The 253,123-nt window shown below is 35.8% G+C and overlaps 6 protein-coding genes and 1 long non-coding RNA gene across 8 annotated transcripts; 4 read left to right on the top strand and 3 right to left on the bottom strand.

Annotated features, from left to right (window-relative positions):
• Positions 1 to 18,717: 18,717 nt before the first annotated feature.
• LOC121415326 (coiled-coil domain-containing protein 22 homolog) lies at positions 18,718 to 50,393 on the top strand. 2 transcript variants are annotated; one of them, XM_041608613.1, is made up of 18 exons: positions 18,718 to 18,879; positions 27,310 to 27,481; positions 29,069 to 29,201; positions 30,411 to 30,538; positions 31,490 to 31,574; positions 32,359 to 32,528; positions 32,973 to 33,176; positions 38,508 to 38,573; positions 39,068 to 39,187; positions 39,547 to 39,666; positions 42,500 to 42,616; positions 43,315 to 43,416; positions 44,140 to 44,247; positions 44,447 to 44,542; positions 45,477 to 45,536; positions 46,053 to 46,127; positions 46,710 to 46,842; positions 50,023 to 50,393. In XM_041608613.1, exons 1-17 carry the CDS (start codon positions 18,830 to 18,832, stop codon positions 46,821 to 46,823), a joined length of 1,920 nt encoding a protein of 639 aa, XP_041464547.1. In that variant the 5' UTR covers positions 18,718 to 18,829; the 3' UTR covers positions 46,824 to 46,842; positions 50,023 to 50,393. The 2 variants fall into 2 exon arrangements, with proteins under 2 accessions (XP_041464547.1, XP_041464472.1); XM_041608538.1 differs by lacking the exon at positions 50,023 to 50,393 and having other exon boundaries at positions 46,710 to 47,300.
• Positions 48,334 to 50,954, bottom strand: LOC121415472. Its single transcript, XR_005970013.1, has 2 exons — positions 50,392 to 50,954; positions 48,334 to 50,035 (listed from the first exon to the last, which is right to left on the bottom strand). It is a non-coding gene; the product is annotated as an uncharacterized LOC121415472 (long non-coding RNA).
• A 1,932-nt stretch (positions 50,955 to 52,886) lies between these two features.
• On the top strand, positions 52,887 to 70,507 carry LOC121415227 (putative defense protein 3). Its single transcript, XM_041608440.1, has 6 exons — positions 52,887 to 53,206; positions 64,936 to 65,144; positions 66,651 to 66,654; positions 67,684 to 67,902; positions 69,451 to 69,515; positions 70,020 to 70,507. The coding sequence occupies exons 1-6, from the start codon at positions 53,169 to 53,171 to the stop codon at positions 70,094 to 70,096; spliced, it is 612 nt and encodes a 203-aa protein (XP_041464374.1). The 5' UTR covers positions 52,887 to 53,168; the 3' UTR covers positions 70,097 to 70,507.
• An 8,720-nt stretch (positions 70,508 to 79,227) lies between these two features.
• LOC121415151 (protein artichoke-like) lies at positions 79,228 to 92,820 on the bottom strand. Its single transcript, XM_041608323.1, has 2 exons — positions 92,732 to 92,820; positions 79,228 to 82,784 (listed from the first exon to the last, which is right to left on the bottom strand). Coding segments are annotated over exons 1-2 (3,474 nt in total). The 5' UTR covers positions 92,734 to 92,820; the 3' UTR covers positions 79,228 to 79,312.
• A 4,683-nt stretch (positions 92,821 to 97,503) lies between these two features.
• On the bottom strand, positions 97,504 to 99,530 carry LOC121415078 (putative nuclease HARBI1). The gene is made up of 2 exons (XM_041608201.1): positions 98,783 to 99,530; positions 97,504 to 98,677 (listed from the first exon to the last, which is right to left on the bottom strand). Exons 1-2 carry the CDS (start codon positions 99,193 to 99,195, stop codon positions 97,687 to 97,689), a joined length of 1,404 nt encoding a protein of 467 aa, XP_041464135.1. The 5' UTR covers positions 99,196 to 99,530; the 3' UTR covers positions 97,504 to 97,686.
• A 3,202-nt stretch (positions 99,531 to 102,732) lies between these two features.
• Positions 102,733 to 179,414, top strand: LOC121415003. The gene is made up of 27 exons (XM_041608080.1): positions 102,733 to 102,992; positions 108,188 to 108,318; positions 109,656 to 109,810; positions 112,265 to 112,445; positions 115,788 to 116,047; positions 118,973 to 119,131; positions 119,648 to 121,304; positions 121,853 to 126,612; positions 127,519 to 128,041; positions 129,053 to 129,124; positions 130,527 to 130,587; positions 131,244 to 131,442; positions 153,619 to 153,735; positions 158,308 to 158,495; positions 160,322 to 160,450; positions 161,251 to 161,449; positions 161,910 to 162,089; positions 162,733 to 162,912; positions 163,324 to 163,477; positions 164,489 to 164,613; positions 165,898 to 166,017; positions 166,734 to 166,915; positions 169,513 to 169,716; positions 170,094 to 170,187; positions 170,958 to 171,143; positions 172,345 to 172,642; positions 173,243 to 179,414. Exons 2-27 carry the CDS (start codon positions 108,213 to 108,215, stop codon positions 174,709 to 174,711), a joined length of 11,958 nt encoding a protein of 3,985 aa, XP_041464014.1. The 5' UTR covers positions 102,733 to 102,992; positions 108,188 to 108,212; the 3' UTR covers positions 174,712 to 179,414.
• A 42,118-nt stretch (positions 179,415 to 221,532) lies between these two features.
• Positions 221,533 to 233,848, top strand: LOC121414898 (GS homeobox 2-like). The gene is made up of 3 exons (XM_041607977.1): positions 221,533 to 222,587; positions 229,989 to 230,161; positions 232,380 to 233,848. The coding sequence occupies exons 1-3, from the start codon at positions 222,068 to 222,070 to the stop codon at positions 232,611 to 232,613; spliced, it is 927 nt and encodes a 308-aa protein (XP_041463911.1). The 5' UTR covers positions 221,533 to 222,067; the 3' UTR covers positions 232,614 to 233,848.
• The last annotated feature ends 19,275 nt before the right edge of the window (positions 233,849 to 253,123 follow it).

Raw genomic sequence — 253,123 nt, 5'->3', positions numbered from 1 at the left:
TCATAACAATTTGATAATCTCAACTTGCTTAGAAGTATTATGCATTGCTAAATAAATTGAATTTAATATTATAAACCAATATTCTATTAGAGGAAATGATGCTAGGAATTACATGATGACAAAAAAATCCAATCACCCCTTTTTTTATATTAAGGGAATAAATGCTGATAAATCATGTTGAAATTCATTTACTACATCTACATGTTTCCCTGACACTTTCTCTAAAATGTGTTTGTAATTCTGTTGATTCCCTCCAAATTCATACTGAATATGTACCAGTAATGACCAAAAGGAAAAGCAAGTTCTAAGTATTTTGATTTATATATTTTGGACGAGGCTAAAATAACATGCTATACACATGTATAATGATGAAATAATGGTTACAATATTTTGTTGTCCAATAGATACATGTAATTGTATGTAAACTCAATTGTGACTAAGACTTTTGTGTGATCAAAGATTCTAGAAGTTAGATATGTAAAATGTATATAATTATTTGTTCTTCTACATGTATAATTAGTATTTTGCTCTTAATTGTTATGACTAAACTATTGCAGTACTCATGTTATTACAAAGCACAAAATATATATTTTTTTATACTTCATTGTAATTATTTAGAGTAGTTAGAAATGATGTGAATAACATTATGCATACTTGAATGACTTGAGATGGAAATTGTTTGCATATCCTTTTATTCTGAATGAATTATATCAATCAGTGTCATTGTGGTATTTTTCTAATTCATACTGTATAAATTGTTTTTAATAAATAAGATAATATCATGATGAAATCATGCAGGTGAGTTTTGATGCAAGGAAAATGTGATAATTGTATAATTAACCAATACTTATCAAGCCATTAAAAAAATAAAAAGTCATTTTTTTCTGTAGGTGGGAGGCCTTGGCATTTAGACAGACGTATGCAGTGGTGTACCTGGATGGTGGTTACAGGGGTTCAGACCCCCTCCCTAATTTTTTTGATACCCAAAACCACCCCTTAAGAATTCACCCCCCTCTAATTTTTTAGAAGACTTTTTTTTTATTCAACTTGAACCTCCCCCTTTAAAAAAAATCCTGTGTAAACTACTGGACGTATGTCTATTTGATAAGGCTGGAGAAAAATATGGTCATCAGAAGTAAGGGGCTAATGTTTAGTGTACTTAATTACCATACCATGAGAGTGAAGTTGGCTGTCTACCTGTCGAACCAATGATCGTGGGTTCGAGTCCCACCCTGGCGGATGACTGAAGCCAGTGCATTGTGTGTAAATGTCTCTCCCCACATCCATAGATGCAGGCTCTATCTGTTACAGTGGGAAACACTCCATCCCTCGGAGGGGACATTAAAGGGGAAGTTCACCCTGACAAAAAGTTTATTGTAAAAATAGCAGAAAAAATAAAAAATATTGCCGAAGGTTTGAGAAAAATTAATCAAATAATGAAAAAATTATTAGAATTTCAATTATTTGATTCGTGACGTCATATGCGAGCAGCATTTCTACATAGCGAATGATAAAAAAATCAATGAAATGTCATTTTCTCAGAAAATTGAAAATGGTTTTCACTGTAACTTTTGTATATCAATAGACAAATCATTTCACACCCGATCATGAAAAGAAAACAAAATTAAGTCATCAGGAACCATACAAAATCTGAAATTCATACATTTTATATTACATAACACATGGGGCAGCTGCTCGTTTATGACGTCACAAATCCCAAATTTTGAACTCTAATAACTTTCTTACTCTTTAACAGATTTTCCTCAAACCTTCACCAATATTTTCTACTATTTTTTCTGCTATTTTTACAACAAAGTTTTCTTCAGGGTGAACTTCCCCTTTAAATGGAGACCCTGTGTAGAGGAGAGACACCACCACTGCACATTAAGAACGCACTGCATGATTCATATAAATGTAGGAGAAACCCTGGTGTAGTGGTCCACATGCACTCCCCCAATCAGTTATATCGCGTGTCACAGTTATTCAGTTCGCATTTTGCCTCCCAGGCACATGTGACACCAAACAAATAATGACAATAGTAATATTAATACCTTTGTGCTGTTTCCAATATGACAATGAAAAAGAGTTCCATGTTTTCATATACCTCAGATATTGATTATTCCCTATTTCATGGATTTATCACTTCATATTCATTTTATTATACTATACTCAGGAGCAATGTGCAGTATTCCACTTACTTTAATAACACTGAAACCTAGAGAATATGAACTCAAGGTATGTTTGATAATCATAAAATCTAGTTAATTGTTTATGAAAGAGGAAAATAGGCCTATTGCATTTGATTTTTTATTTTGAGAAATGATTACAGCATTATGCAAATGTGCATTAATCATCCATAGCGTATCATAATTTGTTATACAAGGTGCAATTAATACATATTATGTACTTTCCTCTTTCATATTATGATATACATACCGGTATTCTCCGGGCATGTTGGCTCAGTGGCAGAGCGTCCGCCTCATGAACGGGAGGTCGTGGGTTCGATCCCCGGCCGAGTTATTCCAAAGACTTCATTCATTAGATTTCATTAGATTGTGAGTAGTTCTTCCTTTTCTTTTATAAAAGTTGTTAATTATATTGGCAAAATAACTCCCGTAGACGCTTTGTAATTTCTGTCAGAAGTGAGAGAGAAAAAAGGTGTTTATAAAAGTGTCTATCAGATGTTGACCAATACTAATTTTATACATCACTATATTTTTATCAATAAATATTCTAACTTTCTTACCATCACATTTGGATTCATGAACAGTCTTTTTGTCTTCAGATCGGCTCAGTGCACAAGCTCTTATGATTTTTTTTCTTTCTCTTATAAATAAAGATTCTACATAATGGCAGAATTGTGAGGAGGAAAAGTAATAGAAGTATTGTAGTCTTGTAGTAGTGGTAGTGGTGGTGGTAGTAGTAGTAGTAGTAGTAGTAGTAGTAGTAGTAGTAGTAGTAGTAGTAGTAGTAGTAGTAGTAGTAGTAGTAGTAGTAGTAGTAGTAGTAGTAGTAGTAGTAGTAGTAGTATAGGAGTAGTAGTAGTGGTGGTGGTGGTAGAAGTAGTAGTAGTAGTAGTAGTAGTAGTAGTAGTAGTAGTAGTAGTAGTAGTAGGAGTAGTAGTATAGGAGTAGTAGTGGTGGTGGTGGTGGTAGAAGTAGTAGTAGTAGCAGTAGTAGTAGTAGTAGTAGTAGTAGTAGTAGTAGTGGTGGTGGTAGAAGTAGTAGTAGTATAGTAGTAGTAGTATAGTAGTAGTAGTGGTAGTAGTAGTAGTAGTAGTGGTAGTAGTAGTAGTAGTAGTAGTAGTAGTAGTAGTAGTAGTAGTAGTAGTAGTAGTATAGTAGTAGTAGTAGTAGTAGTATAGTAGTAGTAGTAGTAGTAGTGGTAGTAGTAGTAGTAGTAGTAGTGGTAGTAGTAGTAGTAGTAGTAGTAGTAGTAGTATAGTAGTAGTAGTATAGTAGTAGTAGTAGTATAGGAGTAGGAGTAGTAGTAGTAGTAGTATAGGAGTATTAGTAGTGGTGGTGGTAGAAGTAGTAGTAGTAGTAGTAGTAGCAGTAGTAGTAGTAGTAGTATAGGAGTAGTAGTAGTAGTAGTGGTGGTGGTGGTAGAAGTAGTAGTAGCAGTAGCAGTAGTAGTAGTAGTAATAGTAGTAGTAGTAGTAGTAGTAGTAGTGGTGGTGGTGGTAGAAGTAGTAGTAGTAGTAGTAGTAGTAGTAGTAGTAGATGGGTGGGAGAGTTCAGAATTTTTTTCAGCATTAATTTCAGCTTTTTTTGCTTTCTGCAGTGTGCAAAAAGTATGAGAGGTCTTTCTTTTTCAGACTTCTTCAACACTCTTCAGCTTTTTTCAGATTTTTTTTTTTTGGTGACCACTCACACCCCTAAGACTTAGTAGTATAGTTTAATTGATTTATTATCTTCCTTTTTTTTTGGGGGGGGGGGTTATTGATTGAAAGTCCATCCTTGCGTCAAACCAAAAAAGAGTGGAAATGGAACACATATTAATGAAGGTACTGCTCGTATATGACATCACAAAATCAAAACTTCCGAAGACGACATGAACACACTTGTCGAAACTAGTCCAGTCATTTTAAATTTTCACTTGGAACAAATTGCAACAGAATTTATTCCAATGCAGAACGTTTCTTTGAGGTCCATAGAAGACCATATTAAAAGTCCCAGAAAATCCGAATAGGGGAAAGTGTTCAAATTTGCATAAACATAATCGTTAATTTTGGTCATATTGGCTCATTAAGTTTACGTAGCAGACGACGCCAGTGTATACTATGTACTCAGACCCGATTACAAATCATATCAATTCCGGCCTCGATATACTATAAACATTGACTTCCTCAAACTATCGCTGTATCATAAATATCAGTAAGCAAAGATTTATACCACAAGAACATTGTTACTATTAACATTAAATACATAAATTCGATTCTGTTTGGACTGTATTAATATTGTTTAACATGAAAGGGTCTAGGCACGGAAACTATCATATGCTAGTCACGTGACATTGTACACCAAAATAATGACATTTTCTGCTTGCTCGATCTCAGAGTTCAAGAGAAAAATAAGATGTAGCTATTAGACCTGCCACATCCTATTATACTACTATTTAACTATATACCGAAGTCACACCTTTTCCGTATTTTGCCAATTTATGGGAAAAATCTGTCAATTTGTCAATAAATATTTGCAGCCCCTGAAGTGGGAAGGGGTCGATGCGCCGTATTTTGCCAATTTATGGGAAAATCTGTCAATTTGGAGTCCCTGAAGAGGGAAGGGTCGATGCGCTGATAGACTAAACCTACTCATCTTTAAGTTTCAAATAATAAAAGTGACTTAACCATATAGCAGAAATGCCATTTGCCCGAATGGGGGGGGGGGTCAAAAAATGCAATTTTGAGACTTCGGGAACCCCTAAGGGAGGTAGGCTTTGCTGAGCCAGCACTTCTTTATTGTAGTTTATTTTTTTCTGATAAAGACCCACACACTCTTGTTCAAACACTCAATCAAGAACTGTCTAAAATACTCGAATGGATTAGAAGCAACAAACTTTCTCTTAATATTGAAAAAACAAAATACACGTTGTATAGTAACACCTTAACTTCATTACCTAATAATATTAAGTTTGGTAATTTTCAATTGGAATGTGTATCGAATATTAAACTTTTTAGGTGTCATTGTAGATAATAAGCTTTCTTGGAAGTGTCATATTGACAGTATTTGCAAAACAATGTCTCGTAATATTGGTGTTATGAATAAATTAAGAATGTTCCTCCCATCAACTTCCTTACTCACACTCTACTCTTCTTTAGTATTACCATATCTTCACTACGGTCTGCTTATATGGGGAAACACACATCAAACTTTACTTAACAGGATTTTATTGCTGCAAAAGAAAGCACTTCGTATTGTTTTTTCTTCTCACGTACGTTCCCACACTGATCCTATTTTTTTCGAAAACAAAATTTTGAAGATCAGTGATCTTTACCTACTCCAGCTTGGCCAATTCATGTACCAATACAATAATAATATGCTTCCTTTTATTTTTCATGACATGTTCTTAAAAAACAGCTCCTCTCACAATTACCCTACTAGAGGTCGCGACGACCTTCATTTGCCCATGCTCAGAACACTGTTCGCCCAAAATACATTTATATATAGGGGCCCAAAATTTTGGAACTCTCTTCACCCTGATATCCAGTTTTCCCCTTCTCTTAATTCATTTAAAAGAAAATTAAAATTTATTTTGTTACAATCTTACAAAACTTCACATTGATTTCTTTTCCTCTATAATTTATTTATTTATTGTTTACCTGTCTACAGGTTGCCCTCGGTGTTGGTGTCAGATTGACTACACTTCTACCCCCCTCTCCTATCCTTGACTTTCTCTTTCTCCATTTATCCCTTCTTCGTTTTTCGCAGATTGTGCAGCAATGTTTGTTTATTTTTACTCTTGTTTTTTTGTGTTTTGTTTTTGTTGTTGTTTTGTTTTTTGTGTGTGTCTTCATGTCTTTTTTTTGTCTTTTGTCTCTGCTCATCTTTTAATTCTAATTTCCTTTATTATAATTATTATTTATATCTTTTTTTCATTATCTATTTTGTATAGATATATAGTTATTTGTGCTATACTTTTTTTCGTCTTGAGTGGTCCACACTCTACAAGCCTTGCTTTTCAGTGGACCACTCCGTTTTTCCAACTTTTTTGATATATTATCCTCTGTATCAGGTGCATATTCTATATATTTGGTTTACTTGAATATTTATCATTTGTATTTTCTGATGTCATATTTTATTTATTGTAATTGATGCTTCTTAATTTTGTTGGAAAAATTGAATAAATGAATGAATGAATGAATGAATGTAGTTGATAGAGGAAAATCTACTTTTTTATCTCCAAGTGGTTACGAAACAATGAAAGAAATTTGCTATAGAGCAGAAACAACGTTTTGCCTTAATAGGGGCTCCAAATTGGCAGATTTTCCCCATAAATTATAAATAAAATAAGGAGGGGAAAATAGGAAAAAAGGGTGGGGAGACTTAGGGAACCCCTGAGGGGGTAGGCTTTGCTGAGCCAGAACTTCTTTATATAATGTAGTGGTTACGAAACATTGAAAGTGGTTTGCTAGATATATATATATATATATATATATATATATATATATATATATATATATATATATATATATATATATATATATATATATATATATATATATATATATATATATATATATATATATATATATAAACATTTTTGCATCAATGAGGGCTCCGAATTGATAGATTTTTCCATAAATAGGCAAAATATGGAAAAGGGATGGTTGACTTCGGCAAACCCCTGAGAGGTAGGGTTTGCTGTGCCAGCACTTCTTTGTATGTAGCTGATGGAGGAAATCTAATTTTGTTATCTCCAAGTGGTTCCAAAGAATAAAAGTGGTCTACTGCAAAGCGGGAAACGCCTTTTACCTCATTGGGGCTCCAAAATTTTACAAGAAATGGGCAAAATACGCTTAAGGGGTGGGGTGATTTCAGCAGCCCCCTAAAGGATGTAGGCTTTGATGTGCCAGCACTTCTTTATACGTAGCACATAGAAGAAAGGCTACTCTTTTGTTTCCAAGTGGTTTTAAAACAATAAAAGTGGCTTACACTGTAGCAGAAACATCTTTTTGCCTCAATGAGGGCTCCGGATTTATAGATTTTTCCATAAATTGGCAAAATATGGAAAAGGGGTGATTGACTTTAGCAAACCCCGTAGGTTTATAGACTTTGCTGTGCCAGCACTTCTTTAAATTTAGCTGATAGAAGAAAATCTATTTTTTCATCCCCAAGTGCTTAAAAAACAATTAAATCGGTTTACTGCAAAGGGGAAACGCCTATTGCCTCAATGGAGCTAAAATTGTGCGAATTTTCCAAGAAATGAGCAAAATACAAAAAGGGGTTTGTGACTTCAGAAGACCCCTGAAAGGGTAGGCTTTGATGTGCCATCACTTCTTTATATGTAACTCAAAGAGAAAAGCCTGCTCTTTTGCCTCCAAGTGATTTCTAGACAATAAAAGTTTTTTTCTTTGTAGCAAAACACCGCGTTGTCACATTGGGGGCTCCAAAAAGCACGATATTTTTAATAGTTGAGCTACGGATAAGGGGGTAACTTTGACAAGCTATTGCGGGACTATGCTGTGATGTTCTTGAACGTAATTGCATACAGCATTAACATACAAGTTACTTTCAAATGAAGAAAAAGCCCTTTGCCCACATATCAATTTAAGTAATATACACCTTTGTATCGCTATACGTCATTGTATTTACGCGTGTTAGTCACACCAACAAAGGCGAGGCAAGACCGATTTAGTATATTGTACTATCTTCAAAGGCATCCAAGCGATCGCGTTGTAGTCGATATAAAAGAGTGACTGGACACGGAGGTTGGTTTTTGGTGTCACTTTATCGCAATATCGCATAATACATTCGGATGTATTTGCCCTTAATCTAAGCAAGTTAAGACATTAATACTGTTATGAAGCATATCAATTTTTCGTTGATATATCCCCTTTCTTGTCGAATGCTGATATTTTACATTAGTTGTTGATGCTAATGTTAAAACAGAAAGATTTCAATGCACATGCAAATTTTTGACCGAAAATAACACGAAAATTTTAGCATAATTTCTCACATTTTTCGAAAAATATGAACCGGAAAGTCCCGGAAACGATTGCAACCGATTTATGATATCTTAATCATAGTGAATTGCGTATTCATTTCAAGATTTTTCCATTATCTGTACAAAAAATATTAAGGATAAGGCATATCAATTAATTTTGGCAGCCATCTTGGATTTATGCAAATTAGATGCCTTTCCCCTATTCGGAAAGTTTGGGACTTTTAGTATGTTGTACTAGGGACCTTACAGAAATGCATTGTGATAAAAAAAATCTGTTGCAATTTGTTCCAAGTTTGGTCAAATTTGGGCTAAAATGACTGGGCTAAACGTCGAGTTTGGGAGTCAACAAATATGCCAAAAAATATCATGGTGTACCGTGAAACCAACGACACTTCTCCTACCTTTCTTTTGCCGCCACGGAGACCTTCAGAAAATACATCAAAACTTACAATTCATAAACTCTGTGATGTACTTTCAGCAAACGTTCATAAATGGGTTTTTCGGTTTTTATCAAAACCAAACTGGCATAAGCCCATTTGTAACAGTTAAAAGCTACTGAAATTCTCCAATCTGATTGGCTGTCAATGGCCGAAAGTAAATTTGTTAAGGAAAAAATTGTGCATTATATCATTACAAGTCTTGATGAAACGGGACCCAGGATGGGCTTCCCTTTTAAAATCTATTTAGCCATTAATACCACGAAATTCTATTTATTGAATCATAGATAATATATTGTGATTTTTTTATGGTTATGATTGCCATTTTGATTCGCATTGAAAAAAAGAAATCAAGGAGTACATGTACATTGGAACAACTTACGAGGACCATCAGTGGTCAATTTTTTTCCCAAAATCCGAGATGGCTTCCAAAAACTGAAATCTCAATAAATGACTGCTGGTATTTAAAAACCGACAATTCATAATTATGATATATGCATAGGAAAAATGATTTTGCTGTATACACCTAGTCTGCAGGCACAGATCTTGATTGAAACTTTCATCAGCAAGTGTGTCTCCACGCGAAGACTAGCACATACAAAACTTGCTGTTTCAATTCGCGAGAGGGCCTTCAGTACACAAGGCATGAGTAGGCTGCAATTCAGACCCATAGGCGGATCCAGGGGGGCGAGGGGCCCAGACCCCCCCCCCCCTTATTGGCGGAGCAAAGAAAGAAAGGAGGGAAAGAGTAGAAAAAAAGAAGATGAGGAAAACGAGTGAATTGAGTAAAATGAGAGGAAGACTTGGAAAAAAAATCTTTCATGTCACTATACAGTGCGTATATCAAAAAAAGTTTACACTTATGAAAAATCCTGTAAAATTATACATTTGTAATATCCTGAAGATTTTTCCACATTTTATCATTGGTACAGATCCATTTAAGCATATGTCGATTATAACTGTCGAAAAATATTTCCGCTTGAGTAAGCACCACTTACTTTTGAAAAGTTAGTGAAAAATGATTTGCGCAGAACTTTTAAATATTTATGCGAATAAAAGTAGGCCTTAATCATGAAGAACACGTGGAATTTAGGTAGTAAAATTGATTTGAATATAAATTACACTTTTTAACTTGTTTTCTTGCCCAAGAAAGCTGTGATTTACATGAACTGGCTTGGGCTATATTTTCATTTTGTTATTCATTGTCAAGCTCGGAAAAAGTGTGGAGAAACAAGTATTAAATGAAAAATGAAATGTAAACCCACTTTAAATGATAAAAACTTAGTGAAAAAATGCTGGAGATGTCTGATATAAACATTTTTTTTCAGATTCATTTATTTCTTCAGATCCACCTGGCACAAAAAGTAAAGGTTGTATCTACTGAGTGTTGAAATTTCAATTTGGGTGGCAAAATTGTTACAAAATGCTTGAATGTATCCGTTTTCTTTCAATTGACTAAAAGTGTTAGGAAAATGTATGACAACATTTCCGCAGGGTAAGTTTGATTTTGCCCTTTCCCCTTGACACAGCGTGAAAACGAGCATTTCTGCGCAAACAGATTTCTGCGAGCTTTGCAAGAATGGATAGTGTTCACTCAAGTGTAACATTCTGTCAAAACTTTTACTTTCATTGGATAGATGAGACCCAAAGCCAAGATTATATGTGATAAAATTACCAACATGTTGTATATTTTCAAATTCCCAGGGCTTTTTCAAAGTGTAAACTTTTTTTGATACGCACCGTATAAAACTTTCGCTCGCATTTCGCGCTCGCATTGCCTGTTACATGATCTACATACAGTATCTTGTTCAATATTGAGCTTAATAAACAAGTTTGGAAGTCAATATGCAAAACATATTTCTCGTCGGAAATCGAACTTTCATTATTTTGTGATTCTCTGTAAAAATGTCAGTTGTAATTATTTAATTGAAGACACATCTTTTTCAGGATAAAAACTTTGCCCAGAATGTTCATATTTTAGGAAAAAATACAAAGAATATCATTACGTCAAACTTCCCTTTGAAACAATACCGCAGTTCGGATTGTGAACTGCGGTGTTGTACCCCATTTTCCATTTGGATCTCCGTAAACCCATTTCCAAGCCCTTATCAACCGCGCTTGGCCAAGTAATCCAGGGGTAATCCCCGCTGTCTCAATTTCACCCCCACAGGCCAGTATATGAGCGTTGAGCAAAGGACGAAAATATAAACAACAGCTGCGCTATTACGTAAGACTTCTCTGCCTGTAGTAGGACCTTCTTAATGAAATTATTGTATTCCATATTCAATCACGTTTTCAAAGGCATATTGTATTCAGTAAACCAATGTTAGTTCATTTTCAATTTCGAACGAAGAAAATCGACCTCGGAATAAGGTCGAATAAAAATGACGGCATGCTTACAGGGACCGCACTCAGAGCTGCGCATGCATCCCATCGTGTGTGGCCCCCTCCTGTGACTGTATATGCCGGGCTGTTGTTTTATCTTCGGACCAATGTCAAGAAACAGGTGTTTTGATATTTAAATTGCTTTCTTAAGGCAGTTACGGCTGGAGAAGAGAATTGATGAGAAGGGGAACTGGGGTATAGGTCTCACGGGCCTAATTACTAGTGGTAGGCCATAGATATTCATTCGAGCCAACCCATTGCTATTTTTTTTTTTTGATATGGCTGATTGACAAAGTGTATGCATATGATTGTACATCTAACACTGATTCTATTTTTGGTAATTACTGAACTTCCTTTTCCCTAATTGGGAAGAAATATCACCAATTTTGGACTATATTTTGACTGGCGGAAGGATTAGGGCCATTTTGCTGTTTGAGTTGATGAATCTGCTCCCCCCGACGGTGTCTTCAAACACGCCAATTTATTTTTGAAATGAGCCGGTCGAGGGACCCTTTTCTGGTCAGATATGGATTGCCAGATATAAATCCTATCCACTGGTAGTAAACATTCGACCCCCGAATTTCATCCTTATTTTTTATGAATTTTTTAAAGTGCCAATTTAACACATGAGTCTATGGGGAATGAATTAGGCCTGTGAGACCTATAACCTGGCATAGCCTATTACATGGGGAATTCCTTAGTGGATGAAATACCTGCCCAACTCTTCAGTAGCAGATTGTTTTTACTAGTAGACATGTTTCAATCATCAAGAGGTCCAAAAACTGAACTTCATGGCTATACAAGGCTACATAGGGGGTACTACAGGTAACAAGTTGTTATTAGTAACTAACTCTGTGTTTGTGTACCTAGGCTAGGCTGTGTAGGCTGTGCGTGGGACTTGCTAGCATGTTGTCGTGTGTTTTTGTATACCGACAAGCGCTGCTGTAAATCGTGTATTGCACCCATCACGAGATAAAGTACACATTAGATAGGCCTTGCATCAATTGCGCTTGTGAAATTGGTTCATGGGGAAGGGAATGAGAAGAGAAAACTTTAGAATTTGGCTGAAGAGTGGTGGATTCAAGAGGGAGGGGGGGGGGGGGTAGAGAAAAGCATAGTATGTGGGGGGGGGGGGGGGGGCTGAGAATGAGGAATGAGTTCTACATACTGCTATCTTGTTCAACTTTTACTGACTTCTAGCCAGACTAGCCCCCATCCATTTAGAATACAAGCCATCTAACCCCCTGTCTAGCTCTTTCTCTTACACCCTGGCTTGGGCCCTTGTCATAGGAAGATGTGAATTTATAGTATGCTTGTATGTTGATTCTCATTTCTTTTTATTGTTATCTAATTAAACTCATGTGAATCTGGTATTTATATTGTGGGCAGATCTTGAATCCAGATATGCACACTATTCATATCTACAATTTGCATTATAGGATTTGGGCCCTACATTGCATCCATTGTTGAGCTACATATAGGCATGTAGGATGTGTGTAAATCCATAGGGCACTACACATTAGGAATAACATTAGAAATGGTCATTACATAACACATCTGTATATTTCATGCATTTCTTTGTGATAAAGTGAGTGTACAGATGTTGAAGAAAAGCCAGGAAGGTAAATTAAAAAGAAACCTTCATGTGCCATACAATACAGGTCTCACGGGCCTATACTAGTGGTAGGCCATAGATATTCATTCGAGCCAACCCATTGCTATTTTTTTTATTTTGATATGGCTGATTGACAAAGTGTATGCATATGATTGTACATCTAACACTGATTCTATTTTTGGTAATTACTGAACTTCCTTTTCCCTAATTGGGAAGAAATATCACCAATTTTGGACTATATTTTGACTGGCGGAAGGATTAGGGCCATTTTGCTGTTTGAGTTGATGAATCTGCTCCCCCCGACGGTGTCTTCAAACACGCCAATTTATTTTTGAAATGAGCCGGTCGAGGGACCCTTTTCTGGTCAGATATGGATTGCCAGATATAAATCCTATCCACTGGTAGTAAACATTCGACCCCCGAATTTCATCCTTATTTTTTATGAATTTTTTAAAGTGCCAATTTAACACATGAGTCTATGGGGAATGAATTAGGCCTGTGAGACCTATTATAGTGTTCTCAAATGGAAGGTTTTCGTCATGATCACCAAAAAAAATGATCCCGCTCCGCGCTCGCATTATATGAATAAGGATTATCATATGATAATATGAATAAGGATTATTATTATAAGATATTCATGTTGATTTATAAGAATAAAGCTAAGAAGTGACTCTTAGGACTAACCCCTTCAAAGACACAAACAAAAAATCTTCGATCGGCCGATCGGGGAAAACATGGCTGTAAAAAATCCGCCCCCCATTGGCGAAGGCTGGATCCGCCCCTGCAGACCCTTTATTCGAGTGACTGAGGATTTGCCCAGCAGACTATTCTAAACAATGGTTTAAAGGGTCAAATAAAGTCACAAAGACATTCATTATAGTGTTTAGAATTTTAAGTTAAAAGACGGGCAATGGTCCAGCACCGTTAACCAAGAACACGATGCGTATGCTTTCCTCTGACGGTCTGTTTGTATTCATGAAGATATAGGCGACGATAAGGGGGGGGGGGCAGAGGGCACAGTGCCCCTTTTTTGAAGCACTAAAAAGTGTCCTTTTTTACCCAAGAAAAAAAAGTATAGGCGTATCCAGGGGGCCCGCCCGCCTCCCTATTGGCGGAGCAAAAAAAGAGAAAAATGGGGAAGAAAGAAAAAAAGAGGAAAAAGGAAGTGGAAAAATAAGAGGGAGATGTGTGAATAAAATAAGGTCAGGGGAAGATTTGGAAATGATTTAAAAATATATATTTCATGTCACTTTATTAAAGTTTCGCTCGCGCCTCGCGCTCGCATAGCCTGTTTGATGAGATACATATCTTACTCAATAGGCTGATATGCAGCTTAAAATATCAAGTTTTGAACTCAATATACAAAACACATTTCAGCTCGGACATCGAGGTTTTATTATTTTGTTTGATTTACAAATTGATTTTTTAAGTGCTCTGTAAATTGTCCTTTTAATGGTGTGAAATGTCATTTGCAGCTTTTGTGCTGTGCGCTTGCATTATTTGATTTGCCAAGTAAGCCTAAATAATTGTCTTTGTTTATTCCATAAGATTCTTATATTAATTCTATAACAAATTACTTAAAATACCCCTTTTATGACAGTTTATCAAAAATTTCGTCTCGTGATTTGCGCTCGCATTAATAGTTAAAAATATATCAACTCATAAATCATATTCATGGTAACAATATTGCGCTTATGAAGAGGAATGGGAAGATAGTCATTATTTTCATATGATGACAAAATTTCCTTAGGCCTAGAATGTCCAGGTCCTAGGTCAAATAATAATACAAATATCAGCTTGCACTTCGCACTCGCATCATTAAGTGCTATCCATATACGCTTCACAATTTCCCTAGTATACACAGTGCCTTAGACATGATAGATAGTGCTTAAATTCATCCTTTTCACACTGGAATATCAAATATTTTCCGCTCGCGCTTCACGCTCGCATTATTGATTCTCATGATAAGAAAATGAAATGTATTATGCCCCTTCTTTCTCTACAACACGCGCGCACATTGAGATACGCAGCTTGATCTTTATTCAAAACGTGCTAAAATTATTCAGTTTGCGCTCCCTTTTCCCTTTTCATGATTTACAAAACATGAATAGTGTGTTCCATTATTAATTTATCAGTTTATCAAAAATTTCGTCTCGCGACTTGCGCTCGCATTAATAGTTAAAAATATATCATAGATAAATGAGTGTCGCATTATTATTGTAGAAACTTCCTTTTTCATGATTTACAAAATATCAATAGTGTCCCATTCTTTGCGCTCTCATCAATTGATTAGTTTTATACCTATCGTGTTTATTTAAAAAAAGTGCCTATTTGTGTGTGTGTGACTCATGAGAAAGAGACACATATCTCACCAACAAATGAATGCGAGCGCGAAGCACGAGCTAAATTTTTTTAGTATACTGAACTGAAAACAGGAAAGAGGTACCTGTTTAGGATTGTTTGTATATAGTAACTCATGAGAGAATACATATCTCACTACACAGATGATGCAAGTGCCGAGAGCGAGATGAAATTTCTTTATGTTCTTACCTGAAAGTTTGATATTCTAAGCATTTTTGGTACCAATGATTAAGATGGGTGTCTAAAATAACAACAGATGCGAGCGCGAGCTGAAAATTTTTATATTTCAAACTGAAACAAATTAACAGTTTAATGGACGTTTTTAATAAAGAACAAGATACATATCCAACAAAAGATTATTGCAAATCGAATCGGGAGTTCGTTTGTGGTTTAGAACTGAAAACGGGACATTCTTTTTACCTATTTAATCATGAAAAGTGTGGGTTTTTGCTACAGAAATGATGCGAGCGCGAAGCGCGAGCTGAAAATTTTTACATTCCAATCTGAAAAGCGGACGATTTTAAATAAAGAACAAGTTGTGTATATAAATCTCCCTTGCTGATACGATCTTATTTTTGCGCTCATTTGGATTTATTGGGGGGGGGGGGCAAAATGATATGTTTGCTCCCCAATATTTTCATTGGTGGGGCGATCGCCCCCCTGCCCCCCCCCCAGGATCGACGCCTCGTGACTCTAATATACTTTTGACGTATGCCCTTTTTCTACTTCGTTCAAAAATTCTCAGTCTAGTCTGATTAGCACCGTTTCTTCACTCTAAATTACAGGGATTTAAAATAAGTCCAGATGGACTGTAGTTAGGGACCAATCGATTTCTGGATTTAGTTTTAATCCAAAAGACTTAAATTTAAATCTCAAATAATTTAAATTTAAATCTTTTGACATTTAGAAATGAATCTTAAGGATTCAAACTAAATCTGGAATTCGATTGGTCCCTAACTACAGTCCATGTGGACTTATTTTAAATCCCTGTAATTTAGAGTGTTTATATTGCATTCATGCAGGGGCATCGGAACTGAAAAGGACATGAGGCACTATTTATTGCCTCCTTTTTTTCAAAATGGAATGTTCCCTTCGTGAGGTAATTAACACTCTTTTTAACATGTTTTAATTTGCGCATTTTCGTTTCTGAAGTTGTGTATTTCATGATAGTATTGTGTTCAGTAGCGGACCGTGACCCGGAGGAGACAAAGCATTGGGGGGGGCACTGCATTGTTTATGAACAATGCCGTGCCCCCCAATGCTTTGTCTCCTCGGGGTCACGGTCTGCTACTGATTGTGTTTGTTGTTTGCTGTTTTTGTTCATTTCCCCCTTTCCGCCCCTTGAAGGGCACTTATACAGAGAACAGATGTGTCAATCTATTTTTTAGAATAGGGGAGGGGGCAGAATCATGAGTCACAAATCAACATTACAAAGGCGCTCAATCGCACAAACAAACTCATACCCCCATAAATTCTCTCTCTATAATATTGAGCCTTCTGAGCAATGTTGTGATCCTGACAAAGATGTGTATGTAACTAAGTAATTACTGAGAGCGCAAAGCGTGAGCTGAAAAAAGAAAGATATCACGATCTGAAGATTTATGCACTATTTCAAGCACTGTGTATATAGTGAAATTGATAAGGCCCCATTCACTAGCGTGCCTACGGGGGGGGGGGGGAGCAGGGGCAGTCTGACGAGTCACAACCCATGCAAAGGACGTATCCCTGCCACTCCCCACCTGACGAGCTTGAACCCCCCTGACCCTTTTTTTTGCTTGTCAATTTTTTTTTGGTACGATTGAAGACCTTTCCACTGAAGACCTTTTTTTTGCTTGTTTTTCGGCGGGCGGTTTTGCCCCCCCCCCTTGTGGAAAATCCTTGGTACGCTACTACCCTCATTCCACAGAACGGAGATTATTGAAAGGCCACTAGACTTAAAATTGGTGAGGTCTTACAGTGGTTTTCAAGATCACTGCAATTTGTCATCTCTGTGGAATGGCTCAAAAAGACTCTTCAATGAACTCTGAAAGACTGATGGATATATTTTCTTGTCTTATATCTTTCAATGGTCTTTCAGAAATCTTTATACAGCAAGTGATTTTTCAGAATTCTTTATTTGGACTTTGCCTGATCTTTCAATGATCTTTCAATGGTCTCTCATTATGAGTCTTACAGCAGTGATCTCCGGCACAAATCTTGAGAGACTGACGAAAGATCATTAATACCTTTAAAAGTTCATCGAAAGACCGCTGAAAGACCTTTTTCCTGTAAGACCGTTGTAAGGCTGTTTTGAGTCGTTTCAAAAAGTTTTGGAGCCCATGGAGACCACGAAGACCGGGCACGAAGACCACTGAAAGATTGATCAGGACTCGTGTAATAAGACCTCGAAGCGAAATTTTGATTTAGGACCGATATATCTCAAACATATAATGTCATCATAAATGATGACTATCTTCCCATTCCTCTATAAGCTCGAGATGAAATTTTGCCATGAAAATCAATAATACGAGCGCGAAGCGCGAGCTGTAAATATTTGATACTCCGATCTGAAAAGGGTCAATTATAAGCACTTTTGTGTAGGGAAACTGTGAAGTGGATGTGGATCACATTATACTAAATGATGCGAGCTGTTTTTTTTTTTATTATTATTTTAACCTAGTACCGAGACATTCTAAGGACAATGTGTCATCAAAATTAAGAAAATAATGACTATATTCTTACGCGCTACGTGAAACTTGTCCATTCTGAAAAAAAAATGGAACACTACAGTGTCATTAGGAATTTGTTTTCATGAAAATGCTATTATCTCATTCATTCATCTATAAGCCTAATGAGAGCCCAAATTTCGTTGATATCAAGGCTCGAAAATGGACATTAATTTTTAAGCACTTTTGTAATTAAGAATACGATGTGTGGCTTAATATATTTTTAACAATTAATGCGAGCGAAAATTGTGAGCCGAAATTTCTAATAAACTGCCACGAAAAGTGATAAGTAGTTTGCGATAAAATTTATTTAGATGTGTACATATATAACTTACAAAAGAAACAGCGAGCGCGCATGACCATGATGACGCTAGCGCTGATATACGTTTTGACAATCAGACCTGAAGAGAGATATTTTGAGAATTTTTCTGGAATACACGAAGACAAGTAAGGTACCTGGCAAATCAAATAAAGCGAGTGCGCAGCGCGAGCTAAAAATGTTGATATTCATACCATAAAACAGACATTTTACAGAGCACCTTTGAAAAATCAATTTGTGAATCAAATAAAATAATGAAAACTCGATGTCCAAGCTGAAATATGTTTTGTATGTTAACGTCAAAACTTGAAAACTCCATATCAGCCTACTAGTATGATGAGTATTGAGCAAGATGTGTATACTATTGAACAGGCAATGCGAGTGAAAATTTAATGTAGTAACATAAAGCCTTCCCCTCTTTTTTTCTCAACTCTTTCCCCTTCTTTTTTTTCTTTCTTCCCCTTTTCATTCTTTTATGCTCCGCCGCAATAGGGGGGGGGGCTCGCCCCTCTGGATCCGCCTAGTATTGTTAAATGCACACCTAGTTAATACATACTGCATTTCCATTTTCTTGAAATCAGGATAAAAGAGCATTGTAGATTAAATTCCTTGCTCACGGGCATATATGTGCCGCCGCCGGGGCCGGGGATCGAACCTCAGACTTTCTAATACAGTACTAGTAAGCGTAACTTTACTATCGGGCTTTTTGAAACTCCCACCGGATCAGGTGACCACGGGCACGTGACCTACTCTTTGGTGTAGAAATACGTGACAGAACTTCACGGCTAGACTGTCTAAAAATAAAAACTTGGTATTTCTTCCCTTTTCATCCAATTTAGTCATGGAGGAGGTGGATAATATTATCATACACACATTCAGAGAAATCGGATGGTAAGTGATCCTTAAATATTGCCTATCTTCGACTTATTTGATGTCCAGAGTCAGAGAGCTGAGTGTAGCTGTAGGGAGAGTTGGATTTATGTTTCACAATCAGATCTCTGGCCTCGGTCCTCGGGGGTGTGCACTCATTCAATGAACATGGTTATAATATAACCTTGTTCTCAGTTATATCTCCATGTGTGACAAAATGAGGGTGGCAATGTTTGGCTTATTTTCTCTTTTTCTTTGGGGCAAATGCTTGATTTTTTTTACACTGACAGTTTCGGCATTATCGTGATCCAAGTCCCCGGTGACTCGGATCCACGGACAATTTTTCACAACGTAAAACATGTCCTACCTGTTTCTACCAACCTCCATCGTAGGTGAGTGTGACTTGTCTCTTTTCAGTCTCCACCGGCACCAAAGATTGTAGAGCGCCGCGTACGCGAGCTCTACAATCTTTGGTCTATTATAAATCAGATAGAATTGCATCTATATACTTCTTTTCAATCTCTATTGCTTTAGTTAGTAAATTAGTACTTTTCATATAAATAAATCATGATTATTTCATCTTTTTATGTTTCACACACTATGAAATTTGCTTTATTTCGTTTACATTTTTACTAAATAAATCGGCCCCAAGTATATCCCTCGAACAGTCTCAATTGCTTTATTTCGTTGATTCCTAATTTACTAAATAAATCAGGATTGAATCATCTTTTCAATCTCCATTGCTTTATTTCGTAAATTGGTACTTTTCATATACATAAATCAAGATTATATTCATCTTCTTATGTTTCCCACACTATGAAATTTGCTCAGTATTTCGTTTACATTTCTACTAAATAAATCGGCCCCGAGTATATCCCTCTTCTGCAGTCATTGCCTTATTTCGTTTATCCCTAATTTACTAAATAAATCTAAATTGCATCTACTTCTTTTCAGTATATATAGGCTATATTTCGTCGTACTTTTTAATTATGCTATGAATAAATCTCATGATATGTTTGTCATGATTATGCTTTATTTCGTCTATCACGTTTTTACTAAATAAATCAAAATGCATATCTCTCTCTTAACTGTCTCCATTGCTTTATTTCGTAAGGTACGTAAAAAGAATGTCGGTCTATAATTACTCCTCGTGATTCAAGTCCCCTTCATCCGAATTAAACCACTGTGTTACTTGTTTCCTATTTTCGATGATGAATTAAGATCAATAGAATTGAATTAAAACAGTATACTACTCCTCGTGATCCAAGTCCCCTCTCCTAAAAATACAAAACGGCAATTAACCCGTTGATATTCATCTACCCCTCATTTCCCTCCTCTTCAAAACCACTCTGCCACTTTTAGACAGTTTCCTAGAGATGATTAATAAATATTTTCGATAATAAGAATCATTAAAATAAATGAAAATCACATTAAAGACACTATTTAACTGTCTAAAAAAATTGAATTAAAACAGTATATACTACTCCTCGTGATCCAAGTCCCCTCTCCTAAAAATACAAAACGGCAATTAACCCGTTGATATTCATCTACCCCTCATTTCCCTCCTCTTCAAAACCACTCTGCCACATTTAGACAGTTTCCTAGAGATGATTAATAAATATTTTCGATAATAAGAATCATTAAAATAAATGAAAATCACATTAAAGACACTATTTAACTGTCTAAAAAAATTGAATTAAAACAGTATATACTACTCCTCGTGATCCAAGTCCCCTCTCCTAAAAATACAAAACGGCAATTAACCCGTTGACATTCATCTACCCCTCATTTCCCTCCTCTTCAAAACCACTCTGCCACTTTTAGACAGTTTCCTAGAGATGATTAATAAATATTTTCGATAATAAGAATCATTAAAATCAATGAAAATCACATTAAAAACACTATTTAACTGTCTAAATACTCCTCGTGATCCGAGTCCCCTTCCCGTGTTAAGTTCGTCCAATTTCCCATAGGAGGGGACTTGGATAACGAGGAGTACTATTACTCGTGATCCAAGTCCCCTCTCCTAAAAATACAAAACGGCAATTAACCCGTTGATATTCATCTACCCCTCATTTCCCTCCTCTTCAAAACCACTCTGCCACTTTTAGACAGTTCAATAGACATGATTAATGAATATTTTCTATAAAAAGAATCATTAAAATCAATGAAAATCACATTAAAAACACTATTTAACTGTCTAAATACTCCTCGTGATCCGAGTCCCCTTCCCGTGTTAAGTTCGTCCAATTTCCCATAGGAGGGGACTTGGATAACGAGGAGTACTATTACTCGTGATCCAAGTCCCCTCTCCTAAAAATACAAAACGGCAATTAACCCGTTGATATTCATCTACCCCTCATTTCCCTCCTCTTCAAAACCACTCTGCCACTTTTAGACAGTTCAATAGACATGATTAATGAATATTTTCTATAAAAAGAATCATTAAAATCAATGAAAATCACATTAAAAACACTATTTAACTGTCTAAATACTCCTCGTGATCCGAGTCCCCTTCCCGTGTTAAGTTCGTCCAATTTCCCATAGGAGGGGACTTGGATAACGAGGAGTACTATTACTCGTGATCCAAGTCCCCTCTCCTAAAAATACAAAACGGCAATTAACCCGTTGATATTCATCTACCCCTCATTTCCCTCCTCTTCAAAACCACTCTGCCACTTTTAGACAGTTTAATAGACATGATTAATGAATATTTTCGATAATAAGAATCATTAAAATAAATGAAAATCACATTAAAAACACTATTTAACTGTCTAAATACTCCTCGTGATCCGAGTCCCCTCTCCTAAAAATACAAAACGGCAATTAACCCGTTGATATTCATCTACCCCTCATTTCCCTCCTCTTCAAAACCACTCTGCCACTTTTAGACAGTTTAATAGACATGATTAATGAATATTTTCGATTATAAGAATCATTAAAATAAATGAAAATCACATTAAAAACACTATTTAACTGTCTAAATACTCCTCGTGATCCAAGTCCCCTTCCCGTGTTAAGTTCGTTCAATTTCCCATAGGAGGGGACTTGGATAACGAGGAGTACTATTACTCGTGATCCAAGTCCCCTATCCTAAAAATACAAAACGGCAATTAACCCGTTGATATTCATCTACCCCTCATTTCCCTCCTCTTCAAAACCACTCTGCCACTTTTAGACAGTTTAATATACATGGTTAATGAATATTTTCGATAATACGAATCATAAAATCAATGAAAATCACATTAAAAACACTATTTAACTGTCTAAATACTCCTCGTGATCGGAGTCCCCTTCCCGTGTTGAGTTCGTCTAATTTCCCATAGGAGGGGACTTGGATAACGACAATACTACTCCTCGTTATCCAAGTCCCCTCCTATGGGAGATTGGACGAACTTGACACGGGAAGGGGACTCGGATCACGAGGAGTATTTAGACAGTTTAATAGTGTTTTTAGTGTGATTAATTTTGTCTTATTAATTGTTTTGATCATTGCTTAATCAACTAGGAAGAATATACCGCCACAGGAGAGAAAAGAAAAAGACTATTTTTGTCGTATGAAAAAGTGTCCGAGTCAGTTGTTTTTGTGTTAATGGGAAAACGTGTGGTGGAAGGAAGTCCCCGCTCAGTGAGAAGCTTCGCACAGTTTCGCATCGCGAACAATGAATTTCTTTTGAAAATCTTCCAACCGTGGATTCTATTGAAAGATTGCTGATATTTGAGGTGTGTCTCAAGTTTGTCCCCAGTGACTTGGATGACGATAAGGCCACAGTTTCCATTAGACCTGTTAATTCATACTGCTTGGCTCTTATTTAAATTTGATTCTTTATACCATTTTTTCTTAATTAAAAATAGAGATCAAAAAATGAAAATTTTCTTGCCAAATTACTTTCCACCAATAGAGGGCGTACACAAAAATATGCCCAAAATTCAAATTTTTGAGCGCTCTGGTGAATACAAAAATTATTCCCACATTACTAATGATAAATAAATTAAAACTGTATGAAAATGGGGGTGTGTACCGTTCGATGCGGACGGAGCGCCGCGCCGACGCACAGTGTCAGTGGGCCAGAGAATGAGTTGATTGTTGAAAGTGCGCCAAAATTATATTGCGTGTTATAATTTTACTTTAACATGTTGATAATGGGTAATTTTGGGTGTAGAATCGACTGAACATAATTTAAAGCTGATACCTTGATACCTAGAGTAGACAGCTGGCAGCCGTCTGTTTCGAGGAGTTTTTTAACATTTTTTTTATTTCTCCACGTAACAGACGGCTCGCTATCGTGCAGCCACCATTAGGGGACTTGCTATGCAAAATCCCCCCGTCGGGGCTTTTCAATTTTTGTCTTTAATGAACAAAAATTTCGAAAATTATAGTGACCAGAGTGCAAATTTATATTCCCTCTTGGCATCAATTGCCAAAAAACAGAGAAAAATGAAGTTAAAAGGAACAAAAACAGTGACTTACCTCGGCTGTCACGCAAATTCACTTCCCCGTTTTATCCGATCTTAAAGGGGAATCCAGCCTTGGCCTTAAACAGTTGTGTTGGGAAGGAGAAAAATAAATTAAACAGAATGGTGAAAGTTTGAAAGAAATCAGCCAAGCAGTAAGAAAGTTATAGCTGCTTTAAAATTGAAATCACTAATACTATGTAGATTCCAAATTGGCAACTGGGTAATTAAATTATGACAAGAGGCAAGGACAACTTTCCCATAGGCCATGTACTTTATTATCAGGGATTTGTGGTTTTCTCCTAAGTACCCATTCCCCCGGGGCAGTAATCTAAATATAACCCAGGTAGTATATCGTTTTATGTCCTCATGAAAGAAAAATATAATTTGAAATAAAACTTTTGGGAAAAATGACATTTTAGCCATAATATGTATTGGAGTCCATGGAAGAGTAGTCCTTGCCTTACATCACTATGACATCACATATGCGGCCAATTTGAAGTCTCCATGGGTAAAGTGATCACCAATATTTACAACTTTTAAAAATTCATAACTTTCTTGTTGTTAGTCCAATATTGTTCAAACCTTCACCTATCAACTTGTCTGATTTTTCTTTTTCTTTTAAAAACAAGTTTTTATTTGGGTTGGATTCCCCTTTAAGTACATAAACATATGGCCATTGAGTCCCCTGTACAGATCGTGCTAGAACTTCGGTCTCTGTATTTGGTGAGTGAAGCCAACGAAGTTCAGCTGAACAACCAACAAAACAGAGACCGAAGCTTTTGGTCTACTTGATACCAAATTTTGATTGGCTACTACTAGTACTACTCTAGTACGGTACTAGTAAAACTTATCTGTGCAAAGACAAATTACGCTTAAAAATGAGCACCGGTACCGTATATAAACTTTGTGATGTGACTGTGTTCCAAGATTGACCAGAGTGAACGTTGGTGTATGCTTCTCACATGCCTAAAAGTGTGTATGAGAACCTGAAAATAATTTTGTGGCATCAAAATGATTATCAGATTAAATAAATATTTTAAAATCTGAAAATATTGAACCGTGCTTTATCAAGCTGTGTAGACTTGGGTAAAACGCAGAGTATATAACACCACAAATGTATCAATATGAGGAGGGTTTTTGGCTGAAATTATTGTACAGATAACTTTTAACTCTGGAAGAGGGGCGGGTAGCCCTAATATGCGTTATCAACCTTCATTTTGTTTACATTATGCCCGGAACTCGTTTTCATGGAATGGAAGGGGAATCGTCCTCGCCGTGCAAAAATGAACGGCAATGTACACCCCATATGTTCTGGGATGACTGCGCGGTATAAAAAAATGACCGTTTTGGGGGTGATGTGTCAAGCAAATTCTGCTCTAACATAAAAACCGGCAGCTAAATTTGGTATCGACCTAAAGCTTAGACATCGGGAATGATGCTGATAGAATCTAGCGGAAATCCAAGCGTTTCTAATGTAAATGCACAAAACATGGATTATCATTTATCAGCCTATTTCAAGGAATAATTATCCTATAAACTAAATTACTATAAACCTCTTGAAAGGTGTCTTTTATCTACTTTGAACCCTTTCACACGAAAAAAAGAATATATCAGGATTATGTTAGAGCCATTTCAGATTCATGCATGAAAAACCTCCTGTGAAATGGCCTGTTTTTCAACTAGGTTTTATCTACGCGGCATTTCCCCCAAAAATGTCACATTCTACGATTTGAGGTGCGAAATTAACCCTTATGGGTCAATCCACGTCAAATCAACCAATTTTTAGACAATTTGTCACCCGACCCCTTTGATTTTATTTAAACTTGCACCAAATGTTCCCTTAAGTGTGTGACGGAAGAAACCAATGCGTGGCCAAACAATCAAGTTTAAATAAAATTGACTAATTTTGGTTGACTGCTGCAGCCAAGTTTGATGAGGTAGAGTACTTATTTTCTGTAGATTGGAAGAACTTATAGTCTTGACACACAATATAATATGACATGGATCTGACTAGCTGTTATTGTGCACAAGGTCGCCAAAAATGGTGTTAATTGTCCAAGTCAATGTTTTCGGGTGCAAGGTCATTGTCATGTAAGAACAATTAATACTAATCAAAATTAGCAAATTTTATTTAAACTTTATTGCTTTGCCATACATTGGTTGCTAAGGGAGGCCGTAACTTAGCAACCGTTTGACCTTGGGGCAAAATATTCTAGAATTTTCCGTCAGATATTTTGGGGCACATTTGGTGCAAGTTTAAAGAAAATCGGAGGGGGTCGGGTGACAAGCATTGGTTGATTTGATATGGACTGACCCTTATGCAAATTCTCGAATGAAATATTTTGCAAGTATTCTTCAAAGTGTTGTCTTTCAGCTGGGCATGAGAAAAATTAAAAATCTGAAATTGTCCAAAGTGACTTTTGGCACACTTTTGTTTCACCCTGGCCCACTGTGCGACGGTATGCTGTGCTGTGGTATATATCTCCTCCCAATCATGATATCCCAAGCATTATGGGGTGTAGGGGTGTTTGGACACTTTGGAATTTTGGCATTATCCTGGTTTAAGTCACTACTCCGTTCACTGCCGTTCATTTCGTCAGTGGCGGTGACTTCTTTCCTCTCCCATTGACTTTGTACACAACGAGCGCACACACACTGACACATGGGAGAAGAGAGATGACTTATTTCAGGAACTGGAAAATCATCCTGTCTTTCTTTGGTGATTTGGTTTAGATATTTTCATAAAAAACAATGACGTGGTTGTAGGTAGACTATATAATTTGGAAATGTGTGTAATCGGAGTGATTTTGAGTAGGAATTTTGAGTTTAGATTGAAATCTCATGTCCCCACGTACTAGATTGAAAAAAAATCTCAGCAAGTGTGCGTCCGGATTATAGAGAGATCCAGATAAGGGGAGGCCGGATAAGAGAGGTCAGACTATTTGATTTGTGACATCATATGTGAGCAGCATTCCTAAATACACAGCAAATGGTAAAAAATCAATGAAATGTCATTTTCTCAGAAAATTGAAATGGTTTTTATTATAACTTTTGTATATCAGTTGATGAATAATTTTACATTCATTCAAGAAAAGAAAACAAAGATAGGCCATCAGGAGCCATTAAAAAGTGAACTTCATGCTTTTTATATTACATAACATATGGGGCAGCTGCTCGTTTATGATGTCACAAATCCAAAACTTAAAATTCTTATAACTTTCTTAATCTTGAACAGATTTTCCTCAAATTTACGCCAATATTTTGTATTTTTTGGGCTATTTTTACAACATGCTTTTCTTCATGGTGAACTTCCCCTTTAAATACCAGTACTAAAAACTGATAAAACAAACTCGTTAACTTTTCCAAAATATACCAAATAGCTGTATAATTGATTGTCCGGACACACAACGGCCTGTCCGGACACATAACAACTGGGTACTGTTGTTAGTGTTACATTAAGAAGAAAAGAAATAGAATTGTGTCTTTATTTATATTTTGTTGGGCTTTGGTAACGTAGACATGATGGATCAGCATTGTTGACCGAGAAATATCACATGCAAATTACATAGCCCCCTACCAAGCCTGCCTCTTGTATTTTATACTGTATTTTCCAAGACTAAAAATATTTTGTCAGACTAGCTTGTATCTCAATATATCTGATGGATCTAAATTATGTTATGTTATCTTGTGGACAGAGAAATTTATGTGCCTTTCTTTGAATATTTTAGCTCTGACATAATGGGTGCTCATTGAAAGTTACAAGAAAATTTCCAAGAAAAGTTTATTTTTAGAATATGGTTTTTGTTTATTACTCTGAATCACTTAGTCTTAAGAATACTTGTGTCAAGACAATTTTCAGAACATAGCCCCTGCTTGGTTCTCCATGGGCTTTGCATGTATACAAGTATGTAGCTACAGTATGTAGAAACATTTCTGAAAAATAAACCTAGAATGCATTCAATGAAAATAATATTTGTTTATTTTATCTTTCAGTGATCTTGATGAGGAGGTCGTGACCCTGCGTCAGTTTACACCTGAGCTTGTTGTTGAAGCATCAGTAAGATGTTTGAGATTGATAGACACCAATACAAATCTTCCTCATACATTACCTCCTGGAATGTCGGCTAGATTCAGGCTTGGTACTGACCTCGCGAATGCACTTCAGGTATGCACCCATTGAAAATCAAGCTCATCTTCAGTATGATTTCAGACTTATGGCTCATTTGTTATCAGCCAACTAATGTTGCATGATTTCAGTAGCTTTTTTTTAAGCTTGTAGACGTAACTTGCCAATGAGGGCTATGAACTAGGACTCCTGATCTGTATTGACCTGTATGCACATTCTAAATTACAAATTTGTTTGTGCGACATTGATAAGGCAACATCTTTTTGTGATTAATAATGTGTTGTGTTCTCTAAATAATGTCTTGCTCCTCACTTCTCTATGGATTTCCTACTTTACTACTACTCCTGCTACTACTCCTACTGCTACTACTACTACTACTACTACTACTACTACTACTACTACTACTACTACTACTACTACTACTACTACTACAACTACTACTACTACATGTACTACTACTATTACTACTACTACTACTACTACTACTACTACTACATGTACTACTACTATTACTACCACTACTACCACTACTACTACTACTACTACTACTACTACTACTACTACCACTACCACTACCACTACCACTACCACTACCACTAGTACTACTACTACTACTACTACTACTACTACTACTACTACTACTACTACTACTACTACTACTACTACTACTACTACTACTACTACTACTACCACCACCACCACCACCACTACTACTACTACTACTACTACTACTACTACTACTACTACTACTACTACTACTACTACTACTACTACCACTACCACTACCACTACCACTACTACTACTACTACTACTACTACTACTACTTCTACTACTACTACTTCCACTGGTGCTGCTGCTACTGCTAATGATAGTAGTACCAGTAGAAGTTGTAGTAGTTGTAGTAATAATGATAAGAATATTAAGAATAATAAAGACAATTTTGATTGCAATCTGCCACTATAAAGCCGTTTACCATGGTACATGTAAATGATAATGTTACAATACAGTCATGTACCTTAAAAGCTTTGTGAGCCGCTCTTAAAAGGATAGTTCAGAAAAAAATGTAAATATCATTTTTTAAGATTAAAAATGTAAGCAATTTATAATGGAATAAAAAGAGATGAAACTTACAAAGCTAAATATATAGAAATAAACCTGTTCTTTAGCAAAATGAAGATGACTTTCAATTTAGGAAGTAATCACAAAATGAATTGACATGTAGCAGTTTCCAACAAAATAGTGACCACCCAAGTGTTCTTTACAAATTGAAAAAGAAGAAGCTTTCTTTCACTTGACCAGTCCTTTCTCAAGCTTTAAATGATGCATTTTACCATTAGTGCTTATCTGTGTTAATATTTAGTGTGTAAGTACTTACATGTAGCTTTCAGCGTAATATGCTTAATTAACAATGTCACAATAGCCATATCTTTTTATATGAAGTAGTGCCATCATCACTTATTACCTATGGAAACACTAGATGTATGTTTCCTTTGAAAGGAAACTATATGCATCCTGTGCTTGATAGATTTATTATGATAACACTAACAAGATGGAAAGAATATCTTTGATGATCCTTTTTATTTTTAAATTTTATCAATGTATCAAAATACTGGTTTAAATTACAGTCTCTTGGTTTCCGTGGGGACATGGGTTACCAGACGTTCCTGTATCCCAACGAGGCTGATATCCGTCGGTTGATGATGTTCCTAGTTGAGAAGCTACCAAAGGAATCGGTAACTAGCACCGATGAGCCACAAGGTATATGGAAAACAAAACAAATGAATGAAAATATGAAACTTTAACTACTCTGAAGCATCATGCAGTAGTCTAGTTGTTCTGACTTTTAAAGCCTTTTAAACAGAGAGTCAAGGCAATAATTTTCTTCAGCTAGGGATTTATCCACATTTGTCATTGTGCTGCACCCAACCCAGGCGAGGGAGATACGTGTAAATTAGGACCTGACAGGATTCATTTAAATAAGTGTTTTTCTCCCATCAATTCAGCCCCCCCTTATGATCTCGGCGATCGCAACGAAAATTGGCAGGCGCATTACCCATGGCATTATCTACAAAACTATAGTATCAAATTCTGCGAAAAATCTCATTGCTCATTAATTATGCTAATTTATGCGTAAAATCATAAGTTTGCTCTAATTAAAAAAATAATGCCCCTAAAATGCTAATTTTTGTTTCACATACTCTAGATAGGCATCTGATTAAATTGATTTTACAAAAATTTCAACAACACATTTATTTCTGATGTATTCTATTGTTTTTTAAATTTCTTATGTATTTCTTTGTTTTTCAACTTTTTTTCAATGGAAAATTGTCGGGGACTTTATTTTGGCCAGAAACAAGGTATAATTAATTGATTTTAGCAATCAAAGGCAAAATAATGGTACATTTTATGAATTTTGGCTGAAAACACTATTTGCATTGGATTTGTACATAAATTCACGTTTTTGAGTAATTTTGGGTCTGCATGCACTTTCGAAATGTTGCATAATTTCGGAATCGCGTATCCGGGGATCAAAATTTTGGTCTCAAAAGTTGCGTGAGACTTGAACGTAAAAAGTCGTCGAGGGACGTGGTCAAAAAATTTCGAGCGGCGGATTTATCATGAGAAATGTTGAGGGGGGGGGGCTGATTCAGCCCCCCAGTCTTTTTAGGGTTCAAAGTAGGATGATGCAGAGCATTGATTTCTCCCACAAATACTGTCAGTTTAATTCAAGTGATGGTTTGATTTAGCGGTTACATTTTTTTTTTCTTGCATTTGGAACTGGAATATTATGAACCCCAAGTAAAAAGATACAATTCACTCCGCAAAATGTAAAGATAAGAATAATTGTTACTGAAATGGAAACAAAATTAATTTTTCTTTTAAAGCCATATTCAAAGAGTGGATGGGGGCAGTGATGGCTTGAAGTTTCAATGTGGAAGTATTTTTATTCATTGATTTATACTCAAGGAACTTCTGCTATGCTGAGCCGTCGGATATCGTCAGAGATTGCGCGTCAGTTACAGAGTCCTTGGGTCCCTCCGCCTTGTAAGAGACGTTCCATCCGATGGGTTGGACCAAAAGAATGGCATAAAGAGGTGAGATAGGTTCAACAAAACACACTGAAAATTCATAAAAAATCATAGAACAAAAAATCTTGTAGGTTTATTACAGGGGTCATCTTTAAGAGGCTCAAAGAATATTCGGTTATTTAAAAAGAGCATTGTCATTCATTAACCCAAAATTTAAGTGCCCAAAGTTCCCTGATAGATGTATGTACTTGTAGGTTGGAAAGTGATATCCAGAAATATGCTATTGTTTCAGCCTGTAAATTGCCAATTCGTTTACTTCCGACTCGTCCCCTACCAACATGGTCTACTTCTATGTAGTCTAAAGCCATTCTGTACATGTACATCAACATTTCATCTAACAACCATTTGGTCCAATCATCACTTCGTTTAATCACCAGTTTGTTTATGACCATTTTATTTTCATTCATTTTGCCCAATTAACACTAAATCCAATTAGACCAAATGGTGTGTGGAACTAAATGGGTATTGGTCCAACTGGTTGATATTAGATGAAATGGGGAGTGGACAAACTGCCAATTAGACCATGTGGATAATGGGCAAACTGATGGTATACCAAGTGGTAGTAGACAAGTTGGCAATTGGACATATTGGCACTAGACCAATTGAAAATACACCATTTCAGCCTTGTCTATCATATCTTTATGGTTTTTTTTTTTTTTTTGGGGGGGGAGCATCCATGTTGTGTCAGTGTCAGGACTGATCACCTGGATCCCATTTCACAATGCCTTGTTCTGGTAACAAATTCAGAATTTCTGTAACAAGTTAACTATCAGCCAATCAAATCAAATGATTTCAGTAGCTTTTAACTGTTATTGCAAATTTGTTATTGTAAGAAGTTTTATGAATTTGACCCCAAGGTGAACCGTGAGCCTCTTCCAATCTGTACCACCAGTACTATCAAAGATAATCTAATACAAATTCATGTTTTCATTGTTCATTTCTTGCTTTGATATCCAGGGCGCTTTGGGCAGTCATGCGTTTAGGAGTGTTCCTCTTGCCATTCCGACTGGTCTAGCTGATCTCACAAAGCAGATTCCTAAAGGTATGTCTTTGGCATTTTGTTCATGTAGAAGACGATTGATTGAACATTTCTGTGTCCATGATTAGTGAGAAATCTTCTTTTGCGTGTTTGCATATTAAGTACGCGCAGCTGTTGTTTGATTTGCAACAGTACACGTTTCCAATGGGATATGCCCATTTTATCAACGATCTGTATGGCATCGCAGTGAAAATCCCTTTTTATCTCAGAAACTAAAATGAATTGCCGTCTAGAAATTTAAGTATGTATAGAATAGGAATTTTACTTTCATTTTCTGCAAAAATCTCAAATTTCTTTTTTCTTTTACCAAAATTGACTAATATGATGGTATGGATTAACATTGATGGTATACAGGTTTCCTCCAAAAATTTTGTTATTGATTTTATAATACAGTAAATCTTGCTTTTCATCTCTACATGTAAACATCTGTGTAATCTATATATCACAGTTTTTAATTCATGCCAACAAATATATGCACTGGGCATGATGAAATGTTGCTGTTGACCAATTTGATGTATATGTAAATTTGTAGTGTATGATAATATGTACTTATCATAACATTGTAAACTACTATTATTATTGAACTTTGGAAATTTGTTTGTGGAAAACCCAGACCATAGCCAATATTATCTGTCAAAATAATGTTTTACACTTAAACGGAAATCACAAGGCTCTATTCCAAATATACAGTAAATACATGTAGGTAAGAATATTTAGATTTCTTTGCTCTGAGAAATAATTTTTTTAGTCCTAACAATTTTTAATTTAATTTTTTTTTTCTGTCAAGATATCATGAAGTATTACAACAACCACATGCCGTTAGTCAAGGATCAGCCGGCAAGAGATGAGGATTTAGCGCCCTCATTGCTGGAATTTAATGCAGCCTCTGTGACTGCTGCTCAAGAATGGGAAACAGAATGGAATACAACGGGTCTGCCATCAAGACTATCACAAGAAGTATGTTCATTTACAATATGGTAGAGAATTTCGATGTTGCTGTTTGATCATAACCCATGCCCATTCAGATGAGATGACTTACAGTATGCTGAGCTGTGCCCCAGATTGTTGTATTAATGATTGTTCTGTCAGCGTATAGTTTAATAATGATTTTGTACTTTGCATGTAAAGCATTCCATATATATCTCAATAGCTTCCGTTGTAACATTCTGAAACCAGTGCTCTTTAAAGCCAATTAAAACCAAGAATTTCACTTGACAATTTCTATTAAGTCAGTACTGATGCCTTTCATGAAACAATCTTGTATTTTCTCTGCTTGCAGAAAAAACCCCAGAAGACAACAAAAAAGTAGGAGTATATTTTTCATAGGCATTGTATGATCTCAGATTTCTTCCAATGATCCTGACACTTTTAGTGGTTAATCCTTTGTTTCTCTTGTGACAGGATTATAAAGCCAGGAAGAGAGAACGTCTTCAGAAGAGGATGGTCAGTGAGGTCCGTCAAGGATTGCAGAAATCAGAGCAACTAGACCGTAAGTCAGCCACAGCGGATCTCATGCAGATGCTGGATCTCTTAGGTCAGAAGAGCGCCACCAAAGGGAGCAAGGGATCTCGCTTTACTCATACTGAAAAGTTACAGTTTGCACAGGTGAGAATAAACTCTATGACCCATATCGTCGGCGGTCATCTGAATCGTCGTATCACACATCCGATGGTACAAACCCATTTCATAGAAAATCAACTTCAAAGTTTACTGTAATTTTCACACTTAGTTCCCCTGCCTTACAACATATTCGTTGCTAGAAAAATACATGGTTGGAAAGAACAAGACAATTGCTTGACGTTGCTATCTTTATTTTACGCAAAATCAAGGATTAGAGAAAATATCGGAAAAAACATCTTCATGCTTGTGATTTCTGTTCGAGCGATTTTGATTTTCCCTGTACAAAAACATCATAGTCGATACAACAACCCTGCCCGTAATTTCAATGCGCATGGTCAGTCAAAACCATGGAGCTAACAGAGAAGGAGAACCGTCTTCCAATTCCTCTGTTAATCCTTTGTTATTGCTTCCTTCGGGCGAAGGAACGATATCTAACATCAATCGGCGAGCCGCCAGGCGAAAGTTAGAGCACGCTTACATAACGCGATAAGCCCCCTCGTAAAATCTGAGGTCAGAGATTTTTTGAAGGACCCTGCGAGGCACCGCTGTAAACAACGTTCTCCCACATAACTTCCCCCGAGCTCAGTTTTTTTTTCAAAATTGAAACACGACTTGCTGTTCTTCTAACATCCATATCTCTTCGTACGGATTCCTGATGTACGTCTTTTATGTATGGTTGAACTTCTGAGATGATCCCCTTTGCATACATACCAAATACGTTGCAATCTGAATTGACTCAACAAAATTACAAACGGAGGAAGTTGGAGATTGGTCATTTTAAGTATGTCTGTTTTTCTTCCATGGTTAAATCTTTTCCTACCCGTACCTGTTTTAGAAATTATATTAAGATGAAAGAGCATATTTTGAGCTAAATTTTCATGCCAAGATCATTTGGGAGAGTACAATAGAATCGATAATATAACGACGAATCTGCGGGGCATTTCTCTGGCGATTGTCGCATCGTGGAGTACCCTCCGGTGCCCCACGCACTCATATTTGTGTAAGTTGAAAGTGAGTGTAATGAATGACGGGAGCCGTGCTCGCTCAGCTCTTGTCTCTGTATCGTTTTTGGAAAATAGCAGGGGCCGCGGAGCGAACAGATTTAATTTACAAACCAGTAAAAAGGAGAACAAAGTATAAAAATTGTTATTCTACATAATAAAGAACTTAAAAAAACAACATGTTTGGGACCACAAAGAAGTATACCCAGTTCTATGTCAGGACGATTCATTTTAAGTTACAAAGTCATTTGGAAAAAAATTACAAGCGAAGTTTTACAATTTTTAGGACCAAAAATAATCATGATTTAAAAATATTATAGAGAACAAAATAAAAGATGATTACAACTATTGAATTCATATCTTTAGTTTAATCTAAAGAAAAAAAAAGGCTTCCAAAATATAAAGTGTCCGGACACCTGACCCCCCCCCCCCCTCATTTCTAAAACATTCTATTTCTGTTCTAGATATATTTAGAAACACCGAATATCATTATGATTTTTGTTAGATTAGATTTTTTGTTTGTTTAAGATTGTACTTTTTTCTTTCTTTCATATCCTTTTTCTGGCATCATTCTATCCTTCCTCTTTGCCCCTTTTTTTTATTCCATCCTATCTATCTTTCCTGATCTTCTCTCTCTGTTCATTTTTCTTTCTTTCCTTGTTTGTCTTACTCTCCGTCCCATTTTAAATTTCCTTTTTCCTTCATTTTTTCTTTCCACTTTTCTTTGCTTCCTTCTCCCTTTTCTTTTCATTCTTTCTCGATCCTTCCATTATTTTCTTTTTTAAATTCTCTCCTTAATTTTTTCCTCCCTCTCTTTCATCCTTTATTATATTTTTTCCTTCTAATTTGTGTCCTTTTTCTTTATTTCCCTCCCTCCCTTCCAGGGTGACCAGACGTCCCGTATTTCCCGGGATTGTCCCGTATTTTGCTCCTTTGTCCCGGCATCCCGACAAACCCTTCCCGGGACGCCTTTTTGTCCCGTATTTAAGAATATTGAACAAAATGTAGTTAATGCATTTAAAAGTGGTGAATTTTTTCATCAAATAACCAACAGATGACGAAGCAGAGATAATTTGGAGATGTAATCGGTGGAACAAATTATTTAGTTTTCATAACTAGATCTTGTTGTTTTAGCTTTCGTTTTGAGTCTTGTTGTGTATGATGCCGCTGTTTCATCTAATTTTTAAGTTTGACAATGTTTCACTTTAAAATTTTACTCATTTCTAAATAATTTTAGTTTTTCAAAATTCTGAAAATATATTAAAAAACACCAAACTTCATTATGATTTTTGTTAGATGACTTGATTTTTTTGTTTGCTTGAAGTTTGAACTTTTTTCCTCTTTCTTTCTTTCTTTTGTATCATTCTTTGTTCATCCTTATATCCCTCCTGCTTGCCCTTTTTTGTTCCATCTATCTTTATTTCCGATCTTTTTTTCCTGAACCTTTTTCTCTCTCTGTTCATTTGTCTTTCTTTCCTTCTTTCTGTTACTATTCTTTATCAAATTTCCATTTCTTATTTCCTGAATTTATTCATTCTTTCTTTCCTTAAACTTTTCTTTGCTTCCTTCTCACTTCCTCTCCCCTTTTTCGTTCTCTCCTTCCATTATTTTCTCTTTTTGTCATTCTCTCATCTCTTCATTCTTTCCTCCCTCTCTTTCCTCCTTTCTTTCATTCTTTATTTTATTTTTCCCTCCAATTCTTTTCCCTTATTATTTCTTTCCCTTCCTCCCTCCCTTCCTATTTTCTTCTTTCTTTGTTTGTTTCTTTCTTCCAAAGAATGAAGGAAAATATTTCTTTCCTTCATTCTTTCTTTCCTCCCCTTTTTCTCACTTTCTTTTTTCCTTTCTCTTCTTTATTTTGTCTTTCACACATCTATTCATCTTCCCTTCCTTTCTTTTTTTTGTCTTTCTATATTCATTTCAAAGAATGACGGAAACCTTCTTTCTCTCTTTTATTCTTTCTTTCATCCTTCTTTTATTCTAATTTTCTTTAATGTTTTTCTTTTCATTTTCCCCTTCAGTTCATTTTTCCTTTCTTCTTCATCTCTTTTCTTTTGTCTTTTCTTTCTCTCCTTCATTATTTCGTTTACCCTCCCTTTCAATTCTTTATATTTTTCACATGTCTAACATTGTGTATTGTGTATCTTTTTTGTTGATTGTCCCGTATTTCATTTTGTGAAATCTGGTCACCCTGCTCCCTTCCTTCCTGTTTTTCTTCTTTCTTTCAAAGAATAAAGGAAGCATTTTTCTTTTATTCGTTCTTTCTTTCCTCATCCTTTTTTCTTGCTTCTTTTCTTTCTCTCCCTTATGTTTTCTTTCACACATCTTCCCTTCCTTCTTTTCTTTTTCTTTCCTTCTTAATTCTTATCAAATAATGACGGAAACATTTTTTCTTTTATTCTATCTTTCATCATTTTATTCTAACATTCCTTTTTTTCTTTATTTTTTCCTTCATTTCCCCTTCATTTTTTTCTTTCTATCCGTTCTCAATTCAACTCTTTTCTTTCGCCTTTTCATTCCCTCCTTCATTCTTTCGTTCACCCCCCCCACCTTCCAATTCTGTACATTTTTCCCCAAGTCGAACAGCGTGTAGCCTCCTTTGTTGATCTTTTTTTAAGACCTGGCTCGGTCGATCCGCTCATGCAGCATACTTTGTCGATTGTCCCGTATTTCTTTTTGTGAAATCTGGTCAGGCCTGCATTCAACTGGTTCCAAAACCAGATTTTCGTCTTCGAAATCACGACGTTCGAAATTGTGAGCCGCCATGTTTGCATAAAATTCGTGAAGCCGATGTAAAATGCATTATGGGTGAAAACACTACTGCGCAAGCGCAAACCCGAGCTGTTGATCGTGTCGATCAACTTTCCTTATCTGATTTACGAGCGGCCTCTGTAATGCGCCGTGAGGGACCCTGCTGAGAGGGGATTAGCGGTGCCGCGCATGGGGCAAAGCGTTTGAGAGAGTCAGATCTCCTTCTGTTAATAGCTCTATGGTCAAAACATTGTATTGCTTTTTCACGTGCAAAGTCAATGCATTGCCGATACAAAGGTTTGACTGACCAATCATTTGCCTATTAAGTGCGCGCAGCTGTTGTTTGCCATGCTACATTACATTTCATTTCATATGCGATTTGTGCATTTTATCAATAATTTGCATTGCAAACTCTGCTAAAATTATGGTAATTATGGTGCATAATAAACTAATTATGCAATCTTAAAGACATATTTTGAAAGAGCAGTAATTTCATGATTACATTTCTTAGCCTGTAATTCATCTCCATTTGTGTAATGCTTAGTTCACATTTATCTTGGTCTCACAATATTGGGTTTGATCAAAATCACCAGGATTATGGAAAATAAGCAAATATTGATTCATAATTCATTGATACCTCTGGGATTTTGACACAAAAATGGTCATTAATCACTTAAGTTGCAATGGCCAATGAAACGATAACTTATTACATGCATTTAATGTGGAACATACCCTCTGACAACCAATCCAATAGTTCTTTTTAAACTTCACAAATATTTATGTATTAACCTGGGCCCAGTTTTCACAAAGAGTTACAATTGACCCAATCAATCTCAAGTATATGGAAATCCATCAATGCCATTATTTTTTCTTTTAGAAATTTGCTCAATGTCCTTTGAAAACAAAGAGATGCATACTGAATTGTCAAGAAAGCAGTGAATGTATGAATATACATGTATGTGATTTCTAGAGAATATTTTGAACAAACATGTATTTTAGATGTTGATTTTGCTGGCTTTCCATAGTTGCAATTGACCGGATCAATCGCAATTCTTTGTATTAGGCGGGCCCTGGAGGGTATGATTAGTATGACTAATGGGGTGTTGCAAGAAACTTGTGATCAATTTTAAGTATATTTTCATTCCCAAATTCAAGTATATGCCGTGTAATTAATTGCAAATTTGCAATTGATTGCTAATCTGCTCCATGAAACAAGGAGTGTAATCTGATTTGCTAAAGTTAAAAGTGATCAATCAACTGTAAAATTGTAACAGAATATTTAGAATTGATTGTAAATATTTTCTTGCAACACCCCTTTAAAGTCATACTTAGTGTTGATTCACATATGATATATACTGTGCAATCTCATTGATTGATAAATAGTAGTGTGTGTCCTCTAAAGCATGATTTGACTAATGTGGTGATGCCTTATATCAACATGCAAGATGAACTCTAACCCTAACTCTAAGTCATACTTAACTGTTCATGAAACACCCCTGGTCCTAGAACGTGCTACTTTGTAGGATATACCTATATGATTGATATTGTTATTTTTGTTTTTTAGGATGATGAAAAGACAGCAGCTCAGATTGGTATTGGTGAAGGAGGTCCTAGAGCTGATACAGAGGAGGTATGATCATTCTGTTTATTCCAAATACGACACAATTTCATTTAAAAAATAGGATTATGTGAATTAATGATTATGACTTAATTATTGTTGCCCAGATCTTCTTCGCAGCTCCCACAAATCTTTCATTATTTCAGTTAAACCACAATTCTCGCCATGCTCAAATTTACACATACAGTTCTACATTTACCATTACCAAATAGCTTTAAGCTTGAAAAATCACTGAATTGATATTATTTTAACAATTAGTATGAAATCCAAGCAGAAGTATAATTCCAGGAGAGCTCTGACGAAAATTTTCAGTGTCCACCTTTCCTCCTGAATTAAAAAGAGTTTTGTTTCTACATGGAAAATAAACTTCAAATCCTTTGATCAATTCTGCGTATTTCTTTATTTTTGAATTTGCCAATTTTTGCTCTCTTTCTAAACATGGCAAACTCCAACTTCTATTATGGAACAACAATTTCCCTGTCTTATTTTCTCTCATTTTGATCTAGGAGTTGAGGCAGAAGAGAGAAGATGAACAGACAGACTTGAAGGATCAGTTGAATCGTCTCATGACACAGCTAGAAAGCCTTGAAACAGAGTCTAAACAATTGAGTGCTAGTGTGCAACAGGTGAGGGGGTCATAATAATATTATTTGATGATTCACAGAAAAAAAGCACAGAGTAAAGTGAACTGCAATACCATGAAAATTATTCTCTTATGTCTTTTCTTCATTCTTTTCTCTCATTTAGAGGTATTATTCATCAAATCATATTTGTGAATTAATTGTATATTAAAAATCCTGTTTTCTTTTTCATCATTAGAAACAGGATACTTTTTTAACATGATGTTCCATAATTGTTTTTGCTGTTATGAACATGCCTTAACATTACCAAGTTTGAGATTTCATTGACAAGTTACAATTCTAGTAAATGAGATTGATTAAGGATTACATGCATACCTCGTTGACCTTTGACCTCAAATTTCCAGATGGAGGACCAGATGATAGAGAAGAAGAGAAGTAATTCTGAAAAGGAAGCTTCTTATAAAGTGAAGAAAAAGACAATCGACTTGCTTCCAAATGCAGAGACCAATATCAAACTATTACAGGTAAAGACTTATTATGCATTATGTTGGATGTACATTAATAGTCTTTATGTGTGTCTTCCTGGCAATGCTTCATGACATAGGCCTATTGTTACTTACAATACCATGTTAAATAGGAAAGAATTGTGTATAAAAACACCTATAAATCAATAATCCCCAACATCATGCTGAAACTCTATCCCTGTTTTTGATTTATTTTGTTTCTTTCATTTCTTTTTCTTCAATTTTTTATGTTACAAAGATGTATATTCTAAAGACTGATAAAAATAGATGTAGCTAAAAAAGCTGCCAAGATTCCTGGAATATTTCTTGATTTTTTTTCTTCAATTTGTTGAACAGCTCTTGTATTTGTACAAAGAACCATTAAGATACAGTGTAGTTGAAGTTATAATGGCACATTTTTATTGATCTTTTGTGTAGTCACTTGTCAGATACCCTAGCTTTATAAATGGACCTATTGTTTTCATGTGCAGCTATTGTATGATTGCTGATTTTTTTTTTTTAACTGACCTGATGTGAGTTCTAAGTTATAAATCATTCTATGTTGACCTATACTGAAGTTTCTGTATTTGAAGAATCTGCTGAATAGCTATCAATTCACCATGTACAGTAGTGGGTAATGAATCAAGCTAACTATGATATCTCAGTTTAATCTCTGAAAGGGAGATGTTATCAGCATTCTATACTTTTCAGTTACTCTAGTACCTTTGTATAGAATTGTGGGAAGCTGGGGAAGATTTTTGTCTCACCTGCGAAGCAAGTGAGACTATAGGCCCCGCTTTTCCGACGGCGACGGCGGCGGCGTCAACATCAAATCTTAACCTGAGGTTAAGTTTTTGAAATGACGTCATAACTTAGAAAGTATATGGACCTAGTTAATAAAACTTGGCCATAAGGTTAATCAAGTATTACTGAACATCCTATTAGAGTTTCATGTCACATGATCAAGGTCAAAGGTCATTTAGGGTCAATGAACTTAGACCATGTTGGAGGAATCAACATCGAAATCTTAACCTGAGGTTAAGTTTTTGAAATGTCATCATAACTTAGAAAATATATGGACCTAGTTCATGAAACTTGGACATAAGGTTAAAGGTATTATTTAACTTTGGGAGCAGCCGATTTAAAAAATTCTCAAACCAAGATGAAACATGTGTACAAGTGTATGTATTAGAATTAATAAACCCTGAAAAAAACCTTTATTGAGAATGAAAAGCTAAAACTAAGGGACAAACCCCGATTTTGTAAATAGGCGTCTTATAGACACCTAAATAGTACACATAAGTGTATGGGATGAAATTAAGATGGTGTTTCCGGTCATTTTATATTTCAATTTTTGAAGCACTAAATAATCATTTTCGAACGCAATTTTTTCTGGGCTTCATTTTTGGAACATATCACAGACACAGGTGACAAGTGTCACCTTCTAGCTCAGATTTTTTAAAAGTCAAACCAATGTTAACCAATCACTTTAATCAAGTATCACTGAACATCCTGCATGAGTTTCATGTCACATGACCAAGGTCAAAGGTCATTTAGGGTCAATGAACTTTGGCCGAATTGGAGATATCTGTTGAATTCCCATCATAACTTTGAAAGCTTATGGATCTGATTCATGAAACTTGGACATAATAGTAATCATGCATCACTGAAAATTTTGTGCAAGTTTCAGGTCTCATGATTAAGGTCAAAGGTCATTTAGGGTCAATGAACTTTGGCCGAATCGGGGGTATCTGTTGAATTACCATCATAACTTTGAAAGTTTATTGGTCTAGTTCATTAAACTTGGACATTAGAGTAATCAAGTATCACTGAACATCCTGTGCGCGTTTCAGGTCACATGACCAAGGTCAAAGGTCAATGAACTTTGGCCGAATTGGGTGTATCTGTTGAATTACCATCATAACTTTGAAAGTTTATGGATCTGATTCATGAAACTTGTACATAAGAGTAATCAAGTATCACTGAACATCCTGTTCGAGTTTCATGTCACATGATCAAGGTCAAAGGTCATGTAAGGTCAATGAACTTTGGCCATGTTGGGTTTTTTTGTTGAATAACCATCATATCTCTGTAAGTTTATTGGTCTAGTTCATAAAAAGTGGACATAAGAGTAACCATGTATCACTGAACATCTTGTGCGAGTTAGAGTAGTATTCAAAGTCAGCACTGCTGCTATATTGAAGCGCGTGATGCAGGTGAGACGGCCAGAGGTATTCCACTTGTTGTTATTTCTCAAGTGTAATCCCTAGGAGAGAAAGAATATACAATTTTTTGCAGCACGTATGGCTTTTCAAATAATTTGTTGCATGCACATATTTGACATATACATGTAGTTGGTTATTACCCAATCAAAACATCTCCCTTTTATCCCTTTTTGTTCTTTTTTTTCTTGTTCTTGTGGTTGTTGTTGTTCTTCTTTTTCTTCTTTTGATATTTCTTGTTGTTCTTCTGTCTTCCCCCTTTTACTGGTACTCAGCCTCTTCTACTTTTTTTCTTTCTCCCCCTCCTTCTTATTTTGTCCTTTTGCTTTTTTTTTACCCCTTCTACCAATCCTTTTCCCTTTCCTTCTTCCCTCTCTCCTCCTTCCTCTTTTCATCTGTCATTTTTTTTTTGGGGGGGGTATTTTAATTTTATTTTTGAAGATGGAACAGAAGGTACATTATTAGAATAGAATTATTAAAATATAAGGTACATTATTTTTTCTTTCCTAGGTGTTGTTGAGAAAGGTGTTCATAAAGAATTTTGCTAATCAATGGCTAAGAATGAAATAAATAAATTCCTAATAGCCCTGCTAATATCAATATTACAATCTTAAACCTCCTTTCTTTTCCAGGGTGTTGTTGAGAAGAGTGCCAATCAGTTAGTGAGTTTAGCCAATCAATGGGAAGAGCACAGAGGTCCACTCATAGAAGAATACAGGAAAACCAAAGATGAGGTCTCCAACAAAGAGGTCAGTATTTATTCAAGCATTGTCTTTCAGTATTCTCCGAGAATACACAGTTTCAGTGATGTGTACAAAAAAAGTATGCAATATACCACTGAAATGTTTATATTCTGCTTCTAAAAACTGTGTGGAAGGAATATGTTTGAATTAATCTTGTTTCATTGATATGTTATTACATTTGCTAGATGAGATGCAATACTATTATTTACCATGATTTCATATATAAGCTCAAAAATCGAAGTATTGTATTTGTCGAAAGACTGCTACTTCTACTTCTTTATTTCATATCTTTTGATTTGCTATAAAAAAAATCAGTAAATGCTATGCTAGTATAAAATCTATTTGTCAAGAGAATGAATTCATTCTAATCTTTTACATGAGGATTAGATTGTGACCGTATTTATATCATTTATGCTTTGTGACATTGATAGTAGATAGTTAAATTACAATTAATAAAGAAACTTATCAATTGCCAGATCGTCCCTATTGTAAATTGATATGAATTGATTAAAAGGAAAATCCTATGGAGTAAAATATACCAACAGAGTTAGTTCATGTTTTTAATAGATATTACTTTGTAACTATCAATCACCTGATCGCTAATATGTTTCATTTGTCAAAATATTACTAAAAATGGTACACCTGTCATCTCTACTCTATTCTATGTGGAAGTACATGTATACATTTTGTTTTGTTATTGACAGTCTGAATCTGAGAAGAGATTAGAAGATATCCAAGCTTTGAGAGAAAAGATGAAGAAAGTTGCCGAGGAAACCAGAAGCAAGGAGGATATGCTTAAACAACTTGTAAGTATATGCCTTTGAAAGCATTTAATTAATTTAATTTAGAAAGAGAATGAAATCTGCCCAAAACACCATGCATGATACTTTACTTTGTGTGATGTCTTCAATATTTTTGATAAGGTACATAAAATAGTTTAATTTCATTTCAATTTAAACATTGAAAATTATATACAAATAGGCATTCAATACATTGACATTTCTAATTTAAAAGAAGGTAAATTGTTTATTTGAAATTATTATATTATTGTAAATCAATGTTTATAGACATTTGAAAATTCAACCCATTTGTTTTGCAATACTTAAATTGATGAGTTTCATTCTCATATCGACAATCAATCTGCTATACACATACTTTTATTCTGTGAAATATAATACTCGACAGTAATAATCTTTTGTGGAAGACGATATATACTAGTATAACATAGCAGGATCATGCTCCAGTGTTATAAACTTTTTACGAATTGATACTAAATGCATACTTCTTTTTATAACTTAAAAAAAAATCTTAGTAGGCCTACAGTTTTTTTAATGAATTTTACTTGGTCTACTTGGACCTGAAAAAATGTTGTTTGTCTGCAGAAAGTAGATGGATACATGCCTGCCTAAAATTGTTATGAAGCCGATGTTGTATACACAGAAATTTAAGGTGTGTTATGTTCGCTTGAATGCTCCCCATGGGTCGGAGAGTGTTCATACATTATGTTATTATTGCTTCTTTTCTTGCAGGTTGCTGAGTATGAGAGAATGGCCAAAGATGTCAATAGATCAGCTTACACTAGAAGAATCCTAGAAATCGTTGCCAATATTCATAAGCAGAAAGAAGACATCAATAAGGTATGGACTGAAAGAATTTCCTTTATAAGATATGGGAAAAAAAGGCATTACTAGTAAATATAGATTATATTTAGTTTTAGCTCATTTGGTGTGAAAAATATTATGCTAGTGACAATGAGATACACAGGAACTGATAAACAGGTTAATGAGTGGTGAACAATTTTTTTTTTGTTATTTGTAAACTTTGTAATCTTTCCAGGTACTCAGTGATACAAGAACACTACAGAAAGAAATCAATCAGGTTTCTGGTAAACTGGACCGTACTTTCACAGTCACAGATGAACTCATTTTTAGGGTAAGTTCATTTGAGTCTAACACTTTTTTCTTGGCATCCATTTTGTCTTGTAATTAATCTTTGCAGGAAACTATGTACAGACATGCCAACCGTTCCCTTTTAAGAGTATTTTTTCCTCTTTTTTGCTATGATTAGACCAATACTCTTTTTGTATGATTTGTTACTTTAAAAAAAAATTTTGATCATGGAGTATGTATTATACACAGTATGACACTAGCGCCGGCCCGACAGTCCCAGACCATCAAAAATCACTATCAGGCCAGTATTTTGTTGCATGAAAAGAACAAGTAAATTCTTGCCTTATGAGCACATGTTTGGAAGGGTGAATTATCAAGTTTTCAAGTAAAATCATTTTACATGTGTTTTCACCGATCTCACTACAAGAGGCTGGCAATTGTAATGGTGAGACAAATTTTGAAAAACACTTTTTTCCCTTCTAAGAATACTTTTTTTTATAGGTTGGCAAGTCTGTATGTAGCTGTGTCACTTGATCCTAGATTTCTTAACCTATTCCAATTAATTTGTTTTCAGTATTTTTCACAATATTTCTTGCACCATTTCCCAGGTTACTACATGTAAAATCTATAAAGAAGGTTATGATGTTATTTTCTTGCAAAGTTAAATTCTGGAGTGAAATTAGATTTATGATACTGGTATGCAAATAATTTTTTTCTCGGGATGAATATGCAAAATGGAATAATATAGATTTAAAAATTATTATTGTTGGACTAAGGCTTGTACTGTAGTTAATGTTATAAGGAACGTGTTTATCACATTTTGTCGTAGCCACTCTGACTGCTGGGACCCTCATGGCCATCCCTAGTCCTTAATACCTCTGAATTTCCTCAGTTTTTATTCAGGGTTAATAAGTGAAAGATTACCTTCATGATGTATTATTATACCTTTATTTTTTTCATATCTTCATTTTATTTAGGATGCAAAAAAAGATGAAGCTGTTAGGAAAGCATACAAATACCTTGCTGCATTGCATGAGGTAAGACTAATTTGGCATCAAGCATATGATTAGAATAACCATGACAATAGTGATGTTCAAGGTTGATTACCTATGCCATGTGCTACTCACTCTTTTCTGAAGAATTCCGAATGTTTGATTTTGTTATCCTTAATTTACTTTTAACATAGTTTATAATGTTTTTTTAGTGCATAGTATTAGATAAACTTGACTGATAATAAATATGGTAATGTTTGGTGTAAATTACACGATTTGTATTTGTCTCGTAGGTGATAATTGCATCCACCCTGCTACATGTATATCATGGGCAATTCAGTAAAGTATATATAACTTTCCTCATGTGATTTGTCTCTGTTATTTAGAAGAAGATTATAATGCTCTCAAATTATTATGGCTTGAGCAGTCTATGTAGTGAAGTAAAAATGGGAAAAATGTGAGTTTGATTTACAAAAGGCCAATTATTCTATGGATTGCCCTCATACAAAACATGACCCAGTAAAGATTTCATGCCTGTGCTTTTTTTTTTATCTCTTTTAGAATTTTGACCAACTAATAAAAACTTTGGAAGAGACTGGGAGCATCTTGAGAGAAATTAGAGAATTAGAAGATCAGGTATATAAAGGGTTCCTTGTCTCTGTTCAAATGATTGTCTTCTATTCTTCCTTTCAATCAGGGGCTATTATTTATTGTTCAGTACGCTGATTGACGATATGATTCATTCATTAAATCGTGTGAGACAGTCAGGAGGCAATTTGACCATCAAGGTCTGCCCCCTTATTACAGCATTATAACTGTATAAGAACTCTGAGCAGTGGAGATTTGCTGAGGAGAAATGTGTCCATGTGTTGAGCAGTGGAGATTTGCTGAGAAATGTGTTCTTATGAATCAAATGATTATGTTAACAAAATAATCTAATATTGTATCCTTAAAGAAAGTGCTTGATAAAGGAAAGGAAAATAAATGATGGTAAAATAATAGTCTGGAAATTTTTCTTTTTTGGTGTATTCTCTTGAATTAAAACTATGATTTCCAACTTTGAATGAAGAATTGGAATTCATCTTTCAAGATGAGTGCATCTGTAAATAAGAGAAGTTTTTCAAAGATGAATTTTGGATTAAGGTGGTGCAAAAATTAAAAAGATGCTTCAAATGAATATTTTTAAAGAAAGTAATGTCTTGGTATCTTGTCTTTCAGATCGACACAGAGAGCAGCAAGAAAACTGTGACCAATCTGGAGAAGATAACTAATGATTACAAACAGATGAAACAGGAAAATGCAGCCCTCATTGCCAAGTTAAAAGGAAAGTAAACTCATGGAGCTGAGAAAGGTCAGTCAGTTCTAAAGTGAAGAAATGGAGTGGATGTCTCTAAACCTAACACCATATTTAATAGATTGTTCCCACACGCAGCTATGTTGGAAGACAAACAGTTAACAAAACCTGTCCATCAAACCGTGAACAATCATTTTTTTTGAGGGTCTCATCACAGCTTTCCCATTGTTATGTCCACTGCTATGGTTGATTGTGACATCATGTTGGAACCCTCTATACTGGGCCCAGTCTCTGAAAGACTTGTGATTGATCCAATTAACTACAACTATGGAAATCCAGCAACATCAACATCTAAAATGTATGTTTGTTCACAATGTTTTCTGCTTATGATGTAATTCATACATTCATTGTTTGTTTAAGATTGAGTGAACACTTGTGTGTTTACAAAGGACAGTTTGGTAATTTACTGTAGAAAATGAAATATGACATCAATGGATTTCCATATAGTTGAGCTTTATTGGATCAATCGTAACTCTTTGTAAGACAGGGCCATGGGCCCCATCTTACAAAGAGTTGTAATTGATCCAATCAAGCGCAACTATGGATGGCCAGCAACGTCAAAATGTATATGCATGCTTGTTCAAATTATTTTCTAGCTACATGTATGATGTATATTCATGCATTCTTTGTTTTCTTAAAGATGCTTTGTGCTTCTCTTTGTTTACAAAGGACATTGTGCAAATTTCCTGTAGAAAAATTAATGACACTGATAGATTTCCATAGAGTTACCATTGATTGGATCAATTGTAACTCTTTGTAAGACAGGCCCCTGGTCTGTATCAGAGTGGGTGTTTGTGAAAGTGGGGCCATGCTCATCTATACGCTATTCTGCAGCAATTTGGACAAGATCATTAGGCAGGGGAAATATTTGAAAGTTCTCTGTATATGATCAATCCAGACAGGGGAGTACTATTTCAGGCTCAATGAATTTTCTACCCAATATTTACCATTATGGTTCTTGAATGCAATGCATGATGGGACAGAAATCTAGTATGCTGCAAAACATAGTCCTCTTTGAAGTTGTCTCCAATATGGTCATTATTGGTCCATCAATATCATTCATAATCGTACCAAGATACATAAATCCTAAAATATATTAATTTTAATATAAAATATTGTATAATCAAATGAATTGTTGGATTGATCAAGACAGTGATATAATGTGTTGAATCACATAACGTGTTAATAGTTTTCAGTTGGTAGAATTTTGTCCAATGATGCATTGTGATGAAAGAACCATGAAGGTATTTTATTTAAAACTACTTCCGCTGTCCTCACTCTCATAATAATCCAATCCTTTGTTTATGGACCAGCATTTGCATGACTGCTCAGAACCTCTGTCCTTTTTTAAACAGTATTATATTAAATGTAGAACTAGTTTGGCATGCAAGATACTTCAAATGTAGAAATTTGATCAACATATTCAGTAATATTATAAATTTGAAGTTAGCATGAGAATGTTAAATTAGCAAACTCCTTCTGTTGTTGAAGTAAAAGTACACATGATCTTGTAAAACCTGATCAGTGTAATCAATATTTGTAGCTTTTGAATCCATGTAGGTTTATGATGGGAAGTGAGTCTGTTAAGACTACAGCCAAGCTCATGATGTATGTTTGTATCAGTGTCTGAGATGTGTTTTAATCGACTGTTCATACTACATTCCATTTGATTTACCTTTTGCGACCATTGTCACACAATAAATAAAAACTGCATACCTATGTTTATTAGAATAGTGACAATTTGTGACAAAATCATATCCAATATATATATGGGTAGCTAAATATTAATCAATAGGCCTATCTATCCCTTTCTTCATTTTTTGTACTCAGTATTTTTGTACACTATTCGATCCTTGTTCACCAGTCCATGAGATTTAAAACAAAATTGATTTAAAATTTTTGTAGATTATGCCACAAGTAACATGCATACCGATTTTCATTGTGATCATGCGGTCAGTGAGGCCGCTCTCATTACGATTTCTAAGACTAGTTTACTGTAAACCGATTCAGGAAACCATTTTGGAAGATTGCTTTGCTAGCGTTTCAACTTGATCACACGAAAGTAGTTTTCAAAATCACTTCACATACAGCAATCTTGTTGCTATGGAAGCGCTCTCAGTGGGGTTACACGTTTCGCACGAAATTTGAAACCGCAGCATAGTGCGTCGTGTGGAGTAGTGCACTCAAATTGTGCGAAGATCATTTCCCGAAGAACGGTTGTGTCCACACGTACGCTCAAACTAGTTTAACAAGGCACAGTGATCTTGAAAACTACATCACGAGGTGGTTTTCTGAACCGGTTTGGAAGATTGCTTCGACCGTTCTCACTTCACGTTAAACTAATTTCCACTAAACTAGTTTTAGGAAGTTAGTGAGAACGGTGTCAATGGCCGAGATCATGAGGGCAGGGGGTAGGGGTGCTGAATCCCCCCCCTGAAACTGGCATAAACTGTCAGGCAATTTGAACAAAACATTTTGTGTTTGTTTAGGAAATGTGATATGTTCTTCATGCTTCTTTGCATTAATGGGACAGCTTGATGCTCTATGGATGACCATTTTGAGAAATGGTGCATCATATTTGAAAAAAAGATGATAATGCTTATTTTCAATATTGTTTGTCATTGGAGCTTATAACAAAAAATAAAAATAAAAAAAGGTTATGGCCCATTTTCATGAAACCTGTTTTATAGAATTGATAACACATTTGAGATATGGATCAAAACTTGTTCTTTGCCTGTCAATTTACGGTCAGTTGTATGAGTGACATTTTTTTATGTTGTTGAGCATGTGACCTTGTCTTATGAGATTATTTATATCATTCTGAGATACATGTATATACCTGGTTCCACCAAGTAATTGAAGAAATATGTTCTAGATTTGCATCATTAATGATATCATGTTTATACATTATGCATTCAAATAAGATAAAAGAATAATCATAGTAATATTTTTTTCTACTGAGATTTGAAGGTAGATGTATTTCCATCATACTGAGTTGGTATGATTAAGATAAAGTACAAAAAGGGAAATTATAATGATGATGATGATGATGTATAATGGTAATTATGTGTAAGATTAGAAAATAGTCATTACTGAAGAAAACTGGGAGATTTTTTTATACAGAATAAAATATATTTGATGCATACAAATTGATTGTTATCTTATTTTTTGTTGCAGTCTAGACATATCCCTTCAACATGTTAAAGGTGCATGGTCCTTGGATTCAAGATGGTGCTGTTGGACGGTGCTGTACTTTGCATGCAGCTATCAACATCAGCCAGTTGCGCAGCATATGCACAGTACATACAAGACACTGCTTTTGACTTCATTCCACGTTATCCCAAACATCTGCTTCATGCAGCAGAATAGAGATGGAGCCAATCTACCAAGATCTTCAAACAGCAGCCGAAACTGCTAAGAATTGGGTATTCAGAGCATGGTATCTGCATTCAGCATCCTATCATGTTGAAGTCAATGGGCAGCTAACGCTGTCCACTGCTCGCACGTACGTCCAACAGCGCTCTCTTGAATATCGGGAACATGCACCTTTAACTAATATACCCCATGTGAATTATTTTTCAACTCCATAATTGGGTAAATTGTGCAGGTTTCAGAAGTGCATGTACTGCAAGTTTTAATGATCTGTGTCAAACAATAGCTTGTGTATATTAAAAAAAAAGTCCAAGCACTGTTTACAGCAAATGTTATTCAAAAACTAGGCTATTTACAACCTGTGTTAATCCTAAATCTATTTACTTTGCAAGAAGGAAAGAACAATTCTATGAGAAGTGAATGAATATACTTGTGAAAGCGAAACCTGTTCTTTCTTTGAATTTCTAGATTTTGGGGATGCTTTACCTATTGGACCTAGAATATTATTCAAATTTCCTTCTATACTGACCCATGCACCTTGCATTATCAAGAAAGGCTGGCTAGGACATACAAGTATTACTCATACTAATAAAATGGAGTTTCAAAGCAAAGGGATGATTCATTTTTACTCAGATGGTTCATTCATAAAGAAAGATTGGCAGGCACATAATGATAATAAGATAATGATGATGAAGTACAATAAATGATTTCAATTATAGTAATTTAAATTTTCTTGAAAAAACAAAGAAACAAATACATTCCGCTTTATACAGAAGAAAAAAGAATACATTATATATATATACACATATATATATAGAGAGAGAGAGAGAGAGGGGGAGGGAGAGAGAGAGTTGGGAGGGGGGGGGGTAGGATGGGTTATGTGTAATTATAATGCACAAATGAGTACATGATAACAATGATAGATATCTGATAATAGAAAATGATAATGGTAATGATAATTAGAATAATATTGTTGACGATAATAAAGATCAGAATGATAAAAATGATTTTGATAACAGTAAAAGTAAATTTGATAATGATGGCAATGCCACAAATAAAATGCTTATTATCAAAAGTACAAAGTGTTTTCTGCACAACTATTGAATGAGTGATTGGATTAGTGATTGCCCTGTGGAGACTGACCCCTTCTGAATACATAATTTCCTTCCTCGTCCAATTTTGTGATGACTGTAATTCATAGTAACACACTGTTAAGAGGAAAGCATGGATGGCTTTATTTGAGGCCATGACTTCTCATAAGGCCCACTATTTTTTTTTTACCACAGACTTTGTTGACATGGCTGGTTTAGCACTGGTAAAATTTGACCTTGAGGTTGACCTTGACTCAATTCTTGGAGGAAGGAGAGGCCAACAGTGAAGACTTCCAGGGGATATCCTTTCTGAAAAACATCTTTTAAATAGAAGCCAAAAGAGACAGACATTTTATAAATCAATAAAAAACTGAAATTATCGTTGCTATTGATTTTCTAACAACTTGCAATTATTAAATTCCAATGAGCATTACTGATACACCACCTTAACACTCTTTCATTTTCATTTTCCATTATTGTCATTTGATCATGAAAATGATGTTACAATGTTTATACTACTTTGAACAAATTAATAAAAGAAATTTAAAATGGATAGAAATGAGACAGGAAAGAGAGAGAGAGAGAGAGAGAATGGGAGAAAAGTTGGACGAAATCAAATTTTATTCTTCAATGATAATTTCAGGTTGGCATATTGTTGGGGTTTCCCTGTGGAGGTCCCAGACCCACTGTTTTATATAGCACCTGGTTGTATTATTTCCTGGCCTGTTAGTCTCTGTAGTGAGTAATTTCCCGGGTAATTTCCTCGTTGACATAATGTTGTGTAATGTAACACATAAGCATTATTTCAACCCTGGTTGAGCATCGTACACAGGCCTTGACAAACTCCCAGGTAGAGGCTAGACAACCGCACACTAATCGTTTGGAGCAAAGTTGTTTGCAGAATGGTTTTCATCATCAGGAAATGAATTGCAAGTTGATAATAGCCAAATGCTGTTCCCTTTTGCGCATCCACCCGTTTACAATCATGCCTTTATTTGTGTTTTATTGTTGGTACCATGATGTTTGATACTCGCATGTCTGGGGAACAAAAGAGAGTTTTAGAGAGAGACAGACAGAGGGGGACGCATAGAGAGAGAGAGAGAGGGGGAGGCAGAGAGAGGGAGAGAGAAAGATATATAAAAGGGGAAGGGGGGGGAGGGATAGTGCCATAGAGGCAAGGGGCAATATTCAGGTGCGTAATACACAAAAATAGATAAAAGGGATTCTAATTGATGTCGTGGGCCTACTACGTGCTTTGATCTACAAAAAACATTTTTAATGTGATCTTTTAAAAATTGTTTAAAAAAAACAAAAAAAAAACCTAACCCTGTCATTGTCATTTGTACAGGTAAGGTATAACAGGTGCATTTTGAGGGGGCATGTGAAATTCATGACCAGGAAACTACAAATGGAGATAAAACTATAGTTTGTTCGGGGGAAGGAATACGGGGCACTTAAGGGTAGAGGTGTGTGCCTCCCAAATATGAAACCATACCCTTACGAAGAGAAGTTGCCTATGGAATGAGGGGCTAGATGGCCCTCTCCAAATGGGGTAGCTTGTGAACTGGAATTTACCATGAATGGGGACCGGGAATAGGGGTCTTGAAAACGGGGAAGAACGGGTTTGGTCAATGAAAAAAGTGTGAAAATGATATGCTTTGAAACAACTGACAAGGCGCCCTGAAGGACTGAACATACCCATTTTGCCACACGTGAGTGCCCCACTTTAGAGTTTGTTATCCATGACTCATGAGCCATGGAGAGAATTTATGTTAACCTTCGACGTTAGTTCTTGTTACTCAATTAGTTTCCTGCTGCGTTATTCATTCCTCCACGAAACGGTGATCAGTTACAGTACATATGTATTTTTTTCTTCTTCTACCCGATCGATATAACCAGTGAGTATGACAGTATTTATTTATAATATAGCAAGTACATAATTCAAAGTGGTCTTTGATCAATATCTTTAGAAATATCAATTTCTTTAGATTGCTTGTATATATATATTAAAGTTTTTGCGTTCTTATTCTTCATACTTTGAGTACTAGCATGGCGTACTATATGGGATTGTTTTTTTCCTCCCTTTTTGACATTCGAAGTGTTAAAGATAATGTTGCCTGTAGTATCTAACTGAGGTGAAATTATGATGATGGTGAAGATGATAAAAGTATCAATAATGTAAAGTATCATCTGTACAATGCTCTAAAATGGTGAATATAAACAACCCTGATACAGTATATTTTGCCTCGCAACATGATCATTAAGGTAAAAGGGGCAGATCGCGAAGTTCGCCAATTTTAGTTCACATACGGTATTTAGACCTGAAAATTGATCACAGTGAGCAGTTTGTGTAATTATAAGCGAAATGCACATCCAATAAAACAATGCGAGTGCGAGCTGAGAATTTAATACAGGCTTACTAGGACTGTCTGCAAAGAGAAGAGAAACATATCTCACTGATCAGCGAGCCGCGAGCTGAAAAAGTTTGAAATTCGACCTGAAAACTGGAGATTTAAGCATGTGTTTAATGATGAACAAAATACAGTGGCGTACCTTGGGTCACGACTTTTGGCACGGTTTAGAAACCAGTGGGGGGGGGGGGCGCTGAAGTTCCCCGGCCCTCCCGCTTCTGCGGCCCCGGCTTCACTAACCAAATGATTCGAGCGCGAGGTAAGCCTGGAATAATTGATATTCACATCAGAAAAGGAGACATTTTAAGGACTGTTTTTAGGAATTCATAAAGAGCAGACATACCCCGGTATCTAACCTATCCACTAATGCGAACGTAAGCACGGACTGAAAATATTTCATATTCAGGCCTTAAAAAGGGGCAATCAATTTAAGAAGTGATGAAAAAGAAACATGTCACTACATAAAACAATAACTCGAAGTGCCAGGAAATATATTTGGTGCATATGGATATGAAAACGGGATGTTTTAGTACAACAGGATTAGATATCTAATTAAACAGAAATTGCAAGCACCGGAAATGATGAACATAGTCCCTAAGCAAGTTATGTTTCATAAAGTTATGAAAAATATTTCTGATGTAATATTGTAATATAATATGATATGATAAATACAATATAATACACGTGCCACCCCCCCGTTTTTACACCAACGTCTCAATAAGCTAATATTGCTATTTGAAAACTCTTAAAACTCTTTTAAAAATAATTGACATTCTGTGTATAAGCTGATTTCTTACATACTAAAAAGATATACTTTAAACCACTGTTTAACATAAAGGTAAATTATATAGAGGGTATGGATCGCGCTAAATATTTGGTGCGAGCGCGAAGCGCGATCTTCTTTTTGCGATTATGGGACACTCTAAGCACTGGCTTGTACTTATAAAGAGGATGCGTATCTCGCTAAAACAATCTAATCAAAGCTCCAAACGAGAGCAGAATAGTTTATGCATATTGACTTGAAAATGAGATATTGATTCAAATCCAAAGGTCATTTGATATAACGCATTTTCCTTTCGGTTACAAAGCACTGCGCACACAGTACTATATGTTTTGGCCACTAAAACAATAATCAAACACCTCTTGAAGTTTTGCTAGAAAAAGTTAATAAAGAGTTAGAAAATGCCATTTTTTGGATACATGCAAACAAGTTGTCTTTGATTCTTCAAAAGACAAGTTATAGGGGAAGGCGGGGTAAGTTGAGCTTAGGGGCAAGTTGAGCCACCAGCCCCAGGCCAATAATGAATGAGTCAGACATTGTGGTGGTGTCATGTATTGATGACCCATAGCATAACCCCTAACCCCACCACATTGTTTTCAACTTTGAAACAAAAAGTCATTTTTTAGAGGGAAAAATACGAATTTCAGCCAAAAAAGTAAAAAAGAGTGTGAAATAGATAAGTGCTTTATACACACACACATCTTTAAATACAATAAAGACATGACAACAACATTGTTATTCCAGGTATTGGATCTTCATTCTTGTCATAGTCTTTTATATGATGGGTGCATAAGAAATGTGTGGATACAAAATTATTGCACTAAGTTTGGACTGGGGTAAATTGAGCCAGACAACATGGGGCAAGTTGAGCCATAGTAATTCTTATGGTAATGTATTTTAAAAAATTAAAAAAAATGAAAAATCCATCGACATGCAGGCTAAAAGGAGCAAATTTGACTGCTCTTTTCCTTTTAGAGGATGTTAGTATTCATAGAGAATTAGCAAGTGAAAAGACTTTAAACTAAAATTGACATGCTGGTTCTTCCCCCATACACTTTGTACATAGTTTTTGTGGCTCAACCGGGGGCTCAACTTACCCCGCAGATGGGACATTGAGCCATTTGACATCTCTTTTTTCAAAGGTGACAATGACTTTCCGTGTGGGGGTAGAAAGTTATATATAGGTGAAAAATATTTCAGAAGAAGTAAATTTCAAGGCAAGGTACTTATTTTGACAAGACTATTAATCATATCAATTCTAACATGCAAAAAGCAAAAGTGCCACAACTTACCCCGCCTTCCCCTATGCTTTTTAGTAATACCCTGAAATACTTACCTGGGCATTTATTTTTTTGATAACACTATTGTCAGAGTAACTTCCACTAAGCTTGGTTTACACATTGATGAGAATTTCAGTTGCAAATATCACTGCTATAATATTTGTAAGGTTTTATCTTGAAATACTGGTGTAATCTGTAAGTTAAAACATTTTGTCCCACAAGAAAGTTTGCTTATTTTGTATTCAACTCTCATCTTCAATACGGAGTTTTGGCAAGGGGTATGTCACTTAAAACCCAACTAGGAAATATAGTACTTGTCACTCAAAATAGGGTGATAAAAAAATAAGAATTGTTTTTCAATGCAGATTACCATGCACACACTAATGTTTTGTTCTATAGTAATAAATTGTTATGGGTAGAAGATATCTATCTTCTACATTTAGGTTTACTCATTTATGATCATGAATGTGGTTCACTTCAGAATGCAATAGTGCAAATATTTAGAAAGAGCAATCAAGTTCTACCAAGTACTAGGCAGGCAACTGCACTTAATATGCCACGCGTGAGAACCGCCAAAACATACAGCTTATGCATGCAAGTATGGGAACTCGCTTCCAATTGATGTAACTTGTTCTGTCAGTGTCTCTGTTGTTAAACGCAAACTGAAATTGCTTTTACTGAGTAATAATGTTGACAATATTTAATGTAAATACGATGTCATATGACCTGTTTCTTAACTACTATTATTATTTTCTTAGATCTGTTTTCTGACCCCTCTTTTTTCCAGGCTGGCCCTTCAATATTCATTTAACCAACGTTCCTCTTTGGACTATTTTTGTTTCCCCTCTCTCCATCTCACCCCTCTTCTTTCTATCTTCATATCCCTTTCCTGGTACTAGGAAAGTGACCTCTTCTAAGCCTATCACTTTCTTGTTCCTTTGTTTTGTGTCTTCTCCATCCTTCACCCCCTGCTTACCTTTTCCCTTTGTAAATATCAAAATCTCCTTGGTAAATATTCCCTCACCACTCACATAATTTTATGCATTTTTTTTCTGAGTAACTTTTACCTCTAATCTCTCTTAAACTGGTTAAAATTTCATGTCATGTATTCTCTTTTGGGGGAAACTTGCTTTGACAAGCTCAGCTGCTTGAAGGTCTCATCTTCTTTCATGACATAAATACTGTTTTTTAATATATGATCTTATCTTTGTACATTTTAAGTGTGCGCGACAATCGATGTACTTAAGAAGTATTTTGTATGATGTTGTTAACTAATTTTATGTACAAATGTTGTGAAAGAAGAAATAAATGAACCAACCGATTCAAAGCTCCATATAATCCCCTCTGAATGGTCTATTATATACCTCACCCATCAGGCAATGCAAACGCAAAGCGCGAGAGAGTAACATTTAACATGACACCTTTTCCTTACTCGTTCCCATAAGTTACCATATTACACGTTCCTCGACTTAAACAACTTGTTCCCGAGACCTTTTACTATAACTTAGTTGATGAAACTAGTTAAAAGTCGATGAAGCGATGAATCAATCATGTATACAAGTTCTCATTTTGTATATTTTTTAATTGAATCAAGACATTTTTCTCCATTGATCGAACAGATTACAACTCGGAAATTTTTTTTTTTTTAAGGATGTTTTATTATATTCTCTCAAATCAACATACATAATCAGATTCTATGAACAATTTGTACAAACCATTTGAAACATAATTATAAATTATACAATAAATCCATTACAATATAATTATACAACTTATACATCAAACTTCAAAAATACTAGAAATTAATATACTAATGCGTTTCAGCAATTACAAAATGAAATATTAACAAAATATATGACATGATCAGAGAGAAAAAAAGATGAAAATGTTGTTCCACCTCCCACCCCCCCCTCCCTCCCCTCCGTCCCCACATTAGGAGCATTCTCCCCTTTATGCCTATACTCTACATGGAAGGGACTGCAATTCTCCGTATTGGTTTTTTCTGTGTTTTTATTTATTTTGTTTTGTGGCTTTGTCTCTCGTATATATACCTTTGCCTCACTCTCCCTATTTATTCTTTTAATTAAGATTTTCCCATTTCCTTAAATGAAGAGACATCTTGCCTCTACCTAGCGCCAGCCTTCTTTCTTCCCATTCTTCTTCTTTAAATTTCCTTTTAATTTCATCCATGGTTATATGTGCACCCTTTTCCCTCCCTTTGAAGATTAAAAATTTAACAAAGATTAAAAAGTGATTGATTAAGCGTTCTTTTCCTTCGTCCTTTAATTCTACCCCTACAAGAATTTCCTCCCAGCTTAAATTACCCGTAGAAATAAAACCAAACATCTCCTTACAATTATCCCAAACCAGACAAGCATATTCACATTCCAAAAAAGATGGCGATATGTTTCCTCCTCTTTTTTACAATAACAACAAAGGTTATTTTGTGAGATTTTAAAACGGAACAAGTGATGATTTGTGTAAGCAATGCTGTGTAACATTTTAAACTGAAATTCTCTTAATCTACTGTTCAGAGTACATTGTCTTGGTCTCATAAAAATGTGTTCAATCTTTTCATAAGAGAAACTATATTTGTTTTTTAACCTTTCGAAAACATCAGGTATTGAGAAGTTGCATTTCATAAAATTTGCATAAACGTTTTTAGATACTAACTCCCCCATTGACAAAATTCTTTTTCCAGATATAAATGATATTTCTTCCCTAAGAGAAGCCTCTTTGCTATCTATTTTCATATTTCGTTTCCAGCTGACTGGAAAAGTTTTATAAATTGACTCTATCAGATGAAAATCATTTATGTTTAAACCCTGTCTTTGGAAGTACGAAAATGGCCTTAAGTTTCCATCATAATCCATAATATGTTTCAATCTGTAAATATTTTTTTCATATATTTTTTGGTTAAATATGCATTTCCCTTCAATTCGTACAAATTTATTGTTAAAAAATATCTCATTTCCTTTAAATGTTTCAGATTTTAAACGAAAATCCTTCGTCTCTATCCATACTTCTAACAAATCTATATAAAATTGCGGCAATGCTATCTCCAACAATCCAAGCAAGTAATCACATGAAAATATAAAATTTCCTCCCAGATGTTTTGTGGCATAATTGAAATATTGTTTCCATTTCATTGTATTATTTTCTTTTAGTCTTTTAATCCACATAACTCTCTGTGCCTTTATTAACCATTGAAAATTCATCATTTTCAAGCCACCTTGATGGTAATCTAAGTACATCGTTTTTTGTTAATCTTATTTCTGCCACCCCACAAAAAAGTAAAAGTCAACTGATCAAGCTCAACATAAACCCATTCTGGAATTGGTGTAAGAGATGCCACATATATGAATTTTGAAAAGATAAACTGCTTTAATAGTTGTATTTTGCCCATCAAAGTTAAATCTCTTTGCTTCCACCAGTTTAACAACTTCTTTATTTTACTTAATATTTCTTTATAATTCAATCTTTCTTTTACTTCTACATCTAAAGAAAAAAATACACCGAGAATCTTTATAAAATCCACCTTTTGGCCAAAAGATAAATCATATGATTTTCCTTGGGAGGAACCTAATAATAGAACCTTCGTCTTATCGTTATTAACTTTGAGTCCTGACACTTTTCTGAATTTTTCTAAAATTTCTATTACTTTTCTTACTGAATCTAGATCTCGGACAAATATAGACATATCATCTGCATACATAACCTGTTTTACTTCTTCCTTTCCAAAGGAAATTCCTTTAACATCATTATTATATCTTATATTATGCGCTAATACTTCAATACATAAAATGAAAAGATATGGTGAAAGCGGATCTCCCTGCCTTACCCCTCTTTCAACATGAAAATAGCTTGTAGAATTCCCCCCATTAAAAATACAACTTTGGCTATTTGTATATAATATTTTGACCCATTTGCGAAATTGCTGGCCAAGACCGAATGAACCTAATGTTTGATGTAAAAATTTGTGGGATATCGAATCAAAGGCTTTTTCTAAATCAATTGCTATCATATACCCAGGGATATTATTATATAACGTATGAAAAAGCATATCATCAATTAATCTAATAGCTTCTCCTATATTCCTGTTTTTAATAAATCCTATTTGATCTGCTAACACCACGCTCTCCAAAACCTCTTTAATTCGTTTTGCTAAAACTGTGGATATGATCTTATAATCTGTATTCAATAACGAAATGGGTCTATAATACTTTACCTAATGTGGGTCTTTCCCTTCTTTAGCTAATAAAATAATAATTGCTTGTTTTTGTGATGCCGAAAGTTCTCCAAGAACAAAAGCTTCATTGAATGCCCCAATCAATACATCCTTTATTTCAGCCCAAAATGTACAATAAAATTCAACTGTTAACCCATCGTTACCAGGGGATTTATTTTGCTTCATTTCTTTCAGTACCGAAATACACTCCTCTTCTAGTATATCCCCTTCACAGCTTTCAGAATCTTCAGATGATAACGTTGGTACATTTTTAAAGAAATCCCTAAAATCTTCCGTGTGTTCCCTTGCATAAAGGTGGGTATAAAATGATTTAATTTCATTTAAAACTTCCTTCTCATTTTCAGTAATTTCTCCGTTAACCTTAACTAATTTTGTTATATTACTTTTCTTTTTGTTAGATTGTAATAGTTGACTAAAGTACCTTGTATCCCTTTCTCCACTTTCGTACCATGTCGCACGAGACCGAATTTTAATACCTTCATTAATGTAATCGTAACTGTCCGCAAGTTCTTTCCTTTTCTTTTCTATCTTTTTAATTAATTCTTCATCTACTGAATTTACGCAACTACTTTCTAAACATTCCAATTCCTTTTCGAGAGATTCTTTTTTATTCTTTTTTTCCTTGGCCAGTTTTTTCGAAAAAGTTCTTGTGAAAGACATTATTTTCATTTTCAAATAATCCCATACAACTCTTCTATCTTTAACTTCTGTTTTTATTTTCTCCTTTAATGTAAGTATTTCTATTTTCATTTTTTTTCACATATTCTACATTACCACAAAGGCTATTATTAAATTTCCAATAAGAACTATTCTTTTTACGCATTTCCTTCTCAGTTTTATCATACAAAAACATAAATATAGCTGAATGGTCAGGAGCTATAGATGGTAAAATATGCACCTAATAACAACATTTACTAATTCATCTGATATTAGCCAATGATCTAATCTACTTTGCATAAATGGATTATTCTTAGTGAAGGTAAATTGTCTTTTCAATGGATTTCTCTCCCTCCATATGTCTATCAATTGTAGTTCCTCCATAAAATTTTCTACTTCTTTACTAACCTTATCATGTAATTTTTGTTTTACTGTTCCATTATAATCTAAATCAGAATTCATTATAATATTAAAATCTCCTCCCATTAAAACAGGTTTGTTACAATTATTAATTTTTTTTAACTCTATAATCATATCCTTTAAAAATTTTATTTGATGATTTTCTTTATCCCTCGTCGGTAAGTATACATTACAAAGGACCATTCTATGTCCTTGGATTTCACAATCAATGAGTATGTATCGCCCTTCGTCATCTTGTTTTATATTTATAAGTTTAAAGTCTAGCGAAATTTTGATAAGAATGAGTACTCTTTTGCTGTGATTTGTTCCACGACTATAATAACATGACCCATCCCACCCAGAACTCCATCTATCCTCTACTTCTTTTGTACTATACGTCTCCTGTAAAAAAATTACATCCCCTTTTTCTTTGCACCATGAAAATATTCGTCCCCTTTTCGCGCATTCTCTTATTCCTCTAACATTTAAGGAAACAAAATTACAATTTAAACATCTATATTAAAAGAATCTAAAAAGATCATTCCACCATTTTTTTGTATAAAAACTAAGATTTTCACTATGCTATTTATAGGGAGAGTGAGGATTGGATTTCCTAGTGTAACTGCAGTACATAATTGAATAATAAAATCTAATTTATTGCGCCATTGTTTAAAACAAAAATGAATGTCGATCAATTCGAGTATTGTTATCCCTTCCATGTAGAACATTATCTCTAAAAATCCTAAATAAGTTGTTCGTAATTCCTGCAGGTATAAAAAGAAGGGAAGGAATCCCATCCATACGACCCTCTCCAAAGCAGCACTCCCTCACAGCTCACCCTACTTTACAGGTTGCTGTAGTATTTCCAATAGTAAAAATCTACCCCTTCTTGACTTTTTTTCTTTGTCTTATTAAATATAAAGAAATAGCTGTAAATGAAATTAATAATGAAAAAAAAAACTGGCATTCAATCAGCATATACCACATTAATAAGTTAAATTTTAAACTTATATCTACTAAGCCAGATTTTTTTTTCCTGTTAATAAGAACTTATATGATAGAAACAAGGGGACTAGGAACGCCCCGGGACCCTGCCCGGCCGCACCAACTCAAACACGTACGCACAACTACCCCACCCGCATTGCCTCCGCCGGGGATACACAGGCTATATCCCCGACAAAAACAACACAAGTAAACAATGACACGTGCTCCGTTGAAACATAGCCAAACAAGGCCCTAAGGCACTCCCAACCCCCTGTCTCTATAGATAAAAAAAAATCAAACAGTCCTGAGATTCTCCTTTCTGTAACCATGGACCCTTTGTGGTAGGGTCCATGCTGTAACTAAATACCCAATCCCTATATAACAATGTACAAAAGCTAGTCCTGCTATTGGATTCCATATTAGCCCATGAAAGGTGTTATACTTAAAAGAAAAAAAAACACACTAGTTTCCATATTAATGTCAGGAATAAAGGACAAAATACTGATGTGGCAATAAATTCCACTGCTGGTAATGTACCCAATCAAATCAACAAACCATGCAGTTTTGGACATTGTACACACATATCGAGGATATCCTCCTTTTGACTATTTAGTTCCATCTTACATAAAGGAACACCTGGTATTCCTTTCTTTCTTAAAAACTAAGCAAACAAACACTTGGAGCATACACGAGCCAAAAAATATGAAAAAGCAAACTATTTCAATAACAGGCCCGTTCCACATCTTGAAATTGTTATACATTCTCTAAACTTTTCCTTTTTAAATGTATGAATGCTCTATACAAAATGTCTGAATTGCGGTATTCAACATGCTGTTCTTTTGTAAGAAACTCAAGACTTACGTCCCTTTCTTCTTGTGAATGTGAGAAACAAAGTCAGGAAATAAGACTTACAATCGATTGTATAATTGGTCTTAAATGTTATTTTTAATATTTCAATCGTAGATGACCGGTTATGAAACTATAATGAGAACAGTACCTGAACATGTGACCAGCTATTGACCAATCAGATGGTGGTAGCTATAAGACAATATTAATAATATGGGAAATATATTGGAAATATATAGGAAATATATAGGGTATTCATGAAGAAAGAGGAGACAATGATGTTGACACTTCTAGATTTCTTAGCTTAGACTAGAGACCAATCCCATGAGTTCATTGAGAAAAAGATTGACTTCTAACAGGCTTAATCTATTCGATAGAGATTTTAAATCGAAGTTTGGATCTGCCCTTCATTACAAGCAAAAGAAGATAAAACAGGAAACCGAAAATCTTACAATTAGATAATTCACAGATCAAACGTATAAAACCTTTCGAGTAACAACAAAAACAAAATGAAAATAATATAACAGTAATGACATATCAATAAATGAAACCAAAAGATAACATATAGAAGGTTCTTTTTGTCAGAAAAAAATCGCTGTCAATTACACTTCAAAACAATATCGACTGAAAAGGAAATTGCAACACATTTACAATAACCTTGTTCATGTTTTTAAGGTTATATTAATTATAGCGGACCGGATAGTTGGTATTCTGCTGTGCAAACCCTTATGTGCAGACTATAAAGCATTGTGTACTGAAGACCCTCTCAGAAACAGCAAGTATATACTATGTGCTAGTCTGAATGGATACCCACCTGTTGATCAAAGTTTTAATCGGGGTCTGTTGACTAGATGGTTGGCAATGAAGTTTGGGTTCCTTCGCAGAAGAATTGCATAGCAAATAATCATTAGCTAATTTTGCATACCTCACTTCCCTTTCTAACCATAAAATTAGCGACTGATTTCCTTTTCATTATAATTTCCTTGAATGACAAGGTTTTGTTGTTTTTCCACATGATGTGCAAAATCAAATAAAGCATGTTAAAAACACAAAAATAAACGGAACAACAATAGGATTTATTAAGCATGTTTTTCTCGGTAAATTAATTTCCTCCTTCATTTGACTATCGAAATACGCAATTTGCCGGATTTTTCGTTCAACAATAGATCAAATAACGATTTGAATCCGGAAACAAAACAATTTTTTATGTTTGATGTAAAATAACACAAACAAGAGGGAGAGAAAAGGTCCATTGCCATTGCGATTTCCTGAAGCATTAGTAAAAAAAGATTCGTTGCAAGCAAAATATAAATGTCACCAGAAATGTATCGATGGGAAAGCGGGATATGGGGTGGATGCATTCTTTCCCAGGTACTGTAGTTGTTGGATGGTGGTGGTGGTGATAATGATGAAGTTGATGATGATTGATGGTGATAATGATGATGGCTTCTTGTATAGCGCTAATACCGCCTCTGCTGGGCGTTCATTGCGCTTTCTGAAAAATATGATGTCTTACGAAATCCAATGTTATAAAACAGTGGTTAGATTCATTATTTAGTTCAAATACTATCCTATTATACATGTGACAGATGGTTACCATGATAATAGTTAGTTTTCTCTCCACTATGCACGACAGATTCAAGAACATAATAGAATATGTATTGTCAAATGCTCTTAATGATAACAAGTCTCTGTTGACATGGTTGAACATTGGTAAATCAAAACAGGTATTTCGTCTTGGAGTCTGAACAAATTGGAAATTTTCGTCAGCTCCAAAACTTTAGACAAAATGCTGTTCCGGTTTACACAATTTCGACAAAGACCTTCGAGCTGTTCATTGTCGTTTGGCGGGCATTTTCAATACATTTATTCTGTTCTTTATCAAGCTCCTTGATATCATCATGATAAAGACAAACAAATAGACCTACCCATACGTTTTATACGTCACCAGAGTTGCCAAACGTGCTTTTTATCGAGCAGTGATTATCTCAAATTATATACATATCTATATTTTTGTCAGGTCCAAGATGTACTTTTGGTGTTTAGCATTTCTTGCTGTTGTTCATGTGGTCATAGCTTACCCATCCGGTGCCCCCGTGGGTACGTGTACTACCCTAACCCCGGGTCATCGGGATAACAACAATACCATGATACAACCTCAAACTGGTCAAAGTCCCTACGTTATCACCGTCGACAAGGATTTATACACCCCATCCGAAATGCTCAAAGGTAAAATTTTAAAATTATTTTTCAAAATTAATTTATCTTACGTAAGACGAGAAGATTTAGAATGTGAAGATATTGAACTGATGTGGTTAGAAATAAAAAGGCACCAAAGCAGTTCAATTTTTGTTGGAGTATTATATAGGAAACCATCCAGTGATGTAACAGATTTCTTCAAAAAATCGAACAATATGTTGATAATTTATTTTCTTTTACAAACAATGTTGTTGTTTAAGGGAATTTTAATTGCAATATGATGGCTAGCAACCACTTAAAGTAAACGAGTTTCGTAATGATTTTCATATGCGTCAAATTATAAATGATTATACTCGTATTTAACCTCACAGCAAAACACTTATTGACTTAATATTGGTTTCAGATACAATACCCTGTTTAAAATCAGGAGTTCAAATACTAGGAATCAGTGACCATTCTTTGGTCTATCTGGTAATACATGACCTCTTGTAAGCAAATTTCGATCATTCAGAAACTTTGATGAAGACAAATTTAATGAAGAATTGTATAAAATCGAGTGAAATGAATCTGAAGAAGATGTTGAAAATCTTTGGAATAACTTCAAATCTATATTTACGAAAGTAAGTGATAAACACGCCCCATACATTACAGTACGTCTCAAACAAACATGTGTACCATGGATCCATAATGAATATATCCTGTTGGCCAGACAACGGGAACATTTCCATAGAAAATTTTATAAAACCAAAAACCATCAATGCTTGGAAAAATTTAAATATTTCCGTAATAAAGCAAATAATCTGTGAATAAAAGACTAAAAAAGGAATTTTACCAAAACGAGTTGAAGAAATGTGGAAATGATGTTCGCCAAAATTGGCGAATACTTAAACAATTATTACGAGGTAAAAAAGAAAAAGTAGGAGTAAAGATAGTTAAAGATGACGTGTTAATTACTGACAAAAATATTACAGTTGATCTTTTGAATAAGTCATTTAATGAATTTGAAATGAACCTAGCACAAGGTAATCATGTTTCTGCAAATAATATCAATAGTATGAATACATTGTTCCAAACTGATAAACGTTTCGTGTTTGAAGAAAGAAAAGAAGAGTTCGTAATAAAAGAACTGCAAAATATTGGTGTAAAAAAAAGCATCTGGGGTTGATGGTCTGCATGTGTTCTGCTTTTCTTATCATGTTTATGTTTCTTTTATTCGTGGAGGGCTCCGTTGTAAAACAGTTTTTAACTGAACCGGACTACCCTCCACTGTTCTTTTTATCGATTTTTTGTTAGATAAAATATGAATAAATAAATAGATAAATAAATAAATAAACAAATAAATGAATGAATAAATGAATAAATAAATGAATAAATAAAAAGTGATGAAACTGATTCTTGGGAGAAAACCAATGATCCTTTATAATTAAATACATGGCCTATGGAAAAGTTGTCCTTCCACTTGTAATAATTTACTTACACAGTTGCCAATTTGAAATCTACATATAGTAACTTTTAGGGATCTCAATTTTGAAACAGTCACAACTTTCTTATTGCTTGTCTAATTTCTTTCAAACTTTCACCATTCTGTCTTACTTATTTTTCTCCTTTCCCATACAACATTTTATAACCAAGGTTGGATCCCCTTTAAGAGTCCCTTGTTCCTCCCTATCCTCACACCTGATTGATTAATGTACCAACATCGTACAAAAACACAGATGATGGTCATCAGTTACTTTTTATTTGTACTTCTACGAATTTATCTTATCCCATGATTACATTGCCAAGGATTGGGGATCAAGTGCAGCATGACATGCATGAGCAACATGGGGGAGGGGGGGGGGGGGGTGCTCCAAAGTATATCGTGTCTTCCCTCTTACAAAAACTGGCGCCTGTGATAACAACTTCATTAGCATGTCAAGCGTATTTTTAGAGACAATGGCGTCATTTGGGGGAGCGATAACATTTTGGTTGTCATAATGGTATTAAAGCCTGAATGAAATATTCAATTGTCTGTACCTCCTCACTTATGAAAAAAAAAAGTGTAACGTGACTTACTATGAACTGGTCATTTCTCTTTGATCCCATAGTCACAATAGGCGGTTTCAAACCGCCTCGATCACAAGAATCCCCGTTAAATTACGAGAACTTTTTAAGGCTAAAAAATACCCGTTAATTATTCCTGCATTCACACCGCCCCGAAACACATCCTTCGGGATAAGTTCCCGAAGTTACGAGCATGCGCAGTGTGGTCTGATAAGCATGCAAGGCGGGAGATTCAAAATCACTTGCCCAGCAGCCACCCACGCCGCCGCGCCCAACGACACGCTGGGATAAAAGTTCCCGTAATTTGCTTTCACATCGCCTAAATACCTGCGACCTTGGAAAAATCCCCACGAAAGTTCTCGTAATTTCGCCAAGTACCTACTATTTAGCGGGTATTTTCTTTCGGGGAAATTACGCGTAGTTTGCTTTCACATTACCAAAATACCTGGTATTTTCTGATCGGGGTAAATTTCCCGATCAGAGAATACCTGGAACTGGCGAACTTCGAGGCGGTCTGAAACCACCTAATCACGGGCCAGTCTTTCAAGGGAATTCTTCTCCAAGCTCGACGATCGTCAGACAACACTGTGATTGGTACGTTCAGTGATCCACCAGCAAACACCAAACTGCTAGAGTGTACCAGCGCAGGAGACAGTATCACCCATTCATCAAGAGATGAGAAAAGCTCTGGAACACAATTCACCTGGACCGCCCCAGGTAGTGGTGTCGGTAACATCACTTTTATGTAAGTTCATTTAGAGATATCTGTAAATGGGTCCTCGATTCCCATCTCGTATTTTTGTTCTTGTTCTTTTTTGTTTTCTTATATAGCTTATTCTTCTACTTCCACTTCCTATTCCTTTGAGCTTCTTCCCCTTCTCCTCCTACTTCTACCTCTTCTTCTTCTTCTTCCCGTTCTTCTTCTTCTTCTTCCCGTTCTTCTTCTTCATCTTCTTCCCGTTCTTCTTCTTCATCTTCTTCCCGTTCTTCTTCTTCATCTTCTTCCCGTTCTTCTTATTCTTCTTCTTCCTTTTCTTCTTCTTCTTCTTCTCCGTTCTTCTTCTTCTTCTTCCCGTTCTTCTTCTTCATCTTCTTCCCGTTCTTCTTCTCCGTCGTCGTGAAGCTGCTCGTAAATAGTACACATTTTCCAGGGAGCCGAGCCCTATATAGGTCAAAGTATCTGCTGGATTTCTCTCAAAGGGACTTACAGGAAAATGAAACCCTTGATACAAGATAGCTTGTGCAAAAACAGACGAATCAAGAAACAGATGAACAAAAGTTGAAAACTTGAATGAATAATAAGATATTTAAGAGCATTTGAATATTAGATCAATGTAGATCCTCCCATTGGCAACGCGACAAAGATGTGTGAGGTCACAATCATGTAAACAACTTTCCCATAACTTTTCTATATACTTCACCTAAAATGTCTCTTTTATCACATCTATCAGTAGATCACATATTCTTTCTAGAGGAGGGAATATAATACAGAAAGTTGTTCGCATGTGACATCACAAATATTACATTGCCAATATGAGGATCTTCATAGCATTAGTGATCACAATATTCAAATGCTCATAAGTCATAACTTTCTCATTATTTGTCCGATTTTTCTCAAACTTGCTTTGATCTTATTCTTTGTTTTTTCTGTTTCCATAGAAGCTAACTTGAAGGAAGGTTTCATTCCCCTTTAACTTCTTAAGATCTGCTAAACATTACAGGAAAAGGACTTGTTATAACCACTTCTGTTATCATTATTTTTGTCATCATCATCATCATCATCATTATTATTAATATTATTGTTGATATTTTAACTATTATTATTACTGTTATTATTATGACTATTGTTATTATTATCATCATCATTACTTTTAGCATTTTTTAGCTGCTTTATCAATTATCTTATCTCATTTTTATTGATTTGATTTATTATTATTGTTATTATTATCGTCATTATTATTGTGATCATCATCATTATTATTGTTATTTATTTATTTATTACTTACTATAATTATTATTTTATTTTATTTTTTTTTCTTTTTTGGGGGACTAAGCTTTATCTTAGTATACAAGCTAATGTTCTTTAGAGCTTATTCATTCGATTTATGTACTCATTCGTCAATAAAATCTATTCATTTACATTATATATCGCTATTTAACTTATTGATTTATTAATTTAGGATATATCAACCGATCTATTTTTAAGCATTTACTTTTCCATAGTCTTACTTGCTTACTTCATTGATTGGTTGAGAATGATTGCTCTTGTCCTTCATATTGTCTCCCCATGTAGTGCGACTGTTGTTCAAGAGTACAATGTCTTTTGGACGAATCTTCTTTCTCAAGAGGTATATTCGGGTAAGCGTTGCTTTAGTTCATTCCACTCTTTTATGAGATTCGTGAGAAAAAAATATTGACAGATTACCTTACTATTCATCAACTAAAATCGAGAGGTAATTCTGTTACGAATTATTTCAAATGTTTACATTCTATACGCAAAATGTTATTGAAAAAAGTTGTAAAACACATCTACTGTTTCTGCATATCCTGGTAACTTTATTGTTTCAGGATTGAACAAAGGTATTTCCAAAAAAAATCTGCTTCGTTCGTTTAGTTTTGTCATTAACATGCATGTAAATATGGAGCGTGTCGGAACTGAGAATACAAGTTAAAGAAGACTTTGATAAACATGATGAATGTATAGGCTACCGATCTTATTCTTGGAGCAACGTATGAACACCACAATAAAATGATATGAATATCTCATTATATCTCCTTATCAACTATATATACCTAATTCTTGCCGTATTCAATACCGAAGCTTTTCATTTCTCTTTCTTTTTGGTTTGTTTCATTCAACAGGAGCGACAATGGTCAGCATTAATCCTGGATTGATCTTCACTCTAATCTGCATGATCTTTGTTGCTACAAGACAATGATTGGTAGTTACACTACGATGTTCTATGTTTGCCGATCAATAACAGACCAAACATAACTTTAAAAAGTTCCGTATATTAAATAACAAGTATACCTGACCTACAAAATACAAAAGGCATGAAATGGTATGGTCAGAGTTAAAATACAGAAAAAAATGGTAAGGATAAAAAAGTAGAATATATACGACTGGTAGTCCATATTTAGCTGCATTATATTGCTGCTGGTCTTCCATTCGTGCCAGTTTACTTGAATAACGGCTGAATAAGATTACCACAATGTATAGGACGTTGACCATCAAACATAACAAATATTTGAAAAATAAAGAGACAAATCCTACCCTTAAAAAGAAAGAAACAAATCATGTTCATCGCCATAATGATCATCAATTTGTTTTATCTATATGGCAGTATATAGGCCTACTAAGATAAACAATTTAGTCTTGGCTAGCAAGAATGATAACACCACCTACTCTTGAATTTTACAATAATTGAAGAAAACGCTGTATATTGTTTTTTAACGTATTATTAGTATGTTAATAAAATTGGTTAAATTTTTCGAAGAATGTAGAAAGTATTATACACCATGGAGGTCCGTCCGGCGCAAAGTCGTACATAAGTGCACTGCAAAAACTCCGGTGCTGATTTAACACCAGCCTGGAATCTATATATGTCCACAAAAGAGAAGTGTTAAACAACACAAGTTTCGTTTGGTCTAACACCAGAAAGGTGTATAACAATACCAATAAATATTAAAACAGCATCGGTTTGATTCAAAACTGGTGTTGTTTCAACAATTCTCTGGTGCATGTGGACATATATAGATTCCGGGCTGGTGTTAAATCAACACCGGAGTTTTTGCAGTGTAAGTGAAGAGAGAAATCTCTACCCGAATCTCCATTTCCATTGCGTTAGGATGGAGGCTATTTTGAATGCAAATAAGATGACAAACAACATTCCAGCTCTGTATGTTGTATTGTTTTTTTCTTGACGTTTATTTTATTCTTTAATGGTAATCCATAGGTTTATATTAAAGTGTAGCAACTAAATACGAAATGATTTTTGAAAAGAGACTGGTTCTTTATCAGGTTTACATTTTTTACTGGGCTACGTAATCATTCTAACTAATGAATTTTATTATGTACAATGCAAGTGAATCTGAATCTTTACGATTTGCACGACATGATCGAGTTGTTCAAGTGGTTCTTATTTTATCAACTATATTTATAGGTGTGATGGAAATAACTTTAAGCATGCATGTTAATTAAAAATCTGAATTATGAAACTCATAGTGAACATAGTGCTCCATTTTCAAAGCTCTGAACTGGGCTGTTTTTTGGTTAGTTGAGTTTATAATGTACAATTTAAAAAAAAAATGTTCCACACACTACAAAAATAAAAATAAAGTGCTAATTGAGCATAAGATATTGATCCATCAATTGCAATTTAAGGTCAAGTCCAACCCAAGAAAATGCTGATTTGCATAAATAGAGAAAAATCAAACTAGCATAGTGCTGAAAATTTCATCAAAATCGGATGTAAAATGAGAAAGTTATGACATTTCAGATTTTCGCTTACTTTTCACAAAACAGTGATATGCACAACTAGGTCAGTCAGTCGATGATGTCCATCACTCACTTTTTTGTGTTTTATTATTTGCATTTAATATACAATATTTCATTTTTTCCAGATTTGACAATAAGGAAAAACTTGACTGAACCATATAATATTAAACAACGCTAATTCCACATGTTCAGGGAAGAATCAATCGTTGCTTCACCTGACAATGCAGTGGAAAATTAGAATATTTCATACATAAACTACAAAAGAAATAGAGAGTGGATGATATCATCAGTCTCCTCATTTGCATACCTGGATGTACATAGAACTGTTTTGTGAAATTAAGCGAAACTTTAAAATGTCACAACTTTCTCATTTTACATCCGATTTGATGAAATTTTCAGTGTTCTGCCTGTTGTATTTTTCTCTTTTTATTAAAATCAACCATTTGCTGGGGTGGACTTGTCCTTTAATGCTTAGCATCTTTAGTAGGGAATGGACTGCTCCCCAGGGGATGGAGAGAGTGTAATTGTTCTCATTGAGTGTATCACCGATGTATCACAGACCAACTCCATTCATTATAATATTGATCTTAATTAGCGAGTAACAGAAAATGATGCTCTAGTAACAGAGAAATTAAAAATTCAAACAACTGAGAGACTAAACTCGGCTAGGCTGGGCAAGAATTAGCCTAATAGTTTTTTAGTGGTTGTTCCTTTGGAACTTGCAAAGCTAAGGGAGTTATGCTGAATTAATGAATGACATAAGTTTTGGTTTCTTAGGCAAATTGAATTGAGAATTGAAATTGAAATTTAATGCATGAGTGAACAGGAATGTAGTGTTAGCATATTCAACTTATGGACCTCAGCAGTGTGTTCGTGAGAGTCAGAGTACTTGCTACAAGCAAGAGGGTGAGATATGGTAAGACTTGGTTATAAGGGCATTCCTCTTCTTTTTGTCCTTTTACAAATTAAAAGTAATATGTATCCCCTCCTCCTTCATTTCCCCAGCCTCCCTCTCTCTGTCTCACTTTCTGGATTGTAGCCTATAAAAAAACTTAACTGCCACTGAAGTGACCAGTAGCTGATAGTCATTTTTTTCATTGAATGATTACCAAGAATTGACTGATTATGATGATTTATTACATAATTTATTGAAAAACTGAATGTTTGATTGATCACAACAATGCACACTGAAATATTGATTTATTGATAACTTGTTGATTTATGATTGAAAGGAAAAAGTTGATGCCCCTTTTCAGAATTTAACATTAAATCAACATTCTGCTCTGGACTTCACGTGTACATGACAATAACAATCAGTCACTAAACAGGAGCAGAGGGCGGGAGAGAGGGCTTAAAGGAAACCAAAACCCAAGAAGAGAAGCAATCTTATTGGAAAGAATAAAATGAGAGGAAAAATTTAAAAAAGTGTCATCAAAATCGGTTATGAAATAAGCAAGTTATGGACGATTAAAAGGTCTAGTTGTACTTACTATGTGGATCCTCAAATTGGCAAACATGCTTCAAAATGGCTGATTTTGTGGACAACTCTCCATTTGTTTTGTACACATATTTTCAGATTTTCCCCTTTATTTTACATATTTCATATTATCTCCTCCTGACCTTGACATATATGGTGTGGATTATATTTCCCGATGGCATATGTTGTGCTCAGAAGGAGGCAAGATGCAATTTGAAAGATAATGAGGAAAATCTAAAAATTTGTGTACAAAACAAATGGAGAGTTGTCCACAAAATCAGCCATTTTGAAGCATGTTTGCCAATTTGAGGATGCCCATAGAAAGTACAAAACAAGAGTTTTCAAACTCCCATAATTTGCTTAATTCATAACCGATTTTGATAAAACTTTTTTTTAATTGTTCCTCTCATTTGACTCTTTCCAATAAGATTACTTCTCTTCTTGGGTTTAGGTTTCCTTTAATGTTCTGTTGACCCTTATTCCATCAACCTACTTCTCCCACTGAAGTCCTATCTCATCCCCTATTCTCTTGCTGCATGAGATCCACCTGATAATGTTGAAATGCTGCCCCCAAAAGTGTAATATGTGTTCACTCATGCATTAAAGTTCAATTTATAATAATTTATGAAAGTTGCTTAAACAGCCAAAACTGGTCACGGTTGATCATTAATTTATCACAACGCCCTTAACTTTGCAAGCTCCAAAGGATTTGCCTCATAAAAACTGACAGAAATTGGAAAGCTAATTCCAGCCCAGCCTATTTTTCATACCGTTTGTTTCAGTGGGCAGTGCTCGCTCAAGCATGAATAGTTTTTCCAACTTTTTGGTGTCATGTGAAAGTTGACTTTATTGGCTTCCGTAATATGTAAGTGTTTCTCCCAAGGTGATAATATTTTGATATTTGGCAGCCATTTCAAAAGTGTATAGTTTTTTTTGGACGCACTGTATAGCATAGTCGTTGGTAACTCTGAAAATTTGTTTGCAAAACTTGATTTTACAAGCCTTCAATCGAAGGTTTTTAGCTCAATGTTGCAACCCTCGTCTCGTTCAAGATAGAGACAAGTGTTATTCGTCATATTACTCTATAGCGCCAACTATCTACAATTCGCATCAAACCGAATGGTTTGTGCATCTGCTAATGAAAAAAAGTCAATAAGCCAGTTCGTAGTTCCTTTCTGCGCATGATCAGAGGAAGGTCATTTGTACTAAAGTGACATGGTGGTTTAAAATCTAATGAGATAAGCACCAACTTTGATGTCTTCATTATATATTCTTTTGAATTGTCGTTTCATTTACATCCACCAAAAACAACAATGCGTCCACGAACGACTGGTATTTCAGTTTGCCAAGTACATTGTGCAAAATGCTATGATATGCATTCAAAGTAGGAATGCAACAAATACCTTCATAAAGTGTTCATTGGTGTGCTATTCTAGTCACCTGGTCTATTCAATTTCTTCATCCTGCTATGTAAGGCAAGCTAACGAAATATCTTGCTTTGAAATCTGCCTATAGCATGATGAAAGAAATGAAAGGTCATTTGACCAAAATTTTCCATGAAGTAACTACGAACCTGTCTATTAGTAGACATTAAGACGACTATGGTTCTCTTTGCCATTTCCATTTCTTTCTATCTTCTCTTGATCTGCCCTGCACTCCATCTCCTTCCTACCTCTTTTTCATCTTAAGTTTTCGTTTGCTCATATCTTGTCTCCTTTGCCATCATTTTTCATTTCGAGATCGAGAACAATACATAGGGATGATGATTGATTTTTCAATTGATCAACCTTTACGCCATTACAATTATTTGTTTATAAAAAAACCAAACATATCCTATAGGATGTAACACCTGTGAAGTTAAAACCCTTTACCTCCATCAGAAAAACAAAACAACCACTCTCTTAGTCATCTTCATTAATTCTATCATGTCCATAACAAAATAATTATCACAACCATAATGTTTGATCATCATAACAATACCACCACCACCATCAACATCCTCGTCATCATCATCTTCATTCTCCTCCTCATCAATATCATCATCACCATCCTCACTGGATCAGGACTATATTAAATCCTCATGCAGAAATGGGACTAAAATATGGATGGAGAAACTATTTGCGACTGCGAGGAGGTTCAAAAGATACAATACCCGACGGTCTCAGATCCATGCACTGCCAAAGATCAGGTGGGTGTTTCATGAAAGTTGTCAGCACTGACCAAGTTGTCAGTACTATTTAAGTGAAACCCTTGCTTTTGATTGGCTGAGAAACACTGGCCTCTGATTGTTACTATGGTAACTGTCGGAGAAAGACAACTTAGTGATGACAACTTTCATGAAACGCTCCCCAGATCACGTACCTTTCACTGGACATGCAGGACGTGTGTAGTGACCAGCAAAGAAGAACATGAAGAAAAGCCATCGCCGTCACATCCACTTTGTCATCTCATCATCTAAATCCCATGACCACTACCAAAATACTATCACCACCGCATCTCTTCTTCTTCTCAATTTTCCAATCAACTTAATTTTCATCGAAATCTTACTATCACGGACCTCCTAGCTTAACCATAGTAACTTTATCGCTCTGGTTAGAGAACACCACAAAACATCACCACAATCACCATCTCTAACATGACTTATCTAACACTTTTGTAAAAAATAATTCATTCCTATTTTTATAGTATGCATAAAACTTGACGAGCAGCACTTACCGAAAGGGTCAATTTACAAAATTCATGAATTAAATAAAACAAAGCAAATGGAGAGTAAGTATTCGATATCAAAACTTATGTCTAGTTATGAATGATTACTTAAATAAAAATCATTCATACCCTTATTTCACAATTCTCGATCTGTTGCATTTCAACGAGGGGTAAGGGACTGCAAGCTACATTACATGCTACTTAGTTTGTGCACTCTAAAAGATATTGGGTAAAAATGCTCCATGAGGGTAATTATGTGTCCGACCAAAATTTGGCATTTTCTTATTTTGCATTCATATTTATCCAGTGTGATGAAAATTTTGGCCCATATTGCTGCTCATCTTATCTCTTACTGGACAATTGCTTCCCGCATTGGGTAAAATACTCCCTCAAATTGGTTGGACACATAATTACCCTCGTACTGGTTAAAATTTTACCCAACATTTTTACAGTGTATTGAATTTATTTACTTAACCCCCACCATTCCACACACCTAAACCCAGAAAAAGGCCCTTCCTCATCATCACGTCAACACATGAACGAAGATACTCAGACACGTATTAATTTGTGATTATATGGTGATATTTAATCAAACATTGAATAATAATTTCTTGTGAGTAGACAGTGATACAAATAAATCTGAATGTACATAACGTGTTTTACTCATCATTATCCATATTTTCCAAGTAACACAGCTTTTCCTGGCGACTGCGTGCCACAGTAGGAAGTTAACGCAACTCAGAATGTGCCTTAAAAAGTATCACCGCTGCCTCGCTGATGAGAGGCAGCGTAGTGAACAAAATTTTTGAGGAGAACAACATGGCAAATGCGAGAAAAAAAAATGAGCGAGAAGCGAGTAAGATTTAATTAGTCTTCTTAAATAAGTTTGCGATGTATTCAACATATACTACTTTCCTTCCATTTTATTCTTTTTATCCATTTCTTTTTTTCTTAGTTGTGAAACTTTTTTTTCTGGGGGGGGGGGGGCGCAAAGCCCCGTACGTATCGGATCTTTTTTTTTATTTATTCATTTTGTTTAAAAACAGGAAGCCAATTCAACGATTTGTTGGTCTCCCATCGGGCCGTGTGACAATGTACATATCTTAACATAACAATTATAACAATTCATATACATAAAAACATCATATAACATAGGCATAAATGAATAAATGGATCTGATTAGGTCATCTAATATTCATATTTTTCGATTCCCATAGATATTTTGGTCGGCTTTCAGAATCTTAGTTTTAAGAAAAGTAGTAGTAGTAGTAATAGAAGATGGAGTAGTAGTAGCAGTAGTAATAGAAGATGGAGTAGTAGTAGTAACAGTAGGAGTAGGAGAAGTAGTAGTAGTAATATAAAAGTACGAGTAGTATAATAACAACGGAAAATGACAATCCAGCCTTAACATGTTTACAGTATTTTTTTTTTGGGGGGGTATACATGTTTTCACACATAATCAAAGTTATATAGCATATCATGCTTCATCATGCCACAATAGAAATTACAAAAGTACGAACGTGGTTGACAAAACATGGTGATATTTACAGAACTCATTTGAGAATAATTAATCGCCATTCCTATTTAATTCATTCTAATAGTAATAGTCTTACACAGAAAAAAAGAATCCTATTGTATTTTTCAAGGCAAGTTTGGGAGATGGCACTATACAAATCTTAACAATAACAGGAGAAATTCTTCTACGATTGATTGCATTGACTACAATGTATAATTAATCGCAAAAATCAGCGTAAGATCAGTCGCTTACCTTTGTGCTACGCGACCCTGATCTAACTAAGTTCACTTGATCACCGGACGACATATCACCTGGGGTGAGTGCAACCCAAAAGCAATGATTGGGGCTTCCTAAGTGCATGCAACAGTAAACAAGTGCCGTAAACAAGAAGCCAAAAATCAGTATATATCAACGTCCATTAACATTGGATGACAAGAAAAAAAGGAGGTCCCCAATATTAAACCGAAAACCAACTTGAACACTAAGGGCAGAGAGGACTTAACTAAGGTTTAGGGAAACTCCTGGGATGGAACACGATACTGCCAGTCCCAACCGTACAAAACATTAGAACCTGTCAGACAGCAACGAGGAAATTGTTCATTCGACAGGATCGACAAGCCAAAGCAATACCGTCTCATGAACATTAGGGAAAGGTTCAGGTCGAGCTGCGACACAAATACAAGTGGTAGAAGGATGCATAACTATGACAGTAAGAAGATGGGCAAACTCGGTCTTTGTTGGTTTGAAAGATGTGTATGGCCTTATGTCGAATACGATGAAACCTGAACTCCGCTGACTGAGATATAGCAACATATCATAAAACGCAGGAGTAAATATTTCACCAAGCTGCTAAAGAATGGATCCAAGATGGAAAAGTGCAGACTGCCAAGATAATTATACTTCAGCGTCCAAGTCCTTGCATCACTTGATGGCATCCACCACTGACAGAGGTCCAGAAAGCCAAGAAGTAACTAGAGACGGGGAAAGCACCACATCGTTCGTGATGTATTATCCATTGAACTCTTCAAAGGGAAGGTGAAGCTATTTTGAAAGAATATTTTGAGCTCTGCAGGACTTCAAGAGTGTCAACACTATACACTACGCATCTTTATGTGACAATAACCACACATCTATCTCAGTGCCAAATATTGCAAGAAAGATCAATGTCCTTGAAACGGTTGTCCTGAACTGACCCGCACAGTACACATCACTTGTTGGGAAATGTGACGGTAAGTGTGGGTTTATTAGGCGCACATGGTAATTGTGGCATTTAAAAACCCAACTAGGATATCTACATTATCTATAATACCTGAAAAATGCTTTAAATGCATGTGAGTTATCCTGCCCAAGCTAGACTGCCCATCAAAGATCGTCGGAACCACCCAATCATTACATCACGACATATAGCACGGATTGTAGAAAATGCAGCGTCCTTTCTCAACGCAAGGTTATACGACGCCTATATGCTCTTCAGCCTCATGTTTGTCAAGTTCTGCGCCTATAATGTTCTCTGATGAAGTCTGATGTCACATTTAGGTACTGCTATGACTGATTACTCAAATTTAGGCACAATGTAGCCAAAAAATCAGTCTTGGACGCCCCTTTGTGAGATTTCTTTTTTTGTATATACGACAAACAGAAGTGACGCTTCCTCACCGAGCTTCAGATTGATAAAGAAGGTACAACCAATTGTAGCAGTGATATCTTGTCGAGATCTTTACGTACTCTGGGAATAAGGTGGAAACCTGAGAATGGAGAAAAGGTTTCCAAAATATTCGCAAAAACAAGAGCTTTGGGGCAAGCTACAGACACTTAGTTGCGTTGGGCATCAGGTTTTTTTTTCTCTGTCATAGTCGATGCTGGATAGTTTACGTTATATTTATACCAGCTATGAATTAAATGATCTGTTCATATCCGTTGTCTTTTAAAGATTTTTTTTTGATGAAGTGAGTTTCATATTATATAGTGAACAATATCATAATATTGAACACGACACAAAACATCGACAATTCTGCGTGAATGGCCTCGGAGTTCTCTGAAGACGTCGATGTGGAAATTTCCCCGTCTGATGTTTGCCTTTTAGCTCCAGGATCATGACTGACATCACCGAATGCCAATGTCTCCATGCTAACTTGAGTATCAATCATGACGCTTTGGGTAGGCTTAATGGTTGCCCCTCTGCCAACGATATTGCGAAATGTGTCATTGGTGGGGATGTTGATACGTACATGAAGGTCGACAGTCAAAAGTGCCGAACCTTCATAGTTTGTTGCATTGCACTGGTAACCTCTATAGTCCCTGTTTGTTATTTGTTTGATCAGCAGTCGGTCATCTGTAGATACTTGTATATTTGTACCATTTTGGAGCTCTTCTTCCATGTTCACCCATGTTACGTTGACACCATTGAGATCACGCAATGGACACTCCAAGCTTACCTGATCTCCTGTCGCAGCGTAGGCTACAGACTTGGAAGGGTTTAGTTCCGGTTTACACTGAAAATGTTCTGGAGGCACGTCAGCAACGTATTCTCCCAAAAGTCTCAACGGTTTCTGACACTCCACGTCACCTTCTGGGAGATCGTCACCAAAGAGTCCTTGATTTTGTTTCAAATGTTGAATAAATTTTACCAGAGAGCAATTACACTGGATGGGGTTCCCGGTCAAATTGATTCGGATATTGGACTTGAGGCCGTCCGTTGTCTTCATCTCAACACCATCCAACTTGTTGTTGGTGAGATCAATCGTTTCCAAATCATGCAGACTGTCAAACAGGTTAATATTGGACCTCTGCAGATTATTACTGCTTACATTCAAGTGCTTCAGAAATGAGAAGGTATGAATGAAACCTCCATCCAGTGCATCAATGTTGTTATTACTCAAATCCAGGACCTTCAGATCTCGTGTTCCACTCACATTTCCGAAATAATCACCTGACAATTCGTTGTGAGATACATCGAGCTCAAAGACTGTGCTGGTATTGAAACTTGGAATTTTGGTTAAATTGTTGTGTCTCAGTTCAAGTCTATTGACAATCTTTTCCTCAGGATAAGACAGACTTATGCTATCTGTGCCCTTTAGACATGTCACGTTATTCAACATTACATCTGGACTCACAAAGCTATTAATACTTTGGAATAGTCCCTTCGGAATCATTTGTATATCTGTATGTGAGAAATCAACAGACCGTATGCCAGAGAATGAATGAAACGTTGTTTCGTTTATAAATCTGAGTGGGTTGTAAGACATGTTTAGTGCGAATAGACTATACTGGCAACTTTTGAAAGTCATAGAATCAATCGCAGTTATGCGATTCCCATCAAGGTGAACTACACTGATGGACTTAAACATGTGACTACTCTCTGTGTATTCATCAAACGCGAGGGAGAAATTAGTGAGCATATTGTAAGAAAGGTACAGATTCCTGATTGATCGATGTGCATCAAACGTTCCGATAATGACCTTCTCGATCAGGTTGTATGATAAGTCAAGCACGGTAAGCTTGGAACACAATATAAATGTATCCTTTGGAATATGCCTAATTCGATTATGTCGTAGGTTGAGTTCTACAATATTTGGAATGTGATTCACGAAAGAGATGTTGGGGATGAGATTGTGTGTTAGGATCACATTCTTCAGCCTTGCCATGGATACCTCGCCAATTTCTATTTTTTCTATCTGGTTCCTTGAGAGATCGATGTATTCAAGAGACACGAACTGCCAATCAGTTGAGATCACCGATATATACCCTGAGCGAAGTTCCAGCCTTTTAAGATTATGAGCCGTTGTGAAAATCTGTGGAGACACATCTTCTGCATTACGTACCGATAAGCTAGTCAAACTAACAAGAGAAGACAGAGCGTCATTTGCAATTTGCACAGAGCCGTTGTCATTCTTTATCGAAATATGGGTGATGGGGATGATTCGCCTGTTAGGTGGTAAATAAGTGATCGACGTTCCGTTCAACGACAGTCGACGCAAGGAAATCAAATTCTGCAATTTGTCCCACTCGAATATACGAATAGGGTTGAAATCCAAATATAACTCGAATGGCCAATATAACAGCGGAAAATTGGGAAATGCCTCTAAAAAGTTTTTACTCAGATCAAGTATAGACAATTTCATACAGCCTCGTAGACTTTGTACATGTATTTCCCGAATCATATTTTCAGATGCATTTAGATAGGCCAACGATGGCATACTCTTGAACGCCTGTAGGTCACTTAGCTTGTTAGACCCTACATCGACGTTCTTAAGACTTACAGAATGAGTGAAAGAACCTACTTGTATATTCTCTATCTTATTGTTTTGGAGAAAGAGAGAAACAAGACGAGGGTTGTTGCTAAGAGGTCCCAGTTCTGTTAACTTATTACCCTCTAGAGACAAATACGTCAGCAGTGGGCTATTTCCAAGAGCACTGCCGTCCAAATATTCTATCGCATTTTCTGCCAAGCGGAGCGTTTCCAACAAAGGGAAGTCGGACATTTCGCTCAGATATGTGATCCTATTATGACTGAGATTTAGGTGGCGTAGTGTCTCTGAAGCATGTAAGCTGTTCAGATCCTCAACCAGATTGTTGCTGGCGTTCAGATTCTCTAGGAAGGGAATCCCCGAGATATTTGTGAGATCATTGATCTGATTGTTGGACACATCAAGGGTTTTCAATGCTGGAACATCTTGCCACATAGCTCCATCTATTTGTTCGATCTGGTTAAAAGCCACGTACAGTGACTGTAGACTTTGGGATACAACATTGGTAAGATAGGTAATAAAGTTCTTTGAGAGATCCAACGTATCTAGCATGCTCAGGTCTTTGAACGACTCTTTGTGAACCATCTTGAAGTTGTTCCGACTCAGATTCAGCTTTTTCAATTTGTCGTGACTAAATGTGAATGAATTTATGAAATTTCCATCGAGATCCAATACATCGAGTTGTTGGACATCAAGCAAAGATCCTGTTGTAAAATTATTCAAGAAGTTGTCACTTAGTGATAGTTTTATCAATGTTCGAAGCCCGTGCAATTCGGATGTATCTTTCAAGGTGACCTTTGCCAGTTTAAGAATTTCTAGGTTTGGTAGAAGACTCAAGCATCCCGCCTCGATACTGGTGATAGGATTATCTTCGATGTTGATCATACCCAGGCTAGTAGCATTGCGGAACGATCTGTGGGTTAATGTCGTAGCTTTTGTCTGGAAAGCAGAGAATACTAGAACCTTATGCAGCATGGTTGGGAATTCCTTGATGAGCAAGCGATTGCATCGGACAATGACAGTCGGATTTACCATGCGAAGTGAGAGGCACATACATTCCGTCTCTACAGGGCATTGTTCAATTCGACCATAACTGACCGGAACAATGAAAAGGATGAAGAAAAGAGTGAGTAGTAGGGTACACCGTCGTTTCGAGGACACCCAAGGGATGTCCATGATAGACCTGAAGGCATGAAGCATGAGAGAAAAAAAGGAAGGGAAAGGAAGGGTGATGAATGTCAAGCCTTGATCTTATCGATGCAAAAAAATTTCACCCTGTTTGTTTCCATAATACTAAAAAAGGAGAACTTTATTAAGAGCATTACCACCATATATAAAGGTCTCCCACATTTCAAAATGTATTATTTCGATATATGTTTATATATTTTTTTCTGCTATTTGTTTTAATAATAATAAAAAAATTATCAGGTATAAATATATTTCAATTGGATTATTAGAATGTATATATGCTTGATAATGATATAAATAATATGATTATTATTTCTTATTTTTTATTTTATCATTTTATTTATTAATTTAATAAATAAAATGATAAAATAAAAAATAAGAAATAATAATGATAATAATTGTAATATATACGCCATTTATCTAGCTGCCTATTCAATGGCGCATATTACCCCTGCTTTAGCTCCAGCTGTATAAAGGCGTTTGGTGCATTCAAGGAATCAATCCTGCCGGATGGCTGTTTTCATAAAGCTGTTCGTAAGTTGAGAGCGACTGGTGATCCTTATGGTAAATGATATTCACCATTAATGTTCATTGGTGATTATTTAGCGCGTAAGAAAGGTTCACTAGTCGTTTTTATAGTCGCTCTTAACTTACGAACAGCTTTATGAAACGGCCCCCGGGTAGGTAACATGCAAATTTGTTAGAATATGCAAAATAAGTCATCACACTGTTCACGACCGCACTGTGCAGGGCACAAGCCACACAGTGATAGTATCCTTCACAGTGTCGTAAACTATGTGGAACTACAATCATGAATACCATTCACACTGTCCAGTTACCATCATTTTGGGGGTTACGTTCGAATGTTCTATTTTCCGAAGGTTCGATTATTCCAAACGTTGGTTATTCCGAAGATTCATAATTCCGATGGTTCGTATTTCGGAAGGTTCGTTAATCCGATAGCGAAACAAGGTTCCTTAATCCGAAAACGAAAAAAGGTTCGTTAGTCCGAAAACGAAAAAAGTTTCGTTAATTCGAAGGTTAGTTATAACACGGAATAAGGTTGGCCGAAAACGAAATAAGGTTGGTTAATTCGGAAACGAAATAATGTTCGTTAATCCAAAAATTAAATAAGGTTCGTTACTCCGAAAAATGAAATTATCTGTGGCGAAGCCGGGAATAGAAGGGACAAGCGTGGTGGTGGTGGTGGGGGGGGGTTGAAACCGCGTTGTTGTTCAATTGCTATGAGGATGGGAAAGCAGGGGCGGCGGAACGTATTTTGTTTGGGAGCAAAGCCAAAAAGGGCACTTAAAATTTTGTCAAAATGGGCAATTTGGTGCAAACTGATATTTTCACGATGAGATTATCATCTGCATGGAGACGTTGTGTGTTTTGTAGTAATTAAGTTGAGTAAAGCTGAGTGGCTGTTTTGCCCCGCCCCCAGCAAAAAAAAAACATCCGGGGGGGGGGGGGGTTCGCTACAATGATACAATACATTACGACTTGTGCACCTGCCATGTTCCTCTTTTCATTTGCACTTTTTATTTGCACCTCCCTTATCTCCCTCTTTCTTTTCTTTGTCACTTTACCCTCCCTATCATAATTTGTAAGTAATCTTTTTTTGTGTGTTACCACTGTAATTATTATTATTTGAACTACTTCCTCTTATTTTTTTGTCGCTTATTCGTTTTATTTTGATATTTGTAGATTACTTGTTTTAAGTTTGTCTTCTGCGTCCGTCTCAATTTTTGTATATTGTTGTATATATAGTTTGTTTATAATTAGTATTGATACTAAGTTTAGGGGCTTGCCTTCTCTACAAGCTTTTGCTTTTCTTGGCAAGTCCCTCCGTTCATTTCTTGTTTCTTTTCATTGATAAAATTACTGCAACAAATTGAAGTTTTGTTTAATTCATATTCAACATTTGTGACGAAATTTCATTGATTTGTCTGTATTATCGATTATATTGAATATGTATTGTTACGTTGATTGTATTTTGAAAAAATTGTTGAACGGAAATAGATAAATCTAAATCTAGGAAAACTTGCCCTTTTTTAATGAAATGTGCCCTTTTCCGAAATTAAATACACTTTTGAAGTACAATATGATAATTTTAGGTTAGGAAACCACACAATTTTTAAAACTTTTTTCGCATCATTTATTGTTTGGTAAGGTAATGTCCTGTTTCTTATGAAAATGATTAGAACATCGGCGGATCCAGGGGGGTGCGCAGGGTGCGCGCGCCCCCCTAATATTTGAGCGGCGCCGAAGGCGCCGCTCAAAATAAAAAAATAAAAAAAGTAAAAGAAAGAAAAGGCGCCGCTTGAAAAATTAAAAATAAAGGAAAGAAAGGGAAAAGGCGCTGCTTAAAAAAAAATATACACTGATATAACATTAGCAACAGTAAAGGAAAGACTATCCCCAGCAAAGCGTAATGATCATCTTCCTTATTTTTTCTTTTAACTACACTTTACCCAACAACTTCGCCGGTAGCAGTGCGCTGCCTGCATATAACTGGCGCCAATCAAGAATAATCAGCGCCACCTTAATCTAAATCGGCGCCGAACAAGACTAATCAGCACTATTTAGTTATAAATCGGCGCCAGTCAAGAAAAATCGGCACTGCCAGAGTCTTTACCGGGGCCGATCAAGGATAATTAGCGCCACCTAAATCTAAATCGACGCTGGACAAGAACAATCGGCGTCATCTGGTTATAAATCGGCGCCGGTAAAGAAAACTCGGCGCTGCCTGAGTTCTTAACCGGCGCCGATCAAGGATAATCAGCGCCACCTATATCTAAATCGGGGCTGGTCAAGAATAATCAGCACCACCTGGTTAAAAATCGGCGCCAGTCAAGAATAATCGAGGCCTCCTGGTTCTAGATCGGCGCCAGTCGATTATGGATTGCCGCTGCCTGAATCTTACGTAACGTCGGTAAAAATAATCAGTACTACTTGTTTAAATCGGCGCCGGTCAAGACAAATCGGCGCTGCCTTTGTCTTAACCGGCGCCGCCTAAATTTAAATCGGCGCCGGTCAAGAATGATCAGCGTCCCCTGATTTCAATAAATAAGCGCCGGTAGAATAATGAAGAAGGGCCTATTGCTAACCAAATCTAGATCGGCGCCGCGGTCAAGAATGATCGTTTTGCCCTCCCCAATAATTCCGCATGTGCAAAAACAATAAGATGGTAATGTTACACAGAAATCAGCAAACGAGATTGAGCTACACAACTCGTTCTTTATTAAAAATCGTGCTCAAATTATCCGCTTTTCAGATTGGAACATAAAAATTTTCAGCTCGCGCTTCGCGCTCGCATCACTTCTGTAGCAAAACCCCATACTTTTCATGATTAAATAGGTGAATAGAATGTCCCGTTTTTAGTTCTGAACCTCAAAAGAACTCCCGCTTCGATTTGCAATAATCTTTTGTTGGATATAATCTTGTTCTTTATTAAAACGTACATTAAACTGTAATGTTTTCAGATCGAAAAATCACAATTTTAAGCTCGCGCTTCGCGCTCGCATTTTTTTTAGATACCCATCTTAATCATTGGTACCAAGAATGCTTAGAATATCAAGCTTTCTGGTCAGAATATAAGTAAATTTCAGCTCGCCCTCGGCACTCGCATTATCTGTGTAGTGAGATATGTATCCTCCTCATGAGTTACTACAAACAGTCCTAAACAGGCACCTTTTTCCTGTTTTCAGGTCAGTATACTTTAAAAATTTCAGCTCGCGCTTCGCGCTCGCATTAATTTGTCGGTGAAATATGTGTCTCTATCTCATGAGTCATATATATCTATATGATATGAGTCATATATATATATATATGCATGTGTGTGTGTGCGTGTTTTGACAGGGTCAGGCATTACCCCTTTTTCTTTTTCAACATTTCTTTTATGGCGCCGGTGAAGTGCAAAAATATGTGCGCCGCTCGGCAGTGCGCCCCCCCTTTCGCCAAAAGCTGGATCCGCCTATGTAGAATGTCCAGTTTTTAGCTTGGAATATCACAAATTTTCAACTCGTACTTCGCGCTCATATTATTTGATTGGTGAAAACATCCGATTCATGAGTCACTATATGCCGTCATAACAGGTTCCTTTTCCGGTCATTATATCAAAAATCTAAGTTCGCGCTTTGCGCTCGCATTATTTTTTTGGTGAGATAGTTTATTTCATGACAAAAAAGCTGCTCGGAATGCTTAATTTTCATTTCTTATTGAAATGTCCAAACGTTTGAGCTTGCGATTCGCGCTCGCAACATCTCACAAGGATGCATTTTAACAGTAATAGGCGCCATAATTAACCAAAGAGTCGGTCACTTTTCAACCAAACTTGGATGGACGATGGACTTGGGGGACCTGCATGTTATGCTGCAGTCAGAGGTCACATGGTAAGGTCAAAGGTCATTTTCAGGGCAACGTTAAAGTTTACATGCAAGACTCTCTTATGACACCTAACTCCACAACTGATGGTAGATGGACTTGGGGGACCTGCATGTTATGCTGCAGTCAGAGGTCACATGGTAAGGTCAAAGGTCATTTTCAGGTCAACGTTAAAGTTTACGTGCAAGGCTCTTATGACAAGTGTTATTCCATCCCAGTCATTTCACAATGAAGTTTTGATACAATTCTGTTGCGTGCCCTCGCAAATCACGATATTTATTTTCATAAGCGGGTGAGACACAAATTTGTTTTGTAGATTTGGGTAACTTTTGATGGCGTTGAAATGAAATCAGTAAATATGAAATGAGCGTTGTTGCAATTACCTATTTGATTTGCTAGTTGGGGGTCGATGCTACTAAAAAAGAGTTAAAGGATGAAGCATAAATGGATTTATCTGGGATTTTATCACCGTGTAAATCTTTCGGTATTAGAATGGTTTTAATTTATAAAATTAGTATCAAAATCACCCATGAAATAAATGTGTTTATTCTCTGAAAAAAGTTTAGCAAGACATTGCTCAAAATTTTGACAAATTTTATCGAACTCAACATAAGGTGGTTTGCATGTAAGGCCAATAATAACGTTTTCCTCTTTGTGTCGCAATTAGCTATCCATATTTACCACAACTTGAAACTGTAGCTTGAATTAAAGGACAAGTCAACCCTCCAAAAATTGATTTGAATAACACGAAAAAAGTCAAACAAGCACAACACTGAAAATTTCATAAAATCGAATGTGAATAAAACGAGAGCTGCGGGGTGAAAATATACATATTTAGATAGATAGAATAAAATTCACAGAGCAAAATGCTGAAAATTTCATCAAAATCGGATAACAAATAACAAAGTTATTGAAGTTTGGCATCTAGCAATATTTTGTGAAAATAGTTATATGCACGTCACCATGAATATTCATTAGGTAGGCTGATGACGTCACATCCCCACATTCCTTATTTTTATGTTATTACATGTAATCATTATTGTTTCATTTGATTCATACATGTGTGAATGACGTGTTTCCTTTATGATGAAATAAGTTGCATTAAAGAATATTTAATGCACTAAGTCAGTTGTCAATCCAATTTGTTTTTTGTTTCAGTTCTTGGTAGTAAAAATTTGAATGAACTTAATTTCATACAATACAAAAGAACAGGTGGGGATATGTCACCATCAATTTGCTTACAGAATATTTATGAAGACATGGCTGAATAACAAGAAAAAAAGTTTAACAAGCACAACTCTTTAAAATGCCATAACTTTGTTGTTCCTTGTCCGATTTTGTTAATTTTTTTCAGTATTTTATTTGTCTGATTTTTCTTAATCCGTTTAAATCATATTTTTTCTAGCCTGGAGCATCCCTTTACGAAAGTTATGCCATTTCAAATGTTTGCTTAATTTCACGAAATAGTTAGACACAATCTGTTCGGTATATGCAAATGAAATGAATAAGGGAACTGGTGACATCCCCCACCAGTTGTTGCTTTTGTATTATATATTTTTTATCATGAAATACGCAACCTTATAATTTTTTTCTCATTGCATGTGAAACAATTTTTTTATTGCCCTCTAGACATGTGAAATTAATAGCATTGTTGTTTACATTTTGCGGTTCAATTAAGTTGATCCTTATACATTGCTAAATCTGTAAAAATTGGAATATTGTTTAATTCAAACAATAAAAACAAAGAAATAGTGAATGAGGGACACCATCGATCTTCTCGATATTTTGAATATCATTGGGTACATAACTGTTTTAGGAAAAAAAATAAGCAAAACCTTTCAATAAAATGTCATAACTTTCTTATTTTACATCCGATTTTTATTACATTTTCAGCGTTATGCTTGTTTGATTTTTCTCAATCGATTCTTATCAATATTTACCTGGGAGGGCTTGACCTTAAATAATACGGGCCTTATTATTCTTAAAGGTCTTAGTAGATCTAAATAAACCCCCCAGAGCAACAAGCGGCAACGTCCGAAAGCTGTATTGTCATTTTTTAAGGAATAAATTTGATTGAATTTATTCTTATATGCGTATAAAAAACGGGACAGTTTTGTAAAGTCTATAAAAAAAATTGTTTAGAATCATGATATCTATATTTTGATGTCAATAGATGCTCTGAAATCTTATCTTTGAAATGCAATTTAAAAAAAATAAATTTTGTTCTTGCTTGAGCGAACACGGGACGATTTTGTCGGGGGTTCAAAAAATGGCTTGCGCCAGAATGGCAGAATATAATTATGATGATCAGACTTCTTCTTAACCTTTCATTATGTGTGTCATAATTATTTGCTTGAATTAGTTTTTGTCTCACATGCATAGCAGATTGAGACTATAGGCGCCGCTTTTCCGACGGCGACGGCGGCGGCGGCGTCAACATCAAATCTTAACCTGAGGTTAAGTTTTTGAAATGACATCATAACTTAGAAAGTATACGGACCTAGTTCATGAAACTTGGCCATTAGGTTAATCAAGTATTACAAAACATCCTATTAGAGTTTCATGTCACATGACCAAGGTCAAAGGTCATTTAGGGGCAATGAACTTAGACCATGTTGGGGGAATCAACATCAAAATCTTAACCTGAGGTTAAGTTTTGGAAATGTCATCATAACTTAGAAAGTATATAAACCTAGGTCATTAAACTTGGACATATTAGGTTGATCAAGTATCACCAAACATCCTGCATGAGTTTCACGTCACATGACCAAGGTCAAAGGTCATTTGGGGTCAATGAACTTTGGCCGATTTGGGGGTATATATTATATTACAATAAAAAGTTTTTGGATCTGATTCATGAAACTTGGACATAATAGTAATCAAGTATCACTCAACATCCTGTGCAAGTTTCAGGTCACATGATTAAGGTCAAAGGTCATTTAAGGTCAATAAACTTTGGCCGTTCATAAAACGTGGAAATAAGAGTAACTGAGTATCACTGAACATCTTGTGCGAGTTATAGTAGTTTTCAAAGTCAACACTGCTGCTATGTTGAATCGCGTGATGCAGGTGAGATGGCTAGAGGCATTCCACTTGTTTTTCATTCAAACTTCTTTTACCTTTAGATTTTCCGTCATTAGTAAAAAATAAGACTTTTTGTCAACCCAAGCAAGAAGATTTGCATTATTAATTGGGAAAACTTGAAATCATTCAAATCCTTTGATTATGTGAAACAAATTATATCATGGTACCTTTAAAAGACATGAATCCATTTTTTGTCTCACCTGCATAGCAGAGTGAGACTATAGGCGCCGCTTTTCCGACGACGGCGGCGTCAACATCAAATCTTAACCTGAGGTTAATTTTTTGAAATGACATCATAACTTAAAGTTTATATAACCATAAAGTTTATGGACCTAGTTCATGAAACTTGGCCATAAGGTTAATCAAGTATTACTAAACATCCTATCAGAGTTTCATGTCACATGACCAAGGTCAAAGGTCATTTAGGGTCAACGAACCATGTTGGAGGAATCAACATCGAAATCTTAACCTGAGGTTAAGTTTTTGGAATGTCATCATAACTTAGAAAATATATGTATCTAGTTCATGAAACCTGGACATAAGGTTAATCAATTATCACTGAACATCCCGCGTGAGTTTCATGTCACATGACCAAGGTCAAAGGTCATTTAGGCTCAATGAACTTTGGCCGAATTGGGGGTATCTGTTGAATTCCCATCATAACTTTGACAGTTTATAGTTCTTATTCATCAGACATGGACATAATAGTAATCAAGCATCACTGAACATTTTGTGCAAGTTTCAGCTCTCATGATTAAGGTCAAAGGTCATTTAGGGTCAATGAACTTTGGCCGAATTGGGGGTATCTGTTGAATTACCATCATAACTTTGAAAGCTTATTGGTCTAGCTCGTTAAACTAGGACATTAGAGGAATCAAGTATCACTGAACATCCTGTGTGCATTTCAGGTCACATGACAAAGGTCAAAGGTCAATGAACTTTGGCCGAATTGGTTGTATCTGTTGAATTACCATCATAACTTTGAAAGTTTACGGATCTGATTCATGAATCTTGGACATAAGAGTAATCAAGTATCACTGAACATCCTGTGCGAGTTTCAAGTCACATGATCAACGTCAAAGGTCATGTAAGGTCAATGAACTTTGGCCATGTTTTTTTTTGTTGAATAACCATCATATCTCTGTAAGTTTATTGGTCTAGTTCATAAAAAGTGGACATAAGAGTAACCATGTATCACTGAACATCTTGTGCGAGTTAGAGTAGTTTTCAAAGTCAGCACTGCTGCTACATTGAACCGTGCGATGCAGGTGAGACGGCCAGAGGCATTCCACTTGTCTTGGGGTTATTGATTCCTTGACCAAGTTTAATTATAATTATGCTTGACATGACATACAGGAAGGGATTCATGTCTTTCAATGGCAATGGTATATTGAGTCAATTTTGAAGGAGCTTAGATATGGCAGATCGGGTAAAATGTATTATTCACATTAAAAAATTGTGAGCGAGCGAAGCCAGCACACAAATATTCCCACTCTTTTTTATTACAATATCAAATTTTGTGATAGATTTTGACATAATATTCAGTAAATAATACCATATTTTAATTTCTATCTTTCCTTTTAATTCCTTTCCACTTTTTTTCTTGGTCATTATTTTTTTATTGAGGGGGGGCATCCCCGGGCCCCCGCCCATCTGAAGGCACTATAACCTTTGCAGCACGCAATGAAAGGATTTGAAATAGAAAATACACGCTCTCCAATACTTCGGATGAAATAAAAATTGTTTTTGCTTGAAGAAGGAATATTCAAAGCTAAAAGAGAAAATATTAAAAAGAAACAACAGAACAATTCAAGCAAATGAATAGATTTGAAAATGAATTTTGACGGCATAATTTGAAAATTACGTCAAAGATAATGAAAAGGTTAAAAGGTAGTCTGCTGATTAGCAAGAAGTCCGATCATCATATTTATCATTTTATGTCATTTTGGCACAAGCCTCCTTTTCAACCCCAGACAAAATCATTCCGTGTTCGCTCACGCATGAACGAAACTAATTTTTTAATGGCATTTGAAAGATAATTAACACCAAAATTTAGACATCATAATTTGAAACAATTTTTTTTTAGACTTTTCAAATCTGTCCTGTTTTCTTTTTTGATATGCACTGTATATTTAAGCTAGAATTGATCTACCTTCATTGCCTATAAAGGTCTATTATTTCTTTGATCAAACTAATGATTGTAATGAATGTCACTTTACAAATATGACACACTAAACACAAGATTAAAAAGCACTAACTTCCCTCGCCAGACGGATGAATTGTTTCGAGAATTTAAGAAACAAAAATCCGTGATGTGGATTAAAGGTACAAGAAATTCATATTTCTCAATCAGATAATATCCAAATTACAAGTTCATCTATCTATCTCTAAATGTTCAAAATAAATATCGATAGCATAAATATAAATGTTTTTATTAATATTCCCAAAGAAATAAATAACAATGTTACTTACATGATTTGAGAAACACACTTTGTTGTTTACGAGAATATGAAGACCTATCAGTTTTGTCAGCTTGAGTGATTCAAGCTGACTTGTAAGGAGAGAACGCTAGAAGCTCCGATCTATGCTATCCTCTAATGAGAGAATATGAGCGACAGAGACTACAAATCACAAGATTATATACCTACGTCATTATTTTTTGTAAGGATTCGGGTAATGACGTTTTATACAGGTCGATCGGGGTGTGTTGTTTGTGTGTGTGTGGGTCGTCATCATTATCTTCATCAATATCATCATTACCATCATCATCATCATCATCATCAACGTCATCATCATCATCATCATCATCAACAACATTATCACCGCGATTTTTTTCTTTTTTCTTAGTATCTCAATTTTTCTTCTCCTTAATATTCTTCTTCTTACTGCTGTTGTTGTTCTTTGCATTGACGCCCAATGGCAACTATGCTCTGTTGTTGTTCTGTATTCCTATTCCGTCGTCTTCTTTGCAATGACGCCCATTGGCGACAATGCATTGTTCTTGTTCCATATTCCTATTCCGTATAGTCTTCTTCCACAAAATCCCATTTTTTTAACATATGGTTTTTGTTACCTCTACCCTGGCTCCAGGATTTCTTAGGGAGGGGGGCCCAAAGTCAACCTGATTTTGGCGCCCCTGTGTACTTTTCCTTCGGAAAAATGGCAGCCCCTCCCTCCCCCAGGCAATCATCTTATTTCATAGGCACATTAAGAAAAGGCAATTGAATAATGGTTTTGTAATGATGTGTTCATGAATAAATGTAATATCACTTTAAAAAAGAATCCAGAAATGCGAGCGCGAAGCGCGACCTATTTCTATCTTAACCATTTGATGCTTTCAATCTCGTATAACTTCTCATCAGAGTAAGCCCTGCTAGAATTATGTGAGCGGGAGCCAGGCGCGGATCCAGGATTTCTTAGGGGGGCCCTAATTTCGAGTCAAGTAATAATCGTGCCAAAATATTGACCCCCATTGCCGAATGGGTAATGTCTATTTACTACACACAGAAACCTCTCTTGCATTGTATAGGCATACTTCGTTCTTCTGGGTACTCCCATTTTTTCTTTTTTACTGTTTGTTTCAGGGCTTGAAAAATTTTACGGGGATGACGCCCCTGTATCGCCGCGTATGAACACTGGTTGTGCAATAACTAAATTGCATATTTTGTATGAAAGAACATTTGTTTTATTTTGGGGAATATATTCTTGAAAAGATACACATGCTATTATTATACAGTTGGGGTAGACTAAGTAGTCAGCACTCAGCATTTACTAATTGGGAGTGCACTGCCTACATAGATCTGTAAGTGTTTGAATATATTTGGAGTGGCGTACCGTGGGTCACGGCATGGGGGTGGGGGGCTCCAGCAAAATTTTCGAGTCACTTAGGGAGTGCGCTCAATAGCCAGGTATACTGACCTAATAGACATTTTAAGGACATGCAGTGCCATTAAACAAATATGTATCTCACTGATTGAATAATGCGAGCGCAAAGCGCGAGCTGAAAATTTTTTATATTCAGACCTAAAAAAGGGACATTACAAGCAATTTTTTGTAATCATAATACGTACCTGTCTCGCTAAACAAACAATGCGAGAGCGAAGCGCAAGCTCAAATTTTTGTATATATTGACCCCAAACAGGGACATTTGAACGACTATATTTTAGAAATCCATGAAGAGTATACATATCTCAGCATAGCCATTTAATGCTAGTGCCATCCTTTGCTGATGACACTGAAATGAAATGAAATTAAATGAAATGATTTTGTTAGAATTGTATCTAAACACATTAAGCACTTTTGTAGTCATTGTAATCATGATAATCATACGCATCTCGCCAATCAAATACTGCGAGCGCGAAGAGCGAGATGAAAATTTAAGAAATTCAGACCTGAAGAGGGGCATTCTATAAGGCCTGTAAGACCGTAAGGCTGAAAATTTTTTGGTATATTTTGACCCCAAGCATGGATGTTTTAAGAACCATTTTTTTAGGAATCCATTAAGAGCATCTCACCATAGTCATCTAATGCGAGTGCCAAGCGCTTTCTAATTTTGTTAGAATTACATCTAAACACATGAAGCACATTTGTTGTCATAGTCATACGCATCTTACTAATCAAATACTGCGAGCGCGAAGCGCGAGATGAAAATTTAGGAAATTCAGACCTGAAGAGGGGCATTCTACGGCTTGTTTGCAGGAATTCACTAAGACCGTACATATTTCACTAACCAAATGATGCGAGCGCGAAGCGCGAGCTGAAATTTTTTTATATTGAGATCAGAAATATGGACAATTTAAGGACTGATTTTAGGAATTCATGAAAAGTAGACATCTCACCAATCAACTAATGTGAACGTTATCACGTACAAGAAATGTTTTATATTAAGACCTTAAAATAAGCAATCACTTTAAGTGGTAATGAAAAAGAAGAAAATTTCACTACATAAAACAATAATAACTCGAATTGCGAGGAAATATATTTGGCGTACAAATATAGATTTGAAAACGGGAGGCTTTAATACAAGAGGATTAAAATCTCATTAAATAGTCTTTTAGGAACAATGAAGGCATAGGCCCTGATCAAATAATGTTTCATAAAGTGAAGCCAATTAAGTAAATTAGAGAGTCAAAAGGGGCCTAAGCTAGGCCATTTTGACTCTCTAATTAAAATTAACAATAATTTCTTCTTTCCCCACTACGTTTCTCTTCCTTTCTCCCTATTTTTCTCCTTTCCCCCTTTATTTTTTTGCCAGCCGTTTGGGGGAGGGGGGGGGGGGGCACGTGCCGCCAATGCCCCCCGTAGTTAAGCCACTGGATATATTATCTAATCTTTTGTTATTCGCTTGAAATCCATTCAAAACAGTGAGTTGTCTTGTCAATCCTATTCAACAAACATTGGCTCTTCCGCTCTTGCAACAATTATATCAGGTATCAAAAGGTTATGTATCTTATAATCTTGCTCAAATTGTATAATACTCCAAATAGATTTTCAAAAGAAACAGAATGCGTGTAAACGGTGTAAATAAAACAAATATAAGATACTAAAGATAAATATGGTGTAAAAATACATTGACAATGCCTATATAAATATGAAAACAATGCTCTTAAGTTCGCATCATTTTGGACGATAAGTTCTTATCTCTCTCTTTCATACAATACAAGTGAAACATGAATTCCAAGGTCCCATGTATCTTGTATACATCAACTATTTCAAGATGTAAATGATAGCAATGCAGTTTAGGCCTGAGTAAATCCACGTAACAGTTTCAGTGGAATTCGTTTGAAAAAATTACAACGTACCATAAAGTTATTTTCAGTTATTTGAGTATCTGACGATTCGTCAAAAAATAAAAAAACGCATCCGAAACTTTCTTACAATGACAGTTTCATTTATTCCCTTACATATTGCAAGTAAAATCCAACATTTCTGTAAATGATTAATATATCCATACACAATTAAGTTCACATCGTGGTATACTGCACAACCTTTTTCAGAATATGATATGCGTTGTGGTATGAATGTCTACCAACCTAAAACATGCAAAACGTTTACTAGTAACTAGTGACTATACTACTAGACCGATTTTTACTCAAACGGCTTTCCAAAAGAGAAATAACAAGAGAACATTTACCTAAGAATAGAAATCCTCATTTGTTGTGATAAATATCAAGAGTATCAGTACAAAATGTAAACAGTGTCAGTATAAAATGTAATTTGAAATTAACAGAAATGTCCAAGAAAATCGGTTTTTCAATCTGCTCAGATTAAAGAATAATACTCTCACTACTGCCAAAGCTATATAATTGTTGGCCGTGTACTCCATTCACCGTCCAATTGAAACATGGGCCCTATACATGATATTATAATCCACTTGTTAATGCCTAGGTCACATAGCCCGGCCGATGAGGTTCCGATGAGCCAGCGATGCGATTTTAGCCGGACACCGGCCGGACTCCCGTGGTCACCGGCCGGCGTTTGGGGCTAAAAACCGCATCGGTGGCAGCTCGGCGAAATTTAACTTCGGAGTTAAAAATTCGACGGGCTCTCACCGAGCTCCCTCATCGCAGCCCCATCCTTACCACATCGGAATACGCATCGGCCGGTGTACGACCGAGTATCGGCCGGTGTCCCGTGCCAGTTTATGTTTATTGCCATATTTATTGTGTATGTGGTAACATCCAAGGTATGAAAACTAAAGTTCTGTCGTTGTCTTTATTGTTTTTATCTTTTTAACATCTTAGAGCAATAAACTGAGAACTCAAAAGGTAAAACAAAGTTAATTTAGAAGGAAAGAAAATGTCATTTAGAAGGTTTTATAGAACACACCATAAAAATTGGTTAATTTTAACAAAGTTGCATAGATCAAAAGTTAAACAGTACTCAAGTAAAAATTAATATTTCGTAAGACTTTATCTGATATGTAAACAATGGAGATCCTTCCTCATTATGAAAAAACACATACTTTTTAAAAGGTGAAAACATATTAATGGGCAATCATTTGAAGCCTATTACAAAATTACAAAGCTAATCATATTGGTTGATACAAGTGTTTTTCTTTATGAAAGGTTAGTTTTTAAAGGTGAAAGAAAAGATACAATGACGATTATTCTTTGATTAAAAATAATTCAATCACAATGAATGTGTTGCTGTTGTATTATTTACACACATCTCATCTTATTCATACTGGTGTATTTTAATATTGATTTATTCTTTCAAACAGGTTTGATTTCTTTTGGCATTTATTACTAGTGTTCAAATTAAAAAGAGCAAAGGCAATGTTTTAAGATTACCCAATAACAGATTTATTTGCAAACAACATACTGAATAATGGAAAGTATAACACATCAAAATTGCGTTAAGTCCTGAGAAGAATAATGGAATGTCTGTGGCTGCATCCGGTATACTGTAACAATATTAGACACAAGTTACTGCTGGTTTATTGCCACATCTTGCCATGGCACACTCCCGGCAGGACTGCAAAAGTAATTCTTGAGGTATGCGCGCAGTTCTTTGCCTGGTCGGGTCAATCTTGGCCCGTGCCCTGCTGCTTGCACATCTTCGAGCACGGCTTGGTCTCGCCATGCACCCGCGATGATCTGTCCCTGCTCATCTTCCCGGTCGAGGTCAGCATTCTGAAGGTTGGGGTAACGAGTCCTCATGAGGTTGTGAAGGGTCATGCAGGCCTTGACGATCTTGGTAACTTTCGACGGTCTCAATCCCAGGGTTGTTAGCAGACATCTGAAGCGATTGGCGAATATACCAAACGCGTTTTCAACCACACGGCGTGCCCTGGAACACCGGTAGTTGTAGATCCGCTCGTCCCGTTTCAGGTGCCGATGAGGGTAAGGCTTCATCATGTATGGCCGTAGGGGGAAGGCGTCGTCTCCGACCATGTAGTAGGGTGTGTCCTGGTCGTCATTTGGTAGGGGATCCGGCTGGGGTAGTCCGATCGTTCCCTCACGCAGACCTGGCTCCAGTCGCGACCGGTTAAAGATGCCGGCGTCGGAATACGACCCTGGTGACCCCACATCCGCCCAGATGAACTTGTAGTCAGAGTTTACCACTGCAAGCATGACGATGGAAAAGAAGCCTTTGTAGTTGTAGTAAAGTGAGCCGCTCTTGGGGGGCTTCTTGATGGTGACATGTTTCCCATCGATCGCGCCACAACAGTGGGGAAAGTTCCATCTGTCTCCGAATCCCTCGGCTATCGGGCGCCACTCATCTTCTGTCTGGGGAGTGGCCCACATCTCGTCCTCGTATTCGTCGTAGATGGCCTGACAGACCTCGGGGACGAACAGAGAGATGGTGTTGTGTGGGACACGAAACGCGAACGCCAGATCATGATAGCTGCTTCCGGTCGCCAAGAACCTCAAGGTGATCGCCAGCTTCAGCCCAGGATCCAAGGGGGTTCGATGCCTGCAACAGAAGAGGGTGAAATATGAATAAAATCAAACTAGAATAAATATGGATGGAAGACATTTCAGCACAATTTGACAGTAGGTTCATAAAGTGTAAACTTACGTTGTGGTCTTGGCAATGCGGGGGCCAACTCGGTCAAGCAACTCATAGAACATCTGTGGCACCATGCGGAGGTAGGATTTGAAGTCGGCAGCGTGCTCGGCCTCGAGTTCCCTCATGAGCGTCTCATACTGGCCGAAACGAGGTCTGCGTAGGATCCACTCGCGCACCCACCAACGTCTTATTCTTCTGCCGGCCCTCTGTCGCTCCCTCTCGGCTTCTTCGAGCAGTGCTGCCAGGACCAAGTTGTACTGGAACCTCGCCTGAGCTAGCTCGTGTTCTAACAACGCCATTCGTAGTCTTCTCGGTGCAGCCATAGTGATGAACTGACCATTCCAGGTAGGGTGGACATATATATACAGGTATGGAATAGCTGACCATCGGCCCCCCAAGTCCGAGGTACACCGGCCGAACATCGGCCGGGCAGTGTTCGAAGCCCGTTAACAACCCGGCCGGTGATCGCACGGTGTCCTTTAACCTGCTCGGGTACCGGCCGTATACCCCCCGATGTCCGGCCGACCATCGGCCGGACATCGGCCGGTAGTTGCTGCCACATCGGCCGAAAAAAATCTCCACTTTTGAGACAGACTCCGGACGGTCATCGGCCGGTGTTTGGTCGGTCGCCTGTAGATTTCCGGACGGAGCCCGGTCACGTCACCGAGCTATGCCACCGATGAGGGGAGCTCGGCGACACCTCAAAAATCCACCGAGCTCCACCGATGCCGGACACCGGCCGGGCTATGTGACCTAGGCTTAACATTATATTTTCCAATCCGTTTGGAATTAGTGCCTTAAGTGTTGCAAGAAATATAAAAACAACAGTTAAAATCAGACGCTTCTCATACATTTGTCAAAGTGCAGAATGCTTCCTTTCATGCATGCAAGAAATTCACAACTCTCATTCATATTTTGTTTCTTAGCCTTTAATAAACAAGAGCGACTTTTGTTAGGAATAGAGTTATTGGGTGCTCAGCTCGTGAAGTTCAAGAATTACTCATTAAATCATTGACGAATTGCCTACTATGTGCCCCCTATCGGGCCCCCTATACTAAAACATGTTACAAAAGTCGCTATATAGGACAGAACATAATTTTTGTCTTATACAGTGCGTATCAAAAAAAAGTTTACACTTAGAAAAAGTCCTGTAAAATCATATATTTGTAATATCCTGAGAATTTTTCCACATTTTCACATTGGTACAGATCCATTTAAGCAAATGACGATATACATGTCGAAAAATATTTCCGCTTGAGTAAGCACCAATTACTTTTGAAAAGTTAGTGAAGATTGATTTGCGCAGAACTTTGAAATACTTATGCGAATAAAAGTAGACCTTAATCATGAAGAACACATGGAATTCAGCTAGTAAAATTGATTTGAAGATATCTTTTACCTTTTCAACTTGTTTCCTTGCCCACACTTCGAAGAGTGCATTGCGCCCCACCCCACTCCCCCACACACCGAGGGCCATCGTGACGATATTTGCTTTACACTGAACTGTGATTTACATGAAATGGCTCAGGCTTGATTTTCATTTTGTTAATCATTGTCAAGCTTGGGAAAAGTGTGGAGAAACAAGTATTAAATGAAAAATGAAATGTAAACCCACTTTAAATTATAAAAACTGAGTGAAAAAATGCTGGAGATGTCTGATATCAATTTTTGTTCAGATTGAGTTATGTCCTCAGATCCAGCTGGCACAAAAAGGGTAAAGGTTGTGCTTACTAAGTGTTGAAATTCCAATTTGGGTGGCAAACTGTTTACAAAATGTTTGAACGTATCCGTTTTATTTCAATTGACTAAAAGTGCAAGGGAATTAGAAATGTTTCGCAGGATAAGTTTGATTTCACCCTTTCTCCTGGACACAGCGTGAAAACAAGCATTTCTGCGCAAACAGATTTCTGCGAGCTTTACAAAAATGGACAGTGCTCACTCAAGTGTAACATTCTGTCAAAACTTTTACTTTCATTGGATAGATGAGACCCAAACCCAAGATGTGAACAAATTACCCACATGTTGTATATTTTTAAATTCCCAGGGCTTTTTCATAGTGTAAACTTTTTTTGATACGCACTGTAGAGGAGGAAGTGGACAGTTGATAGTCGAGTATTTTTTTTGTTTAAATGGGCGTAGTCCTGAAAGACAGTAAACCAGAAAAGGTTGAAGAGCGAAGAGGCTTCTTCTTCTTCTTCTGAAAACAGTACAGTCCACCGTCTGGTGTATTGTCGTACTAGCTTGAGTAGTTGATAGATGAGTACTTTTGCTCTGTACTCCTTTCGCCGACTCAAGCTAGCATCTTCTCATTTTTAAGGTTAAACGTTATCACACTGTAATAAGATGGAAAACAGGGGCGGATCCAGCTTTCGCCAATAGGGGGGCCGAAAAATATTTTGATCAACATTTTTCTCGATTGGCCGCTACAATCTGGCTTTTTTTTGTTGGTTTTTCACGGGGTAATCCTAACTAAAGACTGAAGTTTTAAGTATATGTTAGTTTTTATTGCTATAAACAATATTAGGTATCTCATGTGGTCTTAATATATAATGCGAGCGCGAAGCGCGAGCTAAAAATCTTTGATATTTTATGTCCTTAGAACTGAAGATTCAGAGCAGTCTTTATAATCATGAACAAAGATAAGTATCCAACTAAGCAATGCGAGCGCGAAGCGCGAGCCGAAATTTTATCATATAGTAACGTGAAAAGTGACTCAATTAGGACTGTTTTTAGTGATTATTGAAGAGGATACAAGTATCACCAAATAAATAATGAGAGTGCGAAGCGCGAGCTCAAAATTTCTGATATTCCGACCTGAAAAAAAATGAACAGTCTATAAGCGCGTTTTTATTTAAATAAACAAGCTGTGCGTCTCAAACAATTAAATGCGAGCTTAGTTTTTTGATATACTGACATGATAAAGGAGCATTTTGACAAATTTGGGTAAGAATTTCCAAAGAGCATAGGTATCTCACAAATTAAACAATGCGAGCGCGCAGCGCGAGCCGAACATTTTGATACACATTAAACAATTTGTGTAAATCAAACAAAATAATAAATGCTTGATGTGCTAGAGAATTGTGTGCAAATTGATATCAGAACTGGATATATTGTATATGTACTGGTAATATATTAGTGTCATTTAACCCTCTTGAATGGGATTCATTACACAGGCAATGCGAGCGCGAAGCGCGAGCGAAAATTTTTGTATAAAGTCTATTTTCCAATTCTTCCCCTCACCTTTTTTTTTGTTTCCTTTCGGGGTCGGGCCGGTCGTTACGAGGCTGTCACGGTAAATTACACATCATGGGTAAAATACCTCTTTCTTATTTTTCTTTCTGTTTTTCTTAGTTTCTATCAAGGTAAAGAGTAAACTTTTTTCTGCAGGTTGTCAAAAAATAGGGGGGGCCGGGGCCGGCTCGGCCCCCTCCTGGATCCGCGCCTGGAAAAGGGGCTTATCAAAAATATGTTTCACAGAGGGACATGTTCGTCAAAAGACGCGAGACTATGATATGTAATTGCCCCGTCAGGGACAAAATTAGACAATGGAAATGAGAATTTTAGGCAGAAAAGTGCCTTCATCGTTACTTTGGTCCTTAAATAATTTATCTTTTTTAGGGGGGCACATGGGGGGGGGGGCAAAATCTCATTTTGCCCCCGCCCCCCGCGCTTCCGGCGCCCGTGGTTCCCAGTACAAAGTCGGTGAGAACAATAATTTCTTTCTTTCTTGATTTTTGTAAATTGAGTCAAGTTTAGGCTTGCTCTATTCTTGTCCGATTATTGTTTAAAATTAAGCTTGAAGTTTCAAGAAAATTCTGTATTTCGGAACTTTTTAAATTCAGTTTCGTGAAATTTGGTTTTGATCTGTAAGTGTACACGTTATGCCTACTACACTTGGCGTGCCATACTTCATCGGCGCCACATTTGATCTTTCGACTGGAGCCTTGCCAAACTCAAGTGTTTCGTTTATTAACGTGCCATTCATATGAATAGGAAAAGTGTAGAATCTGTGAGCACAGGATATGAATTGCGTTTGATGACATTTGGTTCTCTCGAGGAACTGGGATAGCCAGTATCATTCTAAGTTAACTTTGACGTAAATTTTTATACCCGAGGGTGCAACTTGCAAGTGCTGGTGGCAACAGTAGACTCTCGTCGGATCAGCCGACTCTGCTGGGGCGGAAACTTCAGATCAGAGTGCCCGATTATGACTATTGAGGTATGGCAGAGTATCCTATTGCCGGACACCTTTATTTCAGTGCTTTAAAAATGAAAACAAGAGGAAATCCAATGAAGAAAAATTATCACTTGCTATTCCAATTTCCAAATATCCTGAAAATTATGAATATGGGGAAATTATTTTATATTTTCCAACCATTTTTTTTCTTTCATGTCTCGACTTTTGTCTTTGCCAAGCCCAAGTGACTGCACTTGCCGCATAGGCCTACCCCTTCGCGAAAAACAATTTTGTTTTCGTGCGTGACAATTTACGTCATAATTCCTGACACGCGCAGGACGGGTAAAAATATTCTTGATTATAATGATGTAAGAACATTGAAGAAAGAGTTAGTGTGATTTTTTTTGTGATATATCAATGATATTATCATCTCATGACTGAGTAAATTTGTTTGCTTATAAATAGGGGGCATACTCGATTCTGAGCAGATCTTTGTAAAAAATTTGTGTTCGCTAAATAATTTCATTTTATTTTTAATTGCGCGTTCGATATGTCACTTTCCAGTATTAATGCTCGTTCATATTGTGACCCTAAGTCATCGAGTTCTAACTTCTATCGATGCGCTGTCGATTGTCGACGGCTCTCCATCATGGTAAACCTCGCGCTCGGACGGCCGGGGTACCGGGTACCTTGAGAACTAGCCGTCGACGATCTGTTCGATGGAGCGGACAAGATTGAAATTTGGCAAATCAGGTCCGTATAATTGCTATCAGAAAATAGATCAATTGTTAATGCAAAATTATGTTAATGATATTTTAAGCATTTTCTGTCATTTTAGAGAAAAATGAGGTAAAAGTTGGATTTTTTCGCGTTGATTTTGCAATCTTGTTCTGTGAATTGATCTATGAAATTGAACTGTGGAAGTCTTATGGTACGAAATTGATTTGGTACGCAGTAATATGTGCGTCCAAAAATATGATAGTGTCCGGTAATACAATACATGACTATATGTGACCGACAAAAATGAAAATCATCAAATATCAATAAATTTGATATCATTTGAAAGCTCTTCTTAAAAAGACCTTTCAAATGATAGCAAGAACTCTAATTTTCATCAAGAAATTATGAAGTTATTCCAGTTTACTAGGTCGCGCATATTCATCCAAATTTGTGCCTTGGCAGGCTTGTGGTCATTGACAAAAGTCAATGGAATACAAAACCGATTTTTATGACCATTTTGTGACCATTTTGAACCCAAGTAGACCTTCAACAGGCTCTTACTTTGTTTTTGAGCCCTTTGAAGTAATTTAGATATCAATGGAGTGATGAAAGAAAGCTCAATTGTATTTTGTAATCATGTCACTTTGTAATTTTTCTTCTTAGTACATACTATAATTTCTTCTATTTAATTTTATTAATAATTATGCAAATTACGTAAAATAACAATTACTCGCCTCTTTTTTTTGCCAAATGAAGGTGATCATGATAGATAATTTATATGATTAAGTTGGCATCAAAACAGCATCATGTAGATTATTTCCTAAATGAATTTGTTAGTATTTTTTTTTGTAATTTCCAATGTATTTCTTTGTTTTTCTGATATAAATTACAAGGTCTTTTTCAACTTTAGTATTGTATGATACATGTAAGTATGGGGGTCTTTTTTTACATAAAAATTATCATTCCTTTTGTACTTTGTTGTTGTTGTTGTTCGTTGTGGGTCATTGCCACACCCAAATGATTTCCTCTGTAATCTCTCAGTGTGTTTGTCACAAGGTTGATGAGCTGCTAGGTACTATTTGCTTAGATACTGGTGCTAGAAGTTGGCATTGGTGCATTTGATGAAGCGAACCAAAGAAGAGGCTATAAAATTTTGCACAATTTTTGGAGAGCAAAACAACCATTGCCAACACCAACATCAACCAGATCTCCAGATCACAGATCATTTTATTTGGTCATACTTTGTATGACCAAATAAAAATACCAGTGTGCTATTTTCTGATATATTTGATTGTTTATTAAACCATTTCCTTATGTATTCTATTGTTTCAACAATTTGTTATACATGTATAATATGTAACTTTTGATTTTAGAGACAATGGACATTTGATTACAATTTTTTTTAGGAGGGATAAGCAGCTAATACATGTACATGTATGTGGCATTGTGTGCAATTTATTAGAAGTATCAAGAAGGATAAAAATTAAGCTTTAATATATTTAATCAGTTTTCAAGGCATATTTGTATACATACATTGTATAACAAAGGCCCTGTTTGAGCTATCTTTTTAAAGAAAAATGAATAAATTCAGATTCTAGAGTGAAATCACTGGACATAAATAAACACATTTTTAAATATAATACTTCCATATTATTATGGAACATAAAAAATAGCAAGATTTTGTGGAAAAGAACTTAACAATCCAAACTTACCAATCTCCCCATGGATAGACTTGAAAGGCACCATATTATTAGTTGAAGCAAAAAGAAAAAAAAAGAAAAAAACAATCAGGAAAAAACAGATATGAAAGCTTAAACAACAACAAAAACAGACATCAAAGCTCCAAACCAACACTCAAAACGAAAGAAACAAAAGTGACACAAAAACTTGTACCAATCCCATCCCCATTTTCCAGTTTAAAACACACCTCCATTACACCCCTAACGAAAAAAAAAATGAATAGAAAAATAATGAAATAGAAAAAAATCATAAATACAGGACTTTTAGACCCATCTGGAAATGAAATATTCTTTCCTCTGAGACTCTGAGTTTCATATATTTTCTTACAAGAGTGATTTTTTTTAAAATAAATAAACAAAAACAAAATAAACAACATGTATTTCTTGCATTCTAATAAAAAAAATCAACATTTAGATATTCCCCTTTCAAAAGCAAAGCCAGTCTCCAAATAATGAAACATTAAAAAAGGCAATATAAAAAGAAACAATAAAAAAAAATAAACAACATAATTTTTGCATTTGAATTAAAAAGTAAACATTATGGTACCGAGTATTCCCCTTTCTAAAGCAATTCCAGTCTTAAAATAAAGAAACATGATTGAAAAGTTTCCAAATATATTTTCTTCCTACACAAAAAACACTATAGATAGAAAAGAAACAATAAAAAATAGATAAATAAATAAACAACATAATATTTGCATTTTAATTCAAAGAGTCAACATTGATATTCCACTTCCAAAAGAATCCAGTTTCCAAATGATGAAACATGATTGAACAATCAACCACCTTGACTCTTGATTCACATAACCTTGGGAGGAAAAAATATTTTTGTGACGAATGTATTAAAATCAATATCAGAATAATAATCTACGGTATCCTGACAGAAATTTTTAGAAAAAGGCACAATATTATCAAGTAACAAACAATTCGGATCCAGTTCAATCCAGCATGAACGACTCACTATCGACTGCTCCCATCACCCAGCCCTCCGCATCGGGTAGCTAGACTGCCGAGAGACCGACGGGAGCTCACCGCATCGGGCTGCTCGACTGCCGAGAGATTGGCGGTGACAACGGTAGCTTGCAGCTCTTATATTGGCTTGCGTTTTTAAAGATTTGGTTCATTTTGGTTTTATTTTGAAGATCAATAGTTAAAGAAAGACTAAATATCCTTGTTTGGAACTTTTTTCTACTTATCATCACAAAATTTCGATCATTTATGCATCCAAAAATTTGATGAAGTTTCGAGCTCTAATATCCATACTTGACAGGCGAGTAATCATATTAAAACTTATATGTACAGAAAGTGCACATCGTCGATTGTCTGAAAAAGGCATCTCATGCCACTATGTGCGCATGCGCTTTAATCCTCATTTTTGAGGAGCCGGCCAGACAGAGGTGATGCCACTTGCAGCAAAACCTGTGCAGCCAAAACCAGCGCTCTCGAAGCGGCGGCACTCGCACATACCTAGATATGGGCACTTGTGATCTCTCTTGCGCCCTTGCATTAGGCTTAGCCATTTAAATACCATACCCTTACTCTTGGTTCACCTTCAGACTCTGATAGCTGATAATGATAAGAGAAATTCACTAATAATGAACAAATGTCGACTTCCATAATTATATAATGGAATATAGTATATAAAATTTGGGTATGTAGCCAATTTAATGAATTCCTTGTTCAAACTTTGTGGGGGGGGGGGGAGGAAGGGGTAGCCACTAGCCAGGAAGGCTCTTAACCGTACTTTGGGTTAAACTTTATTAGAGAATGTCATATCAGTGACGTGCTTAATCTCCTCTCCACGGAGCCAGGGATGGGATGCCATTGCACTACACACACCAAGTATTTTGCCAACAATAAAGGCACCTAAAAGGAACATTTTCTTTAAAGATATTAAGATTTAGGGTTTTGAGCCCAAACTTAAATGTAAATGGGCTACAATATCATTTGGACCCAGTGCTTAATTTAGATTAAAAAAAAAAACTTGTATTGGCTAATGAATATCATTGAGGTAAAGATTCATGATATTTATCAGCCGATGCAAGTATTTTTCCAGGTCAAGGTTAAAGTTTACTTGCAAGACTCTCTTTAGACACATAACTCTGCAACCGTAAGTCACTTTTAAACCAAACTTAGATTGTACATGTAGATGTACTTAGGGAACCTGCATGTTATGCTGCTGCTGGAGGTCAAAGACAAAGGTCATTTTCAGGTCAACATTAAAGTTTACATGCAAGACTCTTATGACCTACAACTCCACAACCAAAAGTCACTTTTCACCCAAACCTGGGTTTAGGGGACCTGTACATGTATACTGCAGTCGGAGGTCGCATGGTAAGGTCAAAAGGTCATTTTTAGGTCAATATTAAAGTTTAAATGCCAGATTCTTACTTCAATACACCAGACTGTGGCCTGTACTGTTACCAGATGAAGAAGAAGACAAATGTTACCCAGTATTCCACCCCAGTTATTTTGCAATGAACTTTGATCCAATTCTGTTGTGTGCCCATGCAAATCGCAATATTTCTGTTTATTTTCACAAGTGGGCGAGACACAACATTGCTTATGCCTTTTTTTTACAAATCGCGTGATTAAACCTTGTAGTTCTTGGGTATAACCAAGTACATGTGTATGTAGATGCCAAGGACCTCTATCTAAAACATGAACAAAAAATGAGATGATTCATTTGATTTATTGGTAATACATGGGACCAGAAAAAATAATGTTTTTTAACCTTGACTTTATTTCATTATCTTGGCTTCCCCTGTTCATCAATAGATAATGACTGTCATTGTGAGCTGACATGATGGAATCTACATGTACACCCAAAAGTTCCCAGTCTAGATTCATCAGCCAAGGATGCAAGAAACACACAAGACTCAGACACAGACCACTGCAGTTTACCCATGGTATGTTTCTCTGTACATGTGTCCAATAATTTATTTCTTCTTTATTTGATTTGATATACATTTAATTCAGAGGTTTGAGTGTCTTGATCATGTACTTTTCAAGCCTGAATGTAGAATAAATCCTGGCAGGGAAAAAGTTACACTGGGGCTGGTGGCGATTTACATGTAGCCTAGAAATACTCAAAAGTGCCCTGGAAACTAAAAAAAAAGGAGCCCTGGAAATCTCCTTCCGGGGGGGGGGGGGGCCACTTCCATTCACGAGTGGATACCATGCGCGACCATGGGGTCTCGAAAAGCACCCTAAACACGTAATTTCCATATTCTGAAAATGCACCCCTTAATGAGTATTGGCGTGTGAAACCCTACCCTTAACAAGTATTGGAAACAAAACGATACTCTTGGCAAATATTCCCTGAAATGAACCCCTTAACAAGTACAGGAATGTTTTATTGTTACGGGTCCTTCGGTCGTCGGCTTTACCTTAATTGGTTTAGTATGACCCCACCTTCTACACCTCGCGCAAATCAGACTCTAAACGTGAAGTTTTGGGGCGAAGAGGACATCCTTTATAAAACATTTTAATTTTGTTTTATCATCCCCGCAAATACGACCCTAAACACATAATTTTCCTAGCGAAATAGATACCTTTTGTTATTATTTTTGTGTTTTTGACACCCTTATCACGTTACGTACGTAATGTGCCCTATCGAGAAAAAGACATCCTTTTTACGTGTTTTTTGGTCGCGCATGGTATCCACTCGCCAATGTAAGTGGCCCCCCCCCCCCCCGGATCTCCATTCATCACAGTGTTATTGCTTATCCAATGTTGCAGATTTAGGTATCAAATAAGTTGTGAAAAGTAGCTCCTGAAATAAGAAGGATTTTTTATTTGCCTGAAACCAGGTGATTTTATTTCATCACAGCTGTTTTTACTTTGGCAAGCCATTGGAATTTCCTTGGCTCATTTGTTTCTGTCATGTTTTGTCAACACTCTGCTCTTCATAACAGGCATGATTTGTTTGTCAGGTTTTTTTTTCCATTTTTTTTTTATTGTTTTTTTACGTGAAATCCTTTGCCCAAGAAAACTTTTGATATGTTATGCTGCAAGAGCTTGTAACCCTGATTGGGGAGCCTTGGACTTTGGCTGTGACTTAGCGACCCTTTGCTATTTTTAAGATTTTTTTTCAGAGGGGAATATCATGCCTGGTGTAACTAATACATGCAGGTTTGTTATGCTGCTCAATTTTATACATTCAAGTTTTTTATTGTATTAAAAACTTTATACATGTACATGATGTGCATGCAATTATAGTTGTTTGAACAATTAACATTTTCAGATTTCATATCGGTTCAACACTCTGCACATTCTAACTCGTCACTGGCATCACTTTTTGAAGAGAGCTCCCTCTGTAGTTCACTTGGAGAAATAGATACCAGCTGGTTTGACAGTGAAAGATGGACGTCTAATGATGAAACAAAATGGAAAAAAGAGGTCAGAATCATCTTCATGGAATCGGGATAATTAAAAAGAGTGATTGTACAACAAGCGATATTTACTTGTCACAAGCGTAAACAATTTCCTATTTTGACAACCATTCAAAAGAAAATCTTCCCCAAAAGTTGCTGAAATTTCACATTTCATGTTCTTACTATACATGTATGTACATCCAGGAAAAATATTTCCTCCGTTTTTTTTACTCTGAAAGATCATAGTTTACACTTGATGTTACACTTGAACAACTACATGTACATGTACATCTAAATGTGGAACTACATGTACAATATGTGTATGATATTTTCCCTCATGAACAGAAGGCAAAGCAATTGTAAAATATTTAGAGCAAACTTCACAGGACATACTGTCCATGAATGCATTTGAGATAATGGCATTGCTAGCTTTCCATAAATGAAATGTATGATGTCATACTAAGTCAATCATATTACTATGTACATGTAGCTATTTGTGAGACAGAGTCCTGGGGTGGTATTCTGAAAATTGTCTTAACTTTTCTCGTAACTCAGCAAGATAACAGCTCGCTATAATTCTCTTTTTTCTGAAAATTGTCTTATCTCTGTAAGGATGTTCCCTGTTTTATCTCTGACATGCCCATTATTCTATCATCAACCAATCATTAAAATTTTTATCTGCTTAGGCCAACCAATAGAAGTGTCTCTTCCGAAAATTATTATAAGCTCATTGTTGACATATGGCATATATATCCCTTGTGCCCCCAATGCTTACTATGCAAAAATACATGTGGCTGATCTCAGAGTCATATTTTCTTTGAGAGATTCATCACTTCGAATACCAATTTTTAATTGCTGAAGTCTACTAATCCGTCGCTGTAATGTCTTTGGAATGTCTCCTGCAGTAAAAACACGATGTTCTTGTGGGATACAGCGAGAAATTAATTATTGTTGACTGAGAAAAATTGCATGCAACCTGAAGTTTCAATAGACCCCTACCTCTTGTAATTTTTTTGTATTTTGCAAGGAAGTTAACAGAGCTTTAAAATAAGAGAATTTTCAGAATACCTTTTATCTTGATATGTGTTGGCTTGTGCACATATATATTTAGGTGCCGGGATACGCATCATTATAGCTCTGACATCATACTCGCTCAGTGAAAGTTACAAGAAAATTTACAAGAAAAGATCCAAGAATTTTCATAATACAGATTTTATTGTAACTCCACAGATACATTTCTCTTTAGATAATTTTCAGAATACGGTCTTTGTTCTCCCTTATAATAAGCTACTGGTAATGATTGTGCTGCGTGTAAAGATACAGTAGTGTTGACAATGCTGTAGAACAGGGGTTCTCAAACTTTTTCTTTGAAGGGCCAGATGAGACTCGAAGTAAACCTGAAAGGGCCAGGGTGAAGTAGAAAAAAATGTTTTCGAAGCACAAAGACCCTTGTGATCCGGGTCCTAGATGCTCTCTTGTGCAATATGGTCCTTATTTTGGAAGCATTTAATCCAACAAATTTATAACAGTTTCATATGGAATGCAGGCAAAATTTTGAAAAGATTTCAAAATACAGTGAGAATCAATATTAATGATAACAAAATTGTAGTACTTTATTAAAAGGAATCTAGATTGTACCTATACATACCTGGTATTGGGGAAACAGATAATGTCTTGAAGTATCAATATTTTTTGTAGTCAAAGTAGATTGGATTGATTAATGGAGCATGTCTGTTGTAGTCTCTATTAAACATGAATGTCAGTCTCCTTGTTACTTTCAATATGGGAAAAGTGATAGTCTGTCAGCAACAAGTTGCTTGAACCTTGGCACAAAAGGTGTAATAGCCAGACGAAGGCACTGGTGCAAATGTTTACTGGCCCAAGCAGGGGCCGCGGAAGCCCCCACCCCCTCCACTACTATCCAAAACCATGTACAAAAATGTAAAAATGACCATGTGATTGTGATCTTTTGCATGGTCATACCCCTTCCCACTTCTGGCTCAGCCCCCCCCCCACTTTGAAAACCGTTCCGCGGCCCCTGTCAAGGTGCTTCAGTATGAGTTAGTTCTTTAAAATGTTCATTGTGGAAATTAAATGCACTTTCGCACCTGTATGTAGATCAAAACATTGTGAGAACAGCACTGGTCATCTAAGAAAGTAGATTGAACAGATGGAAAAGACTCCACTAAACTTGTTTAAAAGTCAAATTTATCTGACATTGAAAAAACCCAGGCAGCAGAGTCTGGCAGGCCGGATTGAGAAGCTCCGCGGGCCGTAGTTTGAGAACCCTGAGCACTGTAGAAAGTACTGAATACCTCGCATTTTGTTGGTGAACTTTTCTGTGTGGGTGAATTCTGGCATGATATTCATCAGAAAGGTTACTTTTAAAGATACATTTTCAGCTTATCAAAAGTTTATCATCATTATTTTGTCAGATAATGTATCTTTTTTTTACATAATACATAATACAAACGTCTAGGACATTCTGAAGACCCCTCAAGCAAGTCAACGAGAAAGCAAAATCTTCTCTACTCCTGGGCTATTCACTCCTGATAGGCCGTCTCCTGTTTGTAAGCAGTGCAAAGATTACCCAGAATGCAACCCTCCCCAAGACGAAGAGTCTGCTTCCTCTTTTGTTCGACCAAAAAGGTTCAGAAAAGGTGAGAATATAAGTCGAGACAGTGATTTTCCATTTCAAAAAATGGTCTTTTCCGTTTCTGTATTAAATCTGTAATTCCGTTTCAACTTGATCTAAAAATGGAAATTCTGTTTTGTCACTGAAAATGAACACAGCAAAAACCTGAATTCGGTATTGCAAAGAGAATTCCATGAATTTTACATGAAAGTATAAAAAACAAACGGAATTTCCATTTTATTTACCGGTAAAATGGAAAATCACTGTCCCTCTGTAAGCTCTATTGAATATGTAAATTCTATTGTGTCTTAGTTCCATCATTTTATGGAACTGGTGGGTGTTTCATAAAGTTTAATACTGTTGTGTTGTCGCTGGATCGAATGCACTTTAACTTTCAACCAGACTTAAATGAGACAAGCACTGCAGAATGTACAGTTCATATACATGTATACATTTATTAAATACTTGATGATAACTATGATAAAGATGATGATAACAAATAATACGGGAACATGAGTAAGTCTGATGGTGACTACATGTATACTCTCTAAACTCCAATCTCTATCTGTATGCTGGAACAATTTCTAAAGTAACCTGCAATCTCTAACAATCTGCATTCTGTTATAATCTGATTTGTGTTCAGAAGTGAACCCCTTATATATTGGTCTGGTCTAGACTCTTTACGATCAAACAGGTGTTGGTCAACCTTGGACGCTTGACCAAAACAATCTGTACGTCATAACTTTACTCTGAATTGGGGGAGTTGACCTTTTAGGAAGAATATGAAATGTAGTGTACAAGAAACCCATAAAATATGTGTGCATCAGAAGTTTAGCTGGAAGAAGAATGAGTAATACTTTCTAATGAAAGTTGGAGCTGGTATACTTCCTGTAGAAGTATTGATAAATATTGAATATGTGAGATACATGTATGTGTTATCATCACATAACAATACAAATGACAGAATCTGGTGCCTCTTTCTTCAAAGGTAGAACTGTGAATTCAGAAATATTCGCAGTATATTTATTTTTTGGATTTCGCGGCAAGATTGGCGAGCACGAATAAAAAAATGCTCATTTATGAGTATCTATTTTAATGCATGTTTTGAATCGGGGTTCAATTTCTGTGTATCCGTTTGGCAAGGAGACTATAAATTTTGACCTCTAGAGGGGCGACATTTTAGCAAGCAAGATTTTCAGTGCTTCAACGTGAATGTACCGTGCATCGAAATTTTTTTTCAGTGCAATCATTTTTTTAGTCGCAGATCGGTATTTGAATTATGATGTTGCTTGAAAATAAGGTAGCATTTGCTGTTTGATTGGAGAGCGCTTAGGTCCGTTTGACACGTCTGGTTTCTGTATATCTGGGGACCGTTTCATGAAAGTTGTAGGCACTGAAAAATTGCCTTTCTCGTACAGTTACCATAGTAACAGTCAGAGACCAGGGGTTGTATTCTGAGATCCATTTTATCTCATATAACATACCCTTAAAATCTTTCCAAATTGGTATTCTGAGAACAATTTTATTTTCATTTTATCTCTGTAAGACACACCTACTTTTTAATCAATATCCAATTAGAAACACACTTTTATAGCTCTCTCGTGTCACTCAATTGAAATACAATCTGCCAGGAGGTGTGGCAAAGGGGCCAGATTGCGTTAATTTTTTTACTTCAAATATGCTTGAACTATACGCTTGTGCGTCTTTACAGAGATTTCTTTTTAACAAAAAGGACAATACTCTCATCTTTTCTCAAAATCTTTATCGCATCTTTTCAAGCATCATTTCAAAGACAATATTAGCCAAGACAAGTCTTATAAAATAATTTCTGATTGTACAAGAATAACGTTAAGGTGTTATTCTCAATAAATATATAATTTTTCTTCATTTTCATGTCAACATTTGGGGTTAATTCACCTAGAAATATCGGTGAAATCAATGTTGTGGAGATAAAATAGCCCCTACCCTCTTTTAAGTTTTTTTTTTTTTCTTAAAAGTAACTTGGGCGCAAGCATATCATCCGCGTTGCAATACCCAGATACGCGAAGAGTATGTCTACGCAGGCACTGTTCTGTTGCGTATCATCTATAGTTACGCAAGATAAAACTGTAAATTTTATCTCAGAGATAAAACGTCATCTCAGAATACCAATTTCATTTTAAGAGATAAAATAAAATATTTTAAAGATAAAATGACCTCAGAATACTGCCCCAGTGCCTTTCAGCCAATCAAAACTAAGGATTTCACTGAAATTCTCAGCACTGACAATTAGTCAGTCATGAAACACCCACCAGGTTTTAGTTAACAAGAAGACGTCTTGTCGATTGCTCAGGTGCGTTGATTGATCCCACCCCCCTCCTGGGGAACAGTATTCAAGCAGTAATCAAGTCATTCATTGGTGCTTCATAATGCCTGAGGAACTGGTGAATGTGAATCTTCCTGGAAGCTTTTATACAGAAGATGTTCTGAATATGGTCATTCCATTGTAGATTTTCCTGAACTATTACCGGTACTCCCAGAAACGTGACACTTAGGCACTCAGGTACTTGTACGCTATCTGTCTCCAGTGCTCCAACAGGAGGAGAATGGCAGGCAAAACACACACGCTTGACTTGGTATTTTGAAGGGTTTGACTTCATATGTGAGTTATGACACCATTCCTGGAGAGATTTCAAAATGCCAGGGAGAACTTCTGGTGAGGTGCCAGGAAGACTCTCAGTGATAGTCATGTCATCAACATATTTCTAGGTTGGGACTGGCGCTCCCCTGAGTGCGTCATGGACGATCACCAGAAAGATGAGGGGACCCAACCACGTACCCTGGGGTACTCCTGCTACCATGGAAAGGTCCGAAAGTTCACCTCTGTAGCTTACTTGTTGAATTCTTCCATTAAGAAAGCTAGTTACCCAAGGGATCAGATGTGGACTACATGTAGCTCCCATTTTGTAAAGTTTATTGATGGCAATGTGACTTCGTCGTTGTGGAGTGTGCAGCGCGAATTTAAGAACCTTTAAATATGTTTTGAAGCCGCCAAGCACAAAAAAATAATGAAATAACTGCATTTACAGTTAGTCAACGCCAATGGCAATTTGTGGGATATTATAAACCACAAGAATGGGTCACCAGTTGTGCATTATCTTTATGAAACACCCACCAAAAGTTGAATGATTTTAATAACGCAAATGATAGACTAAGGGTTAAGGGCTTGGGAATAACTGTTGGCATGATACTTTTTAACATTTAGATATATATACACTGTACATGTAATTGTGATGCATTATTAAGTAGAGGTATATAGAATTATGTAAGTACCTGTATCAGAAGTTACATTATCTTCACTGATCATCCTTTCTCCTTGGATTCAAAGTTCCCAGCAGCATCCATACAACACCCAATTCTCAAATCATCACATCACACCAGCCAACCAGTGGTCCAATGGCAGAGACAATACAGGAAGAAGATGAAGGGGAGAGGGGTCCAGTAGATGTCCAGTTTAGTCCATTCCCAACATGGAACCCTACTTCCAATAAGGACACACCTATCTTCATGAAGCACCTCTTCAAGACTCCATCCACATTGTTTGGTGCAGGGGACAAGCGGGCTTGTAGCACTCCACTACAGCGTTTAGTAAGTTGAGCTATAAAACTATGTGAATTGTGAATTAAGATAAGACCTGAAAAACTGTATAGTGCTTTGAAAAATATATTTCGAAGAGCCTTTTTCCAAGAGAAGTTAGATCTATCATTTTCTCATCAAATTTCAGTCATTTGCCTATTTAATTGTAGTAACTCTAGAAGGTAAAGCCATGGAAAATTGAAATTCACATGAAAAACTGTTTAAAGAATGGCCAGAAAATGTACTTTATTTTTGAAAGGGTTAGATCAAGTTTTGTTTATTTGCAACGGGGTTTGGGTCCCCTTTTATCCATTTTGAATATAACTTTCTTTTTTAATTTACATATATTGCAGTGTTTCTAAATGTAATAAACTGAATACAATATACATGTGCCAACAAAGAAATGTAAAATCACATTTGATTTTTTTTCTTTTGAATAGTTTTCATAAAACAATCTAACCCCTTTGAAATTAAATTGGATGTAACCTTTTTTTAAAAAATAAAATATTGATATTCCTGCACAAATTGGTGTCATGTGTGCTGTAATAATTTAAATTGAGTCTTACTATGTATATAACATGAGATTTCATTTGCTGGTCTTTTGGAATGGGCAAATGCACATGACATGAAAAAATAAAAAAAAAATAGTGTATGATACTAAGCTAGATCAGGGGCTCAGTTTTATAATTATGATGGGAGCAATAAAAAAAAACTACTAAAACTTTTAAGGGGAGCATTAGGGGAGCTCTACAAAAAGCTCTTCTTTAACATACAAGAGGAACTCTTTTGTCAGAGTATAAAATTGATGGAGGAACTTGCATTATTGTTACAAGCCACAACCACAAGAGACAAACAATCAGGATATGCAGTATTTATCTCATTGAACTTTTTAATGTCAATCCTGCTATGTGTGTATAATATTGCTTTTATACAATGTAATTGTGTAAAACTTTGACTGAGAATGAGGTTTTCAAGGTTGTCTCTAACATTTTGATCATTGACTGACACTCTTGTTGAGAGATTGCTGAGGCTAGCGATAAATCTCTCTACCTGAAATGGATTAAGGCGAGCAGTACTGAGTGATCGTCCTCTCGCTCACCTTAAAACTGAGTCCCTGCTAGGTATTGACCTTCTGGTGTTGGTTTTGGGTCAACACTTAACTTGATATCATCCATTGATTTGATTTCTACATCCGGGCCCTGTCTTGCAAAGAGTTACGATTGATCCATTCATTGTAACTCTATGGAATCCATCAGTATCATAAATTTTTCTACAGGAAATCTGCAAAATGTCTTTGGTATAAAACAAAGGAGAGCACACCAAATTGTCAAGAAATGAATTTATGGATATACATTCATATCTAGAATATTTTTTTAACAAACATGTATTTTATATGTTGACTTTGCTGGCTTTCCATAGTTGATTTTGATTGGATCAATCAGAACACTTATTAGACGGCCCAAGCAAGTGAAGCTGGCCCTATGATAAATCTTCCTAGTGTTTTGATTGAATTAACAATAATGTGACTAGGTGTTGGAGTTAACCCTATCTAGGCCGGGGTATGTTGGGAGTTCATATGGCTGGGGCCCTCCCAGGCCCCCCTTGAGATCTAGCAAGGTTACATGAACAAATTTTGATATCAGATCAATTTCTTATGTATTGTTTTCTGCAATTTCTTTATGTATTTCTTTGTTTTTGAACCCTTTGTTTTTCAATGAAATTCGTTGGGGACTCTTCTAAGATCATGAACAGCATAAAATACATACATGTATATTTAAACCAGCAAAACTAAAAATAATCATACATTCATGATTTTTGGTTGAAAACTCAATTTACATTGACTTTGTACACGAAATCACGTTTTAGAGCAATTTTTGGTCTGACATGCACTTTACATAACGTTGCGTAATTTCGAAAACGCGTACCCGGATGACACAAAATTGGTCTCAAAAGTTGCGCAAGACTTGAAAGTAAAAAGTCAACGAGCAGCGCGGTAAAAAAATTTCGCGCAGCGAAAATATCGCGCAATTTGTTGGGGGGGGTAGGGTTAAGAGAAAAAAGAACAATTAGATAAGGAGATAGGTGAAAGTTTGAATGATATTGGACAAACAATAAGAAAGATGCATTTTTTGTTATACATGAAAATGATAATCGCTATACCTATGGAATCTCAAATTGGCAGCATTAGTGATGTCAGGACTACATGTACATGTACTCTTCCATTTTAGTATAAAATGGCTAAAATGTAATTTATTTTCACATGTTCTACTTCAACTTACATTTTTCTTTCATGATGACATAAAACAATATACTTCCCATGCTATATAAAAAAGTCTCTGATAATCAAGTACATGGCCCATGGGTAAGCTGTCCCAACTAGTTAGACATTGCTTTTATCCAGTTACCAAAATAGGGATCTCAATTTTAAAACAGCCAACTTTTTTATTGCTTGTCTGATTTCTTTCAAAATAAGCTTCAATCTCATAATGCAATACCTTAGTGTGTTCTATAAATAAGCAATTACACGTACATGCCTTCACATGTAATATGTTTGGAATACCGGTAATGCAACATAGTCATGTTTATGTATCACTATTGTATGTGTTTGTGGGCAATGTAAACATGCTTGAAACAAAAAATTCAGGTAGCTCTCATTAAGTTGAATCATTTGAGACCACCAATTTTTTTTTTTACTTTTTTAATAGAAATTTAAATTTTGTTTATACATGTACATGTGTATATATTTTGAAAAATCTGGTCTAAAAGATTGCTTCTATGTATGCGATTTTCCAACTTAAAAAGGGTCGACTTAGTAGGCAGAGTTATCTGTTATCACAAATTGTAAGTTTCAAATTTTAGAATCACAAATTATAAATTCATCTTCTGTAACTTGTCTTTTAATAGAGTATTATTAATTGCATACTTTTCTTTGAGCAGTCTACACCCCAGAGGTTGTCAAGAAGTCTTGGTGCTGAACCCGAGGAATCAGATCTCTCTTGGACCAGTTCCTTAGCCACACCTCCAATGAGTTCCAAGAGCAAAACAGTCACCAGCTCAAACAAGAAACACATTGAAGATGATACATGGCAAACACATGTGAGTACAAGAATATTAGAATTCTTAGGCATCTATTAGGTACCGGGGATCAAAATGAAAATTCAAAGGGATGATGCCATTTTCTAAAAAGGACAGTTAAAGGAAAGGGAAGACAGAGCTCACTCTTGGCGGCAAAAGGTAGAAACCCCCCCCCACTTATTTTACCCTTAAATCTCGAAATATTTGGAAGGGCATCAAGGCCATTTCTTGGGGCATTGGATTTGAATACATAATGAATTACATAGGTTTCATTGTACAAAGGCATCTTAAGATATTACTCAGTATAAGGTACAAATGTGCATTTTCATGTGTGGATTAATGATACTAATAATAAAATTTACATAGTGTTTTGGCCTGAGGATAAAACATGCTATTATTACCCTGGATTTAGCTTGAGCTATTTTTCAACGGCTCTCAAATACATGTTGCCATGTGAAACAAGGTCTTATTCAGTTTTGATAACATTCTATTTGGCACACACATATTAAGTTATTTTTATTTCTTTTCCTATGGCAGGTTGTTGCCAAGGTTCTCTTCCAAGACGGTGGTTCTGTGGTTGAGATGGATAGCTGTGAGGAAGGGGACGAGGGTTCGACACAGCCTTTGAAAGTCGTCAAGTTTCCGTCTATTAATGATGACAGCCAAGAAGAAGAATTCACCATAGAAACAGAAGATGGTGGAGAAAGTGATAAGAGCTTAGGAGGTGGGAGAAAAGAGATACCAGCACCCATGTTTAACGACAAGAGTGATGAGTCTAGAGTTCAAATGGTGACAAGAGATTCTCTTGTGTTGCCTACTTCCTTGGTACAACCTCCTGTGACAGACAATGGAGAGCCACCTCTTGCCAAACATCAAGAACATGAAAGCATCAATGAGTCTGTAGATTCAAAGACGGTTTCTGAACTGTATGTGCAGGAAGGAGGATCTGTCAGAGAGAAGGTTGTGGGACCCAGTGTGGACATTATAGCTGAATTGGATGCCAAGAAGAATGTGAGTGGAGATTCCACAGAAACAAATGCTTTCTCAGAACTTGATTGCAAACAGTGGAAGAAGAGTCCTGTACAACCTGCAATGTCATCCCAGCAAAGCTCTGTCATTGGTAGTAATCATGCCAGCCAAACATTGTTCAACTCACAGGAAAGTACAAAGAATGATAAGACTGCAATGGAGGAGACACTGGCTTTCCTTCTCGCTACACCTCCAAGCAGGAGAGGGAAACTTCTTGACAGATTATGTGCATCTGGAAGTTCAATTGGTGTTGGGACTTTCATTGAGCAAGGTGCTTGTGATGCATTAGGCTCAATATTAGATGTAAAGAATAAATTGTCTGATTCTAGCCAGAGTGCCCCAATGAAAAGTGTTCTAGATGATACTTTTATGAGTCCTCCTGCAGGTTTGCTCTGTAAGCCAATGAAATCCGGATTTGATGAAGGGCAAGAAAGGAAATCTTTAGGCTCTGAAAGCAGCATGAATGGAAAACCTGATAATGGTGTAGTGGAGACACCAAGTAGACCTGCACCAGATGTTGATTTGCTGTCACCAATATCACCAAACTATGCAGAAGCTCTCTGTAGAGTTACTGACATTGCATCCAGGGAGCAACCTATTGGCAGTAAGAACACCCTTTCTGGTCAAAAGTCCCTTGGAGTAGAGAGAAACCTAATAGATATCTTTGAGAATCCTTATTATGAAGAAATAATTCATATCAAGGTTACCGATCAGTTAAGGTCAGGGGGTCATGACGACCCTTTGGTAAAGCAGACCTTACACCCTACTGAAGCAAATAGACCAAATACATCAGTAGCGAAGAACTCTTCATCTTTACCTTCAAGTCTTCCATCAAGTGCAAACAACAAGCTTCCAAAACCTTTTCTGTCAAAGCTAGAAGCATGTGAAGCTATGTCAACATCCAAGCCCGTAGCTGTTGCCAACCTCAAGACACAGTCTGTCACCAAGGGACGGTTTAAGTACACACCTCCTGCACAAGCACCCAGAAAGGACGGAGGAAACATATCCAAGACCCCAAGCTGGCTATCCCGAGCTGTATATGTTGAAGAGGAGGAAGATGAGAAGAAAAAGGAAGAGAAAAAAGTAGATGCTGTTCAGGCAGAAACTTTGGGTGAATCATCAAAGAAGGGATGGACGATGAAGAGACCTTGCCCTTTACCAACATGTACGTTCATTGTTTGCTCCCTCTTGGTCTTCCCTTTTGCAATGTTTTTTGTACAAAAATGCTGGGTTGGCAAAATTTTTGATAATGTGAGATTGAGTTATTCAAATGATAATAGTATTGTAATTAAATAAAATATCCTCCATTTTGGGGAATTCATGTCAACATTTGTAATAAATTGAATGTCCTAAAACATGTTTAGCTCATCTGTAAAATAATTGTCTGTATTACAGTCTGTATATTGTTTTAATTCCTGTGTGTCTACAAGAAACAGACCTAGAGTTTGTACTTTGACTTTTAAAATATGTTAAAAGAAGAAAAAATCTCTTTTTATCTCTTCAAATTTTAATTATGACAAAAAGGTAGGAAAAAAAAAGTCACAAGAAAGGCAAGTTCTTTTATGAAATGCATACATATGTGAACGTATGAATTAATGACATGCAAAACAAGTTTCATGAGAAATCTCTTTCACCTTTTCAATTTGTGATATCTTTGATACAGTCCAATGAATGAATAATTGAATTGACATTTGATTTGTTTCTTTTCTCCAGCATTCACTACATTTTCTACATTTTGCAAGACGGCTCCAAACCCCCTTACTAGAGCAATACCCACGGCTGAAAGCCAGACTGCATCAAGCACCACTCCTACATCTAGTAGGTCAGCCATCCTAAGTGCACCACCACATAATAAGTCTTTGGTAAGGATCAGAGAGTTCCCACACAGCTGGCCCTCACCAAAGCGATTAAGACTAGATGAAGAGAGAGATGAATGTAACATGGAAAGTGACATGAAGAGCAATCTTTTGCCTATTGACGAATGTGATGTAAAAATTCCAAACTTAGCTCCTGTAGGAAGTGATGAAATGCCACCTCGTACACAAGATCAGGTGTCTCTGGTCATTAACAATGCTGGGAATGGGCAAGAATGTGTAGAAGATCTCCATAACAAATTCAATTCAACAGATAATGTATTGTTTACAGAAGTTCATGGTACGACTCAAAATGTTGGATTCTCGAGTGCTAGTGGAAGAGCCATATTTGTTTCCTCTGAATCCTTGAAGAAAGCTGAAAAACTCATTGGAGATGTAGACAAGGAAAAACCACCGGAAGAATATCAACTGAATTTGTCATCAGCAGATCCTCAATGTGGGTTTCAGAGTGCCAGTGGGAAGTCTATTCAAGTATCAGATGAGGCACTGACAAAAGCTAAGAAAATCATTGATGAAGTAGGTTTGTATGATGAAACAATACATGATTCACCTGGTAAATCATCACTGTCTGTAGGGTTTACTTCTGCACGTGGCAATGTGATCAATATATCGGCAGCTGCCATGGCGAAGGCAAGAACGATAATGAATGACATCAACCATGATGAGGAATCAAAGTCCATAGGGCAGGAAGGAAGAGTAGTAGAAATTTCTGGTCGTCACCATGTGGATGGAGGGGGAGATAGGAATATGATTCAGAATAAAAAAGGAGTGCAGAGTGGGGGCTTATCTGGAAATGCTCAGCTGAAAAGAACAATGGAAAACAGACAGCGTCACAAAGGATTCCGTCCCTTCAAGCCACCATCTCTTGTTGCAAACATACAGAAACCATCTCATTTGACTTCAAGCATTCCATCCTTGAATCAGACAAGTGAAATTGAATTAATCAAAGAATCGGATAGAGGAAACGGCCTAAAGACAGGTGAAGACTGTATTCCAGTTGGTTTGCAGGAGGGAAATAAAACAATGCCAGAGCTTAAGATCATCACCCTGCAACAAGAACAGAAGATAGAAACTTCTGAAAGCAGTAACATGCCAAGAGAAAAAAAGAAACTGGACAGTGGGAATTTACAATCTATTGAGAATAGTGACATTTCTGATGATGACTGTCTGTCTGCCACACAAGCTGCAAGAGAGATCAAAGCTGCAGAGGAGATGGAACTAGTTTATAATTTCATGCAAGAAGAAGACACAGGATTCTCTCAGCTTGATGTGTCATCAATCATAGCAGCTGGTCATTCAGAGAAAGGAGCTGCACAGATTCTCAAATGTCCAGAATATCATACAGATCCAAATAAGGAGAGACAAGTATCAAATTCCCGAGATCATCAGATGTTCAATCACACCATAGGGCCTACCTCATCCCAAGACTTTCTCAGTGAACAAAGGGGCAATGTCAGTCTCATGGAAAGCAAGCTGAAAAGATCTAAAGCCATGGGGGCTATCAAGGAAACCACTGATAGGAATGAAGTATTATCTACAAGCATGAAGCACAATGATGTTCAATTTGAAATGATGGTTCAAAAAAGGATTGATGAATCTAAGCAATACCTTGCTTCTCCAAATCATGCAGAGAGGGTAACTTTAGACCTGAAGCAGAATGGAGATTACAGTAAAGTTGAGACCGATACTATTAAAGAATCACCCGCGGTAGACCAGTCTGTGAAGATGATTGGACAGGTTATGGATGATAATGCCATCCTGACAAAGGAGACAGAGGGACTTTGTACCCTTAGTGTGAAGGACAAAGAGCAACAGGAGGTTAGTCACACTGATACTCATGAACCATATCAAGGCACATGTAGTATTGATGTTACCAAAATCTCAAGAAGTGCCCAGCAATCTAGTTATGTCCGACATGTGGAATGTATTGATGAATCTTTATCTAATGATAAGAATAAAGCACATATTCCAGGGGATCACCTTCAACCGGACATACTAAATGCAACATCATATCAAGAGAATGACTCCATACCAGACCAGAAAAAGAGAGACAAACCCCGGTTGAAGATGGATGTCACATTAGAGGCTTGTGGTCCTGTTGGTTTCAAGACAGTTGAGGGACAAACAATTGAGGTTTCAGAGGCAGCACTGCAGAAGGCTACTTTACTGCTCTCAGATCACAACTCAGATGGAGAAACAAATAAGCAGCTCAATCCTGATATTTCTGATAAGTCTTTCAACCAGCTTATTCCAACTGTGTTAGCACACTGTATGAGCATATCTCATGCCACTTGTCACCAGGAAAATATGGAGCTTCCTGAACAAGCCAAAATCCCAGAGTGCAGACCTCTCATTAATGTCTTACAGGGGGAAAAATTGCTGATTGATGACAACAATTGTGGCTCAACCATTAGAAATAGTAGCATGTCTGAAGAAGAACCTGCTTCATCTTCTGTATCTGAAGTATGTCAGGCTGGTTTACAGACTGCAGGAGGCAAGGATATCAAGGTAGCAAAGTCGGCTCTGCAGATGGCAAAAACGGTAATTGGTGATAATCATGAAAATAATCCTCTGAACTATTCCATTGACTCCAAAGCTTCTAAAGACATTCCTGGAAGCGACCAAGATTTTGTCAACTTCGGTTTCCAGACAGCAGGAGGGAACAAAGTTTATGTTTCAAATTCTGCACTTCAAAAGGCAAGGAAGGTAATTGAGTCGGCTCTAGAAAATGTACCTGAATGTTCTCCTGGAAGGTCCTCAATGATACATCAGAACACCACGGATTCAAAGACTACATCATATACTATGAACAAACATGACATTGTCCATTCAGAGCAGGCTTCACAGAAATATTCATCTCAAACTGGATTATCTCCCAAAGTTGCTGCTTTGGAGCCAGTTCTTTCAGAATACAATGTGTCAGGAAATTTGTCAAATACTGAAAGTGGTCTTCTGGTGGCTTTCCATACTGCAAGTGGAAACAAAATCAGTATATCAGATGATGCCCTCCAAAAGGCAAGGAGACTGGTTAGCAATGAAATCAAGAGCTTTGATGAAGGAGCTATTGAAAAATCAACTACGGATTCCCATTCTAAACAAGTTGCACCGATAGACACATTTGAAAATATCAATGGAGACTGGGATGAAATTTCTGACGCATTGCCAATTGGAGAGAGGCAACCAATTGCTAATGATACAGATTTGTGTAATAATGGAAATACTGCTAACCAACACGACCGGGCGAGCGTTGCTAGAGATTTGAACTCCAATATACCATTCTCCAAATCTAGGCTTCAAAGGAAAAAGTATGGTGACTCGTTTGATAATTCATTAGGCCAAATGGGTTTAGAATTCATTACAAAGTCATCCCCAAGAAAATTAGGATTCCAGACTGCAAGAGGAGGTGCAATATCTGTTTCAGATGAATCTTTGAAGAAGGCAAAACAGCTGTTAAGAAAGGATTCCAGACATGAAAATATCCAGGAAATATCAGGCCTCAAAGAGACTTTGTTTGAATCATCCAAATTAATGACTGGCTTGCAAACTGGTAGTGGGAAGCACATCCAAGTTTCAGAATCTGCAATCCAAGTAGGTAAGCAGCTGTTATCAAATGATCTTGATATCTCCAATGGTGGTGCAACATCCTCTCTGCACCAAAAACACCCTGATTCTGCCGAGTTGGAGGTTGGGTTTCAAACAGGAGATGGGAGAAGGATACAGGTTTCAGAATCATCCATATTGAAAGCAAGACAGCTATTGTGTGATGAATCAAACCAAAAAGTGATGGAATTCAGTGGTCTGATAAAGAAAGAAACGTCACGACAAGTTCAACTTGACCCTGCAAAATCCCCAGATACTTTTATAGGTGAAGAAAAGCAGGACAACACTTCAAAAGAATCATCAGTGCCCACTAACAGAAAGACTAGAGACCAACAAGTGAAGAGAGTTTCTCGCTCTCTTGAGAGCCAAAAATCTCATATTAAAAGTGTGCCAGTGGGCTTTCAATCGGGACATGGGAGAAAGGTACAGATTTCTGAGGTGTCTCTTCAAAGAGCAAAGGAATTCTTAGCGGATGAGTCCAGTGAAGTACCAGATCAAAACATAGCAGTTGGCTTTCAAACAGGACATGGTAAGAAGGTCAAGGTTTCTGAGGCGTCACTCCTAAGAGCAAAGAAATTCTTAGCGGATGAGTCCAGTGAAGTACCAGATCAGAACACAGCTGCTGGCTTTCAAACAGGACATGGTAAGAAGGTCCAGGTTTCTGAGGCATCTCTCCAAAGAGCAAAGGAATTCTTAGCGGATGAGTCCAGTGAAGTACCAGATAAGAACATAGCTGTTGGCTTTCAAACAGGACATGGTAAGAAGGTCCAGGTTTCTGAGGCATCTCTCCAAAGAGCAAAGGAATTCTTAGTGGATGAGTCCAGTGAAGTACCAGATCAAAACATAGTGGTTGGCTTTAAAACGGGACATGGTAAGAAGGTCCAGGTTTCTGAGGCATCTCTCCAAAGAGCAAAGGAATTCTTATCTGCTGGCTCTGATGCACAACCAGACCATAACATAGCTGTCAGCTTTCAAACGGGACATGGGACGAAGGTTCAGGTTTCTGAGAAATCTCTAAAAAAAGCAAAGAAACTCTTTGCAGATGAGGCCAGTAAAGAAACAGATCAAGACATAGCCATTGGCTTTCAAACAGGACATGGTAAGAAGGTCAAGCTATCTGAGGTGTCTCTTCAAAGAGCAAAGACATTCTTAGCTGCTGGCTCTGATGTAGAACCAGAACAAAACATGACTGTCGGCTTTCAAACAGGACATGGTAAGAAGGTCAAGCTATCTGAGGTGTCTCTTCAAAGAGCAAAGACATTCTTAGCTGCTGGCTCTGATGTAGAACCAGAAAACTTGGCTGTCTGCTTTCACACAGGACATGTTAACAAGGTCCAGGTTTCTGAGGCATCTCCTCAAAGAGCAAAGAAATTCTTATCGGATGAGTTCAATAAAGTACCGGTTCAAAACATAGCGGTTGGCTTTCAAACGGGACATGGTAAGAAGGTCCATGTTTCTGAAGCATCTCTCCAAAGAGCAAAGAAATTCTTAGCGGATGAGTCCAATGAAGTACAAGATCAAAACACAACCATTGGCTTTCAAACAGGACATGGTAAGAAGGTCCAGATTTCTGAGGAGTCTCTAAAAAAAGCAAAGGAATTCTTCACAGATAAGGCCAGTAAAGAAACAGATCAAGTCATAGCCATCGGCTTTCAAACAGGACATGGTAAGAAGGTCAAGCTGTCTGAGGCATCTCTTCAAAGAGCAAAGGAATTCTTAGCTGCTGGCTCTGATGTAGAACCAGAAAACTTGGCTGTCTGCTTTCAAACAGGACATGGGACGAAGGTTCAGGTTTCTGAGAAATCTCTTGAAAAAGCAAAGGAATTCTTAGCTGATGAGTCTGTTGCATTATCATATCAGAACACAACTGGTGGCTTACAAAAACGATTTGAGAATAAGGACCAGGTCTCTGAGGCAACCCTTCAAAGACCAAAACAGTCATTAGCTATGGAGTCTGATGTAGGAACGGAATTACATGATTCTGCTGTTTGTGGTGACGCATATGAAGAGTCATTCTCTTCGAAATCCTACATGATGACAGGATTTATGACAGGGGATGGACGAAAAGTTCAAGTCTCAGAGGCTTCGCTTCAACTAGCAAAGAATAATTTAGACTCTGAGATTTTTACAGATGTCAGCAGAGAAATTGGTCAACGGGAATTACATGTACCTCCTGGGAGTCAGCACCAAAATCTTTCTTCCAGTGCTGATGGTAATTCACCGACCCACCAAGGGAAAGATTTAACAGAAAATCAGAAATTGGGAAGAGAGCCTCTGAAAGGGGGTTGCAGTCTTACCAACTTACCACCACAGAAACATCTTCCTGGAGGGCTCACCAAGAGAGGCTTGGTAGACATGAGAAACAGACAGCTTAACCAGCAGAGTAACAGGAGAGGTAGCCTCCCAACTGGACAAAAACCATACAAACGTAAGTAATGTCACTTGCATTATTTTTTATTCAGATTAATGTTAAGGACATATCCACCCATCAAATTATTTTTCAGCTTGTGCTTCTTCAAATGAATCAATAGTATAACGTGAAAATGAAGAATATATATGATTGGGAACTTATTTCCATGTTATTTGTAGCTTTTCCCAGTGGATACTGGTTCAAAAATAAGAATGTCTTACAGAGATAAAATAAAAGTAAAATGGCTCTCAGAATACCACTTTGCAGAGATTCTAAGGGTGTTTTATCTCACTGATTTTAACAGACAAATATTTTATTTTATCTGAGATCTCGAATACCATTCCTATTTTTTTATCTCCCTGGAGATAAATGGAGCTCAAGTGATAATTAGTATCATTAGCCTGAAACTGGTTGTTATTATATCCTTCATTTTCCAATCAATTCGCTTTATGACCTGAAGCTGTGCCCTTCAAACTATGATAGTATTATTTGCTTGAAGCTATTTGAGATATTAGTATATTGTTTTTAATATTGAAAATGAGATTTTTTCAGAAGAACATTAATTGTATGCATTTACAGATTGCATGTGAGAATTTTTTAAAAATTTTATTCAGGAGTTAACTTTGAATAAATAAATCCACTCTACAAACAGGGGACTCGTAAATAAAATAGTGTACTAAATCATGGCAACAGGCGTCAACTTGGCGCGCTGTGACAAAACACCGAACGGTATTGGACATTTTTTTATATGCGGTAAATTAGCATAATTTACACAGGAAATCTCATAAACAATGGGTTCAACCGATGATTTTAAAAAACACCTGTGTGAATTCGGGCCAAAGAGTGTAAGAGAGTTTGGTGAAAAATCAACTGGTTATGATTTTGGTGATTTTTTTTATTAATCAATCTTCCATCTCATGGGCTGTCAAAATTCATTGGTCAGATGCAGTCTATGCATATAAGAGTTTTTAGCATTTACTTATCCGTTTTCATGAAATCGCCCCAAAACATGATTTTTCTTGATTTCAGCTCCAAGAAGAGTAAATGAGAAGGTATCGTCATCATCCAGAGGTTTGGTTCCTAGAGGTTCAAATCCAACAGGTTAGTTCTTTGAAAACATTACTACATTATCAAATTAAATGCTTTCTCAATGAAAATTTAACAAAGATACAAGTTAACTTGCATGAGTTGAATATTTTCCTAAGGCAACTTGTCCAAAGTCTGTACTGCATGTTTTAACTGGAATCCAGCTAGGGTACTACATGTATCTTTTCATAGTAGTGTTCCTGCATTCCCTGTTATTGTGTTTTCTGATGATATGTGAAGATTGGTATTGAAAAAGCTGCTTGCAAGATTCCTGCTGAAAATACACTTCTGACTTTTTACAAGGCGTTAAAGTCAAAGCAACGATTTAGACCAGGGGAGCGTTCCATGAAAGGACTTGTCGGAAGCTTTATCCGACAAGTCCTTTTTTATCCGACAGATACCATAGTAACAGTGCCTATCAGCCAATCAAAATCAAGAAAAGTTGTCAGATCTGACAAATTGTTGGACAAAAATGTTGATGAAATGCTTCCCAGGGGCTAGTAACACAAAGCTTAGCGATCATTGGAGAATATTTTTTTTAATTGATTGCATTGACTACAATGTACAATGACTGCAATGATTGATTGCATTGACTACAATGTAAAATAAATCTTGAAGGATCGAGCCTACGATTAATTGCTAATCTTTGAGTTACTCTACCAAGTCTTGCTGATTTCTGTGATCGTGATAGATTTGACTTATGCAAACATACCTGTATATCAAAAGATAAATAGCTAATAATTTGTTGTAGTTTTTATTTTAATTCAATTTATTTAGGTAAAAAAAATCACATTAGTAGATATATACATTGTAAAATGTGAGGATCAAACACCTTAACCCTAGGAAAGCCAGTGGCTTAAAAAGTAAGGGGATCCATGACAAATAAATTACAGTTTTTTGTTATGTATTTTGTTCTATAGATTCCCCCAAATCATCAATTTTATTGGTTTATGCTGACTCAACTATATTTTTTGAGGAGCAAGTATATGTGTCTCGAAATATGTTTGATGCACATGCAAGTTAGTTTCATGCCTTTTCTGGGAGGGGGTAGTTTATATATTCTGCATAGGAAATGACACACATGGGTCATTTTGAGACAGTTTATTGTCGGAAAAAGAAAACATCAATTGACAGATTTTAAGCTCAAAGCATGTTTTTGGTAAAAATTCCACATAGTAATATTGCTCAAGTTTTTTATTTAAGAGAATTAGTATACTGCATGTGGGCATACTCTCATTCTTATTTGTTACATAACTGGGACAAGTGGGCATGCAGATTATTTAGGAGCTTTAGAAATCACAATGGCCATTAGGTTGAAGAGGGTGTTGTCATAGACTTCATTCACAGTCACACTGTACATCCCTTTTAATATCACTGTCCACTTATTTTCATGAGTTTTTGTATGTGTCTTTTGTAGTTATTCTTAATGATAGAACAAAGCCAATAAAAGCTCTCCAATCATCACCACCTAGCAGTAGGTAAGATTCATTTGTTATTTTGACTTGTTCATTTATCTGTTAATTTTGATTTGTTCATATATGTCAGTTACATGTATGTAGTTATTATACGTAGATGTGTGGATTTATTCATTCATTTATTTTTTGTTGTTGAAAATTTGCCTGCATATTTATGTCTATGTATGGGCATGGTTTTTTGTGGGGGGGGTAAATTTTCTGTTGTCATTAAATTTGATGCAGATATTTATACATAATTTGTCTGATATTATAGTAGAACTTGTAAAGAAACAGCTTGAAAATTTCAGATGACTGTTCAAAATTTTACTTCCCCCATGCATGATGGATTTCATGATATAGTTATGAATGAAATGTAAAATTGCTTTGCCTGTTTTACAAGGGGTTGCAATTGATTCAAATTGAATTGAAATCAATTTGAACTTTTGTCACTTGAGAACATACATAATAATAGAGATCAGTCTCATTGGGAGTTGATTTGAATCACTTGCAAGAGAATGACCTCATTTCCTATCTTTTGGAACACAGTAGAGATCAATCTTAATTTCAGTGAATCAATCTTAACTCTTGATGATACAGGGCCGTGGGTATTCACTATTATTCTGTTCTTATTCTTAAATCTTTCAACATTGATGTACCATGTCTGTATAATTCCTTTCTAGTAGGCATTCTATCAGTAATGAGAGGCTACATGAAACGGGACCCTTCTTGAAACCAAGCCTCAACTTACATACCACTACCACCAACCAATCACAGAACAAGCTTGAAGCCACACCTATTCCAGAGGAAGGAGCATGTTCATTTGTTGCTAGGTGGGATGAGGCTCGAAGAGCACAGCAACAGCGGATAAATGCAAAAAGGGTATGAGAACTTTAGTTTTCTTGCTCTAATATCAATAGTAATATACAAATAATGCACATAAGCGCATGCATGCAGGGCTAAATAATGCAGGCCTCGAAATAGGATTTTTGGGGGGCAAGGCCACTTTTTTGAGGGGTACTTTTTCACTGAGGCCAGGCAGCAGAGGGCACCAAGGCCATACAGAGGGGCACCAAGGCCACTTTTTAAGGGGCATGTAATAAATTATTTGTAGGTGTTACAGTTTCGCGGCGTGGGGGGGGCTTTCCATAGTCGATGTTATACATCAGATTCATTACCAAACCACATTATTTACTTAAGAAAAAATGAACTTTACGCACGACTGGTGATACCTTCTTGAGCTACATGTAATTAAATGTGAATCTGATTAGCACCCAAGAAAGTATCACCGGTCGTTCGTAAGTTGTTCGTAACTGACGAACAGCTTTATGAAACACTCCCATTCAAAGTACTGTACTTACGCATCGCGCGTGCTCGCCAGGACAGTACAGCGCGCGCGACATTTGTGTAGTACACATATGGAGCTCGCGCTCGTCCATTCTTATGCTGCAGCTTTCATAGCATTTGCAAAGCGTGCTAGCGGCCGGCCGGCCAGCTGTGTATAGCTAGCTCATCGTTCGGCGAGGCTTCGGACTAGACTGCATACATGCACTGGACGTTGCTGGTAAAGCTTAGGTATTGAATACTTTTTGAGATCGGAGAACAGTTTTCCTCGCTCAGAAAAAAAGGTGCAGACTTTCAAAAGGGGTACATTATACAAGGCTCCACATTAACTTTTTTTGGTGGTGGCCCGTTCGGGCCACCAAAACCTTCAAATAATTTTTTTTGGTGGCCCATTAGTAAAGTTTGGTGGCCCGAAAAATATAAAGAAAAACATTAATTTAAAATGAATAAAACAAATTGAAATATTCTGCAGTCAGTAACACGTACCACTATTCTTTGTACATCTTGTATGTAAATCGTGCTTGCTGTTATTTTACTTTGCTTATTTTGTGGTAATATATAAATTGTTCTATCATTGTAAATATGAAATGATTGAAAGAGAATAAAAGAATTGTATTGTTCCCAGGTTGTGGACTTTTAATCTCCGTATCGACACACACTCATAATGGTAAAGTAAATAAATAGTGCATATAGCAAACTCAGATAGATTTACAAAACAATTATTTTTCCTTTCTTCCTTTTTGATCATAAAACCTAGATTATGCAGGCCCCAAATCCAGTTTATTTTCTCTTTTCCAGCATAGGTATAGCAGGAGAAAATCACAGAAAAATATGCTGCAGAATTAGAACAATGTGTAAAAGGGGGAAATAAACAAAAATCATTTTTAGAATAGTATTGTGACTGAAAAAAAGAAATCAAAAATTGTAAAAAAATGAATAAGTGAAATAAAACAAAAGAAAAAATGAAGAAAGAAAAAACAAAGAACAGGAAAAAAAATTTGAGAAAAAACAAAAGAAAATGTAAGAAAAAAATGAATAAGACAAAATTATCAAAAAATGGGGAAAATTATGATTATTATTCAGTAGAAACATATTCTTTAATCAGGCATATTCAATGGGAGGGGGTATAAATGGTTTAATCACTGTAAAAAAAAAATGAAAGAAAAAAAAATGAGAAAACGGCAAAAATTATCTGGAAAAAACAGTGAGAAAATTCATTCCCTATATTTGACAAAATGATGGAAAAATTCACATTTCATATCAATGAAATGCCTTCCCCAAGTATTTACTTCCTTAAGAGTGGTTTAAGAAGTCATTTGTAAACAAGAAAGAAAAAAGCTGCCTATTTATTTTTGGCTAGAAGAGACACAGCTTCGAAATAAACCAAATATCAACATACATACAAATGCACATACGGGACTGTGATGTACTCACCTATGTGTTTTATGTGTATTAATGCATTTGGAAATCGGTCTTTTTGAGTCAAAAGAGAGGTCATAATTCCTCCTTTTAATGCTTGCAGATAATCAGGTTTCAGTAATACGGACTGTAGAAGGGCATTTCATTGGTGTAAAATGTGACTTTGACGTAGATTTTCAGAGTTCTGGGGAAGATTTCTTAGCAGTAACATTTCGTATCGCAGCTCCCTGAGTTTGAAGTGAATAGTCTGCTCGCGCACAGCTAGCTGCAGTGGTTTCATGCACGCAAAGCTCAGCCAGACAGCCGGCATGGCCGTCTGAATAATAGTTACTGTATGCTAGCGGTAGGCCTACATACTGTCATGACTATGCAATCTTTGTGTGTGTGTATTTGTGTGTAGATTAACAAAAAAGGCGCATGACGAATTGGCTTGCAATTTGAACTGTAAAAAGTTGATAAATACATGCAAAATCGGGAGAAAAATTGCGCTACTTTGAAAATTATTGGTTGCCCGATTCGGGCCACCAAAACTTAACATTTTTCAATAATGGTTGCCCGAGATGAATTTTTGGTGGCCCCGGGCCACCGGGCCACCGCTAATGTCGAGCCTTGCATTATATATCAGAAAAAGGGCACATTTATGAGAAAAAAGGGCACCACGGCCATATAAAAAAGGGCACATTTTTAGTGGCCGTAACTTTTAGCAAAAAGAAGAAGGGCACGACGGCCAGTAATGGGGGCATCAACGGCCATGGCCGTCGATGGCCGTCGATTATTTCGGGGCCTAATAATGAACGATGTGCGAGAAGAGCCAATGGATATACCGCACCGAGGTCAGCAGGACCGATATCCATTTGGCGAGTCGAGCACAGAGTTCATTATTTAGGTCCTCTATGCACAAGAATATGTGCATTGTTTGTTTTATACAACTCCTTTTCCCTTATGTTACCGAGTTACCCCGAATGCTATATTTGATCTAAATTCTAGATAATTCTAGATAATTCCAGACCTCGCACTATCCTGCACTGTGACGTCAGAGTGCAGGATATCACAGATATCATGGAAGAATACAAGACTCAACCTCTGATGACTCTCTTTTTTAATATGGTGTTCCACAAGGTTCAGTTATTGGCCCAAAGTGTTTTAATTTATATCTTCAACCATTGGTAGATATTTTACTGGAGCATGATGTCCTACACCATATTTATGCAGATGACACCCAGATTTACTGTGTTTGCAATCCAAAGGATCCACAAAGTATCAATGAGTCGTTAGACAAAATACAAAGGTGTATGTCTGATGTTCATTCATGGATGCTGACTAATAAACTGAAACAAGACAAGACCGAATTCATGATTATAGCATCTTCTAAGCATCACCAACAGCTACAAGATGTTCAACTTAAGATTGATGAACTCACTATTATTAAATGTTCACCGTTTGTTCGCATTCTGGGTGTTACTTTTGATAAATGTACAAACTGTATGAATATGTCGGAACATGTGTCTAATGTGTCTAAATCAGTTAATTTCCATTTACGTAATATTAGTAGAATTAGAAAGTTTGTTAAAGATTTCTGTCATGCAGCTCTAAGATCACTAGTCCTATCACGTTTAGATTATTGTAAGTCACTTCTCAATGGCATATCACATAAAAACCTTGGCTCTCTTCAACTCCTTCAAAATAAAGCAGCAAAGCTTATACACTGTAAATCAAAGTATGACCATGTCTCTCCTCTTATAAATGATCTCCATTGGCTCCATGTTAACGATCGTATCAAACATAAGACCTTAACTCTAACTTATAAATGTGTTAACAATCAAGACCCAACCTATTTACCTGACCTTCCCTTTGCACACACATCCAAATACAACACACGCTCGACCACTAGTAATACTCTTGTTGTACCTCGTACTGCTAAACAAATAGGTGATAGAGCCTTCTCTACCGTTGCCCCTAAAACGTGGAACTCCTTGCCTCCTTCACTAAAGACTTCCCCAACACTTTTCTCATGTAAGAAATGTCTAAAAACTTACCTATTCTAATTCTTCTGTACAATTTACATATAATGTTCATAATTTTGTAGTTATTATTCTTATGTTTCATACTCCCTATTTGTCTTCTGTTATTCTTTCTTTCTTTTAATGTGCTTTGAATCTGATGAAAAGGTGCTATATAAATGAAGTGTATTAGTATTATTGGTATGAGTTCAGAGTGCAGGATAGTGCATTTTGGCTGCAATAGTGCAATTCGCTGAATATCATGTGATGCGATTTGGACCAATCAGATTACAGAACATTCTTGGGAGTTGTGAAATACCTATTTATACTGCACGCTGTTTGAAATGAGTATCACTCAAAGTGCTTATGCAGATTATTATCTCTCTGCTCAGCTATTTCAATCTGTTTTTCTGCACACGCTGTATACACACTCTCCGTTCCTAGGGGAGTATTCCAGCCAGTTGTTGTGTGAGGTGTTCACAATGCTTGCCAAACTAGAATGACTTCACATCCCTCTTGGAAGCCATGTACATTGTAGCACCCGGGTGGAGAGTGGCAAATGGAGATATATTCCCAAGTTGTGTGTTGGGATTCAAATTCTTGATTTTTAGTTCTGGAGACCCAAAGCACCTCATCTCAGTGAAACTATATGATTTCTGATGATTTTCAGAATTCAACATGTCCCAAAATTTGTCCTTTTGTACAGAGCAGAGAGAGAGAGAGAGAAAGAAAGAAAGAAAGAAAGAAGGAAGGAAGGAGGGAAGGAGGGAAGGAAGGAAGAAAGAAAGAAAGAAAGAAAGAGAGAGAGAGAGAGAGAGGAAGAAAGAAAGGAACCATCATTTTTATGAGTGGTATTTAGTGGCATCATGAATTAATTGAAAAATACAATTTAATAGATTTCTGAAGTCAGTGTTTAGTAGAATATTGAGGCTTCCTTGGAAGGTGTATAATTTAAAGACATTTTTATCTTTACCTAGATAAAATGTTCAGTATTGACCAGATTGACACCAGAAAAATGAAAACTTGCATCATATTTAAGAGGATTTTTAAAGTGAAAAGTTACACTAAATAGCATTTTCCCCTATATATAGGTATTTTTAAACTTTGGTATGTTTTTTAAAATATTAAAGAAAAAAAAGGTTTGTAGAATAATTGAAAGTAGGATAAAAAGAAATAATAGTCATAATGATAAAAATAAAATTGCATTTCTGTAGCGCATAATATACAAAGTCTCTATGCGCTTCACATATAAATTGAATATCTCAACGTATAATACATGTATACAAAATGGTCATTGAAAAGAATAGATTACAATATAATTAAATATTCAATAATTATACAGCATGGCATAACACCATGCAATTTATGGTAAAGCATATCTAAAGATACAATAACTTAACTCTTGATATATTCTAAATTCTGTCTTTGATTATTACAGTGAAAATAAAAACTATAAAGCAAAGACAATCAATTGTTTAACAGGTACGTTTTAAGTGCAATCTTTAAGCTCTGGATGGTGGGTGCAGTCCGGATGAAAAGCGGGAGAGTTCCAGAGGGTTGCAGCATTGAAGGTGAATGAGCTGTGGCTGTAGTATTATGTCTTAAAACGAGGAACCTGAAGAAGATGCTTATTCTGTGACCTGAGAGCACGGGAAGGAGTGTAGGTGTTGATGAGTTCTGAAAGATATGAAGGGCTTGAACCAGAAAGAGACTTATAGTCTAGATGATCGGTGCAAAAAATAGCAAGAATTGTTCAGATTATGGTAAAAGCATGAAATTTGGCTGACAGGTAGAGAAAATAGTGCTGAACATTTTTAGCAGGGGGTGCCAACCTGACCTCTTCTCGTATAGCAACAGTTGCTAGGTAACATATTTACCTTGACAACCACCATTTTTGGGGTGTTATCTACATTTCAAAAACTATATTTTGACTTCGAAGCTCCCATTTTACAATCACATATCAAGAAACATTCCAACCACGTATAGCAACAGTTGCTAAGCAACACATTTTCCATAGCAACTATAGATAATAATTACTTAACACAACATCTGGACATAATGTTTGAATGAAAGTGGTTAGAAAATTGGTCAATGTGTGACTCTGGAGTGAAAAAAATATACCAGATCCCTAAAAAGTTCAGAGACAGTCCAAATAATTATAATGCCTGCAGGCCTAATCTTATCTAGGTAACAAACCTAATTTTGATATACATAATTTTACTTTTTTCGCATACTTTTTACTCACACATGACAAAGCTAACACACAGACAAGAATCATCATTGGGTCATTGAATGTGCAGATAGGATCTCTCTTGTTATGAAACTGAAACAGGGTATTGCAGTAGATGTAGCATGGAACACTCGGAAAAAACCAAACCTTGGGGGAAAAGGGAAGCTGAAATTTTATTGACACTTATCGCTCCCAATTAAATGACAAACCTTGGGAAGTAATGGCGAGTAATGCATACGCACTTGTCAGTAAAATTATGATATCATATTGACTGACTTGAATATATATGTACAGTAGACCTGAAACAGCCTCAAGAATAATTTCCTGTATATGCACTGTAATGTAGAGCATGTACAGTAGATCTGAAACAGCCTCAAGAACCATTTCCTGTATATGCACTGCAGAGCATGTGCAGTATACCTGAAACAGCTCAAGCATTATTGTCTGTATGTTTGTTGCGACTTTTTTTATTTGATTATAATGCTGGAAGGTTAAGTCAATATTTTGCAATAGTTTCTATCTTGATAATGAAGAAAAAAAAAATATTTACATAATGTACAACTTTGCAGTTTCCAGTAGTTTAGGACTTTGTGCACCATTCTAGCGAATGAATAGAACGTACATTCTATGTGTCGCACATGCCTTTACAGAGTTGGGCATATATCTAGTCCAAAATTTAGGTTAAGACTGTCTGGATTGATCATAAGTCGGTAAAAGCAAAACCACTCTAAAGCATGCATTATGCTCGACAAAGAATATTAGAGGCAACAGAGGAATACATCAAAGTTACAGCCATCATCTTCGGTGTAACAATGAATTGCTCGTCAATCAGAGTGTGAGAGACATTTCTCCTCATAATGACATTATATAAGATGATAGTGCAATCAGCAAATTCATTTCCATCTGAGTTCTGAGTCGGACATGCAAAAATGTATTGGAGGTATTTTGAAGGAAGAAGCATATAGAACTTAATGCTACTGTTCTTTGCCGGGGTTTTGTGGTCGAGTATGGATCACGTCCAGCCAACCTGGGGCCTGTTGCAGAAAGAGTTGCGTTTAAACGCAAGTCCCGAACACGGGTGCTTTATTGGCTGAAAATCAAGTAGCGCAAGATTTTTTGAGTTGCGTTTGATCGCAACTCTTTCTGCAACGTGCCCAAAATATCACAAGTGCGTCATATGGTACATCCTGCAAGATCTTTCAAGTAATGATCCATGAAGCTGCAGGATCCCAGCCAAAACACTTGCAATCGGAACTGACTGGTCAAAATCAACTTCTGTGAGAGCTTTCAAGTCATGATACATGTAGATCCCGGAGCAGCAGGATCCAGGCCAACAAGCCTGGAAACAAAACTGATGGTCGGGACAAATCAACTCTTGGCAGATCTTTCACGTGATGATAAATCCTGAAGCTGAAGGATTGATCCAGGTCAAAACACCTACAACAGAACGGACAGGTCCAAATCACCTTTTGCAGTGTCATGATAGATCAATCATAAAGCTACAGGATCCGGCCAACATGACTAGAAACGGAACTGATCGGTCAAAATCAACTTTAGCATGCAGGATCTTTCACGTCATGATAGATCACAGAGCTGTAGGATTGATCCAAGTCAGAACACCTGGAGACGGAATTGACAATTCAAAATCAACTCCTGCACATGGCATTAGGTCCGGAAACGGTATGGAAAGCTAATATGATCTTCATTGCAGGCTTCGAAAGGGAGGGGATAAACCAAGGCAGAGTTTGTTGGCTTTCAAGAGAACGACTACTATTAGCTAGAGATAAGTGGTATCCAAGCACTCATTTAAAAAAAATACTTTCTGGCGGGATTTTGGTGTTCGAAATAATTTCTAACTTAGTTGACTCATTCAATTCTTGGCGGTCATTTTTTATCGCTCCGAGATCAGAGATATTCAACTTATAAGCACCCATGACCTCCCGGTGAGCTCTTGTAACTGTTCTTATAATTGTTCTTCTCTTGTTAAATGTTGGTTTTGAGGAATTCTTTCCAAGTGCATTCGTAGGTGTTATCTAGGGTCTTAAAGGACATTCATAGGGCAAATACATAACCACTAATTTCCAGAATGTCAACGGTTCCTAGACTTTTAATTCTCGATGATACAAATTCCATCAATTTTACCTCCATTGCCAATCACTGACTCAGATAAGTAAACATGAAGTCTATTATCATTCAATGAAAAATGGGTAACTAATTTATATAGTAATAACAGACATTAACAAAGTAACCTTTGCTATGAAAGGCACCAAATAGTTTAAATGGATGGTCGATCTTTTACATGTGTTGATGTTAATCCATGATGATTATGGTTTCCAAATGGAGAAAATTGGTGTTAAGGTGATTTTTTTAACATGCAGCAAGCATTACTATACCAATAATATGGAACCCATAGACATCGTCTTTGAAAATATGAACCATATCATGAAGTAGTTTAATTTGTGTAATATTTTACGCCAATCAATAATTATCTATCAATAATCTTACCCTAAGACCTTTAACCATTGGTTGCTACAGAAAACATGTTACATCATCTGGGCAATTCCACAGGTTGGTGGACATGAGCTTAAAAATTCAAATTCAATATTTTCTTGAATTATTTAATACTTTAAGTCCTTCATACATGATAGTTTCAGGAACAAGAAATAAAAAGTTTATTTTCATATGTATACTTTGGAAAAAAATGGTCAAAAGTTGTGTCTTCCATTTTGTACCAAAATACAAGAAAAATAGTGAAAAATGAAATATGCCTTATTACCATTTTGTTATTGCAATAACATACCACTTTATATATTTCTGAAGTTTAGAAGAGTCAAATTACTTAAAATACACAACAGCTTTTCAAGTAAATTTGTAGTACTCATTCAAAACTGAATATTGCAACCTGCTCAGGTGATGTAACGTGAGTAACCGAAAAAACTGACTTTGTTTTCTGAGAGAAAAATTCTTCACAGTTAATTGGTGGGATTTTAAATTCTCTTCCTTCAAACAATCTTTGACACAGTGATGACTATCAAAATCATTAAAAAGTACAATTTTTTATAAAAATGATGAAGAAAAACTGTAACGTGAGTAACTTTGTAACGTGAGTAACCATCATGTAATGTGAGTAACCAGTAAAAATTATTCAGTTAGGTAACATTTTCTGTGGGATGTCAAGTTTTAAGTCTCATGGTGAGTTGTGAAGTTATTTTTGATTAATTAGAAGCAAAATGAGGGTACACCTATTTTATGTGACTCTTTGTTCATCAAAATATCAGTGGTCATACAATCACACAAAAAATTGAATATCAGTAGAAGTATTCACTATGCGAGAGTGCATTAGTAAGACTTGATTTTATTTAACCAAACTTTAAAGAGTGTTTGAACAACACATTGAATGCCCTTTATACCTGTAACCCTATCTAGACCGGGGTATTTTAGGAGTTGATTTGGCCGGGGGGGGGGGGGGGGTTGGGGCCTCTCAGGCCCCCCTTGAGATGTCGGCCATTGGCCGCACGATCACGCCGAAAATTTGCGTGCAGGTTGTCTTGGACATAATCTACAATACTATACAGTAATTTATTTCATGCAAATTGGTATTAAGCGATTATGCTAATTTATGCATAATTAGTAAGCGAAATCATACTTTTCCCTCCTACTCCCTAATAAAGCTGCAATTGTTCCAATTTTTGGTATAAAATCTCTTTTTGATGTTCCTAGCAATGAATTTTACACACATTATTGAATTTTTAATGACATGTGTGTTGTTAACCATACATGGACAAAATGTAACGTGAGTAACCGTAACGTGAGTAACCACATTATCTGCACCCCAAGTACAAACCATGTGTTCTTTATTTTTTAATTATATACAAAGTTTGTCTCCCTAATATACTTCTTTGAAATGGATATAATCAACTTTCATAAAAGCCTTGTATGAGGAGACTTTTAACTTATGTCGACTTTTCATTTTATGCATGTCCAAATCATGTAACGTGAGTAACCGACACATTCCAAAGATTTGCCAGGAGCATAATAAAATTTCCCAAGTTTTGTTTTTATACAAAGGATAGTCAGACTGTGTACTTTGTTGTGATAAGGAGATGTTTAGTTCCTATCAATAATAATGGAGTTACAGCTCCAAGTATGAGTCAAGGTGTCTCCAAATGTAACGTGAGTAACCGTGGAATAGCCCATCTGGTATTTCGCATGGGCGTGTATACATGGTATAATAGTTCATGGGTTGTTGTGATTAATGTATAAATTCTTTAATAGAAAAGATATGGTTCATATGAATTATGATCATGAAAAAAATACCCTATAAGAATTGGTTACTGTGGAAAAATGTTACCTAGCAACCGTTGCTATGGTGCTTATCAGGTATTCCTAAGGAAAAAATTCATCACATGAGGAATCTATGGGCCAGAGTTAATTTCTGAGCTATTCTGAGTAAATCATATTGATCATATTCATCTGAACAATGATAAACAATTTGTTGCTATGGAAAATGGTCCCTTAGCAGCCGTTGCTGTGAATAAATGGATCAAAACTGTTGTGATACAAAGGAACATGCTTTAGATTAAAATTCATGCAACACATCGCTCATGAAAATGTTACTTAAGCCTAATAAAGCTCAGTTACTAAGGTAAATATGTTACCTAGCAACCGTTGCTATGTTTGGCAAATTCACGTTGGCACCCCCTGCTAAAAGTGATTAGAATAACTTACTCTACCTCTGTGCCAATTTTCATGCTTTTACCATTTTCTGAACATTTTTTTCACCAATCACCTAGACTATAATTATAGGTGATGAGGAGGATCTTAAAGAGAATCACTTGGCAATTGGAAGCCAGTGGATTCTAAAATAAAAAATGTTTTAGTAATAGACTATGGACATTTATTTGGGCAGCATTACATAAAGGTATCAATCTCATTGGTTCTAAAGATGAGCATATTTTTCATTTACAAATCTCTGGCTTTGATTTGTCTTCTATTTTTGAACAAATTTTGTTCGAATGAGTATTACAGGATATTTGGAATTAATAATCGAACATTGGTGTATATTAACTAGTTCTTTTTGTCCCAGCTATTAATATACAAAGTAGGTAAATATCTAAAGCACCAACTCTCAGAACACTGAATCATTAAAGGAGTCTTCACAATAATGAAATTTCTAATGAAATGTAAACTCATCTATAGAATAAATTGGGAGGTGGGGTATGGGAGCTGAGGTATTTACTTCGAGGTCATGGTCATTCTTCCATTGACCAGTGATAATCTTGCATTAGAATCTACTCGCATTTGCTTGCAATATGACAGGTTCCCTTCCCGCATGTTCCAAGATTTTATAGACTAATTCTAAACATAGAATATTGGAGTATAAATATAGAAATAATTTCTCAATGATCGACTTCAGATAAGGTAAGAAATCATACTTGGTCAGCTGAAAAAATGTAGACAATTCCTTTTAGGAGTGCACTTTTAACAATTTAAATACATTCTATAATTATTAGCTAAATGCAACCTGTTCATCATGTGCTAATTGGAAGAACAAGTCTTCTAAAAGAATTCAATTGATCTAGATAACCATTGGCATGTAATACTAGATGTTGTATTGATTCCATCACAACAGAAATATGAATCATACTCTCCATATTCACTGGTGTTTGATTTCTCTTTTCTTTCAAAGCTTGATTCCATGCCAGTTTAAAAGAGATATTGCTTTGGCTATAACTCAAATGTCTCACAAACTCATAGGCCCATATTCTGAAGTCAGGTTAACTTAAACTCTGGTTTAAAGTTGTTGTTTAAGTGTGGATAGCCAATTGTTACATAAATCACTAACAGCAGAGATATCATATTTCAGCTCATTTGGCTCTCATATCATTCATCATTGTCTAGGAGGTATGAATAAATGATCATCTTCACCATCGATGAATCAGGAAAGAGCACAGTAAATATAAGAGACATACAACTCAACAAAGATTATGACACTTTTGGCTTCCCATATTTTTAGCCCAGAGTTAGACCATGGTCTAAGTTATACCTGACTTCAGAAATGGGCCATTGAGTAGGATCTTGATCAGCATCATGCTTGTTGTCAGCAGGATTACACTTGTATGCAGTGAAGAAATTACTTAATAAAATGTTTGTAAAAAAGGGTGAAATAAATATTTTAAAAAATATTTGAGTGAAATTTGAAGTAAAAGAAAGAACTTTGAAATTGCAATCAGATGCAACCAAATTCGAAACTGAATGATGTAATCTTTCTTGTGTCTAGTACATTCAAATTTTCACCATTTGTACTTTAATTCTTTCTTTACTTCAAAGAATTCAGTTAGTAATGAAATATGTACTGTGATTACATTATTAATATTTTTCTGATTCGAAGCAGGATCTTCCTGGGAAAGTGGGAAAATACTCTGGGTATTAGAAAATATGTTAACCTAACAGTTTAATACATAAAAAGCTTTTAATCTTCCAAATTCATGAAATTCTGAAATTGATTTATCCCATCATCAAAAGCAAAGTTATTAATATTTCATGTTCAGGAAAAATCAAAGACAGCAAGGAAACTGTTTCATAAATAATTAGATATGCTGTTAATATTTCGGCAATGACTTTGCAGTAGCATGTATTTCCTGAGTATAATATCAATCTGCTATTATTTCCTTATATGCATGCAAGTAGGAATTTATGCATATGATTAAGTTGAACTTTGTGCTGTGTAAAAGAGTCTCCTTGTTAGATTACTTCAAAATTGACAGTTTGGATGAATAGCATGTACCAGGGCCCCTAGGAGTTGTGATTGATTGATGCTAATTGATAATAATTTTAAATATGGAAAGCCATCAACCCCATATATTTTAAGGATTTGAATGTATTGTTCCTTTGTACATGTAGGTAAAGCACACTTTTTCCCCCTTAATTGTATGCACAAATACATACATGTTATGGTAGGCATTTTAGATAATGAACTGCAAAAACTCTGAAATCTATATGTCCACACCAGAGAAATGTTTAACAACACCAGTTTCGTTTTGGTCTAACACCAGAAAGGTATTTGTACACCACCCATTAGTATCAAAACAGCATTGTTTCGATTCCAAACTGGGGGGTGTTTCACAAAGATTTAAGTATGACTTAGAGTCGCACTTAAATGCCGAGTTGCGTACGGTATGAAAGGCTTGACCGCATTGGTCAGATCGTGCCACCCCATGGTGTTGTTTCAATACTTCTCTGGTGTGGACATATATAGATTCCGGGCTGGTGTTAAATAAACACCAGAGTTTTTGCAGTGTGATTTGGCTAGGTTGCCAGTACCATAATGAAATTGATTTGGATGAGTAACAACTCTTTGTAGGATCATTCACAACCCATTATAATTATTATCATTATTCTGCTTCAATTGAAATGAATTTGATATCGATGGTGTCTTCTCTGATTTTACTCTGCTGCCTGATGGCACGTACAAAATAGTAACAAACATTTCCTGTGCGTAAAGTGGTATAGATAAATGCAATGTTAATTCCATTACTTGAAGCATTCATGTCTCATATTTCTAATATTTATGTCGTTCAGTTGAGTGAATGTTAGATGACAGGATTAACGGGACCATTTTCATGGAACCCCCCTCTTCCCGACAAACAAAAACTACCGGAAGTATTTTAAAAAAGCCAAAATAACGACAAAAAGCAGATTGTTGTTTTGATTGAAATGCTGCTTACAGCATCTGCCTCCCATGTTTCCATTCAATTCAGTGAATCTATAAAATTGTTTTGAAATAGATTATTTGTGCAATGCACATCAAGTGATTATTAAACTGGAACACAGAGGTACATGCAATAGAAATGATGGACATATCTATCATATAGTCAATGGAACTTCCCCCAGTTACAATAGGTCTTTGATGCATCATTACCAACCCTCAAGAAATTTACGATCCTCCTCATCTAATCTCTTACAAATTCCAGTTGCTAAGAAATCATGAGGGGAGCGGGCCTTTGCTCATGCAGGGCCTAGCCTGTGGAATTCTCTTCCACACAGTTTGAAAACCCAGTCTTCAGTGACCACCTTTAAGGGCAACCTGAAAACATACCTGGATAAAAGTGTTTTTTTGATAGACATTGACTTATTGTTCAGATATGTACATGTACATGGTCATTTTCAAACGTGAGTGACACGACAATCGGAGAGGTTTAAGGGCTCATATCTTCAAACTTAAAGGTTATGAATCAATCATAACTACTATATTATATACAAAGTAGGACTGGCATGGGCCACTACGAGTTTGATTTGAATTCAACAATTCGTTTAGTAGATATGATTAAAAAACGGTGCGTGAGTGACACAACAAATTTTGGACATGGGTTTCTGACCACTAACACATATGGTTGGATTCGTGCCCAAGTACTTGTCATGGAGTACTGTGAGTACCAGTAAATGGACATAAATAGTTTACCTATCTAACACATATAGTCAAAATCAATCAAACCTTCTCTATGGAAAATGGTACCCTCCTATATACCGTGAGTGACACGACATCCAAAACGTGAGTGACACGACAAGTGCAAAAATACAACATTTATCTCAACATTGAAAGTATTTTTTGCATGATGTAGAAGAGTAAAATACCATTAACCAAAAAACAAGCTTGATTACATAATAACTGCTTTCTTTAAAGTTCCGAATATGTCATCCTGATGTTTTATTCTTGGGTTATGGTCATATTTGCCCATCAACTCACATTCCCTATACCATACCACATTGTCACACTCGGGCTTCTACCACTCTCCCTTTTAGAGGAGAGGGGGCACTTGAAGGAGATGTTATGAGGTACCAAGGTATTGACATCAACTCAAACTTTCTTTTTGTGGCCTGATATCATTCAAAACTTTAACTCTTTCTCCCTATCTGTATATGAAAGTTTACGGGTTTATACAATTCAGCATCCACAACGGATGGAATAATTTTTTCTTGTAAGAAAGGTATTCTCAATAGTCATTCACATCATCTGGCATGGTCTGGTAGCCAATGATGTCGTGTATGACTCCTCTTTCTTGAAATATTGGATTACAATATTATCCTCCTTTAATATTTTAGGCATTGTCCAAATAGGTCATGGCAGTTTCAATGTCTTTTTTGGTACCAAACCACAATCACGTTGCTGCACACTTCAGATGGACTATCAGCAAATCCTTGAGAAACTTGGGAATTCAACTCAACAAGCATAGGTTTTCTCCTGAACACTGCTTGTATGTGGACCCTCCCAAGGCAATACATGTAGGCACTACCAAAATTCAGAGCTTTGCTATTAGCTGGAATCTTGTTTTCATTATTTTGATCATATATCATACCACGGGAATCCAGGGAAAGCCACAAGGTGAAAGACGCAGTCAGTACCCGATTCTTGCAGTCTGCTACTATTACAACTACAAGTCATTAGCCTTTCCTTTTCTAAGCCCTTGGATGTCACACTAAAATCCAATTCAGCATCCCAACCAGGCTCCCTTTATACCTCAATAGCTTTTTCCCCTCGAGGTCCAGCTCTGTTCTTATCAGGGTACCCCCCCCCAAAAAAAAAAAAATTGATCTACTGGTACATGGCAACCCATCAAAGTTGCTCAAATCAAAATGCGGTCTCAGTTGGGACTTGCTGGGACCTACATGAACATGCATCATTTTGTTGTAATGAATATTTGTAAATGCAAATCTGCTCTGAACATGGCATGTAGCTGCTTCAAGCAATATCCAAAATGTTCTATCAAATCTCAGTACATTCTCACCTGAAATGTTTATGTTATCTTGCAAATTTGTTTATTTCATGTCCTGGAATACAAGCTTTATGGCAAATGAAAAGGTTGATTTAATCAATCAGAAGGAAAAGAAATTTTTTTTCTTTTCCAAATTTGAAAAAATGTTTGGTGTTCATGGTGATCTCTTATATCTCATGTACACTACTTTACCACTAAAATTTCTGCAAATTTAAAAAAAGGATCCCTGACTTTTCTAGCTATGAGTATAACAAAGAAATAACATTGCTCAAAAGAAAGGTGAACTTTCTGCTCATTTCTGTAAATGGAGACAGAGAATGTTCGAGTAATACCTAGGTATGACTTGAACTATCACCATCACCAACCCTTTATGCATTGTATGTCCATTGCTAAAGTATAGTGGTTTTTCTCTTGATACATTCATAATTTTGTGTTGATTGATTATGTTGTTATATTCATAATCACAGTACATTCACCAAAATATGAATTAGGATCCGAGTCTTCACACCAATGGAAAAATGTCAGGATTTTTTAAACCAAGGCAACCACGGAGAGGAGAGAAATAGATGAACTCAATGTAAAATTCAATATTTCCATAAAAAGGAGTAAAATTAGGAAGATGGAGGAAATTATTAGCCTAAAATATGCCTAAATGTCAGGAACAACATTCTGACTGTATCCCTGGTAAAACGCTTCAAAAATTACTGGATGTCCTTTTTTATACACAATATAATACCGTGAGTGACACGACATTTCGTGAGTGACACGACATTGTGAGTGACACGACACAACTTTAACAGTTAATTTTAGCTTTACCTTAACACATTGGACCAAGTTACTTGATATACAATAAGGTACAGATAAACTGTATTTGCTCCAGTACTGGGATAAATTAATTTTAAGAATACACAGCTCTAGAAAACTTTTTGCATTTAAAACGTGAGTGACACGACAACCAGTTTTGAAAACTTTGAAACCCAATTTTTTCAGAAAAACACTTCACAGAATTTTTTTTTGCTATTTAGGAGTTAGATACAATTCACAGCTTGTATCTTGCCAACAAATGTGCTTCTAATACAAATTTTGTATTGTGATAGGCAATATGTGAATTTTAATGCAAAAATCAACATTTTGTAACATTTAATTTCCCTTGCATAAAATTCACTGTATTAGTCCAGTCAATATAGGGTTTGACCCACCACTAATTGCAACACTTGATATTCCACTGCAGTGCTTTCCAGGAAGGTCCCCTGAACAACATATTAAAAGTCCCAAAAAATCCAAGGTGTGGAAATTTGCATATTATGCAAATTAGCCATAAAAAGATAGAAAAATAAGGAAAATAGTCCAAAAATTACAAATTAAGTGTCCAAAACAAATTTATTTGAGCGGAAATTTATGATAAATATTTTTAATCAATGTTTTTAATCAAAAATACAAACAAATCTACCTCATTTGCATAATATGCAAATAAGCATCCATATATGGAAAAAAATGTCAAGATATTGTGATTTTTCTCTCATTGACTGCTTGAAAATTTGAATAATGTTGAAATTACTATGCTGCTATCACTAAGGACGTTGAAAACATTACTATTAAGCTCAGTATCTGTAGTGTCATTTGCATATTATGCAAATAAGTATCTAACATGTAATAAATATTCAAGAAAACACACTGGTGACATATTCCTCAAAAATTGCAAGTAGATTATCTATTGAAATTGGAATATGGAAATGCCTTACAGGAAAGTAATACCATATTAAAAGTCATTAAATAGACAATCATATGAAAATCACAAAATTTGCATTTTATGCAAATTAGCCATAATAATTTGCAAATGAGGAAAATAATCAAAAATTTGGAAATCAAGTGCTTAAGACAATATAAATTGAACGGAAGCTCATGGTAATCTTTACAAATTCAATAATTCTTCAAATAAAAAAATTGTAAATAAATCTACATCATTTGCATATATAATTATGAGCATCCTTGTATGAAAAAAAACCCAGAAATTTTGATTTTTCTCACACAAACAGTTAAACCCCCATTCAACAGAGAACAAGACCTCTGAAAGACTGCTATAAGACGATTAAACTTGCTTGATCTTTCAAGGGTCTTTCAATGAACTTTCAAAGATCTCCGATGTCTTTCACGATTCCTGATAGATCTTTCAATGGTCTTTATGTTCCTCGTGAGTCCCAAAACTTTTGAAACGCCAAAACAGTCTTTCAGTGGTCTTACAGTAAAATTATTTTATGATGATTTTTCAATGGTCTTTCAATAAACTTTCAAAGTTCTTAGTCTTTCTATGATCTTCAGCAGTCTCTCAAGCTTTTTACGGAGATTACTGTAAGACTCATGAGAGATCATTGAAATATCATCGAAAGATAAATGAAAGATCAGGCAAAGTCTATGGAAAGAATTTTGAAAGATCACTTAAAGCATAAACATCTCTGAAAGACCATTGAAAGATCTCTATAGGACAGGTGTCTTTCAGAGTTCTTTGAGGGGTCTTTCTGAGTCATTCCACAACAGAGATGACAAATTTCAGTGATATTGGAGACTGCTGTATAAATTAAGACCTTGCCAATTTTTGGTCTTTGAAAGGTCCTTCAAAGGTCTCCCCTCTGTGGATCTATATCTGAAGTGGAATGTACATGTTATGCAAATAAGCATCCGGCATGTTATAAATAATAAAGGAAACTTGTGATATTTTCCTCTAAAATTCCACGTAGATTATGTGTAACCTTGATGACCTTGCTTGGTTGATATTGACTTTTTTCATGAGCAGTTACCACCGGAGCAGATACCCCACTCATGTTGTGCAATGATGAGTCAGTTCTACATGGGTCCCACTGTTTGAATGCTTCATCCAAGTCTTGCTCTCTCCTTGACTTGGTAGAGTCTTTGCATTTCTTGCTAGTATAGTCCACGCTAGCATTCTCCTTGATTGTCAAGTGATCAGCACAAGATGTCACACCCAGTACAAATAAAAGCTTGTTAGCTTCGAATATTTGGTCCTTGTAGCACGCTACTTGTGGTGGTGAATATGAGTACTTGCTCGAATCACGAGATCTCTGGGCATGGTTTATAAGAGTACCAATGAGCATTTGCCCATACGAGCAACATGAAAGCCATTCATAAAGTCATGATAAAGGCTTAAAGTGTATATAGACATCTTTCCCAGATACAGGAATCATGATTAGACGTTCTTGCTGAATCCAGTTGCTGCTTCAGGATGAAGCATCCATTTTCTGTTCTTTCCTCTTTGATGAATGTCCTAAGAATGGCAACTATCTCCAAATATTGTAGCTATAGTTTCTAAGCAAATCGTATGCAAATAATATCAATTTCCTGATATTTATGGCAAATGGAAATTCCTCAGTGAGACAATGAACAACCAAGTAGACGTTAACAGATGAAGGACTAAACCAGATTATTGCCTTTCCAACAAGAGGGCACAACATAACGAAACACCCTTAACATCCCCATCAAATACCATCCAACAATGATTAAACAGTGTGTACCCATTCCAGGATTTGTTTGCCACTTTGTTTTACTCATTGGTATACTGTGAGTATACAGAGGAATAAACCTGTCAGAAATTATGGTACGACTGAGGATGTTAGTCTGGAGGAATGCTGACATTCATAGTGTCATGCACATGTACTTTGGACAATCATACAACTCTCTGTACTGAAATCCGACAAGTCAAGCATAGGAGATTGAATGTTAATCAAGAGGACTTTGGCAAGAACCAAACCATTACCCATGTCTTCTTCCGACACAAGATGTGTCAATTTAATAGACGCTGGACATAAGTTGTGTCGGAAGAAGAGTTTTATAGGAAGGCTTGCGCATGTTGAGCTCCTAAAGCATCTGGTGAAGCTCAGAATTGCTACACTAGGACCATAGAATGGCTAGACAAGCCTATAATACACCATTTGTTGACCGGATTGGCAATGATCCAGGCTGTAACAACTAGCATGTTGAAAGCCCTTAATATCATGTTATCATGCTATGACTACATTGGAAGACTACTGATTATTAGTCTTCGTATTTACCACTGATCATGATGATGATGACGCTGCTCTGCAAGTCCTGGAACCCTGTTCTGACCCAGACATGGCCAGAAAACATATTTTTTAGTCAAGCGGGTGTAGCCAAACTACTGAAGAAATTGTTAAAGAAACCAACCTGCATGAAGCTACTAATCAGATCTCACCTGCCATAAGTTTGCTTTTCTTGGCCTTCCTTCTGTCGTTCCCATCCATATAAGAAAAGGACGTCAGCTCTAACAAACTACTCACCAATTTCAAATACTGTGCTTTGTTCTTGCCAATCCCATCATCTTGTCAGACTAACAACTTGGCTTGAGGACGTGAAGAACACATTTGCAGTATTTTACCTTAAATACAAATTATATTAGGATAAATATGCATGCTTAGTGATAGCAGCATATTGATTTGAACAACAGTCAATGTGAGAAAATCAAATTTTCTTGACATTTTCCATATATGGATACTTATTTGCATAATATGCAAATGAGGCAGATTGGCTAGCTTTTTAAAATAAAAACATTGTACTTATTTATTCATCGTGAAAGTTTGTTCAAATTGCTTGCTTTTGACATTTAATTTATAATATTTGTGTTATTTTCCCTATTTGCTATTTTTAATGGCTAATTTGCATAATATGCAAATTAATTTTCAGGCATTGTGATGAATTGTAGTGATAGTAGCAAGTGTCCAAAACAAAAAACAAAAAATGTCTACATAAATGAAATGTTTTCAAGCAGTCTATATGAGAACAAGCACAATATCTTGACATTTTTTCCATACAAGGATGCTTATTTGCATAATATGCAAATTAGGTAGATTCGCTGGCGCTTTTTAATAAAAACATTGAATACAGTTATTTGTCATTACTTTCGCTCAAATTAAATTGTTTTGGCCACTTCATTTGTAATTTTTGGACTATTTTCCTTATTTTTCTAATTTTTTATGGCTAATTTGCATAATATGCAAATTTCATAAATTTCCACTGCTTGGATTTTTTGGGACTTTTAGTATGTTGTTAAGGGGACCTTCATGGAAAGCATTGCAGTGGAAAATCAAGTGTTGCAATTAGTGGCGGGTCACCCCCCTATTCTGGCTAGATTGACTGGACTATATCTCAAGACGTAATTAATAATTTTATGTAAATGAAATGGAAAAATATACTCTAAGATGTCTTGTTTCAAAAAACGTTGAAGCCTAATGATTTCTAGCAAGTTTTAATTTTCACCCCCATGTCCACTTTTGTTTGAAAATGACCATATGTAAATAGTTTTTGTTCTGCTCTGAAGCGCCTTGAGCATCTAATCAAGATGGAAAGTGCGCTATATAAATCTTGATGCATTATTGTTATTATTATGGAAGAAATAAAAAATGATGATGACCTATAAATAGAAAGAGGGGTGGAACTCCCCCCCATCTCATCTTTGTGCAAAAATTGGTACACATTTCATCTCTAGAGAATTGTATGGTCAGTTACATTTAAAAAAAAATATTTCGAAAGCTTGATTATGAATCAATTGTGCTTTTTATACATCAAAGATACTCTCAATTTGTGTAATTTCTGTAGAACAGACATTTTATTGTACATTCAATGTTTTATCCTCTGTTGATTGAAAGCTTCCATGTACATGTATGTTCAAAAACAGTAATAGGCAGGAAGAGATATAGAGGGAGAGAGGACACGAGAAAGACGGAGAAAAATAGACAACCATTATTTGACTTTGTATGTAATGAATACATGTAGAAGCCATACATGATTTCCTCTTTGAAGTTGATGTTGTTTTTTTCTTTATAATGACTTTAAATTCCCTGAATTTGCTAATTCTTTTGTTTTGATGGGGGGGGGGGGGGGGTGCAATCATTAAGGGAAACCTCTCAAAATATTTATATCATGTCATTTTCCTTGCTTTTCTTTTTAGAATGTTAGCTTTCCGTGAATAAAGAAGATAGACAAAAAAAATTCTTTGCCATCTCCAGTGTGATCGTTTTTCAGCCTTATACTTGTGTGTCATGATTTCACTTAGTTCAGTTTATGTTATGAGATGTAGATGACTTAGTTTCACAGACTTTCTCATGAAATCAGTCTTTCTGCAACTACATTATCTTTACACCAATAGCAATTTACAGGAGCTCTTTTACAAATAATGAAGGCCATTTTTAGCATTTTGCACTTAGCTCTCCTGCACCCCCACCTGATAATAATAGATTCACTTTAAAATGTTTTAATGTTACAGGGTAGATTGATTAAGCCTGAATTGGGTAGCTTGTGGCGATGTAGAAAGGAAGAGGATCGCATCAGTCTGAAGGACTTTGTTAATCATCAATATCCCTGCTCTATGACAGACTCTCAGGTAAGAGAATTCAGGGGTTTCTCAGATCTTGGGGGTGTTTTTATAGAGTTTGGTTTTTCAATTCAATGTTTTACATGTCTTAATTTGTTGTTTAATAAACATTTTTTTGGCTCACTTAGTGCTTCCTTTAATCATTAATTTGATAAATGAAATTAACCATCGGCCCCCTAATAATGGATCAACCAAGTAGATAACTTTCTTAGGTTGTGCAAGTCAAGCGTGCAGCTAGCTTGCTGTTATACACCTGTCTTATCTGCACAAAACAAGCAAAACAGATCAATCTGAATATTTGCATTTGATACAGGCCTACAGATATCAAAATCATGATCATACACAGTCTCCATTTCCAGAGGAAATTACTATTCTATTTCCAAAAGACATTTGTTCTTCCATTTCAGATCTGTTTCTGTAAACGTTTGTTTCTTACAGCTGCCCTACCTATTTCTGTAAATGTTTTCTTTTTCAAAGCTTGTCCATTTCTGTAAATGTTTATTTCTGTAACTGTTTATTTCTGGACAAATTGTTTGTCCTATCATTAGAATGAGTAAAAATTAAGTTTTGGGGTAAATTTAAAAGTGGCTGTAGGAGAGTTACATGTGACAAACCAAATCTTGCTTGCTTTGTCAGTAGAAGGATCACCATGGCCTTAGTGATCTTGACATTCAAATGCTAATAAATTTCTTTGTTCACTTTTGTTCAAACTTTCAGAGATCTAATTCTTTGTTTTTCTCTGTTTTTTACGAGCTAATCTTTTTCAAGGGTTTCATGAACTCCTTTAAGCAGGATGTTTTTCTCTAGAACAATTTAGCTTGTACACCACATCTGCATATTGACAGATGTAGATCTAAATGAATTCAATTTATTCTGTACCATTTGAACAATGCAATAATAGTCCAATATTATTCAAATTACATTATTGAGTATTTGCTAAAATTTTGTCCAATTCTGATGGCATATGATTTTTCTGAAATACTCAACTTCAAATGAAATTGATTTTAGGGAAGAGCACCCATTGAAAACAATGTTTATTGTGAAACCTTCGCAATATGTATACGTGTATGCAATATGGGCATTGTCTTTCATCTACTTTCATATTTATTTTCATTTGGTAAATCTCATTAGATTGATATTCTTCGGTAAGGATATTAATTTCAGTCTTCCTTCTTTACATAGATTAGTTTTAATAGAAAAAATTATAGCAATACTAATTGCTCAGGGCAGAATTATATTACTAACTGCAATGAAAGGGATACATAAACTGGAAAGGCTGTTATGTAGTAATATAATGATGCTATTTTTCAGTGCCTCTTCGTGTTTAATTTCTTATTAAAAAAAATAAGACATGATTGTCCTCAAGGCATATATAATAAGACTAATTAGTCAGATTGATGAATTTGAAATGAATTCTCCCTGCTGATTAGAAAGATTAATTTCTATCTTTGTGTTTCCGGCTTATGCCTCTGGCTTTCAAGATTAATTTGTGATTTGGAGGATAGTATAAGGTCATGTGGGTATTAATTTCCTGTTTGTCCAACAAAGAGTGAAAAACACACCCAATTCTTGGATTTAATAGCCTTATTGTATAAAAGATAGCTCAAAAGGAAATGCAAAATAGAGAGAAATGAATGCTTACATGTAGCATCAGTTTTATCATATGAATATAAAAACTTGGTGCCCTTGTACATGTAGTATATAATTTTGTTTGCATACTGCCATATTGAAAATATAACAAGAATATTAAATCAATGTATAACCAAAATGTATTTGGATATAAAGTGTTTGTACCTTTTGGGAAGGTTGAATAATCCTACATCTATTTCATAATCCTCAACCGTGAAGCTTCAACCCTTTTCGCAATTCCATAAATTTGGTTAAGTTTTGATAGCTTGAATATATTTGTTTTCTTCATTTTTTAATTGCAAGTTTTCATGTCCAAAATATTCACATCAAATGTGACCAGCCATCCTAAGAATAACAATTAGTCGCCCAACATTAATTCTAAGATTTTTTTTATTGAGTTTGAAAAAGCACTAAGCTTTTGATCATCAACCATATAAGTACACAGTGTTTGAAGATAGGGTTCACTGAAGCATGAGATGTGCACCATATGCAATGAAACTTCCAAGCACTTAAAAAAAAGCTTGTGTCAAAGAAACTCTTGTATCTTCAGAATTATCGGTTTTCAGCTAAGTTTTCATGATTCTACACAGATGAGTTGATTTCAATGTTTCAATGCGATCCTGTGTTACCACAGCTACCACCTGATGGGTCGCTAGCAAACAGATTCTCGGAGCATTTCTTGAACAAGATCAACACAATTCGTGATTCTTTTGTGCAGCTTCACGATAACAATGAAGTACCGTCACGTCGAGATCCGTTTATGTGTAGTTTAGATTTGGTATCGGAGGCTGAAATTGAGAGAATCATCAAACAGTCACCCTCGAGCTCTTGTCACCAAGACCCCATTCCAACATGGCTAATCAAGGATCATCTCTCTGCATTTGTGCCATTTATTACAAAGTTGGTTAATGGGTCTTTTACCAAAGCAGTCTTTCCAGAGAACTTGAAACATGCTACCATTAGACCTCTACTTAAGAAGTCAAACTTGGATAAGGAGAGACTGGAAAACTACAGGCCAGTAGCTAACTTGAAATTCCTTGGAAAAGTAATTGAAAGAGCGGCTGCTGCTCGTATCATCAGATGTGTAGCTGACCAGTCTCTGCAGGATCCTTTCCAGTCGGCCTACAGGAAACACCATTCAGTAGAGACGGCTGTCTTGAGAGTGACCAATGACATCCTCCGAGCCATGGATAGAGGCATGTTGACTGGCCTCGTTCAACTGGATTTGAGTTCAGCGTTTGATACGGTCGATCATTGTATTCTACGTCACAGACTACAGGAAATTGGTATCAGTGGGGCAGCTCTGAGCTGGTGTCAGTCATACCTTGATGGTCGTACTCAATCAGTTCGCATTGGTGAGGATGACATCTCTGACCCAGTTTCTCTTGATTGCTCCGTACCTCAGGGCTCAGTTCTCGGACCACAAATGTTTTCCATGTACATTCTACCAATCTATGACATTATCAACCGGCATGATTTGATGTATCACATATACGCTGATGACATTCAGCTGTATTTACCATGCTTACCTAATCAAACTGATGTGGACAATGTACTTGCTAGATTTGAGACATGTGTAGCAGAGATCTCCAAATGGATGGGACAGAACTACTTGAAAATCAACCAGGCGAAGTCTGAATTCATTTTCTTTGGCTCTTCCCAACAGATCAAAAAGGTCATCATTCCTAACCTAAAAATTGGTGATGTACATGTTGAGCCGGTTTCTAAAGTTCGCTCGCTAGGCTTGACACTTGATAGTACTATGTCTATGGAACCACAAATCTCTAGCTGCATCAGATCATCATTTTATCACATTAGGCAGATTCGTCGGATCCGGGATTACCTGAATCCCCATGCAACGAAGCAGGCAGTTCATGCTCTTGTCACATCACGTTTGGATATGTACAACAGTACTTTGGTTGGACTGCCTGATACTCACATAAAACGACTACAGAAGGTCCAGAATTCTGCTGCACGACTTGTAAAGCGTTCAAAGTTGTCGGATCATATCACCCCAGTCCTCAAGGAATTACACTGGCTGCCTGTTAGGCAAAGACTTTCATATAAAATTCTTTCCTTGGTCTTTAAACTTAAAACCAACCATTCACCAGTGTACCTATCAGATCTTCTGGAGGTAAAGAGATCATGTAGACCCGGTCTTCGTTCAGGGAATGTTCACCAGCTCCAACAAGTTAGAGTGAAAAGGTCTTGGGGTGACAGATCTTTTTCCGTTGCTGGTCCCCGTTTGTGGAATTCAATCCCATCGGACATTAAGTTGTGCCAGTCAAGAGAGCTATTCCACAAAAAATTAAAGACTTTCCTCATGAGGGAAGCATTTCCTTAACTGTTGTGAGATAAGCCCGAATTGTTATTTTGACTACCAACTTTAACTGATTTTGTATTTTTCTTGTCAGTTTGTTCATTTTTTTTGTATTTATTTATTTCATTTCTGTTTTATATAAGTTAATTGTGCGCCTTGAGTGTCATCGACAGATATGTGCGCTATACAAATCTTTAATTATTATTATATTATTATTACCGGATCTACATGTAGGTCTATGATAATATTGTGGTATTTAACTTTTAAGGCTTTCTCATGAAATAATTGTTTGCTAAAGTGTAGCAAAATTACTTTCTTTTACCTTTAAGAGCAACTTTAAGAATGACTGGTGAACCTATCTTATGCGCTAAATAATCATCAATGAACATTTAAAGGTGGATGTCATTTACCACAGATAGTATCACCAGTCGTTCTTAAAGTCACTTTTAACTTTAACTTGATGAAACGACCCCCAGTGAATTATTATTTGTTATGGAGTGGCTGGTTATGAATGTAACATTTTTTGAAAACCAAAATTGGATAGTAGACCAACTGGAAGGTGTGGGAAGGCTGTTACAATCATATGTGTAATTAGATGTTGAAATCTACATATATTTTATGTTCTTTATCAGCTGTTCGGCAATGGTATCCTATGCAGTACATTATCTGTTAGACCTAGCAATGCTGAGGGATATGAGTTTGCTGGTGAGGATCATTTCAGTCCTACCTGTCTGGAGAATAGTCAAGGGATTCTATTAGCTGACGGTGGTAGATTGGTCTTCAACTCTTCTTGTCTAGTGGGCAAGAAGGAATTCTACAAGTAAGAGGGGCTACATCTTATATTCCAATAAAAAAACACCATTGTACTCAGAGCTGCCAATAATAATTTTATTTTATTTTGTTTAGCAGAATTGTTAAGGGGAAAATGACACTAAATAAGATTTTCCCCTGGAAACAGGATTTTTTTAATTTGAAACAATGATGATTTTTGGTATGTTTTTCAAAATTTTAAAGAAAAATAGGATTTTATTCTTGAAAATTGGATAAAACGAAACAAAGAATATAGGTCTTTTTTTACCATTTAGGTTGGCAGCTCTGTTATACTTGAAATTTTTCATGTAACATCAATGTAAAACAGTAATTTTCATTCCAGCTAGTAGTACTTTAAATATGCAAAGCACCAACTCTCTTTCTACAGAACTTCCTTTTTATTTGTCTCCCCTAAATAATTAGCAAGGTCTATTTACAGATCTATTTGTTAAATGATACTACATCTAGAAATATTTGAACCCAATGCTGCAAGATCATTTTGGTATCAGTTGGAAATCCTCCTCAAATATGATTTTGAAAAGTTTGCATCTCTCAAGTAAATTGATGTTTGAAAAAGCTTTATGCTTTGTGTTATAATCTTTTTTATTTATTATCTAATTATACATTTGTCTCCCCTCATTTTGTATGTGAGACTATACTATAGGCGCCGACGGCGGCGGCGTCAACATCAAATCTTAAGGTTAAGTTTTTGAAATGACAGCATAACTTAGAAAGTATATGAACCTAGTTCATGAAACTTGGACATAATTACTGAACATCCTGCCTGAGTTTTAAGTCACATGACCAAGATCAAAGGTTTTTTTTTAGTGTCAATCAACTTAGACCATGTTGGGGGAGTCAACATCGAAATCTTAAGGTCTGGTCACACCGCCCGAGCATTGTTGGAGCGGTAGGGAGAGAGGGTCGAATTTCGCTCACAAAATTGGGGGAAAAAAATAGAAATAGAAAATGGTGAACGGTAGCGAGCAGTGATGATTTTTTTTTCTCTCCGCTCCACAACCGCTCCAACAATGCTTGGGCGGTGTGACCAGGCCTTAAACCTAAGGATAAGTTTTTGAAATGTCATAACCTAGAAAGTATGTGGACCTAGTTCATGAAACTTGGTCATAAGTGTAATCAAATATTACTGAACATCCTGTCTGAGTTCCAAGTTGCATGACCAAGGTCAAAGGTCATTTAGGGTCAATGAACTTTGGCCATGTTGGAGGTAATTATTAAATTGCTGTCCTAACTATCAAAGTTTATGGATATAGTTTATGAATTGTGAACATAGGGGTAATGAAGTATCACTGACAATTCTTACGTCACATGATCAAGGTCAAATGCCATTTAGGGTCAATGAACGTTGTATGGTATTATTATATGAATGGTGTTTTTTTTTAAAATAATTATTTTAGTTTTCAAAGTCAGCACTGCTGCCATATTGAATCGAGTAATGCTGGTGAGACTTCCAGAGACGCTCTAATTGTTTAGTTGATATCTTCACTTTATTGATAAAATAGGAATTAGTGTAGACTTTAGTAATTGTTATTCAATCCGTTTTAAATATTCCTTTTGTATGTTATAAAAGAGGCATAACTGTAATTTCGATCAGTTTTCTAAATTGCTTAAATGAGACTCTGGTCCATGTTGCATCAAAGATACTATTATGGTATGCTTTTACATCCATTGGTAACTAATGGTACTAATGCTCAACAGCCAATCAAAAACAAAGATACCAGGGAAGTTACGATAATTAACATTCATTAAACTGGGTCTTGATGTGTCCTGTAGTGTGTTGTAAGTTTATACAGTACCATTTCTGTATCTTTTCAGTGCTCTTCTTGACACCCCCGGTGTAGACCCCAAACTGTTGAAAGAAGATTGGGTCTATAATCATTACAAGTGGATTATCTGGAAAGCAGCTGCCATGGAAGTAGCTTATCCTCTTCAGTTTGGTGGGAGGTAAGAATCAGACTACCTGCCTTACTCAATATTGATGTTATCACCTGATTGCAAGCTGTGGTCTATGGCTAACATGTTTTTGCTCTGTTATTCTTTTCTGTCATTTTCATACCCCTGCCAAAAATATCTTAAAAGGGGCTATAATCAGCGGATTGTCCATTGGGCGGGTTGTCCATTGCAAATCTTGAGGTTCAAACTACTTTCTCAGTTTTTAGCCGATTCTCATGAAGTTTGGAACACACTTTGGTTAAATTTGTGTGAGACACATCTTTTGCATACATGTGTCGGAAATTGTGTTGCCATGTTAATGGTATAGGGCTAGGGTATTAGTGATATTTCTAGACAAATTTACGCATATTTGATTATTCAAATGGTGGCCAAATAAACCATAACGATAATAATAGGTGGAAAGCACAAATGAAAGTCTTAAAAGTTATCAGCACTGACCAAATTTTTTAGCTCTGAAAATCTCAGTGAATCCCTTTGATTTGATTGACTGAGCAGCACTTGAACCTTCCTGTTACCATGGTAATTGTCAGTGTCTACAAACTTCATAAAAACTGTGACATAGAGAGAATTTCATCAACATTCTGACAAATTTCCTTGACTTTCGTTTAGCTGAAACACATCTGTCTGACTGTTGTTATGGTAACTGTCAGATAAACAGACTTACTGATAAGTCATTTGGAAAATCCTTTCATAAAACGCTCTGCTTGAGTTGAATATACCACATTAAGAATTTTTAGGTTGATCATCTGTTAGAACTCGGGTTTTATATGCTTTTCTTCTTTTATTTACAGATTATTGACACCAAATTGGGTGCTTCTTCAGTTAAAGTATCGGTATGATAGAGAGATAGATCACAGTCAACGCCCTGCTCTTCGGAAGATCTTAGAACGAGACGATGCAGCATCCAGGAGAATGGTCCTCTGTGTAGCAGCTATTAATCACACAGGATCATCAACACAGCATCATGGGAAATCACCACAACAATCAAAGGTGATTCTAATGATTAGTTCATAGGGATGCTACAGCCACGCAGAACAGTGTCATCTCAAAAACCTGTCCTGTTTCATACAGACTTGTTATAATAGGCAATATTCAATTTTTTTATAAATTTTATATCAAGCAATCAGATTGAAGGATTTCATTAACTTTTAACAGATATTGCACATTTTTTATTATAACAAGTTTTTGTTAAATGAGCCCATGAACTATTAAATTGATGATTGCAGATCGAGGGTCTGTACGTTTTTGGTGCTTTATTAACAGACTATTCAATATCACTTTGAGACAGTTCTCTACCTAATTCAAATTCACAATGAGAACTTTTCTTTTTCTTTAAAAGATTTAGATATTGTGACTTAAGAAAGTAATCTGAAAATTCTTTTGAATTTATTAGGAAAAGGAAATTGAATGTATTTTAGTAATTCTTATTTTCTTTCCTGTTTTTCTTTAGAGTTCACAGCCCTCATCGCATCCTACTCTAGAATTGACGGATGGATGGTACAGTATATCAACTATCATAGACACACCCCTAGCAAACTATGTAAGGTCTGGAAAGATCTTATGTGGTACCAAGCTGTGTATATATGGAGCAGAGTTGATTGGATCTCAAGATGCTTGTTCTCCTCTTGAGGTTGGTACTGTAATTTAACTTTTATTTCTAGATTTTCCCACTTTTAGACAATTTATATGCAAAAATGTTCAGGATCTCTTTGCTTGGCCTCATTCTAAGAAACTAACTGGTAACATTGCCTTGAATGATAAATACCATAGCACTGAATAGATTGAAAGTTAAAGTAGTATTTACCATTGAAACCAAAGTTATTGTTGATAGGAAGTTTTATGAAATGGCACCTTGAAATGAATATCCAGCTCCTCTCCCCTTGGATTAGTATAATGAGACAGTCTCTATACCACAGTGACTTGCTCCAATACTCCCTAATTAGTGGAAATATATTCACCAAGTAATGACCAGGGTCATCTCTATTTTAGGTGCTTGGAAAGTTTTCTAATTCTTGGACTGTATACATATTATTACTTCCACTGTTTTAGTACAGATGAACCTCCCCTTCCCCCTCTCTTGCTATCTGCTTTACTTCATGTTATGTAGTTTGAGCAGAGCCTTTGAAAGGTTAATGGCCTCTGCTGGCTCCCCTACATTCTTTGTATTGATTACGTATTTTCTTTAATGTACTTTTCTGTAAATGTATTCATTTATTTTCAAATTGGAAATGAAGAAAATAATTTCTCGAAAATCATGCACATTTTGATTCTAGATTCCAGAAAGTCTGAAACTGAAGATAGCGGCCAATTCTACCAGACGTGCACGCTTTGATTCAAGACTGGGTCTCCAATGTGACCCCCGACCTTTCCCCCTCCCTACAACATCTCTGCACCCTGATGGTGGTAGTGTAGGGTGTATAGATGTTCTCATCCTTAGGACATACCCCATGCAGGTAAGATTGATATTGTATTACATGGCTCAGAATCGGATACCAGAAATATTCCATAAGTTAAGAAATTTTACACAAAATGTAGATGAGTGCAATATTGGCATAACAAATCAAATATTTAATCTTTATAGTATCCCATGAATAAAAGTCATCCAATATATTTATTAGTTCATGGAAAAACTCCCAGAGGGGGAAGTGTGTTCAGTATACTGTAATGATGGTATAATAATGTTTGTTTGTTAATGTTTAGTTCATGGAGAAACTCCCAGAGGGGGAAGTGTGTTCAGTATACTGTAATGATGGTATAATAATGTTTGTATGTTAATGTTTAGTTCATGGAGAAACTCCCAGAGGGGGAAGTGTGTTCAGTATACTGTAATGATGGTATAATAATGTTTGTATGTTAATGTTTAGTTCATGGAGAAACTCCCAGAGGGGGGAAGTGTGTTCCGTAACGCCAAGGAAGAAGCTAAAGCTGCTACTCTTCATGCCAATCAGAAACAACACAAGATGGAGCAACTCTTTACACAGGTCCAGAAGCAGTTTGAAGCAAAACAATCTCATAAAGGTATGTAATTCTTTCAGTTCTGGGTGAAATCAGATGTCTGTGGGTAATAATAATTATTATACTGACATGCTTATACAGCGCATATCACTGCTCTTTGAAGAAGACAGAAAAAACAAAAAAAAGAGAGAAATTTGTTGGCAATCGTGGCATGAACTCATTTAAAATTCTTTTTGAATAAGTATGTTTTCAAAGTGGATTTAAACTTGGGTGTAGAAGAGTTCTTTACATATGATGGGGTGGTATTCCAAAGTAAAGGGGCTTTATGTATTTCTGGAGAAATATCAGTCATGAAGAAAGCAGACTTCCTTGTTTATGCTACATTTGAAAAATGGCCCAAATAATAGCCTAAATATATCTGTGTGATAAATGTTGGTTGCATCAGAAAGTTAGTAAAATAGTCTTAATTTTTCATTCAAAAACTCAAATGCTTACACCAATTGTAGTTTGACTGAAGTCCTCAAAACAGTTTATTGATATTACTTTTTATTTCTTTTAAATGAGCACAAGAAGGACAAAGATGAAACTTAGATACAGTGATTGTTTTCCTAGTCTAGCTACTTTATTATTGCAGCAATAAACAAACAACATATTTTGAATTCATATTTCCTGATATACAATCAAACCTGTCTAGAAATGTTGTCACTGGAGTCAGATGACCTGTATAGACAGGGCCTAGGACACCTATTCCTTTAAAAAAGCAAGCCAGATATTGGTGGCCACTAAAGACATGTTTTCAAGATAGACAGGTGGCTGCTACAACAGGTTTGACTGTATTTGAATGTCTGTGAAAGATGGGAAATAATGATGCATGCATTATCAAAACAAATAGATGTCTCTAATGTATGACTATCTGTCTACCTCTTTATCAATTTATATTTCTATCTATCTATCCATCCATCCATCCATCCATCCATCCATCCATCCACCCACCCACCCATCCATCCACCCTCCCGCCCATCCATCCATATGTCTGTCTCTCTGCCTACCTGTCTCTTTGTCTATCTTTCTAAGTAGTCAAAGGTAGAAGGTCATTGCCATCATCTAGGAGTAGAAACTCATCTGAGTTAGAGAGACTGCAGTCAGGGGAAGAACTATTTGAAGCTTTAGAGGCAGCTATTGACCCTTCTGCTTTTGAGGTTAGTCTGATCAGAACCCAGTCATTGATTGACCATAGGGCTGGTTCTATAATTGGTTGTATAGTTGTTACAAACTCAATCGACTGTACCATTAATCATTAGTACTAAGGTGGTATTGCCACAACACACTAATGTAATTTACTTGTATAATATTTGTTTTATTTGAGTAATTGTGTAGGATCTGTTCCAGGCATTGAAAAGAGTTGTACGTGTACAAGAGAATGAGATACATGTAGGTTTTGAGGCGTTTTATTCTTTATTTGAGAAGAAAATCAACTCTGATTCCAAGCTGGCACTAGTAAAAACAGAAGCAAAAATAAAAAAATATTAGTGAAGGTCCAGTAAAAATCCACCAAAAGCAGCACAAATTTTCTTTGACATCTCCAAACTGCCTAGATATTTGCATGCTAGTCTGAATCATTTTGAAAAAGCCATGAAATTGTATTTCTATGTGAGATTTCTTTCAGGCTTTCATCTTCCTGTTTTTTGTATTTTTCTGCTTTAATACAAGTAATTGTATTACCAAGGTTGCTTTCCCAATTAAATAAAATCTGTGATCAGGCTGGACATTAAAACAAAGAAACCTTAAAGTCATTAAACTTGTCTGACATCCCTTCTAGATTATCAAACAGCTTGTCATACCTTTTTATTTATAGGTTTGCAAACAATATCCTCATTAGCCAAAGGAGTCCATAGAAGTATCTCAAGACATAAAAGAGATTGCTTACACATGTACATGAGCATGATGTGGAGATTGAACAGGATATGTTGTCCCCCATACCCTGTGTTCTAGTTTTAGATTGGGTTGTGACACAAGTGTTAGATATATTCCTGCTTGATAGGTCTAGAGGGGACCGGTCCAGCATGAGAAAGTAAATGGATTTCTTGATCCAAACCGGAAGACCCATTTGCTTTGTGGTCTTGTGATATGATCCACGTTTAGATCACTGCAGACTCTCATATCATTTAAGCTATGCTTTTGAGTGAATCCACCATTTCCACAGATACTCTTTATTTCAATTAGAGTTATGTATTATAAATTATCTACAAAAAATTCCACTATATATAAATGTCTTTTTTATGTTAATTATCATTTATGTCATTGAATGTTATTATAAATGTATGAAATTAATTTATATCATACTTCATGTTCTGTTGGAAATTAAATCCAATTTGAATATAACTATTTTGAGATTGTACCAATACTTAAGAGAAGCCTTAATACTAGGGTTTGTATCTTTAACTTTACTTAGTTTATGGAATGATATATCTCTTGTTTTCTAGTCTGATCTGAGTGAATACCAACGATGTATTCTTCATGCCTACCAGAGAACACTCAATGATATGAAACAAGCTAACCTACAAGCAGCATTCAATCAGGCCCTCGCTCAACAAAACAAAGAGGTAAAAAACTAAGTAGCACTTACATACAGTCAACTCTAGGAGATTGTGAATCGCTTAGGACAACAGAAAACGTAATGATAGATAAGTGAAACATGATTTGGTGATTCCACGCTCTTGTTTAAATTCACTACATTATGAATTTGATATATTTAGCTTTTTGTTTATAGTCGTTTGAATAATTTCTTTGTTGTATTCTGTCTTGACACATTCATGCCATCTTAGCGATGACCTTTCCGTTATAGATTTGCCCATTAGTATTTCCCAACTTATTTTTCTTTTGATATGTGTATTTTAATTGAAATTTCTTTTTTCTCATCATCTTTCTCTCTCCTCTCTCTCTTTCCCCCTTTCTTCTTCCATCTTCACCCTGCATTTCTTTATCTCTCTTTCCTGCATGCTTTTATTTGTTCCACGTTTGTCTCTTGTGACCTTGTTCCCTATCTTTCTCTTAATCCCTTCTTTTCTTCATGTTTTTTTTCTTACTCTTATTTTCCTGCTTCTGTTTCACCTTCTCCTCCTATCTTCCTCTTCTCCTAATTCTCCCCTCTTCTGCTTTGTCTCCTATTTCATTTTTGTCTCTTGTCGCTCTTGTTCTTTGTTCTATATGTCTTATATTCCCCACCTCCCTTTCTCACTCCTCTCTTCTTTCTCCCTGTCTCTCCATTCTCTTTCTCATGCTCCCTTTCACCCACACTCCACATCTCTCCATACTTCAGGGTAAGTTTGAAAGAAATGTAGTTCCTCTCATGAAGGTTCGTGTAGCAGACTACAAAGCTTCCACCACCAGGGGGCAGCAGACCACTTTTCTGACCATATGGCGACCTGCAGATGATCTGTTGAGCCAGCTTGTTGAAGGGAAAAGATTTAGGATATCATCCTTATCTACCTCAGCAGGAAGGTAATTGCTTTATATTAGTTTTAAACTAAGATTGTGGATTTATAATGAGGCAGAGCGCGACAAACCCGCTTGCCCGCTTGCCTGGGTCAAGTGAAAATGACGTGCGGGCAAGCATCTCTCAAAGTCAATTGCCCGATCGGGCAAGTGGTTGTTGCGTCTTTTTTTTTCTGTACCGTACCTCGTTTTCCATAAATCATCCAAAATCCACACTCAAAATCATGAATCAGCCTTAAAAAAAACGAGTAGTGCAGTTTCAAATTCCGAAATTGCGTTATTTTTTCTGTACCACGTATTTCCATACATGGTACCAGGTATGAAAAAATCAACGCAATGGCCGGGAAACAGTTGAATGTAGTATAGGGGTCCATTATGACTACCACCATGTGCAATTTCTAATGCACATTTTCCCCCTTCCGATATCACAATTCTGTGATAAAATAATAAGAATTACACAGGAAATAAATCACAGAGTCTAGTAACCTCGCATTGGTGAGTTGTCATGTCATTCGTCTTTGCTTTTCAAAACGGCCTATTAACATCCAAAATAACTTGCCGTATTTGTTAATTGTAACTTAAAATTCATTTGTTTCCCTTTTTGAGGGGATGAGGTAAATATCAGACAATAAATCATCAAACAAAGCTCCATCTATTTTACAAGGCCGGCGGGAGGCTCACACACGTGCGCATACTAGCTAGCCAGTCTGAGCTCTGTCTCTCTGCCAGAGCTCTGGGGGACAATTCGCTCAGTAAAGGCCTCAATGATGGTGATTTTCTGTTTCAGACAGAGTTTACATTTCGGGTATATTATTCAAAACTTCCAATAAAGTTTGATGATTTCTTCATTGTCATGTATATTTAAGTTATTAATGAATACATTCTCACCAAATTTAGACTCCCCCATAGAGAAATGCAATTTTCGTAGAAGTCTGCGTTTTCAAAGAACTTCAGGAAAAGTTAGGGTATGTGGGCCTTTATTACATGGCCGAGTACAGGTTATTGTACTGGAATAGGCGAAGTAGAAATTAGATATTGAATTCATTTATATCAAAGTTCAACTCACAGTCACACCCACACAAACACACCCACACACACACACCCAAGATTCTAAGTATAGTCGAAAAAAATTACTTAAAAATCATACAATATTAAACAATGTTACTAATAATTCATTAATAAGTGAACAGGTATTCCTCAAAATAGAAAAAAAAGTAGCATGTGAAAACATGTAGATAAAATTATTGACCGAGTGGAACATCATAAAATGATGAAGAAAAGACTTGATGGTTTCCAAATAATTTTATTTTTTCAATCAAGTAAATATGGAAAATAAATGACCATGAAATCCATGAAATGACATTTCATGGATTTAAAGATGCAAAATGTGAAATTTTAGCCACTTCACTTTTGATAGAATAATTTTTTCCGAGTCAATAAAGAGCTGAACATTTTTCACTGGCTTTCTTTATAGTTTCCAACTACGGTAAATGAAAGCAATTCTAAGGAAATATGTTACGCAGGTAGCCATTTCATGGATTTAAAGATGCAAAATATGAAATTTTAGCAACGTTTGTTGAAGGGTTTTTTAAAACCTTAAATAGCCATAAAATATGGCTATTTAAGGTTTTAAAAAATTTTTTTTTCCTCCAAAATAAACGCAAAGTCTCAGGCCTACGTTGCTGAAAATATCCTTTTCAATGTGTGTTCTTTTATACTGGACATGATTCTCAATTGTTATTTAGTATACCTTAATAAAAATAAGAGTAGTGCCGTCATAATGAAAAAAATTATTTAAAAAATTGGGCAAGCAGTTTTTTTCTATCGGGCATGCAAATTTTTTCATCACTTGCCCAACAGGGCAAGTGACGAAAAAAAATTTTGTAGAGGCCTGATGAGGTAAACTGAGAAAGTCAAGTTATCTTGAGTCATAATAAGGTATCTAAAATTCTATTAAACTAAAGCAAATGGTTTGTATTGAGTTAATCCAATGGAATTGTTGTATATTGATTTACATGTAGACTAAAGAAACTGCTTGGTCTTGACTTAAAGTAAGGTAATTGCTTTGTATTTGATTAAAGTATGGTAATTCCATTAATTTTCATGAAAGTCAAGAAAGTTTTAAGATATTCTGGTTTTTCACAAATTATAAGAGGAAACTTCTTATGAGGTGAAGGTTGTTCAAAGAAAAACTGAAAATTTATCATAAACATCAACGCAAAATTGATGGATATCCATGACATGTTGACATAGTTGTCATTATGTAAAGTTTATTTTTATCAAGTTATACATATATATGTATATATAATCACTGTTTCCTTAGTGAGAAGGGAATTTATTTCTGATGTACTTTTGTTGCGCCTCCCCATAAAACAAGAGGACGGAGACCTTTTTATTTTGTTGATTGCGTAGGTAGGAATACAAATAATTTGCTACATGATTTACCAACTCTTCTGTCATATCGCGAAGCCTGGCGTACCATCATTGATTCATTCTCGGATGTGTCCGATGTGTAGTGTAGTAGTACATATATGGTATGTGTTAATATTCTTTAAAAAAAAGTATTTCTAAAATGTAACTAACCTCCTTCCCTCTCTTCACAGGAACATGCCTGATATGGCACCAGTTCAGCTAGCCTCCACCAGAGCCACTCGATATGAGGAAATACCTGCAGCTAGCCACATCCTACAGAGAAGCTACATACCCCGGGCAGCTGCTTCAATGCAGTGGCTGGGAAGAGGCTACACACAAGCAGCATATGGTGAACTAGATGTTGTAGGAGTAGTTGTGTCACAAGATGAACCTCGGTAAGTTTGGGATGAATGATGCACAGGTAAAGGCTTAATGCAATATCTTTGACATAGTTAATTGGCCAAAGAAACCGTTTCTTTGAGAAGCAAATATGTTATCACAGAAGTTGGATTGCAAATCTAAACCTGCACTTTAGTTCTATTTGAAGGGAACCAAGATAGCAATTCACATTATCTTTTTTAATGGTTTCCACTGCACGTCTGGATACAAGTTGACATTTCCTTATTAAGAAAACACTCATCTATCAATTTGTTACCTCAAAATAAATTGTATTTGAAAATCACTGAGAGACAGATTTAATTCTTTAAATAAGCTCTGTAATATACGTATTGGTATTACATGTTGATTTTCAATCTTTTTCCCCTTATCTAAGCAGGCAGCATCCAGGTAGTTCTCACTCTCATGTAGTTTATCTAGCTGATCAGGATACAGCTATCATGGCTATCAAATTCTGGACCAGTCCTACGGTGAGTTGGGATATCATTCATATCATTTCTGAATTCTGACCTGCTGATAAAAACTGTCTTTCTTTTTAATTTTAAAGCTGATGGAAAGAGTGAAATTTTAGCTTTAAAATGATATATATATGAATATAACTTGTACTAGGTAAATTATAGACCATATTGAACCCTGAATTTTGACAGGTGGTAGAGTGTTTCATTAAATGGTGCTATGGAGCCTAATATAATAGTTGGCTGGAAATAAGTCATGTGATCAATCTTTCTTTATTTTTTAGCTAACAGGCAAATTTTCGAATGGCTGGTACTAATGATTAATTTTGAATTGATTTTATTGACCAGTCATGGATCCTGATGTTTTATAAGATATTGACAAGGATGATTAACAATCATCCCCTTCACTAAGTTATAAAACATATAACACACAATGTTGCCCAGGCATTAGGATAGTTATGCACCCTTGAAACCATTGAAACAGTAAAAATGCCCTAGGCAATGCCTGTTAATATTGTTCCAAAGGTGCCTTATCTGTGTAATTCTTAATGATTCCATCGGTATTATTTGTATGATTTAACTTTCCAGAAAATCTTATTGACCCAAAATCAAATTTTTTACCCCGACTCTACTCTTTTGGTCCTTTACATCAAAACACCAATTTATTAATAGGTCAACTTGTTGTGGGAGCTCACATGTACTATTGTTTTCTTTTAGTTCCTTTCACCCCTCCTAAATAAAGACATTTTGTTCAGAGGGTTGTCTTAATTGCTCTTACCATACAGGCTCTTAACCTTGATGACATGTTAAAGCCAGGTTCATTTATCTCAGCAAGCAACCTGCATTATCGCTCCACTCAATCACCCGTGGTTCTACCAACAGCTACAGCATCAGACTACACTGTGTTCACCCCTAACCCCAAGGCCAACTATCTTCAGGTTTCCATCAATCAGCTGAAACAAGCAATCAAGGTGAGATTGATATCTGTTCATCTCTCCATTCACAAAATACAACAAAATACGATCAAAGTAACAATACATAGACAAATATCACACAGTTTCATTGTTGAGCCATCTGGGTAGCATTTCACATAAAATAAATAATCAGTGATTTTTCACTGGCTGTTGTTATAAGCTACTGAAATCCTTACATCTGATTGGCTCAGAGCAAATTAGTCAGTCTAAATCGTGGATCAAAGTTTCCATGAAACGTTCCCCTAGTTCATGTCTTGCTTCGTAATCCATGGCTCACACTAACCATGATATTTGTGTGTAAAATATCTAAAGGGTATTGTTTTCAGGATTTTTGTGGATTTAGGTGAAGATTCATTGATTTTTGTTTAAAAAAAGTGGCACAAAATGAGTTGTCTGCAGCACTTTGTACCATTACTGCAAGGAAAAGAGGCTTCATCAAAGATCTTCAAGGCTTTTCATAATGCTTCGTCAGCAATGACAAATTGTACTTAGGATTCATATCATATTGTATTTCTATAATTGAAAGTTGTTTGTAACGACCTCCAGACTGGATTCCAGTTTTATTCCATTCCCTGATGTCATTGGGCGATTTCACTTTCAGTGTTGACCTTTTGGTGTGGGTGTTAACACCAAAATGAAATGAAGATGGTCCTGAAAAGTCACTCAGTAGCTGTTGATATGTCAATAATGTGATCTGGATCAGTTTTACATACTCAGAATAGGTTTTGGAGCTAGGAGAAGCAATTTAAATTCCAACATCAATGCCAACTCCGGACTTGAAATCACCCAATATCGTACCTTATAAGATCCATATAAGAGAAACAACTCAATTTGCTTTGAATTTAGATTTTGAACTAAATGTAAATCCAAATCGTAGTGATTGTTGGACTTCCTCATAGAACTTTAAATTTTTTTATTGCGTATGTAGGGATACAAATAATTTGTTACATGCACAATCTCATGTCTGATCGCAAAACCTGGCATACCATTATTGATTCATTCTCGGATGCGTCAGGTTTGTAGTGTAGTAGTACATATATGGTATGTATACATATGTTCTTAAAAGTATTTCTAAAATATAGTAGTAGAATACAAATTTTATTAGTTGTAATTGGGTATTTTAAAGGGAGGAGGGAGCAAAACAGACAGATTCTTGTCATGGCATAATTTTTAATAAGATTATGGTTTGATTTAATAGGATACACCCAAATTTGTGGAGATGGTGCAGAGGAAAGTTCAAGAGTTGAAAGATGCCTCTTCTAAGCCAACGTATCCCAGCTCTATCCCTAGAAACCATCCATACATGGCAAGGAGAGAAAGGATCACCACTCCAATAGCTTCTCAGAGTCAGACCCGCATTGGTATTCAGCCAACACCAGAGGTATCACATGGTCAGGGGTATCAGTTGATGACAGTCCGTTCCTGTCCAAAGAACTTCATGAAGACCTCTAAATCAATCAAAGATGAGGTTTGCAATACAAGGATGAAGTTATCAGGTAAGTCTTTCATCATTTTGTTTGTATTTAAATGAATGTTCTCTCACATTGGTGCTGCTTCTCATGTGCTTTCTCAAACCATTTTACTACAAGACAGTTCAGTTAGATTGATTTTATTTTATAAATTAAAATTAGATCATATAAAAGGCGATTAGTTTTATTCTCCTTATGTTTGCTTCTTGTAGGGATTTTGTTTTAGAGTGCTAAAACTGAAGCTATTTGATAAAGTACTGTCACAAAGTATATTGCGTATAATGATACAGCATCAATAATGTCAGTGGAATACCGGTGTACAGAAAATGAAATGAAAAATTAATATGTGAAGAGTTGTCTTTATAAGGTTTTCATGAACATGGATTTGACCTGTAATAAAAGGAGGGATGTATCTTTTTTTCAGTTTTCAGATACATCCACAGTTCATGTAGGATTGTCAACTTTGCTACAGGTATTGGAAATGCCAAACAAAATTGGCAAGAAGGGCAATATGGGCAATGAGATATAAGGCAACTTCAGTATGTTATCATACAGTAATAATGGGCTTGATAATAAGTAATGATATCTTTAAAAGATTTCATATCACTATTTTTCTTTCACATCCAGGCATATCAAGAGTATCATCTACTCTCACACCTAGGACTCCTTGTCAGTCTCCAGTACCGGGGGTTAGTTTGTCTCCAAGGTTGATATCACAGCATTTGGAACAAGAAAGAAGAGCGGAACTCCTGTCGTGTATCCCTTCCCCTCCACCCCTCACCCCTCTTCCCTTCCCAGCAGCGTCGCCTGCCCTGAGAAGAGGTTTCAAGATACCTTCTCCATCGGTAAGAGGATCGCAGAAAAGAGAACCTGAGAAGTTCTTGAGGAAGCGCCTTAGAGATGAATTGGACGAGGAAAATGATGGTGCCTGTGAACAGCAGTCCAACAAGCAGTCAAATGCCAAAGCTGTTGATGGCGACCACACTATGAAAAAACAGAAGGTGAACAACCGAGATGACACAACAAATCTGGAAACTGTAGCATCTGAACCTGACAACTCCAACTTTGAGAGTAAGATGGGGGAGTGTGAAGCAAAAGGGGACAATGACTTTAGTGATGACTTGGGTTTGTCTGCATCAGGTTTGCAGGAGCTGGAGATGGGTTGGTCCCAATCAGAGGTCTTGACTGAACCTGCTGTGGGTGAACAACCCTTGAAGATGAATATATCTGCAAGTGAAAAGGCTTGTCCACTCGAAAGTACGAACAGCATGAAAGAGAACAAAGATCCCATTCTGGTAGATATTAGCTCAGAAAATGATAATCATAGTCGGGAACCAGAGGATAAGCATCATGCTTTTGGAAGTGAATCAGTCATGGAAGGGTCTATTCAACCTTGTACAGATGTGACCAGTAATATAACACAAGATTTTCATCCAGGTAGGCAACCGATACAATATGGACAAGTTGTTGAACATACAACTCAGAACAATGATTACCCCACCAATCCAACCAAGATTGATTCTCATATGACTTTGACTTGTGTTACTCAAACTACAAGAGCATGCACATCAGTAGACTCTCGTTCACACAGTTTACCTCCACTTTGTAAAAGCATCAATGGGAATGTGAAGGAAGTCAGTGGTTGCATTTCAGAGAATGCAGCAGAAGATACAGACATTCCAGTTAAGGTTCATGCAAACTCGAACTGTACTGAAAACATCCAGGAAACCACCCAGGACACCGATGCAGCTGATAATCATCTTACCTCACTGAGGTCACCATCTTCCCATGAAACAAACAATGCCACTAAAGAAGATAAATCAATGGAAAGTGATTTGTTGCAACAATCCAGGGGTATGGACTCTTCTTGTCAGAACTCGGCATCCATCAATGAATCGCAGGAGAGATCTGAGCAGGACAAATCCTCTAGATCTCAAAGCCCCAAAGGCAAGAAACGAAAGTGTTTGCGTCTGCAGAGGAAGAAAGCTGTAGTTGATTCTGGTGCTGTGATAGAGATCCTTGAGGATGATAATTCACCCTTGCTAAAGAGGTCTTCAAGACTCAGGGTGCAGGAGAAGAAAAGCTACAAATTATAAACCAGGGAAGGTTTTCACAAAGAGGTTTGTGACTTTTAGACATGTATCGTATAAATGTTAATACACACATGTCATTTGATGCATTGTCTCTTTTCATTGAAGATTGACCATGCACATTATTATGCCGGCTTGGAGTCTTGAAAACATGTAACAAAATCATTCGTTCTCCAATTGGTTAATGATAATGCAAAAGCGAACATCTTATAAGCATGATTTTATGGCCAATAGGATAATGCATCATCTACTGCACACAACAAGGATTTAAGCAAAATTTTTAAGTCGGTCATCTCTTAATGAAACATTACCATTATAAGACATGTTTATGCAAGTACCTGTTATATTTGGTTTGACATCAAGACCAAAAAGGTCATCATATCCCATCATCACTTTGTGTGCTTCATAATGCACCACAAACGTTCATTATCAATATCACATAGTGGGACAATCGATAGTGGGACAATCACTTTTTCCTGAGTCGAGGTAGTGTGTGTCCCAAGTAAAAATTTGAAATTTGAGAAATATTCAACTGAATGATGAATACCTAGCGCAGGGAAGAATACAGATTAATCAATAGAACTATGAAAAATGAAATAAAATGATATAGGATTTATATAGCGCATGTATCCACCTTGTTAGTTGTTCGAGGTGCTCCTATTTTGCCCTGGCTAAGCTAGTCTACCAATTGCATTGTGCACGGCTTTTTGAAGAATTACTTCTTGACGGTACCCATTTACCCCACCTGGATTGAGTGCAGCACAATTTGGTTAAATTTCTTGCAGAAGGAAAAAAATGCCATTGTTGGGAATCAAACCCACGTACCTCAGATTTAAAGATGATAGTCTTAATTACTAGACCACTACGTTCCCTCCATGAGTCCCCTGAAAACTGTATTTGGTTGGTTGGTAATCAAAGAGAAACTAAAGACTGTGATTAATGCACAGTGTTTAGTACACCGTAGGTGACCTATCTCTCAGGATTGATGCAAATGAGTGATGTTGCACTAAGGGCACAACTTACGCACATTAAAATGATTTTACTATTGCAGTTGTCTGAATTATGAGAGGTCAATCAATTCAGTGTTGACTTTGTTAGAAAACAGTCTTCTACAGCTAATGTCTCTAGGAAAGAAACATTTCATTCCTTGAGTATAATCCAATGAGATATACTGCATCAATTATTTCAGTGTACAATATTATTTATCTGTTACATAAGTTTCCCTCTATTTTCATATGTCATATCATTTTTTTTTAAATATGCATCTTTGAGCTGAAATTACTTACAATACAGATTTGTTCATGTATTGTATTTTCAAGGTTTGAATGAATTTGTAGAATGTATTAGGCAATTGCATAAAAACTACTGTAGGTATTTCACTGTATGCTGAATATGTATATAGAATGAATGCCGAAATTGATAGTCAAAATGACGGTTCATCATTTTGTAATTAAAAGTACATTAAGAAACAAAAGAACATTTCAGTCATGTACATTTGATAAATGAGTTTGATATTGTCTTTTTGAAGATGCATTAGTCTGCTGACTTTTGAAATGTGTTAATCATAAATACTGTTGTGGCAGTGTGTGTAGTATAGTCAAATTATTAAAATTGAAGCAAATAAAGGTCCAGAGTATACCGAGTGGCAGATACAATCCATGATATCCTTATGTAAAATACACAACCTCAGGTATGTCAGGACTCTCTATTCACATGATAATGTCACATAGGCACTGTTTGTTTATTTAGTCCCTCATTTGTGAGCCTCACAGTGACTTGAGCTGCCCTCATTGCTTTCACTGAGATCGCACAATCACTTGATAATAATAATGATAATAGTCAGTTCTTTTATAGCACATAAAACATTATGAATAACGTCTGTGTGCGCTTCTAAAGGACTTGGATACTATTACCCTGGCTGTAGCTCAAGGAGCCCCTCTAGCACTTTGCATTTCAAGGAATAAATTCCTGCCAGGTACCCATTCACCTCACCTGGGTTGAGTGATATCACATACATAGCTAATTCATCACCAAAGATGGTGAATATAAACATACACAACAGTTACATTAGTGAGGCCATTTTAGATGCATTGCATTTCAGGTCACCAAAGTTTCTAACATGACACTTTCTTCCTTAGCCTTATGTGTTCATACATGTACTTAGTATCCGTCATGTAAGAGTCAATCAGAGTTGCTAAGTAGTACTGGTTTCCAGTAATTATTGGAGGCGTGATAGCTCAGTCGGTAGAGTGGGGGATTCGGATTCTGGTGACCCGGGTTCGATTCCGAATTGGAGCGCTAGTGCTCTTTGGTAAGGCATTAGTCCTCAGTACCAGGTTCCTCAGAGAGGACCTTAAGCCGTCGGTCCTCTGGTTGCTTGCTTAAAAGCATTCATACTTTCTTAGCAATCAGATTAAAAATCACTACCACTATATAATTATTACTGGAAAATGAGAAAGAATACTGGTGGTTTCATGCTAATTACTGATTTCTAAAGTTTCAGTTTATGTGTTGTCCTATGGACTATGGTATTTCTGTGAAAATACTGATCTTCAGTCCATAAAATACTGAAATGATCTCGATCAGGTTGGCATCTCTGGTCAATGTATGTAGAATCGATACATTCTACAATAACTTGTTTGTATAATAATGTACAGTGTAACTCACAATATGTTTTTGCTATTCATTTATATCACTAATAGTATTACATTTTAAACCACTAATTTTACTAAGATATGAAAAACTCATGTGCCAAAATTTGTATATATATTTGTAGGTTAAGACATATGATATGTATTAGTGTTCTTCAGGCAAAGACAATGGCATTAAGAACAACTCATTTTTATGTTATATGATTTAATAGATGCGAACCCCCACAGTCAGTACTATTAGTTGTAGCAATAGCTGGGGGAAATAATTCTCTCTCACTACCCACTTATCCAATGTGTGTGATTGAGTATCATTTTGAATTTTAATACAAGAGATATTTATGCCTTAATGTGCCTCCGGTGCGATAACATACCCTTAGAATCAACTTTCAATATGGCAATAAATTAATATTTGTGTCATTGCCAACATTAGGTAGTTGGTGACTTGGCTGAGACAGGAAGCTTTCTATATCATGGGTATTGCCATTACACTATCATCCTGATTGAATCAGGGTGTGGGTTTCACAAATTGTCTTGTCTGATATTTCAGTGACAAATTTGCTCTCAGCCATTCAGATGCAAGCATTTCAGTAGCTTGTAACAGGTATTTGTCGATGACAAAGTGCTGCATGAACTATGTCTGTGTTTACTGACATTACATTTTGTCATCTATGATTTTTAAACAAAGAGTGTTGTGGACCTTCCAAAGACTTGCTGAAGGCTTGCCAGACATAGCAACAAGCTATGTGAATGTTCAGTGAATTCAAAGTATTAACTGAACACTCACTGATAAACAGGTTACTGGTAAATTGAATACGTGATTGGTAGTTTTCTAGACTTCGAGATGTTTCATAACGCAGTTAAATTATGCACAATGTCACAAGTAACTGTGGATTATAGTAAGCTAATAAGTTTCTCAGTAACTTTTCTGATCATATAAAGTTGACATATAAAATTGTTGATTTACATACTTAGTGTTTACTCAAATTGATGAAGGCAAAGTATAGCATGTGCTATAACATTGATGACGCTATTGAATTAGTGTGATAATTAACATTATTCTCAATGTCATGCAACATTTACAAATGAAAATTTTCTTGGACAGAAACAGATGAACAGCATTAGTTTGAAGTCTGTTTAACAAAAAATAGAATTGGAGTAAACAAACAAATTTCACCAAAATTAGCTGACATATTAGATATCATTAGATAACTTAAGGTAGTTGCAATGCTTTTATATTGTTATTCATGACATAGCAGATATAGGCTATTATCTGCTTAGGAATTTAGGTTGGGATGAAAATCATTTTTTAATTTAATAGGACAAGGGAATGCATATATCTGATCATTTTATAAGCCAATGATGTTTACATGTACCCTCTCCTATTGTTCTGGTTACAGATATTGTCCATTATCTCATCAAACTATTCTCTTTGTACTCTTTAATGTCTGAAAGTAATTTTGTCAGCACCTCATTGATTCTACTTGAAATGCAAAGCCAACCCACAATTAAAATTGATTTGAATGAAAGGAATAAATTAATATGAGGATTTAAAGGAAACTGAAACCCTGGAAGAGAAGCAATCTGATTGGAAAGAGTAAAACGAGAGGAACAATTTGAAAAGTCTCATCAAAATTGGTTATGAAATAAGCAAGTTATGGACGTTTGAAAAGTCTTGTACAAGGAAAGTTGTCAGATCTGAAAACTTGTCAGACAGAAATGTTTATGAAACGCTCTTATGTAAGATGAGGAAGTTGGATATTGAAGTTTATGTACATCAAAAGCAGTATGAAAATTAGGGAATGGATGATGTCACTCATTTCATATTTTGTATTTATTTTGTTATGTTGAATATGAAATATTATTTATCTTGCTCTAACCTAACACATGGCTTGGCAGCTCTATGAACTATTGCAATTAGCATAACTTATTATGATTCAATCAAGAGCTTTTTATCAAATTAACCAAAATTGAAATATATCACGTGATGCACAAAAGAAACTGTGTGTGACACCAGTGACTCTTTTGCATACATCACCATGTTAATTTTTTCACATTAAAGTTTGATGAAAATTGTCATGCTCACTTGATATTTCTTTGTTCATTCAAGTTAATTTACAGTTTGGAGGATATTATTTGCCTTCTACAATTTTCCAAAGGACATGACATTGGCTCTGCCATTAAATAAGAAAGAGCCCGTTTTCTAAATGATTCGTCTTACAATGGGGCTTTCTTTCCCGGTGTAACGATATATTGTTCAAAATCATTCCCTCTGTGTTAGAAATAACACACATTAGAAATGCACTGTACTTCTTTTTAGTATTAAAAATAAGAAAATATGTGCACAAAGATCAAAAGAGTTGTTCCTCATGTAAACGCGTGTGGTTCAGCTTTGTAACATATATAATTGTGAGCATTATAGAAGGATGATATGAAATAAAATACTTGTGTTGGAGGGAGGAGCAAGCGACTGAGAGGGGGATACAATTTTTTCTGGAATTGGTGTGATAAATGGTGTCCGTCAATTCTGAGTGATAATGTATGAAGTGGAAGAAAAAAATAAATTACGGACTCTGCCTGAGCGATTATACGTTTCTTTGCATACGAGCTCATTAGTGCGAAACATTTATCGTATTTCTGAAGAATCAGTCGGGTTTCTCTAATGTGCGGTGTGATTATGTTTCATAAATCGGCATGATAAATACGTGGAGAGTTAGCGAACGATTCTGTTTTCATAAACTGGATACTTTGTGAGGCGTGCAGTGAATGGATAAAGGGTGTATCACGGATGTGGAAATAATATTTAAGATATGAGTCAAAAGAACGTGATCGTAGTTACGGATGGGCAGCTTGTTAGAAGTGAAAAACGTTCAAATAATCCTAACGAAGTACATGTATGGAATGAATGGGAGGGCATGGATTGGTATGAGGGTGGTGAGAACACAAAATAGCATGTTTTGATCTTATCTGTATTCATTAAATATATTTTGTATTATATTTTCCAAGTTTCAAACGAGAGAGAGATGGGGTGCCCCTCGCCCATACTTTTAATATTTTATTCTCGGGATAAAACATCGTTATTAGGAGATTCTTGATTATTTTTTCAGGAAAGATGGGGGAACTTTACAGAAAAGTGAGGGTATACGACCGCTGCATTGCGTGTTTCGGCTATATAATCATGGACCCTACAAATTTTGTCTGGTAAGATGCCATTGTCTAACAATATTTAACTGTTAGATTTATCCTGTCGGATTAGACAACTTATCTTGATTTTACATTATACCCTTTAATTAAAAATCAAATTCAAATAATAACTGTCAAATTGACGACATGATAGTAAAATATAAAATCATTGACGAAATTGTGAAGTAGGTCAAGGGGTTTCGCCGGGACGTCATAGGAGTGTCTGACTGTTTCTCGTTTCACCCTAATCTATCCCCTATTGCTCTATCCCCTCATCTTCCTTGCTCTCCGCGACTCTTTCCTCTTTCCTTTTCTTTCCTTTTTGTATGCATTTTGCCATGAAATCACCATGGAATTATTGACATCTCAATGGATATACGATAGTTTCAAAGTATTACCATTCTCTTAAATTGTATCTCCTCGTATTTCTTGGCAAATCCATTTTGTGTAGAATGTGTCACAAAATACGTATTTAATTAGATAAATTCATGGAATGAAGAGTCACTAGCATAGAATATACACTAAATTAGAATGGAAATAGGTACATAATATTAGATTACCAAATTATTATACGTGTAGGTTGGTGGATTAGACAATAGATTAGAATACGATGTTTTAATATATGATTTAAATCTATCTTTAAAGATGATCAAGTTTTCAGGAGACTGAAATTTTGGCTCAACTCATGTTGTTGATTTTTTTCCTGGAAAATTTCATCTGTCGATCAAAAAAAATCCTATCCAAATCCAACTGTTTTATTTTTCGAAGAAAGCTACACGATGACTTCTCTCTCGAGCAGAATAATATATTTCGCAAATGGATTTTCAATAATCCCTTATCGACCATCTGTTGATGCCATAACTAAGAAAACATGGTTGAGAAAAATAGGCCTATACAGACCCTGTCATATTAGTCCCTCGTAGAAATCTACGATTCATTGTTTGACTAATGCAAGGAAAATTAGACCATCTTTTGTCGTGGGAAGTAACCCAACTCGATGGGAATCGGGTCATCTTTTTCCTCTTTTCAACCCACTTCCCCTTGCGACGCTCTTGCGGTGCTCTTGCATTCCTTCGGCCTTGGCGCGAAGGTAAACATGAAAAAAGTACACATTTTCCCAAAGATACGATAACATTGACCGATACGATTTGCACCAACTCTGCACTGTTTGCCCTCCAAAGTTCGCTTGTACGTTTCGACGGGAATTGTGCAGTGTCCAGTCCAAATTGCCTCTTTCTTTTTCTCCGTCCATTTGTTTTGTCTTCAATTGTTTAGTTCGGTCCTGTGCAGCTTGTTTGAGAGTTGAAAGTCTCTTGACGTCATGTCTTGGTCAATGTCTTCATCTACCTCCGTTGGGTTTTATCATGGGATTTTTTTCTTCGATCTGTCCCGGATTTGTCCTAGTCATGTTGGTTTTGAACCTCACTTGGGTTTCTTCCCGTGAAAGTAGATACTCTGAAGCCAATAAACGAACGTTGGATACTGGGGAAACAGTCAAGAGAACCTTGTTTGAAAATGACCGAAGATTATGGAATTATCAAAGGAGGGACCACTCTTAGCCCGGATCGCCACCTGTCGAATATTTACTCGGTTTTCACCTCTAACAAGTGCAACCGTGTAGCTAGGCCTACCCCTTTCGTTCAACTCTATTTTAACGTTTCAATATCCACAATCTCGCTATTATATTTCCTTTATTAAATTGGGACCTTTACTCATCATTTTCCCCTTTCCTTTGTATTCCTTGTCTTTCTGGTTGTTGATGCTTTTCATACCAAGTTGATTCGAGGATTTGTAAATGATCTTATATTTTGTTAATTAAGGGGCATGATTCGAAAAAAAGGGTAACAGTGGCACGAAAATAAAATCTAATTGATCAAAGATAAAATATGGAATGGCGAGAGAGACAGTGGGGGGGGGAGAACAGTGGGAGAGAGGGAGAGAGGGGGTGGGGATCAAAGCTCAATGAGCGATAATGAAACATTTTATCCAACATGTTTAATAGGGAATGTAGCAAAATGGTAAAATATGAGGATATAGTTTTTAAAAAAGAAAGAAAGAGAGAGAGAGAAATAGATGAGGGTAGGATCGAGAGAGTTCTTTCTTTTTGTTATGCCTATTATCACAAGCATTCGTGCTAAAACAAAGACACTTAGAACGATACATTTAAGGAGACAGGGCTAAAAAGAGCAATGAGAAACGGTATCTTGTGAAAGGGCGAAGTTCAAGTATATTATATCAAAGACAAGTTATAATCTTATGAATACATCGCAAGATGGTATAAAATTTAATTTGAAAATGTAAGAGATAAGGTCGAACTTTCTCACCACAGCAAGTTAACATTCCCAGAGAAAGTCTTTGTTCCAAGTACTGTATTTTCGAAAGAGTATGATAAAATATCTCTTCTGGGGCCCTTGTCTCTATTTCTATTCTCTTGTTCATTTATTTTGTTATCAGCTTTAATGGAATATTTTTTCTTCTGAAAAAGTTGATGTTTACTTCTCTGTTCCATATAATGAGTTTTCCACCGTATTCATTACTGTTTTTTTTTTACTTAGCATGTGCAAGTCTTTGTACAACAGAAGCCAATTTAAAGTCTGTTTACCCTTGTTGCCTGGTTTTTATTCTTTAATAAAATCCAAGGTATGAAAAGAAAGAATATAAAAATGCAATCAGAGACAATTAACCCATCTGAGATTCAAGGAAAAGATATAACGTGTGTGTAAATTTAAATCAGAGTCTGGTACGCGAAGATTTAGATAAAGGCCTATCAAACAACAAAAACCGAGCCATTTTAGATACACTTCAACACGCTCAACGTCTATGCATATAGACGAATAAAATAAGGTGGGGGGGGGGTGCCTAAGAAATTCCAAAATCCATCTAGGTATATAAATATATAGACCTAATCGAGATTCAATTGTCAATGAACTTTGTCACATTGTTCTTCAATTAGAAGATCATTCTCCCTCAGTGTTATGTGTTCGAATTCTCTTTTACAAATCGGGACGAATATTACATTTTGCTTTTGTGTGACTTACAAAATACAGATATGGGGGAAATGTAGTTTGGCACTGAAAATGATATTTGAAGATAATATAGTGAGTGTGTTGATGAAGGGCCAGGATTTTGTTTACGATATTTTGGTTTCTACATGTATAGTGTGTAAAAGGAGAATCGAATAATACCATTCAATCAGCGCCATTCTAGTTTCATAATCATGATAATAACCTTGGACAATTTCAGAATGTGTTCTTCTTGGATTTTTTTGCAATTCAAAGCCGCATATAAGGTATTAAGTCGTAGATTCCTAAAATTATGTAAAAATTTCAAGAACTTATCTCCATTATCAAATACTAATAATTATATTTTAAAAAAGACACAAAAGAGGGTATCAGCAAAATTACAAAGCAAAAGTTGGTGTATATAGTATATAGGTCATCGTCGCAGTCGTTATCGCGGCTTCAGTATCTTTATTTCCATTTAACAAAAAATAGTTTCAATGTTTCACGAATTATCTCGGGGGAGGGGGGGGGGTGTTGGGGGACACACTCCACATGGCTTGCTAACCACCCACGTCCAGAAAATACATCGGAAAGGGTCTCTGGAACCCAGGCGTCTTAGACACTCTTATAGAAGACTTACATCTGATAATTTTGGTTATGCAGACTACGCCATCAATTAATCTCTATAATAAGATTAAAGGGTCGATCAATTAATTATTGAATTTATTTCTGTTCATTTTTGTGTGTGTTTTATTGCAGGGTTGGAATGTTTTACGTCAGCATCATTCGGATGTGCATTGTATCATAGACCGTAGTAGATCCATGATTGTATACAGACCCATGTTATTATTACTTTCTTAAGGTATATTGTAATAACATTGCATTGATTCTATAAGTCCTCAATTAACTTAACTTCTCTTGGATATATAATTTCTGCCATAGAGGCGGCACCAGGATTTTGGTTAAGTGGGGGGGGGGTCAAATTCAGAAATTATCAGGGGCAAGTGCGTTTTGATTTCTTAGTATTGTTTTTACCAAGAAATAATTCTCAGGGGGCAAATTACACCATGCCCCCCCCCCCTCCTTGGTGCACCATTAGTTTTCGCAAATCCCTTCCTCCCAAATGAAATGATTGGAGTCAACGAGGCTAATATAATCCCTTTCAAATATCGATTGACAGCCAAATAGAGGTCCAGTATTGCTTGTTCAGTGGGAAATCGTTTAGCCATTCTGGGAAGAGCAAAGATTCAATGCTTTTGTTTCATGACGAATAGGATACTTTATTTCAATTTGAAATAATCAAGGTCATCTCAACCTTTTTTCTCACTCAATATTTTACTTCAAAAAACTTTCATGATTTAACCCTTCCAGCTAGCCGCCAACATCAGAACATCAACGTACTCTATTTGCTACGCTGTCCGCGCCTGCACGTCGAACAACGAGAGCGGAAACCCGCTCAAATTCAGATGTAATAACACCAGTTCTGTTGTCTCAATCGATCGTTAGTTGTTCAATTCATTCCCTACTTGTCCTTTAATTGTCACTATTTCATTATTTTGAGATGTCTGATGACTAGAAAACACTCGAATTGTAATCGTCTGCATTCTCAGTGGCCTTGCCTTTTTTGTGTGCGTTAACCGCGCGCGCATGTTTCGAAGCCGTTCCGCCATCTCTCCGCAAATGGAGCTGTAAAGCTGGACTTCGTTCAATTCAATTTGTTTTCTTTTCATAATAAAAACCAAAAGACGAAAAGAAAAAAATAAAAGTCTCCCACATGCACTGACTGGACAATGACCCTTACCTTTCACTGTGATTTGCCCTTCTGTATATTAGTAAAGTGTTTTAACGAAATATACAAACACTAAATTATCATGATTGCGTCATGTATAGTTTTAAACCTCATTCGTTCGTTTGGATTTTCATAATAATCAATTAATTTGATCATAATTTTGTCCTTAAATAAGAGAAAGAGTCAGTGTACCGTTCACCTCATATAATCATTTATTGCTATTTTATGTTATTCCATGTAGGCACCAACCAATGTGGAGAACCTCTCGACAGAATTTTCAATTCCTGAGGTGATCCCCAGGCATTGGCTGGTGCTCAATTTTGCACTTCATTTGTAATGTTTCTATTGCTGTCATGTTTTCTTGCCTAGAAATTAATAAGTAAATAGATAAACAATAAATAAATCACGAAAACTATATTCCCTTTGTAATCGGATAAATTAAAGTGATAACTATTATTTAATATGAATAAATGGAACTCTCTCTTGCCTTTAGAATGTCATTCGTGGCTAGTAGTTTTCGAATCGAATTTCCGCTTCTCCCTTCGCGGCTTGCAGGGCACTGTCACGACGCGTCGTGCACAGTCGCGTCGTGACGTCGCGACAACGCATCGCATTGTTGCAACATTTTCAGTATAACAAATTTTCAGCAGAGTCTGCGCATCTCCTTGGACTCGCCGGATTTTGATCAAAAAGTTTTTTATTTTTTTTTTATTTTACTGTTATAAGTTTTGGTGGACACGGTTAAAACTCGAGAATATGAATTGTAATATATAAGGTAGAGAATCGTAAAACATTTCAATCTTACGAAAGAGTATATAAATTATTTATGGTTACACCCTTTTTATTAGTTAAGTCTATATAGACATGATAGATTTGAATTTCACATTTGACTAGGCCTATATTTAAAGTGAACATCTTGATATTCTTATTTGTTTTGAATAAAAATGCGTTTGAACACCCCCCCCCCCCAATTAGTGATTTCATATCAGGGCCCAAAGAGTTGCGATTGATTTGATCTCATCAACCTCAACTATGGAAAGCCAGCAACGCCCTCATCTAAAATGCATGTTTATTAAAAAAAGGAAATCTAGATTATGATGTGTATTCATACATTCATCGTTTTCTTGACAATAAGTTCAGTATGCTTTTTTTCGAAGGTCATTGTACAAATTTCCTGTAAAAAAATTATGACATTGATGGATTTCTATAGATTTACGATTGATTGGATCAATACTATTTTTAACTCTTTGTAAGACGAGGCCCAGAGGTTGAAAGAACTTTGCCGTGAAATTGTAAGCCCATTCTGAGACACGGTTATATGTACCAACATGATATACATGATATATGAAGCAATTATTCTAATTATGGTCGGATGCAAACCGAAATGATTTTAAAGTTAAATCATTATCCTGTAAAACCCGTTTTAATTTCAAACCATTCTCACCATATCATTTTTAGGACAAACCTGGCAAACTGCACAGCAGAAGAGGAGGGGGGGGGGGGAGAAGAAGTAGAAGTAGAAGAAGAAGAGAAAGAAGAAGAAGAACACTCTAAAAAATGAAGTGCTAATTCAGCTCTTAAAGAGCGTGTATAGTGACTGCACTTCGGAGTGCTGATTTTTCTCGTTCAAATTTGAACTAGACAAATCAGCACTCCGAAGTGCAGTCACTATACACGCTCTTTAAGAGCTGAAATAGCACTTCATTTTTTAGAGTGAAGAAGTAGAAGAAGAAGAGAAAGAAGAAGAAGAGGAAGGAGAGGAAGAAGAAGTAGAGAATAAAAAAGAAATGAAGATGAAAGGAGGAATTTCAAGGAGGAGAAGGAGAAAAAAGAAGGAGCGGGAGAGGAGGAAGAAGGAGAACGACGAGGAGGAAGATAATCTGATGAAGGAGGGGTTAAAAAGAAAAGATACCAAAGGGTAAAAATAAAATACAACAACCTCAAAAAGCTCGATTACGGTTAGAGGGAGGAAGAGAGAGATGAAGGGGGGGGGTGATATAGATATAATTTTACGATGATTGATGTTGTCACCTACGGGGGTCCTTATCTTTTCCCATTTGTTTGTCACCCGAGGGGCAAGGAATGCACCCATATAGCCTCTCTACCAAAAATCAACTAGAGAATGTTTAATTACCAATTATTAAGGACACACTTCTACCCCTTTCTCCCCTCGCCCCCCCCCCTTCCTCTCCCCCCCCAACACGTCTATTTCAGCTAAGTTCAACGTTGTTTCAGTTATTGTTTCCCTCGGGTAATCCCATGAAATGAAAACAAACTTTCGATTGTGACGGAAACCAGCTAAATATGACGACGAAGCGGAAAGGCCGGGCAAGTAAAAAAAAATTCACTCTGGAGCTGTTTAACTCCAATTTTTGTCCATCGTTGTTCCGAATCCCTAATGGATTCCGAGATCGTATCTCTGCTATTGGGCGACTAACCTCTAGTGGCTCAAGCTCTATTAACGTATGTTTGCTTACAACGTACCAAAGCGGCATTATAAAGGTAATGCACTCGCCTTGCCCCCTCCCCTCCTCCTCCCCAAACTGTAGACCTACTGATTTGATTGTAAGTGGTTTGTATCCCAACTTAATTAAAGTCGTCTTATCTGAATCACAATCGAATATGTCAAATTTGGGCCCATTAAAGATGTAAAATCGCATCAAATCTGACGCAAGGATAATAACAGTAGACTTGTAGAAAAATATTGACCATGTGCATAGAAAGATGATTCATTTTGAGAAGATTGGATCTAAATCCACACGTCTTTCTTCTCATTATGATTATTATGACAAAGAAACAAAGAATCATTGTCCAATCGCTTAGTGCTGCTTCAAACAGGCTCATGAAGGTCCACTTTCATGAAAGTTTTTTTTTTGTCAATGACTTGCCTCCATGTATCTGTATGGTGAAATAAGACGGTAATTTTGTTTTACCAACAGATCTTTTCTCTCTCGTTTTCTTACGTTATTACATGAAATCATAAATGTTTCATTTTTTCATACTTGTGTAAATGGTGTGCCTTCATTATGATGAAATAAGTTGCGGCAATAAATAACTAATGCACTTACTCAGTTGTCAATCCAATCGCTTTAGTTCTTGGTAGAACTTTTTTAAATAAACCGAATTTCAAAAAATGAAATACAAAAGAACAAGTGGGGATATGACACCATCAGCAAACCAAATGAATATTCATAAATACATGCCTAGAACTGTTTCACCGGAATAATACAAATCTCTAAAATTCAATAACTTCGTTATTTTTTATCTGATTTCGATAAAATTTTCAGCATTTTGCTTTGTGAATTTTACTCTATTTATTGAGATATAGATATCTCCAACCTGACCATCCCTTTAAGTAATGTTATTCTATGTACATTGGACCCCATTGTAAACCTACATAATTGATTGGACTTCCTTGTTGTTTTAAGAATAAATAACTAACTGATTAGATAGATAAATAAATATCAATACAACCGTTTTTAATACTAAACCTTTATATCACAATCGGATGTAGGCCTACCTTTCATAGTGTTAGAAGAGAATAAAATAATGAATGTTAAGTCAAATGTTAACGATTACATCTTACAATAAATCGACAATGTGATGGTCTTTACAGTAACAACAACAACAAACACACACAAATAACACTTATGAATCTGGGTATTTTATCACGAATTTTGTCCCGGGGATTTTGTTATCGATAACATGTTACAAGCGAAAAAATGCAATAGGTTATCGTTACAAGCTTCTAACGTGATGTCAATTGATTGGCTGAGATTAAAGGAGACACCAGCTACTGTTAACAAAATTGTTTAATTGACGATCCTATGCATGGCCCTATTCTACACCCAACCGTTGAATGTATTCAAATATTATCATGGAGATAAAGGTTTAGATTGAGAACTCCTTATTATACAGTTGGACAATGAAGTTAGATATCTTTAGTATTTTGAATATGAAGTTAAAGTATATTAAATTGCATCATCACTCGTCAACAACAAATTACCACAGAACACTAAGGAGAGATTGGATGACAAAGGCCATTTGATTCCTGAGTGAAATGACGCGATATAAAAGAGGATTTGGCTCTTCGTATATCAGATCGTCGACGTCATGAACACTTACACGACTTCTTAACACTGCTCTCTATCTTCTTCTTCTTCTTTTTCTTCTTCTTCTTCTCCTCCCTTTTCTTCTTCTTCTTCTTCTTTGCCTTTGCCTTATTAAGCGCTTGTTTCATATTTGCTAACTCTTCTTGACAGTTTGTTTTAATTTTGCTCATGGTTTAGATAAATAGGTAGTTAAAATTATTCCACCCTAAATCGGAAACTGGTCGCCAGCAGTGAAAGCTTCAGACAAAAACCAAGAGGCGATGTTAAAAAAAGGTAAAAGCGATTAAAATGACATAAGATGTGCTTTTGTTAACTAAATAATAATATTATAAACATAGATGAAATTGATTTAAATACTCAAACAATGATGGTGTACACATGGCAACAATGACATTTTGAGTCGGGTCATATCTTTCTTCCTGTGTTAGGCGCTCGATGTATGTTATCAATGAGAGAACAGTTCACAAGAGTTGAGATGGATACCCTTGGTAAACAGGTAAATAGGAATTATTGTCATTGATTATATTATTTTTTTTTACATGCACCTGTATACATCGAAACTAATTGGCTTAAAGTTTAACAATTGACATGTATTGATGTTTCAAATGCGATGTACTGCACTTACGGATTTCTAATTTTAAACTTATAGATTAATTTAATTAACGATCGGCCTATTCTTTCAAGCTGCCATATTTTGTATCTCGTTAGGCCTATCACACAATGGTATTTTCTATACGATTTTGATTGAAGCTCTGTCATTACTCTTTGATATAATATGAAGTTAATTTCTATGTCATAATCATTTGAAAGCGTATGCTTGGATCCTTTCAGAAAGTATTAACATCATCATAGTGATTTACTTTTTTGCGTGTTGCACGTGATGTATTACAGTATTGAATCGTTTATGGGAACGAATTTCACTTCACTGGTCCGTGACGTCATTAGTACCCATGGGTCATGGCGTTCTTTCAAAGGAATGACCAATCATGTATGAATATAAACGGGAAAACAAAAGGTCAATTTAATTAGGCCATGAGAAAAAAAAGTAGAAAAATGAGCACTAAAAATACTTATTAATTCAATCAATAGTTTAATTATGAGTACATTGCAGATTGAAGTAAAACTGGTTATTGTTAGGCGTGTGTCATTTAAAAACCACACATGTATTGGCTGACCATATCTCTTTGCACGCATGGTATACTTTCAAAGTCATTGTTACTTTCCCTCGGATAAGGGAAGGGGGGGGGTTAGACAGAAATTAGAAACAATGAAACATTGATTTAGTGAACCAGTGTACCCATTAACTATTTAATCCTGAAATGAAAAGCGTCCAAACCGATCATAAACTACAACGCGACAACAACGGCGTTAATAATAATAACGTTAAAGCATGTTTTTAGTTTCGATAACCCCCCCAAGTATATGTCACTATTCATTTTATTATTATGTAGATTATAATTATCAATGTATGTGCCCCAAAACGGTTGTGGTGTCAGGGAAATAAACTAAAAATGTGTTTAACAGGATAAGTTTAACGATTTTTTTACGTCAGAATCTAATTCGATCGGGTGCCGATCAAAATAGAATATCTGCTTAAAATTGTTTTATTCATAATTTATAAAATGCCCTCACAAGAATGGAATGGGTTGAAAATTTCTTGACATAATATTTGTCATCAGTAGCCTGTTAATATTCAATTGCTAAATATGTAATGCACGTGCTCAAACAGTTTTAAAAAAAAGACATCACTGAGAGACGGCTTTTGATTTGAATTCAAATCCTAACCACCGAAAAAATGACATATTTTAATTCTAGTGGGTAAAAAAGCATTTCATGACTACTGCGCTTTTTAAAACGTTCGATATCGGGTATGATTCACATTAGACCTTTAATTCTACTTTACTAAAAGCTTAAAACACGGTTTAAAGGCGATGATGGATGTCGTGAACAGGATGATTTTTTTTATCAATACTGTTATAATGACTCTTTTGTTTTTATATAACTTGAAGTCAGAAAGGTTGATCTTTGAGATAGATTTGAAGTTGACCTTTTGAGGGCGTGTTGCTAATTTGCATCGTTGTGGAAAAAGACAAAAGTGTTACCGGAAATTGAGGTTTATTTTCACTAATTTTGTGATACAAGCCCAATGACGTGAGTAAATTTACTTGTTTATCAAAACGTTTATTACTTATATTATCTTTCCAGTCGAGTGCTATGATGAAATATGGTTAGTGAAGTTAATGAGTCAAATAAACGTCATGAATTAGTTGTTCACATGAAAATATTGCATACCTGTACACACGAATGTGATTACGTAATGGAAAGTGTATTGTCGTACGTAGTTATTTGACGTAGAGCTTGTATAGAGTAAAGTGAATGAGGCGCCTTCGGGCACACGATAAATATATTGCCATTTACATAATAAGAAAGAAGTAAGCAGAGACCTTTGATAAAGTCGCTTGCATTTGATTTATTTTGACAATTATAAAAGCTGTTTGATAAAAGGTGGATTTAGGGTACATAGTGCATGACATTATTAGTATACTTTATATAGCCTAGCAGGTCTTACAATCCTAGTAAGATAAGTTGGCATGTACGCCGACATTATTTGTTTGTTTCGTTTGAAATCAGATACAACATAAATCTCATTTATGTGTAACATTGTTATCAGTGATGATGCTTAATAATGATAATAATAATAATGTTGATAATGATAGTAACAATGATGATGATGATGATAATAACAATAATGATGATGATAAAGATAAATTGTGTTTGCGATTTGCTTTCTGTTTTTAAACACTAATAATTTTGCAACGCATATCCAAGACAGAAAGAATGCCGAATACACAGTAAAATATCAAAACAAATATAATTAAATTTAACCCAATTTTAATCAAAGATTGGTTCAACCCCAACAACGTGAACAAGAAGTTGGTGTTTATAATTATACAGAAATTCAAGAATAACGATGAAATTTCATCGTTTATATTTTCGTTGTGTTTTCTAATAGTGACATTTACCAAAATGCCCCCAATAGACCCACCTTAATAATGACAATGCATAATTTGGCCTATCCGATTTGGTTAAGCTGAATGAATAATTGAAAGGAATATGACTTGCAAACATGGTTGCATTTTATATGAAATTCAGCTATTAACTATATCACCCAAAATATTGATTCGGTCAAATTAGAAGTTTATGGGAAATTAATTCAAACTAGTTTGGAGCTTAATATGGCAACGAAATACGCGCTTTTCGCATGATAAGACGTCACTATAATGCACCGAACGGAGTTTTGAATGTGTTTTCTGGCTTAATGATCTTGAACTTGAATTCTATTGATCAATCGCTTAACTCTAATTTGCAAGAGAGGCCGGATAATTATAATGACAAAGACGTTCGGCTTCAATGCATTCGGTCATGGGTGATTTTATATCAAGCATGCCATTCAACCACACATACACATCCCTCTAATTTACAATACATAACGTCAGCACAAACTACCCCAAATATCAAATCATATTTTATGTGATGAAAATAACAAAGCAGACATAATTAATGACCGTCCATTACTATCTAGATATGGAAATGAATTATGAATTGGTCCAGTGTGATTTGAGGATTATTATCAAGCACTGGTTTCTTTTTATGCGCCCAATAAAATCACTGGTTTACTATGTGAATGATCGTGTACTATCAAAATATAATCACGGGCAGTAAAAAACTAAAATGTGTGACTGTTTACTTGTACAAATAGAAACATTATAAATAAACATTTAGATACAGTACAGATTCATACAGCCGAATGATGATAATGATGATGATGATGATGATAATAATAATAATGATGATGATGATGATAATAATAATAATAATAACAATAATAATTATAATAATAATAATGAAAGAGTTCAAGTGCAATTCTGGATTCATCAGGAAAGAAAAGGGCAAAAACTATTTCTGCATAGTGTTTGCACCCAGCAATGCCAGAATACACATTTTATTCACACAAAAAATAATTGCCTTAAAAAAGTTGAAAATTTGCACATTGAGTATAATTATCATGATAATCGTACAACTCTGCATACTAACTTGCAATCAAAAGGAGTTCCCAAATGATGAATTCGAATTTCCCCTCTTTCCTTCTTATGTATTGTTCAAAATTTGAAACAAAGGCAAAGTTCATTTTATTGTTTGTAAAAATAAAACATTACCCTTTTTATGTTATAAAAGCTTAGTTAACAGTAAAAAATATGGAAATGAGTTTAAACAAAAAAGGGATTGAATTATTATTCACATTATAAAACCAAGGAGGTATCGGGACGCATTGTCCGGACTTTTTCCTCAATCTAACCTGGTATTTTGAGGGTGTATTTTCCATCGAATAGCCATCAATTATTCATTCTGATGTCAATTGCTAAGTTCATGACGTATTTATGAGCAATCAGTGGTCACTCAATAGTCAATGAGTGGTCAGCTCAGACAAACAAAGCTTCTGGGGACGAGCTGAGCTGTCCTGGGCCCCCGGCCAGTGACCGGATGTTTGACCAAAAGCACACCGAGGCACTGGACACGCGTTCAGACAATAAACTGACCACCGAATATGAGTGACCTTTGAGTCTCTTTAGAATACTGGTCTGCATTCATTCTAGTTGGTTGGTCAGTGATTATTTTGTTAGGCGAGAGTACAAATCAATTCAATTCACAATCCAATTCAGTGTTATTGCTAAGTATGCCAAATTAAAATCATTTTCTATATAGAAAGGATAAAATCTGAAATCCCCTTTTTGACATGTTCCATTAACTTGTTTTTTTTTCTCTGTATTGTCCGGTGACCGCACAAAAATGACTTTAATTAAATTCCAGTAAGTAAGTTTTTGCGGAATGCGATTTAAAAGAATTGTTATGCCAGGATATAGAATAAGGGGAGATGGAGAGGGGGGGGGGGCAATGTCCAATTTTCTTTTTGAGATTTCACCAAACAAAAGAAAAAAAGAAACAAAAGAAACAAAAACAAATCACCTCACAGAATACAACCACTCACCATCACAATTATTTACCACCGCCACCATCTGAAACACCATCGATACAACAATAACCACCATACACATCATTTTTATAACTATATCAGTAGGCCTACTACTAATATACTACTACTACTGCAGGTACTACCAATACTGCCACCACTACTACTACTACCACTACTACCACCACCACTACTCCTACTACTACTACTATTACTACTTCTACTATACTACTTCTACTACTACTGCAGCTACTATTACTACTGCAGCTACTACTACTACTACTGCAGGTACTACCACTACTACCACCACCACCACTACGACTACTACTACTACTACTACTACTATTACTACTTCTACTATACTACTACTACTACTGCAGCTACTACTACTACTGCAGCTACTACTACTGCAGGTACTACCACTACTACCACCACCACCACTACTAATACTACTACTACTACTGCTATTACTACTACTACTACTACTGCAGCTACTACTGCAGCTACTACTACTACTGCAGGTACTACCACTACTACCACCACCACCATTACTACTACTACTACTATTACTACTACTACTACTACTGCTGCTGCTGCTGCTACTACTACTACTACTAATACTACTACTACTACTTTTTTTCTCTCTTTGAGCGACCCCCATCTCTATTTCTCTTTCATTCACGCGCATGAGACTGCTCATTGGTTTATTATACCAAAGAATGGAAAGTAAGTTCGAAGAAAGATATGAAAATGAGAATCTAGAAACGTTGCCCTCAAAGACCCGACCATTGTGTATAAGGTGAAAGCATTATTTACGTTTCTAGGTTTTATTGTGCGATAATTAGGCCTTAAAGGGTTAATCTGTTTATCTACACGTTGTTCTCCGGTATAAATTGAAGCTCACCGCGGGCAAACTTTACCCTAAACCGCGCGAAAAGAGCCAGCGAAAACAATGTTTAAAACACTTGGTTGAGGAAAAATATCGGAGCCATAAAGCATTCCTCAGTTTCACAATTTCATAACATAGCAAGTATGCGTAAATTGTCTGTATGTCGTTGCCCGACAAGGCATTTTCATTCATTAAAGGGCTAATCCAACTCTTTTTTATTTGTTTTTAAGATGGTTGAACGTAATAAAATAATGAAATGAAAATAAACTTAAATAAAATGAAAAGAATCAAACAAGCATAAATTCATCCTGAAAATGTCATCAAAATGGGATGTCAAATAAGAAAGCTATAACATTTTATAATTATTCACAAAACTGAAATCACGCACATCATTATGATATGCAAATGAGAGACACAGACAATCATATCACTCACTTATTATTGCTTTTCTATTATTATGAAATACAGATTTTTTCCATTTTTTGCAGATTTGAATTGAATGAAGTTCATTTATTTCCAACGATAAAAGCATCAATACATTTTTTGAACTTGAACAAAACAATAGAGGTAGCAACTCAGAAAGCACTGTGACAGCTTGTGAGGAGTGCACCGTGACATAAACAATAAATACATAGTACATGAAAAAAAAAACTAAACCTAACAGGGCACAATACAAAACAAGGGGAAAATAGGGGGAGGGCAACTTTACATGAAATAATAGTATGTCATTTGAAACAGAAAATAAATCATCATACCAATTATCTCACAACTAAATCTGTAGAGCAAATCACAAAATTTAGGGACCAGACGTAAGTTTTTCTAAGTTATTTAAAGTGGGTACATTTCTGATGTCTGTAGGTAAATTGTTCCACTTTTTTGACCTTTTAAACGAATATTATGTTGATAACAACAGGTCCTGTGTCTTGGCAAATGAATTAATGAAGAGGAGCGTGTATTGTATTTATATAATTCTGATTTGTATCAAACAACTGAGAAAAATGAACAGACATAAGCCGATTCATACACTGATAAATAAAAATACATTGCTGCTAGGTCGTACTTTCTTTTAAAGTATAAGCAGTTTAAACTCGGAGTATAATGTGCTAAATTTAGATCTTGAGCTTGTTCCAGCTATGATTCTTACTATTTTATTTTGTTTTGTAACAAGTTTCTTTAGGCTAGACGGAAAAGTACTACCCCAAACTAAGTTCAATATCATAATTATGGCAATATAAGTGTGGAATACATGCAACATTCGTAATATATAATCTGGTAAAAGTTAACTTAATCTGGATGTAATAAGGAAGCGTCTTCATGCATCACCAGATTACGGGAACAATGATAGTTCCACATTTTCAGATTATTCATATTTCATGTAAGAAAATATAAAAGAAATAGCGAGTGAGTGACGTCATCGATTTCCCCCTACTATGTTTTTTATTAGTTAAGCGAAATGTAAAAATGTCATATTTTTTAATTCACATCCGATTTTGATTACATTTTCAGCATTATACTACTTTCATTTGTCTCTTTTCAATCAATTCAACACCCCCTTTTTTTTTGGGGGGGGGGAGTTCGTGTCCTTTTCGAATATATATTGTTCGTAAGTTTGTATGGAACAACTCCCATGTTCCATGCATGTATTGAGGTACCTGGAAATCCCCGTAACATAACCACATATATGTATATTATATTCAAATCTCATCGCCATTTCTGAAAACATTTTCCTGTCAAAACAGTGAAAACAAATAAATAATGCTTATTAAGTCACAACTATCTTTTCCTGGATTATTTTGATATCCATGTCCATGTACAAAACCAATCATAGTTTAATTTTTGATATTGCTCTTTGTAATACCAGTAACATGATTACATCACGGCGTTTTTCCTATTTTTCTTGCACCACACTTTAAGGGAAGTTCACCCTGAAGAAAACTAAGGTTGTCGTAAAAATACCAGAAAGAATAATAAAATATATGGGTAAAGGCTTGAGAAAAGTCGTTTAAAGATTAAAAAAGTAATTAGAATTTCAACTTTTGGATTTCTGGCGTTATGTCATGAAATCATAAAATTTATATATTTCGATTTTTTTAGTGGTTGGCGATGGCTTACTTTTTTGTTTCTTATTAGGAACGGATGTGAAATAATTTGTCAATAGATATACTGAAGTTATAGTAATTTTTTTTCAATTTTCTCAGAAAATGACATTTCATTGATGTTTAATCCCCATCCTACGATATGTATAGAAGCTGCTCGCCTATACGATGTCAGAAATCAAATAATTTAAATTCTAATAACTTTTATTTATTCTTTGATGGAATTTTCTCAAACCTTCGGCAATATTTTAGATGATTTTTTCTGCTATTTCTACAATAAACTTTTTGTCAGGGTGAACTATTCCTTTAAGTATCACCGTCGAGATTTATTAATAGGTCTACCAAAGATTTATGTCTTTGAATCGCCTATTGACAGCGCTGACACATGTATTGTTTAGTACAATAGCGAAAAGACTACAATTTGTGTTGACAACAGAATTCAATAACAAGCTGAATGTTTATTGAATAAATCCACAGAGGATGGCGGTAACATGACCGACAAGATATTCTATTTTCATCAACAACATGATTTATCAAAATTTACCAGTCCAGGTTTCATGCTACACGAACATGTCGAACAACGAGGGGTCACAGAAATGTCAACAAATAGAGAATTTCCCTATTTTGAATTTGAATCAAGAGAAAAGAGGTTATCCCACTCAAGAGTTACCGCACAGCATTATCATTCCATTGATTGGACATTAAAAAACACTATTTATGTTAACGTGCCACAAGATTCGTAACGCTATACCGTATACATACAAAACCGTCAGTCATTATTTAGTGGTATTATGATAAGTTACGAGTGGATATTAAGCTCAACTCACACCAAAATAATGAATATCATCATTTGACTCGTTCCACATCATCAGTAAAGGTGTAACGTTGCCTTTATCTCAATCGAAATCGTTCATTTATGCATCAAGTTCAATTGTGTTTTATTTGATTTGTTTTCATTATTAAAGATCAGTTTCATTTCAATCAGTTTTCAATAAAAAAATTGTATAAACCATCCCACAAGAAAACATTCTTGATACATTGCGTGAAATATATAGGGAGATTATACGAGAGTTAGGGATGGTATCTGATCAGGTTACAGACTTGGTCATGTGATCTCAGAATATTAATCTCGTGTCCAAGAATCACTGTCTTTTAAGAGCATCCTAACGTTTTACAATGGAAAAAAAATAGAAGAAGTAAAACGAGTCATTTAATATTTTCATTTCACGCGCCTATCATAACAGATTGTGCATGTTGTTATTGACTTTAAAATGAATGGTAATAATGGTAATTGTTTTGATTAGCCCTAAAGACCAACAAATCTGGATTGCGAAGTTATACATAGATACAGGGGAGGGGGATGATAATGGAAGGGGGGGTATACATGTCCCCATGACCATATCCCAACAAAGTCCTACCGTAATCCCCCATGTGTACAATGTGCGATCAACTTAACCAGGTTATAGTTATAAGTAATTACCAGGAAAGTTATAAGATATGCTGAAATACCGTTATAATTGCTATAATTATTTACTTACGCATACAATTTTGATTTAATAAGCCCTGAAATGCACTGAGCAAAATCAAACTGATCGCAACTAATCATGAATATTGTCCTCAATCTTGTAAACTTCAAAGGACTCACTTCTCACAAACTTGAAGGCAGTTTCTGCGCAATTTATATCCATTACATACGTTATCTGGGGGGGGGGGGGTGGCTGTATATCAGACTGATGTACCCCCCTCCCCCTCCAACCATTAATTGATCGTCACGGACTATTTCCTCAAATGGGCACATCCCTTCTTACCAAGTTAATCAGATCTACACACCGTCAAAACCATTCTAGACCCGATGCACCGCCAATGTGACAATACGGGATAAAATGAGTTTTAAATCCCTCAATTTTCCACAGAGTAGATTTTTAACCATTGTTACAACTAGAATAAAGTAGATCAATAATTCAGTCATGCATGGTGATATCATTGAAATAGAAAAAAAAGCTGTACAATACACATTAAACCACCAAGAAAAGTAGTATTCCTTTAATATATGGCGGCTTTTATCCTGATGTCGAGTTGGATCCCATAAAGCAAGTCATAATATGAAAAGCACATCAATGACAATTTTTACGAAAATCCAACAAAGAAAAAAAAAAAGACTAAGAGTGTTATGTGAGTTGTTTTTTAGTTAAAATTTGGTTACGGCACATGTTGTTTAGAATAAACAAATTGAGAGAGTGATTTGTCTTTGTGGGTTTATTTTATTACAAGGCCGACTTTATGAAGAAGCTACTCGCAAGTGACGTTACAAAATCAATTTTCGGTTATTATTTGGTGGATTTTTGCTACGCCATTATGTGTTTTCTCTTGGCTCGTATCAGTGTGGATCTGAAGATATTTTCTCTCGCGACACCCTTCAAGAAAGCTAGAAATTCAGTTTGCTATTTCAATATAAAATACACACAATAGAGCCTAATCAAACGGGAAAAGAATTGATCAAAACTATTAGAGAATATATTTTTTGGAAATGATTTTTTTTTCAAAACAAAACTCGAAAAGACGTATTTATCCCATTCAATCTTGAGAGACCATAACGCACGCCAATCTCACAATCTTAAGCGGTTCTCCTTTTTGGGGGAGCTCTCGATATTGCGGTGAATCCCAAAACAGGTCAACTGTATTTGCGTTGCGTATACATGTAATAGTATCCTAATTTGGTTTATTACGGGTCTGCCATTTTGCGGTAGACTCTCTTTACATCATGGAGAGGGGGGCAGTTTCAGAAATTAGTTCGTAAAATTAGACATAACCATGGGATCCTTACCCAGTTGCAGGAGCTATATAGTCGTTAAGGTGTTCGGGCATGATGACGATCAATGGCATTTAAGTGGCAATTGTTACCGTTCTGCACGGTAGAACTGCCGCAATACAGTCGCAGTAGATCGTAATGGAGACGTTGTAGTAGAGTAAAGAAGATCCGTTCTCAGTTTGGCTCTCTAATATGGTAAAAATACCGACCCTGACCGTTAATGGTGTGTAGGCGAACCTTAAGGCTATTTCTACCACGAGCGAAGTTTAAAAACCTCAAACTCAGTAAAAGTTAGCTAAAACAGAAACACCTGAAACAGCTCTTTTTCAGCCTAGGATCAGTTCACGGCCGTATTTACGGTGCTAAGATGGTCACTCAACCACCACTGACGATGTCGACCGAGATTACCATCACTCGACCATTTCCATGATTTCTCTCTTCTGAGAGTTTGTGATGGCCTTTAGGTATGATAAGTGTTTGATCGGAAATTTGAAATAATGATCCTTGTAAAGTACAATATTTGTCGTGAACAAACATTTGGTGGCGAAGTTTGTCACTTGCCAAAGATTATTTGGGTTACAGGTAAATTCATCTTATTTTATGTTAAAGTGGTTAATCGGTCTGTCTAATAGGTCCATGGTCTAATTTATCCAAGAACTCGTTCCAATCGTCACAAAATTGTTTATAACCTACGAACAGATTTATAAAACACTCCACTGGCTAGGGGCCGCGCAACAGTTTTGAAAGGGGGAAGGGGCTGATAATGCAAGTAAAAAAAACACACAATCAGATTACAATTTTTACGTTTTTTACACGTTTTTTTTTTGAAAAAAAATGTGTGCGTTTGTGTGTGTGTGTGTGTGTGTGGGGGGATCCCACCCAGTACCCCTACCCGGTTCCGCGGCCCCTGCATGCTGGGTTATGTAATTATTGATCCACGCATTATACAAATATGTTTATGCTGTGCTTTAAATACAAATTCAATAATTAATTTTAGCAAATCATACTCCTCATTACAAATTTTCAAGCCAGATTGGAAATCTATAAATGTCAACCTTACAATGAAGAAACCCATTTGCATGTATAAGCTGTTTATATCCCGTTTATGTTCATTTGTACTTTCGACATGATCGACACCTTATGAATATCCAAGGTTTATTAGTTCGAAAATGGATATTCAAACAAATAAACCTATATGCCTTATTGGTTTATTGGCTTCTTAAATACTTGAGACACATTATATATTTGCATATTTGTAATTGGAATAATTATTATACAAGAGTCCTCTCAAACAAAATTGGAAGGATGTTATTTTAGTTTGACTTCTTTTAATCCACCGATAAACAAAAGATCTTAAAGAAGCTTGTGAGAATCTTCGTTTTTAAAAGAAACCCCATTTTTGTGTTTATTTTAAACAAAACATAATTTGTGGTTTGCATGGTCTTGGCATCATACTTGAGAACCAACGCATTCTGCCTCTCGCTTACTTGTGAACCACAATATTTCCCGCGGTCGAAAAATGATTACCATCCTAGATTCAATCACTCGTTAATATCTCTCTCCATTACAAGACAAATCTCTCCATTAAGGTCTCTAATCGGATCTCTGTACAAGATAATTACATAATTAAATATATCCCCATCTTCCACTAAATCCTCTTTAAATTTCTTTGATGCAAATAAAAGTATCAGCTTCGTGAAGGCGTGTGCCCACAAAATGAGCTGTCCTCTGTCGCTTTTATTTACAGTTGAAAAGACGCTGTAATTATTTCGGATTTTGATCACATTTATTCTCACCACAAATGGTTGATTCTAATAGCAGTAACTCTTGCCCCGAAGTGAAATCTTCCAGAACTCATCATCAAATATCAAGGAATCATTTGCTCTTGGCTGTCATTTTCTGTCTAACTAAAATTGGAGAATTTACTTTGAACTATGATATGGGGAGTGATCTATGTAATGTGGGTCTGTTTGTGTGTGTGTTTCGGTGGTAAAGGGAATTGAAAATAAATGTACCTGGGTCTAATCTTGTAATGTATTTTAGACATAGATTAAACATTTACATATTTGTTTCTCTATATTGCCATGATTCAGGCTGACACACAAATGATTTATTACTCTGATAAATAGAATGTCAAACTGTGAATCGAATGTCCCTAATCTTTTGATTATTCAACTACGGATTATCATAATCGTTTAAAGGTAATGGAGCACAATCTTTCTATCATCCCAATGTTCAAAGAGAATAAAGAAACCAGAGTGGGCAAATTCATTCACAGTTTCATAGAACTAAATTGATTCGTTCTTAATCTGTGCCTTATCGACACGCGTTGCAGCTTAGCATTTGAAACAAGATGTAATTTATAGAAGATGTAATCTTTGGATGTAACGGTCTAGGTCTTGAGAAGACAATACCATCATCTGTTGAGAAGATCTTGGGAAGGATTACCGACCAAAGATGACCAGATGTAGTCATTTCAAAACAATCTCAATGTCCAGAAAGGATATTTTTACTCCTGAATTCGGACATTCAATAGACAGGATAAGACGTCTTAAAGGCGCAGATGGGCTAATGGCCATTGTCCGTCTTTATAGGATTTTATACACGTTTTACAAATATCCATTTAGAATGCATGGAAATCATCAGAAAGCATATATCTTATGACATGTGATATTTTGTTATATTTTCAGAAACTTGCCTTTCCCTTGGCGAGAGATATAACTTCTGGATAATAATAATGATGTATTTATTAGTAGATTGTTATTAATCTGTATCTAAAACTCTATTACCATCTATTTCGTCTAAACATTTTAATTTCCTCTACGCTTATCGTTGACTTCTGACATGTTCCTACCGCTTGTTTACTGTAGTAAAGTCACATCGGTATTATAATATACCAGAAAGTTCAATATAGATATATTTATAGTTATATTGAACTTTCTGCTCCTGTCAGGAAAACAATATATTTTTAGATGTCGATGTGACGTAACAAACCCTACTCTCCCCCATTTTTGTAACTTTCTTTTATCATTTGAAACTGTTGAACATACCATAGCACAAAATAAATGCAAATTAGAAAAACATGATGGCAAGTGGGCTATCATTCTGAATACTTTAAAGAGGCGATAAAGCAGAAGGCTATTTTTGTTATATTTATTTTTTTATAGGCCAAGTGCCTGATCTTTTGTTGTTGTAAACAAACATGTGTGTTTTCTTATTTTATACTATTTTGTATGTTAGACATGTTATTTTATATGCCAACATCATCTGAACTTTAATATGTGATCCATTATACCATGAATGTTTTGTTATGTACATTTTGATGAAAAGGATCAATAAAACATGAATTCCAAAAAAAATATAATATACCAGAATCGGTTCAATAGAAACACCGGCAATATTCTGAAGACAAAAATATACTTTTTAATATTTTTCAATGTTTGTTCATTGGGTCTGATGTTGTCATTAGAAAGTGATGAGAAGTGACCCAGTTACCAAAGTATAAACCGTGATTTGAAATAAACAGTAAAAAGGTTTTTGTATTTCATACTCACCAAATGTGAATTAACACAATTTTTAAACCTGCCCATGTTAGGAGATAAAGGAAATAATTAAGAAGAGAGATCTACAGCCGAGTCGTCCTTGGTATGTACGAAGATTGAAGGAGTTTATGTATCAGGAATATGTCATGTCTTAAGTATACATACAGGATAAAAAAGAATCAGAGGCTTGTCACGTTACCGACTTGGGTACATGTAGAAATAAAGCGAAATAGCAATGTCACCCCAAAGAATATCAATTCAACCTGTGTGAATTATGGCAAGGTAGTATATGCATTATAATAATCAGATTTAAAAAAATGTATATTTTCTGGGATAGAATATATGGTGAAGAAAGAAGACAAACAGATCAAGAAAGAAAGTTATAGATAGAGTGAAATAAAGAACGATGTGACAATGAAGTGTAAGTTAAGTTGATGAATAATTCAACTAGATGGCTGCGAAGGTTACAAATCCAATTTTGAAGATGCTTTTCTTGTCATATCGAATTTGATAAATACATGTACATGTAACTCTGTAACTAATGTAAATGTGTTCAAGGTTCCGAATTGGCAATGAATAAGAATGAGTAAATACTGCAGACAGCCTGCAGTACCTGATTCCATTCAACAATAATCTGTCAGTTGTCGTTTAAAATAAAAACACAGCCCATTAACCGTATCATAAGTTTGTTTGTTTGTTTATATTTCCGAAATCATAAAAACACAACATAACATACACAACAACTTACAAAACCACAATGATAATAATGATACGGTTGGATAGACAATTTCAAAGCGATTGAGCATAACAGCTCTATTCTTCCCATGCCCATGATGCCATGGGATCTACACAGCAAAAACTGTGGTGTTAACCGGTGTACATAGAGGACAACACCAGCTATTTTACACCGGTGTTAAATTGGTGGTGTTAGTTTTACACCTATAGGTGTTATTACAACACCTTTGGTTGTTATGTTCAATCTTTAGGGTGTAATTCTAACACCTCAGGCTGTGGTCCTCTATTAACGCCAATTGGTGTCAGTTTTAACACCACAATTTTTACAGTGTAATATGTATATTATATGTGTACAATGAAGCATTTATTTTAAATTTACACGGACTTGCTTGTAATTTTACTTTAAACTTGTCTCCATCTGTACAAGTCCAAGGACTAAACGAGTCGCAAATCATCTCGCATTCTGTCTAGATTTTACGACTTCAAGAAATGACAGGCACCGTTTAGTGACCTGATATACCCTCTTGTCCGCCGCCCACCGCCCGTTTATATTTATGTCCCGAGCCCATAAAATGGGCGACGAAGAGGGTCAATTATGATCCCACTATATTGTGAACGGATTTATGATTCCAAACAAGACTTGAATAATACAACCAATGAATGACTCCTTCTTTTTTGGGTGTAACCATGGACCTATTATTGTGTAACCGCCCTTGACTGAATTCAGCATTCTCTCCGAGGAACCATGGATCCTACGGATCTTACTATGGTAGGATCCATGGAGAAACCAATACAGGAATTAATGCCTTGCAAAACGACTCTTGCACACCAATTTGATTTCGAACCCTGCGGTTCCCGTTTTTCGAGACCACAGCTCTACTGACCGAGATACTTGATTTTGGGGGCAGATTTCACCTTTTTTCCCTTGGCTTTCCGTATTCAATTTGATAAATAAAGTCATAATAGATTAAAGAAGAGGTTTGTAAACATTATACTCTACTCATTAAAATAAGAGAGCACCTCATTTTTTCTTCTCTCCTTTTCTTTTCAAGTTATTATTTCATTTTTGTTTCCCTTTCAACCCCCCTCTCTCCCTCTTGAGTTTGAAGTCTCTCTTTTTCCTCTTTATCCCTCTTTCAATTAAAGTTGTACTTTTCTTTTGTTCTTTTCTACATCTACACCCACCCCTCTCACTCTTGCGCGCACACACTTTTTTTCTCTCCCTCTGTTGAATCAGATCAAATCACGCTTGTTAGACTGTGCTCGACCTGTATCGTTTGTTTCCCCAGAGTTTATTTAATTCATTCTACAACGGGGGGGGGGGGGGGGGGTTAACAGTGATAAGTGATAAATCAACCTCAGCGACATAAACCTGTCATATAGTCTCTATAGATGAGATGATGGGCCTTTCAAATAGGGGGTTGGTATTGGGTGTGTTGAATGCGTTTTAATGCCGAAGAAAGTATTATCACCTATAAAGGTATGTAGATGATATGGATAGCTCCATGATATGCCCTTTTTTAATGCATTGTAATTTCTTTTTTTTTTAATGAATAGATACGAATAAAATCTGAATAGTTTGCGGAGTCCATATATACGCTCCTCTCATCACCCCTTCCACCTCGTTCCTTTACGTCCTGAATTAACCCCCACCTCAAAAAGTGGGTAATTGGGTAAAGTAAACATACCAAATTGAAAGAATGGATTTATGCTCCATAAAACTCTTAAAGGGATGGTCCGGGCTGAAAATATTTATATCTTAATAGTAAAAAGGTATTCAATCTAATCAAAGTCATTAAACACTATTTTTCAGGTCATTAAATAGATGGTCCGGGCTGAAAATATTTATAATTTAATAGAGTAGAATTTACTGAGCAAAATGCCGAAAATTTCAATAATTAAGTTATTGAAGTTTAAAGTTTAGCAATATTTTGCGAAAACAGGCGCCATGAATATTCATTAGGTGGGACTGATGATGTCACATTTCCACTTTCCGTTTTCTTATGTTATTACATAAAATTATAATTTTCTCATTATTTCATACTGGTATGAATAATATGTCTCCCTTATAAGTTGCAGCAATAATATCTAATGCACTAAATCAGTTGTCAATCCAAATTTTCTAGTTCTTGGAGGGTAAAAAAATGAATAAACCTAATTTCATGTAGCAAAATACAAAAGAACAAGTGGGGATGTGACATCATCAGCACCTAATGAATATTCATGACGACTGTTTTAACCAAATATTGCTAAACTTTAAAATTCAATAACTTTGTTATTTATTATCCGATTTTGATGAAATTTTCGGCATTTTGCTCAGTGAATTCTTCCCTATTTATTTTGCTTTAAAGGACAAGTTCACCCCAACAAAAACTTGATTTGAATAAAAAGAGAAAAATTCAGCAAGCATAACACTGAAAATTTCATCAAATTCGGATGTAAAATAAGAAAGTTATGGCATTTTCAAGTTTCGCTTATTTTCAACAAAATAGTTATATGAACGAGCCAGTTACATCCAAATGAGTGAGTCGAAGATGTCACTCACTCAGTATTCCTTTTGTTTTTTATTGTTTGAATTATACAATATTTCAATTTTTACGAATTTGAAGATTAGGACCTCCTTGCCTGAAGTACAAAATGTTAAAATAATGGAATTCCACGTGATCAGGGAGGAATGAAACTTCATTTCACATGATATTATATTTCATATAATAAAATACAAAAGAAATAGTGAGTAAGTGATGTCATCAACTCTCTCATTTGGATGTATAACTGGCTCGTTCATATAACTATTTTGTTGAAAATAAGCGAAACTTTGAAATGCCATAACTTTCTTGTTTTACATCCGATTTTGGTGAAATTTTCAGCATTGTGCTTGTCTGATTTTTCTCTATTGATTCAAATCAACATTTTTCTGAGGTGGACTTGACCTTTAATACTTTCAGCCCGGACCATCCCTTTAACTTAGCGGTACTGAGTTGAAAATGGTCTGAAATTCTATAAAAAAAAAAATAATATCAAAACGTTCATTTTGAAAGCTAAAGAAGGGAATATTGCTTTTATATCATATTTTGACATTATGATTTGGAAACATTTACTTTCTCATTATTTTTCCGATTTTTCTCAGACTTTCGTTGTTCTGTTTCTTTGATTTTTATGTTTTCACACAAGCTATCTTGTTCCAATGGTTCATTCTCCTTTAATAGTTCATTTTGTAATTTGTAAATATGATACTCTTAAAAACAGGTATAGAACTATATATTCATGCAAAATAATTTGATTTCAGTAGGCATTGCCATATCATGATGTACATTAATAACAGAAATATTAAAGTTGTTTGCTCTTTATCTAAAATCTTAACATTATTCATATGCTTAATCCGATGCAATGTTTGTGTAAAAATAAAATCAAAACATAGTCAAATCAAAGGAAATCATGGATAAAACGATTGCAAAATTGAAAACGAAATCGATTAATTACAATGAAAATAAAAGCATGAAAAGACTGTCTGATAAAAATAAAAAAATGACAGGGTCTAAAAGTAAAAAAAAAAAAGAAAAAAGAAGACAAGACCGCACTGGTTGTTTTTCAGAATGGACGCCTTTAGTTTTCGAATCCTCAAACAAGCAAGATTTGAGTTGGAATAATAATGATGTCTGCCGAGAATCCGGTAAATTTCATTGGCTTTAGACGATCACTAACCGAGATGATGTCGCTCTAATAGTCCAAATCTGTCAGCCGCTCAGCCATAGGTGCTGTGCAAACGTCCTTAAGTCAACTGTTAAGTGATCGGAGGTTGGTTTGGATAAGCATTTAATGCAATTTAGCTTCTAATGCCATCTCACTTATCTCTGGCGCTACTTGTTTTCATTTCTTGCTGTTTCAGGATGCCGTCTTTTCTTCCCTGTTCTCGCATTCATTCTCATGTATATTGTACTTTCTCATTGTCAGCTTGAATAGAGTCAAGTGAGAGACGAACAAGTAAAAGTGAAATTAAAGAAGAAAAGATGAAAAAGTTGGAGTTTCAACAATGGTTAGCGAAAAAAGTTGACAAATGAATACTCTACACTCTATGAAGGAAGTAGTAAAAATAACCAATGTTTGGATGAATTGGTTTTCGACAACAAAAGAACAAAAATTGTAAAAAAAAACAATAATTGAAATTCTGTTTAATTTGAAACAGAGTTCGTTAATAAACTATCACCATTGATCAATCTTTTCTTTTACCAATATATTGATCGGACACGTCGTTAACACCGTCACCTTCGACCATTGTAGCATGCAGGGTGATTTCGTGATTTTTAGGTGGCCTATAGGCAGAGATGTATATACGAAATTCGAGGCCGCTAACCCAGGCGCGCCGGAACACTTTCAGTTTTTTTTTTTTTTTTTTTTTTTGGGGGGGGGCAAAATCCCGAAGGGGGCACAATATTTTTGACAGCGTGAGATACCGAAGCGATCGAGCGGGAGAGGGTTTGGGACCCCCACGGTAAGGACTTTGTGTAAAAATGGAGTATAAAAGTTGCGTTTCTAAGAGCATTCAAAAATAAATTTCTTGAGAATTAAACAGTCTTGGAGTTCTTTTTGCTCCTTCTGTTTCCTCCCTTCTGACCCAGACTGGTGTTTCTTCATGATCAGGGTCGCAGTTCCAGCAAATTACGAGCCTTATTGCAAACGAAATTGTTTCACACCAATGTAATATATTATAGGCCTTTTAAAGACTTTAAGATGACAAACATGACCGTACGCAGCCTGGGGCCGCCGATCGAGAGGGCAAAATTCACCAAAAGTGTGCACGAAATCCTTCAATTTTATTCTAGAAAATGCAAAAGCTCCCCCATCACCATGGGCGGAATTCCCAGGGGGACGCGTCCCCCTACCATTTTGGAAAGGCGGGACATAATATCAAATGTCCCCCCTACTATTTGTGCTCTTTTATTATGGAAAAAATACATAATTCAAAATCGAAATTTTACACATGTATCCTCGAATTTCGAAATATATATAAACAGATATTTTTTTGTTAAGAACTTGTTAAGGAAAAAAAAGGCATACCGGCCCAACTATTCTCGAACTCGCATCTAGCCCTATATGCCTGCCAAAGAGTGATGACATTGATGACATCGATGGCCATTGTCAATTTCATAACTAATAAAAATGACGAAAAATGAAAATCGCCTCTGGATACTTATAAGTAAATTTAGGGCATAGACGGTTAGACGAGAATGTTCCATACCCAGTAAAATCATACCTTTGTTAAGCCAATTCACTTTCCCTTTATTCCAAATTTACTTGGAATATAAGAATATTTTCATTGTTCGTGTACTCAGTATATAAAAGAATAGTTTTCATGAGTTATGATTAATCCTTCACAGTGAACTTTAATTATGTTTATCCCCAAAATTGTTTTTAAATACTCTATTAACGAGACTTTTATATGCCATTTTTAAACAAAATTCCTGCCGTGGGAGGGTTCATCATAGGTAGATCAAGGGGCGAAGCGGCGGAAGGTGAGGAGAAAAATAAGAAGAAAGATAGGACCGGGAAGAAAGTTGAATGATGGAAGGGAGGGGAATAATTGGAAAAAAAAAGAAAACTTTCAGGTCATAGTATAAAAATAAAAAAAAATCGCTCGCGCTTGCATAAATACACAGCCATCTCTATATTTCAAAACGTGCTTGATTTTTTTCACTTTTTAGATCGAAATATATAAATCAAATCATTTATCTAAGAAGATATCCACCTTTTTCATAATTTGTATGTTTAGATATTAAAACAAATTAGCTTGTCATTCGGTTTCAGTCTGAAATGTATTCATTGAAAGGTTAAACGTTATCACATTGTAATAAGATGGAAAACGGGATTGTCAAAAGTATGTTTCACAGAAGAACTGTTCGTCAAAAGACGCGAGGCTTACTATGATGATGTAATTGCCCCGTCATGGGCAATTTTTTTTTCATTTTTGACAATGGAAATGACAATTTTCAGGCAGAAAAGTGCCTTCATCGTTTACTTTTGTCCTTAAATAATTTATCATTTTTCTACTTTCAGGGGGGCACATGGGGGGGGGGGGGGGCAAGTGCCCCCCTGCCCCCCGCTTCCGGCGCCCTTGCCCTAACCCATGGTCCCATGTATGGTACCTAGGGGTGGCCGTACACACGTTACATAATGTACCCCCTCAACACATTATACTGTGCTATGCGTATCAAAAAAGGTTTACACTTAGAAAAAAATATACATTGGTAAGATCTTGGTGATTTTTCCACATTTTGACATTGGTAGAGATCCATTTAAGCAAATGACATATAACTGTCGAAAAATATTTACGCTTGAGTGAGCATCACTTACTTTTGAAAAGTTAGTGAAAATGATTTGCGCCGAACTTTGAAATAGTTATGGGAATAAAAGTAGACCTTAATCATGAAGAACACATGGAATTTAGCTATTAAAATTGATTTGAAGATTCGGAGAGTGCATTGCACCCCACCCCGCTTCCCCACACACCGAGGCCATTGTGACGATATTTGCTTTACATGAAATGGCTTAGGCTTGATGTTCACTTGATTTTCAAGCTTGGGAAAAGTGTGGAGAAACGAGTTTTAAATGAAAAATGAAATGTAAACCCACTTTAAATGATAGGAACTTAGTAAAAAATGCTGATATAAACTTTTCTTCTGATTCAGTTATGTCCTCAGATCCAGCTGGCACAAAAAGGGTAAAGGCTGTTCTTACTAAGTGTTGAAATTTCAGTTTGGGTGGCAAAATTGTTACAAAATGCTTGAATGTATTCGTTTTATTTCAATTGACTAAAAGGGCAAGGTAAATGTATGAGAAATGTTTCGCACTGTAAGTTTGATTTCGCCCTTTCCCCTTGACACAGCGTGAAAACGAGCATTTCTGAGCAAAAAGATTTCTGCGAGCTTTACAAAAATGGACAGTGCTCACTCAAGTGATACATTGTGTCAAAACTTTTACTTTCATTGGATAGGTGAGACCCAACCCAAAAATATACGTGAACAAATTACCCACATGTTGTATATTTTTCAATTCCCTGGTCTTTTTCAAAGTGAAAACTTTTTTTTGATACGCACTGTTAATGCTTAAATGGTTGTCTAGGTTTAAAAAAAATCGTTGAGATGGCCCACATCTTCATGAAGTCTCTTGACCCGTCTATTATTAGTTATGGATAGCCCCTTCCCACGTTGGACATCAACGATATTGACAACATCATCTGTTTCATCATAACGGATTAAGGATATGATGAGTGATTTTGACGGGGTGGTGAACGGTTCCTTCGCCGGTGGTTCCCCGGTGTTTGTTGGTGTCTGTCCGTTGATCAGCTGCTCATCAATCGAGGGCTCGTTTATTTAGTTGACCGTCGTCACAAAATCAACAAATGATTTGCTTTATAGCACGAATACACTAGCGTACCTACGAGGGGGGGGGTACACTGCCCCCATGACGAGTCACAACCCATGCAAGGGACGTATCCCTGCCGCCCCCCCCCCCCGACGAGTCACAACTAATCCCTGGCCCGCTCCTCTGAACTTGAAGACTTTTTTGTTTGTATATTTTTTTCTGGTACGAAAACCTTTATTTGTGATTGAAGACCTATTTTTTGCTTGTCATTTTTTTTCTGGTACGAAATCCTTTATTTGTGGTTGAAGACTTTTTTTCTTTTTTCTTGCAAGCTTGTCATTTTTTTTCTGGTAGGAAACGTTTATTTGTGGTTGAAGACCTTTTTTTTGTTTTGGCTTGTCAATTTTTTTGCCGGACGAATTTGCCACCACTGTGGAAAATCCTAGGTACACCACTGCACATATAGCTTAAAGGTCAAGTCCACCCCAGCAAAATGTTGATTTGAATAAATAGAGAAAAATCAAACTAGCATAACAATTGAAAATTTCATAAAAATTGGATGTAAAATTAGAAAGTTATGGCATTTTAAAGTTTCGCTTATTTTTTCATAAAAAAGTGATGTGCACAACTCAGTGACATGTCAGTCGATGATGCCCATCACTCACTATTTATTTTGTTTTTCATTGTTTGAATTATACAATATTTCATTTATTTATAGATTTGACCGTAGGGACCGACTTGACTGAACCATTTAGTATTAAACAATGTTAATTCCACATGTATACATGGTATAGGGAGGAATTAATCACAGTTTCACTTGACAATGAGGAGAAATTTACAATATTTCATATAAAATACAAGAGAAATAGTGAGTTGATGACGTTATCAGTCTCCTCATTTGCATACCGACCAGGATGTGCATACAACTGTTAAGCGAAACTTTGAAATGTCATAACTTTCTTATTTTACATCCGATTTTGATGAAATTTTCAATGTTATACTTGTTGGATTTTTCTCTTTTTATTCAAATATTTTTTTTAGGTGGACTTGTCCTTTAATAAGTATAGCAGAGCGACCTCCGAAAACACCTTGTTGATCCTACACCATACAGACAACGGTTTTCTGAACACCATCGATGCTCTGAGAGAATCACACATTCAGGTGTTGAAATAAACCGTCGAGTTTTAACATAATAGTGTTAAAAAATAACAAACAATGGGTGTTATACAAACACCGCGAAATGCTGTGTGTGGCTCTATTCAACACTGCTCTGCTCCTTCTCTCTAATGTTTCTCCTCTTTTTTTCTTCTCTTTCCCTATTTCAAAATTCATGGGGAGGGGGTTGCGATCGCCCCAAATTGGCCCAAGCTCCCCCAGAAAAAACCCCACACGAATCGACGGGAGGGGGGGGGGTGGCGATCGCCCAAAGTTGGCTTAAGCTTCCCCCAGAAAAAAAAGATAGATCATTATCAAGGTTTGAAAATGGTCCATGTTGAGATCGTTGACCTTCAAAGTCACAATACTCGGCTTGTTTTCACTGTACAATCAAAATTCGGTTGTTTTCAGTCTTTGTACCATGTCTTTTTTTCCTCACTTGCTTTGCTCGCCCGGGAAATAAGGCGAATTCTACCATTGATCAATCTCACCCAAGCAAAAGAACGTGTGTCATTATGATTGGATATACACAATTATTACAGATCATTGTTGAAATGTGGGCCATCATTTTGCGTGTTTTGTGAGACGACTAAAGAAAAAAAAAAGATGTCAGTTCTCCTCACTCGCTGTTAGAAACAGAAATTCACTGGACGGCACACCAAGTGCCCCCCCCAAAAAAAAAAAAATCCTCCGAAAAAAAGTAGTGATCGAAAAAGGAAAACAATGTAAATTATGTTTTTATTATAATAATTTATAAAAACAAGATAAGTTTTATTGTGATTGTATCTTTTAATCAATGATACAGATCGAGTCTTCTATGTAAAAATACAGGATATTTTGGAAAGCAAATGAATCCGTAAAGTTGCAGGGCCACATTATAACATCCCAACGCCCCAAATCATAACAATTATGAATTAATCGGGTCAAAGTTAGCATGGATACGGCGCAATGTAACGGGACCCTAATATTCAGCTATTACATATACATGTATTTTATGTACTTTTCAAATGATAGCTCTAATTATTTAATACGACATACCGGCCCCACACTATGGAATAGTTTAGACCTGTGTACATATAATATACAGTATAAAATGAATTACTGAGCAATTATTGATTTCTCTGAACATGATTCTGTTTTATTTGTTTGGTTGATTGTTTATCTGTTTGTTTCCTTTTTGTTGTTGTTTATTTATCTTTGTTTTGATTTAATTTGAAATTTATTTCACGTTGGTGTTTTTTTAATGATATGATTCTTATCTTTATTTATTCTTTGGTACTTGCCGCATTCATACCACATACCGAATTTTGTTTAAACGATTTGGGTGTGCACGTCTTAACAAGCCTTTTATGGCTTTTTGTGCATGCCCCATTTCCATTCATTACTTTGTTGTTCGTCTATATTGTGTATATTGTTATAATTATGTGCCAACTATAATTCAATCATTACCAGTATTTGCTCTGGCTATGTTCTGTTGTTACCTGTGTTTTTGTTTATGTTGTTATTTATATGCTCTTTTTAATAAATTTGGAAAAAGATACTTGAAATCAATTGAATATGGGTCGGTTTGGTAATTCTGCGTTTTGCTCATCATTAAAGGTGGAAAAGGGAACAATCCATGGCAAAACTCTTTTTAGTATTCGAAAATAGTCATAATAATAAAAAAAATCAAAAGAATGATCGCTCAACACGAAGTTTGTAGGTAACTTGAATAAATACGGAAACTATCTATTTCTTATTGAGATAAATGAAAAAAATATATATTTTAACAAGATTGGCCTTGGATTTCTGTGTCTATTGTTTATATATATTTCTTAAAAATAGACTTCCATTGATTTAGTGCAGAAAAACTCATTCAAAACGGAAGTATTACAAAATCACACAGAAAAATAAAGTAAGTCTACAGGGGTGGGGGGGGGGGTCAATATAACCTAACTAGTTTACGTGTGAAATCAATCTCTATCCCTCTCTCATCTTTCCTTATTTATGCCTTCTCTGTGAGAGAGAGAGGGAGAAAGGGGGAGGAGAGGAGGGAGGGGAGGGGTGCATAATGTTCTCCCTCGGACAGGTGCTAGCATTGACCGGTTTGTTAAGTCACGTGACCAGACTCTAATATCTTGGATCTTTTCCGAACAATTTCGAAATTGCGCCCCGGTTTATCTTGGTCGTGCGCCAGCCCAATTTGCGGACAATTTAAAACGCATTAGACCAACTGGAAGAATAGGGCACCCGAAATACGACACACAATAGGGTTCAATACAATCCTCTCAATGTACCTTTTCAGCTTTTCAACCACAAAACAGAGGTTATGGGAGCAAGAGAGAGAGAGGGAGAGAGGGAGAGAGTGGGGTGGGGGACGGAAAGAGAAAGTGAGAGTTAAAGAGAGAGAAAGAGAATAATAGGGGTGGGGTAGACCGTGAAAGTGGAAGATTAAGGGTGGGGGAGAGACCTAGATATTCTCAAACGAAAATAAATCAACTCCTTGCTTTGACCATGGAGCCATGTTTGATCACGGAGATATAACAGAAAACCCCTTACCGATCCACACACTTGTTGTTCATCCGTTTTGGTAGTTGTAATTCAAGTGATAATAAAAATCACAAAACAATTAATTTATTTTTTTATGTGGGGAATGGATGATCGAAGTGACGCCAAATCTTATTTTCATAAAAATGACAAACATTTCAATTTATTCATATTTTTTGTATTACTACAGTTAGCGCTCACCGTGCCCTGTTATGTACGTATTCTCTCAACGCACTCTTCCTTCATTTCATGCCTTCAGCCCCCTTCCTTTCATCTCTGGTTAGAAGAGTTTGTTTAGAGTGGGCTGGTTAAAACTGGGGTAAGGCTGACTGTGAAAAGCTCCTACCATTTGCGTGAAGCCCCAAGCGGTAGGCCTGCGTGCGTCTGTCCTTCTTTACCCGGCCCCAAAACCATCTCGGAAACCAGAATAGTTTTCACAATTGAACAAAAGCATTATTCATTCTCTAATATTTTCTCTTTCTCCTCCTCTGCTTTTACAGGTTCACTTTTCTCTTCTTCCTCACTCCCCTCTCTCTCTCTCTCTCTCTCTAAGGGAAGAGAGGGAGTGATGGAAGAGGGATATGGGTTTAGTTTTGTGGGTGAGCGTACTTTATGAAAGGCTGTCATATTGATCATAACACGGAAAGGGTACGAAAAGGTATAAGGGAGGAAGAGAGAGAGAAAAGGAGGGAGGGAGGGAAGAGAGGGGGGGGGGGGTGGCGTTGTCCTTAGCATAGCTGGTAAAACAAATCGAAGAAAAGAGGGAAAGATCTTAATCAAACACAAGTACGACGGTCAATAAACAAATATAGCTTTGATTCCGTGTTCATGATTTGTGGATGATTGCATTTATGCTATTCACCAACAACCCTAGTACACGTCGTGTGTGTTGCTGACTATAGAACCCCCTTATATTTTTCAGTCGTCTGCTGGCCAATCTCCCAGAGTTCATAAGACCGAACGTTTGTCGGCGTAACAATTTCAAACACTGTGTTACAGAAAACTTTTCTCTTGATATTTCATGCTTAAGATGCTTGAGGTTTGAGATGTGTCTTTCATGGGAAATAGAAGAGAGAGAGAGAGGGGGGGGGGGGGTAAAGCCGAAAGGTATGGTTTCATAAGGTTTCGTTCATGAGGGGGCAAACATGGCAAAGGAAGCATGAGTGTGTATTATAGGGTCGCGATTGAGTTTATATTTAAATAAGTATGGTGGATCCAGGATTTACCCTTGTGGGGAAGGGTAAGATTGACTAAAGGTTATCACCACTCACGACGACAATTTCCCCGTTTACTATTTTTTCAGGGGGGGAGGAGTACCGAGTCCCGCTCACCCCATGGATCAATTGATGCCTGGTTGCATCGTGATGTACAGTTGTGCTCAACAGTTAGTGAACCCCAGCACAAAATCCCCCCGTGGAGGGGGGGGGGGGGAGTCATTACTGTACACATTGCTTGACCAAATTATTCCCCAAACACCCCCCTAAACGAGTTTTTCTCTGCGTGCAAAATAACCCCCTAAACAAGCATCTCGCGGGCTTCATTGGCACATTTTGGCCCCTAAACAATTTGTCCCCAGAAGATGACCCCTAAACAAGTTTTGCCTACTCGCTAACAATAAGCTTAAATAGACAAAACTATGGGTTTTGCATGCCCCCAGTGCAGCTATAGGGTTAAAATACCACAAAGGAATACAAACACTGTAAATAAGTGTCATCCAAAATTCATTTGGTTGTTATTTTAAAAAGTCCCGGGGGAAAAACCTGGGGAAAAACATACCCAAAACACGTTTGGCTAGTCTTTAAAAAATGGGAAAAAAGTGCCTTAAATACATTTGACCCCTCAGCGAGTGCACGCGTGGTCCGCATCCAAATTTGGAAAAAAAACTTTAAACGCGTTTTTTGGTCACGTATGTGTACACAAATATATTCGATTGCCCCCCTCCGGGAAAATGTCCTCTTTCATGTCAAGTGTTGAATGCAGATAACAATGTTACAATGTTCGCGAGCCCAGAGAACCAAACTGTATGTTGAATGTAATATTTTATCACCTGACTTCACAATGTATGTACTTTTAAATGTATTTAATTTTCTGGTGGGGTTCACTTACTTTTGAGCACCACTGCATATAATTGATATTGGAACGGTGAATATATATTTCCAAAGATTTTGAGAAAGGAATTTCATTAATGCAAATCTGGATTATATATTATTTTAGGAACTTATTAATGGTGCCATGGTTGTCAAAATGGAAACTGAAATCAAAGATATACGCAAATTCTTTCTTGCCATCTCAATTTTACTTTAGTCAGTATAATAGTAATTGTGGTTTGATTTCTATCATCATTATAGGTTTGGTTCAGTTATGAAAAGAATGTTGAAAATATAAAAACAAAACACATAACACAAGAACAATACTAACATTGACCTGTGACACAGAATACCCTATCACGAGAAATCCGAAATGAACTGACACGTCAAGTTTACCCCAACAACAAGTCGAGTGAATAAATAAACAGAAAATCAAGCAGTCATAATCCTGAAAATATAACTAAAATTTAGTATTAATGATTTTTATTTATGACACTTAAAAGATTCTCTTAAATTCATCAATAGGCTACATTCACGACACTTGTGATAGTTATGTTAATAACTATCAGTCAGTCACTTGCGTACAGTACAGACGGGGGGGGGGGGGCTTGGAGGCTATAGACCCCAACATTTTCACAACCAAGGAAAAAATGAATGAAATAAAGACAAATTGTGAAATTATGATACTAAATTACCAATATGTCAAAATCTATCACAAAATTACATTTCTGTATTAAAAAGTTTACAAATTTTGCTGGCTCGCTTCGCTCGTTCGCACTTGTTTATAAATTTTGCCCCCCACGCCAGTTCTGGTCCTCTCTAAATTTCTGGTTCATCACGTCACTGAAGAGAATCGACGATGTCAAGTAGGCCTATTAATGTACTATTTCATTTCATGATTAAGGATAATGTGAAATATAATTTTATCAATTTTTATATAAAGATTCGATGATTGAAAATCTTTGTTGATTGAATAATGATAGTCATAACGATGATCGAAGTCGAGCCATTTTTTTATTGTAGGAGGAAGAAATAGAAATATTATTAAAAAAAAACATGAAAAACAAGGGTATAGTCACACGTCCAACATACCCCAGACATTCCAGTCATTTTCCCTTCTCCTGTTTTGATATTTGTATCCGCCTCCATTTCCTCAGTTTTTCATAATTTGTGAAATCATGGTGGTGGATGTCGGTCATACCCTCCGAAGTAGGCTACCATCCCTCATTCTATCTTGACCAACTTGAAGAAAAGTATATCAGTGAGTAAAATAACATTGCTTTGACTATTAAAGCAATCTAAGATACAGGGTCCCAATAGCTACCTATGTCTGTGAAATGTTAAAAAAATATGTAGGCCTAGCCCTAAAATTTGCACCGAATAATAATAATTTGAGAAGAAATGGCAAGATAAAATATCTGACCATCTCGTCTTCAAGATGAAAATCTAAAGCTTCCGTATACTCTATCCTTTACCCCTCTGCCTTTGCCTACACTTGCATGATATTTTGTAAAGAATAAGGAAATGACATGAAAGCAAAGGGCGTGGCTTTCGTGTCTATTATTAACACTGTGGTTTGTCACTTCGAATCACACTAGCATGGACTGTCAGCGAACCTGAACGGGCAACGGTCGCCACACACCCCGAGTCTCTGGGGCTAGGCCTTCCCAACAAGCGGTGTAGAATGGCTTTGTAGGGGGCCTCCCTTCCAACGGGTGACATGGTGGTATACACGCTTCGTGTGGTTTTCTCTCAAACAGGCTACTCAAGCTACAGTCACCAATCAAAATTTTGTTTTTAGAAGAAAAAAAATCAATGGAAAGTATGATCCGGTGGTTGTACATTGAATGACGCGAATGACTGTGAAATTCACCGTCAATGGCTTGCATATTGTGATTTAATCGACACAAATCAATAATTGTATTTTGACTCTAAATAAGCCATGGAGAAAACTTAACAATCACAAATCCTCTTGTGTTCTCATTTTATCATGTACTGTAGATTTGGAAAAAATATTCTTTTTATTGTTACAAAATTATAGATTTTAAAGTATATTTGATGTTAAAAAAAATCTCTGGACTCAAACCAAGTAGAATATCATACAAATGTGCATGACATGTGTATTTATATCACGCAGGTTTAGTCAAAATGAAAAAAAAATGATAAAACAAAATGATGTGACTTGAATAACTCAAAAATTGTTGCTTTAAGTATATCAGAATAAACTAAGAAATGAGTCCTCAATCATTTCCCATCGTGTCACAGGGGATGGATGGACAGGGGCGGCTGTCATACGAAAATTGAAAAAAAATATAAGTAAAAATAGATAGAGAGAAAAAAAGAACAAAAAAAATATAGATGGTTGGGTATGTATAAAGGAAGTATATCAAGTTGTTATAAGGCCCATTTTTATTTGATTGAGAAAGATCCATTCCATTTCCTGGTTTATTCCGTATTGCCCCGGACCGAAATGCATCTGTGCCGCCCTTTTGTGCCACACATTTCAAAAAGTTACCTTTTAATAGTCGCTACTGGCAGGCTGTCTTTGAGAATGAAAAGGATAAAAACATGCTGTTTGAAACAATGGAAACCCTCAACTGTGCCGAGACAAGTCGCATATTTACGCCATTGACAATAAATCATAAACGGACCACTTCATTTGTAACCTCCATTTATGGCAACTTTGTTTTACATATATACTTGTTCATTATAGGTCTTATATACAATCATAAATTTTCATTTCAATTTAAATTCAACTAAAAATCGAAGGATAGTGTGCTTGTGAGTGAGAACCATCCCCATAATATATTATGGGGATGGTTCTCACTCACAAGCACACTATCCTTCGATATAATTATATATATATTAGCGAAATTAGCGAGATATATTATCATGTATGTGATTCGCTATTTATTGTAAAGAGAGCGACGGAGCAGGAAAGGGTAGCGAATGTTACGATTGATAACACCTTTCAGCTTCTTTCAAAAGAATAATTTTATTCACATTTTTCTAGTTTTATCGATATTTTTTCTCGACGAACTGCCCAGTCTTTGATTGATTCACTGATTCATATTTTTTTGGTGATGGTAAATACTTTTGAAGTTGTTACAATCCCAGACGGTTTTTCAATTACCATGATTACTTATATCTTAATATAAAAATATATTTTGCCCTTTAACTATCCGGATACCCCATTACGTACAAGAAGCATAATCGTATCAAGAAATCAAAGTGCGAGGAGCCATAGACGGAGTAACAGGTTACACCTCTACCCACTTCGACCAGCTCTCGCCTTGCTTAAGTTATATTCCTTTGGGGACCCACACGAATCATCACCTAATGATTTTAGCCTAGGTAATCCCTGCCACCAAGAACTGACATCATACAAAAAGGGGGTGTGGCTTTTGGGGATGAGATAGAGGGTATACTTCTACCCCAATCACCTTGACTACCACTATCATCACCAGCTATTCCATGACCATTCATCAAAATCCGCCGAAAGTGATGTGGCTCAGAAGTGCGATAAGAAATTCACGGAGCGCGAGAGATTTCGAGGGGGGTAAGCGGTGTCATTCGCGTGGCTGCCACACGTTGGTCTCGACTGGGCCAATCACGGCTGATAACCATGGTGACATCACACAACCAGGTCGCCTAAACCAAACAAAACACACGAGTTGGTGTCACGTGACTGGTGAAATAGAAAGAAACAGAGGGGATGAATAGAGGGTCGGGGGATAGGAAAAAGTGGAGAAAAAGTAGAAAAAGTGAGGCTCGCTTGAAAGAGAGTTAGATGTAGTGGTATTAGAAATTGGCAAGGGAATAGGGGTATATTTAGCAGCGAATGTGGTAGTTGGGAGGGCAGAACAAGGGTGTTGATTCGCGGACAAACCGCTCGGTCTTCAGACTTGTGACCAATACGAGAGCAGAGTGAGAAGAGAAGGAAATTGAGCCAACCCGAATATAAAGGAGCGATATACGTTGCTTACTCCCAATGGTACACTGGTAGTATCTGCTTGGCGACTTAGAGGGTTAGACTCTCATTATTCACTGGAACTACACCTTCCAAGTTCTTAACAGCCTTTTGGGCATCGATTCATCAACTTAAGTCCGGGGGAAACCAAGTGCAATATTTATCTTTATGGGTCAAACCAACTCAGTACAGCTTTTATCCTCCTCATCAATCATCCAGTCTGAAAGCAGAAAATAGCGTAAAAATTTATCTCCAAAGTTTCTCAACTATTATCCATTCTAATATCAATACTTTTTGTGGCTAATAAGTGCAATATTTTACATCACAAGGAACCTCTTCTATTCCTAAGACTTTTAAAGAACCTGATAGAGAAATTGCATTTGTGAATGCGACTCTTGGTTTAACCTTGCTGGAAGTTGTGCGTCTTCACGATGTCCCGGTCATTTTACGTCGACTCTTTGATTTTGAACCGAACCCCACCTCTTACACCAACTAACGGTACGGACCATCCTCGGACACCCGTCTCCATTCATCATCATTCTAGATCATCACCAGATACCAAACCATCCAGCATTTCATGTTTCAGACCCCACACCGACCCCCTTTCGCCCTCTTGCCCTCTATGTGTCCGTGACCATGTTGCTGCGGCAACGCACCCCTGCCACCCTCGCCTGCCACCACTTACAACCTCTCTACCGTCCATCTTCAAATCTCCACTACCACTACCGGGACCACACCCAGCATCAGGACACCACCCTCACCACCATCACCACCACCACCACTCCAATGCCACCCGTTCATTTCTGGAGGCGTACCAAGAAGCGCACCTTCGTCAAGGATCGTTACCCCTATCACCGGCGCGTCTCTCACCCCACCAAACACCCGTTTCATCACATCATGAAACCTTTAGAAGTTCTGCAGACCCTAGGAGGATCCATTTTCTACCAGTTGGTAAGTCAGTGATAACATTCTTTTACTTGTTTTGCAGTTTGATTTTTCTTAAAACAATTTTTAGTTTAGGATTTTTTAATATATAATTTTACGACAATTCATTTGAAGCGTAATTTTATTTAGTGTGTTCTTGCATGAAAGTCATCGAGCTTGTCATGATGATGATGGGAGGAGAGTGGGAGAAAGAGGGGATGAGAATAAATAGGATGAGAGGGGGACGAGAAGAAGAAAAGATTTGATGATAATGTTGATTCTGATGAATATGATTATTGCTTGGACTATTTAGACGACGGTAGTTTCATATATCGTTGAATTATGGGAATTCCCAGTTCTGTATAATTTTTGTCAATTTTGAAAACAGTTGGTATATTGTGTGGGATGAATAAAATTTGAGAGAAATAAGGAGAGTTATAGTTTAACAGCATTTCCAGTTTTGTTAGATCCATCTTTACATTTCATTTTGAAATGTCGTTGTGAAACTTTTCATGAAATTTTTACCTACTTTGCCCGTTTTGGTCGTTATGATGAGGTTTATTTTATGTTTTGTTCTTGACTTGTTTTTAAGTAGAGAATAATGTTTCTTAGCAAAATATGGTGACGTTTATCTTAATATTCATCCAGACCTGATTATGTACAGCTATATTTTATCACTATTATTATTAAGGATATTTATAATTAAGCCTTTATGGGGTTTTCATTGTGATTGTAATGTTATTTAGTGACGAAATTAGATTGAGAGTCTTGTTAAATATCTTTTATAAAGATGGATGGGGTTTGAACCTTGTACCTGATGCGTTACACTGAATAGCGATGTCCAACTCTAACAATTTAAACGATCAAACAATTCGATAATCTAATAAATCACCATTTTCAATTGGCCTGCACGGGCATTTAAATTGCTTATCAAACCTGTTGGATGCATCAAGTATCAGAGCATCATCGTATTTTCATCATGTCTGTCCACACAAAGACATGCAAAATTTTTCTATCTTGGAATAATTACACATTGATAGGAGAGAGAGAGAGATGAAGAGAAATGTAAATGGGGAGAAAGAGAAACAAAAATAACTCAGAGGTTGTTAAAATAATTCATCTCTTTTTACTCCCCTCTATATCATGTCCATATCGTTCTCTCTCTCCCCCCGATTTCTCATCATATTTGATGGTTTTCACACCAATCGTGTCACTTGATGGTGTCAGATAGCAATTGGTGTTTAAATCACCGTATAGACCACTCGCTATGCATGTCTATATGCTGGTAAACTGCTTGTCTCCCTCCAGCTATCACTCTCCTTGTCCACCGATTAACCGCCCCTCACTTCGCGGTTGGTGACGGCGGAGATCGCCCCAGACCTTCGTCCGTCCCACCTGGAGGTTTTAACCATACAGAAACTGTGATATCTTAATCAGATAATCTTGTTCATCGTTACTCAATTGTAACGATTTTACTGACCACTCGCGGCGATTGAACACGCACTCTATATCCTGACATGACCATACAGCAATGGGGAGCACGCTGAACGAAAATGGGTTCTGCTAGTGCATGTGGATTGAACAGAATTTAATCACGTTATACGTTGATTTGTACAACACAATAAAACAAAGCAGACCATATACAATGATTGATACACTTTTGTTATAATCTTAATTAATAAGTGTAAATTTTAGAAAAAACCTCTTATAAGGCTTCCTATTCTGGAATCATCACGATCAAATGCTCAAGCCATATATCAGATAAAATTGACATTGTAATACCCTATAAAACCTATGGGCGGGTCGAGGATTTCATGATAGAGGGGTATATGGAATCATTTTTATAGTGGGGGTGGGGTGCTACAAAAAATGGATTCTCGTTGCCTACTGCCAAGATAAATTTGACAATTATTTTTCCTAAACGTTTTGGGAAAGTGCTCTTCACTTGGGCAATATTGTGAGCACAGGGAGCATGTGCCCTCCCTCATGGTTCGGACCTACACAAAGTAATAAATATGTTGTCAAAATTCACGAGGGAGGGGGGGGGGTTCAATACATGAATTCAAGATTTACATAGCAGAAAACTCATCGCAAACAGGTACCCTCATGAATCGTGTATCTTTCGATACACGGCTGACATATCATCATTATAATTATGTAATATTATTTAATTTTATATCTTTGTGGCATGCTTGATGTTTCTCATTTTGGCCCTGCTGCGTATATGGAGAATGTAAATGTTATTTTATTTTCATTTAAAAAAAAAGACGCATTCAGGGCCGTATAGTCATTTCTTGAGGGATGTCCTTTTCAAGCCTCTGTGCTTATGACTGTCCCCTCCCATGTAATGATTGTTCTGATATTTAAATATTGTTAATTCGTTTTATGTTGTATGTTCAATTGTTGCATGGAAATAAAATAATCAATCAATCAATCAATGCTGCTAAAGGACAAGTCCGCCCCAACAAAAAGTTGATCCGAATTAAAAGAGAAAATACAAGAAGTATAATATTGACAGTTTCATCAAAATCGGAAGTAAAATAAGAAATTTATGACATTTAAGAATTTCGCTTAATTTCGGAAAACAGTTAATGCACATCCTGTCCCTTTTGCAAAATGAGGGTACTGATAACGCCCCCATTCATTATTTCTCTTGTATTTTATTATGTGAAATATGAAAACAAATCAAATTCTACCCTCATTGTCATGTGAAAGAAAGGTTTATTCCTTCATGAACATGTGGAATTACAATGTTGTAACATTTTAAGGTTCAGTAAAGTTTGTTCCTATTGTAACATTTACAAAAATTGAAATATTGTATAACTCAAACTATAAAAAACAAAAGAAATAGAGAGTGGGAACATCATCGACACTCATTAGTTTGTCAGTGAATAATTGTGCATATATTTTGTGAAAAATAAGCATAACTTTGGAATGCCATAACTTTCTTTTTTTTAACTTCCGATTTCGATAAAATTATCAGCATTATGCTTGTTAGGTTTTTCTATATAAATTCATATCAACACTTTTCTAGGGTTGACGTGACCTTTAATATTGAAATGGGCGTGTATTACGAACTCCCTGCGCACTGGTTCAACTACGCACAATATTTACATTCTGTCATCATGGACTCAAGCTCATGTTGAGCGTTAAGCCACGCCCATTGCTGATAAAGAGAGATGGGTCCCGTGATCCGATCTCACGCTTCATGGGTCTTAGGTAGTTTGGATGAAATCTTGTTTCTTTTTTCACGAATTAATTTCGACGAAGAATTCTTTTGATTGGCTATGTTTGGGTGAAAATGAGAGAAAGGTTTGAAGCAACAACCCAAGATTAAAGAGCTATTTGAATGTTTTTCTTTTGCTTGTTTTTATCATGCAGTTATCAGGTTTCATTTTAGTTCATCACCCTCCTTCTCCTGTTCTTCTCCGACTTTCATTATTTTCTTATTTTCTCTACTCCTTCTTCTTCTTTTTCTTCTCCTATTCCTCCTCCTCCTCCTTCTTCTTCTTCTTTTCCTTCTTCTTCTTTTTTTCTTTTTCTTTTTCTTCTTCTTCTTCTCCTATTCCTCCTCCTCCTCCTTCTTCTTCTTCTTCTTCTACTTCTTCTTCTTCTTCTCCTATTCCTCCTCCTGCTCTTTCCATTTTCAGGGCCCCGTCCCCCGTCTCCCCTCCTCGATTTTTTTCTTGTTCTCCCTTTTTTCATATCTTTTCTTTTTTTTTCTGCTACTTTTCCCTCCATTGTTTCTCTCATTTCCTTTCACTTTTAACTTCCTTCCCTTTTATTTAAGATCCGTGTTATCTCTTAGTCTGCCATTCCCCCTTTGTCTTCATTAATTTTCCTTTTTTTTCATGAGAGTCTTCTTTCTCGAGGGGGGGGGGGTCTATTCACCCATACGTTAACACTCCTTCCATTTGTGATTCAATTAGATTGAGACCACGTTAGGCCAATAATGTTAAACATTCGTAAACTGAAGCCATGCTCAGGTGAGGAGACAAGAAGAGCATTTAATACAATCAAAGATAAAATAATATGAAATGGAATAAACGTAATAGAAGTGAATTAGCACTTCCCCAGAATGGAAACAGAATGTAAAAAATGATGTCTGCTAATGTATTTCCGCTTTTCATCAATTTGTTTTGATACAAAATATAAAAGTGTTCGTATAATGTTTGAATAACTAATCAACTATGCAATTTTTTTTTCTTCGATGTCCTAAATTGACGTAATTATGAAGAGAACCTCCGAACACTGTGCTCAGTGCTTGACATAACGTGCAGAGGAGCACGGTCATTAAATTGAAAGTCTGCCATCAACGGTCAAATGGAACCAGACCTTTCGTTACTCCTGAGCTCTGTCAGCTGATTGGTCCATTGTTTTAGCCAATCATGTTGCGGAAATCTAACTTTAATAGTGAACGGGTACATCAGTGTGCTACGATACAGCTCCGAATCTATAGTACGTTTCACGAAGACGTGCTCAACGTACGAGAAAGGAGACGAAGGGGAGGGGGGGGTTGGTGATGAAAATCAATCAACTGTTGTTTTATTTTCTCCCACATTCAATTTTGTGCAGCCTCCTCTCCAAAGGGATGGTGGTATGATGAAATGTCATATTTTGTTGCCCCCCCCCATTTCCACTCTTTTTCCATTCCATCTTCATTATTTTATCTTGCTCTGTTTTCCTCACTATAGGCCTAATTTATTTTTACCTAGCTCTATATAAATTACTTCCTCTTGTTCGCTTTCTATCTATCTTTCTTTTTAACACCCTCATCTAACATATCACCTTTCTATTTATTCCCTCTACCTTTCTCTCCATCTTTCTTTCTCACACTCTCTCTGCATCATTTATCCACATCCCCCATAACATTTGTTTTTCAATATTAGAAGAGCACACTCCACACTCTTTCCGTTCATCTAACTTTCCTTTTTTTTCTATATTCAGTCTTTTGTGTTTTGAGTTTATTCGTGCTTGTTCATTCGTGGATGACGATAAATAATTGTGTTTTCGCTTCATTTCGTACAAAATAATGATTCAATATTATTGAAGCATTTAAGTTGATAAACACAGAGTGAGCGTATTCTCACGTTCATTTAAATGGATCGTTAGATGAGGATGAATTAAAAAAAAGGCAGTTTTGTGTGTTGCAAAAATCTTCACTGTTTTAATACCCCCGCTCGAAAAATTGATACTAATTGCCCTGTATTTTATATGAATGTTATAAAACCATTTTTTTTCCAACAACTAATATTTCTTTTCATTTCCCGATAGCAAATATGAATATAAATGACAAACAGATTTTAAAATCGAGTTATTCAGTGATCATCTTTCAATTAACATTTTAAAGGACGTTTCATAGGTAATGCTGCAATAAAGATAGCATTTTTAAAGGTCCTTTATTTTTTTCTCCACAAGCTCATTGCACCTCTCGGAGTTCCTACTGTAACAATACCTGTTTCCACGTCAGTCCTCGTTTTCCCAATCTATGTACATTTCCTTTTCAATGTCATTCCAGTAAACTGTTTCCATGCCATAACTACGGAGCCTTTAAAGTGCCATCGACTTTACGACTTGGCAAGATACTTTATCTTGCCATGTCGACAAAATAACCTTATTATATCGACATGGCGAGATACGTTATCTCGCCAAGTCGACTTATAAAAAGTTATATGTCGACATGGCGAGATACGTTATCTCGCCAAGTCGACTTATAAAAAGTTATATGTCGACATGGCGAGATACGTTATCTCACCAAGTTGACTTATAAAAAGTTATATATCAACATGGCGAGATATTTTATCGTGACAAGTTGACCTATAAAAAGTTATATGTCAACTTGGCGAGATATTTGGACTCTCGCCGGGCGTCGGCCCCTTCATATCTCGCCATGTCGACATATAATGTTTTATAAGTCGACTTGGCAAGATAAAATATATCGCCAAGTCGTCAAGTCGATGGCACTTTAAAGGCTCCGTACATATCAAATCATTTCCTTTAATTCTCTGTCCTACTTCCAATGTCCTCCTCCTCCCTGACTCAACGCACCGTTTAGATTTATATCTCCTAATGAACCGTGACTTATCTGTAAACTTACCCCTGTCCCTTATCTCCTTTTCTGCTAGCCCTTTGTCCGTCCTTTTGATCGAAACCAAAATACATCTCACATTTGGTTTTATTTGTTGTGGATACATTTTTGAAAGGAAACAAATTCCCCGAAGACAACGTGTACGATAGAGACAAAGGTGGGCGTACAAAGCAGATATTCTGAAGTGAAAATAATGGAGTAAGAAAGATAGAATGAATGATAGAATGGAGAATGGTTACAAGGGGATTGAAGAATAGAGTGTGTTTGGTGAGTGATATGGCAATGATACAGAACAGAAGATGAGACAAGGATGAAAAGATAGATAGAAAGAGAGAGAGAAGAGGGATAGGATGATTTGATTATAAATAAGAGCAGTAAAGCACCGAATGTAAAAAAAAAAGAAACATTAATTTCTCTGGAGCTGTAGTTGATGATAAAATTCAATTTCACGGTATTTTGCCCTATTGTTCCGTTTGTTGAGTGACAGCTTAGTTCGTTGAAAAGCGAACAACCTCTTGTGATATAAAATCAGGCATTAGATTGATTAGAGTGATATGGCAACATGCCCTCTTTACAATCCCATTTTTTCGCATTCCATTCGGATCTTCCTCCTTAGAACGCTTCACAATATTCAGTCGCTCTAATGTTACAAAATAATAAGGTTAATATTTCTTTGTATGTTCGTTATACTTAATCGTATTTTGTTATTGTTATCTGGATGGATTGAGCTTTTAGAAATGCCCTTTTGAAGCTTAAAATGTCGATATAAAGAGTTTTATCCCATATAAATAAATAGATCTGAATAGATAACCAGATCAATTAAAAAGAAATGACAACTGAATTTCGAAAAGGGCCACACAAAATGAATGCTTTAAGCATCATAATATAGGACCGAAAATAAACCAACATTGCTCTATTCAGATTAGAATAAAAATTGTGCTTGAATTTTATCACCTCAAATACAATTGAACAATTCACCTTATTGTGAAGAAACAACAAGAACAAAAATAAAATATAATCTTCCAATATTGAGATATTTGTCCTTTACGAAAACTGTGAAATGAATAAAGATTTTAAAAATGGTTAGTGTAGATGTTGACTACTCAGGGGCCGCGGGACGGTTTTCAAAGTGGGGGGGGGGGGGGCTGACCATGTAAAAAAATCACAATCCTATGGTCATTTTTACGATTTTGTACACGGTTTTGGAAAAAAGTGGGGGCTGAAGCCCCCAGCCCCCCCCCCCCGCTTCCGCGGCCCCTGCTACTGACTATATTGTAAATACATTATTTTGTTTATGTCCTCCTTACTCTTATGATTTTGTTAATCTTACCAATCATCAGGTTCTGAGCGTCATCAAACTGATGATCAAATCCGCGAGAGTAGTAAAAGAATCAGGACAGCATTTACCAGCACCCAGCTCCTTGAACTGGAACGTGAGTTTGCATCAAACATGTACCTCTCTCGATTACGACGAATTGAGATCGCAACCTACCTCAATCTATCAGAGAAACAGGTTAGTTAGCACGGTAAATTAATTATATCGACGGTGGGAAACGTGTCAATTTACGATTTAAAGTATGCTTCGTTATTGTAATCGGTATTGTTTTTTTTTCAATTTTAATTTTATTGTTTAATCATCAAATACAAAAAGAATTGAAGCAAGTTGACAACAAAATCAAGTGAAAATACAAGACAATGATGGTAAGGTGACCCCGGAGAAGCAAGGCTTATAGAAAAGGGCCACCAAGTAACAAGCTTCAATATCAACAATTATAAAACATACAAACATAACTATCTATTAAAAAAGGAAAAATACTCGTATCTATAAATAACACTCTCAAATCAATTCAATTCAATTCAAATAAACAATTATTTTCTTCTATTTTTCATAAAAATCATTTTTTTTAATACAAATTATACAAAATCATTTGTTATAAAAGTAATGATATTTAACACATTTGTTAACAGAAGAAGGGGTTATTCCCTGAAAGCAAAAGCTTTTGACGGGATAAACTTAATACAATGCAAATACACAAAACGGGAAGGGGCAGAACAGTCTAGGAGGAGGAGGGGGTGACCGTGCAAAATATTTAATCAGATGATATTTATTCTTAATGTTTTTCTACACATTTACTGAAGAAAGATGGAGGCTGAATGCCCTACCCCACGCCCCCCCCCCCTCATTTCCCGATTCCGCAGCCTTGGTTTATGCAATATTGGTGCAAATCATCTGCACAAAACCCTTAAACATGTTTAAAAGATAGTGATGACAGAAGAAAATTATATTTGTATCAAAATATTGATAGCTTAAAGCGCGGTCTAGTTTCAGTAAGTCTAACGATTATTCATTTCCGAATCTTGAATTACTTATATGAATTGAAAGAGTGAACTATATAATTAAAATACATGCTGTATATATTTGATCTAAATATAAATATTTGCATTGATTTATCAAAATTGAAACAAATTTATTTCCGACAGTTTACTAAATATTTTGCAAAACCAATTTGTCAGATTTCTGCATATCGTGCAATACGCTTTGATATCGCACAGCCAAATCATGCAGATCAAAATGGGCGAACTGCGCACTGTGAGTGCAAACTTATAGCGTAGCATGCAAGTATATAATCTATTGAATTTTTTTTTAATTATGTGTTTTATTGGTATTCAAAATCACATATAATTACAATATTTACAGGTAATTGGAATGATTTGAAACAGTTCAAAAGCAGTAAAATCACAAAACAAAAGATGAAATAAAAAAATAAATGGAAAAAAAATAAAAAGGGTGACATAAATCAAAATAAAACATTGGACGATACAGGTTACTCTAAAGGGAATACACATCGAGATGAATTTACATGTATAATCATTTGTAGCATATTACTCTGTGCATTGTACAAGTCTCAATTTAAGATACAAAACAAATAGAATGGAAAAGGGGGAACTACCTGTGTCTGAAATAAAAATCATATATCAAATCGCCACTTCTTAAAGTGTACAGTGAGTTTGTTTCTTTTCTTGGCTAGGTGATGCTCATTTTCCTTTTGTTTCTTCACAAAACTTTTAAATAAATCCACATTTGGGAAGGTGTTCTTGAATTTACAAATATAAATATAATATTTGGCCAATAGTAAAAGGTAAGTAACAAATCTATCCGTTGATACACCAAACAATTTTTGAAAATTAGTGAGATTGAAATCTGAAATATGTTTTTTTATCGCAGTCAATAGAAGATTCCAAATTGGGGTAACCTTATCACAGTCACAGAACAGATGAATTATTGATTCCTCTTCATTATCACAAAATGTACAGTTTGGTAAATCTTTCCTTTTGATTTTATACAGAAATGCATTTAGAGCTATAGTATTATGAAAAATCTTAAAGTAAAAGGAACGGAGTTTAGTATCGATAGTACAAAAGAAATTGGCTTTATGTACCTTTTCCCACAAAGTGGGTACAGGGATTGATAGGCATTCATTCCAGTAGGTAGTTGTACCGTCTATCTGGAAGATATTGCACATTCAAAATTTTATAGGCATAACATGGTACTTTTTTCGCAGTAATCAGTTTAGTAATCAAAATATCATATCTATTGAATTGTTATACCATAACAATAACTTGATAAATACATTACGATCAACATAAATATATATTGTAGGCAGATAAGCCGATAGTGCCTCATAAAGTTTGTGATCCTACTCGCATTTTTACCCTTTTAATTTCTTCAGGTCAAAATCTGGTTTCAGAACCGGAGGGTTAAGTACAAGAAAGAAGGCAAAGGTCATCCGGATTCACCTCAGTCACATGACTGCAAGTGTCATCACCAAGTGACGTCATCACGTAGTAACGGTCACGGGAGACATCATTCGACATCCTCATCGATCGTGGAGACTTCGACAACAATGATTTCGCCAAGTGATGACGAAGAAAAACTATCATCGGAGGATACAGTTGATAACTGAAACAGCAGATATCGATCTCTGTTTCACCGTCGTAGGTCATTCTGTCTCATCAAGCTTATGGAGAAGAAAATCAGCTAGCCGTGGTCTTTGACGGCCATTCAATGTGTTATCATCGTCATCAACAACTAAACATCACCTCGCTCCAACCAATCGCCGCGCTATCACCGCCATCGAAAAACAACCATCTTGTCCTGATCGTCATCAACAAGAATTTACCACGATGCCATGCATCACCGCCATCGTCAGCAACCTATTCAACGGAATATGCTTCTCCATACTTTAATTTCTAAAATATCTATATCTCATTCATGCCTTAGCATCGTCAATGATCAGCCTTTGTGCCGCAGTCACAACAACGGAACCGATTACAGATGGATTAAAACTTTTATCTCATTATCAATGTAACTCAATCGGTGGGTTTGGCGTCTGTTTCATGGTGTGACTGTAACATAACAAGGAACCAATCTTATTGGTTCACTGGCTGGTTATTAAGTATTAATTAATATGATGTAGGTATGAGATATAGCGTTCATTTTCAGAGGGAGTTGCAATCAAACACAACTAGATTATCAACAAGTCAGAAGCGTGCATTCTGAGAGACGAGTTTTCTGTTCCGAGTTGTGTTCAAAACTTCAAACAGTGCTCTCACTAACCGGAAATGCGAAAAACGTCGTTAAGCATTTAAACGTTTCAAAAATCGTTATGAAAGTAAAGTAACAAATTACCATTTGTATTAATCTCTGTAATAAACACAAAGAATCTTCCTTGATAAGGATTGCCGAGACTGTTCGTCACCAATCGGTTTGTTGCAAAAACACAACGAATATCATTTGTAATCGCATTTCCCAAATGAGCCACTAAATACGATTGGTTGAACATTGTTGAATCATTGAAATTGGATCCCAACTCCATGTTGATGAAGATGAAGATCGACAAAAAGTATACTGCATTGCAAATACACAACATTAATTTTACAAGTAACAACGATGTAAGGTGTGTTCAAATCGACAAAACTGTTGAAAAATCGTTTGTCACAAATCTCCCCAAATATCAAGTAGAAAAAGTGATCGAAAATATTTATTCTTCAATTATTCGTCTTGAGTCTGGAAATTTTCTTAATATATACCTTTGTGTGTAAAACTTTGTTTTCAGAGTATTAATTTAGCTCGCAATCTTAAAGGAATGCTCCGGGATGAAAATATTTATATCTAAATAAATAGAGTAAAATTCACAAAGCAAAATCGTGAAAATTTCATCAAAATCGGATGACAAAAAACAATTTTAAAGTTTAGCAATATTTTGTGAAAATGGTTATATGCACATCATCTTGAATATTAGGTGGGCAGATGATGTCACATCCGGGCTCACCTTCCTTTTTGTTATGTTATTACAAATTTTTAGTCCTTAGTAGAAAAAAAAACATAATTTCATATTATAAAATACAGAATAACAATCACATCAATTTCCTCATTAAAGACATACCTAGAACTGTTTAACCGGAAGAATGCAACAAATCTTTGAAATGCCATAACTTTGTTACTCCTTGTCCGATTTTGATCAATATTTCAGTGTTTTGTTTTTCTGATTTTTTAAAAATCTGTTTAAATCATATTTTTTTCAGCACGGATCATCCCTTTAAATTCATGGATTATGTATTCGCAAGCCCACACATGATGTTGGAAAATACTAAAAAGTTTGTTTAATGGACCTCTGTGATAATTTTTTAGTAAAGATTTTGCTAGTGCAATGGAAAATTTAAGCACTCTAAATTAAACTTGGGTAAATGAAGATTTAATAGAAATGAATATATATTGATATATACAGAAAATCAAGAATAAATGTCAATAAAATGAATCTACATTATCGAAAATTCTGATACTTGATTAGCAAAGTTCATCATATATATTAGAACACCGGAAAATAAAGTTAACACATGTTACAAATAATTGAAATTATCGATTACCACTGTACTTCGGTTTTCACATTAGGCTGAAAATCCAGGAGTATGTTCCTGTTGGGAATTCATTTCTTGAGCCATAATAGATATATGTAGGCCTATACTATACCATGATGGACCAATAGGCTTAGCTCAGGGCAAAGAGGGGTGCTTTGCACGTTACAGAGAGAATAGGAGCGCTTCGTACATATTCATTACGACAAAATAAGCTTTTTTTTAAGGAATATAGAGGAAATAGATTATCGAGGTACTGATACTGATTATTAAGTTATAACATGCATTAAGAATGATGGTTTTCTTCAATAACTTGCGACTCTGCGTCAAACAATGTAATAGTACCTTCACCATTTTTACAGGTGTAAATTTGCACTGTTAGTGATCTGAAATGCGCGCAAAATTGCACTAGTGTATAAGTGTTTCAAGTGTGGCACAGAACCTTGAATCTGTTTCTACCAGTGCGTAGGTACTGTGTCGTGACTCCCCAACGATATATTATCACACTTGGCTATGCATCATATTGGCTTAATATCATTACCAATATCATGAATATTGTACTAAATTGATTGGCTTTACAAGGAAGAGATTTAGTTTCCAAATTTGCCTGTAATAATTTCGGTATTGTGCAATTAGTTTCATGTTATCTGCTTAATTCGGCTTATCTCGATTAAAAGAAAAAGAAGTACAATCTTTGTTTGAAAGAGTTACTTCATACATGTCGTGATACACGTACTTGTTATTCATTTATTCATTCATTTATTTATTCATTCATTTATCTTCTATATTAGCTCATATGTATTGAGCTCTTTACATTCCAGTTCATGTTTGTATGATAATGTTTGTACCATATTATTTTTCTTAAAGTTCTTGTAAATCATTTCGTATGAAATTATCAATTTGTTTTCTTTACTCTTGGAAAACGATATATCTTGCCAAAATAAAAAAAGTTCTAATTTGTACATTCTTTTTGCTTGGTTCTAATTTATTGAATGGTGACGATGATAAACAATATTTAATAACAGAGATAATCATGGTAATCAGAACGACGACGACGATGATGATGATGATGATTTTAAGGACAGTATTAATGATGTTGATGATGATGATGATGGTGGTGGTGTTGATGCGGTGATGGTGGTGATGATGATGATGGTGGTGTTGATGGTGGTGATGTTGATGATGATGATAATGGTGGTGGTGTTGATGGTGGTGATGATGATGATGATGGTGGTGGTGTTGATGGTGGTGATGTTGATGATGATAATGATGATGATGATGGTGGTGTTGATGGTGGTGATGATGGGGATGATGATGATGATGGTGGTGGTGTTGATGGTGGTGATGTTGATGATGATGATAATGGTGGTGGTGTTGATGGTGGTGATGATGATGATGATGATGGTGGTGGTGTTGATGGTGGTGATGTTGATGATGATAATGATGATGATGATGGTGGTGTTGATGGTGGTGATGATGGGGATGATGATGATGATGGTGGTGGTGTTGATGGTGGTGATGATGATGATGATGATGATAAGTGGTGTACAGATGGGGGCTAACAAAATGTCGAAATTTTTGCTCGCTCGCATCTATTACTAAATTTTGCCCGAAACGCCATATCTGGCCCCTAATTTTTTGGGTCATTGCACCATTGATGATCATTTTGACGACTTTAAAGTGTTGATTTGATGGTGGTGATGATGGTAGTGATGATGGCGATGGTGATTATTATTATGAAGACTTTAAAGTATTGATGGTGGTGATGATGGTAATGATAATGATTATTATTGCGACATTAATGGTATTGATACGAGCAGCTTCGCTCCTTTCTGGTTATTAAGCATCTTTATAAGAGCAAATTTGCGCATTTCTTGCCATTGGGCACCTCATAGGAGCACCTTGACAACCTTCTGGTCTTGTTACTAAGTGAACACCATTACAGGAGCAACTTTGCACTTTTCTGGTCATTGAACACCTGTATAGGAGCAACTTTGCAACTTTCAGACCAGTAAGGTACAAAACCTTATGTAAAAGGTGCTCCAAATTTTGCATTGCTAAGACTGCAAATTTTACCATGTGTAATGAATATGGGGACGTCGTGGTCTAGTGGTTATGACTCTCGCCTTTCAATCTGAGGGACGTGGTTTCGATTCCCAGCCATGGCGTGTTTTCCTTCAGCAAGAAATTTACCCATATTGTGCTGAACTTAACCCAGGTTAGGTGAATGGGTACCCGGTAGAAAGAAACCCTCGCATAATTTGGAGTTCATAATCAATGCAATACCATATTTTATAAATATAAGAAAAAGAAGAAGGAGGAAGAAAAGAAAAAGAAGAAGGAGGAGGAGGAGAAGAAAGGGGAAAAGAGGAGAAGGGGGAGATAAAGGAAGAAAAGAAAATTACAAAGAAAATAGATGTTTGTGCCATTTAAAGTTGTACTCTTGGCTGAAAGTAATTATAGCTAATAATAGACTTAAGTTCATCGAGCAATACGCTGAAAATTGCATCAAAATCTGATTACAAATAACAATATTATTTAATTTTAAAGTGCAAGTTATCAAGAATATACAATAGGTTGGCTGATGACATCATATTCCCACTTTCCCATTTCCTTTGCATTTTTTTTTTTGCATGAAATCATTATCATTTCAGATTTCCATACATAATTATGTGTATTTGTCCCTTGAAGCAAAATAAGTGGCAGCAATTATTATTTTACACAATAAATCAGATGTCAATCCAAAAAAATAAAAAAATTCCAGGTGGATAAATGTTGAATAAATACAATGACATATAATGAAATGCAAAGGATAAGTGGGGATATGGCATGATCAGCTTGCTCATTTCATACTCATAAAGACATGTATAGAACTGTTTCACCGAATTAATGCAAAACTTTATAAACGTTATACAGTTATAACTTTGTTATTCGTTGTCCGTCCTTGATAAAATTTTCAGTGTTTTGTTTGTCTGATTTTACTTATCTGTTCAGATTATTTTGTTTAACCGAGAGCAATTCTTTTTTTCAATGCAATACCCCTGGAATTCATTTGAGGGGAAAACATGACGTCGTCTTTCGGCCGGCATGCCCACTCCGTATTGAAATACAATGGCGCCACCGCCTGAGTAAAACACATCCGTGAAGATCTCAACTATTCGTCGGTATAGGTATAAAAGTGAGATAAGAGATAGAAACTACGCAAGCTAGTTAAGTTTTATGATATTGTGGACAAAACCTTCAGTGCCATTTACACAAAATGCAGAAGGGGATAGTGGGATAATGGTTTCAAAATAACTGTTAGACATAGATAAGAGTCTTTCTCTGTGATACTACATGAACACGATAAAGTCAACTAGCTATCATTTTAAATTTGATCCCAGAACAAAGGAAAAATGGGAGGGGAAAAGATAAAGTATTCATCCAATAGAAACGCCTGTATATTATAACTCTTAAAATAAAACTGTGTGACAAGGATCGTTGTAGGTCAGTAAAAAAGCGCAATATCATGTCGTATTACGTCATATCGAACATGGCATAGAGCATCGATGGAAATGTATCAGCAACTAAACGTTCTTCATTATCTTTATTTGAGGCGATTACAAATATTTACGAGTACTGCAATAATTTTTTTTCGTTAAAAACTACAACCGAGGCCTTCATCTCAACAATGTTGCTGATATTTCTCTATAAAAGGCACTATATATTTCAATACTAAAATTGTATATATGCGTATATTTTCTTCTTCATCTTGAATTGATTATTGAGATGATTTGGTTTATTTCTGTTGCTTTCGTATAAAATTCTTCCAAGTCTTCTTTTTCTTATCTTCTTCTTCTTTTTCTTCTTCTATATCTTTCTTTTTTATTCTCTATCTAATTTTCTTTTCGTCATGAGTCATCACCATGTCTTCTTCTTCTTCTATTTCTTTCTTCTTTATTCTCTATCTAATCTTCTTTTCTTCTTTTCGTCATGGATCTTCACCATGTGTCCATCTGATTTTTGTTTCAATATAGTGTGCCCGGATAGTGTGTAATGTATATCTATTTGCCTCTGGTAGGCTTAGAAATTATTAGTCGAAGGGACCATTTGTATCTAGCCACAGCGAATTCGAGATCACTGATCACCGATTTGATAAGACTCAATGCTGAGAGTGAGCGATTGCTACATCGACGCCATTTGACATACAAGTTTGAAACATATTGCGATTTGCTTCTCCTTCCTCCATTCCCCTTCCATCTCACCCCAACTTTCCCCGCCGTAATCGACGACTCTTATACTGTACCCATCCACCTCGGAGTTTTTGTGGTACAGGTTTTAAACGCTTATCTCTCTTTGCTACAGTCATCAGCAAAAAGAAAACGAGAAATAAAATATATTTTGTTCAATATATCCTCAGGCATTCATCGAGTACAATGTCATGAAGAACGTATTTCGTGGGCCCATTTCATATTAAAGGCCAAATTTCATCTTAAAGACCTCAGTGAAAATTTGATATGAATAAGTCATAAAGCGATGGAAACATCTTTAAAATCAGTGTTTCGCTTATTTTCACGCAACAGAGATTCCGTGTACATTATGCAAATTACAGAGCCGATGATGCCACACACCCTCTTTTTCTTTTGTATTTTAAAATAAAAAGTACATGTATTTCGATTTCCTTAGGTTGATTATTATTACGGACACTTTTGACATGAAATCATTATTAGTTACTAGGAGGAATCGAACCAAATTTTGAATAATTGAAAGAAGAAAGGGACCTTTTTTTATTATTTCAATAAAAAAATATGAATGAGTCTATGAGTGTCTGACATCATTGGCTCTCTATATACTGCCCATAATGTGCTGTTCATGAACCCCCCCCTTCCCCGAAAATTAACAATGCAGTGAAACCTGTTTATGGCAATCACCAAAGGGAAACACAAAATGTGGCCTTTATAGACAGGTCGCTGAGTAGACAGGTTCTTATACACACAATATGCCTCCATGTGAATCAGTTTTAATGGTCACTACAGTGAGGTAGCTGCTATATAGTTCTTATACATATGCCTTCATGGGAATCGGTGGTCACTATAGACAGGGGGTTGCAATAGACAGACGACCGCTATACAGTTTTGACCGTGTATTGTTCTACATCCGATTTTGACGAAATTTCCAGTGTAAAATTTATTGTGTACTTGATTTTTCTCTCCTTATTATTTCAACTTCAGATTATATTAGGGTGAACTTTTCCTTTAATCGGGGAGTTGACGTACCCCTTTCTATTCCGTCTCTCTCCTTTCCTGACCACTTACCCCCATAATATCGCCATCTTCGACCGTCTATATCACAGGATATTTAATCTGACTGCAATCAGCCCTCCTGTTATGAATATTAAAAACAGTATGATACATTTGGCATGTAAGATTTCAAAACGAGATAATGATATGTTAGGTATGAGATGATCATAAGAAACCCATCATTCATCTGTCTTCGTTAACATTCGTCCGGCGATTAGTGTTGCAGTTGCCGATAATTATTATTACCCATGTAAGATCTAGAACGTCATCTGTCGCCGAAGCGTAATTTCAGAAGAAAACCTGTTACGATTATTTCGACCCAGATATGCAAGGAAGAGGAAAAGAAAGCGACACTGTTATACTTTTTCCCTTAGGGGGGTTCGATGATTTTATTTTTTTATGAAACGGGGTGATTGAAAATGATGGTAGTAGCTTGTTGAATGGCTCCTGGAGAAATTAAACAGTCTGTTTTGCTCGAAGCTTTAAAGGGTGATCTTAAGGCGGTTCTGGACCTGCTATACTTGTCAATGAAAGCTGACGAAGAGATGGATGGAGGATGTTTGGGGAGGGTGGGGTGGGGGGTGGTTAGAAGAGAGAGAGGGGAGTAGAATGACCAAAATAGATAGAATGCATATGTGTGTAATGCGTAAAAAGATTTTAAAAACTCTGTCAAATAACATTAATGTTATTTGACAGAGTTTGTGTGTGTGTGTGTGTGAGAGAGGAAGTGAGGGCGAGGGGAGGGAGAGGGAGACAGAGAGTGAAAGAAAGAAAGATAAAGAGAAATGCACATATTTATTTATTCAAATAGGTAGCAAAATTCAGTTACTTTTTTGATGGAGTTTCATTGATACATTGACCTAATTATGACTGTATAATTTCGTGTATTAATTTCCACTAATATTTTGGAGAAATAGGAAGAAGCTTTAGCTAAAACATTGTAAATTGCGAAAATCGTTAAACAATTCCTGACGCTGTTGTGTTGATCTATATTTAGAGAGGAGTGGAAACACCTTAATTGTGATTTATAATTGCCATCTTGCTAACCTATATTTAGGTATTTTAATAAAAAAACGCTTTCATTGATATACACACATCTTTCACTCCATTCTCTCTATCATCATCATCATCATCATCACCGGTGCGTCGTGGTCTATTGGTTCTGACTCTTGCCTTTGAAATAAATGGTCGTGGGTTCGAGTCCTAGCCATGGTGTGTTTGTCTTCGGTTAGAAGTTTATCCTCAATGTGCTGCACTCGACCCAGGTGATCTAGATGAATGTGTACCTGGCAAAATTCTTCCTTGAACATGTTGAATGCGCTGAGTGCCGTTAAAAAGTGGAAGCTTGAGCTAAAGCAGGGGTAATGATAATGATGATGATAATAATATTAATAATTATGATAATGACATTAATGATAATAATGACAATGATAATAACAGTAATAGTAATAGTAATGATGATGATAGTAATAATAATAATACAATAATATTAATAATAATAATAATAATAATAATGATAATATGATAATAAAAAAATAATCATAATAATAATCATGATAATAATCATAATAATGATAATAATAATGATGGTAATAATAATAATAATAATAATAATAATAATGATAACAATTATAATAATAGTAGAAGTAATAACAATAAGAATAATAATAGATAAACAAATTTATAAATAAATATAAATAATTGTGATGATGATATTAAAGATAAGATAACAATGATCATAAAAAAATCCATCATAATTTAGATCCATATGTTTTATTTTTTTATTGTTGAAATATTGAAATGCATTTGTTCTCTTCGTTGGTAATTTCATCTCCCCACTTCTATTTTCTGTTTTTAATAGAAATAGAACAGTATGGACTATTTACGGAGCGCTGTCACAACAGTCTAATATAAGTTACAAATATTTCTATTCATCCATCAAGTAAATACAACCATATTGTGTCTTCAGCAGTTCAGAAAGTGAATGTTGAAGGTGTTAGATAGTAGACCTATATATACTAAATAATTTCTCACTCAGACCGTCCGCACAACACCAAAATCAAATATGAACTTCAAAGTTCTGTAAACTATTTTTTTTTCATTTCACGGGTAAAGGGTATGGGCGAGTATTTGCATATCCATCTTGATAGTAAGTGTAGAGGCAGACTATTATTATTACATATTAACCAAGCAAGCTGTTGGGTAAAACATACCGTATTGTATTTTGTATGTCACGTGTGTTTATACATGAGCATCGGAGAGGATTGGTATAATATGCCGGGACAGACGGGTTGCCACACGACTTCGCTACGTGGAAGAATGGAGTTTAGTTGACGTTGATTCATGCTCGAATAACACAGTTCCATATAGAGCGGGTCATCAATTGAAACTTTGAAAGGAGATAATGTTCTCTCGACACGATTTGACATTTAAATATAAACAGAAATATGGTTCCCTTTGAGTACCTCACCACCACCACCCCCACCCCCTCCCCGCCATCTCTAACGTTGTCCTCTCTACGATCATCTCTTTTTTATATGCAGGTCTTCGACGTCATTTCCTTGCAGGGTCATGAACGTCGCCATCTCAATAATCACCACCATCACCACCAAAGCAACATAAATTCTCATGATCCTCATCTTCATTACCAGTAGGGCTTATCACGTACAATTATCATTATCATCATTTTCATCAGTAAAACGTTTTTCTTCATCATCAACATGATAACCACAATCAGGACCATCACATTACCATTAGCATCAGCATGACCACCACCATGAACAGATTAATCATCATCAGCAAACCAGCCCTTATAAAGAGTGTGAAAATAACGCTAGGCAGGAGGAATGCACAAACAAAATTGAAACAAAGCAAAACAAATTAAATTGGGCACTTATTATCATATATATATATTATATGTTGGTAAATACAAGGTAGGCCTATGTTTTTCTTTCGAAAGACTCTTTTTGATTATTTTCTCCTTTCCAGCAGACTTGATGCTTATCATTTGGTGTTATTTATCTACTATTGTCGCAATTCGCTAAACTCATATGTTCATGTATACAATATATCGGGCATGGTTTATTGACTGTTTGATATCAATTGCTTATTTGTTTGCTATGTATTTCATTTTTATGAATACACCATTATCTTTTAAACATTATTCCTTTTTAATGATAAATTAAGCTTTTGGGTTGTCATAGGTTCATCCGGTCAAGTTTTATGAATCAACCTAGACAAGGCGTCGTGGCTCAGCGATAGAGCGCCTGCCTTTCAACGGGAGGTCGGGGTTCGATCCCCTGCCGAATCATACCAAAGACTTTTTAAAAACGGTCCTGCACTTGTCAGGCGCACAAAGCATGCGAATGAAGTAAGTTTATAATGACGTGTTATGTTATGCAGGGCCCGCTGGAAGAACAGCTTATAGTCTGCCCTGGGTAAATAAACGTCAGTATTATTACTATCATTATGCATATTATGTATTTTGAATACAAGCTTGACAATGCTTATTTCAACAAAATGATAAAATGCATATATTTGCGTAAACTACATGATTAAAAAAAACACACTTAAAAACGATAGCCATCTGACGAGTGGTTTTGTAAAAAACGAGATTATGCAGTTGCATTTCATTCGTTCTGGTAATCTGTTATTCGTGTGGTTATTATTCCAAAGGCTAAAATATACTAATATACATCATCAGTTCATTTAGTCCAAAGGTTCGTTATTATGAAATTTGAGTGTTCCTTATCCCGAAAATTAAACAAGATTTGATATCCTGAATGTATGTTAATCAGGAAGAGAGATAAAGTTCGTTATTCCGAATTTTCGATTGTTGGAAAATTATTTCCGTATCAACGAAACTTATTTCATTTTCGGACTATCGATTTTTTTTCGGAATATCAAACCTTAAAAACAACAGTCTTCTTATTGTTTAAGCAAAATAGGCTATTCATTGTCAGTTCTTTCATCAGCAAACAAAATTATACGAAATAAATTGTCCAAATATTTGAAATTTTTACATGAAATATATTAAATATATTATGCACTCTAAAAATATTGGGTAAAAGTGCTCCATGAGGGTAATTATGTGTCGAACGAACATTGTGCATTTGCTTTTATTCATCCAGTGTGATGAAAATTTTGCCTATTCTAAAGTAATTGCTACTTATATATTTAAGCTTACAGTACAAATATGCTTCCTGCATTGGGTGAAATACTGCCCCAAATTGGTTGGACACATAATATTTTACCCAATATATTTTTTTTACAGTGTGTGTTTGTATCTAAAATGTTATTTCAATGTGTAATATACGCATTTTACAATTATGTATCTGATTATATCCATGCATTTTCATGGGTACTTCTTTAGTGGGAGATTGTTTTAGACCAATGTAACTTTTGTAACTATTCAGTGACTATCCTCCCAGTGAGTGGAGGATAAACAAACAATAAAAATGTAATAAATAAAATAAAATAGTGATAGCTGATTCGCAATTCCACAAGTTAAAAAAAAACTACGTCGTAAAAGTAAAAGCGTTTGGTCGATATAATTGACCAATTAAATTGTATGCCTTGTTGGGTAAGTATTTCTGACAAGTCAATTCACTGATAAGTTGACAGCATACATGACATATAGGAAGGAAATGATTCATTAAAGGACAAATGCCTAGGGCCAACAAAATTTATTTTGATGAAATAGGAACTTCAAACAACTGCAACACTTAAATCGGATTTAAAAAGTAACTTAAATTGTAATAAAAAGGAAAAAAGAATAATTTTCCAGTGCTCTTACATTAATATAATCGTATGGCAGTGACATGGTTATAAGATACTCTGTGAAAGAATCAATCAATGAGTTACTAATTAAGTTTATGAAAATGAAAAAAAAACCCATGAAATTCCAGATTTTATTGTTCGAAATAAAGAAATCTGATATGGAAATACTCTGGCATTTCATTTTGATCACAGTTGATCGTAGGTCCGGCAACCAATCTACGCAACGCCAGATCGACGACGCTTAGTCACTTAAATGTTGAACCTCAAACAGGGAAGCAGCAACATTCATCTTGTGCCACCTAACTTCATGCCACCTACACTGTAAAAACGCTGTTTAAAATTTTAGGCACATTGTTTAAGCCCGTCACTCTAACAACTATTGTTTGAACCTTTTAAACAAGTTGTGTAATTTTTCTAAAACAATTACAAAAAAGTTTAAACTACTTGTTGTTAGAGTGACAGGATTAAACAACGTGTATTTCAGGATGGTCCTCAGACTAACATTCTAAAGGTTGCAAGAGAAAATCGACAAGAATACATTCACTTTGGGTGACATGGTCCACTTTAAAGGGGTACATCGGGCTGGAAATAATAATATATGAATAGATATAGTTAATAATGGCATCTATTCGATGGACAATTTAATTATAATGCTATTTGTTTGTTCTTTTAAGTCTAACGGCACTGTACAGGTAACAAAAACGCAATCTCAAAAATGTGAAATTTCAATAACAAAAGTACAATTAATGCTGCACTTTATTCACAACCCACGCCACTTTCATAAAACTTTGTAAAGTTGTAGAGGAAGGTATACCTAAGAGGTGCAACCTTAACACTTTTATTAGAGCAAATGTGCTTTTTAAAACACAAAAAACTCACCAAATGCTTCGAATCTATGTGAGGAAAAAAATCAAAATCTCTGTACCATTTATTTAAACGCGGGATCATATTTGTCTTACTTTGAAGCACTGCAGAGTAAAGTGTTTTGAAATTGTAGGGGTATATTTTTATGGTCCACGGAATAATCCCAGTTTATTCGCTCCATAAAATAACACATCGGTTGTGCAGTTAGAGTGCAGATAATGAGAAAAATCAGCACATACCAACAGCTGATTAATTACCTGTTCATCCATTGTGACGTCACGTGTAGAATGTAAAATATGCGTAGATCATGATGCACACAAACATAACTGTGGAATGTCCTTGGGGAGATGTACTCATTTTTTACACTAAGAATTAACTCTGTAAACTTACATTCATATCTTGTAATATTGATACACATTATTTTTTGGAAGAAAAGGGATATGCATAGAAATTGTGATACTTTAGTCTATACTGCGGATCACCTTGGCAAATCATCATTATTCTCATTACTTATCACAAAATAAATGTTCTCTCATTTCTTCTCTGAAAATCCAATCAAATTTAAATGAAATAATTTTGTTAGTTTCAGCATTTTTGTATACCTCTTATAATGGCAAAACGGATTCACCTTTGAGTGTATTTAGTGTCAATATCAATTACTTACACTTTGATAAAGGCATGCCTCATGCATTGGTGAAGTTGAATAATTCAAATCAATCATATTGAATCGTCAAATCTTGAAAAAAAGTTGTTTATTAGATTTAGCGCCCTCTCTCGATAATGGCTTTTGTCAGATTAAGGGCCATCTCTTGGCAATTTAACGTTTGTAATTAACATGTTAGAGAATAAAATATATTTATCATATTCACTAAAGATAGCTATATGTGACAATTGTATCCAAGAATTTTTGCTAGTATTCCATAAGCATGACGTGAGCTCGATACAATAAATAATGGTACGTGTTTGCCTACTTTACAACTTTGGGCCTTGACTGTATTTTGAAATTCCGATTGCAAATTTTACAAGTGGATATGAAATTTTATATCGAAATTTTCACAAAACCTGTATTCACACTCTCTCATTCTTTTTTTTTCATACAATTAATTTAATCTTTGATAAAACAGGTGTATAGCACTATAATCTCTAAAGCTTGATAATGTTTTAAGCACATAATTAATGACACATTCTCATAGGTTTATAAATTATATTATAGCTTAAGCCTTTAGTGTAGACCTCTATACTATATACATTATTTGAAAGAGAGATAACCTTATTTTACTAGACCTGCTCGCTTAAACAATGATCACAGTTGTTACTCGGACGCCAAGGAGTTGCATAGACGCCGATGGTTTCGACGGAACGACGCTCAAATATTTTGCTACAGTGTCATTTTAATATAAGGCGTGTCTCCTCGACAACCATTATAGCCTACGATACCGGGGAAGAAAAGCTTAATTTTTAAAAGCGATCTGTTGGGCGAGAGGCAGGATACCATATAAAAGCTAATGAAATCCGACACAGTTAACTTCATGTACCCCTAGGGAAGTACAGTTAAGTTCAACATGTGCCCGAGACGGACCTCGTCATAACCTAAAGAGAAACGGGCAGATTTTCGGTACGATTAATGGCTAGTATCTGAAGTGAAATTGTACAACAATGGACTATGAGGAAGTTGGAGGAAGGAACGATTTGGAAGAGTTTTGACCCTGAGCTTGGCAAGAAGAAGGTTAAATCGAGCCCCCAGTACGACTAATTCTATCCTGTTTTTAACCTGGAGGAGACTATTGCTGTATCACATGCCACTTCGATCCTCGCATCTGTGATCCCTTTTGAGAAAAGAGAGTATGAATACATATCAAGCTTACTTCGATCGATGTGGGGCTGGATCTCGCCCCCGTCCCTCCTGGCAAGGAGATTTGCCCCTCGGTTGGGGATTGCCAGTTTTGCATCAATTCTATGATAGGATCACTGATGGTCATGAATAATGATAATAATAATAATCCAAGTCGAGATATTGAGGTCAGTCTTTTGCACCCATTTTCACACCGACTACTCTCAAACTATTATGTATTACACACAGTATAAATCAGTGATATACCTCTGATGATGCAAACATTTTTGTTCTGCTGCAGTATAGTGTCCCGATCTTCTCCACGAAATGAAATATTTGAACCAAAATTGAAAAATGAAAAAAAGAAAAGTTGCGCAGACAGTGTTAAAAAATGTCAGAGGCAAAATATAAAACAACATACACAAAATAATTCATTACATAGTACATTAGTAGTACCTGCTGGTGACCGGATGAGTGCATTCAAAAGATTAAATTTTGACATCGGTACTATTAAAGAAAATATACTTTGAGTGGAAACATATATAACCTGTATGTGCAAGCTTGATAGAATATTAGATTTAGCAGAATAAGCCCACATTTATCGACATAAATAATGTTTGCCTTTTATAGACAGGATTACCTTTTGTAAATAACTAATTGTCTATTCGTTTAGGTTATAACGCACTCTAATTTCCCTTTTTTTTAATTATTTTTAATGGGTGAAATGAAATACAAGACTACTATCAAATTTGATTATGTAGTTCGAAAAGACCAATGATGAAAGCAGTGATAAGCGATTGAATATTGAAATTTATTGGAACAATCGTAAAATAGAACCTTTATAATGTCAGATGACAGCTCGCATTCTTGATTCTAGTGTGTAAAATAATGGTAAAAGTGGTCTGTTACGAGGACCTAAATATCAAAGGCGACGATTTCATGAAGTTTTTGGTCCATCTTGGTAAGGGGGGGGGGGGCTCTCCGATAAGTTCCTATGAAAGGGGGTGGGGTCGAAAAGGAATTTAGAAGAAAGAAGAGTAACTATAAGAGAGGTACAGGTCGTGTTATTCTCTGGTTTTGTTATTCATTTTTATTCATCATTATTTATTACTCCTGTAATTCAATTGAGGAATAGAAAGAACGAGATGTCCTCCATACAAAAATACTCTGGGGCTGGGGCTGCGGCTGCCCCTAAACACAATGCAAGAATATTACGTTACTATCCTTATTCATGCAAATTGGTCATTCACATGTGGCTCTGGGCATGCAGAGTTTGAAGTCACACCTCCCTCTATCGACGCTTTTTGGTTATTGTTATCAGTAACGTCGAATCCATGCAATGATTGTTGATCAATATAAGTCAGGACACCTATTATCCTCACATATTCTTTTTGTAATTAAATGAAGTTGAAATCTTTAACGAAGATTAATCAATGGCTGATATGGTTCAATTTATGTATAACATTATGTCACAGGGTTAAAATCTATTCATTTCGAGGCTGATAGCTTTTCAATAACTAGGGCCAAAAAGACCCTTGTATAAATTGTATTTCGATTTAAATTCGTCTTCTCTTCTTCTTCTTCTTATTGTAATTATTGCTAGTACTATTTATCTTTATCGTCATTGTTATTTTTATCAGTTTGATTATTTTTTTTATTTTAAGTAACTGCTCTCGTGTCTCTATATCAAAGTACAGACAATAGCATAGCTGAGACTCGAACTCACAACCTTCCGATCATTAGTCCAATGCTCTAACCACTAGACCACACGGGCTGTTGTGTATGTGTTATGTATTTGAATTGATAAGAGGAGACACATTTATCATGTTGATGATTGAGGTTACATTTCTATGAAAGCAAACAAATAAAGAGACATCTCCAAAAACACTGTTATGTCCAGTCATGATATGTTCATCTATGTTCCTGTGATTTTTGTAAAAAATGGGTTAATTTATTTCTTTATTCAATATTTCTTTCGGTATATAATATTATGTAAAAAATATATAAATAATATGACAACAATAATTTATTCATTTAATTTTTTTCTGACTGTAAGATGTAAAAAAAAAATCAATAGTATAAGAACAATGCTAATTATCACCGCAACAAAAATCCCTCCTTTAGAAGAACAAAAAGAGGCGAAAGATAATTGAAGTGAGTAAAAGAGAATACCATCCCGGGAGACGCGGTTAATTAATACTTGTATAGTAACTAAAGCCGATGGTCAAATCAACGCTGGATGGCAATGATTGCGCCTCACAAGTCAATCAAGGCAACCAGCACAAGTAATGACAATTAAAACGGGTATGAAGTCGATATAATGGGGTTCCTTTTTTTATACATCACTTACTCACAAATGGATTCTGCTTTCATTCAATGGCGCATTGCGGCCGGACCGCTCGCTGCGTTGCGCATATTGTGAATAATTATTGACAGCTAGGCGGAAACGGAAGTACAACCTGTAAGTCGGGCATTGGTTACACAGCGGGGCAGAGGTTAGGCAGTAAATGGCACCTGTTCGTGGATCAAGCAGGTACATGTAGTTGTATACGTTGGCCGACAGTATCCATGGTAATGGCGTTCGTTTTAGCCAACCGTCGAATGCGTTGATATTTAGGATTCAGTAACCGCTTTACATGAGGAATTGAGGGGTATGATAAAGCATGAAATGTGTAAAAGAAAAATCAATCATAATTATATCATGGAGCTACTAATATTAGCTCCAAAATTATATTATTGTCTGTTAACTGCTAGATAATTTTCGATCGTTGAAAGGAATCTGTTAATGCATGAAGGAATGTTTCATGTTTTTTTTTTGATAAAATCAGTAAATTAAAAAAATATCTCTTTTGTAAACTTATCAATGAAGATTTGTTGGTTGAATTAAAGATATAACGATGGTTTTTCATTAGAAAAAATAGTTCCTGGACCTGGTGCGTAAAAGTTGTTACATTTAGGCCAAAATAGATTTTTATGATTGGAATTCTTGATTTTTATTAATGTCGTTGCCATGATATAGTTTCCAATGAATCTCGAAATTATAATTGTATTACCCTTTTTTTATATATAACGAAGACCTGGAAAATATATGATTCAGTGAAAGTTACATAATATTTTCATTAATCAATACACGGAGTGAAGTAAGTGATGGTTACACATGGTTAGTATTTTGTTTGTATTGAGTAGTTTTTATTGACAACTTCAATTCATATACAAAATAAAATATATATAACAAATAGAACTTTTATGTCTTTACAAATACCTTGACAACTCATAAATTTAACATCATTTTTTTTCATGAATGTTACAATAAAAACACAATGTTAGTCATCTTCCAATACATAATTATAAATAACATTGATGATAATTATACGCATCAAGAAGAAACTTCTACAGTAAATTCAACATATTGAATTTTTTTTTTCAGTGTCAAATAAAATCATAAAAGAGAGATTTTCCAAATACAAAAAAAAATCATTAATAAAACCTAAACGAATGGAAGCCATCAGAATATATATATTTTAAAAAAAACCCATCTCCACGGCCTCTTCACTCCAATAAATTCATACTCAACAACAAACTCAGCCCTGGTCCCTACCCCCCCCCCCGACCCTCCCTTAGACACCCCCATCCCCTATCCGGTGGAGAACTGACTCTGGGCTCCAATAAATTAGTAGTATAGATGATCGATCATAACTCTAAAACCGATCGTTTCGTTAAGTCTTACTGGTATACGGCTATCAGCTTTTTAAATCCTTTGAGCTGATTGGTTGAAAGGAACTTTGTCAATGAAAATCAGCATCAAGTTTGAGACGTGAAACAGTGCGCAGATAGTGACGATGAACGCTCGACTTACAGGCCTACGCCTCTCGTCTCTCTTGAAGTGATATAGTAGAAAACGAAATATGAGAGGATGTGTGCACATAAAAACACTTGAAGCTGAAAATTATAAGAGTAATGGTGCGCTGATATCACACAGATGGCAGGGATTGTTTTATGAAAGATGAAATATTAGAGGTTTAATGACATTGATTCCGTCGCCTTATTGCGGCACAACACTTCGCTATCTAATCTGTTATTTCGTGTATGTCATATAATGTTGTATTTCTTCCTTTTTCTTTACTTTTATTACACTATCATGAATATGTGGCTAAAGCCTTTGTTCCTCTATTATACTATACAGTGAATCACATTTCCTACGTGATATAGTTTTATTTCCTATTCATAATACATAAAAGGGCGTTAACCCTGACTACGATAATAGAAAAAATGTATTTCCTTATTCATATTTGCTTTCATCTTATTCTATTTTCTCCTCTTAAGCTCAAAACTATTATTTTGCTTTGAATATCGTTACAAAAAATAAACATTTGCGGGAATAGCAAAAGTATGCAGATGAAATATGAAATAAAATAAGATTGTGTCAATTTGAAATATTAAAAAAGAAAATATACCATACATATTATATCAAAATAGATAATTGGAAATTCTTAGCTATTTTATAGCTATTTTTATTTAATGTTCCATTAAAAATCGCAATGAATCTAATGTTCTTTTTCTATTTCTTTCTTAACGCCACCGGTGTCTTCATCATGTTGACGAAAGGAATATAATGGTACAAACAGCAATAATCGAACTGACCATAAATTTAGAATTTCTTTAGAATGACGTTCATGGACAACAAAACCTAATCCATTCCTATTAAATCATACCCACCTGTTACTGTAATCATTTAGATAAATGTAACTTATCTCTTGTGATTTACATAAATTACATTATATATTTCTTTTCAATTCATATAATGTTTGAATTGGTTTAAGTGCGCAAATGGAGAAGACCAAATAGTCGAAGTAATGGCTAGTCGATGGGCTCAGTTGGAAATGGAGAATGAATAAAGCGCCGACGTACTCCCTCTCACGTGACACTGAAGAATGCTCCGACGGTCATGTGACGAAACTCTTGTCACGTGTCTATCATCCACCTGTGTTCCGATGGAGTGAAGATGATTCCTTTGTTTCAAGATGTTTCTATAAACTCCGAAGGAGCTGTGAACTTGACGAACCTAATCCTTCTCACATGTGCTATTATATGAACGGTTGTAGTGAAAGTGTTATTGGTAACATGTCATGTAGACAGTATTTACTTTTCTTATAGTTGTATATCGCTCCTTAGGACAACATAGTCATGTATAAAATGTAACCCTTTTATTTCAGGAATTAAATCGTCTTTTCATAGCATATTGATCAGTCACTGAGGGCACCAAGAAAAAACTTAAATGAAGATCACTCATTAGAAATTTTGAAGTAATGAAACATCGTGTTCCCTATTATGTTACAACAACTTCCTTATAATCGTTTGAAGCGAATAGCGATTCTGGTTTTAAAAAGGCAGTTTTAATTACATCACCTGATAAAAATGAAAGGAGGAAATCGATATTTCGTAAGGCTTAAATTGTGGTCAGTGTGAGTTCGTCATTATATTCAATAATTGTCGAAGCCAAAAGATAATCATTAACATCAACTTATTAACGTCTTTTTTCACAGGTTTGTATTGTTTTGCCATAAATCAAGGGAAGTGCAGTTGCGTGGTTGACTTGGAATGAAAATAATTTTAACTATAAAAGTAGCCATCTGTTTTTTTTTAAGGAACCTGTCGCATGATTTGACATTCTACGTACGAGAAACAGATTTATATCAAATCGGGTGACACGCTAGGCCTTTCATTTAGATTCTTTCCCTATTTTTCTTTGATAAAGTCACCTCTGAAACATGTCCTTAATGGTCTCAATTAGGCGAGAGTTTTGTCA

Source organism: Lytechinus variegatus, chromosome 1 (genome assembly GCF_018143015.1).
Source record: "Lytechinus variegatus isolate NC3 chromosome 1, Lvar_3.0, whole genome shotgun sequence".
Lineage (NCBI taxonomy): Eukaryota > Metazoa > Echinodermata > Echinoidea > Temnopleuroida > Toxopneustidae > Lytechinus > Lytechinus variegatus.
The sequence above is the reverse complement of the archived record's forward strand: the minus strand, read 5'-3'. Positions and strand labels throughout refer to the sequence as shown.

What these genes read in the sequence shown, in the direction of transcription:
- LOC121415078 (XM_041608201.1), bottom strand. Translation starts at nt 99,195, where the DNA reads ATGTTCGGCCGGTGTACCTCGGACTTGGGGGGCCGATGGTCAGCTATT. An exon ending in CGCATTGCCAAGACCACAAC is followed by an intron (nt 98,678 to 98,782) that starts GTAAGTTTACAC and finishes CTTCTGTTGCAG; the next exon opens with GCATCGAACCCCCTTGGATC.
- LOC121415227 (XM_041608440.1), top strand. Translation starts at nt 53,169, where the DNA reads ATGTATTTTTTTCTTCTTCTACCCGATCGATATAACCA. An exon ending in CTACCCGATCGATATAACCA is followed by an intron (nt 53,207 to 64,935) that starts GTGAGTATGACA and finishes TATTTTTGTCAG; the next exon opens with GTCCAAGATGTACTTTTGGT. An exon ending in TTCTCAAGAGGTATATTCGG is followed by an intron (nt 69,516 to 70,019) that starts GTAAGCGTTGCT and finishes TTCATTCAACAG; the next exon opens with GAGCGACAATGGTCAGCATT.
- LOC121415003 (XM_041608080.1), top strand. Translation starts at nt 108,213, where the DNA reads ATGATGGAATCTACATGTACACCCAAAAGTTCCCAGTCTAGATTCATC. An exon ending in ATGATACATGGCAAACACAT is followed by an intron (nt 119,132 to 119,647) that starts GTGAGTACAAGA and finishes TTCCTATGGCAG; the next exon opens with GTTGTTGCCAAGGTTCTCTT. An exon ending in TGGACAAAAACCATACAAAC is followed by an intron (nt 128,042 to 129,052) that starts GTAAGTAATGTC and finishes TCTTGATTTCAG; the next exon opens with CTCCAAGAAGAGTAAATGAG.
- LOC121414898 (XM_041607977.1), top strand. Translation starts at nt 222,068, where the DNA reads ATGTCCCGGTCATTTTACGTCGACTCTTTGATTTTGAACCGAACCCCA. An exon ending in GATCCATTTTCTACCAGTTG is followed by an intron (nt 222,588 to 229,988) that starts GTAAGTCAGTGA and finishes ACCAATCATCAG; the next exon opens with GTTCTGAGCGTCATCAAACT. An exon ending in TCAATCTATCAGAGAAACAG is followed by an intron (nt 230,162 to 232,379) that starts GTTAGTTAGCAC and finishes TAATTTCTTCAG; the next exon opens with GTCAAAATCTGGTTTCAGAA.
- LOC121415326 (XM_041608613.1), top strand. Translation starts at nt 18,830, where the DNA reads ATGGAGGAGGTGGATAATATTATCATACACACATTCAGAGAAATCGGA. An exon ending in ACATTCAGAGAAATCGGATG is followed by an intron (nt 18,880 to 27,309) that starts GTAAGTGATCCT and finishes TTTATCTTTCAG; the next exon opens with TGATCTTGATGAGGAGGTCG. An exon ending in CACAAAGCAGATTCCTAAAG is followed by an intron (nt 31,575 to 32,358) that starts GTATGTCTTTGG and finishes TTTTCTGTCAAG; the next exon opens with ATATCATGAAGTATTACAAC.